Source organism: Cryptomeria japonica, chromosome 11 (genome assembly GCF_030272615.1).
Source record: "Cryptomeria japonica chromosome 11, Sugi_1.0, whole genome shotgun sequence".
Classification (NCBI taxonomy): Eukaryota; Viridiplantae; Streptophyta; class Pinopsida; order Cupressales; family Cupressaceae; genus Cryptomeria; species Cryptomeria japonica.
Genome location: NC_081415.1, coordinates 199,019,820 through 199,304,160, shown reverse-complemented (window position 1 = coordinate 199,304,160; position 284,341 = coordinate 199,019,820). Strand labels below are relative to the sequence as shown.

Genomic DNA, 284,341 nt, shown 5'->3' with positions numbered 1-284,341 from the left:
ATGCACTAACAATCACTTTGTAACCACTCCTCTTGCCCTTACTCCCATATCAGTCCTTGTCCTTGCTTTGCCCCCAATACCCCAAATTCTCACTTCTTTATTCATTTCCCCATCTATGACAAGAAAAACAATTAAGGGTGAAAGAAGATGATACCATGGAGTGTCCTTAAGTGAGATTAGATTAAACCATCCTCAAGATCTATTGCACTCTATAAGCAATGTAATGTGGAAATTTAGGTAGAGTGACCATGACACATAGATCAAGCCATAATGAGCCAAGCAACACTTAACAATAGAATAATGAAAGACATATAGACAAAAAAATAAATGTTTTATTGAAAATGTGTAAATGTTGGTGTTACAATATTTAATGGACATGTTTATGTGCTTTTTGTTCTTTAATGTGTTCTTATTTTTGAAGCATATTGGTACACAAAACTAATAACTCTTATTAAAAAAAAACATGGGTTCATCTAACAAATCGTCCTCATTTTTTTTTCAAATTCATACATTTGAAAAATATTTCAACAAATACCTTTTCTAATCCCTTATTTTGTGGCAATGTTTATTTTCCTTCTATTCTTTCTTTTCCCTTTGACCCAATCCAAAAGCTTTGACATATTTTAATCATGATTTGAGTCATTATATATTTTTTTCTAGAAGGTGCGTGCATTATGTATAAAAATGAGAATCTTGGATTTTTAAAGGTATCTTGTTAAACCATCAAAGTTGGTCCTTGATTCTCTTTTTTTTATAATGCCAACAATTGTTAAAGAGAGCCACCCTATATGTTTATTTTTTCAGGTAGTTCCATATTTCTATCTTATTTTCAATCCTCTAGCCCGCTTCAAATCCTTCAGGTTCTACATATTTGTGGTATGTTCAATGCATCTGGTATTCAAGGAACTCTAATATTGTGATCCTTTGTGCAATGATATATGTGTTGACCAATATTTAATATCTATTTAAACAACCATCATGGTAAGTTGTGTAGCACAAGTGATTCTATCCTAGTGACTTTTTTTAATTTGACTGGGGATAATAAGTTTAAGCATACAAGCAGCACCACAATTGATTACCCAATTGTCTTCTTATGACATTGTATTGAAAGCATCTTGTAAACCGAACTTGGAGGGCACAAGAAGCATGGCATCACACATATTTTCTCAAGACTAGCTCTTGAAACCAATTAGGACATAATCACCTTTCGCACTCCATAATTCCAAATCACACAAAAAGTAAGTACAATATTGGACAGTTGAGATCGAATTGTAAAGCTCAATCAGCTAAATCAAATGATCATTAGTAGTATCTAATGCTAAACATTATCAACACTAAGATTAGAAGCTCAAATTCAATTCTGAGCTCAATTTCCTAGAGTTAACACCATAAAAATCTAATAGCAAATGAGAATGTGTTGCTCACCCTCAAGATGTACTTTACTTGATAAGACATGGTTCATGGGAACTTAAATAGAGAAGAAACAATACATTGGTATGTACAATACACCTAATCATACTTTAGCATTTGAATGATTCATCAATTATGATGTTTTGAAAATATGACATTAATGTTTATGTAGTGATGTTGTATGGATGTATTGGCCACATTTGTTGTTTTTAAAAGTCTCATCCTTAGCTTTTTTAATTTGTTAAATAGAGTTCACTAGTCATCAACATATGGGACACAAACTAGGCCCACTCCTTAGGCTTGCATGTAATGTGTCTGTTATTGCATATACAAATTGGGAGGTTGCCTAATGGTTCCCAAGGGGAATTGTAGCTTGGATTTCTTTATGGCAATGATATCTATTCCACTAAGAGATCCTCATTAAAATTCATCCTTGGTAATTAGGTGTTCTTGATATAGAAATTCATTTGTATGCCAAACATCCTACTTGTGCAATGAACCAAGTAATGTCAAAAAAAAACAAAAAAACTATACAATTATACTCAAAAATGATTTGAATGTATCTTCTCAAATGAATGTATTTCAAAATGATTCCTCAAAATCCTTCTATAATCCTTGTTTTTAAAATAGTGCTTGTTTTGGTATTCATTTTCCTTCCTTTTAGCTATCCTTGCAACATTTTATCTAACCTTTACTCTCCTCTTGATTTGAGTTATTTCCTTATTCTCTCCCCTAAAATCTGAATGGCTTCTTCTTAAGTCAAACTTAAAATTTTTGTAGAAAACCTTATGAAACCGCTATAGTTGGCTATTGAAGTCTTCTTGGTTCTCTCCTTTGGCATTTCTAAATACAAATAAATAGAGGTCCATTAATGTTGTTTTGAGTCAATTGCTCTTTCCATGTCAATTTGTAATCTTGCATTCTCTTCAAATCCTTCATATTTTGTACAATAGTGGCATCTTTACTTGGTATCTATATTAATTGCCTTTTAATAAATTTTTATACTTTGATACTTTTGTGCATTAGTTCACATGTTATCAAATTGAGTTTGGGTAAGCTTTTAGTAATTCCATAATTGCAAATTTCTTAGTATAAAATTTTTAATCATAACCTCCATCATCTCAAGGTATACAAATAATTCATGTTAAATTTTGCTTCTCAAGGTAGGTTTATGCTTAATTTTTAAATTTATTTCCAACCTCTTTCCAAAACTTTGATGTCCTAGAAATGCCTAGAATTTGTGGACTTGAATGACAGAAAAATTAGAACTTTTTATGATAGAGTGCATATTTTTGCAAGTTTTATCAACTCTTCATGAGCATGGTAGAAGGGTCGTCCTAACAATGTTGCATAGCCACATCAATTAGCTCACAATAGCTTAGTTCGATTTTCTTCATCGGGTATGTCTTTGGTGGGTGCATACCATGCTAGAGATGTGATTCCACTCCACCTTGTTGATGGCACTCATGGAGAGGTGGGATGCAGACACCTCAACTATCACACTCATAGACATCTTCTAGATCTTGAGATTGTTGGTATGAGGTCAATGAGTGTTCTATGAGGAGGCCCAGATGCTTGTCGCTCTTCAAGAGGCCCAATAGTTTTGTATATGTTGTGTTGTCCCAAAGGACACCATAGGTCACATATATGTGCTGGCTAGAGCAAGCATATGTCACAGTTCTTGTTTGAAGTATCATGATAGCGGCAGTGGCGCTCAAAGTAGAGATGGAGACCTGAGGCTCTCTCCTTCATGGGGGGCTCATGCAATTGTATAAGAGAGATGGAGTATAGGATTGTTTATGCCTAGGTGCGGAGCATGCTTGCCCATCTATATCATAATCTTGGGCAGTACGTGCACCACGACTTTATGAGTGTTACGATGTGCACACGAGTATAAGTGTGGCTTTTGAGCACATCATTGTACTAGGCTTGTTGGCTATCCATGATAGGTGACACATGATGTGCCTTATCACACATGTACCCCCTGGTATGTGATTGGAGATTTGGAAACAAATTTGTCTATGCAAGCACCAAAAGGGCCTTGAGAAGACAATTTACTTAAATTTAATAATTAAATTAAAAATCAAAATATAATTGTGTTCTTATTTTTAATTTAATTATTAAATGCAAGTAAACTATTTTGTCAAGGCTCATTTGGTGTTTGCATAGACAACTCTATTGGAAACCTACTTTTAAGTGACAAATAGTAGATAGATTATGTAGTGGACATGTTATATGGAAATCATATAGAGGCATGATGGTATTGTCCACAAAAAGAACACAACAACCTAGGATGTAGTGAGATCGGCTAGGGAGAGGACCCAGTAGTTGAACGTTCCAATTGTTGCAATAGTAGTTGTTGATTTAATACCCATATTTGTTGATTTAATACTCATACTTGTTGATTTAATGTCCAATTTTTTTGCAACATTGCACCAATAGTTGTGACTTTAAAGTTGTTATTGCTAAGATGACTACCCATAATTGAATGAAATGCATCTTTAATCAACCAATCATGTGATGCCACATCAACTGCACAAGTATTGGGGCCTCTTTTGCAGGACTATTGGTCTCACTGTTTATTTGGGCTATTTTGGACACCTTGGCAAAAAAACATGTTGATGTGGCCCTCAAACCTTACTTATAAGGAGGGGACTTGCCAAGTAAGTTGTTGAAAAAAATTGAAAGTGATTTGAAATTTCCACGTAAGATTTTGTGAAGCACGAAATTAAGGTGCACAATTACTGAGTCCTCTCCCCTACTAACAAACTGACATTAACCACACCATTATACCAGTAACATGTAGCACGTCAATTTGGCCAAGTGCAGGGAGTGCCCTAGGCCGCTCTTTGTACATACGCTCACATCGGAGTTCTGTGAGGGCAAGGAATCAACCCCGACCTACGATCACCGAGGTTGCCCTGAGCAATGTTGACAGTGATGATGATGATGCAACACCGACACGAGATGTAGATGTGGGGGTGACACCAGGTTTTGCACGCTAGTGGGAGATTATAGGGTCGACACCCATTTTTCTAGAGGATGCTTCCAGAGGGGACCTAAGGCACAATGGTTGGATGGGGATCAAATGAGCAGCAAGGATGCGGAAGAGTAGGCACTGTCGAAGACACAAGAGAGACCCAGAAGACAAGAAGGTTTTTTCGCTTGATTCGTCGGTTCCTGCAACTGCATAGATAGTGACTTCCCCTTCAACAGTTTACAGGACCGAGCATGGGCTACTAGCAGTCTAATGATCTAGGTATAGATTATGTTTTATTTTTGAGATTATATAGAGTATTGTACTTCAATTTATATATGTAGTTTTGATTATTATGATGGAATACTAATACATGTTATGCTCTCTCCGTTTGTAGTGTTGACACGAGAGTGGGTTGACTTCATCGGTCGAGTCATAGTAAAGATGGTCTCAGGTGTCTAGCCCCAGGGGCCTATCCTAGATGCTTATAGGCCAAAACGGGCAATCAAATGACACATCCAGCTATTTGAGCCTATAGCACGAGTGACGACGACCTATGAGGAGAGCTAGGTCCAGCTGGTCGAGAGAGTCACAAAGCTAAGCACAGTGATGGGCCAAAGAGATCAGAGGGCACTTACAAACCATTCTCATTAAGAAAGATAAGTTGTGACGACAGCAAAGAGTTCAAAAAGTGCACGACACTTTTCAAAGCCAAATCGATAATCTTGGGGGATAGGTCGATGTTGCATGCAATTGTGCTCTCACTGATCTACAACATCTCTGAGTGCAGAAGTTAATGGATGACCTGTTGGCAGCATAAGAGAGAGTGATAGATAGAGGGATCAGATAGCCACTTCGAGGGAGCAGGTAGTAGAGCTGAGAGGGGAGTTGTGTGGGCTTCGCTCACGTAGCGTATCTATGACAATGCTCACAATCACATGCCTCAATGCGCCAACCACCTCCTCGTAACCTAGATTCCCCGTGCCTAGAGGGCTCCGAGGTACATGCCCCTTGATGCATATCATTGCCAGCTTCTTGTTAAAATCAGACGGATTAATCAGACGGCCAGCCTCCTTGTCAAAATCAAGAGTAGGAGATCCAACATCGAAAAGAATCTGAAGAGAATGTTTGTTTTTGGTCTCATAGATTGTTTAGTCTCGTGGATGTCATTATAATCTTTCATTCATTCATTGATTGCACATTTTTTGATATAGGTATATGTAGATATATGCATACAACATATTTTGACATAGTGATGACGATACATGTACATTGAGACTATTGTATTTATATGATGAGATTTTTGTTCGACATGATTTGTGCACGTGTTTCTTTTATGTATGTTATGTGATCATTGATGTATGCTAGAATAGATGCTATCATGATTTAATTAAATACATGTTACACATATGCTTGACTAAGTACAATGGTGAACTAATGATACAAAATGAATATCATGCTCTTACAACTACAACATTGATAATGAAAATGAAAACATATTTAAAAAATCCAACTCTAACATGATGCTATATCATGATAAAATAAATAACAAGTTGAATTGCATAATGCAAGATATAACATGAGATTGCAATACATTGCGTAGAATATAACCCATGTATTTATACTCCTAATTAAAGATATGTAACATACATGTGCACATCATAACACAAAGAAAGACCACTACATTGATGAAGGGATGACATTAAATAGCGGACCTCAAACCCTAAGAAGGGACAACACTAGTACATTTGGGGCTGATTTCCGACGGCCTATCTTCGGAATTTCGACTATTTTTTGTTGAACTGTCGACAAATGAAGCCGTCAAAAACTAGTCATCGGTAATTCCAACGGTGCCATCTAATGTCGAATTCCAACGGTGTCATCTAACATCAAATTACAACGGTGCCATCTAATGTCGAATTTCAACGACATCCTGAACTCTTCCGACAACGGCCATGATCGCTCATCCAACCAAAGAATGTCGTCGGGCGTAAAGCATCCTCGTCGGAATTCCGACGCCTACCAGGAACTTGCAGCGATGACGACGGCGACGAGCATCCGACAATAAAGTGTCATCGGACATAAAGCATCCTCGTCGGATGTTTCTTCAATTGGGGTTGAAATTTCGACGCCTGCCAGGAACTATGCACTGACGAGGATGTTGTTTGTCCAATGGTTTGGTTGTCGGTGTAAAGTTGGGTCGATGTCAGAATTCCGACGGTGATTTTTTTTTATATAAAAAGAATACGCATGCCAATTACAATGGTGCTTGTTGGTTCCCTTTTAGCATGTCCTACTAGATGGACCCATGTAGTTCGATTTCAAGTATATTGGGATGAATTTCAATGCCATTTGAAATCCCACATGAAGCCACATTGATATTTTATCGACAAGACTTCCTATGCACTACTTCATACAATACAAAATTGACTTGATTCTCAAATCTCTTATTCCAAATATATCTTTAGCACATCATTTTAGGAGAACAAAATAAACACAAAGTCCAAAAATCAGTAAACTCAAGAAGTATCAAGTCAAGTTCATCCTTGTGGTAGTTTGATTATGCTTGCACCCAAGAAAGACGACATATGGCGACTCTACATTGACTCTTATGTCTCAACAAGATCTCAATGAAGAACATGTATCTCTTTCTACACATCAACAATCACTTGGGTCATCTCTAGGAACACTAAAACAAATCAACATATCATCAAGTTTCGATCCAGAAAAAAATAAAATGGAAAACTATATTCAAAATGTGAGGACTCTATGAATGGATGGCTATGCCTTTTGATAGTTTCTAATGCTCTTGTGACACTCATGCTTGATAAAAAATGTTATCATTGTCTACATGGATGACATCCTAATCTTTAACAAGATCTTAAAAGAATACATGTTACATGTTGCACAAGTACTAAATAGACAAAATCAACACAAGTTGCACGCTAAACTTGATCAATGCATTTTAGCACCACACAAAATTAACACCTTAGTTACATAATCAACCACACTTGCATTCATGTTGATCCAGAGAAAATCAAGGTGATTAAATACTAGCCTATCCCATACAATATTGGAAGAACATATGTTACACATTGCACATGTACCACATATGATATGCCAACACAAGTTGCAAACCAACCTCAACAAATGAAATTTTGGCACCATGCAAATTTAGTTACATTATCAACCACTCTCCCATTCAAGTTGATCTTGAAAAAATCAAGGTGACATGATACTAGCATACCCATGCAAACTCAAATAATTGCACAGCAACATGAGTATGCATTAGGGAGGACCATACATCCATGAAGTAATCATGTTGAAAGCACAACAACATGAGTCAACCCCGTAAAGGATGAAGTATTTACATAAAGTATGAAATATACCTTTGACACATATAGTGCGCAAGACACATGAATACACATAAGATATTGATCAGCGTAAATCTTGGATCATACCAATAAGAAGTATATATATAAATACATGAATATATTTAAGGCATGATTTGAATAAGGATCATACATGTGAATATATGTATCTTATAAAGAATGGGATGTTCATTGTAACACGTAGAGTGTCCATGAATTCACTTAAGCACACATGTTGTGCATGGAGCATGAAGAATACACTCGAAACATGAGGAATACAAATGAATACACATGAGCCATAAGACATACAAATGAATACCTTGAAGCATGAAGCATACAATGAGCACTTAAAGCATGAAGCATACAAATGAATACACTTGAATTATGAAGCATTCAATGAATACTTAAATCATGAAGCATACTCGTGAATATACTTAACGCATAAAGCAGGAAGCATACATAAAGCATGAGGCATCCAGATGAATCCACTGAAGTCATAAAGCATACACTTGAATATATGTAGAGCATGAATTCCCTTAAGTCATGAAACATACATAAAACATGCATTTAAGAGAAATATACATGAGACACATGGATGCACTTAAGCATGAAGTATGCACATAAAGCATAAAGAATACATATAGAGCATACACATGAATATACTTGGGGCAAGAAGCATTCATGCAAAACATGGATACATGTAAGCAAAGAATCAACATACATGAATATATCCAAGGCATGAAGTAATGCACATAAGACATGAAGAAGCTATGTAAAGCACAAACCATACATATGAATGCATGCAAGGCATGAATCATACACGTAAACCATGAAGTAATACATAAATACACATAAGGAATAAGCATATATGAGAAAGGTTCTCATGGAGTGGACATGTTGAAGACACATCGATCATGAAGCATACAAGAGAGAGGTATTCATGGAATAGACATCTGAAAACATCTCATTCATGAAGTAACACAAATACACATACAATATAAAACACATATGCCAGACACATGACAGACATGGTGCAAGCACAAGGTATACATGAGGGAAGTGTACATATAAAACACCCATGGAGTAGGTATGCTCAAAACATATTAGACACTTAGCAGTTAAAGGCATACTCATAAGAATGCAATGTTGGCCAAATAAATTCAATTTTTGATTTTTTTTAAGAAGAGGGTTGAATCATTAGTTCTAACTGAGTAGTTGTTAAAGCAGGTTCATCCAACAGGCTAGCAGAATCATGCTCTGAATAGTGTCAATTACGTTTGACAATATAACTTTCATGCTCTGCATCACAATGCTCCAATGTTGACCTTACCTAATTCTTTGTTTCTCATTGAAGCTTACACAAATGCTACTGAGGATGTCATGGGAGTCATCTTGTTATAAGATGGTAAAATAGTATGCTACTATTCAAAGGTTTTGTTTTCAACAATGAGGGACTATCTAGCTTATGATAGAACTTTATGCATTAGTCTAGGCGATGAGAAAGCATATAAAAAATAGTATGAGAAAGACTCTAATTATGGGGAATATAAATAGAAAGAAAATACATGATCATCGAGGGAAAATCTAAGATTGGTTGACAAATATAAGATAGCAACCATGCAGATCATACAACAGTGATAAGGAGAATGCCTAAATAATAGTCCATATGAATCACCAAGTAATAGCAACATATAGTCATAATAATCTTCACACAAAGCAACCATGGAGTCAAAGAACATTGTCTAATGTATAGTTATAGCGGGATAAGAACTTTATATCCATTTATTCTATTGATACATTATTATAGGAGATAAATAGCCATAACAATCCCAATGATGCTATAGGGCAGTCATACTGGATTAAGAGCATGCAAAAGTGAATGTACCAGTATCAACATAGTGCCAATGAAAAGATCATGCATGAGGAGCATTCATAGCTATCAATGGCACAAGGGATAGTATAAGCCCAAACATAAAGTAAGAGTATCGCACAGTGTATATTTGTCACAAGCATTAGAAGTCACAAACAAAATACAGTGTTATGAGTCACAATAAGTGCCTTGAAGAGTGAGAAAACACAAAAAAGAAGGTCATCCAGATTGTAGAGCAACACAAAAGCCATAGATTGGAGGTAGAATACAATCATGAAGGCATTTTTTGTTTTAAAAGATAGGGTTAGAGCCCAGTCATGGTAGTATCACAAGCACAATGTTGTCTAGATCATTTGACAGTCAACGGTGAAAACAAAGTCCCACACTTGATAGTTAAAGGACAATCCCAAAGTCAGGTACATCAAAAGCATAAAAGTGACAGTTATAGTGGCTAAGGGTCCCAAAACTAGGAGATTAGTAATGTATAGATGATCAGGTGCAAACACCATTATCATGATCACTGTACAAAAGGTCACATTCCACTCACTGGAAAACAACCAAGAGAGAAACAGTGACTTAAGATGCAAAGCACAGTCTTCCATTCATCAAGACAGTGGCATCAAAGTAGATACAATGAAAAATACAGTCTTAGAAAGGAATCTTGATATTAATGAGGACATTGGAATTTATAGCATTATAACTGATCAAAAGTCACCATCATGGAGGTATCTTTCGCAGTCATATGATATAACAAGAATGAATAATGTATTGATAGCCATCAAAGAGTTTGTCACAGTGTTTTATTGTAGTAGAGCAGTGATCATGATTATAATTTCAATCCAAATGTCTTCAAAGGAGCAGCTTCAACATAGGATTAGCAGTCTAAGGATAGTTTGCAACCATGGAATTTATAAATAGTTCAAAGTCCAACACAGTGAATAATGAAATACTGCTACAACAATTCTTCATGGACAGTCCATAGCCTTATAACAAATACACTGATAAGGGCAAAAAAGATCACTATTATCATGGGTATGAGACAATATAAAATGATCAAAATATACAGTTATTAGCAGTCATAAACTGTCTTAGAGGATTGGCAAAGAAAAACATAGGTCTTCTCCTCATAGAACATAGAGATATGAAGCAATAACGAGATGTGAGGTAACGGTTATAAAATTTGGATGAACTCAAAGAGACATTTACAAATACAACCTACCCTTTATAATACCTAATTGAAAAAATGGATGCAATGCAAGTCCTTGTATCAATAATGTTTGGCAGATAGTAAAAAACTAGAACAATAAATTCCATATAAAAGTGGTTAGACTTAAAATGATAAGGAAAATTTAAAAATGCTAAAGAAAATGTCAAGTAATAAAAAAACTTACAAGGATGAGGCATATTCATAACTCTTGCAGTCCCACCATGTATATCAACACTAGAAGCAACTCATACTATTAGTGTACATACAAGACAATATGGGAGTTCATTATACCTAGCAACTTGTGGTGTTGTTGTTCGTGTTGGCTCTGTTGGACCCTGCAATTAATATTCAATATGCATATTCAATAAGATTAACTGTGCAACATAATGAAATATTGAAAAGTGTGTTATCTTATTGAGCTTTGCTTGGTTTTGAGAATAGTTTAATATTCTCTACTTAACAGGGCCAACCACATGAAGGTGGAAGCTCATTTGGCCCCTCTCTGCCCCCCCCCCCCCCCTAGCATCACTCTAAATTCCTCGTTAGCATCTAACATTCATTCATTCTTTCTACCATTAATAAAATATAACATTCATTCATTAATGTCACATAACGTTCATTAACACATAACATTGATTAACATTAATTAACACACAACATTCATCAATATTAATTAACACATATCATTCATAACCATTCATTAGCACATAATTACATTCATTAAAACATAAAAATCAGTCATTATCAAATAAGGTAGATTACAATCATTTCTTTTTTTGTTTTTTCTTTGAAGCTATGAAAAGACTAAGTGGAGCATCATTTTCTTCATCATTTCCCCCCTCTTCAGTTGTTCTACCCTCTACTTGTGATCTCGATGTATGCCTAGTCCTATACTAAGGACGAGGACACTGAAGCGAAGGGGGGGTCCTCTACAATAACAAAGAAATGGGTTAAATTCAAAACATTTTTTTATTATTGTTACAAGTATTTCATTAATTTAGAGAACATAACTGTTGCACTCTTACCTGATGGGGCCACATCATTTTGTCCAGCCTCAACCTCAACATCTTGAACACCCTCTAGATCCTCTGGAGTTGAAATACTAAAGGTTACATTAATGTTGAACACCAATTGCAATTAAATTTGTTTGAAGAAATAACAATGGTCCTCTTTACCCGATTGGGGAACATCACATTCACGATGTTGTGTACCCGGATCATGCTCTACTTGGTCACCACCGACTACATGCTCTAAAATATTAACAAAAAAGGTTACATTAATTACTACTCTAATTACAAATTAAGATATTTAATTGTATTAATAATTACATAAATAAATTTGAATAGCAAATGAATACCTCCACTACTGGGATGCACATCCGGACCTTCATGTGCAGGTGGTGTTTCACGATTAGCAGGTTGCATTCCAATGTCATGCACATTATTATCATTTCTTGCTTATTTAAAACAAATATAGTCACTTTATGTTGGAACTCAACATCAATTAGATTATTGGTAAAGTATTCAATTTGAAACAATTTTCATTTAGCTTATTTACCTGTGTGACGGATGCGCCAAAATCTTGTGTTTTCTCACTCAATTCTCATAGCTGATCAGCCACGACTATATAGCCTTGCTATTATGCAATTCTCTTGTCATCTTCTGTGGGCGCTCTATTGAATTCAGAGCCCTGCATTTTTGCTTGGTATCGTGAATTTTGCTTGCATTGTTTGATCAAAAGAAAAATCGTTTGCAATTTATAAATATTTTGATGCGATATTTCATTTACAGGTACTTACAATTCGTGCAGCAAGTTTCATATAATCACCAGAGTCAAGTTTGTGTTACTCATTTTTTTCTTGTCTTGCCTTGGTTTCCTTTGACGTGTCACTTAGTCTATGAAAAATTTGAAATATTTTAGATTATATAAATATAAAGAGTAATTAATTACTACATAATTACATTCTTAATAGTATCCCATACCTTTTTTTTGGCGTCTGGTGGTGTATTTTTCTTTTCCTTTCAATTCTCTCCTTGGCATCCAAAATTAGGTCCTTCCACTCCCTCTCTGGAATCATTGGGGGATGCTCATACTTTACGTTCTTCTCTAAATGGGTCCTGTATTGGTCCCTCACATACTTTAGATATGTGCCATCTCTTTCAAGGAGCTTGGTTTTGTCAAATGTGTCATTTCCAAACCACTCAACCATATGGTTTGTCAATTCATCTTTTAACCTTTTTTCTTGGTCATTCCACCTTTTAAAGCAAAAACAAACCTGTTTGATTTAGAAATGAACTGAAGCTACATTTATTATAGTTCAAGAAATGGATGAAAGGAAAACTATTCTAGCAATGATATGAAATCAAAATAGTGGATTAGGGTTAGTTCACATATGATGTTCCACCTTTTACGTATGGTGGGCCCAAATATCTGCAATGCAATGTCATTAAGACGTTTTATAAAAAATATCATTTCCTGCAAAAAATTCATGGGATCATTAGTCCAAAACGAGTGATCAGAAAGTAAATTACAATTAGACTATATATAATAATAATTTAAAGTACCTGGAACCTTCTATATCTTTAAGGGAATCATGTCTTCGTCGCTCACCACCAATGTGGCTTGCAACATTTCTGTACTAGCAATACGAGAAGATCTAGGAAATGATGGTATGTTATTAGTAGTAGTCACCTTTGGCACATCCTCGTGTGCATCTCCTGCTGCAGAAAATGAATCCACTATGAAATGCCCCCAAGAAAGAACACTTGAAGGGAAATGAGCACAACAAAAAATAGAGAAAAAGAGGGATCTACCAATAGTGGGTAGGCAAATATGACGTGAAGTAGAGGATGTATGCATGTTGCATGTTGCCAACATTGCAGTCAGCAATATAGGTGGGGCTAACCTTTGATGAGGCATCGGTGACATTTGCACAGGAACATTGACAACACCTTAAAAATAATACATTAAATATATAAAACATTAAATATATGAAAAGTGCAAGAATTGTAAACAAGGATGAACCTTTATTATGAACATTGACAATATCAAGTATGATGTATTTTGGGTACTCAAAGTGATAAGCCAAGAAAATCGTCATCACCTGAGCTACCTGGAATACCCTGATCATGGCCACCAGGTTGATGAGGATGCATAAATTGTTGTAAAAACAACATGTACATATTTTAGTTAATGACATAAAAGAGTATAAAATATAAACCCTTATTGAACTTTTGTTATAATTAAAGCTTTCATTACTACTTACTTGCAAGTTTTCTGTTGTCTAAATCAATTTTTGCACCCTCACTCGTATCTCATTAGTCTGAGGCTCCACGGATGCCAAAGCAACAATCTCTCTACTAATTTTTCTAATAGACTTTTATATCAATTTCATAGGGTTTGTGGAATTTGCAAGGTCATCATCGCTTAATCCTATTGAGTCCACATCCCTAGAGAGGTGCTCAGGTACTGCAACTCCCTTTCCCTTTCCCTGAACATCCGTATGTGACAAGAATATCATTAACAATTACAAAATTACTTTAAAACACTAAAAAAAAACATAACAATGTAACAGTTTGCTTCTATCTAATTTGTACAATTACAATGAGGTTTACTTGCTCGGTGAGAGGTCACGACCTACATCCCTGTTTGTGCTATGTGATGGATCCATGTCACCCTGTGACAAAGAAAAAATATAAAAACGTTAGCGAAATGAAACCAATAGACTTAGCAAAAAAACTTCATAATAAAATGGTATATCGGAGTCATTAATTGGAGGTTGGTTAATTTAAATGGTATATCGTACGTACCACCCCCATGATAGTAACTTTTTTTGTATCTATACGATTCAAATTGTAATCGATTAGCAGCTCTTCCCCTGCACTTATTGATTTTATTGCACATACGAATACATGATTTCCCTCGCGTGCCTCAAATATGCAATTGGGTTGTTTATTAGTTGACCCAGGTTGCGTACTATCTATAAAACTTGCAATATTGCCTGTTGCTTTTGGCCTTCCATCAATGTATAGAGCCACTCGTTTACTTTGATCATTATCTTTTTGTTGTATATAATTTGCTAACAGTGCATACCTACGCATACTTTTTTTATATCGAACAATCTGCATCCAATTATTGTAATTATAACAAGGTCCAACAAACTCCATCAATTCAACAACTTTGTTGTAACAAACCTTTATGCCGTCCATGGAAAATAGGCCCAAACCATGTAACGATGAAGGTGTTATGCGATATATCCTATTGTTAACACAAAAATCAGTGTTTATTGGAGGAAGTTCCTTGGGTACCCATTGTTTCTATAGATGTTTGTACCTCAAGGGCACCTCAATGTCGCCTTTGGTCTCATCATCATAAGAACATGACTCCCCTTGAGCAAGGAAAAATTTCATGCGTTTATTGAATTTTCTTCTAATCTTTTGACCTCTAGTTGATCTCCCTATTGTAGACCTACTACATGTCTCACTTTCATTTTCTATTCCTGCATTTCCCTCACTCAAGGAAGACACATCTGACAGATACCTATTTGGTGGTACCTGCACTCCATCAAATGAGAGAGTCAGTTGGTAATGAGAGAGATATTTTGCAAATGAGGGTAATGTTGATGAAGAAGTCGACCCTAAAGTTGATGTTGAGATTAAAATTTGAATAAATTCAACTAGGGCCTCAAGTGTTGATAACTGTATTAGATTTGCTGCTAATGTCGAGGTTTGAAAAACAAAGGAAGTTTGTTTTCCAAGTAATTTAAAAAAAAAAAATTGTTTCTATAGGGTGTATTGACTTATACCTATCGATCCATGAGACTGTGCAAGATCCTCGTCAAAGGGGTTTAGGTTCCTGCACATATAATTCAATTATCCTATGTTAGCTAAAAATTACATAGTACACAACATGAACAAAATGAACTTTATAGACACAAAGAGTATTAAATTAAAAAAAATGTTGTCATCGTAATCATTGTAATTTTTTTAATTCCTTACCTTTACTTTATGTAGACTATACAGGATCCTTGACTAAAGGGTTGATGATGTTTGTAGTCAATGACTTGTTCCCACCAAGGGTGACAACATCACGCAAAATATATACATGAAATCAACACCATCAATTGAGCATCATAAGCATTACATTTGTAAGTTGATAAACAATAAATACATATGTATCATAAGCATCACATATGTATCATCATATATGTAATTGATCATCATAAGAATCACATATGTGTCATAATAAACATGTAATCCATCACATATGTATCATAAATCATCATCCATCACATAGGTAATAAACAATCCACATTCTCTAAATAAACACAAAGTTCAAAAAATGTCACATGTATCATCATAAACATGTAATCCATCACATATGTATTTTAAATCAACATCCATAACATAGCTAATAAACAATCCAAATTCCATAAATAAACACAAAGTTAAAAAATGTCACATAAATAGTCACTCTCCCTATCTCTATCTCCTCGGGGTGGCATAGTTCTACTATTAGGACCTGCTAGAGGTGGGACATGAATTAAAAACATTAAAAGGTGCATCATGAATTAATTATGTAATGACATTAGAATTCAAAACATAATGAATTAATTATGTAACCATATAAGTCAAATAAATTTCTATCACGGAATCAATATTAAATAGATAATATACTAATCACATACCTCATACATTTCATTCATGTCATTGATCTTATTCTTCATCCAACTCATCATCATGGCCATCATTATCATCATCATCACCACCACCACCACCACCACTACCATCATCGTCTTCGTCATCATCACCGTCATCACCATCACCATCACCATCACCATCACCATCACCATCACCATCACCATCACCACCACCATCACCATCATCATCATCATCAACTTCTTCTTCTTCTTCTTCATCGAGTAACTGTCAATCACGATCATCATTTGCATCATCTTCTACTTCTTTGGTATCTTCTTCTTCCATCACATTATACTTTATCGGCCTTCCTCTTGGATCATGTCTAACAACAAATGACTAACCCGGTTTATGTGGAACCTCTGAGTAAAATACCTGCTCACATTGGCTTGGAAGAACATAGGGCTCATCCCCAACTAGTTCAAACGACCTTGTATTAACCATTGTAAAACTATTATCATGTTCAATAACAGTTCTATCAGGATCATTTTTATTCAATCGTAGCCTGTACCATTTGACGACAAACAAAACTAATTTTAAGGAATTAAAGTCACACTCAATTATATCATCCAAAATGCCATAGTATCGATTTTGAGACTCTTGAGGATGTATGTCATTTCTCGATGAAATATTTGTCACCTCAAAGACTGCAATTATCCCAGAATCACAAGTTTTCTTCATATCATCCAACTTTTTGATGCGAAATTTATGACCATTGCAGTGCATAGCGTTGTGGTGTTTGACCTACAATATGTCAAACATGTAAAAATTATTGCATCGTGAGTTGATAAACATATGGGTGATTAATAAATTTATACGTACTTGTTTATCTCTTAAACCATATGCTAAATCAATTTCCGTTTGCGTAACATTGAAATCTCCATAACGATGAGCTTCTTTAACCAATGAAGCCACACCTTCCCATGTTAATGTTCAATCCATAGTGTCATCCAATCAAGATTGTTTGCAATATACAAATGTAGTGCATCCCACTCTCGACCAACTATACAAAAAATAAATAGACGTCTTACAACCGATTTATTTTGAAGATTAAGAATTAATTAACTACAATAACATCTTATAATTACCTCTCACTTTCCTCAATCTACCTTTCCCCATCAATTACTCCCCTTCGAATTTGTTAATGGGGTTGGGATCCCAAATGCGATCCACATGGATCTTTGCTGCAAACTTAGGAAGATATTCAGAAATGTACACCATAGTCTGGTATACCATATATCCCTCCACCATAGAACCCTCAGGATGTGCTCTTTTTCGAACCAAAGCCTTCAAAAATTTCAAGTGCCTCTCAAGCATCCACATTGACCTAGTGTGTATAGGTCCACACAATTCAATCTCCTCAACTTGGTGTATGAGGTAGTGTTCTTGTGCATTGAAAAAAGATGAAGGTAGACACTTTTGCATTTCACACATTAGATGCGGAATTTTTCTCTTCCAATATTCGATATCTTCTTTATGTATTTCTTTACATGGTAGCCACCTACAAGATATTCAAGGCGCAAAAAAATATATTACATAACAAGTAAAACAAATCACAAATATAATATCTATACAACGAACTGAACAAATATCACTACTTACCTCATGTATTTTCCAAGATCATATATGACTTGCTTGACATTATTGTCGAAGTGGTCTGGGAGAGATAGAGGTAGAACGTACTGCAACAATTATAAAATTATCATTTTATTTTTTCCTAACATAATACAATGAAAAGTACATGTGCAGTATACAAATATATAGTAAATACACAAGAACATGAATTACCTTAATGAAGGTATGCCAATCATGCGTTTTCATCCCTAGCCCAAATTCACTTTTCTTTGATATGAGATTGTTTATGTTCGCAACAAATCTTGTGGGAAATCGAATTTTTCGTATGACTCCTTTTATAGCATTGCTTTGTTGGTCCATTAATAACCAAGGAAAGTCACTTATATTAATCTGGTCTCCATGGCTATTTGATTGAATGACATTTTTCATTGCATGATTCGATTCTTGAATGTCACTACAAATTTTGACAATGTTTTCTTTGTCACGCTTTCCATCCAATATTTTCCATAATGTCTCTGTTATATTCTTTCCAATATGCATAGTATCAAATAAATGCACAATTTGTAAGTGCTCATAGTAGGGCAACCTACTAAATTGTCGGGGATAACTTTTTAGTCCCTTAGGAAGGTGGTCATTAATGCCTTGACGACCTTCATGATCATCAATCACATCATCAATAAACAAAACACAATAGAAAAGATGTTTTATGACATAAACCATTAGATGGAATGGCATTACCTTGACGATTAATTCTATTATATTTCAACTTGCACAGGTGAGGTGTCATTCTTCGTGGCTTTGATGTATTCTCTTCTTTCTCATTGAAAAGATGTTTTCAGTATTTCAATACTTATGATTTTTGTGGAGAAAGTGCCTATATTCATCAAACACTTGCTTTCCTAAACTTTTTGAATGACGATATTTCATCTTTGGACCACAAATTAGACGTGCAAATTTTCCCTTTGTTTGAAGACCTACAAGATAATGTATAATTGGATTAAATCTGTTAAGTTTTTTAATTATAATTATCATGTGCAACTTGAACACTATAACATACCACAAAAATGTGTTAGCCCTGGGGCATGGTGTATTGTCCATACAAGCATCACACGGAATTGAAATTGTTTTTGTCCTATTGGTCTAGAGACGTCATACATAGTGACACCATTCCATAACTCCAACAACTCGTCGATAAGAGGCTCAATATATACATTCATATCTTTAACTTGGTACTTATCTAGTCGAATGAACAAAAACATTACATAATTATTCTGACCATTTTACTGCAATATTTATAATTAAATGTAGACGACTATTAAATGATAAAATACTTGGAACAATCATTGCCAATATTATGTGCTCCATGTTTATGACATCCATGGAGGAATGTTATTGTTGATAACAAAAACAGGCCACACTGAGTAAACAAACCTCAGCTCTCCAAATGGGTTGACATCGTCCGCTGCCAATGAAAGCCTGAGATTACGAGGTTCTTCTCTAAAGTGTGGCCACTTTTCCTCTATGTCCGTAAATGCTAATCCATCTGCAAGCATTTGAATAATGTCATCTCACTTCTATTGCGTGCATGGTAATCCATAAATTGTGCCAAGCTAGTGCACTTGAATAATTGTTGCATATGTGGAATAATGGGAATATAATGAAGAACCTTGCGAGTTACCCTTTTTGTTATTTGATCTGTTCGAAATCTACCGATATGACATTCAGGGCATTCAGTTCGAAATTCATGTTGTTTGTGATATATAATATGATCATTGGGACAAGCATCTATTGCTTGATATTCCATTCCAATATCTTTCATAATGACAGATAATTCTCGGTATGAGCGAGGTAGAATATTTGATGGTGGTAACAAAAACTCCCCTATCAATCTATAGCAAAAAAATATAATTTGTTAATATAAAAAATATTAATGGTACATTATTCACCATTTATTAACTTTAATGACATATATGAAATACCTTAACATACGTGAAATTTTATATGCTGGATAAACCATTCATAACCTTCAAGTTCACCAACAACAATACAATGGAGAGAAGAGTTGTCTGGGAGCCTTCGTAAAGTGCCTCAAATGCCTTCTCAAGTAGAGGTAAATCATGAATAACATCAAGGTCATCTTCATCATCATGATCAGCTGCACCAGTACTAAATGTGTAATGGATCAATGTATTTGTACCATCATCTTCAATTGTTTTTTGTGGCTCATGATCGTCATCTTCCATGGGATCATTATCTTTAGCTTCGATATTCACACCTCCATGTTCCTCCACTTCGAAAACCATATTCTTTGGGTTGTGTTGATCCATATTGTGTGCTCCAAGGTGCTCGACCTATATAAAATTGATAAACATAAATAAACCATAATCATGATCTCATCATCAAGTGATTTCTTATGTATATAAATTGTTAAAATGATATAATGAAAAACTTACCAATGGATGATAATCATGTCCATCTTCAATGTGACCATGCAGCCTACAATGTTTCCTAGTTGTTTTGATTAGAAGTCTTGTAGTCTTTAACCCCTTACAAATTTTACAGGGACAATAACATTTTCCATCACCTTTTATTTTCAAGTTAGACCACAATCTAGCAATTGTCTCCTTATTTTGTTGTTCGCTGATATTGTCTGACATGGTCTTTCTTCACAGGCAAAAAAATCAGGCTATAGAACTAGTTATATAGAAGTTGAAATGTTAGTTATGAAATCAAGTTTCAGTATAATATACCAAATTAAATTACTTGAACATAGAAATTATGCAAATTGAACCAAAACCATTTAACTCTTCATTTTCATCTCAAAACATATGTAATGACTTTGTTGTGATTTAGAGCAGGTGATATGCTAATCGCTTTGTGGGATGCAATCCTTGTATCATATCTTAAGTTGACTAATGTCTAATTGGGGTAATCCATGAGTGTCTAATGTGAATTCATTATCAATGTTGTGAAGTCATCAAGAGTATGGTGATAGTCATCCTTATAGGATCCTCTCAATATTGTCCAAATCAGTCTAAAAGGAAAGTAACTATCCATTCCCATGTGCATGCATACTCACATGACTAATGCTGCCCTTGTGTATCCTAAACATTGAAGAGACCTTATTTGACTTGCCTAATCAATGTGGCTATTGTCCTAATATGAAATATTGAGTTCTACCCTTGCCTCTGCATCAAACTTCTCACATCATGTTTCTTCAACAAAACACACTATTTTGATCGCAATCTTCCTCAATACCCTCAATGGAGGGGCATGTATAATGGTTTCAACATACAAAGTCAATGATCATACACTCCATTCTTCTAGACACCCTTGGATACATTACTTGGCTTCTAGGCTTGGTAAAATTAATATGAATTGAGCCAACACCATGAGGATAGGGTCAAGTATCATGACAACTAATCATAATACGTGAAGACGGGGTTCACACCTAAGTGTTGGCTCTCAACAATGCCACACTTCCAAAATTGTCAATCTCAAGACTTCTCCTATTAGGTCAACACTCATTGATGGCCACAAGGCCAAATCAATGTATCTAGGATTCAAACTCCTTACTCTAGGCTTGGAGGACCCTACACAAGGTCTATGAACACTCACTTGGTACTACAATAGAAAGATCCTTCCTCTAGAACTTTGTTTGCAATGCACACATCATTGGTAATCATTGTTATGATGGATGGTCTATTAGGACAATAAAAAAAATGCTTATTCTTTTTCCACCCTTTGAAACTACAACAAGGTATTTGACTTGGTAGGGTCCCCACACATCACTTCAACACCAAACATTAGGCAATTCAACCTTTTGCCTTCTCAATGCATTTTTTTTGTCTTTCACTGGTTTTCTCAGTCTGATACGTAGGGATATCAGACCTTTCATGGCGTCATCACATGCGCAAACTTCCCTATTATGTCCCTGTAAGTCTAATATTTTAAATACATTTCACCTAGCACTATCTGGTACAGATTCTTGTGTCCTATCCATATAGGATGTTTTCACACCACACTATCATCCTCGACTCATGTGTGTGATGCAGAGGTAGGGGCATGTATAATGGTTTCAACATACAAAGTCAATGATCATACAGTCCATTCTTCTAGACACCCTTGGATACATTAATTGGCTTCTAGGCTTGGGTAAACTAATATGAATTGAGCCAACACCATGAGGATAGGGTCAAGTATCATGGAAACTGATCATAATTTGTGAAGACAAGGTTCACTCATTGATGGTCATTTTGTAACTCACCTTGAGTCTACATGAGCTGTAGAAGCTTGTGATAAGTATGGATGATTGTCTCCTTCCAATATGTAGTCCTTTCATATTTTAGGTGCCTACACACTATGTTGTTGTTAAGTATTGATGTAGTCTTAAGACATCTCATGACTCCATTACATGTCCACACTTGGGTTTACAAACACAACTTTGTCAAAACAAAAACAATATCACTAGTAAAACTATGACTGTGACAATTAATACCCTTAGGACAGTCATAGAAATTTAATCTATTCCATTTGATTTTGATCCACAAACCCTTCTGAAGGTTTCATAGGGTCCGCTCACTCCTCTCTCTTTCTTCGACCACTTCAAAATACCAATCACTTGGTCTTCCCACCAAATTCTTCACTCTTACTGCCTTTTACTATCTAATACATAGAGATATCAGACTGTCCTCATGCCCAAACACGTACCAAATCTAATTTGGAGCCTTGCACACAACATAATATGATACATATCATGATACCCAAGTTAGCATGATATACCTATGGTTACTCCTACCCAAGTGCAAACACAAAAGCAATGGAAATAGGTGTGGACCAAGACAACTCAAGAATTATCATAACAATAGAAGACCAATAAAATTTATTTTCAGAGCCTAAGGCCAAACAAAATGAAGAGAGAAGAAACATGGAGTCAAAGAAGCATGGACAACAAGAAAAAGAGGATCTATCTAGGCCCCCACCCCCAAGATGACTCCTCCAAAATTTTAAACTTAGGTGCACAAGCAACAAGATGAAGAACAAAGGCCAAAGTAGTTTGTAACTACCATCAACCCATCCATCCAAAGTGATGAGAATCTAGATGTTCCTAAGTGGCGACAATTCAACTTTGAAAGGATAAAGAAGAGAGTATTGAAGAAAGTAAGTTTGTAAAAGATGATCGTTGAGGTTGAGACCGCAAGGAAGCCAAACAAGGAAATGACCTTGTATGCCACCTAAAACTATGCAAAAGGAGAGATAGTTGCAAACATCATTATCCCAATGCCAAATAAGGATGGCTGAGAAATGGATCCTTTTGATCATTAGGGAACTCGAGTGAAATTTAGAAAATAAACTAAATGGGGAGAAGTAGCAACTTTATATGCAACTACTGAAACTATAAAGGTAAGGATGCAAAAATGATACCAATCTAAACAAGAAAGGAATGCTATTTAGTATCATAGTACATGAACAACTCTTTAAAGATCTTGATGCCCCTTGATCTTCTCAAGTTTCAGGGATATTGATGCCTACTTTTCTTCGTAAAAAAGAAATGGAATATTTGTATGCTATGAAGGGTAAAGCTACAATGATGGATACATGGGTTATGGAGCAAATTAATCACATTAGAACCTTATTTGCTAAGTTCTACAATGTTTATGATGAAGCCAGTAAGTTGGAATTAATAATGTCATTCTGTGCTACTCAATGGGAGAAAGATGCGAGGAAGTGAAATTAAAACGTTGAGTGAAAATAAAATCAAAGAAGCTGATGTATTGAGAGATGAAGATAATGGCTTCATTCAAAGTAGTCTAGACGAGCTAATATTCAAGCTAGAAATCACATAAGGAAAAATAACTAAGATGGTAAAGTGTCATTATCCCATGTTAACTGAGCATTGGGCTTATGATGAATACATAACAATCAATTTTGGGGCCCATCCCTTTAGATCAGATAAGGATTGGTTGGACACTATATAAGCTATCTTGTCTAAATGGGATAAAAAGGTGGAAGGGAAGTTTGGGCCAAATAGTAAATTTGATGAATAAGTCTTGAATGAATGTATGGGGTTAATTGTGGCTACATCTCATGTTGCCAATGTGGTGAAAGCCTTAAAGAATTATATTACCAAACTAAATAAAGTTGTTAGAGTTGTTGACTTTCGAATCAAATGGATAGATAGGCCAAATGAAAGATCTTTAGGATAATATTTGTATAATTATGAGTATAAGAAATGGAAAAAGAAGGCTTCCTCCATAAGAAATCCAAGTCCGAATTGATTTGTTTCAAATTTTGATCAAGTAGATGGAAAATAATGGATTCTTAGTTAATTTGAAGTGATGACCTAGCAAGCTTATCTTTATTTAAGTAAGGGCCCATCCAAATACTATTAGTGAACTGCACCCAAATTAGAAAGTTTCCTTTTTTTGTACAAGCATTTCAACTTCTTCCTCTACATACATGAAATCCAACTTCAATATACACAAAGTATAAAGGAAAGTGTGAGTTGTCCACTCTAGTTCGGGCTAGTAACTACTCACTTTCTCTTATTTTGCATATCATACTTACTATTATGGGGTTATTGTACTAGAATGAAAAAAGTTAGCAACTTGCATGTTGGCTGGACTTCCTAGAGGTTAGGTAATTTTGGGCAAGTTATTTCATAGAATTAAGGAGGTTTCCTCCTATAAATTGATGTTTTCAAGATATTTTAAAGGTTGGAAAATTGATGATTTGAGGCCTCTAGCATAGTTTATTTCAATTTTTGTGGCTCTTTATTCTCTTTGTTTCATGATACATTTTATGAAGATAGTGGACTCAAGTGCTAGTGATTTGCTAGTACATGGTTAATATATCAAGTTGTTGTCGATTCATTGTCTCATTGAGTTTTTGGTATTTTTCTAGTGTCTACATCTTCCATGATTTAAGAATGATCTAAAAATATTTGTGGTTACTTCATTCATTTGCTAGATTTGATTGATTTAGCATGTCAAATGGATCTGAAAACTAACCATGTTGATAATATATGCTTAGAATAGGTGCTAGTAATTTGTTTTCTCTTGTTCCCTACTCTATCTTTCTTGTTAGAGTATAGTTGAGAGGAATCTCAACAAGCGGTATAGTTGATAATCAGCTTAAGAGACAAACACTTAGCCATCCCAGTATAGTTGATAATCAGCTTAAGAGACCTTAGGAGGTCGTGATTCCTCATCCCCACCTCTTTCAGGAGAATTCCGGTAGTAATACTAGGCTTGTATTATTTGTACCATTTTGACCATCAACATGAACCTCCACACATAATTGTAGTTGATGAACTTCTTAGGATTTTGAATAACTTAAGGTTTTCATAATGGAAGCTAAGGACAAATTGGTATAGGCTTTATCTAAGGATGGGAATAACTTTGTTAAATTTGGTATTGATATTGTCCCTTCCTATTAGTCTTCTTTTCAATGTTTTAATATTTGGAACACTAAAACGATCTTGAAGGTTTTCTTTTTTTGGAATGCTAAAACAATCTTGAAGGTTTTATTTTTCTAGTGCATGACCTAGGAATGGCAAAACATGGGTAGTTGTGAATCAGTAGGTTCAACAATTGGATTTGAAACAGACTATGGCTCAACAAGAAATTGGAGGGATCTTATTGGCAATTCAGCTACCTCAAATGGTGAAGATTCTACCCAAGCAATTCCTCATATTATGCAAATATTATGTAAATCCAAAATTCCTCATGCAAATATTATGCAAATCAGAAGATTCAATGAATGAAGGTGAAGATTCAACAATTCCTCATTATGAAAATCCAAAATTAAGGTGAAGATTCTACCTCGAATGTTGAGTGTGTCATTTGATCTTGCCAGGGGTTGAAGTCGACGCGGAAGCCTGCATGGGATTGAATGCACAAATGACTTGCCCTCTTTTTTTTTCTTAAGTAATGCCCGTTGTCGTCAAAATTTCGACGAATGCGAGCACTTTAAAAAATAAAAATAAAAAATTTCATTGCTAATGCCTTCTCCGTCGAAACCAAATGTGAAATTAGCGTCGGAATTTCGACGAATTCGGGCATTTAAAAAAAAAAATCAAATTTGGTCACAATATACCTTCTCCGTTGAAAACCTCCGTCAGAATTCTAGACCAAATGTATTAGTGCAAGTTTTGTGCATATGTCACATAGAGATATCATATGCATAGTAGCGATGAAGATGCATTGCATTGACTCATTCTTTAAAGGTTTTACTATGCATTGAAGATAGGCCATAAGCACATGAACCATAAATCGAGTTGATTATGGAAGGACCTAACCAGTTAGGGCTAAATTTCCCCTTTTGATTTGGGAGTACATTTACATGTTGGTGGTTCACATAGAGAATCACCTACTTTGAAAGTTCTAGAGAGAATGTTTTGATTATAATGTTTAGAAAGAATTTTTTTTATTCTTGAAGGTGTTTGAGAGCCTTTAATTGATGTGCATCGAGCAACTCAAGCTGATGTAGATGGTCTTCACGATAAGTTTTATCATCAATTAATCCTATAAAGGAAACTCGTAAAGATGAAATTTATAACTCTAAAGGAACAATAACATCGACTCCATCGATAAAATTGTACATAGTTGTTCTAGTAGTCATATGAATACTCATGTGATATGTCCACAATGCATAAGTTAATTGAGTATATTAATCTTTACCATGTTTACAACTTTTCAAATAATTTTTCAATGCTTTTATTGGATGTTTTAGCCTAGCCATTAGATTGAGGATAGGAAGGTGTAGAGAATTGATGTTGAATATGAAAACTCTCTAAGAACTATTTCACTTCGTTGTTTTTAAATGATGTACCATTGTAAGAAACAAGAGTGGAAGGCAATTTGAGATGAGAAATGATATTATCTAGAAGAAAACTATACATTGCCTTAGTGTTAGTCGACTAAAGTGGAATAACTTCCACCCACTTCATAAAGTAGTCTATAGTTGCTAGCATAAAGGTGTGTCCTTTAGAAGAAAGGGGATATATCTTTTCAATAATATCCAATCCCCATGTTGAAAATAGCCAAGGAGAAGCTTGAATATGGAGTTCTTAGGCATGAGCTCGAATGAGAACACTAATATGTTGACATTGTGGATACTTTTTGACTAAGGCAAAGGAATCTTGCTCCATCGTTTGCCAATAAAATCTCATACTCAACAATTTGTGGACAAAGGAGTTACCACCAAAATGTCCATCCCCAAAGCCCATGTGGGCTCCTTGAAGGGCAAGGGGTATCTCAAACTTTGTAAGGCATTGTAAAAGAAGATCATTATAAGTCTTGCAATAAATAAAACTAGATATAATGATGTGTCGAAGGTAAAAGATTTCTTATTCAAACATGAGTATTTTGACTAGTTTTATTAGGAAAGTTTCTAGTCTTCAAATAGTTATAGATATGAGAATACCATTCCCCTAAGTCTATGTTTCAACACATAAGACTATCAAGATTAGGTTTTTTAGAGACGACAAAGAGTGGACTATTTGGATCATAAAATAATAGTCATCTACCCCTTCATCATAAGTACAAGAGAAATCATGATTAACACTGTATCTGCATGACAATTTACTTTCCTAGGAAACCGTCAATAATAAAAGAAGTGAATTAATTAAGGACAAAGCTAAATCTTGATACTAAGATAGTTTGTTCTATTTAGCCTAAAAAGTCCTTATGATATGATTTACTATTAGCTTAGAATCACCATAGACATGAATTTTGTTTACATCTATTGCAATCATGACATGCAAGTCATCAATAAGGGCTTCATACTTAGCAATGTTATTTATACAACAAAAATTCAAAGAAAAGGAAAGAACTTGTTTACCATCATATGAATTTAGAACTACACCTGCTCCAAAGTTTAACATCTCAATCCATCAAAGTACATTTTCCTTGTAGAGTTTTGTTCTAAAGTAAACAAACTTTCATTAGGGAACATGTCCAAATTAAGAAAAGAACAGGGTGAGGTAGCTTCCACTAATTAATTAGCAACAAAATTATCCCTATATTTATTTATGAGACATGAACTTAAGATCAAACTCAGGGAGAAACATCACCTGGCATTTATCTAATCTACAAAAGAGATCAATTCTAGAGAATAAATATCTAAGATCGCATTTGACAATCACAAGAGTTTTTGCATGGAGAAGATGATGTCTTAACTTTTGCTTTGCGAAAATGGGAGCAAGGAATTTATTTTCCATATTAGAATAATAAATTTCATAATTGACTAGAATACAATTGATGTCATAGATCGCTCTTATTTACCATCATCATCATATTGAGCTAATAAAGCTACCAAAGCATGAGGAGATGTTGAAATGTAAAGTAGAAAGTGTCTATCTTACACAACCGACATCAAGATGGGAGGATTAGCCAAATAACTCTTGATAGACTCAAAATAATTTTAACATTAATCAACTCATCGAAAGTGCACATCTTTCTTCAACAAACTCGTAAATGGAAGGGTATGATTATCCAAGTTAGATATAAATATTTGAATTTCCTAGATCTTCCTTGCAAACTATAGAGTTGATAGATGCTCATAGGTGGAAGCATGTTAACAATTGCATCAATCTTATTAGCATCAAGTTTGATTCCATGATGAGAGATAATAAATCCCAATAGTTTGTCGACATCTATGCCAAAGACACACTTAAGTGGATTTAGTCTCATATTATAAAGTTGAAGTCTTTCAAAGATAAGATGAAGATTCACAATGTGATCTTGACAAGTTACAGACATCCAAAATGTCATCAACATAATCTTCTAATATCTAATGAATGAAATCATGAAAGATTAGAGTAATTGCACGTTGGTAAGTTGCACCAACATTCACCAACCCAAAGAACATGACTACATAATATAAGTAGCCCCAAGGGGTTGTAAAGGTTCTCTTATATTGATCTTCAAGATTATTAGAATTTGACTATAGTCCGAGAAGCCATCCATAAAAGATAATAAGGCATGACCTACAATCGAGTGTATAATTATATTGATATTAGGCAATGGAAAATCATCCTTGAGAGAAGCCTTGTTAAGATCATGAAAGTCAATACAAACACAAATATGACCATCAAGTTTACTAACAACAACAATATTAGATATCCAAGGTGAATAGTCAATGAGACAGATAAAACCAAATTTTAGGAGCTTTTCTATCTCTATCTTGACCATTAACAAAACCTTGGGAATCATTTTACATTTCTTTTTCTTGGTAGACTTGGCATTAAGATATAGAATGATATTATGAACCACCACAAATTTATCATTATTAGGCATATCCCCTTAAGACCAAGCGAAGATATCAGAATAGGAATATGAAAATTTGGCATGTGTTTTAGATTCTTCAAGAGAAATGCATTTCCCAATCTTAATTAATTTTTCAATACACTTAGGATCCATGAAAACATAAAAAGTATCTCCCTTAAGAAGAGTACTATGGTCTTCAAGATGTGGTATAGATAGATTCTCATTATCATTAGAAAGAGAACTATTTTCATCAAAATTCATAACGGATTCTCCCAAGTTAGTCTGACTATTCAGACAATATAGGAATCAAGGTTTATGATGGTAAGAAGTTAGAGCAAATTAGACCCCTAAGAGTTCTTACAAAGCTTTATACAAGAAGACGTTTTGAGGAACTACATTAGAGCCTATGGTACTTTCAACATACTCAAGATGAACAAGTTTAAGTGGAAGAGGTTCACAATAAACTATATTTAAATTTAACCATGGTTTTACTTTAAAAGTTGTAGGGAATTATTCATGTGTGATCTTAGAGCCATGTGGATCAAGTTCCAATGGAACTTTAATACATTGTTTGCCACACCCACAAATTTTACCTCCATGTCCTATTTTTTAAAGAATATTTAACCCTAAGCCTTAACACAATTGCAACTCTTTGAAAAGGAGGAGGATCATTGTTAATGTCATGGTCGTTATTATATGTGTCATCTTACTTTATATATGCATAAGCATCATCTATATTAGGTGTAAATGAAATTTTTGGAATGTTTAGGTGGATTGGACTAACTTTGTATTTTCTAAAGAAAGATGTAGTGAAGTCCAAAGATCCTTAATCATCGCCCAAACATGTATTTTGTTAAGAAGTATAAGAAACAAGATTTTCAGCCTTTGGAGATTCTTGAGTGTTAGAAGAAGTGTTCTTAGGTATATCATCTCCAATAGATGTAACCGGATCATATGTCTATGCATTAGAAAATAATTATGGAATTAAGATTTTAAAGGTAGGAGTAACTTAAGTCTGACCACCTATTTGCATTTGATATAATGCATCGCATCAGGATCATCCTTGATCATAACTGCCTCACTATTAGCAAAAAAATTTATAGAATGATATAAAATAAATGTGACTTCTCCTAAATCATGAATCTATGGTCTTCCTAAAAGATGATTATATGGGAAAGATCCTGGTCAAGGTGGGTATAGTAGTAGGTCCCAACTTTAAAGGCAATATTATTGTGCCTAAACCTTGTCGACCAACATTATTGAATCCACAAATGAGAAAAGATGAGGGTACAAAAGAAGTTGGATCAATTTTCATTTTAGGCAATAGGTCAAGTCTGCAAACATAGAGTGTTGAATTGGTATCAATGAGAGTACAACTAATGTCAATATTACTAACATAAATAATTATCATTAAAGGATTTGTTTCATTCTACATTTCTAGAGATGGAAGTTCATGCGAATAGGATGTAATATTTGGTGTATCCACATGAATATGTTCCATCAACATATATACATCCATTATTATAGTAGGTGAAGGTAAGAGAATCTTTTGCCAAGCTTCTTGAAGCATACCTTGATAAACTGAGTAATTTGAAGAAAATCCCAAAGTGAGATCTTAGCGAGAGTAACGTAAAGCTACTCGATAATATCATACTCACTTTATGTCTTAGCCACAAGTTTAGGTGCTTGAGGAAGAGTAGATTATTATTGTGGAAAAGAAGTTGGTTGATCAACGTTTTGTTTATTCCTTCTAGTAAAATGTAAGTATGGGCTACCATTTTATAAGAAGTGGTTTGAGATGTTTTAGAAGTGATAGATTATAAATGCATATTTGAATATAGGATGCTCTGGGTGATCTTTGAAGGGAACACAACAAATAGAGATAATTTTTTTTGGAGATGGACTAGTTGGATTCACGTAAATGACTAGTCTCTTAGGTCTGTTTGAGGCAACATAAACTATGATTACATTAATGGACTTCTCATCTTGTGAAAAAGAACTTTCTAATGAAGAAGTATGTTTAACAAAAAAATTATTAGAAGGAAATGCCTCTAGGAAATCATCTAAGGCACCATCTAACACATCAAAATCTAATTTTGAAAACACATTATCAAAAACATTAAAACTTTGAATGAAAATGTTTTACATAGTTCACATCGAGTTCACCAAAATGTTGAGAGGATTCGTTGTTGTCAAGGAAATGAGGTCTCAAGGAGAAAATAACCCTTGGCTATCCCAAATGATCTAATTGAATAACTGAGAGAAAATGATAAAGAACCTTTATGCATAATGAGTGTCTCTCGAATATGGACACCGATGGATTGCACAAATGATAGCTCTCCCTTGCTATCATCTAGCTCAAAATAGTTGGTTAGCTTCTAGATGACCATAATTTAGTTTGTTGAATCTTTGAACCTACACAAAAAAAATGTTAGGGGCTATTTAGGGTTTTGCCTCTATCAAACCCCCATTTTGGTCTTTCAATCTATACGAACAACCAGACAAGATAAAAATTAGACAATCCAAATGAAAGACAACAAGTAAATGGATGTGTGGTGGAAACAATCCTCGTTGTGGAGGAAAACCCCTATCATGATAAATTAAAGAGGTGTATAGACAACAATATCAAAGATGAGGTACGATAGAGCAATGCCAAGAATTGTGGTTCCTCCCTTGATATTATCTAATAGACATGATAATGTAGAAGATGAGGAGGTTATAATGTTGTTAGTGTTGATATTTGAAAGTATTTTGATAGAGCTTCATTGGTTTTTTTTTTTTGGTTTTTTTTTTTTTTTTTTTTTTTTTTTGTGTGTGTGTGTGTGTGTGTGAGAGAGAGAGAGAGAGAGAGAGAGAGAGAGAGAGAGAGAGAGAGAGAGAGAGAGAGAGAGAGAGAGAGATGGATTTGTTTGGTTGAGTAGGTGGGAAGAGTTGTTACACTTGTGTTTATTCACTATAAGATGTGTCAAGGATAAAAATTTGTACAATATTCTCATTTGAATTTTGAAATTTGTCAAGATGCTAGTGTGTTGCACAAATATCTGCGCATGGCACTGTCATCCAATAGAATTTTATTGGTTTTCAAACCAAAGTCTATTGATGCTTCATTATTGCGACCTATGAAATTGGTATCATTAGATTTTAAACATAGGTTTTGTCATAAATGCCATGGGCACAATGCATAAATGTGAAATTGGCATTGAGTGCAATTTCCCATACTACAATTGTTTTGTTTGTTCTATAGCTCATTCGACTCATTTTGTTTTCTTATTGCCAAACTTTGAGGGTATATGGAAGATGACATCATTTAAACATCCTCCTTGAAAATTAGCCCTTGAAATTGATTGGAGCGAAATAATGTCCACACTCTTTAACCAAAAAATGTTGTCTCTAAGTGGATCCAATGTCTAGGATATTGCAGTCAACTAGACTAATGTCCAATCAACTGGAGCCATTAATCATTAGTTCTCACGCAAAGCCAAAGGCTATCAATACTTTGTAAGAATAATCAAATTTAGTCTCCCAGAGTTTGTATCGTGACACTTAAGGAAGAGGGAGAGTAGTTTACTTAATTCTCAAAATATGCTAGCTCATTGAGCAATATAATATTGAGATTTAAGTAGAGAGAACACAAAATTAATATGGTACACATGATGCACCAAACAACAATTAGCTCTTGAATATTGAACTATTCATTAATTGTGGAAACAATGTGATAAATATTTGTGAAATAGCATCTTATATGCATATTGATTTCATTTGTATATTAAAACTCTTATCCTTAGTAATTATTCTTCTCTTGATCTAGAAATACATTGATATGAAAAACATCCAATTGGTGCATTTATAAGTATGGTAAAAAACAATTGTATGACCATCCTCAAAATTGTTCTTAAAAAGTATTCCTATTGCATGAAAAAAAATATTACCTCTTATACTACTTTTCTTGGTGTTATTCATGGTTTCACATTCTTTTAAGAACTCTTTACTATTTCCCTCCTAATCTAAATTTTTCATCTATTATTGGCAAATTTGAATTTGATATTGTCTAGAAAGCATTATTAAACCATCAAATTTGGCTTTGGAAATCTGCTTCATTCTCTTCTTTAGTAGTTTGGAAAAGTATACAATAGAATAGGATTTCACACTTTTAGTTACCTTGGTATCTCCATCTTCATTCACAACCACTCATTATTTTAGGTCCTTCATAGTCAACACGATACTAGTATATTGGTAATGTGTAATAGGTGAACTTGAAGGACTTTCAATATGTCAACAATTTGTGCATTTGTCCACATATTATCCAATATTCCTCATTTTTATTGGGTGTTAATAGGCTTAGTGATCCCATTGCAAAAAAGATCATATTATTTTGAATCACATTCTTTAATATTGTAAGGTACAACCACATTTGGGTACCTAATGTGTTTCTCAAGGCAAGTTGACACTAAATTTGCAAATACTCAATAATATCAGGTGATCCCACAATACTGGGTTACACTTTTTGGTACATCTTGATTTTTGCTGAAATCATACATTTTTTAGAAATTATAATGATTTAAGCCTTGTCATGTCCCATTTGAAGCAATTGATTGAAGAGAGTTAGATCAAACCCTCTTAGATCAAAATCCCTTGGATAGAACCTCTCTACTCTTGAACTATACCTGCAATGGAGTCTCCTTCACACCTATCAAAATAATGATAAAAAACCATTTTTACATTAGCTTTTGGGGGGTCAATTTAATTCATTTAAAAAATTTGTTTTTTAAAGTATGTAGTCCTTATTATAAGCTTTTCAAATAGCATAATTTTTAATATATTTAATTTCATTAATATATTTATGGTTAATTTCCTATGAATGTAGGTTTTTCATTGAACATTAAGGATTGTGTTTCACACATGTGGAAAAATTGAAAAATAGAGAAAAAAATTGTAAAAAATATATTTTCCCTAGGTATTGATATCTTCATTTCAACACAAAAAGAAGTAAATTCAAATGCATACAAAAAAAGTTATACATTATGGAATACACCTCTGTCCAAATTAAAATTACTTTGACTTAAAAAATTAACTAAAAAATATATATGTGAAAAAAATTTATGAAAAAATATCCATCCACTAGATATTGGTGTGACAAATCTATATTTTAAAAAATAGAATTTTCTTCTTGCTATAAAAGAAGTTATGCATTACCAAATAAATGTCACTTCTAAAAAATGCCGATTATTGTAAAAATTGAATTATTAAAAGTTACATAACAATATGGACAATTCATTTCTAATTATATATATATATATATATATATATATATATATATATATATATATATATATAGAATCTATATGAAAAATCTCACAAATCACTAGTTTATTTCATCTTGAAATTCTTAATGGTTAAGTCGCTATAAATGTTAGAAAGTAAAGATCTGATGCAAAATGTTGATTTTAGTGTAAGTTGGCCAAAAAGTGTAACCCAATATTATGGGATCACCCTATCCCAATTTATTCAAGGCTTGACAAGTAGAAACAAAACTTGTCACTCATATGTTATTCATCAAGAGGAGCTCCTAAGAATTTTTAAGACACAATTCCTTAACACTTTTCACAACAAGTCGCTCTTTGAAAGTGAGACCAACACAAAAATCTTAGAATCAATTCAATCAACACTTGATCACCTAGTGTGCACCTAAACCTAAATATCATCAACAATCCACGATATAAAACATATCAAATGAACACGTCTATCTCAATCTCCCATAATTTGTATTATAAGACACAAACAAGAGTAGGTGAGAATAGTTTACTTCAACATTAATATATGCTTAACTTTAAAAGCAAAATAATGTTAGAATTTAAATAGATATAGGACATCAAATGAATGGCACAAACAACACTTTAGCACTAAAATAATGAAAGATCAATCTTGATTTTTCTATTTTGACATAAATATAAATGTCATATCTATATATGTAATGAAATCATTTGTTTTTCAGACTCGGGTCCTTGTTAGTATTGTGCTCGTGATATAGAAAGACATTGATGATTAAATATTTAACTAGTACACTATGTTGTGTTATAAAAAGCAGTTGGATAATTTTACCCAAACTCGTTCCTAAAATAAATTCTCAAATACATGCATGGCAAAAATATTTCTTTGAGAAAACTCTTCTATTCACACTTTCTGTTGTAATATTTTGTGTTTCACTTTTCATTTCTCATTTTGATATACTTTTGTAATACTTTTTCCTCCCTTATTTTTTTCAGCTGCATTTAAGTTCTTTTCTCCTCTAAAATTTAATGTAGTCTTCATAAGTTAGAAGTTGAGATTTTCTAGAAAGCTTTATTAAACCATTAAAAATAGCCCTAAATCTCTCTTGATTCTCTCCTTTGGAAAGTAAAAATATAAAAGAGAATTATCATTTATGTTGTTTTGAGTTAGCTCTATCTCTCCTCCTTTATTCTACAACCACTCGGTGTCTTTGAATTTTTTATAATTTGCGTAGTAGTGATATGTTTTATCATAATTAGGTTAAGTTATATTGACGGAATTTCAATATCTTGATTTTTATGCATCAGTTCATATTATAAGTAATATTCGTCATCCTTTTAAGTAACCAAATGTTTAGTTGGGTGTGGGTAGATTTAGTAATTGGATAAAAGCACAAAACTGCGTCATGTTTCAGGTTCACTTATCAACACAAGTGAATTTAAATAATTCTAACTAAAAATTAATTTTAGTCAAACATATGGTCTATATGGATTCATTATAGCTATCTTATATATGGGCCACAACTTTTCCAATTGGAATTGTCCACTAAATGTATATTTTATACCACTTTGGGTCTATTTACCTTCTTTCTTTTTTTAATTGAAAAACTCAATGTTTCAACAACTCCTACTCTTATTTAAAAAAAAATTGAAATGTAAAAATACCCTTTTATAGATCTATAAGTGAATTTTTCAAAATATATATCTTTTAATATTTTAATTAGTTCTTATATTTTATATTTATATTTTATTTTTATTGAAAGTAGGTCGTCAACACTAAAATATAAGGTTGATTATCTTGTAAAGGAAAAATTCTAAAATTTATTTAAATTTTTTGAAAAACAATTGATGCACTAGAGAAAAGAGTCTATATCAAGATGATATAATTCTTTTCTAATTTGGATAAATAACTAAGAAAAAAAGGTGACGCCAAATGGAAAGAATTATATTTTAGTACACACAACTTTTCAAATTTATTGAAAAATATATATATAGATAAAAAATAGTTAAAAATATATTTTGCACTAAAGTTTCAAGTTATCAATATACACTAAAAATTTGAAGAAAAATAAGTAAAATTTACTACCTCATGTAACTTCAATTTTAGCATTTTATCAGCAATTAAATTTTAGTGTTTACTTTATAAAAAAATGTTTTCAAATAATTGTTTAATTTTTTTAAAATATTACAAACATAAAATACACAAAAAAATTTTTTTTTATTAGTTTACATCATTTCAAAATTCAAAACATATATTTCACTTTCTATTGATTCAACTTAAAAAGTTGAATCAACATTGGCCATTTCCTTTATAAAAATGTGACACAACTTTGTGCTTTTACCCAATATTTAACCAACAAATAACTCATTATTTGAGTTTTAATCATAATCTAGAGAATCCCAAGCTATGTCCATAATATATGATGAAACATGTTTGCCAATGTAAATTTACACAAAATGCATAAATATTCAATAATGTCCCCTCACAAGCCAAATCTGGATAATAAGATGAAGATGACCATGTAAATGTCCTTTCTTAAGACTACTACTTGAAATTAATTGGGACACAATACACTCAACCATAAATGGTGATAGGCCAAAACTGGGGCAAAGAATAAGAAAGATTTAACACTTTATAATGAATTTCAGTTCGGTCTATATGTGTCAATCCGGGGTCATAGAACTAATGAAAGGTATAGTGGTTGTCTGCTCAAAGGATGAAGATAGCAAGCCAAGTGGGGATGAAATGCATCTAGAAAATAAACCTATGACAATTCAAATTAATTCTGGTGACAGGAATTGTCACTTCATGTCAACAGAAACTGCACAGACAACAAATTATGAAACAAACAATTTATTAATAATTGACAAACCTTCTCATCAAATCAATAATACCAATCAAACGTTAATAAAATCTTACAAACGAAACTTAAATCATAATCATTTTATCAAACTAAACTAATGGAATTTAAATCACCAATAATATATTTTTGCAGCCCTATTTTAGGGCATTTGATTCTATTCTCTTGCCACTTCTTTTGGAATTATTTGTGGCTTGTGGTTTGGAATAAAACAAGCCACATGTATAAGAATTTGTTGTGCCACAAAAGTAGCCATTATTTTGGCCTACATACAACATAATTTTATTAGTTGCAACAACAAATAATTTATACTATTTCATGTCATATGAGTACAAAAATAAATTGTTTGTTGTTACAACAAGATAGCTAATATTTAGTAAAACAAATAATTAATAGTTGGAATTATTTGTTGCCAAGTATATCCACAGGGTGTAGGAATTTTGTTCTCTCCTTCTCCATAGCATGTTGCAAATTATTTTCCAAAGCTAAAATGAAAATGCTTGTTAGTTAATACAATCTAATATTTATTAATCAAGTATTTTATCTTAAAACTAAATTAAATATTACTTATCTATATTAAATCATATGCAACATAAAATTATAAAATGATATAATATGGAATGGAAATGAACTATGGGAATGGGTATGAAAGCATATGAAATAGGCTAAAACATGACATAAAATGAAACATAAATGGCTCTCATCATTCCCCCCAACTTAACATTCATTATGATTTTTATATCAGCTCCTCATGATAGGATTTATTGCTTTATTTTGTTTTTGCACTATTCATACCTCCTTTAACTCTTAATTTTTCATCATTCTTCTTTTTAAAATTTATTGTTTTAAATTTTTTTCCTAGCATTATTTGTTTAAATGCTATATATAGCAGGTGTCACAAATTTTTTCTATAAATCATTCATGAGTTGCCTAAATTGGGTGAAATGAGATGCAATGTCCATAGGCTATGAAAGGATAGGTGATATGAAGACTAAAATAATATGAAATGATTATGCAAGGTGAAAATAATGGATAGTGTGATGAGATAATTAAGGATACAGTGAAATAATGGGTCAAACAATAGGTAATAAGGATGGTATACCTCCCCCCAACTTAAAGGGTTGATCATCCTCGGGAAATAAGGAGAGGATAGGCATGAATGTTGCATATATGATAAATATAATAAAAAATATTAATAAAGTTAAGAGATAAAATAATGAAAAATAAAATTGATTGTTTTACCAACTCGCATATCCATATATGCCAAGGTTTGATAGCCAATGTAACTCTGCATCAATGAAACTTGCAACAAGGAACCAAATATTACACCAAGAACCGCAACACCACTGAAGATCTCCATCTGACTAAAGCACTAGAGAGAATACCATTGGGAGATGAATCTCATTTTGTAGAACACCTCAATTGAATGTGAAGCTCTTCCTATAGCATAGGTGATCAAAATCAGAGTGACCACAATAAACAGGAGCATAGGTGCACAAGTGAATGATAGGAGGTGATATAAACACTCAGATAGTGAAAGAACCAGAGAAGCATCCGAGTTTTCCTGTAAAATAATCAAGCCAAAGGAAGAACACCAATAATTGCATTTTTTTCTTTTTCCCCTTTTTTAAATTTTTCTTTGTCTTTTTCTCTTTTTTTTTTTTTTCATTTTTGATAACGATAAGTGACCGTTGGCAAGCCAGTTTTCAATCACTCACGGCTTAGTGGCGTGGTAAAAACAATTTTCACCACTAAGAATTTATTTCAACTACAATCTGCCAGAAACTGGTTTCCAAATTGTAGTTGTCTAACAACGCCCGAAGGTTTTCATTGTTAGAATTTTATTGCTTTTCTTTTTGCTTTTTGCTTTTTTTACATTTTTTTCATTTGTTTCTATTTTTTTTATTGAAAAACTGCATAGAATGACCACATAATATGAAACTCTCATATGGATGATGAAGTGATAACACCTGAAACATAAAGTTTCATCTAAAGCCCTTCAATAAAAGTCATTGTGGAAATTGGTTGCATGTAGAACTTGAAAGGATAACCAATGGCCACAAGAAATATACCTCATGAATAGTGACCATGAATATTCTCATAGCATGACTGCTGCAAAAATTCTTGATTTCATTTAGCTCATACCACCATATCTGAAAGTTGATTGCAAAAATTTGGAATACATGCTCAATCATTTGGGTAAAAGAATTACCTACAAGAGAAGCAATCCACCAAAGAAAAGGCTATAAGGGGAAAGACCAATGCAGTCTCTCAACTTATCCATATAGCTTTAGATGGGTAGATGAATTAATCCTTTTGATGGAGTGTATGGATCTGCATTAGAATATGATCAAGCTCCTTGTAGGAGCTCCACATGTCTTTGGATGTGTGGCTTATGAAGAATTAGCCAAGAACATGGCACTTTCAGATTCATGGTTACACCAATTTGCATTGTGTCCTCCACATGGTCTAGCAACAAGGATGGTGAAAAAGAGAATTTAGGACCATTAGCATTGGACACCCAGCACAAAAATTCCTCTTGTAATCTCCAAGAGTGCAACACAAAAGAAACTTGATCTTCACCACCTAGTTATCAAGGCTAACAAAATGCATCTTTGAAGTTTCATGAGGAGAAGCATCAACAATCAGTGATGAGTAACCATCATAAGAAACTTGTACCATATTCTCATGAGCAAGCATATCAAGTATAGTAATGTACAATATCATCCATTTAATAACTTCACCATTATGATAATTTATTGATTAGAAAAAGAATGTAAAGTTATATATATGAATAAATATGTAATAATAATAAAATGGATGGTTGACAATTAATTCTTGTGTAAGTATAATATAAATGAAATGATAATCAACACAAGAAAGCATACCTTGATGTATTCCATAGCTCACATATGTGGTTTTATTAAAAGTCCCAAAGAAACAGTCAATGAAGACATTATTAAGAATCAACCAATGACTTTCAAAATTCAAGGGAATTCCTCTTCCCCCCAACTTAATTTCATATTGAAAGGCATGAAATAAAGATAGTAACATGTATAAGAATAATTTGAGCCTTGTTCAATGGTTAATCAACCAAACATTTCAAAAACTCAATGGATTCCCCACTTAAATTCACATTACAAAAGCATGGGGGCATTAGGATAATCCAAGGAATCAAGCAATACAATAACACCTCTTGTCAATGAATGGTCATCTTAAGACAATACCAAGAATCAATAATGAGAAAGATATATCAATTAATACCTTGATCCTTTTTAAATGAATGATAATCCAATTGCATCATATTTTGTTCGGTCAATAATGCATTCAAATCCTTCTAGTTCTTCTTAGTCATAAAATCAATTGGACCTAGATCAATAAGTGTGTGAGGAATACACATTTTTATTATAGGCCTCCCAAGATCTAGATGTTTGAACATTAAAACATTTTTAAAGGATAGATCTTGTAGGATGTCATTATGTATCGCCCACAACTCGTGAATGATTAAGGCATACAATAGATCACCTTTTAGTTCATGCTTACTTTCAACACACACATTTATCCTCTCAATGATGAAATCATATGGATGTGTTTCCTTAGGTGTGTGAAACATTTCAAAAAGTTGTGATTCATGAAGTAGATAAGAAGAACTAAATTGATTATCTATGAATTGATCAGTATGTTCCTCTAATTCATTTAAACAAAAATCACATTCTCTAGTTGTATCATCAATTTCATGCACATTAATGAAATGCAAAGGGATCATTAAAATCTCATCATTATGTAATGTTTTATTAGGCATTGATAGTACCCTTGGTGGATATGTGAAGGTGGATATTTGGTGATATGAATGTGATAATGAAAATGGTAATAATTGTTGCGGATGTAAAGTGGGTGGGATGACATAGGATGGGTATAATGGAGATGGTAATGATGGATATAGTGATTGTTGTGAGCCTTCGTTATTCCATTCACCATATATACTAGGTGAATAAGTATTTTGTGAAGAAACATATTGTCTTTTAAATCCAATTGAATCATAAGACATTTCAACATCCTTAACCATACCTTGATTTTCCCTACTTGGCATTTGAAGTTCTTGAGTTATAAAGAAGATTGGTGCATGTTTACCATTTTCTTGTTGAGGCTTGCTTATAACTTGTATATCTGTTAGCACATCCTCTTGATCAACTTGGTGTGTACACTTAGCCTCCTCCTCGCACCAATCAGAACAACACATGGTTAAATCATCATTTTCAAAATTTCATTGTCTTAAAAATTCATCAATTATGTATTCTTGCTCATCTATAGGAATAATACTTGTAAATGATTATGACAATGGTAATGTAAGATCGAGATGATCTATGTTGCATTCATTAGATAGAGGGGTTATAAAAACATCACCTTGGTTCAACACGATTCCAACACCAATTTCCTTTTCAGTTTTTAAATTCAAAATTGACGTGTCTACACTATATTGAAAATGCAACATTTTTGACATTTTTGTGTTGTTTCTTCAACATTACTTCTTCTTATCAATCTCACAACAATTAATGAATATATAAATGTTTCTTTAATTTCTAAGATCTACTGCAAACAATGCATCTATATGATTTAAAACAAAGCAAAGCAAGGTTAATCATCTAAACAAGGTCGACAATTGCATAGATTTTCATCGAGGTGCAATGGTCCTAACTTAGCCCACTACGGTTTCATGCCTTTAATACCTCTCCCCGACAACATTGCCAAAAATGATAGGCCAAAACTAGGGCAAAGAATAAGAAAGATTTAACACTTTATAATGAATTTTAGTTCGGTCTATACGTGTCAATCTAGGGTCGTAGACTGATGAGAGGTATAGTGGTTGTCTGCTCAAGGGATGAAGATAGCAAGCTAAGTGGGGATGAAATTCATCTAGAAAATAAACCTATGACAATTCAAAATAATTCTGGTGACAGGAACTGTCACTTCCTGACAACAGAAATTGCACAGGCAACAAATTATGAAACAAACAATTTATTAATAATTGACAAACCTTCTCATCAAATCAATAATACCAATCAAACTTTAATAAAATCTTACAAATGAAACTTAAATCATAATCATTTTATCAAACTAAACTAATGGAATTTAAATCACACTACTGTTAAAGTTTAAAACGAAAAAGAAATAAGACAACAAAAAAAATAAAAAAATATCACTGAGCTTCCCGAGGAGTGGGCCCTTGTTCCTGGTTTGTACGGTGGGAGAAATGAATGCCGTCTTATGCTGGTTTTATCAGAACAAGCAATATTTTATTTATCACAGAATAATATAAAATTCTTTGTCTTTCATCTCCCCCTTTCAATGATATTACATTGCCTTTATAAAATGAATAGGCGTGCAACAAATTCTCAACTATTTCCTATTCACGGATATTAGTTTGTTGCATTATTTTCCAATGCTTTTCTCCACCAATAATATATTTTTGAAACCCTATTTTATAGCATTTGATTCTATTCTCTTGCCACTTCTTTTGGAATTATTTGTGGCTTGTGGGTTGGAATAAAACAAGCCACAAATAGCTAATATTTAGTGAAACAAATAATTAATAGTTGAAATTATTTGTTGCCAAGTATATCCACAGGTGTAGGAATTTTGTTCTCTCCTTCTCCATAGCATGTTGCAAATTATTTTTCAAAGCTAAAATGAAAATGCTTGTTAGTTAATACAATCTAATATTTATTATTCAAGTATTTTATCTTAAAACTAAATTAAATATTACTTATCTATATTAAATCATATGCAACATAAAATGGTAAAATGATATAATATGGAATGGAAATGGGTTTGAAAGCATACGAAATAGGCTAAAACATGACATAAAATGAAACATAAATGGCTCTTATCAAATGACTCTCTCAAGGTGGAGTCTAAAATTCAAGTAGAGAGAACCATAATACATATGGTACACATAATGCAACAAACAACACTATATCACTTGAATAATGAACAATCCATCAACTTTACATATTTTTTAAAAATGTATGTGTAGTAACAACTTAAAGGTGCAATGATCTCATTGGAGGTTTTATAAACTCACATTGTTGGTTAATATAATGATCTTGAAATGAAAGCACATTTATTTATCAAACATCCAACCAATACATTTTTAACTATATTAAAAATAGTTGTATGACCTTCCTCAAAACCATGCTTTAAAGACATTATCTAGTGCATCCATTTATAAATTATTCCCACCAATCCTACTTTTTGCAATATCGTTTCTCATTCATATGTTCTTTTCTCTCCCTTTTACCCACCATAGCTTTACTCTTATTAATCTTGATTTGATTTACATTCCTTATTATATTATTTTCATATTGACATAGTTTGGATTTGATATTTTCAAGGGAACCTTATTAAGCCATTAAATTTTCTTCTTGAACTCTCCTTGATTCTTTCCTTTGGGAATTTCAATAATTGTTAAAGAGAGCAATCATTTCTAATAATCATTTAGATGTGTGGGTATAGGCTCATTGACTCCATCTCATAACTTTGTTGTGAATAAGATCTCAAGCATAACCTCAAATAACTCATTGTACATCATATTGTTGATCCAACATGTTTGTGAAGAAAGTTATACATCAAATGTGCAAATATGCACTAAATATCTCTGTAATTTTTTTAGAAGGTATAGGAATATGTCATCACACAAACATTGTTCTTTAAGAATAACACCAAAAAGAAATGGGATACTGTATATTTCAAACTCTAAAGTGACCAACAACTCTCTAGAAGTTGCTCTGACCTCAAATTAGTATTTGATGCGGGAGCATTCAAGTCCATAAGCAATTATGGATCGTCCAAAAAAATTAAGGTTTGATTTTAGTTTCAATTTCATTTCAATTCAGTATTGGCTTCTATTTTAGTTGGTTTTTGTTAGCATGCTTTTAGAGGAATTTCAAGATGTATTTAGCCAACTACATAATCCATCATAAAGAAGGCCCAAATGGGCATTTGCAATTTTAATTTGGAATAAAATGAAACAAACTCAGTTAAGTTATGGTCAATCAAAATTTTAGCATCTATCAATAAATCAAAAATTTAGCATCTATAAATAAAAAGTTGAATGTATAGCTAGTGTAAGGAACCCCTAAAATTGACAACAAGTTTTAGTTCCTATTGAAAGAATTGGATTAGTCTTCAACCCTTGCTTTTTTTCTTGCAAAGATTGATTCCACATTGGAGAATAGCCAAAAGGATAAATCAACTTCAAGTTTGGTGGAATTTAGATATTAACTAGGTACAAAGTTGTGAGTAGTCAAATCTTGGGGTATTTTGAAGAACTATCAAGACTATTGATAGTTCTAGTTCAAGCTAAAATCACCGACTTAACTTCTACATGTTGGAAATTGACACTCATCTGGTGGCTTCTTATGGTTGATTAATGGTTTAGGGTCTTGATTGATGGTAAATCTTCATGAGATTCCTATCAAGTAATCACGGATCCTGATATCCGGAAGCGAATGTCAATCAGTAGCCAGTTAACTGGTACTTTAGGATGAACATAGCAGTTTTGGTACGAAAGCTTTCCAGTGATTGCGGTGTTATGAATCGTGTATGGAATGATTGGGCCGACATAGAGATGTCATTTTATCATCATTTTGGCGATCCACATTTATCTTTGGTGATCCGGTCAAGACGACATAAAACTACACATTACATTAGCAGGTCGACTTCATAAATGATCTATTTTGTGATTGCAGATATATAAGTCTGGTGTGGAAGATCTTTTTGAAGCATGGTATGATTGTTTTCAAGCGAGTGGTGATCGAGAATACATTTTAGTGCAGTTTCACGTGCGCATTCTTGATCCAGTAGCTGACTGAGACAGAGAACATGGCAGAACAGAGCAGAACAACATAGGTGATACAGTTAGTATATTTGGCACTTAACCGGAACTCATCCAGGCATTGTAGATGTTATTTTGGATTTCATTTTCTATAATTCATCATTGTAATCAATTAGTCAAGTAGTGAGCCTTCAAGGGTTGTAGCCCTTATTGTATTTGAGCAGTGAGCTCTAGGTAGTGTGCCTGAATTCTTGTGCATTCCCCATATTGTAATATTGTTTTGCTACTGGCCATAGTAGAATAATATTGTGGGTTCAAATCCCACCGTGGTTTTTCCCATTTGGATTTCCACATAAAAATCCCGGTGTTATGATTTTGTGGTTTATTGTTTTATGTTTCTTCATTTCAGTTTCATGCTTATGCTTCTGGTGGTTTAAAGTTGAAGTCGGAAAATTTAATAACTAGTAGATCATTGATTCACCCCCCCTCTCAGTGATCTCTGATTCCAACAATTGGTATCAGAGCCTAGTTCCTCTGAGGAAGCCTAACTGCTTGAGGAAGGTCTGGGAGATTGAATCAATGGATTTAGGTTTTCAAAGACAACTTAGTATGGCACTTGAGGATCTTGATGTAGCAAGAAATGAGATCAATTCCTTGAAGAGAAACTTGAATGTTGTTGGTGACTTCATTAATAACTTTAAGTATCAAGTGAACACTTCAAGAGACAAGAGGAAGGAATTAATGGGCAAGCTAAAGGAGAAATAAGATCAAATCATGGAAAATCAAGGTAAAGCTAATGAAGTTGACAAGCTTGGGAGAGAGAATGTTGCATTGAAGAATGAGATGCAATCCATTTTTATGAGGCTCACTAAGGAGATTGAGGACCAAACGAAGAATGAAGAGAATTTGACACAATCATTAAAGGAAAGAGCAAATGAATGCTTCAGACTTACTTATCAGAATGATCAGTTGAAGCTGGAGTTGACATGGTCAAGGAATAATGGTCAAGAACTTGAAAGACATATTGTTGCCCTGAGAGATGGACTTGCTACTGCAAATGAATAAAAATAAATATTCAAAGCTATCTCAACAAGGCTTGATGAGATGTTGGAAAGTCAGAGACATGGAAAGGACATGTAAGGACTTGGATTTGAGAAAGGAGAATCCTCTAGATCTGGACAAAACAATTCAAAACCTAATAAAAAGAAGAACAAGAATCCTCCGATAAGACAACCTAATGCTCATAAATTCAATGGTAGATGCTTTACTTGTAATAAATTTGGTCCTATGGCGAATCAATTCAAAAGTGGGATAAATAATGGAATGAATAATATGAACAATGGTCCTACCTTTACTGGTTAGTGTTTCATATGCAATAATTTTGGTCACAAGTCAAACATGTGCAAAGCAGTAATGAATAAATACCAAAACAAGAGATGTTATGCTTGTGGGATGTTTGGACACATCTCTAACCAGTGCAAGATGAAACCAAATCAAATGAACTTCAAACTGATGCATAATGGTGTTTATCGTGCATGCAATAAAACTGGTCACATTGTAAAATATTGCAAAAGCAAAAAGAGTGCTCTAGTAGACAAAAACAAATCAGATGAGAAAGACAAGGCAAAGGTAGAGGAGATCAGTGACAAACATGAGAAGATGTGGGTCAGAAAAGATGAATCCAAAGCAGACAATGGATCTGCACTCGAATCCGGTGCAAGATATTCATCCGGTAACTAGGGCTTTTTGCCTTAGGGGGAACTTTTCATGCAAATTCTAAGAACCCCCTCTTTGGTGATCTGCAATTGATTATGGAAGGTTGTAGAAAGCTTAAATCATATATGCAGATGTTATCCAAAAGAATTAGTGAAGATTTGATGCTCCGGTAAGCAACCCTATAAAAATCAAGTTAACCGGTTGTAGCATATATTACAATTAAAAAGTAGGCTTTTGAAGGATAAAATGACATTTGAAAGCTTTATTTTTCACAATGCAATCAAGAGATAAGTGTAGAGTAGAAGAGCAAAGTAACTTGGTGATCTAGACAACGATTTCAGTGATTCCAAAGAGAATATATGTTCCCGGTTGTGAATTGATGTATTTATCTGTTTCAAGCTATCAGTTTTTGGAAACCCTAAGTTCGAAATGGCTTTAGCATTTGGAATTGCTACCTTGCTAGTTGTGGAAATCAAGGATAGGGCTCAACTGATTTTCAAGAAACATCCTTTCAAATATGTTGAGGATGATCCCGATGGAGCATTTTACTATGTTCCCTACGTTGTTCTTCACAATGAAGACATAAGGGCATATATCCATTGTGATCTTGATGAAATCGAGAGTGCTAACATGTTAACCCTGTACAACAAGCATCTGGCAGATAGCTTGGGGAATCTCAACCTGGAATATCAGCACGTGCAGGCCAAGGGTTTTTCTCAATTCATGCATTTTCTAACATTTGATGAGAAAGAATGGATCCGGTTCATACTCAACAGAATCCATGATGAATTTATGTGGTTAGATAATCCTCACAAGATTACTGAACAAGCAATCCAGGTCATGACTTGTTTGAGCGCATCTGGTGAAGTTCCTAGCCTGAGGAAAATATCAAACAACACTGTGATTACCGCCATTGGTTTCCAATTTGACAGCAGAGCAATGACAATAAATGACATTCTGGAGCATGATATCAAGTTTGCATCAATGGTGGTTGGATATAATGTTTACCAGTCAAGTAGACAAAACTCTACCTCTGATAAAACTATACACTCTGCCTATCTGATGTTAAAGGAAGACAAGAGGTATGACTTGTGTACGGCTCTCTTGAATGAGTTGCTAAGCAATTTGAAGAAAATTAAGAAAGACAAGAAGCATACCTTTAAGTTTGGCACCCTTATCATCTGTTTGGCACTATATTTCATGAATGAAATCCCCGATGTTCAAGGAAAGGTCCAATTGGCCTATGACAAGCCGATTGCAATGCGAATCTAGGGAGGGATTATGGGAATTGGTGATGCCACAATGAGGATATCCACTCTATGGGGTTATTTCAAAACTTTTCAAGCCACAATGAAGAGCAGAGAAAGAATCCCAAAGGAAATAGTGGAGAAGTATGAGAAAACAATTTGCTTCATGGTTGATAAGGACCAATGCCTTATGGAAGCCATCGAACCAAGGACTATGTGGATTCTTCTCATGGGTTAGGAAGTTGATGTTGCTACCCTAAATGCCTATGCTCAACATATGTCAAGTCAGTCGATTGATGAAAAAGAAGAAAGGTTTGGTACATTCAAGCAAAAAGACCTACAGTTGAACAAACAATTCATAGCCCCTACAAGGAAGAGGAAAGTCTCCAAGATGGCTGAGGAAGTAGTTGTTTAGATTGGATTCACCTAGGAGAAGGTGAAGCAAGCTAGAGAGAAACATGCACAGATGGAGGCTAAAGAGGAAACCAAAAAGCCTAAGGCCGAAATGGTTCCCTCTAAAGCTAAACCAAAAGAAACTGGAAGTCTGCCCCTGTTTGGGTAGCACCATCTACGGGACAACTCATCTAGAAAGGGAATTTTGAAGCAAAAAGAGAAGCCTTAGTGAACCCATGTTGTTGTATCTCTTGTGGCCTTTGAGAAAATTTTTGATGAAGAGGCTGATAAGGCTAAAAAGAAAGGTGAATTTGTAAGGGTGGTGAGGAAGCCGTAGCTCGGTGGAGCTCAACAAAGCAAGAAAGCCAAATTTGAACCTGCCCCTACTGAAAGACCCAAGAGAGGAAGAAACATTAGAACTTAACTTGACAAAGATCTTGAGTCAGGTGATCAACAAGGTAAATACACATTTGTTCCTCCATTAACAACAAACCAATTAATTAATGAGATAACAGTTGATGGAAATTTAAAGAATATTGGAGTATATTATGAAAATCTAGATAAGCAAGATCAAAGAAAAGTTGAAGAAGTTGTTGTTTTATATTTACATAACTTTAGCAAAGCTTTGATTGAGCTAGAGTGAAGAATCCCTAAGGATCTATATAAGATTGTTGATGCAAGGAAGCTAGCAACTAGTAGAATTGATAAGGAAATGAAGGAGAGAGAGAGTTGATTAATGTTTGCACCTGTGTATCCCACGATGAAGCCAAAAGGCTCATTGAGGAAGCTAACAAGAAAGAATTCAGAAGAAAAACCAAGATGAATAGGTTAATGATTGGCAAGGTGGAAGAGGTGAGAAAGGAGACTGAAAATATCTAGAGAAGAATCATGAAGAATGATTCTTTGTACAGAGATGTAGACAAGAATTCTCAACCAGAAGCAAAGGAAGGTGTCTCTAGTGATCTAAAGGATGAAACTCAGACCAAGGGACATCCGAAAGACCAAGGTAACACAACTAATGATGCTGAGACCTGTGTGAATCCTTCGGTGGTAGAGGTCCTTGAGATTCAAAAAGATGACACTATAGCAAGTGGCAACACTGGTGCATAAGATAAAGGGGATGGAGTAGAGAAAAAGGAGCCTGAGAAAACAGAGGTGCAGGGTGCTGAGGAAGACAAAGGAAAAGGATTTGTTGATCCAGCAATTAACACTCCTCTAGTGACAAGGACCCTACCCCAAATCTCTATTAATCTTGATGGTCCTTTAGATCTTGAACAAATCTCTCCGACAGAGAAGTTGATGCTTGCAACAACTGTTCAAGCTTAGGCAAGTCAGGATCTGGTCAAATCTGAATCCGAGGACAAAAAGTTTATTTTGATGTTTGTTGATGTGTTACAGAAGGTGGTTCCGAGTGTAAAGTTAGGTCTTAATGCTAGCCCCTTTGGTAAATTGTTACAATTGATTAACAATGTAAATATAAATTTTGATTCTTTTGAGAAATCTACTACTAAACAAGTTTTGGATAGATTTAAGGAGGTAAGAATGTTGACATTCCGAAAAATGATAGAAGATGATAGAGCTAGATTGAATAAAGGTCTGCAAACTATTTCAGATGTATTGACAAAAGGTGGTAAAATATATGTCTTGTCTAATTTTTCCTAAGTTCACAGTAGATATAGACAAGCAAATAAGTGTTTGCCAGGGTAAACTTGCTGGTATTTCAAAGTCTTTTGACCCTAATGTAAATCTAACCAATAGTATAGAAGGGCTATGGGACAACCTATTCTATCTAAACTGAAGGATGTGGAGATTCATGCACATGTTTTCAGTGCATTCGTTATAGTTTTGGACAACTTGAAGAATGGGTGGGAAACTCGCCTAGGAATTTTGAAGAACATTTTTGTTGATATCTTCAAGTACTTGTAAAGTCTCCGACAAGTATCTTTGTATATAAGTTTTGGACAACACCCCATCTTTGGCATTGCTATCAAAGGGGGAGAGTAAAGGTGAAAAATGTACAGTTAGAAGAATGTAATTACAGGTTTCATAATTCTTTGTCTAAGGGGGAGCCTTAGAAATTCTTTTGATCAGATGTACAAATTTCCAACACTTAGTCATTTTTCACGAGTGTTGCCATCAATGCCAAAGGGGAAGATTGTTGGCAATTGACACTCATCTGATGGCTTTTGATGGTTGATTAATCATTTAGGGTTGTCATTTGATGGCAAATCTTCATGAGATTCCTATCCGGTAATCACGGATTTTAATATCCAAAAGCGGATGTCAACCAGTAGCGAGTTAACTAGTACTTCAGGATGAATAAAGCAGTTTTGGTCTGAAAGCTTTCCAGTGATTGCGGTGTTATGAATCGTGTATGGGATTATTGGGCCAAAATAGAGACATCTTTTTATCATCATTTTGGTGATCCTCATTTATATTTGGTGATCCGGTCAAGCGGACATAATACTACACATTACATTAGCAGGTTGATTTGATAAATGATCTATTTTATGATTGCGGATATATAAGTCTAGTGCGGAAGATCTTTTTGATGCATGGTATGATTTTTTACGAGCGAGTGGTGATCAAGAATCCATTTTAGCGCAGTTTCACGTGTGCATTCTTGATCTAGTAGCTAAATGAGACAGAGAACATGACATAATAGAGCAGAATAGTAGAGGTGATACAATCAGTATATTTGGTACTTAACTAAAACTTATCTAGACATTTTAGATTCTATTTTGGATTTCATTTGCTATAATTCATCATTGTAATCAATTAGTAAGGCAAAGATCCTTTCGGGGTTGTAGCCCTTGTTGTATTTGAGCAGTGAGCTCTAGGTAGTGTGCCTGAATGCCTGTGCATTCCCCATATTGTAATATTGTTTTGCTACTGGTCATAATGGAATAATATTGTGGGTTCAAATCCCATCGTGTTTTTTCCCATTTGAGTTTCGACGTAAAAATCCCGGTGTTATGATTTTGTAGTTGATTGTTTTATGTTTTCGCATTTCAGTTTCATGCTTATGCTCCTAGTGGTTTAAAGTTATGTCAGAAAATTTAATAACCAGTAGATCACTGATTCACCCCCCTCTCAGTGGTACCTGATTCTAACACTACAAGCTTCTCAAGTTGGAGCAAAACAAAGTTCCAAGAATTATAGGAACTATTGAAACTCTTGATAATTCATGTTCCTTATAGTCTCATTGAGTCATTCCAAGAGTTAATGTTTTCAAAAAGATTGATAATGAAATAGAGGTTTTTTAAGGAATCTAAAACCCTAAAAAAGGAAGTGTGGGATTATAAGAAATTTTAAACCCTCAACAAAAAATGAAACACAAGACTTTGAGAAGTTCCAAACCCCGATGAAGTAAAGATTCATGTACTTTCCATTTATATGAGATCCCCACAATGAAACAAAGCCAAAATCATTTTTGAAAGTTTAATGGTTCCTAAAGGTGATTTGAACTATGACGAGTAAAATAGTTCTTGTTGAAGTAGGAAACCCCAAATTATTTTAAAGGAGTTCTTAATGACATTAAAAGCCTAACAAAAAAAGAAACAAGTAACTTTTATATAGTTTCAAGAGGTGTCAGAACCTCTGATAAGGTAGTTCTAATTAGGATCTAACTTGTTAATAACTACAAAAGGAAATAAAGTTGGATAGTTCCTAAAGGAAGGGAAACTATCAATGGAAGCTACATATTAGAGAAATTTAGGACTTTTGATAGTTCCTAGAACATAAAAACTCTCTGATTATTTATGATTTGATGTATAGGCTCTGACACAACTATGAGCATTTCAACTAGTGTTTTAGAGACCAATATAAGCATTGCCACATGGTGAGAGGCTAAACAACTTGTGATGGTTTAGTCCTTAACTAATGAAAAATGGTCTAACTTCCTTAGATGAAATATAAATAGAGAAATTTACATACTATGAAAGGTATTTTTGTTGAGGTCGAGAAGAAGAGGGGCATAACACAAGGTTTTTTACTAACAAGGCTTTTCAAAACCTTGAAAGAGGAGACAAAAATTGAGGATAAATAAGTAAGCCCTTGATTGGTAAGGTAATATCTAGCCTAAATAAAAGTGAAGGAAAGTAAATAGCCACCATGAACATAAGCCACTATATGTACAAATAGTGTAGAGAATAACAGAAGGTAGAAAGGAGCATATTTTTGTTTTGTAACAAGATTGTTGTTGTAATTTTGAACTTTGAAATCAATGAATGTAGTGGAAACGTGTTGTTTCAAGAGTTTGTGCTTCCATTGTGTCGTGGCTACGAGATTGGGTTACTTGGTAAGTTGTCTCAGACTTATTTATATCAAAATGATGTCAAATTGGGTTTAAGGTTTGTACAAGAAGAAAGAAGAGAGAAGTTAAAAGGTAAGAAGTTGTAGAACATAGTTCATGTTATAGAACGTGCATATAGTTATGCTGTTTTTCCCCAATAGAGATAAAGTTGGGTAGGAGATGTACAAAATTCCTCCACTATGTGCAAATGGGTTGATGGAGTCTTGATAGATGTTGTTGGAGTAATTGAAACACTTTATCCAATTATTTATTAATTAAGTCCTTTAGATACTTTTTCAATTAAGCTAAACTTAGGTGCTTTTTTATCTCTAGTTATACTTTTCTAGCTTAAGTTCACTTAGTAGTACTTTAGTTTAGTTGTAGTTGAACATTATTTAGCTCCTCTTTTCTTTTCCTTAGTTTTCCTAATTTTACAATTAGGGCATCTCTTGGTTTCTCTTAATCAATCCTTCATTCATCATAATCATTCTTGTATGCAATCAATATAGAATTATTAGGTTGTTATTGAGCATATAATCTTTGTTTGATCTCTTTTGTGTGATAGGTGTTTTTCTTGCAAATTGATTCTTAGCTCATGTGGTTGTATCATCAACTCCTACATGGTATCAGAGCACAATCATTTCTCTTACATGGTATTCGAGCTCTATCTTTGCTTCTACATGGTATTAGAGCATATCTGCTAAATTCTTGTCCATATTCTAAAGGGGTCCAACCTTAAGTGATTTTTCTATGCGCATTGAGCTCAAATAGAGGTTACTTTCCATTTTTGAAAATTTTCCACTTTGAAATATTTCATTTTTTGTTTTTGAAATTTTTTTATTCTAAAACAAAAATCCATTTTCAAAAAGTTCTTGTTTTTGGAAATTTTCCATTTATAGAAACCCTATAGTCCTTCCAAGCCATAATTGACATGTAGTTGGTTTTTTTTCCATAACTTGGTCTTACAGAGTCAAAACTATGTAATAAGATATTGTTGGAAAGCAGCTAGTTATGTCATTAATCTAGTGGTACTAGTTGTTTTGTAGAATTTGCACCAATTTTCCATATCAGGCCTACAAATTTAGATCTTTAGTTTCATGCTTCCGGGGCCATTTCTTGCACATCCAAACTTTATTTTCAAAAACCAAATATCGATGGAAAGCTCATTCAGTGCTCTATCTAGATTTACTACTTTTTTTTTTCCATATTTTGCCCCAAGTACATTTTATTTTTATTTTTGTGTTTTCACTATATGTTCAATTACTTAGACATTTTGGCATCTGGAATGGATCTATTTGTTAGAGAGGGATTTATTTTATGTGGTTTACATATGTTGACATGTTTGGGGTTTTTTTATTACATTTGCAGAGGCATAATGGGTTTTTCAGTTCATCCTTTTGTTATCAACCTTGCAAAGGGCAATTATGAGCCTTGGCAACATGGCATCATGACACATATCAGGTGGCTAGATATTTTTCCTTATTTATATGGAATCATACCTAATCTAGTCACTCCAAGAGGTAGATCAGCTTGGGGGTAATATCGTAGACCATGTTGTAGGTGTGATTTGTTCTAGTGTTGATCATGACATTGCGTGTGCTATATTGGATCTTGAGAGTCCTCGTGCACTTTGGGCTATACTTTGGGAGATACATGGAGAACCTCATATATCTCAATTCCCAAAGGATCCTACAATAGATTTCCTTCTTCTCGTTGCACATGCAAATTTCATACCTATAACGGGTGAAAAATTAGGGTTTCCACCACAAGAAGGATGAAAATCCCTAATTTTTTCTTAGTGACCTATTACATTCAAAAGGGTTGAATCCAATAGATTTAGTCACAAACCAAGGATGATAAGGATTGAAAATATTGATGAGAATAAGACATGGATGTATCAGAAAATGGGGGAGGGGATGTTGACAAAGGAGTAGGTTGGAAACCTAAAACCTATTTAGAAAAGTGTGATGTATATTTTTCAGGAGCTTGGATACTTTGTTGCACACATCCTAAATCGTGTTCATTGCATCTATGTTTAGAATCAAATATAGGTGTTGAAATGTTGAGAGGAGATGATTCATTCTTAGTTTCAAAGTCCAAAGAGCCCTAATCATTATTAAGACATGTGTTGGAATAAGAGGTTGGAATGGATTTAAAAGAAGCTTGGATAAATGAAACATAAGGCTCATTCAAGGCTTCATACTTGGATTAGAGGACCTTATATATCCATTAAAGGAAGGTTTAAATTCTAATGGACCCTAATTTTTTCTAACAAAGCATCATCAATAGGAGATTTTGTTGTAGAAAGAATCATAGTGTTAAAGAAAGATATGTATCCTACTTCATCTTGAACACTATTATAAGGACTAGGATCAACCTTGTTTGTGTGAATTTCATTATCATTTATAAATTTGATTGTGCAAGTAAGGATAGAAGGGACTGTTTTCATGGCATGAATCAATGGTCTACCTAAAAGTAGATTATAATTGAGAGTATCGAGCATGACATGGATAGGCGTGGGTAAAGTCAGGGGTCCTATTGTAATAGGTAATATGATTATACCAAGTGATTCTCTACTAACATTATCAAAGCCATATACATAGAGAGGATCAAGTTGAATGAGGGAAGTATCTTACTTGATCTTGTGCAATAAGTTAATGCTACAAATATTAAGGCCTAATCCATTATCAATTAAGGTATGCCTTATCTTATGTTCATGAATGCAAGGTGTGATCATGATTGTATCATTTTTATTTTCAACCTCTAAAGAAGGCAATTCATTTTGTGAGAACAAAATATTACTTGGTCTAGCAAAAGGAGGGGAAACTACCTTTTGTAAGGCTTCTTAGCTTAACCCATGGTATGAAGGTGAAGTTTGAATCAAATCCCAAAGGGAGATCTTTGCTTAAGTAGCATGAAGTTGTTCAACAAGATTAGGTTCCCTATCAACATGTTGAGGAAGAACATTGTTTGGATAGTTATATGTGTGAGCCATTGTATGATAACTATGTTGTTGTGACATTTGTTATTTCATCCTATCTCTTTGAGTGATTTGTTTTGCATAGAACTCAAGATGTAGTAGGGAGGTTTGGCTGTATTCTTAGTGACAATCACATGATGGTTTTGAGGTTGAGGGGAATCTTTACAAAGAAGAACAATAATTTTAGGCTTCATATGTTCATTTGTATGATTGGAAACATGAATAGTATTGACTTGATTTTTCTCTTTGTTTTGCAAGGATTCATCTCTAGAAGGGAGAGCATCAAGTAAGGTGTTAATATTATCATTCTCTTTCTCCAAGATATCTTCATGAGTAAGAAAAACTTTGGGAGAGGAACAAACATAATTCATTAATGTTGCATCTCTAGAAGGGTGACAATTTAAGTGAATAGAAGGTACCATATCATTACGAAAAATAGCCATGATATCATCTCTTGCACAAAATTATCCTCATGGGGAAGGTACATTTTAGGAGAAGGATAGATATCATTCCTCAAAGCTTCATCCCTAGGAGGGAGATTTTAGAAAGAAGTGTTAATAATCTCTTGCACCAAAATGTCCTCATGGGTAGGACCAATTTTGGGAGGGAAAAAGAATAGCTATGGATAGAAGGAAGAGCTCAGTTATCATCATATGCATAAAAAGGAATGTCATGAATGTCTTGGATACAAACTAAAATTGAACTAGAAAAATAAGATAACAACTCCATTAAATCAAATCTCTATGATTAAACAATGTACGCATATGCCATATTAATCAACAATGATGTAACCAAAGAAATGCTCAACCTATGCCTGGAATGAAATTTTGAAAATTTCATATAAAATATAGATCTAACATTTAAAATCAGAAAATATGCAAGTGTGGGATATGTCAGGTTCACTAAAATATAATAGTGGAGAATGGGGATCTAGCCTAAATATGTAAACTAGAAACTATTTCCAAACAGTATTGTTGGTCAGGGAACAACCAATTAGGCCCAACTTCAAACCCTTGAGAGAGCTGGGTGCTTGTGGTTTTGATTGTTCTCTTTTGATTTGGTTGATTGTATATATGATTAGAAATTGAAAATGTAAGAACTAGGTTAAATGATGAAAAATTGACAATAATCACCATAATTAGACAAATACAAAATTGAGAATCATTTGAGGTGAAGATAACTGGAAATGGGATATATCAAGGAACTTGTATTTGAAATTAAGACTCAAAATGGCTAGTCACAGTGGCTAAGAACCATAGTCCTGATAGGTATCTGGGTGCAAAACATGAGTCAAACTATTCTCAGAAGCCTCCAAATTGACTTTTGGTCAAATTGGGAGGATATTGGCGCTAAGTGCCATAGTCTTAGAGGAAACTAGTGCTAGTTGTCATAGTCCAAGTGTTTTTCTGTAGAATATTTCTTGGAACCTCCATCTCAGTTTGCACTATGCTTTTGTACCTTCAGATTGAGCTTGAAACCTATTTTTCAGCCTGTAAATGCACAAAAGAAGAAAATGGTGTTGATCTATATAGGGGTTTGCCTAAGTCAAACCCTAGGTTGGTGTTACCCTCCACTACAACAATGATGATTAGAAAGAGCTCTTACCATTGTAGGGCAGAGGCTAAATCTGAGATGGAATGTTGGATTGAAGTGCTAAAATGAAATGATTATACCTTTGATTGATGATGCAATGCCCTTAAGATAAGTGCTCCAAGTGCCGATGCAATAACATGATAAATTATAACAACATCCATCATGAAAACATAATTGAAGATAGCTTGTTGTCTAGCTTTATGCTTCTTTTACTGAGATATGCTCTTGATAGAAGAATGTTTTCTCTTGAAAATGAAACTTGTGGATGATCAAATGAATGAGGAATGATGTCTTATATGGGGTTCTGAAGGTATTTTTACATTTTGGCCAACTTTCAATGGTCATATCCCAATGTCAAGACCAAACCTGGTATTGTTAAGGCCAACACATTACTCTCTCGATTTTTTGGCCAAAAAGTATGGATCACTATGGCTAATTGATAGTGACCTAAAAATATAGGCCCCAATTTTTAGGGAAGCAAGATAATAGGGTCCTAATATTGGATTTGGAATTTATATTTGGATTGATGACATTTAAGTGTGGGATAAAGTGCTTTGAAATTTTAAATAAAATAGAATCCCAAATAAGCTTGAAATGACATAGGAGAAGGCACACTAAAGCAAGGGCCCAAAGAGGAGTGTGAAATTGTAAGGGTTACAATTTATGATAGTATAAATTAACACTGCATTAATGGGAGGGTTATATAGTGGATTGGGAAATTTATGATAATATAAATTAACATTGCATTAATGGGAGGGTTATATAGTGGATTGGGAGAATATTTCATTATTAGTGAGTGTAACATGCAACTAGAGATTCGTTGTGTAGTACTTGGATTCACTCATATCAAATTGCATAATTGAGGTCAAATTGTGTGTATAATAATTTTTGTGTCCTTGGGAGGTTTTATGTTTTAGTTGTCTTGCTTCAAGATGGCTTATTATCCTCAAGACATATGTGGATATTTCCAATCTATTTGGGGCAACTATGATAACTTGCAAACATCTTGACAATGTGAAGACATTTATGCACGTTTCAAATATGTTGGGGCATTCTAGGGACACCTTGATGTTCTTTCCTGTGAAAGGGGGTTGATGGAAAATAATAGAATCAAAAAGTTAAAAAGTTAAAGTTAACTGAAAAATCTCTAATAAATAGGATGTCATATTTTACATTTTTGTCCATAAGCCACCAATGCCACAAATAACATAGGATCAAAAGTGTTGTCAAAATTCATTATTAATTTTTAAAATATTGTATCGAGAATTCTCTTGAGCTTTAGTCAAATCTGGCAAGCTAAAAATGATATATATGTTCTTGGAATATTATTAGCAATGCTATTCTTGGATTTGTTTTCAATACTAACATGCTTAATGAATTTTGTCTATACTTATAAATTATAATCAATTACTAAATAAATGGGCTAGAAACTCACATTTTGAAATGAGTCACGTTCCTTGTCTTTTAATAAGCATAACATAGCAATAAAAAATTATAGAATACAAAGTCTTATTTGCTTGTGTGTTGAGAACTTATTTTTCAAGCCCGCTCAAGGGTTTTAATGTTGTTTCTACGTTGTAGCTTGGTGCCAAAGTTGTTTACTCAAAGTATGTTGGAAAATAGATTAATTTTCATGGAGTAAATCACCCTCTTTAAAAAATGATGACGTTGCAATTTTGGATACTAATGGTATATCAAACTTGAATTCATTGTGTGATTAGGTCTTATTGAAGGTTTTGGTCTAGTGATAGTAGTTCATGTAAATGACATAATTAGTTTTGTATTATATTGTAGATTTTTTAAGGAGGGATAAAAAATCACCATGGCTTGGTATATATGGTAGTTCTTGAAGTTGTGTGTACGTGCATTAAAAAACATTTATGCTTCATTTAAAATTTGATCATAAACTTATTTTATCTCTTGACATTCTTTATCTTTTAACATATTCTTAAACAAATTTTTATGGGAATGTTCAAAGCTTCAAAGGCTTAATCTCTATTGAAAGACCTCCAATTGTCATTTGTGGAAATGTCATGTTGTGAGCTTTACATTTATCTTTATATTAGTGACTTATTTTAGAACTGAGAATTTGCAAAATTGTTTACATTCTATGAAGGTTTTTATTTTCTTTAAATTTTTGCTTGAAAATTGCTTAATATTTTTTTGAAAGAAAACATGTGTCATTTTTTGTGTGATAAATTTGTTTGTTGCCATAGACAAATACGTGCGTTATTATTTGCTCATGATAATCTAGTCATAAAAATTAATGGGTTACCCATGTTCAAATTTGTGGTCACTTACTAAAGGAATTGCAACTAGAATTTCCAACATGTAATTTACATGTATTAGGGGGTCAATAAAGACCATAGTTTCTACAATATTCAAGTTTTGGGAGCAAAATGTACACACCTTTGAATGAGTGATATAGAATATCATAAGTTGCAAATATTTGTCACAATTTAATGGAAGAATTTAAGCACGAAAATCATTAATGTTTGCAATAATTTGCTCTTATTTTGACCATAGAACTATCACGATTGCTTTGTTTATAAGTATTTCAAAGCTATGAATCAAAAATTTGGATTTACGCCTTCTAGATTTTTCAAAACCCATTAATCTTAAACTTTAGTCAATGGCACAAACCAATTATTTGATCCAAATATCTTACACTAGCAAAAAATTATTTTTCATTCATAGAAATTGCTAAATTCTTGAGATGTAGGCTTATTTAAATTTTTGTTTTATGCACTTAAGTATAGCAATAGGGAAAGGTCCAATGACATCCATAAAAAACTTGTAGGTAACATGAAGATCAATTTCATTAACAACTTTTATATAGAGTATTATGATTGCTATGGTGAATTGATAAAAGTTTGCAAATCTATGAACAAACTTTAGAAAAAAAATAAAACAAAATAAAATTATAGATCTATGTGATACACTTGAAACTTACTTACTATTAGATTCCACAATTTGATGGAGAAAGCCTCCTTTTCCTTTTAAGTCTTTCTTAAGATTCAATATTTTGTTATGAAACTTCACAGCTACCACTAATTATAGCAAAATGATAAGAAAATTAATATATATGTTAGAATATAGAGCCACCCATTTAAATTGACTTATCTCCCTTACCTAATAAAACTAAAGTATCATCACCACAACCATTTAGCACCACTAGTGACCATAGTCTCCTTTATTTATGTAAGGTTGTAGGTAGGCAAACACTTTATTATTCAGGTCTCTATGAATTGGTTGAGAATATTTTCTCTAATTTAAAAAATAATTTTCATATTAATTTATCTTCTATCTTATAATTCAAAAAGACTTTTATAATAGCTATAATAGTATTCAATGTTCTTCAAGAAAATAACATTTAGGTAAGACTTTGATTATCATGATAGTCACCATTTTTATGACGAATTGTAAACATTAAAAATATAATAAATTTTAAATATTTTCATTTAGATACTTAATTCTAATTTGAATGAATAGAAAATAAATAAATAATATTAAAATATTATTGAATAATTTTTTAAAATAAAATATTCAATTTTTTTTAGTTCTATACAATGATTGATTAAATAATTAAAAAACATTGCATGTGATACTAATAATAAATTTTCTCTTACATAAAACCAGAGCAGGAAGTAATCAAATAGCAAAATCGACCATCAATAAAAAAATTTAAATCTTTTCAAAAAAAACGCGGACATATACAGCTACTAAATGCCAGACACAAATTCTTGATAGTGCAAGGGAATGAACGGCTATATATATACAACTCTGGATATGCTGCTCTATGATTATTTTGAATGGAAGAGTCGTATTTGAATTCTGTGTTCAAAATTCTGGGTAGGGTTATTAGGGTTTCTGTGCAATAAATTTGTAGTTCAACATCAAATTCTTCTTTTAATCTTGATAAAAATGGCGTCGTGCTCTTCAAGAATTTATGCTCCCCAGCACAGTCTTGTGCTTGGCTTGGCTAGCATTAACAGGAGCCGTGCAGGGATTCTTAGTAAGAGGCATCTTTCAGGTTGCAGTGATTTAATTGAAGTAAGAATAGGATCTACTGATTCTCTGCAGAAAGCACATTTACGTGAGAAGAAGAAGAATAAGGGGCCCTCCTATAGAAATGTGCAAACTAATGGCCGGGAGTTGCAGACCGATGATATAGAGAAGCCTAAGATTGCTATTTTGCTCGAAGTCGAAGGGTATGAGTTAAAACGATTTATTTTGATTGATAATTCGGAGACAACTGTGTGAAAAGTAATATGTTTTCATATATTGGAAATTTAAACAGTCAATCTGCTGAACCGAAATTATTAGTGCCTTCAAGTGTCCAGAGTCCATGAATATTGTACAAAGATACTTTCAATTAAACACAAATAATTAATATTGCATAGTTTTTGATTGGATGGGAAGTCCTCCGGAGGGAAGGAGGCATCATTATTGAAAAAATTGGTAGGTTAATTGCCTTTAAATTATGTGGCACTGCATAATTCATCAATACAAGTCTTAACTATTCTGATATGTTATGAACTTATGACTGATTTAATTACTGATTCATAGGCAATTGTGCAGAATAACAATTCTCATGCTTTCAATTTGTTGTTGTTAAGTGCAAAATATATAGAGGAAGATTATATGAGCAAGAACGAGAGCAAAAAAACAAGCATAAAAAATCGCTTTTACACAGAGGGTCGAAGGATGGACTGCATGCCATTATCTTTTTGTTGCTTTCCAAAGTTTTACTGCCTTCTTGACGCCTTCATGGACATCGTATATTTTTTTGAGCATGTCCAAGCACGTAGTCAACAATGCTACTTATCCCTGACCTTTCCAATTACACTTCAACCTCTATAAGATTGTTTGATTCAAGCCAGTAAGATATGATCAATCATAAATTTAAGAATCCTCTTCACAATGTGTTTCAATGGGCAAAATAGCTTGCCAGCTTTTTCTTTGTTGGCAGGCTCTGTATTTTTTATCTCATCTGAGATAGTTTTGGCTGCAGACAAGACCATCTTGGATGCATATTCTGATTAGTGGTGTTCTCAGTCACAACCAAAAGTTGAGATTTTATGACACTTTTGGCTGGGGTCAAAAGCATCAATGGTGCTTCTTTTCCATCATTTTGACAATCTTCTTATTGTGAATTCAGGTGAGTTTCTGTGCCTATTTTGATTTGCTTAGTTTTCTGCAACCTTTTGTCCGATATTTTTCTTAGGAAGATGAATCCAATGAGTGTCTGTGAACAAGAAATTCTTGAAGCGTACATTTCCTGGCAATTTTCGCCAACTTCATCAACATGTGTGATCCATTTTGAAATGTACCTCCTCAACTAGGAGGCTTTTAGCCCCAAGCTTATGAACTCAATAGATGAGGAAAGAAAATCTGCACATTCACTTTAGGATGCCATTTTGCATTTATCTTTGATGTTAACTTTCCGTGTTGCTTGAACTTCCCTGATTTAAACAGATTACCCAACAAGTGCTTAACCCCCCTCCAAGCCTTCCAGATACTGTTAAAGACAGCCGAACCAAAAACATTGACCGCAAAATCACCAAATAGATACTGGTTTCCATGATTTACCTTTTTTAGGCTTAGATAGTGCAAGATTGTTTCTAATCAGAACCTTCCATGGTTCAGAGCCTCCACTTGGCAGCTAAAGCAATGCCCTCCAGTCTGAGATCCTTTAGCCCCAAATCTCTCAGATCCTTAGGTAAACAACATCAAGACCAATTAACACCATGCCTTTTTCTATTTCCCTTCCCATCAAACCAAAGAAAATCCCTCAATTATTTTTGCAATTTTTGAAAATGGCAATTGAAAAATAACCACATTGAAGAGAAATATAAAGAGTGAGAGGCTATGACTTTTTGCACAATTTGTAATCTGCCAACAAGAGAAAGGAGATGGGTTTGCCATCTATGGCTTTTTTTGTCTTTTTTTTGGTATAACCAATCCCACATATGTTTTAAAGATGGGGAGATAGAAAACGGAATCCCAAGATACTTCACAATTTTATCAAGTCCATATCACTGCCAATCTTTGTTTTTTATCCAGTCAGGAGGGGTAGGATCCCAACTAAGAATGGAGGACTTACTAGAGGAAATCTTAGCCTCGGAGGCCAAACAGAAATGCTTAATCAATTCATCACGTTGGTGAAATTATTTTCATCTATCTCCACAAGAAGAGTAGTATCATCTGCAAACTGGGCATTTATTAGGACCTTTTCATTAGGCAAAGAAATGCCATGGACAGGAGGAGTGATAAGGTTGGTTCTTAGAACATAATACAAGGCATCAACAACAAGAACAAAGAGAGTTGGGGCTATAGGGCTTCCTTTCCTAATAGATCTTTGTAAGAGAATGGGGTGAGACAGGGAACAATCAATATCTACCTGGGTAGAAGAATCTTTGAATAATACATTAATCTGCTTACAAAATTGAAGGGGAAGCCAAGTGTAGTTAGCATGTCTAAGACAAAAGGCCACTCAATTCTATCATAAGCCTTCTCAAAGTCCAATAAAATCGTAGATACATTTTGTTTACCTGACTTGGCCCAATGCATAGTTTCTTAACTAGTAATCAGGTTCTCCAAGATATACTGACCCTTTATAAAGCTAGTTTGAGTAACGGAGATAACTTTACCGAGGACTTTAGTTAATCTCCTTGCCAACAGTTTCGCCAAAATTTTGTAGGAGACATTTAAAAGGTAATAGGCCTCCAATTCTTAATCTGAGACTTGTCCCCATCTTTAGGGATAAGTTTTATTATTCCTCTATTTATATTACCCCCTAGGGAGTCACTTTGGAAGGCCTCTTAATACACTTCTAGCAGTTCCTCACCAATCCAATCAATGTTGGATTTATAAAATTCAATAGGTAATCAATCTATCACACCTAGGGGACTTACCATTCTGAAAGGAGCAAATGGAAGTTTTGATTTCATCCATAGTAATATTCATGTCTAAAAGGGCGGCATTGGTTTGAGAAATTTTCTTAGGAACAATTTTTTGACAGAAAGCCCTAGCTTCCCTAGTTTTAGAGGAATATTCAAATCAGAACAAGGCTTGATAAAAAGGTGAAAAAGACCTCTTTCATGAACTGAAGGTCATTAGAGGAATTGCCCTTATATTCTAGGGGACCAATTCTTTCCCTATTCTACTTTTTAACAAGGTCGAAGGAATATTTAGAACCCTTATCCCCTGCTTTGAGCCAATTCATTCTAAAAATAATTCTCACCCCGATGTTTGTAGTTCTGGATTTTTCTCAACAAAGATTTGGTTCTAATTAATTTGGTTTCAGCTGCCATATCATCTGTGTATTGGAGTTGACTTCCACAGTCAAGCAGTTTATTTTACAAAAAGAGTTCTAGCCTTTCCTATCTAAGGCCTTATTCTTGCCAACCACACTGAATAACTTAGCCCACAAGGAGACAAGATTCCCCCATCTCTAAATAGGTGAAAGATTATAATTAGTCATTTTTGAAATTCTAGTAACAGTTTTAATATCATCTAGACAAGCTGTGTCATTCAATAGTGAGGTATTCAATTTGAACTGAGAATGAGGCCTAACATTGACTCCCTCACCCAAGGTATCAATATTAACACTAGCTTCAATAGGAGAATGATGTTAGATTGCTATAGGTGTTACTGAAACCAATCTATCCTTATCCCCTTGGATGCAAGAAAAAGTGTTTTTGTTAGCATACTATCAAGCCTGGAGTATATTCTTTTATCTTGAGTCTGATTATTAGACTAGGTGAACCAGATGCCTGTAGAATGTGACTTTCTCTTTTCCATGGGGTTAGTAAGGAACAAGGACCTCTTCATTCTGGACCAATAATATAACTCATTACCTTTTCTAGTTAAGTTCTTTCCCTTTACACTTGTCCTCCTTATATTCAATCATGTTAAAGTCCCCAACAACCATCCAAGGGAGCCTAGGGAGATTAGAGGACATCCAAAGCCATAATCCACATCTTTTTTTGTAGTTATTTGAAGCATAGAGGGAGACTAAACCAATCCGCATTTTATTCACTTCAAGAATAATCTATACAAGTCTATTGCATTGGGATATTCCACTTGACAATAGCATCACACCATTTAGGATTGACCAAAATGGCCACTCCTCCTTTACCTTTCATATGCTGTCTAGAGAAGACTTTTGACTTATTCCAAACAAATTTTAGAACACATTCCTTCTGGAAACCAATCACTTCAATTTCTTGAAGGCATAGGAAATCCAATTTGGGTCTATCTCTACAAAAAGTCCTAACAAGATATTTATTGTCAAGGTATTAAGTCTCTTAACATTCCAGTTGGCAATGTAAAAACCATGATTTAGGAAGATGGGAGGGGGGGGAGGTTCTGGTTCTTATACAACATATTAAAACATTTGGGGATCTTATTATCCTTCTCCTTATCCTTCTTACCTCTTTTAGACATTCTTTTTTCACTCATATTCAAAGTTGCATGGACACGGATACGGTATTGGATACATATATGGCCATTTTTTAAGACCCCCAATATGGATACGGCTGGATACGTCATTCATAAAAAAACATATACACATATATTTAACACAGTTTTCTAAGTTATTTGAGGAGATTTTCATTACTTTAAAAGCAATATAGACACATAATTGCTACATAAATAATGATAACTTGATTTAACATTTTACAATATGCAAAAATAGTAGAGCTGCATTGGAAGATAACCCAAAAAATGGGTCACTCAAATAGAAAAACATTTCATTTGTCTTTCTCATTGGGTGTAGGTTTTGTTTATACCAATTTTTTTTTAAAGTGCATGAATTAAGTTTTTTAAAATTAAATCTAGAAATATTTCCGTCAATTTAAAAAAACAAAAACAGATCACATAGTATCTAGCATGGTTGGAAATCAAGGTTTTTTGGGCACATGTGGGTACATTATTCAATGTGTATCCGGGCTGTATTGGATCCGTATTTGTTTCGAATACGGGAACGGATACGGAGATACGCGTGCCCAAGGAGGGACAAAGGAGTTTCCAGCTGCTCTGCTCCTATTCTCAGAATCCCGAGATCTATCCATCACTTTTTTCTTCTTATCCTCTTTGGTCAAACAAGCATCCTCCTCCTCAGTCTTGGTTAGTTCAAGTCCCGATCCAGAGACTAATGGATTAATTCTATCCAAAATAATATTACTAGATTCCCCAAGAGAGCTAGTGTCTTTGGGAGGATCCTCTAATAGTAATTGGGAGGACTTGTGGGAGGCATTAGAGGTTATTCGTACAAAGGTTGGGGCTATTCGTACGACATTGGCAGAGAGGGGTAAAGGGATCCGTATGGAATTGACCAGGGTAGAAGGCACAAAAGACATCCATATAGAATTGGCAGACAAATTCAGAGAATTTTGGAACTCCGGACACGAAGTTGCAAGATTGAATTCGTACGAAATTCATACCATAATAGAGGAAACAAGTCGCACGGGAGGAAATACGTACGGCCAAACACAGTAAAATCTATACGGCCAAACACAGGAAAATCCATACGAACAGATACAAGAAAATCCATACGGCTAGACACAAGGAAATCCGTACGGCCAACCACAAGAACTCCTATACGGATAGGTAGGAGAAATTTCATATGAACAAGCAGGAGAGATTCCGTATGGCTAGGGGTGGACGAAGAGGATTCCGTACGCACAAACTGAAGGATTTCTGTACGAAGAGGAGAGGTGGTCCGTACATAGTCCAGACCGTACGCTGTATGGCTTTGAGGTAGAAATTGCAGAAAATAATCACCGGAGAGGAAGACGGGAGCCGTACATGGAGGTGACACCTGAGTTGTGCAGGATAGATTCTCACTGGAGACTATTGTTTGACTTCATCAACAATGTTTTTGGCATCTCAAAAAATCACGAAAAATGATGTGCGCCATGGAATTTTGTGTGGTTCTAAAGGTTGTAAATTGGTTTTGGCGACGGAGGTGCTGCCCCTCGACCACGCCCTGTACCGCGATAGGAAGCGAGCCCTGGGTGCTGCCTCGAGACCCCGCGAGGGGCGCTGTCCCTTGACCCCACAAGGGGTGCTACCCCTTAACCCTGTTGGGGGCATTGCCCCCAAACCCCTATTTGATTTGGCAGGTACACTACAAGTTGGGGTTGTCTAGTCCAAGTCACTGTCTGTCATTAGTCTTCCCCAATATTACTTGATGTTTGCTTGTCATCTGGAAGACGACTTTTTCTTTTGGGGGGGATAATGTAGTTGGCATAAAATGCGTATCGTTGTTTGATAATTTTGGTTACTCAACAATGTATTAATTTATTGTATTAAGTGGGTTGTCACTCTCGGGTAGTTATGTGTCGGTTGGTTGACGGTTGTGTACCTCTTGACAACCGTCAGGTTCTTTAAATATGTTGTGTACCGCCGAGGAAGCAGTACAGTATTGTCGGATCTGTTGTAATCCTTGGCCGACCATCTCTGGTCCTCTTCTCTGTAATAATTGCATGTGTGAATAAAGATATATTTTACTACCGTGTCTGGTATGCATTGTCATGCACGATATTATTTTCTGTATTTAATTTACCAGTTGTAGCAATGAACAAATAGCACCCACCCAACCTTGATCCCTATTCAATTTGGGGGGAGTTGGGGGATCACTGACCTTTACAACCACTAACTCACCATCAAAAAGAGGGTTTGAGAGAGAGATCTCTATTTCTAGGACACAAGCATCATTTGATTTGCTGTCATTCACATTTGTGTACAGCCTGAGTTGGCCTAGTGGTGGAGAACTTCTTCTCTTGAAAGAGAGGTCACCAATTCAAATCCCACGGGGGGTAAGGTATGCACGCTTTGTTTGAAGCGCAGTTAGTTGCCTCCCTGTCATGTCCCCTCCTGGATCATCATACATAGAAAGAGAGAGAGACCCCAAATGAATTAATAATTACCAACGAAGGAATATTTGAAAGTTATTTATTTATTAAATATTATTATAACTAATAAATATTCCTTAAAGGATAAGGATGGGAAAAAGAATATGTACAACGTAATCCTATGCTTTTTCTCCAACGAACAAGAAAAGTATTTAGACTAATTGACATTAATTGGACATACATCGCTAGTGGTCCGCAATTGTTTGGAGTCTCTAAAAGAGACAAAATTGCAAATGTAATCAGAAGACCATTATGATAGATGGGTTCAAGGGTGGTGTTTAGCATGAACCACCATTGAAGAACACTAATCGTATAGTCAACGATCATGATTAAGGACATATCGTGCACTCTAATAGAATTTGCACTGAATGTAAAAATACTTAATAATGTTAATGCATGGAAAAATTGAATTAGGTTAAGGTAAATAAATAATTAAAATAATAATATAAATAAATGAAAAATATATTTAAGTTATTGCTATTTAATAATTAATATATTTAAATGGAATGGTACTTAACATATTTAATATTTAATATATTTAAAATGAAATAAAATGTAATATTTAATATATTTAATATTTAACATATTTAAAAGGAAACCATATTTAATAGGCATGACTAATGTAGTGGTTACTCTCGCACGAAGTGGTGCGTGGGTAATCGCAGCCGATTACCCCCGCACCCCTTCATGCGGAAGGGGCTCGTGGAGGGGCATACCCCCTCACGGGTTATATTAAGAACAGCGGCAGGGGTTAAAAAGGAGGCAGGGAGGAGGGCGGACAGGGGAAAAGGTAAGGGAGAGCGGACTACGGAGGTAAGGTAAGATACAAGGTTTATTTATTAAATAATGTAAGTGATACAAGGTTTTATTTATTAAATAATATAAGTATATTATTTAATATGTAATGTCATTATTGTAGTTAATGTGTGAAACTCATTAATATTAGCCACTGAGTAATGTGTGAGGTTCGTTAATAGGTGATGTTAATTGTAATCTAGTGAATATATATATATATATTCAATCAGAACCAGGAGTAACATAATGATTATAAATATAGATATTGATTATAATAGATAGGTAATGAAAGAAGTTAAGGTTAATGAATGTAATTAATGTATATGTAATGTTTATGATAATGAATACTTTAATGAACATATTAATGAATGGTTTACAGATATTAAGGAATAAGTATAAACCGTATGTTAATGAATTTGTACTAACATACGTTAACGAGTATACGTATCAATGAATAGTAGGGATATAAATTAATAAATGTAATGTTCATTAATATTAATTAATGTGTAATGTTCATACATATTGGTAACGTGTAATGTTCATTAATATGTGATATTAATCGTAGTCTAGTGAATGTATATATATTAATTAATGTGTAGCATTCACTCACTAAACATAGGTAAAAGATATAATTTGTTAGTTGTTGTATACATAAGTTCGCGTATTTAGAAAGATTAGGAATACAAGGTATGTTAAGAGATGTAATGCATATGTAAAAGATGGAAGAATATATATATCTTTGTTAATTAAGAATACATTAAGAATTCATGTTAACACAAGGGATAGTTTACGAACTGAAACTATTATGCAAATGTATGGCTTGGTTGATTAAAACTCAATCAAGAAGAGAAGGCATCACCCAAGACAAGGTAAGGCAAGGGTCTTCCTTGGCTGGCTTGGGTATAACCCAAGACAGGACTCAGGGTCGGGCCAATCCCCTTTGAGGACTTGGATGATGAAGGCATCACCCAAGGCAAGGAATAGACAAGGGTCTTCCTTGGAGGGCTTGGGTGTAAGAGTTTACACCCAAGACAGGATTTGAACTCATCTTCGATTTCCTGGAGGGCTTGGAACCAAGGGGTTCCAAGAGGGCGAGCTTCACGACCGCCTAAGGACATCTTTGAACCAAGGGGTTCCAAGAAGGCGAGCCTCACGGCTGCCTAAGGACATACTTTGTATGGCATTCGTATCCTTTTTATTAGATAAAAATTATGATTATGTTAAATAAGCATTGAAGTTAAATTATAATTTAGATTACTTATATATACATATATGTTTGTCATGTTCTAACAATCTGTTTTGCAGGTTAATGATCTCTAAATAGTAGGGACATTACACTCCCGCAAGGAGTCCGGGGTAGTCCCATATTGTTGTAACCCATATGTAGACCCCTATATAGATTGTTGGCATTGTGGACCATAAAAGATCCTTTCCTTTCCTTTCCTTTTTCTGACATATTTTTGTTTCCAATAGGAGCAGACTGTTCATTTTCAACAATGGGAGATTTTTCAACATTTTCAGCTTGAGAAGGTGCCAAATCATGTTGTTTTTCCACTTTACCAAACGAACATAATTTTTTCTAACATGTCCATATTTTTTACTTAAGAAACAAGAATTTAAGCTGCCTAGAAGGCAAACTTCACACTGAATCAACTTATTTTTCAACTGAACTGAAATAATATCTGGAACATTAGGAGGGATAGAGATTAGCACGCGAGCATTCAGACGAGGTTGTAAAGTTATCTCAATTTTAATTGAAGAACAAGTTATGAACTATGGATGCTATATATGGATATGAGGAATTATGTCAATATCTAATAAATCTGATTTTTATCTGCAGGTCTGAAGGAGAGAGATCATTTAATATTTTCTATGTCTTCTCCAAATGAATTCAATTGGCATATATATCATTTAGGCAACCGGTCAATTGGTGTATTGACCGGTCATGCCTTTTAGGCATGACCGATCAATGCACCCATTGATCGGTGCCTTTACATTTATACCATTAACACAATGCTGATTATCGGTTCAAAACCTTCGATAGCATATTGTAATATCATAATATAATGACTGATCTATTTAATGAATCGGTTCAGATAAACATCGATGATTCAAAGTGCACGATGAATATAATCCAACTGGTGCATTTGTTAACCAATGTTTAATGCCAAATGAAGCGGTGTATTCATTAAACGCGATAACAAATATGCTCGATATAATTAAGCCCGATAACAAGATGTGAATCGGTGCCAATGTTTATGCATCCGTTAGCAAGTATGTATCGGCTAATTTAACCCGATGACTTAATGATAAGCAATGTTTGTACACTCCAATAATCATATGTAATATAAATCAGACACGAAGCATGTAGATGAATAACAGAACGAAGAAGGTTAGGAAGGTCTTATCTTGCATAAGGTACCATGCATTAACACTCCCTCTTAGCTTTGGAAGATAGATAAGGCAACCTGCATCACATTTCCTTTTCATAACTAAGATAATGTCAGTCAGCAAAAATCATTTATACATGAAAAGTATCATCAAGACATATGATACAAAATAGAAGAACATCACTTGAGCATGTGACATAAAGTATTATTTTAACATGTGATAAAAGTAAGAGAACCATCACCTGATCATGTGAGAAATCACCAAAACATGTGATCTGTAAGATTCATCAAGATATCACCTAACACATGATATCAGTATTGCCTAACATGCAATACTTAAGGATAAGTCTATGAGAAAGGTTAGTTTCTCATCATATCCAAGTTGTGATAAGTGCAATAACATTTATAAATGTTTATCACAACATAGTCATGGCACATCCATGACTTACCAGAGATCCAACATGATCAATGGTTGAGATATCACCTACACGTGATATCAGTATTGCCTAACATGCAACACAAGGATAACCATATGAGAAGTGCTAAGTTCTCATCATATCCAAGTTGTGATAATGCAATAACATTTGTACAAATGTTATATCACAACATAGTCATGGCACATCCATGACTTACCAGTTATCCAACATGATTACTGGTTTGACTATCATAAGATCGTCACCTTATGATGTCTATATACAAGTGTTCAGTATCTGAGAGATCGTCACCTCTTAGATATGAACACAGGTGGCAAGAAGCCAAGAGATAGTCCAAACATGACAAAGAAGTTTACACCTTAAACATCTTAAATATATGTAAGTATAGATTACAAAGCAGATTACCTTTCTATCATACCTAAACCCTTTCTGAAGTGATCAACCTTTACTCTGGAAAGTGGTTTGGTCAGAATATCTGTAGTCTGATCTCCTGTACACACATATTCTAACTTTATCACATTCCTGTCAACCATATCTCGTACATAGTGATATGGAATCTCAATATGTTTGGACCTGTCATGAAATACTGGATTTATAGAAAGTTTTATACAGCTTTGATTATCACACTGAATGACTGTAGGTTTCATAGGTTCTCCAAATAATCCCACGAGCAATTTCCTTAGCCATACTGCTTCTCGGGCAGCCATTGAAGCTGCAATATATTCAGCCTCTGTGGAACTCTGAGCTACTGAAGATTGTTTTCTGTTGATCCAGGATATCATGGCTGACCCTAAACTGAAGCAGCACCCTGAAGTGCTTTTTCTGTCAGTCACACTGCCAGCCCAATCTGAATCTGTAAATCCATGTAGATCTATGTCAACCTTTTCATATTTAAGACCAAGCTTTAGGGTACCTTGTAGATATCTCATTATATGTTTTACTGCAACCAGGTGTATCTCCTTAGGTTCACACATGAACTGACTTAAGGCATTAACAGCATAGCAGATATCTGAAGATATCTGGCCTTGTATTCACTAGATACATCAGGGACCCAATTATCTGCTTGTATTGAGTGGGGTCAGTAGGTCTTGATTCTGTTGCTGCTTCTTTAAGTTTATGGAAGTTGGTTTCCATAGGAGAGGTCATGGGTCTGCAGTTTAGCATTCCAAATCTTGTCAATATGTCCAAGGTGTACTTCCCTTGGTTCAATACAATATTATCAGAATTTTGCCATACTTCTAATCCTAGGAAGTGATGAAGAAGCCCCAAGTCTTCAATATCAAATTCTGTGGATAGATCTTTCTTGCATTGATCTATTAGGTGATCATCTCCTGTAATTAATAAGTCATCAACATATAAAATTAATATTAACATATCACTTTTATTTCTTTTGAGGTAGAGATTAGGATCTGCATCATTCTTAGAGAAACCTAGCTTTGAGAGATAGGTGTCAATTCTTTCATACCAAACTCTGGGAGCCTGTTTGAGCCCATAAAGAGCTTTCTTGAGTCTACACACATGAGATTTTGCATCATGAATTTCAAACCCTTCAGGTTGCTCTAAGTAGACTTCTTCCACGATCTCGCCATTTAGGAATGCTGTCTTAACATCCATTTGATGTACCTTCCACCCCTTTGCTGCTGCAATGGCTAGGACAGCTCTTACTGATGTGTACCTGGCAACAGGTGCAAATGTTTCTTCGTAATCTATTCCTTCCTTCTGTGAGAACCCTCTAGCTACAAATCTGGCCTTGTGTTTTTCAATACTGCTATCTGCAGCATGCTTGATTTTAAACAACCATTTAGAAGACACGACAGACTTCTTGGTTGGCCTAGGAACAATCTCCCAAACATCATTCTTCATAATGGACTGATATTCTTCAGTCATGGCATCTATCCATACTTGATGTTTGAGTGCATCTGAAACATTGTTAGGTTTAGCTTTAGAGAGATCATTCATAAGTGCAACATAGTTGATGAATTTATTAGGCCTCTTGCTTTCCCAGAAGGTTCCTGAAGGAGCAGTGAACTTCTTAGCTTCTGCTATAGTTTTGGTGGCCCATAGTGGTTTTTTCTTGCAATTATCTATAGGTGGGTCTTGTGTTTCACTTATAGTTTCCTCAAGATACTCCCTCTGAAGCTCAGGAGTAGGTTCTTCTTCTAGGTTAGGAGTAGGATTATGAATTTCAGGTTCTATTTTATTTTGGGCCCTTTTGAAGGCTAAATCTTCTTCGAAGATTACATCCCTACTGAGTTCAATATTTCTCTGCCCTTGTACATAGATTCTGTAGGCTTTAGAAGTTTCACTGTATCCTACAAGTATTCCCCTTTTTCCAGAGGGTTCTAGTTTTAGTCTTTTCTCTTTAGGTACATGAATATAGACCGGACACCCAAATATCCTAAGATGGCTGATATCTGGTTTTGTCTTGGTAAAGACTTCCTCAGGAGTTTTATCTTCAAGGTGTGAATGAGGACATCTATTTTGTATGTACACAGCAGTGTTAGTTGCTTCTGCCCAAAGGTTCAAGTTTAGATTTTGATCTAGTATCATGGCTTTGGCAGCTTCTACTATGGTCCTATTTTTCCTTTCAGCTACTCCATTTTGTTGTGGATTATAAGGTATTGTCAACTCCCTCTTAATCCCAGAATTCCTACAAAAGTCTTTAAATAGTCCTGATGTGTATATATTCCCCCCCATTGTCAGTTCTTAAGGTTTTAATTTTGTTTTCAGAGAGATTTTCTGTTAATGTTTTAAACTCTTTGAACCTACTTAGGATCTCTTTTGATTCTTTACATTTCAGAAAGTAGATCCACGTCTTCCTAGAGTAGTCATCAACAAAAATTACATAGTACAAAAATCCCCCTAGCGAGGGTACGGACATAGGTCCACATACATCAGAATGAATTAACTCCAAAACTTTGCTTGTTTTCCTAGTACTATTCTGAAATGCATTTTTGGTATTTTTACCTAAGGCACACCCTTTGCATGACTCTGAATGATATTGCTTCAACTTAGGTAGACCTGTGACAAGGTTTTCCATGGTTGACAAAGCTCTATAATTCAGATGGCCTAATCTCCTGTGCCATACTTCATTTGCATTAGTTGCTTCATGGATCAATGCTAGATTGGGCTCTGTACATAGCTCATACAAATAGCCTTGTCTTCGACCAATGACCTTACCGTCTTTGATGGAGGATCTCTTTGGCCAAGCCAACACCTTGTTTTCCATGAAGGTCACTCTGTATCCTTGATCTTCTAGTGCTGATATGGAGATTAGATTTCTTTTGATGCCTGGAACATATAGTACTTCTTCAAGTCGTAGTGACATGCCTGTCTTCAGTTTGATGGTGCAGGTTCCAATTCCTCTGACTGGATGTGAAGAATCATCTCCAATGGTTACTTCCTCATCATCTTTCTCTATCATGGAGTCTAGTATTTCTCTAAAGCCGGTGATGTGTCTGGATGAACCACTGTCGATCACCCATGAGTTAGATTTGTTGGAAGTATGGCTTGTAAGTGCTGAGTAGAGGACATAGTTCTCGGAGTCATTTTCTTTTCTAGATTTCCTCACTTTTGCAAATGTGGCTTGCTTCCCTTTCTCCGGACAGTTTGCAACATAGTGTCTGAATTTGTCACACCTATAACATTGAACATGTGATAGATCTTTCTTAGAAGTGTTCTTGCCTTGTTTAGCTTTTCTTTTCCTGAATTGCTTCTTTTTGTACTTCTTATTGATGTTTGTATTTAGGACTTGCAAGTCTTCATCTATATTCTTCTGTTTTATTCCTACCTTGTTCAATCGGGATTCTTCTTGTAGACAGTCATCTCTTAGTCTTTCAAACTTAGGATATTTGGACCTTGCACTGATGCCTTGGACGAATGTGCTCCATCCACTAGGCAACCCATCTAAAGCAATGAGTGTTAGTTCTTTGCCTCGGATCTCATAGTCTAGAGTTGCAAGTTCATCTTTTAGAACCGATATCCGCATGAAGTAGGCGTTGATTGTCTCCCCTTTGTTCATGGTGATATGATTTATTTCTCGTTTTAGTGCTAGAGTACGACTTGCATTTGATATCTCAAATGTCCTTTCAAGTGCCTTGAACATTTTATAAGCCGTCTCCTGCTTTCTAATGATGGGCATTATATTATTTCTTACCCCATCCACTATTATTTTAATAGCCTTATCATTTCCCTCGATCCATGTGGATTTCTCGATTTCATCTTCTGGTTGTGCACTTTCAGTTTGGACATATGAATCAACTTTGTTTTCTCTTAAAATCATGTTGATTCTAAACTTCCAAGCTGAAAAATCTTTGCTACCTCCGAGTCTATCTTCGAATTTGATAGCGTTGGCCATTATGGAAATGTGATGTAGTTTGTAACTTAGTCCTTGAATTTTATCAAAATTGAATAGCCTAAGCTTCGATTACCTTGGCTCTGATACCATGTAAAGTTATCTCAATTTTAATTGAAGAACAAGTTATGAACTATGGATGCTATATATGGATATGAGGAATTATGTCAATATCTAATAAATCTGATTTTTATCTGCAGGTCTGAAGGAGAGAGATCATTTAATATTTTCTATGTCTTCTCCAAATGAATTCAATTGGCATATATATCATTTACGCAACCGGTCAATTGGTGTATTGACCGGTCATGCCTTTTAGGCATGACCGATCAATGCACCCATTGATCAGTGCCTTTACATTTATACCATTAACACAATGCTGATTATCGGTTCAAAACCTTCGATAGGATATTGTAATATCATAATATAATGACTGATCTATTTAATGAATCGGTTCAGATAAACATCGATGATTCAAAGTGCACGATGAATATAATCCAACTGGTGCATTTGTTAACCAATGTTTAATGCCAAATGAAGCGGTGTATTCATTAAACCTGATAACAAATATGCTTGATATAATTAAGCCCGATAACAAGATGTGAATCGGTGCCAATGTTTATGCATCCGATAGCAAGTATGTATCGGCTAATTTAACCCAATGACTTAATGATAAGCAATGTTTGTACACTCCGATAATCATATGTAATATAAATCAGACACGAAGCATGTAGATGAATAACAGAACAAGGAAGGTTAGGAAGGTCTTATCTTGCATAAGCTACCATGCATTAACAGAGATAATGTGATTCTACACTCCTCCATTTGCAGGACATTACCCAAAGGGTTTAGGATTTGAGGAATAAATTTCCACAAACAAGGGGGGCATTTCTCAATTCCATCCACTGAGGGGCAGATTAGCTACCACCTCTTCCGTTTGTTGATCAGGAGACCATGAATATCATTCCCCTGCCAATCTAAAAGAGGTCACAGCCTTATTATGCCTTTACAAATGCAAATCACAGACCTTATAAATACGTCTGGGCCAGGTAGTTAATAAAGGGCCGACTAGGATTGAATAGAGTAATTACTAGCAAAGGGCTGACTAAGAATATTGGCACATAAAAAAAGGCCGACCAAGGATATTAGCAATTCCACATAAAAAGGGCCCACCAAGTAAGTAGTTACCAGAAACTAATTAGGAATAACAAACAACACTGAATGAAAAGTTGCATCCCTCACGAGTGGGGAGTTGTGACTCCCTTCATTGAAAGATATATATAGGAGGACAATTCATATGATGAAGCATCCATGAAGGATCATCGAATGAGAAACAAGAAATAAGAAAATAAATACTGATTAGAAAATGAGCTTTTGATTCGAAATCAGGAAATAGCAAATAAAGATCAGAGATTTGATATGTTGTTATTAGCCTAGAATTAGTAAATTTATGTGTGAAAGTATGATATGAATTTATGAATGCAATATATATTCCTTGCTGAAATTATATAGGGATAATTGTAAGAAAGTGCATTGTTTTCCAATTTGAGTATTGTTTCCCAATTTAAGTAAATTAATTGTACTTTTTTTTTGTTAACTTGGGGGTATCTCCACGACCCATCCCAACACCCAACTTGCCTTGCCTTGGTCTTACTTGCTGCCAAGTTGGAGCTAGGAAGGGGCGAGCTGAGGCGAGACTAATCCCCTAGGGATGCACGCAATCACCCGCAAACCATGTGCATCAGGCAAACCCGAGCCTTGGAGTCAAACCCGAGACCAATGGAGAGCAAACCCACAGCCCAAGCCAACTCCGCTACTCATATGGGTTCAAATTAATTGTATTTCTATTTTGATAAATATGTGATGACATATTTATATAGTTAATCTATTGTGAATTGGATAGAAATGGTTGCAAAATAGGAAGGCCGATCAACCTTTCAAGTTCACGAGAGGTGAAGACCCGACATGCCTGCCATCAAGTATGCCACCCATAGGGGGTTGAGCCTCGTGGGTCGGGAGGTGTGTGTGTGCTCCTAGGCTTGGTGGAGGGAGGTAGTATTCATAATCTTATCAAGCATGCCACCCATTGGGGGTTAAGCCTCATGGGTTGGGAGGTTGATTAGTGCTCCTAGGCTTGATTGAGGATGGAGCGCCTCCATAGTGGACTGAGGGATGGAGTGGGCCATTTTCCACCCATGTTCTCGCAATACAAGGATAACTATCCTCGAGATTGCAGTTTGTGTAGTTTTTAACTAATTCCTAATATGGTTACTATAGGAAAATGCTTTGGATGATTATTAATGCTATTGGTTATATATGCATTTATATGTTATTGGATTCCTAAGCATTGTGAAAAATAATTGGCCTCATAGAATACATTTCAAATGTTGACTAACATGATTGCAGGACCTAAATCAATATTTGTATTGGAAAATAATGTTTTAATTGGGGTAAGTTTGTATTTTAAATGAACTATATTTCTCATTTTTATTGAACTTGTGGTTTTAGGGAAAAATATAGGAATATCCCCAATGGGGACATTACAATTGGTATGAGTGCAATGATCCTGCCAGCCTGTAGGGAAAATAAATAAATAAACTCAGTTCATAAATAATAGTGTTATGTTAAAATGAAAACCAAGAGAGCCAAAATATTTTCCTTTATAATTCTAAGGATATTCAGCATCATCTTGGTCTTAGCACATCTCAACATAGCAAAATTCTACTGAGACACCATCTCTGCATCTGTAGCTTATCCGAAACTGCACATAGAGCAAACAGCCACACTGCCCAATCTTTTGGCAAAGAGATGATACTTCCCAGCCAAGGCAAGAGATACATCAAACATGTGACCCTCAGTATAGGACTGGTATGTGTTACAGTTGTTACAACTTGAGAAACTACAAGCCTTCAATGTACACTATATTTTTAGACAAGATCTCTGATGTGACAAAACCTTCGAAAAACACTTAACAATTATTAGAATTAGCCAGTAGTAAAGAGGCCTTGCAAGTTTCCACCATAGTAGATAAGGTAATCTCTAAAATACATTTCTGTTATTGAATCTTTGAACTCCTCTCTTCATTGTATAAACGCAACTGAAATACATTTGAAGATGAATATGTTCCATTCATTTTTATACTGCTGCCTAGATCTAAGAAAACTTTCATCAAAAATTTTGGGGCTCAAAACTCCATCACTAATAAGAGCATGTCAACCTTCACGAAGGATGAGTAGGACTCCTTATTTCCAGATGCTCCTTGTACACCAGAATCTGAAAGATGGGAAAAGGCCAAGAAGTAATAAAAATGAGTATAAAATGTTGTTCCCAAGCCTCTTAGGACAGTAGCAGTGGGTATACAGAGAAGTGTAAAATGTGTTCCCTTATGAACAACCATGAAAAATATGAGATAGGAGTATACCTCACAGACCCCATACATGGTAAAGAATCGTGGATAGACTGCTCCTTACCTGATTTCATGAATATTGTCCTATGAATTGTGCCTTCATATGGTTGTCATTGCATTAACAATAACATCATCTAGGGCACACCTGTGACAAGAGGACATGGATCCTAGTCAAGGATCAATATGACCACTGGATAAAATCCCGAACTGAATAGAGAGACCCACTGAGTATAATGAATTTGAAACATGAACGAACTTGAGACCTCAAAATTATCAACAAATACCAAAGTATACCAACATGCATCATTATTACAAATTCTGATATACTCCTCCAATTCTGAATCTCTCCAATGGATTTGCCATACCAACGTCATTTAAGCTAAGTAACCTCAAAATCAAGATATATATACTGTATACAACTGTACACATACTTTTATGGACTGGTTAAAGTCCTATTACCAAAGACTCTCAAACCATTAAAGGCATATGATGATGCTGGACATTGACAAAATTGCAACTCTGGCGGAAACAAAGTGTTGATCCTTAGTAAAGTTGACGACTCTAAATTATCCATTCAAGGGATTGCATTTCTAATGATGATGCAACCATAAAATATATAACGCATTAGCTCTTTTATATTGTATAGAAACATTGTTGCATTAGGTCTAATCTGACTTATGACAGTCTGAGATCTTCCTTTGTATCACTTGAACAAGATGTTATCTAGCAACCATCCACTTAGGGTTAACTATTCAGCCCTCTTGTTAAGGAATCCGATATTTAACTAGTTGGTGTAAGATACCATCAGATGCACCAATTAAACCTAAAATTCAAAAATCATCCATCAAACAATACAAGTTGGCAACAATTATGTAATGTCCCCTACTCGGGTTTGGTCTAATTTAACCATAGTTAATCTATTTTCAAAATACTAATGACTTATACTAACCTGATTAAGAGTCAAGTCTATCTTACACGAGTCAAATCTGTGATATTGATCTTTCTTTAGTCTATCAAGTACTTGCTAACTTACCATATTAAATACTCAATCTTATTGTGATTCATATAAATCCTTTACGCATTTATTAATTATTATTTGTATGAATTATTACGTGATATTATAGAGTAATTTTTAAAAGTCTTATGCAACCATAACTATTATATTAATACCTATTATTATCAATATCTATATTTACAATCATTATATTACTCTTATTCTGATTTGAGTATATATATATAATAGTATTACCAATTATTTATGGATTTCCTAGTATTTTTTTATATTATTACTAATACTATTACCACTTAAAACAATCCTAATTAGTAATGTGTTTAGGGGGTGGTATCGGCAGACAGATTTGACGCATGTCAAATCTGGTCTGTGTTGTGCGAATCGCACACCCATCCCCGTCTTGGATAGGGACCCCCCAGTTTGTGCCTTTCTATCCTTGCGGAAGAGGAAGGGGATATGAAGGGTCAAGTGCCGCTAAAACCAAATTCGGCCTCTAGGGCCATATTGCGAACTTAAAACTCCCCAATTCTCGCAAAGTCGCCTAAATGTGAAGAAAGAGTTAAAGCCTGCAATGACGTTAAAATGCCGATTTTCGCCAAGGGATACAAAGGAGATAAAGAATGCAAAGTGTCAAAAAACTGACAAAACTCCTTAAAATCCTGAATTCGCACTAAGGGGGGAAATTACATGAGTTTCTAAAATTGGCAAAATGGGTGAAATCCCCAAAATTCGCTAGTATTGGATAAAATACAAGAGGTAAAACTTGACAAACTCCTCCCATTCACCAGAAATTGCACAATGAGGGACAAGTGATAGTTGAAAAGTTTTTAAAATTTGCAAAACCCCCTCAAAATGCTGAAAATTGCATTTTAGAGGGTAAAAGTGCGAAAGGGAAAGAAGTTTGCAAAAGTGCCCAAAATCCTGAAGTTTGCAAAAGTGCCCAAAATCCCGAAGTTTGCAAAACACTCCAAAATCCCGAAGTTTGCAAAAGTGTCCAAAATCCCGAAATTCACCATAAAGGGGTGAAAATGTCAGTGTCTTTAAAACTTGCAAAAGTGCCCAAAATCCCGAAATTCGCCATAAAGGGGCGAAAATGTTAAAGTTTTAAAAACCTTGCAATTGCTCTCAAACCCCCCGAAAATGTGAAAATAAAATAGTAAGGCGTTAACTTAAAGTTTGCGGAAGTGCCATTTAGGCCGAATTTCGAAAACGTCTAAGTATGAAAAACTTTTCGAACGCCCCTCTTGTTTGAAATTGCCAGGAACAACTAAATTCGTGGAAGGAGTAAAAGCGTTAAAACTTGGGAAATTTTCAAATCACCCTCCAGGGGTTAATTTAATGTTTGTTAAATTAATTTTAATTTTTCATATTAATTTATTAAAATGGGATTAATGGTTTGTAGGTCGCAGGACACCATCGCAGAGAACCAGGCGAAGGCTTGAAAATGCAAATTGAAGAGGGATCGCAACCAAGGCCAAGTGCTGGAAGCTGGAGGAGAAAAGATGCAGTGCAGGATCAAAGCGATGAAGCATTGGGAAGCGTGCCACCCGAGCAACAAGTTAAAGTTCACCACCAAAGACCGAAGAACACTCCAAATGCAACAATCATGCATTCTCAGGAAAAGTACACAACTGGATTTAACTCCAGAAGTTCAGTTTTTAAAAATTGAAATTGTTTTATTATAAAACTGCCTGTGGGTCCCGCACAAGATATTTTTGTGGACAGTTATGTCCAACTACCGGATAAACCCGAATTAAAGCCAAATAGTGGCAGGTAGTTGGAATTGTGGTTGGTTGGATAACTGAGAATTGATTGGGCATGGGTTAAGGCTCCTAGCTTTTGGATGGCAGGTTGTAGCCCTCAGATGCAATCAATCCTAGCCTCTGATTCAATTTTGTAAAAACTATAAAAGGTAGAGGCCTTTCTTTTGTAAAGGGTTAGAGATGGTTAGATAGTTAGACAGTTAGAGAGAATTTTGTAGTTAGATTTTAGAGTTAGAATAGGTTAGATTTTAAGCAGTAGCATAGAGATGCTGCAGAAATTGTTGTAATAGGCAGCTGAAATCAATATATAAACATTGATTTGGTGTTTATTGTCTTGTTTTCATCCTGTTTTCATGGTTTCTTTCAGCTTTTTAGATAGATCTTTCTGTTTTGGTTGTGCAGGTATTTGATAGATTCAGGCTCATACCATTGAGGATATACTGATTGTGTATCCTTTTGGATGGTTAACTTGAGCCTTTAATTGTGCTTAGTTCAATTGCAGGTGTCCGTCTGAGCTGCGCTAGAATTGGGTGCTTGTTTGCCTCATACGGTAAACGATTAAATGCAGAAAGTAAACACACAGAACATAATTGAAATATATCAAAGAACCAGTTTCTGTATTAATTCAACAGTCCATGTACAACAAATGCTTATAACATTAAACCCAGATACCACTATCATGATCCTCCCACTTCGAAGGAAAGGTATGCAATATATAATACCCGAAGGGGTGCGACCAACCGTCACGTCCAATTGCCCTTCGGGACGACTAACTAACTGACTGTCGTAACTCATTATTACCGACGACAACATAAACTTAATATGACAACATAACATAATGATTATTCCCGGCAACAATGCTTAGCCGTGCGTCTCCAATCTGAAAATCTTCCAAGTCCCTTTGAAGATTGCACCGTTCCTGCAAGGTTGTGAGCTATTCTGGCCAAGCAGGGATTGGTTATGTTGAAAATATCTACCTGCATACACGTGTTGTTAGTTTTAGATCTCCTATCCCTTCCCTTTTGATTTTATTTTGTAGTCTGAGAATCACAACAAGCCAACTTGTGCAAATCGTAAGTCCCCTTGTGCCCCCAGCAAATCACATCAATCACTGAGTAATCCCGCAGTCAAGACCTGACAATCAAAGCCTTGAGGTCGTCCCCTTTGATCAACAAAACCAGCATTAGGGATTTCCTTATCTCAAGAGAGGATAGGACACTCAGCGAGTACATTCTATTCTGCGTTGGCCAGATGGAGTCATAGCAATGCGATTTCAGATACGTCAACAGTCTGCCACTGTCTTGATATCCTTATTAAATATATTGCACTCTATGTTAACATTTTCATTAATATTAACCTCTGCATGGAAACATTATCGGATTTCATATAGTAAAAGTATATCCCCACGCATACCATCAAGGTCAAGGATGCTACCACCATAGCTTAATACTATTCTGATGTGTTCTGATCCGTGGTTCCCCATCATATGTATCCCCTTTGTAAATCTGTCTTTGAATGATTTATTCTCTTTATAATTTATATACACATTGGCTGGTGTATGTATGTTAGATCTTCCTCTTCCGCGCCATACGTATTATATCACTCCTTATCTGATCTAACTCACGCTATATCTGTTCCAATATATATATAATTCTCTTCCCGTCTTTCTTTCCTTTAGGCTGTGCCCCTTTTATGCTCTTCATGAACCATACCTCCCTATTCCATCCCATGTTCCAATCTCTATATATCTTTACATCTAAGGATCATATCCTTTTGAATAGACACTTAACTGAAGAGACATGTCTTATTTGTTAATTGTATTCCTTCACTTGCAAATCTTCTCTAAATCGCACCTCTTAGAAAATCATTACTAGCTATAATCAAATCGCATGTTCTTAAGGATATGTTTCTTTGATAGAATATAATTTGCTTCCCTTAGCGCATCGTACTTAATTATCCTGGCTATTTATATTAATATGAATTGAATTCTGAATCGGCCAGCATGATAAGAACCGGTCTTAATACATTGCTTTGAAAACTGATCCTTGCCGATCGTTGCTTCTATAAGAATAATCCTTGCTAGTTAATTCATCTTCGAATATTGACTTTTCTTTTCCCTTGAATCAAATGACATCAGCAAGAGTCTATTAATTGTTGTTTATTCTAAACAAACACCCTCTGCATTTCCTCTTAGTAAACTCGCTGTCATAACATAAACCTTTAATTTCATCGTTGCTAGCACCGTAATTAACAATCAAGGGGACACTATGAAGTCTTACATATTGTAAGACAATTTCAAGCTTGTAATTATGATTTTTTTACTGTTTGGTCTAGTGCCATTTGTGGGGACATAACAAATTAGAGTATTTCTTGCATGGTCACGAAACCACCTGTTAACACAACAATCAGAAACAAAAACTTCATATTAAAAGCTCCAGCGGTTTTGAAACCACTTATTGATAGTAAAACCATCAGTCAACACAAATGATAGTATTGAAACCGCTAGTCTAGTTAGAATGGTAGTTTTGCCACAATTATTCATACAGGTAGAGCAACAGCAAAACAACTATGTCTCTTAGACAATTGGGAGTCCTTTTGTTCACAAATAAAAGTAGAACAATTTGGAAATTGAGGGCATGAGTGTCAATATGTTAGTAGCATATGGCGTATGTGTCTATTTAATTGTACACAGAGTGAAAATTTATGGAGCAGATTCCAATCACAAAGAAATCATCAATCTGATTGAATTCGCATTGAAGTATCAATATACAATTCTTCTGAGATGTTGAAGAAGGTTTTCTGCCAACTAGTTTTCAAGGCCACTCTCATACAAACCCTCATGTCAATTATGTTCATAACACGTGTTAAGCTAATGTTGACTCTAAGAAAGCTCTCTGTTCACATTGGGATCAAGACTATATATAGCTTTATTTAACAGCTTCAATAAGGCAAGGGTCCTTTGTCAACACTTCTAAGTAACACTTTGGCACAGCAAGCCATGCTTTCAGTCATGACAATTGCTAGTTATTCAACATAATTATATCATGTTTCATTCATACCTTTGTCGACTTAGTGAATGACATAGAAACAAAATAGTTGACATACACATCTGCATCCCTTGTAGTATCTCTTCACAAGATTGAATCATCAACTAAGACACTGCCAAAATGGAAAATTCATATTTGTGATATCCATATGGCCAATCTATTCAAGAATGAAAAGAAAAAGAGTGATTCTTGGTCAAGAAAAACTCCTAATGCAAAAAAAACATCAAGACAGCATTAAGATGAAAACATTTGTACCTCAAATGCTATTGCAACATGTATGGTATCAAAAAGAATAAGCAGATATCATACTCTTAAAATTTAGAACTTAGAAACCTTCACTTGCACTAAGAACACATGCAACATAATTTCCCATGTCATTATCTCAAAGACATAAAGGCAATCTATCTTTTTCTGTTTCAAGGCCCAAATCTAATACCATACATATGAAAGAGAAGAAATTTAGAAACCTTATGATTGAACTAGTTACAAAATGTGAGGACAATGAAAATGAACCAAAAGGATATAAACTCATTTTTGAAAAGAACATCACAATTAAGGCTTTAGATGTGTGTCATGCTTCTAATCCTCATCTTAATATATGTTAAGTTCTTGCTTTAACGCAAAGAGATATCCATGATATTGTGCAACGTTGGGTCAACCAAATTGGTCCTTTACATTTACAAGTGATGCAAAAAGAGGATGAGAGAAAACTTATTCTAAATTACGAACCTTGCCAATATCCAACTCTACATTGTGTTATTGCGAATTATTGACAAAAACATATCCTAGTTCAAAATTGCAACTTAAAGTAATGTTGAAGTTGTGCAACAGAAGCTAATTACATCACAAGGAGGATCTAAGGATTACAAATCTCCAAGGGTTGGTTTGGGATGTTCATGATTCAGTTTGAGAAATCAAAACTGACATTGCTTTAGGACAAGCAATTTTGGGAAGGGTGGACTGTCATGCCCCTGCCAATCTAAAAGAAGTGGCAGCCTTATTATGCCTTTTACAAATACAATTGACAAATAAAATGAAATGGATGCCTTGAAACCTGTTATGGTTTTGCCCAAATGGGATGATGAAGAAGCAACAATATCCAAGGTCGAAGACTCTTCAAATTGCCAAATTGAACCTCTACCAACTTCGGCCCTGCTGCAGTAATGTAGGTATGAGATGACAATGTAAAGGGCAGTAAATGAGCTCCAAACTATTCCCAATCTGATCGGTTCCAATGCTAGATGAAGGCGCCTCACTAAATTGTGAATCTCAAAGCTCATGCAAGAAGATATAGTCCAAATTGAAGGTTCCTATGCTCAGGTCTGATTTTCTGATCCACACTGAATATTGTCTTCAAACATGTGCCAAAGTCCATACAAAATGTTCCATAGGAATCGCCTTGCCTCCAAGATGTAATCACTGCCTTACAAGGTTAAATTCGATGCATCCACAATGAACTATGAACCAAATCGAAGATATCAAGAGGTCTGCATCAGTCTGAAGAATGACAGCAACTTAGTTCGATTCACCTCCTAATGTTCCAAGATGGCATCGCCTTTCTCCTTATGCAATATCACTGGTCTCCAATAGGAAGATTTGCATACACCAAACCACCAAAGATCAGAATCGTGACTAATGAAGTCTGAAGCAATATACCAATCTGATATAAATCTCCTTGAGATCAAGTGAAGGGACTGAGTTGTCCTTTCCAACCACTATCAACTCATTATGCACAATGTGGAAAACTGAATATCTCCCACTCCTAAGAAGAAACTAGGGTTTCGTCCAGCCCTTCTATCCAATCTGCTGAAGGTTTGCGTCCTCAGAGATTTCACCAATGCCATGCATCAGTCATTTCATCAAATCCAAATTTCCAATCCCCCTTGATCCTCTAACATCCACTTCTATTTATCCTTTTTCATCACCTTTCACGAGGTTCCTTCTAGAAGAGGGTAGGTACACTTTATTATTTAATATTATTTAAGTGACTTTTAATTTTTATACTTAAGTCACTTTTTAATTAAATGAATTAAATATAAAGTCACTTTTAATAATTAATTTATTTTAATGACTTTATAAGAAATTAATTTAATTAATTCCTCCTTATATCACCTATTAGCCTAGCGGCTAAAATTGGGGACATTACAGACTACGGGTCTTTCCAGTACATGAGCGCTGGAGAAAAAAAACACGACTTGGCCTCCCATTAGCTGATTTAATTTTATTGCCCAGATTTCCTAAAGTTGGAAAAGAAATATTTCACGCATGATGAAGTCTTCACGGGAACAAACTTCTTATTGGTTTAAACAATTATTTTTCCTTGCTGCTAAAGTCTAGGAAATACTTAATTGGGCCCGATTATTATAAGTGCCTCCAAGGATGCTAAAGAAAATCTAGACTTTAAGACTTAGAGTGGCCCCCACCAAATTAAGAAAAACCTTAATTTCATATAGGGAATTATTTATCCAAGATGAGCCTCCCATATAATGACTAAATAATAAATAATTTAATCAAATTATTTATTAGCTTATTTGATATTTTAGCTCTTAAGTTTATTTATTATTTATCCCTTATTTATTATTAATATTAATATTTATTTATTTATTTAATGAATTTTGGGGACATTACAGTGTGTATCTTGATAAGGCTCAAGTTCAGTACAAGAATATAACAGATACTATCTTAGTAAAGAACCTGAGTTGTAACCTGCAAACATTTGAAAAAGTTAAAAACAATAAGATTCAGAAATGAATAAGAAACATCTTTACCTAGTTTGGAGATAGGTGAGGCACTTCTCTTCTTACATACACTATGCATGGTTGATTCATTTTTGTGAGGATTTTCGATTGCTAAATTTTATTTGAATTATTCATTTTGTGTTAGTTTTTTTTCCATGTATATTAATTTATATATTTCATTATTCATATACCATATTCCAGTTTTATTGTATCCTGGGCTTTATTAGATTCTGTACCCATATCTGTGTCCATTTATCCTAGATGGAAAGACTTTGTGAATTCATACTATGTTTACCTCACTGGGTAAACAGGAATATGTAATGTCCCCTTCTCACTGATGTTCTTTCAGAGGTCCATTAGCCTATTCCTGAGACCCGTAGGCTAGGTGGAATGAGTAATCAGGGTCTAGCATCGATGAAACGAAGACTTACTATTTTTAGTAAGTCAGGGGATGACCGTTCTGGTGCCATTGTCCGACCGAACACTCCTTGCTTTGCCTCTGGACGCGATGATCATATTTTTCTGAGCATTAATTCTTGACTTACTATTTTTAGTAAGTGGCTGGGTGGCACATTTCTATTTTTGGCAGTAGTCAGGGGTTTGAATTCTGCAGCAGTTTGTGGTCGTCCGGGTTCAGTTTCATCTTGGAGGTGATAATAATCAGTGCGGGAGATATTTGCAACATAATTAAATATTATTTCCTTTCCTAAGGTTAATATTTAATTAATCTATTTATTGGATGCTGGTTTATTAAATTTGGGATTAATGCCTGTTTAATCCTAAGTTGGGCGAAATTCAATTATTTTATGGGATGTGAAATGTTTTTTTTAAAAGGGGATATTATTTCACTTTACATCGCCATTTTTGTGCCTAAGTGTCCAACGTGGGTCCTCCCCTCTCTTGGGCGTGACTTTTGACTTAGGGAGTTGGGCGCTACTCTTGGGTCCACATGAAAGTGGAATGAAATTCAAATGCAAGCGGGGAATTTGGAGGGATGTCATTTGGATTTGAAGAATGAAGTTATAAATATGAGGCTTGGGTTCCCATTTGCACCATCTTGAAAATCTGTAATGTTATGCTGCCGGATTGGCGACAAAACTTGAGGCTTCGGAGTGCGTCTCCCTAGTGCTACCCGGTTTCGTACTTGAAATACAGTACCTAGCTGTGCCTTGTATTCTCCTATCGCTTTCAGAGCTTTGCCATAGACATCTTGGTGTTGCAACGATTCTGGACTTGCTGGTTTTGCCTGTGGCTGAAACACATTTTTGCTCACGTCTCTTTGTTGGAGCGTCTGATAGTTATGGGTATTATTCCTATCTTCCTTCCCAGCACTGGCAAATAAGTTTGTAAGTTTTTAGCCCATTTGTTTGAGTATTGATTTAATTATGCAAAATCGAAATTCCTAATCTAGGCGTGGGTTTTTTGGGTTGCATTGGGATGCGTGCAAAATAAAAAGAGGGTTGTTTGGGGTGTGGCTGTGATTGGTTGTCATTGTATTGGATGTATGGTGGGATTGGGCTTGATTTGAGTCAATTCGGGTAAGAATTGAGTGAGTTATGAGTATTTTCATGTTTTCGTGGGCTGCTGGAACTGTACTTTCAGCCTGCAGAGCAGTGTAACAGAAAATTACAGTATTGTGTAGAAATCTGCAGTTAATCTTCTCATCTCATCTCCTTATTGTAAGGATTGTTTCAGTAGTACTGAGCATCCCCATTCTATCTGCTTATTTTGTACTTCCCACTGCATAAGTGGAAGAGGCTGGCTTGCCGCCTTCTCAGTTTTGTAATTCAGTTTTCTTTGATAAATAGTCCTCCCGCTGAAATATGCGGTAGAGTGATGTTTTAATGTAATGTCCTCCCGCTGAATAAGTGGTCGAGTGATAAAGTTCAATGTTTTGGTCCTCCCGCTGAAATATGCGGTAGAGTGATTGTTAATGCAATGTCCTCCCGCTGAAATACGCGGTAGAGTGATTGAACTTCTATTTCTTGTAATAGTTCTCTTGGTCGGTTTACCGCCAAGAAGTTTAGTTTCTATCCTGCTGGATAAGCAGAAGGGGATGGCTTGCCGCCCATGCAATTGTAATGTTCAGTTTGTTTATTGATGCTGACGATCCTCGAAACACCGTATGCTCTCACCCTCCCAGTCTGGGCTCTCGGTGAACAAAAGGTGTAAGGGTTCCCTTTAGTTGTTTTGCTTATTACTCTAACCTTAACGGGTAATTGTTGTGATTGAATTGCTATTGGCCTGAAAAAACAAAAAAAAAATTAGTGGGATATTACAGTGGTATCAGAGCTGGTTTTTCTGCCAGCCTGTGAGAGTCAGTGGGTTCAGAAGTCTCCATGAGTGACAGAGACGTCAGACACTACAACAGAGAACAGAAGAGACAGCAGTTTCAGGTTCCTATAGTGCCCGAAGAGGACACATTTTCAGAAGTACTGAGGAACAGAGGGAAGAATTTAGATACCTCAGATTCAGTGGATTCAATGGCAGATAAGACTGCAGAAACAAATGAGGCACCCGACAAGAAGGCAGAGAGGCAATTCAATGCCATGATGGACATGATGTCATTACTGCTGTCAAAGCTCAACCAGAACGTTGTTGGGACCCCTAATCAGCCCAACAATGGACCGGAAGCTAGCACTTCTAACATTCCTGTAAGCAATGGGAATGGGAGCAATAACGGGAGTAACAATGGAGGTTCAGCCCCAAGGCCTTTACAACCTGTCTTTTTGCCCAAAGAAGTACAACAAGCTGAAACAGAGATACCCACAGCTGATGAGATAAGAAATAGCTACATGGAGTATGCTTCCCTTCCTGGTGAGATCCGAGATATCCTAACTCTGGATCAATTCATGAATCAGAAAATGAAAAGAGGACGGAGGAATGACTACAAGTCTGCTGCCCCAAGAGATTTCCAGCAAGCTCTTGGAAGAGTGACCTTAGCACACTTTGATGGGAGCGCTAAGGGTACTGCTAGAGCATGGGTACAGAAGTTGGACAATTACTTGTCCTTGAGACCGATGCCGGAGGAGGATGCCATCAAGTTTGCTACCTTGCACTTGGATGGAGTGGCCCACGAATGGTGGTACCATGGGTTGGTCACCCTTGGTCACAACTTAGTCACCACCTACGCTGATTTCACCAACAAGCTAATTGAGAGATTTGACACCAGGGATCCAGAGGTGAAGTTTAGAGAACTTGCACAACTGAGGCAGCAAGGTTCCTTGGACACTTACGTGACTGAATTCCAAAACCTGTCAGTCATGGTGAGTAGCATCTCAGAGAAGCGACTGGTTGTCCTTTTCACTGAAGGACTTGAAGAACCATTGAGAGGATGGGTCAAAGCTTTTGATCCGCCCACACTGGCAGAAGCTATAAAAAAATCCAGAAGTATGGAGTTGGCTGCCCCTAAGAGTAAAATTCAGTCCAAGCCTTTCCCTTTCAGAAAGGATAAAAAGAAGTTCACTAATCAGACCAAGAGGTTCCCTCCGCGAATGGATGATGGGCTCCGTCAAGAGCTCCGGAGAAAGAATCTATGCTATTCTTGCAGAGAACCGTGGGTTCCTGGGCATAGGTGCCATGGAAAGGGGAATTTACATCAAATGGAAGGCTATTCTGGAGATGGATCAGATTCTGAAATTTCAGAACAGCAGACTGAAGTTGAGGACAGCGAGTATGAAGAGGCTCTTGAAGGGCCCGAATTTGGGTCAGAAGATAGAGGAGTAGTTGCTCAACTCTCGAGCATTCACAAGAATGAGTCTTTCAGAGTTCGGGGTGTGATTGGAGAGCATCGTGTCATAGCTCTCATTGACACGGGTGCAACACACAACTTCATTGATGAAAGAATTGTTGCAAAAAAGGGACTAGTGGCAGAGGAAGTTGAGGGCTTCAAAGTCATGGTAGCAGATGGCTCCACTATATCCTGTAATAGAATGATTTCCAACATGTCTCTGAAGTTGGGAAATCATGAAATCAGAGATGATTTCTTTGTGGTAAGCATTGGAGGGACTGATGATGCAGTCCTCGGGATTCAATGGTTGAGATCTCTTGGTGAGATCACACTAAACCTACAAACCATGGAGCTGAAATTCATGTCCGAAGGGAAAAAGGTAGTTTTGAGAGGAATGTCGCATGGGGGACTTAAGGTTGTATCCTTGAAAAGAATGGAGAGGCTGATCCGCCATAATCAGGTGGAGTGGGCAGCGGAGTGTTTGATAATGCCTTCCAATCCATTGGTGGATAAGGGCAATTATTCCTCAGACATTTCAGCAATGGTCAAAGATAAGAGCAATATTGTGGTAATACCTTCAGAACCACAACAAGAGCACAGAAAGTATCCTGAAGACATTCAAGCTTTGATAACTAAGAGAAGCAAGGTGTTCGAAAAGCCACCTCCTGGTAGACCTCCTGAAAGAGGTGCTGAACACATTATTGAGCTTGAGGAAGGAGCTAAGCCAGTCATGACTACTCCTTACCGATACCCCAAAAAGCAGAAAGATGAGATCGAGAAAGCAATTCAGGAATTGCTTGACATGGGTTACATCCGGCCTAGCAAAAGTCCCTTTGCTTCGGCTGTTGTTCTAGTGAGAAAGAAGGATGGGACCATGCGCATGTGTGTGGATTATAGATCGCTGAATTAGAAGACCATCAAGAATCGGTATCCTATTCCGAGGATTGATGAGCTCATTGATGAGCTACATGGGGCAGTGTTCTTTTCCAAAATTGACCTCAGATCGGGGTACCATCAGATTAGGATGAGAGCTTCAGATGTGGAGAAGACTGCTTTCAGGTGCCACTTTGGGCACTTTGAGTTCTTAGTCATGCCCTTTGGGTTGACGAATGCTCCTGCTACATTCCAGTCATGCATGAACGGGATCTTCCACGAACAGTTGAGGAAGTTTGTGTTGATATTTTTTGATGACATCCTGATTTTTAGCAGATCATGGAAAGAGCATCTTCAGCAGTTGGATGAAGTGTTGGGCATACTAGAATCTGAATCCCTGTTCGCCAAGGAATCCAAGTGTGAATTTGGGATGGAAGAGTTGCTCTACCTGGGTCACATCATCAGTGCAGGTGGTGTGAAGGTAGACCCTGAAAAGATTAGGGCTATCATCGATTGGCCTACTCCCGAAAACATAACACATCTGAGAGGATTTTTGGGATTGTGTGGATTCTATCGGAGATTTGTAAAGGGATATTCTCAGTTGGCTGCCCCCCTTACAGATCTTACCAAGAAAGGGGCCTTTGAGTGGTCTGAGAAGGCACAGACAACATTTGAGCAGTTTAAGAGGATCATGAGCTCCTGCCCGGTTTTAGCATTACCCGATTTTACCAGGCCATTTGAACTACAATGTGATGCGTCTGGAGAAGGTGTTGGTGCGGTCCTCATGCAGGATAAGCACCCTATAGTTTTTGAGAGCAGAAAGTTGAGAGGTCCTGAGAGACTATACTCCATTTATGACAAGGAAATGCTTGCCATAATGCATGCACTTGCAAAATTCAGACAATATTTGGTGGGAAGTAAGTTCATTGTCAAGACTGACCACAACAGTCTTAAGCACTTCATGCACCAGAAGGATCTGAATGAGAGACAGCAGAAATGGGTGAGTAAGCTACAAGCTTACGACTTCGATATTGAGTATGTAAAGGGGAAAAACAATGTGGTAGCAGATGCCTTATCACGGAGGCCCCATTTGAGCTCACTCTGCGAGCTTACTGCTGGTTGGAAAGAGTTGTTGCTTGCTGATTATGCCAAAAATCAGTTTGCAATCAGTCTTGTAGAGGGTACTTTTCATGATGAAAGGTACAAATTGGTTGAAGGATTGATACTGTACAAGGGAAGAATCTTCATAGTACCTGAATCTAAGTTAAAAGAGAAGATTTTGCAGACCTTCCATGACATTCCCCTTGCTGGTCACCAAGGTTATTTCAAGACATACAGGCAGATCCGGGAGAGATTCTCTTGGAAGGGGCTTAAAAATGATGTTTTGAAGTACATTAAAGAGTGTCATACATGTCAGAAGAACAAGGATGAGCACACTCTACCTGCTGGTTTGTTACAACCCTTGCCTATTCTTGGTCAAAAATGGGAAAGTATTTCCATGGATTTCATCACGGGGTTGCCTCGGGCTCAAGGAAAAGATAGTATTTATGTAGTGGTGGACAGACTTACAAAGTTTGCTCATTTTTTCGCCATTACCAGCTCTTTTACAGCAGCACAAGTTGCTGAAGTGTTCTTCCGAGAGGTATTCAGACTGCATGGTTTACCGAAGAACATTGTGAGTGATAGGGACAGCAAGTTCCTAAGTGCCTTTTGGCAGGAAATTTTCAGATTGTGCGGGACTGTGCTCACTCCAAGCACCAGTTATCACCCCCAAACTGATGGACAGACCGAGATAGTAAATAAGTGGGTGGAAGGTTATCTCAGAAACTATGTCTCGGAACAGCAGAATACTTGGGTGAGGTGGCTTCACCTAGGGGAGTATTGTTACAATTCTTCCTATCACATGTCCATCCGGATGTCACCATTCATGGCACTATATGGTTATGAAGCTCCTAGCTTCGCAGACTTGGTATTTGGTGATAGCAGAACCCCTCAGGCGAAAGATATGATACAGCAAAGTCAGGATATTCTGAGAATTTTGAGGGACAATCTACAACATGCACAGAATCAGCAGAAGTTGTATGCTGATCAACAGCGTATTGAGCGCACCTTTGAGGTGGGCGACATGGTTTATTTGAGGCTCCAGCCTTACAGGGAGTCTACTCTCAAGAAGAGTGGGGTTGAGAAATTGAAACCTCGATTCTATGGGCCTTTCAGAGTCAGTAGAAGGGTTGGAGAAGTGGCTTATGAGTTGGAATTACCGGCAAGCAGCAGGATCCATAATGTGTTTCATGTGTCTCGCCTTAAGAAGGCTTTGGGACATAATGTAGTTGCTTCAGCTGAGCTACCTCCACTTGATGAGGAGGGAGAGTTGGTTTTGGTTCCAGAAGCTGTCCTTGAATTCAGGGAGCGAACCTTGAGGAGAAGAGTGATCAGGGAATACTTGATCAAATGGAAGAATCTACCAGCAGAGGATGCTACGTGGGAGAATGAGGAGATTCTATTGCATCCAGCCTTACAGTTGCTTGAGGACAAGCAATTTTGGGGAGGGCGGACTGTAATGTCCCCTTCTCACTGATGTTCTTTCAGAGGTCCATTAGCCTATTCCTGAGACCCGTAGGCTAGGTGGAATGAGTAATCAGGGTCTAGCATCGATGAAACGAAGACTTACTATTTTTAGTAAGTCAGGGGATGACCGTTCTGGTGCCATTGTCCGACCGAACACTCCTTGCTTTGCCTCTGGACGCGATGATCATATTTTTCTGAGCATTAATTCTTGACTTACTATTTTTAGTAAGTGGCTGGGTGGCACATTTCTATTTTTGGCAGTAGTCAGGGGTTTGAATTCTGCAGCAGTTTGTGGTCGTCCGGGTTCAGTTTCATCTTGGAGGTGATAATAATCAGTGCGGGAGATATTTGCAACATAATTAAATATTATTTCCTTTCCTAAGGTTAATATTTAATTAATCTATTTATTGGATGCTGGTTTATTAAATTTGGGATTAATGCCTGTTTAATCCTAAGTTGGGCGAAATTCAATTATTTTATGGGATGTGAAATGTTTTTTTTAAAAGGGGATATTATTTCACTTTACATCGCCATTTTTGTGCCTAAGTGTCCAACGTGGGTCCTCCCCTCTCTTGGGCGTGACTTTTGACTTAGGGAGTTGGGCGCTACTCTTGGGTCCACATGAAAGTGGAATGAAATTCAAATGCAAGCGGGGAATTTGGAGGGATGTCATTTGGATTTGAAGAATGAAGTTATAAATATGAGGCTTGGGTTCCCATTTGCACCATCTTGAAAATCTGTAATGTTATGCTGCCGGATTGGCGACAAAACTTGAGGCTTCGGAGTGCGTCTCCCTAGTGCTACCCGGTTTCGTACTTGAAATACAGTACCTAGCTGTGCCTTGTATTCTCCTATCGCTTTCAGAGCTTTGCCATAGACATCTTGGTGTTGCAACGATTCTGGACTTGCTGGTTTTGCCTGTGGCTGAAACACATTTTTGCTCACGTCTCTTTGTTGGAGCGTCTGATAGTTATGGGTATTATTCCTATCTTCCTTCCCAGCACTGGCAAATAAGTTTGTAAGTTTTTAGCCCATTTGTTTGAGTATTGATTTAATTATGCAAAATCGAAATTCCTAATCTAGGCGTGGGTTTTTTGGGTTGCATTGGGATGCGTGCAAAATAAAAAGAGGGTTGTTTGGGGTGTGGCTGTGATTGGTTGTCATTGTATTGGATGTATGGTGGGATTGGGCTTGATTTGAGTCAATTCGGGTAAGAATTGAGTGAGTTATGAGTATTTTCATGTTTTCGTGGGCTGCTGGAACTGTACTTTCAGCCTGCAGAGCAGTGTAACAGAAAATTACAGTATTGTGTAGAAATCTGCAGTTAATCTTCTCATCTCATCTCCTTATTGTAAGGATTGTTTCAGTAGTACTGAGCATCCCCATTCTATCTGCTTATTTTGTACTTCCCACTGCATAAGTGGAAGAGGCTGGCTTGCCGCCTTCTCAGTTTTGTAATTCAGTTTTCTTTGATAAATAGTCCTCCCGCTGAAATATGCGGTAGAGTGATGTTTTAATGTAATGTCCTCCCGCTGAATAAGTGGTCGAGTGATAAAGTTCAATGTTTTGGTCCTCCCGCTGAAATATGCGGTAGAGTGATTGTTAATGCAATGTCCTCCCGCTGAAATACGCGGTAGAGTGATTGAACTTCTATTTCTTGTAATAGTTCTCTTGGTCGGTTTACCGCCAAGAAGTTTAGTTTCTATCCTGCTGGATAAGCAGAAGGGGATGGCTTGCCGCCCATGCAGTTGTAATGTTCAGTTTGTTTATTGATGCTGACGATCCTCGAAACACCGTATGCTCTCACCCTCCCAGTCTGGGCTCTCGGTGAACAAAAGGTGTAAGGGTTCCCTTTAGTTGTTTTGCTTATTACTCTAACCTTAACGGGTAATTGTTGTGATTGAATTGCTATTGGCCTGAAAAAACAAAAAAAAAATTAGTGGGATATTACAGAATAATACAGAAACTGAACAGCAATGCACAATGCAATTACAAAGGCAGTACCAGAATAAGCTTTCCATTAATGTCAAAAGATGTTCATATTATAATTTGTCGTCAACATTACCTGTCCTCCAACACCCAGAGGTGGTACAATATATGACAGCCGAAGGGGTGCGACACAACCGTCTCGACTCCAACTACCTACCCGTCGGCTAACTAACTGACCGCTGTAACTCATTATTACCGACGACAACATAAACATAACAACATAACATAATGATTATTCCCGACAACATCATCCCCCCCAAGAAAAGAAGTCGACTCCGACGACTTAATACAAAATAGAGATGAACAGCAGGAACTACTGACGCCAGGCGGGCCCGGATCTTATACACTTGCTGCGTCCTCGCCTGAAAACCCCTTTCTGCTACCATCCGATGCTCAAGTGCGGATTTCACCAATATGGCTTCCTTGGCCATCACAGTCCTCCTGTGCCTAACCCAAACTTGTCTGCAAAACACGTTTTTCAGTCTCAGCTTCCACCAACTGCTACTCAATTGATATTGTCTCCCTAGCCAATTTGTCCTCGATAGCCACCCGTGCTGCTCTCCCGGCATCCAACTCTTGGGTACGCTGAACTAAGTCTCATGCGACTATTGCCTCCAACCTGGTGGTCAGCTCCTCCCGAGCCCTCTGTGCATCCACCACGGCAACCTCATGTCCAACCGAGACATACTCCGAGTTCCTCAAAGCGTACCAGTCATGCCTGGAGGTGGCCACAATCCGCTAGCACAAATACTAGGAGACACCTCAAATCCTCCATCACACTCCCCAAAGGCTAAAAACTGAACTGAATAACTCCCTGGTGTCATACAATTGCGCAAACCTGCAATGCCTTCCCTCAAACTCTGTTTATTTCCAACCTCCAAATCTGTCTCCCTCTACGGCTTATGGCTTCCCTGCCAATACTTAGCTGCAGGCTTCTTTCTCACAAGATGGACAACCACAACACTTCCCGTGGTCTTCTGTAGCTCAAAATAAACTGGGGGTCTGGGGGCAACGCCCTCAGCGGGGTCGAGGGGCAGTGCCCCTTGCGGGGTCTGGGGCAGCGCCCTAGCGGGGTCGAGGGGCAGCGCCATTGCCGAAATTATTTCGGGAGGGACGGGTATATACAACATGGCACAGGGATAATGGGACAACCATTGCCCGAGGGGACGAGCAGTAACCCTGACGAAGATCACCAAGAACTGTTCGAAGGAGAACGAGCACTCACAAAAGATTTCTCTTGCATCCTTCAGGCGGCCATCGAAACACACGTACAGAGGGAAGCCACCATTGAGGCTGTTCCAGAGGATGCTGTGTGGAGCACGCTTGGTGTAAGCCCAGCGGTGAATCGGTTGATGAGCAATTTGCCTAACCTTCTGGCTCAAGCATTTTTGGCTCTTCAAAACCGCAGAGAAGACACCTACCGTGAGAACCGACGACAGCAAATCTTACGAGAATTTCATGAGCGCCAGGATGACGGACGTAGGGAAGACCGACGAAGGACAAATAATCCTTAAATTGTGAAGGGAGAGAAATAAAGAACACTGTTAGAAGCAGAAGAATTATGTTGATTGTATACAAAAGAATGAATTAATAAAGATGTGTTGTGTTTTGATTTATGTGTTGTGAAACATGAAATTGTACCACAATTAATGCCCAATTTACTGAATAAAGACAGAAATAAGAAATTAGAAACTGACGAGTGGGAGGCTGCGCAGAAGGCTTTGATTCTGGAACAACGTGTAGAACGTAGACGGAGGCTGAGGCAACTTGCCGAAGGACGACCTGCCGAAGGGTTGCCTGAAGGGAACCAAGGAGGTGTCACGGAAGGTGCAGAAGCCGAGGGGAATTTCTACGCGTCGCCAGACTACGGTAGAGCGAGAAGCCTTGAAGAGTTTTTGGAGGAAACTAGGTTACGGAGAGAACTAGTTGAAGAGACTCGAGATCGGTTCAAAAACTTATCTCTCACGCCACAAAGGGAGGATCACCGAAGGGAGCCGGGCACGGGTGACGACGAAGCGCCACAAAGGGAGGATCACCGAAGGGAGCCGGACACGGGTGACGACGAAGGGGAAGCTAACCGCACGGTAGGTACAAGGCAGAACACCGTACCTTCGGTCACCACCACAGGAGACATCAGCGGCATCGGAGGAAGTAACCGCACGGTAGGTACAAGGTAGAACACCGTACCTTTGGTCACCACCACAGGAGACATCAGCGGCATCGGAGGGAGCAGCGCCGGAGGGCAGACACAGCCACAACCACCTCCAAGTAGACGATTTCCATCAATGGCGACCAAACAGAAGTTGCCCAAATTCAACGGGGATAGCAAAGATGATCCCGCACGGCATTGCTGTACATGCGAAACCATCTGGACAGCCAACGGGGTGACTGACCAGGATGAATGGATGAAGCAGTTCCCCGCCACACTGAGAGGAGTGGCTATTGACTGGTATTCAGATTTGGATAAAACCGGGGTAACTACGTGGGATGAATTGAAGAAAGCATTCGAGAAAGAATTTCGGCTTCTCCGAGATGATAATGAGATAGTCTCTGAAATCTATGGAACAAAGCAAGGAAAGAAGGAGACCGTACGGGCATATGGCCGCCGGCTAAAGGAATTAGTCGGAAAGATGGAAAGCCAACCGGCTGATGGCTTAAAGAAGCGGTGGTTTGTCGAGGGTCTGAACCCTAAGCTACGACGAAAGATGAAAATTGTGCCTCCGACATCCTACGATGATGCATACAACCGGGTCATGGACTTGGAAAGTGAAAACAAGACGGCCAAAAAGAAGAAGAATAGATCTTCGTCATCCTCTGAAGAGGATACGTCGGAGGAAGAGAGTAGCAGTGATGAGAAGCCGAAGAAGAAAGTTACGGCCCTTCAGAAGGATATGGAACGGATGTTAAAAGAGTTTGAGACAATGAAGGGGACCACAAGCAAGGATGATGAACTGTGGTGCACGGATTGTAAGGAGAGCGGCCACACAAAGGGTGCCTGTCCCAAGAAGGCATTCTGTGACATCTGCCAGATCATGGGACATTCTACGAAGGAATACCCATACAATCTGAAGGCACGTAACCAACAAGTGCTCTTTGCACATGAGCAGCCCTCCACATCGGATTCAAACAATAATGCATCTTCCGGAGGCTACCGAGGGAACCGACAAGTTGGACGGGGGAATAATAATAATTCCACCAGAAATAGGGTCCAATACGATGCGAAGGGACGCCCGATGATTCAATGTAGGGCTTGCAATCAATGGGGTCATTACGCACGAGAGTGTAATAACAATGACACCGCTCCAAAGCTATGTCGGTGGTGTGGCCCCGGTGACCATGAAGATGCCGATTGTCCGAAGTCTGGCGTAGGGGCCAATCTGATTGATATCGAAGGCAACACACGGGGTAAAGAAGCCATCCTTGCTCTTACCCGAGGGCAGGCAAAGGAAGCCCGATACCCCCATCCCCGCACGGAGAAGCAGAGAATGACGGAGGCAAGGGAGGAAATAGAAAGGGCCATGAAAGCCCAATGGGGAGAGACACAAGAGTCATGTGGACCCTACTGCACAGACGCGGAGAGGAACATTGTACGACAGATGCTCCAAATGGAGGTACCTGTGAAACTGGAAGACCTCCTACACACCATACCGCAATTGGGGACAGTGCTGTTGGGCACAAAGGTTGATAAACCCAAACCGAGAGACATGGACGCTCCCATACTAGGAAGCTCGGCAACAAATCCAGTTGTACTTACCGTCAACAATGGCCGACACCCAGCCGTGGTGGAGATGGGCATCCTGGGCACCATCCTGACAGATACTATAGTAGACGGCGGTTCCGAAGTAAATGTCCTTCCGGAGGACACATGGAAAAAGCTAGGAAATCCCACTCTGTGGCCACCTACGTTTAATCTGCTAGGTGCAGACCAGCACGGGATTAAACCCCTCGGCATGTTGATGGCACAGCAAGTCACCGTGGGTGCACAACCTTTTGTACTCGACTTCGTGGTCATTCCATTGAAACAGAAAGGGTATGATGCCATACTTGGAAGAGGATGGTTGGTGGCAGCGAAAGCAAACCACAACTAGAAACGAAATACACTCTCGATGGAGAGCGGAGGCAAGAAATTCACTATTGATCTCCGGACGCAGTTGGTGAGTGAGGAACTTGCCTCTTCCTCGGGATCTGAATCCGAGAGGGAAAATGACCCACGAGACGAAGGGAGAGAGGGGATGGACCCAGATGCCGAAGGCATATTAAAAATCGGAGGTTGCTGTTCGGAGGATGACACGGATTCACTAAATGGATTGTTCCATTGGCAGCAGGAGGACTATGAGATTTTCTCACCCTCCTGTGACGTATTAAGCGTCGAAGGAGAAGTAGAGGAACCAGAGCAACCAACAAAGGTGTACCTGCCGGAATACAAAGAATATTGGAAGGGAGACGCCCCAAACCCTAGTGACGTAAATAATCCGAAGAGTGTCAGCAACGATTGGAACCCTGTGTGGAAGGCCGCAGCCTTCAAAATATTTATTATTCTTCTTCTTCTTATGTATGGGAAGGAGACCATGGTCCCTATAGAATTTGTGGTTCCAGGTCTTTGGATGGCCATGGAAAATAAACTTGCCACCAATAGGTTCAAATTGAAACCCTACCACGAGAAGCGCGTAGGGGACCTGAGAGGCCGGAAGGACACCCGGGAGTCCGGAGGGGGACCTGAGAGGATGGAAGGGGACCCGAGAGGCCGGGCAAGCGACTCAAGAGGCACGGGACAAAAGCAGGAGACTTTTGGGCGAGGAAAACTGAGAAGGATGAAGGGCGATCCCAGAGACAGGGGACCCGAGCCGAAGACTCTCTAGACAACTTCAAAAAAAAAAAAAAAAAAAAAAGAAAAAAATCGCACGGTCGTACAATAGCGACCGTACGGTCAAAAAAAAAAAAAAAAAAAAGAAAAAAAAAAAAGGGGGAAAATGGCCACCGTACGGTGGGACCAAGGTGACACCACCGTGCGGTGGAATCACCGACGGTGACACCACCGTGCGGTGGAACCACCGACGGTGGAACCATCGTGCGGTGGGACCACCGTGCGGTGGAACCATCGTGCGGTGGTCACACAGTGCGGTGGGAGCCACCGAAGGCCGCGCAAGGATATAAAACGCCGCACACCGTCGAGGAAAGGAAGAAGCCACCACACCGCACAGCCGACCTTGGCAATAAAACATATCCTGAAGGGCCGTGACTTTCTTCTTCGGCTTCTCATCACTGCTACTCTCTTCCTCCGACGTATCCTCTTCAGAGGATGACGAAGATCTATTCTTCTTCTTTTTGGCCGTCTTGTTTTCACTTTCCAAGTCCATGGCCCGGTTGTATGCATCATCGTAGGATGTCGGAGGCACAATTTTCATCTTTCGTCGTAGCTTAGGGTTCAGACCCTCGACAAACCACCGCTTCTTTAAGCCATCAGCCGGTTGGCTTTCCATCTTTCCGACTAATTCCTTTAGCCGGCGGCCATATGCCCGTACGGTCTCCTTCTTTCCTTGCTTTGTTCCATAGATTTCAGAGACTATCTCATTATCATCTCGGAGAAGCCGAAATTCTTTCTCGAATGCTTTCTTCAATTCATCCCACGTAGTTACCCCGGTTTTATCCAAATCTGAATACCAGTCAATAGCCACTCGTCTCAGTGTGGCGGGGAACTGCTTCATCCATTCATCCTGGTCAGTCACCCCATTGGCTGTCCAGATGGTTTCGCATGTACGGCAATGCCGTGCGGGATCATCTTTGCTATCGCCGTTGAATTTGGGCAACTTCTGTTTGGTCGCCATTGATGGAAATCGTCTACTTGGAGGTGGTTGTGGCTGTGTCTGCCCTCCGGCGCTGCTCCCTCCGATGCCGCTGATGTCTCCTGTGGTGGTGACCAAAGGTACGGTGTTCTGCCTTGTACCTACCGTGCGGTTACTTCCTCCGATACCGCTGATGTCTCCTGTGGTGGTGACCGAAGGTACGGTGTTCTGCCTTGTACCTACCGTGCGGTTAGCTTCCCCTTCGTCGTCACCCGTGTCCGGCTCCCTTCGGTGATCCTCCCTTTGTGGCGCTTCGTCGTCACCCGTGCCCAGCTCCCTTCGGTGATCCTCCCTTTGTGGCGTGAGAGATAAGTTTTTGAACCGATCTCGAGTCTCTTCAACTAGTTCTCTCCGTAACCTAGTTTCCTCCAGAAACTCTTCAAGGCTTCTCGCTCTACCGTAGTCTAGCGACGCGTAGAAATTCCCCTCAGCTTCTGCACCTTCCGTGACACCTCCTTGGTTCCCTTCAGGCAACCCTTCGGCAGGTCGTCCTTCGGCAAGTTGCCTCAGCCTCCGTCTACGTTCTACACGTTGTTCCAGAATCAAAGCCTTTTGCGCAGCCTACCACTCGTCGGTTTCTAATTTCTTATTTCTGTCTTTATTCAGTAAATTGGGCATTAATTGTGGTACAATTTCATGTTTCACAACACATAAATCAAAACACAACACGTCTTTATTAATTCATTCTTTTGTATACAATCAACATAATTCTTCTGCTTCTAACAGTGTTCTTTATTTCTCTCCCTTCACAATTTAAGGATTATTTGTCCTTCGTCGGTCTTCCCTACGTCCGTCATCCTGGCGCTCATGAAATTCTCGTAAGATTTGCTGTCGTCGGTTCTCACGATAGGTGTCTTCTCTGCAGTTTTGAAGAGCCAAAAATGCTTGAGCCAGAAGGTTAGGCAAATTGCTCATCAACCGATTCACCGCTGGGCTTACACCAAGCGTGCTCCACACAGCATCCTCTGGAACAGCCTCAATGGTGGCTTCCCTCCGTACGTGTGTTTCGATGGCCGCCTGAAGGATGCAAGAGAAATCTTTTGTGAGTGCTCGTTCTCCTTTGAACAGTTCTTGGTGATCTTCGTCAGGGTTACTGCTCGTCCCCTCGGGCAATGGTTGTCCCATTATCCCTGTGCCATGTAGTATATTCCCGTCCCTCCCGAAATAATTTCGGCAACAGTGCCATCCGTGTCTTCCGTTCCCGAGTTCGTCTAGGCAACGGCGCCAAATGTTTACCTCACTGGGTAAACAGGAATAATACAGAAACTGAACAGCAATGCACAATGCAATTACAAAGGAAGTACCAGAATAAGCTTTCCATTAATGTCAAAAGATGTTCATATTATAATCTGTCGTCAACATTACCTGTCCTCCAACACCTGGAGGTGGTACAATATATGACAGCCGAAGGGGTGCGACACAACCGTCGCGACTCCTACTACCTACCCGTCGGCTAACTAACTGACCGCCGTAACTCATTATTACCGACGACAACATAAACATAACAACATAACATAATGATTATTCCCGACAACATACTAGAGCAAAGCAGACTGTGAGATGCTACACAACTGCTGGGAAACAGTCAGGAAAACTTCCAACAAAATGCTTAGATTATTGTAAAATTTTTCTCTGTATTCATAATCTTTATCTTTCAGAATACTAAGTTATTTGTAAACCTCACATTCATTATGAATAATGCTTCAAAGCTTGCAGAGATGTTTTAAATAAGTCAATTTTTTTTTTGTTCTCGACTTGTAAATATAGAGCAATGATGATTTGAATCATGATTTCTTCTTGGTATGCTGAAATTTGAGCCATACTCTTTTTAGTTTTTTGTTCTATCATTAACATGCATATTTTTCCATTTTGAACATGTTAACGAAACATATAGTGCTTCCAGTTGTCAGAAACTATGACTAATAGAGATACTATTAGTGTCTTTACTTTTCAGGGTCATCGCTGATGTTGGTTTCTCAGGCAATTACCATGCATTTAATGTAGGTAGGTCCAAAATCAATTTGATAAATTAAATTGTAACTCCAGCTATTGTTTGTTAATTTTTTTTCACAGTTAAGTTCAAAATGGATTGGAACTTTTTTCCTTCTTCAGCTATAGAAAAAAAGTATAAAGAATGGAAATGAACATAGAAAGAAAAGAAATACATTTGTAGGGAAAAAGACGAAGGTTCTGAGCAGAGTGAATGGATATAGAGAAAAGAATGGAAACATATTTTCCTTTGCATTAGAAAATCAAATGGATTAAAATTCTAGGAATGAGTAATTGATTGTATTAGAGGCCATGTGCTATGACTACCACTCTTGTGGCTTTGTGAATGGCAGCTTTCCAGAAACTAGGATTGAACTATGCAAGTTGGACACGTCCAGTTTATATGAACCTACTAAGGTTTGGCATCTGAATGTTTATCATCCTCAACATGTTTTTTTCTGACTTGCTTTTGGATATTATTATATTTTATTGATTTTGGTTTGCCAGGATGATTTGAATTTGAGTATGTTTATAAATTTTTAATCTTGGTTATATTAAGTAACCATTTGTATGTGAAAGTCAAATCCAAAGTCTTCGACCATTTTAAGGGGTTTGTCATTTATTTTTTAAGATAGAAATCAAATTTCTGTTTTTAAATTGTCTTTATACTGTGTATTTTGACATATTTCTGAAAAATAATAGGAATGTGGAACCCATTTGAGGTAGATAGCAGCTTGCAAAGTGATGTCTTATTGCAGTTTCCTCTGGATTTTTGTAGGAAAGCAGGTGGAGATGATAAAAGGATGCTATTTTTGTTTTTTGATAGGGTATGCCTTTCTCTGCACTCCATTTTCTGTACTTTCCTTGTGTTGCATTTATTAAAATAATATTGTAATATTTAGTTATAAATTATAATGGTCAATAAGTTGTTAGGACTGACTTTGGGAATATTCTTTATTCTCATAGTTGTCATCTACTTTTCTTAGTTGTTGATCTTATCTTTATTGGATAAATCATTTGTAACTCTTATTTAAGCAGACTTTCTCTGCTTTGTTAATAGGAAATATCTTGTTAATCATTCACTGTGTCATTACTTTTTGTAATATGGTATCAAAGCTCGAGTTTTTGAAAACCTTAGGGTCGGTGAATTTGTGAATTTCACGGACTACGAGACGTAGGAGAATGTGCCAAAGGACATTGTATGAAACAATACAAAGCTGTATAGATTAGCAAGGGAAAGATAATTGTGACATTTTGAAGAAAAAACACACACTTAGGGGGGGTGAATCAGTATAAGAATTTTTTTTTCTATATATAACTTTAGCAATCTTAAGTAATAATCAAAACATCCACACAAGATCTAGCAAATGAACACAAGATGCACACATGATTTTATGTGGAAACCTATGCTCCACGGAGTTTTAGGGATGGGGACGTGTTTCTGTATGGGGGTACTTTTGGGCCGTTTTTAGGGGACGGTAGGGGATGACTTTTAAAAAAATAGGGGGATGAAGAAAGTCTTCATGTAAATATTATATTATATTAAATTTAAACATTATTATGAATTTTAAAAATATTTTAATATAAATATGTTTAAAAATTTAATTGAAATATTATTAATATATAAACGATAAATATATTAAATATGTTCGACTTTAACATATAAACTTTTGACAAATATTTATTAAACATATTAATTTGCTTACTGAGCTGATCAATTTGAATAAATCATAGAGGGCTAGAATACGACAGCTTGCTGATAGAATGGAGTGAAGCACCTGTAGAGAGCCATGAGAGAGCAAAAGAATGGAGTTGAAAATCTCTAGGATGTGAAACCCTAGCCTGTTAATGCTCATCAGGTTGAGGCCATTTTTCATCAGCATAAATCAAGTTTGCAAGGCAAATTTCCAGACTAGGTCTGAAGGAGGAGTTTTCCAGCACTAAGTGGTGCATTTCCAGATTTAATGTATTACTTCCAGACTTGGGAAGTTTTAAAGATGCATACTTAGTGAGGTATTAGTGTTATTTTATTCATTCCATGGTGTTTTGATGCAAAATCTGTTTGTTTTGCAGGTCTAATGCAAGGGGAGAAACATGAAGGTTTGGACTTGAGGAATGAAGACAAGAAGATACACAAGATGAAAAGACAACATCAAGACTCAACACACTGCAAGGCTCAAGGAAATGCATTACTCTAAGAGGAAGGATTTTGCAATGACCTTGGATTTCCAAGGAAATCCAAGATCAAAATGGATAATGATGAGAAAGAGAAACACTTCAAGGAGGAATGAAGAGGCAGCCTAGGATTGAATAGTATCAAGCAAAGATGTAAATATCGGCTAAAAATTGCCTAAATCGCGATATATCCCAATCCAAAACCCTAGCTGATTTAATCTCCATTTAAATTGGGCACGATTTTTTTGGGTTAAAATCGCAAAAAAAATCGTGCAAAATACAGTAAAAATCGCGGGTGCGGAAATTATAAAGAGCCTTTATAATTTTTATGGAGGGCAAAGTCTGGTTTGTTTAGTGCGCGAGAGGGAGTCGCGACGGCCGAAGTCTGGTTTGTTTAGCACGCGAGAGGGAGTCGCGACGGCCGACGGGTTCCACGAGTGACGGGATCCAAATATATTGATGTTTCTTGTTCAAGTGTCTGCTAGGAGTTGTGTTAGAAGTTAGAACTAAGATATTGATGCAAGTTATTGATAATAAATTTATAATGTATTGATATTGATATTATAAGTTTATATAAAGGTCTTATATAAAGTTATAATATATTGATATTGATATTTATTTGCATGTCTTATATAATATATTGATATTTTTTAGAATATTTTAAGAAATTATATATTTTCAAATGTTCGATAATTTTGCCGATTTTTTGCCATATTCCCATTTTTAAAAACATTTTCGGCCAAAAGATTTATTGCCGATTAAGATATTTACATCTTTGGTATCAAGGGTTCATTCCAAGGCAAAACAAGAAGAATATTACTTGATCAACATGAAGGAAGAAAGTCATTGCAATATGAAAAGAATAATTGCAACACAGGAAGTTCTACATCAAAGAATCAAGTTCAAGAACATTCAAGGTGAAAGCTTTCAAAATTGAAAGTGAAATTGCATCACAAGAAGGAAAATTCCCAAATTGTGAAGATGGAAAAGTGAAAAGTGATCAAGGAGGAAATATAGTTTCAGAAGAGTTAGTCAAAGTTGGAAACTTGATCAAGATGATGCAATTTGGGAATATGAACCTATTTTATTCAAGGAAGAAGCAAGTGACATTTGTCACTACATCACATATTATTGAATATACCTAACCTTGTTCCTTATTGGTCCTTCACCTAAAAGGACGTGCATTCAAAGCAATGTAATTTTCTCATTGGTCAATGAGGTGTTAGTTGTAATTACCCCACATTAGTCTTTTATTGTTCAAATCTTGGCTGTTGATTTCAAATCAATCTTGACCCTTGAATTGTAATTCGAAGTCTATAAAAGGCTTTCTCTTCTTATTTGTAAAGGTTAATAAAAGAGAATAATAGAGTAGTAGGAGTTAGAATAGTAATAGGAGGAGGAGACAGATTCTTTCCAAGGCTATGTTGGAATAAACATATGACTTCATTGAAGATGTGGTGGATCTTTATGTGTTGTTTCTACATGTTGCATGGTTTCTACTTCTTCAAATTTAGTTAAAGCTCATTGATTTTGATGGAGAAATGTGATGATATGTGATGAATTCCTTGGTGTTCATACCATTTGTAATATGTTGATTGTGAGTCTTAGTGCATGGTTAGTTTGAACCTCATTGTTGCAATAGTTCTATTGTGGATATTCATTTGGATTGGGCTAGCATTGGGTATTTGAATGGATGTTTGCAATATGAAAATCATTTACTACCTTTGGAGATCGCATCAGTTTTGTGTGGTTGTTGTTATCATGGCGAAGCAAAGCTTGACTTAAGGAGTTTGTTTATCTAAGCATCATTCATTATCATCATTGTTCATAGGTCTAAATTAGATAAGATTCTCTGTCCCTTTCCCTTTGATCTTTGTTTGGTAGAAGTAAAGTTAGTTTCCAAGTTCCAGCTGCTTTGTTGAAGCGTAAGTCCCTTTGTCATACCAACATATCACATAATTTCACTGAGTCTATCCAATTTGCATGTCAAGACTTGACTAAAGGAACCTTGGGGTTGCCTTATTTGATCACATTGTTTAGCATTTGATGTTTCCTTGTTCAAAAGAGGATAGAATACTTAGTATTTTATTCTGTGTTCAAGGTATCATAAAAAAACACATCAACACAACCCAAATCGCCAAAAATGCTACAAAGAGCATCACTGCAATCTTGAATGCCAACCGAACTCTAAACCATCACCGAGTGCCAAGAAAATTTGAAATTGAGCTCTTGAAGAACATTGGAGCTCTCATAGGCCATAGCTTATCCGGAAACTTATGGAAAACCCCGAAAACTAGCCAACGCTCATGGATTAGTATGGTGTAAAAATGGGGATGTTACATTAGATCATTGTCCTTAATGACTGACTGATCCATAATCATCTCTTGACAATTTAAGTTTATGGTCCAATTGGCCATGTAATCAGCCACATTGTTGGCCTTCCTGTATATGTGTGATATTTTATAATTTTAAATTGGTATAGTATCACATGCTTCTGGGACAAGCTTTTTTAATTTCCAATTGGAAGACCAACATGCTTGAAATAGCATTCATGGTTATTTTGGAGTCAATATGTATGTAGTCTTTATTTATCATTTTGCATGTTTGGAGGCCCAACTTACGGCTTGAAGTTTGGCTTCATTATTGGTTCCATCCACTATTTTCTTTGCTGCCAGTGCCAAAATGTTGCCTTTATGATCTCCAACTGCACACTTTGCTCTAGACTTGCTTGGCCTCCTCAAAATTGACATTGGTACAATCAAGATCAGGTGGTACCCATCAAGTGCCCACTTTGAAATTGTGGATTGTTTGAACTCAAGGAACCCCATGAACGAGTTTTATACAATATAAGTTTTAGAAGCATATTGTATTTTGAAAATCTCTCATCATTATGATATTAGGTTGAAAGTGGATTGGCTCATAAAGTACAATTGCTGAGATAATTTCCCTCACTAGTTCCTTGAGGCATGACTTGCTGGGATCCAATTGAATTTTTTTGCTTTGGTTTTATATTTTATGAATTGTCTTTACAATTAAATTTCCATATTTGGATACCCAATTATTTTAGTATAACCTTTTCTTATTATCCTTAGCTGTTTAAGATGTAAGGATAGTTGACCAACATGTATGCTTAAGTGTTCTCGTAACAACATTTTAGTTGATTTCCTGAGTCTATGCTCATTAGAACAAAATTAAAATTACCATGATGTTTTTTTTTTCTTTTAAAATAAGTGGTAGTACATTATGTTGAAGCTTCGTAGGTCACTTGTTCCAGAAAGAGTGACTTCTTTCAAATGATATGCTTTTGGGCCAAGTTTGGAACTGGCAAAAGGTTCACCATGATAAGTAGATTTTATTATGTTGCACTACAAAGGTAGACAAGAGAGGATCCAAGTGGGAAAAATGGGACACAAAGGCTGACCTATTATATGTGTTAGATGCCAAGATGGGTAAATTGTTGTCAATTGCTTTCTCATAGTGGGATCCATCATTCATCAGAAACAAATTTGATTGTTATGTGGAGAGAGGGAAAGTGAGCAAGTAAAGGATGAGCATTGAGGCAGGGTCTGAAAGAGGGAGCATTGATATTGATCTATATTTTCATTTGTTTTCTTGTTATATCAAAATACTTATAATAAATAGTTGTTATCAAAAAACGTAAATATAATACCTTTCTTTTTGTGTCTCATGATTGATCTGTGTTTTCATTTCTTTGAATATCAACTTCTTAGAAATCATTTCTTACTGGAGTTATATCTTTTGTCTTGATCCAGATTGGATGGCCGACATCATATCCAACAAATGAGAAAGAATCATTTCTAAAAAACCTTTTGCGGGAAAAGGTATTACTATAGTGCAAACCCTTTCATTTACACTACAATTGAGCACCAGATTTTTCAACTTTATGCAGTATTTTTTAAAGTATTTTCTCTATATACTCGAAAATCCAAGCTCTATATGCTTGATATCCATGCATTCATTTTTCTTTTGTCGTATTTTGGTGTTTTTTTAAAACCAAATATTGATTCCATTGTGCCTAATGAAGTGCATCCACTGACATACTTTTAGCAAACATTAAAAATGAGACATAATAGCTTTTCATTTCATACCTAGCATGGAAGAGAGCATGTTGATTGAAAAATTATATTAATATGTTGTAGTTGTGTTTAGAGGGAGATTTATATTTATCCTGTAGCTTGAGTTCAGGTTGACATCTTCACTGAACTGGTATAACTTCCTTAAAATTTGCAAGATAATAATGGACTGCATTTTCTACTATTCTGTAGATTACTGCTTTTTTACTGTTAGATTTTGGTCTGGTGGTTTTAGTTGTTATTTTATGAAACAACTGTCAGGCATTAATAAGATTGACATCTTCACTGAACAGGTGAAAATTTCTTAAAATTTGCAAGAAAATAATGTATACATCTTCTACTATTCTGTAGATTACTGCTTTTTTTGGTGTTAGATTTTGGTCTTGGTGGTTGTCATTGTTATTTTATTGAAACAACTCTTGGGCATAATTGCTGAAGAATATATTTTAAATGCTGCTGTCAGAATTAATCTACCTTCTCATGGAAATGAATGGAAGTCATTTTAAACTTGATTGTGCATCTGTTGTAACATCTGAAGGTTGGAAATTGATGGGGATTTTGAGCAAGCGTACTTATCCTCTTGCAAGATGCTTTTCTTCCATTTTATTCTCTCTATATCCACAAACAAACTATATTATTAATGGTAAACTAATGGAATCTTGATGAATGGAAGCGTTGTGCTTTGGAAGATTATGTTAGATCCAGCAGCTTATCGTTGCGGCCAGGAATTGAGAAGTAAGTTTGAATGAACTTCTATTTATTTAGTCTGAATATGAAATCTGAATTTTTCATTTGATTGGGCTTTGTTCACTTAACTATAGCCATCTTTTTCTTTTGTCCTTTTCCTATTTGCTGGGTGCAATGCTTCAATTTTTAAAGATGAATGCCTAGGACTTCTTGTAAATTTCTTGATGAGGTCACTAAAAAATAAAAAAAATGTATCATGTTTTTGAGTTATTTTGAAAGTTGTTAAGTGTGCTCGTTGTTGTGTAAGAGGGTTTGGGGTGGGTCTTTATTTAGGGCGCCTATGTGAAAGAAAAAAATTGCATTTTAGGTCAACAGGTGTTGGAAGTTACAAAAGTAAAATACTAGGATAAAGAAGAGTCCTAAGAATTAAAAAGTAACTATTGCACACAATGTAAACACCAATAAGAGAAGGTGAACTCAAAACATGGAAACCCTAGTCATATGATAGAAGTGAAAATAGTATAGCTACATGAGGATATGAAGGAAATAGAGTCTATGAAAAATAAAATTAATGCTGAAAATTAGGAACGACTCATTTGAATCAAAGGTTGGAGCATACAAGATAGACATACGTCTATCTAGTATAAATTTAGCTAGTTGCATCTAAGATTGGGGAATCTGGTTGCTATATCCATGTAGAACAGGGATTCAAGAAAAAAATAACTGATAAATGATTGGGGATTGGTCTAGTAAAGGACCTCAAGTTGGTAGCTCATAGAAGTTGGATGAGCATGCAAATGAAATGACCTAGACAATTGAGTACATCATGGTTTTGACCTTTAGTCGCGAAGGCTTGAAGTTGAAGTTGGTTGAGTGCATGTATGATCACCAAACCTAACAAGAGAGTACTTTTCATTATGAACAAGGGAGAATGCCTTTAGGCTCTCTTGTTTTATGGATAAAGGAGGAGGAGGGATTTGATTGATAAATTGAGGTGTGAACAATAATATAGGTAGTTGATTGATTGATGTGTGAGTGATAGTGAGTAAATGGGAACAATGACTTAAGCATGACTATGGCTACAAAAAGGGAGGATGCCCTATCCATTGTAGGCCCTCATCCTCCTGTGGCCAGATGAGTGGAGTCAAAACTAGTTATAATAATGTTTTGTGGGGGAATATAGCAAAGGGGGTAAGGTTGGGCAGTACTAGAGGGAGCAGTGTCCTTTTAGAACCTCTCCTAACTAATGAGGTTTGTAAGCCTCTAAAGGTGGAGATTTGCAACAATCTCTATGGCTGGAATTTCGGAAAGGAGTATTAGTTGGCCTTAATATTGGATAGAAATAGATATACTGCTTAGTGTTAGTGAGAATTTTTTGAAATGGTAAATGTGTGATCTATTAATGAAAGAAATGAATTACATATAGGCATTTACATTATGATGTTTCTAAATGAAACAATCGTCAACTGAGATCTAACTTAGAAACTATCTAAGAAAACTAAAGATGACTAAATAGACTAAATGACCATTAAATAATTAATTAATTACTCAAATACTTGTTGACGTGGCTAAAATCGCATTGCTATGACTCCATTTGGCCAACGCATAATAGAATGTACTCGCTGAGTATCCTATCCTCTCTTGAGATAAGGAAATCCCTAATGCTGTTTTAAATTGATCAATGGGGGATGACCTCAAGGTTTCGGTTGTTAGGTCTTGACTGTAGGATTACTCAGTGTTCGATGTGATTTGCTGGGAGCACAAGGGGACTTATGTTTTGCAACAAGCTAGTCTGCTGCGATTTTCGGACTGCGAAATAAAATCAAAAGGGAAGGGTTCAGGAAGCCTAAGGACAAGGAAGATAACAGTTGATGCAATGGGTAGACATATTTTGATAAACCAGTTCTTGTTTTGCCAAAGACACCCTCACAACTAGACAAGAACGGTGCAAGCTCCAAGGGATGAAGGATTTTCAGATCGAAGACACTCATTTTAGGCACCCAATTCTGGTGCAGCCTAAGACGAACACCTGCAGTTGAACTAAACACAGTTTGGGTTCAGACTAACCATGCACGGTGACCTACAATCAGCAGACCCCCAATGGTATGAACCAGAAATGCATCAAATACCCCTCTACACTTCACCATTAAAATCCTTGCACTCTAAAATTAACCAGTTGAAAGAAAACATGCAAACAGACTAAATTCAAAGACAACAAACACCATATTTCAATGTTCATATATTTGCTTCAGCTACCATTACAACAATTTCTGCAACATCTCTGTGCTACTGCTAAAATCTAACCTATTCTAACTTCTAAAATCTAACTACAAATTCTAACTATCTCCAAAATTCTCACCCTTTACAAAAGAAATGTCTCTGCCTTTTATAGATTTTGCAATTCTGAATTAAAGGCCAGGATCGACTGCATCCAAGGGCCCTGGTCTGCATTCGAGAAGTTGGCAGCTTTAACCCATGCCCATTAAATTCTCAGTCATCCACCCAACCACTATCTCAACTGCCTACCACTATTTGGCTTTAATTTAGGTCTATTTGGTAGTTGAACATAACTGTCCACAACTGACCTGTTTCCCCTCTATTTCAAAATATCTTCAGTGGGGCCGACAGGCAGTTTTACAATAAAACAGTTTCAGTTTCCAGAAACTGAACTTCTGGAATTAAATCCAGCTGTGTATTTCTCGAGAATGCATAGACTTGTAGCATTTAGAGTGTTCTTCGGTCTTTGGTCTCGGTGGTGGGCTTCATCTTTGTGGTCTGGTGGCACAACGACACGCTTCCCAATGCTCGGTTTAGATCTCGCGCTCCTGCATCTTCTTCTTTAGCTTTCAACGCCTAGCTCCTTGACGTTTCAGACCTTCTCCTGGTTCTTCGGGATGATGCCTTCAACCTGCGAACAATCAATCTCACTTTAATAAATCAATTTGAAAAATTAATTAAATTAATTTAACAAACATTAAATTTTAACGTTTGGCTCAAGAAGCTTTTTGTGAGATGAATCTTTAAATGTTTTCGCTTGATAGAGGTGAAATGTGAGATTTTATTTTAAATGCTCATTTGCTTCTTTCTTTGGAATTTCGCGCATATTAGGCAATTGGAAACCTCTAAGCATTTTTGACCTTCGGCCTATGAGAATTTCGACTTATTAGATTTTCAGCCAAATTGATTATTCTGCAACTTTCTTTTTAAATCCCGCAAACTCCACAAAATCGCCGAGTTGTCTTCATTGCGCCCATTATAAATTGGAAATTCAACATGCTTAGTAAAAATGCGCTATTTGGAAGCTTAGTCATTTTTGGCTTTGGAACTTGTTTGACGCGATTTGCTATTCTCCAAAGTTTTTCGGTTTACTGTCCGAATTTGCTAACTTCCTCGTGATGTTTATTTGCTTTTGGTGTTTTTGGTCTTAAAGCATAAAATGTGAACTTTCATTTTAAAACTTTCACTCGATTTAGGCCTAAAAGGCTCTTTTGCAAATTAAAGTTAAAACGCCTTTACTTCTCATTTTTGCGTTTTCGAGTTAGAAGGCCATTTTCGGCCCAAAATCATATTTTCACGATTTATGACATTTTCGGTTCAAGAGTCTACTTTTCATGATTTTAAAGATTTTCGGCCTAAAAGGCCGTTTTGCAAATTTAGAATAATGCCAAAAAGGAGACTTTCACGATTTTAATGATTTTCGTTAAAGTTCGGGGGCCTTTGTGTTTTTCGGCCAAATGAGCCGTTTTGAGAGCTGTTGTTATTTCGCGATTTTCTTTTCTCCTCTTCGACCTAAAAATGATATTTCAGCTTGTCAATTTTTCGGGCTATAAAAACCCTCTGCAAGTTCGGGTATAAGCGATTTTACTTGTCCTTTCTGCAAGCGAACTTCGGGCATACTGAAGGAAATGCGAGAATTTTGACTTAAAACATTTTCGGCTTACAATGCGATACTTAAGCTTGCCTTTCATTTTCGGGTCGATGAGGTAGTTTGCATGATTTTCATTTTTGACTCCATTTTTCGTCTCCTTTGAAGATTTTGCAAGATTAAAATGGTTTTCGGTTTGAATGGCCTATTCGCAAGTTATGCCATTTTCGGGCTAGAGGTCCCTTGTGCAAACTTTGACGCGATTTACACTTGGCCTCCTTTTTCGGCCTTAAAGGATATTTTGTGAGTTTCGGGCAGATTGGGGATTCAGCGAACTTGTGCGAGTTTCTTCATTTCGGCTTGTGAGGGCGATTTTGAATAACCAGTCGAACTTTTCATCACCACAGGCCTTCTTCTCTCCTATCGAGCAGACAAACACAACACGGGGGGTCCCTGTCAATGACGGGGCGTGTGTGCTATACGCACAACAATACCCTCCCTTAATGGTCATCCTATGAACTACACCAAGTTGCCCCCTAACTTTTACATACTTTTTCAGGCTCAGAGACTTGGTGAGAATGTCTGCAGTCTGGTCCACAGTTGGAACATATTGCAAGACCATAGTTCCATCTTCAACAAGTTGGCGCATGAAGTGACAATGAAGCTTAACATGTTTGGTTCGCTTGTGGAAGACTGGATTCTTGGCAAGTTTCATCACCCCATGATTGTCACTATACAAGGGTGAAGGCCTTGCTGGAAACATTTTCATGTCAGATAGCATCCTTTGAAGCCAAACTGCCTCGCATGTTGCCTCACAGACTAGGGTTTTTTAGGCAGATTTTGGTGTGGCAGATGTCTTGTGTTCCTATTGTTGTGTGATGTCTCTGTTTTTGTGTCATGCGAAGTATGGTGGTTTTGCACGATTTTCTCTTAAAAATCGTGGTTTCTTGTAGTCTATTTTGGGTCATAGTGCTCATCTGCAACAATTTTTGACAGTTTTTTTACAAAGTCGTGGCTATTGTTGTTTTTCAGACGCAATGGAGGGTTTGGTGATTTTTCCACAAAATCGTGGTTTTAGTTTTTTGCCAATTTTTTTTCAACAAAAAATGATGCTTTTTGAGAACCTGATATTTGTGTATTTGGATAAAGGGAGAGACAACTTTGTTATCCAACATAGGTTGGAAGGATTGTGGTTAACTTAGTCATCTCCAGAAGTTCTATAGAACCAGGGACGATCTCAGCAGTAGATTCATGTCGCAGAGTGTTTTGAAGAGAAGGGGGTGGCCTTCTATGCAAAAGACCTACAGATTTTGTCATGTCTTCTATCGGGTAGTTAGAACAATGAAAATTAAGGGAGGGTATTCAAATAATATTGTAATGTTTCTGTAATGGTCGTCTTAGTCGTTTAGTTTATATTTATAAACTTTTGTTTATGTCTTTCGTGTTTCTATTATCGATTGTTTCCGTTATGGAAAGATCTTGTATTATCTGTTTAAGGAGTCTTTCGTCTCCTTTGTAAATATCGAACTCTCAATTATTATAACATTTTTTTCAATAACTTTTTTCATATACACAACCTCCTATAGCTTTTTCGTATAGTGGCCTTGTTCTACTTCTATTCTTTTAGCTCAATCATCTTGATCTTTCAATCCCTGCTTGTACTTAGCAGACTTATTGACTTGGATCTGTGTGAGCTTATTTTGCCAAGAAACATGCTCTTGGAAGTGAGTTTGTTGCTTCTTCAACTTATCAAGCAAGCCTCGATATACGTGAGATAGAAGGAGTAATAGGAGGATGAGACTTGGTTGGTAACCACTGTTGAGACATCTCACTGGTCTCATGCTTGGATTGGCCATGGTTCAAAAATGCACGACTAAATTGTAAGTGGCATGCTTCCTTCACAAACTTATGGATCCAGTCTGCTTCATTTCAAATCAAATGAGCATGAATGTGCAGACAACCAACTCTACATCCTTTACAATTTTGTCAATGTCCATCATGACCCGAGTCATGGTTTTCAAACTCTACAGGAATTGGTCAATACACAATATGGATTAGCTTTATCCAAGTGAAGAAAATGAGTGGAAATAGACTCTCGAGTAGGAGATAAATAGTCACTAAGTCCTGCTTGTGAAGATATTATACAAGAGTTAGATGCTACATTGACCTGAGTGTTGTGTTCTTGTGTTGGCTCCTATGTTTGTTCATACCAATGTTGCATCTAAAAAGAGATACTCTCGCATTCTATTGTGAAAATGGCAGTGAATGAATGAAGAGAGTTAATGGGAGAAATTTCCATGTCCGTCCAGTGTTGACTGGTGTGCACACCTGATCCAGCCAATCCTCAATGTAGCATGCATCATTACCAGGGATCAAGGGGTGATGCCATTACCATAGTACATGGAACAACAGATGGAACAAGAGCAGGTGTGCTGGACTGTTTCAAAGATGGTACAAGGTAAAAAAAATTCTTGAAAGGAATAGTACTCCGGTCCCCTCAAACTCACCCTGGCCTTTGTCAGTATTATTACACTCTTTTTTGTCATTTTTACTGACAATGTCTGCATCATTAGAAGTTGCTTCCTAAATAATGACTTGCTTCCTCTTCTTGGTGCTTACTTGTTGATCTTTTGTAGACTCATCTGTCCTCTTGGTCTTAGGCAGAAGAATGCCCACATACTTCCATCTAAAATATATGTTTAGGCTGAATCATAGCTAGTGTTGGCATTCAAATCACTGTTTAAGTTAGCCTGTGTATATCTGCATCTAGGAACAGTACGATGGCATGCTTTTAGGGAGAGGAACTCATGAATCCAACTTGACAACTTCCCTATTTACAAATACACAATTCTCTTTCCATAATGGAAGTGGACAATGGAACTCTAAGAAAGGCACTAAATATGGATTGCCAATACATAGCCATTTTGGAACCTTATTTGGAGGCAAAAGCCAATAAAAGTTTGCTCTAAACATCCTCATTTCTTTTGTGCAGTTGGTTGGTGTCAATCATATTAGAAAAACACTCATCTGGTTTAAAGTTGTTCATCCCCATGTCGCAACAGCAGTAGTGAGAGAAAAAAAAGGGGGAAAAAATGGTTTTCATGAGTGAGACACATGATGGTCATTCAGTCAAGGGAGAAAAGGGTCATCATGTGTAAGACACAATCTTATTCTGTGCACTATTGTTATTTGCAAAATCAAGAGATCTTCAAAGAGAGCAGCCAAGTTTCTTGCATACCTTGATAGGTGTGATATTAGGACTGTGAATACTTGAAAATAGTGATAGCTGTGACCTTAAGGCTGTGGATAGATGGGAATAATGATTTTACTTTTTGAAAGAGAGAAAAATTGGTAAAGTGGCCAGAATATTTTTAATAATACTACCTGCTGTGAAATGTGCATAGAAATATGCAAAATACAATTAGTTTAAGGGTGTTAAAAAATATTGATAATGTCTTTCCACCAAATTTCAATGTGAGGAGTTGAAAATTAGAAGTGAGAACACTGCCAACCATTAGATGTGGCGGTTCAACAATTCTACCTCCATATCTTAAATTTCTTGTCAATTAGGTACACCACATATGTCATTTTCTTATTCAATCTGGTTTTCCATCTCTTCATCATAAGGGGTTTGGAGACCAGACTCAGCAATGTCAATGACATTCACTTACTTTTTCCAATAAAGAGATCTAAAACAAAACAAACAATAAAAAGAGAAAGAAAAATAAATTAAAGATTGGAACAAACTAAAAAACTTTAAAGATAATTAAAAATATGAAGGATTACCTGGTCACATGGAATGGAACTGTACAATGAAACTAGGAGTTTCTAACTGCACTCCTCGCCACTTGTGTTTGCCTATATTCCAATCAGCCATCTCAATTATTGGCTAGGAACCTAGAGACATGCATGGGGCAATACATGTATTATGAATTCAATACTGATTCATGAATTCTAGATCCAACATCTATGCAAACTTAAAAGGAACGAAGGAAGATTAAAGTGCTTGGTTGCCCTATGATCCCCATCTCTTCATTTTACCTCTTTCTAGCCTTCTTTTGCTTAAAGCAATTTGATTGAGCTTGCACCTCTTTCACAACTTTATGCGGGGCTTGTGAGCCTTGCGTACACAATAAAATGTTTTGGTCAGGTATAAAACCAAGGTAGAATTTCAGTCAATTAATGCCTCCTCCAATAAGTTTGGCTTTGCAAGGATTGCCACCTTCACTTTCCTAGCACCTGAAGTGCCATTTTTTCCATTAAGGTCCTCTCTTCATTGCACCGACATTATAACAAATTGCAAATGTGCTATAATTACAGGGGAAATGCTAAAGTTTCTTAAGAGAATCTAAGAAAGGAAACTGTAACAAGAGAGGCAAAAATTGGAATTTTAACATTTGTATATTAAAAAAAGAGAGATAAAAGGAAGAATAAAAAGAGATAAATAAATAGTCAAATAATATCTGTTGTTTTCGTTTTTATTTTTATCTTTTTTTTAATCTTGTCTCTATATTTAATAAGAGACTGAGCAAAATAAAGAGAATAAAATATGAAATGATGGAGGGAGATCAAATTAGAATAGAGCAAGAGAGATATAAAAAGAAAATAAATAGTAACATAACTTTTTGAAAATTTGAATGCGGATGCTGTAAATCCAAAGACCAAAACTTGCTGCTGCTGCTGTTTGAGCTCCAAAGTCTGGACATGAAATACAGAGCATGTTTAGACTTTAGAGTGAGTTTTAGTGGGTATTTTAGCTTTTTAGTGACTGAGGTTTTTTATGCCTTTTTCATTTTGAAGTATTTTTCATCCACTTTATAATCGCAAGTCCCGATTTCTGAATTCATGAGTCCTCATACACCTGTACATTCTTGCAAATTTAGCAATTTCTGCACAAACTTGGAAGATTTGCGCTTGCTTGGACTCTGATTTACAGAACTTGCTGAGTAACCTTGATTTACATTGCATTCTCATAGCAAGAATAATGCCATTATGGCCTATATTTGAAGGGCAATTAGTTTGTTGGTGTGCTTGTAAAGTAACTTCCACATCCAGTCCACCAGAGTGTCCTGAAATAACGGACATTTGTAAATTTCAATCCTGAATAAGGCCTGGAGACCCATTTTAGACACCAAGTAAGTCTTGGCCGAGTTGTTGTGTGAAGCTTGAGTTTGATTCCAAAATCAGCTCATCAAGTCTGCCAAGTTAGAGTCTGATAACTATTCTACCAACACAGTGATTGATAGGTTCAGTTTAAGAAAGGAAAGAAAATGCCACTAAATACATTCTTAAAATTATTTGATTTCTTATAATTCTTTGATGAGTCTTCTTGTCCATGCTTTTTGTACTTGAATATGTAGTTAGTTGCATAATTTCAGGTTTTAGTTTAATATAGGAACAAATAGTTGCCAAGGTTAGCTAATCAATAGCTATGTGATGTGCTTATAAAATTTTTGCAGGTTTATGGATGATGCATTTGAGGAACAAATACCGGTCATTATATTATCTGCATACAGTAGGAATGGAGAAGAAACTGCTAGGTCTGTCACATCTAACAGAAGTTACAGAACAGCCAAATATAGTTGTTTTATCCCAATTGAAAATTTCATTAGCCATAATTGCATATTAATAAATTTTCAACTCTCCTGTAAATTTTTTTATGTAATCTTGACTGCATTTGATTATTCTTATTTGTAGCTACAATTGTCTAGGAAGCATGCAAATCACTTTCTTTTCCTAATCTATTCTTTTGCATTAGGTTTTCTGTGAGAGTATTTTGGGTGTTTACTCTCTAAAATGGTGTAAAGGTTTTGTCAAATGTTTATCATGTTTTAATGTCTATTCAATTGAATTTTTAAATCATTGTGGGATAGATATTTTTTGTCAAAGGCATTTCTTTTTCCCTCAAGCTTTCTTGGCATCAAAGTAATGCATTGAAAAGAAATTTTTGGTATACATAAACTGAGCACTTAATTTCTAAAAATAATGGATGTAACGCTCAATTGTCAAGAAATGTTTAAAAACAATGTGTTGCATAAAATTGAACTTTTGAAGTTCATTTCCCATACATGCACTCCACATTAAAAAATTATGGAAAACATCCATCAATGATTTCATTGAGAATAAGAAACCTACATGGATTAGAAAGGATATGAACCTATCTTTAGACATGTATTTCATGACCTCAATAGTTATTCTCATGTTAGTACATTTATTCCGAGATTTTGGACTTTAAACAAATTATAATGATTGATTTTCAATTTAAGTTCTGAAGTTCCCATCGAACTAGGTGGCCTTGAAATGCCTTGGACCGGCTTCAATTCACTAGGATCCAATTGTGGTAGTTTTTGTGATGTTTTCCTGTATTGGGCTTTATCTTTGATATATCCCAAGGTTTTATGATTTTATTGTTGGGGATGGATTTCATTCAAGTGCTATATATGTTAGTTTTACTTGACATCCATTTTTGTCTCCTCACTCTCAGCATAGATTGATATAATTTTTGACCCCAAAATTTGGGCAAAATATATATCTTCAAATCTTGATGTAACTTACAAAAAACCTTACTCTAGATAAACCTTGTACAATTAGTTAGCATGTCGATTAGACTTCCCAACAAATCTGCATGTGAAATTTGTTTACCTCACTGGGTAAACAGGAAGAATACAGAAATCGAACAGCAATGTACAATGCAAATATAAAAGAAGTACCAGAATAAGCCTTCCATTAATGTCAAAGGATGTTCATATTATATCTGTCGCCAACATTACATGTCCTCTAACACCCGGAGGTGATACAATATATGACTACCGAAGGGGTGCGACACAACCGTCGCGACTCCAACTACCTACCCGTCGGCTAACTAACTGACCGCCGTAATTCATTATTACCGACGACAACATAAACATAACATAACAACATAACATAATGACATAATGATTATTCCCGACAACATCATCCCCCCCAAGAAAAGAAGTCGACTCTGACGACTTAATACAAATTAGAGAGGAACGGCAGGAACTATTGACGCTAGTCGGGCCTAGATCTTATACACTTGTTGTGTCCTCGCCTGAAAACCCCTTTCTACCATCCGATGCTCAAGTGCGGATTTCACCAATATGGCTTCCTTAGCCATCACAGTCCTCCTGTGCCTAACCCAAACTTGTTTGCAAAACACGTTTTTCAGTCTCAGCTTCCACCAACTGCTACTCAAATGATACTGTCTCCCTAGCCAATTTGTCCTTGATAGCCACCCATGCTGCTCTCCTGGGTACGCTGAACTAAGTCTCACGCGACTATTGCCTCCAACTTGGTGGTCAGCTCCTCCCGAGCCCTCTGTGCATCCACCACGGCAACCTCACGTCCCGCCGAGACATCCTCCGAGTTCCTCAAAGCGTACCAGTCATGCCTGGAGGTGGCCACAATCCGCTGGCACAAATGCTAGGAGACACCTCAAATCCTCCATCACACTCCCCAAAGGCTAAAAACTGAACTGAATAACTCCCTGGTGTCATACAACTGTGCGGACCTGCAATGCCTTCCCTCAAACTCTGTTTGTTCCCAACCTCCAAATCCGTCTCCCTCTACGGCTTATGGCATTCCCGCCAATGCTTAGCTGCAGGCTTCCTTCTCACAGTACGGACAAGCACAACACTTCCTGTGGTATTCTGTAGCTCCAAAATAAACTGGGGGTCTGGGGGCAACGCCCCCAGCGGGGTCGAGGGGCAGCGCCCCCGCGGGGTCTGGGGCAGCGCCCCAGCGGGGTCGAGGGGTAGCACCCCCGCCGCCAACACCAATTTACAACCTTCAGAACCCCATGAAAGTCCATGGCGCACTGCATTTCTGTGATATTTTATGATGTCAAAAACCCTTCTTCTACACTCCAATATTTTCAGTGTCGAATCATTTTTCAATCCGTCGTCGTTTTTTTTTTTTTTTTTAGGCACTGTAATGTCCCGCCATACCACCTCCAATCGTGCGGTGACTTCCCTACTTCGTGCGGTGTAATTGGTTCTTTCTGCATTTGTGCGGTGATTGTCTTCCCTTCGGCTGCTTTTCTTCCTTCGGCATGTGCGGCTTTCCCTTCGGTAGCTTTTTATCTCCTTCGGCGGTTTTCCCTTCGGTAGGCGGCTTTATGCCCACGCGGCCCTTCGCGGCTTCCACCGCACGATGGGCTCCACCTTCGGTGGTGCCCGCACGGTGGGTTCCACCTTCGGTGGTGTCCACCGCACGGTGGGTTCCACCATCGGTGGCTTCCACCGCACGGTGGTGTCCACCTTCGGTGGTGTCCACCGTTGGTGGTGCCACCGTACGGTGGTCTCTTTTCCTTCGTTTTTCTTTCTTTCTTTTTTTTTTTTTTATTATTATTATTTTTGACCGTACGGTCGCCTGTCATACGACCGTACGGTTTTTTTTTTTTTTTTTTCCCTCCTCTCCTAATTTAGATGTCTTAGAAAGTCGTCTGTTCGGGTCCCGTGTCTCTGGGATTGCCCTTCATCCTTCTCGGTTTTCCTCGCTCGACAGTCTCCTGTTTTGGTCCTATACCTGGCGAGTCGCCGACCTCTCGAGTCTCCTTCCATCCTCTCGGGTCCCCCTCCGGACTCTCGAGTGTCTGTCTGGCCTCTCGGGTCCCTTGCGCACTTCGCGTGGTAAGGTTTCAATTTGTACCCGTTGGTGGCCAATCTATTTTCACTGGTCATTGAAAGACCTGGAACCACAAATTCTACAGGGACCACGACCTCCTTCCCATACATAAGAAGAAGAAGGATAATAAAGATTTTGAAGGCTGCGGCCTTCCACACAGGGTTCCAATCGGTGCCGACACTCTTCGGATTATTTACGTCGCCAGGGTTTGGGGTGTCTCCCTTCCAATATTCTTTGTATTCCGGCAGGTACACCTCTGTTGGTTGCTCTGGTTCCTCTACTTCGAGCCTGTAGCTTTGGAACATTTCGTAATCTTCCATCTGCCAGTGGAAGAGCCCGTTAGTTGAGCATACCTCATCTTCAGAACATCCCTCCAATTCTAGCACCCCTTCACTGTTTGGCTCCATCGCGTTCTTGCCCTTACTTTCATCGGGACCCCCTTCCCCTTTATTAGAGTCCTCCGAGTCGGAAGAGGCGAGCTCTTCGCCGACATTTTGGGTGTGTAGGTCAATGGTATATTTTCGCCCTCCCTTCTCCATGGAAAGTGTATTTTTCTTCCAGTTGTGGTTTACCCTTGCGTTGATCAACCACACTCTCCCCAGGATGGCATCATAGCCTTTCTTCTTCGAGGGAATGACCACGAAATCTAACAAGAATGGTTGCATACCAATTGTCACTTGCTGGGCCATCAACAGGCCGAGTGGCTTAATGTCGTGTTGATCCGCTCCCACCAGGTTGAATGTGGGTGGCCATAGGGTGGGCTTCCCCAGCCGCTTCCATGTTTCTTCTGATAGTACATTCACCCCAGATCCACCGTCCACAATGGTGTCCTTCAGAATGGTCCCACGGATACCCATTTCTACCACAGCTGGGTGTCTACCACTACTCACGGCTAGTAACATCGGGTTAGTCGAAGGGCTGACGGAAACCTCCACCTGTGGTGTACTCTTCGTAGCGGTGGCGGGAACCCCTACCTGTGGTGCACTCGACGATGCGGTGCTTTGCACATTGGTGAGGATGGCAGTCCTCAATTGTGGCATAGAGTCTAGAAGGTCTTTTACCTTTATCGACACCTCTATCTGCAAGATTTGCTCAATGATGTTATTTTCCGCTTCCGTACGGAATGATGTACTCGCCACCTCGTTGTCCCGTCGTTCGGTCATCATCTCACGTTCAATATTGGCCTTTGCCTCCCGTAATCTCTCCTTCTCCGTACGGGGGTCGGGATAAGTGGCTTTTTTCATTTGGGCGCGGGTGATCGCCAATACTTCTTTCTCACCAGTCTTCTCAGCCTTCTCAATGTTGAGGAGATTAACCCCTGCCTGCGGGCAATTTGCGTCCTCATGGTCGCCTGGCCCACACCAACGGCAGAGGTGCTGAGGGGTGGCTTCCTTCGTGCAATCACGGGCGAAGTGCCCCCACTGATTACAGGCCCTACATTGGATAATTGGCCGGCCCTTGGCGTCATACTGGAGACGGCTTCCGTTATTGGTATTGTTGCTATTCCTTCCACCGCCGCATCTGTTGTCCCGGTATCCTCCAGATGATGCATTATTGTTTGCCTCCGATGTGGATGGCTGCTCCTGCGCAAAGAGCACTTGCTGGTTACGTGCCTTCAGATTGTATGGACATTCCTTCGTAGAATGCCCCATAATCTGGCAGATGTCCCAGAATGCCTTCTTGGGACAGGCACCTTTCGTGTGGCCGCTCTCCTTACACTCCGTGCACCATAGTTCATCGTCCTTACTTGTAGTCCCCTTCATTGTCTTAAATTCTTTTAACATCCTTTCCATATCTTTTTGAAGGGCTGTGACTTTCTTCCTCGGCTTCTCGTCACTACTACTCTCTTCTTCCGATGTGTCATCATCTTCAGATGATGATGAGGTCTATTCTTCTTCTTTTTGGCCGTCTTATTTTCACTTTCCAGGTCCATGGCCCGGTTGTATGCGTCGTCGTAGGATGTTGGAGGCACAATTTTCATCTTCCGTCGTAGCTTAGGGTTCAAACCCTCGACAAACCACCTCTTCTTCAAGCCATCGGCCGGTTGGCTTTCCATTTTCCCGACTAACTCTTTTAGTCGGCGCCCGTACGCCCTTACAGTCTCCTTCTTTCCTTGCTTTGTTCCGTAGATTTCGGAAACTATCTCGTTATCATCCCGGAGAAGCCAGAATTCCTTCTCGAATGCCTTCTTCAATTCATCCCACATAGTTACACTGGTTTTATCCAAGTCTGCGTACCAGTCAATAGCCACTCCTCTCAGTGTGGCGGGGAACTGCTTCATCCATTCATCCTGGTCAGTCACCCCGTTGGCTGTCCAGATGGTTTCGCATGTACGGCAATGCCGTGCGGGATCATCTTTGCTATCCCCGTTGAATTTGGGTAACTTCTGTTTGGTCGCCATTGATGGAAATCGTCTACTTGGAGGTGGTTGTGGCTATGTCTGCCCTCCGGTGCTGCTCCCTCCGATGCCGCTGATGCCTCCTGTGGTGGTGACCAAAGGTACGGTGTTCTGCCTTGTACCTACCGTGCGGTTACTTCCTCCGATGCCGCTGATGTCTCCTGTGGTGGTGACCGAAGGTACAGTGTTCTGCCTTATACCTACCGTGCGGTTAACTTCCCCTTCGTCATCACCCGTGCCAGGCTCCCTTCAGTGATCCTCCCTTTGTGGCACTTCGTCGTCACCCGTGCCCGGCTCCCTTCGGTGATCCTCCCTTTGTGGCGTGAGAGATAAGTTTTTGAACCGATCTCGAGTCTCTTCAACTAGTTCTCTCCGTAACCTAGTTTCCTCCAGAAACTCTTCAAGGCTTCTCGCTCTACCGTAGTCTGGCGACGCGTAGAAATTCCCCTCGGCTTCTGCACCTTCCGTGACACCTCCTTGGTTCCCTTCGGGCAACCCTTCGGCAGGTCGTCCTTCGGCAAGTTGCCTCAGCCTCCGTCTACGTTCTACACGTTGTTCCAGAATCAAAGCCTTCTGCGCAGCCTCCCACTCGTCGGTTTCTAATTTCTTATTTCTGTCTTTATTCAGTAAATTGGGCATTAATTGTGGTACAATTTCATGTTTCTCAACACATAAATCAAAACACAACACGTCTTTATTAATTCATTCTTTTGTATACAATCAACATAATTCTTCTGCTTCTAACAGTGTTCTTTATTTCTCTCCTTTCACAATTTAAGGATTATTTGTCCTTTGTCGGTCTTCCCTACGTCCGTCATCCTGGCGCTCATGAAATTCTCATAAAATTTGCTGTCGTCGGTTCTCCGGGTTTACTTCACCAACGGGTAGGCCCATTGTGTCTGTGCGCCATCCGTGTCTTCCATTCCTGAGTTCGTCTAGGCAACGGCACCAAATGTTTACCTCACTGGGTAAACAGGAAGAATACAGAAATCGAACAGCAATGTACAATGCAAATATAAAAGAAGTACCAGAATAAGCCTTCCATTAATGTCAAAGGATGTTCATATTATATCTGTCGCCAACATTACATGTCCTCTAACACCCGGAGGTGATACAATATATGACTACCGAAGGGGTGCGACACAACCGTCGCGACTCCAACTACCTACCCGTCGGCTAACTAACTGACCGCCGTAATTCATTATTACCGACGACAACATAAACATAACATAACAACATAACATAATGACATAATGATTATTCCCGACAACAAAATTGTCTTACAAAGCAAGACTTCACAATTTCATAAGTTGTAATTATCTGAAAATGACTGAGGGAGAACTGTCACGATTCCACCACAAACAGAAGACAACAGACCATAGAAAACCATCTTAATTCTATGATTTTCTGTTCAAAGCATGGACAATCAGATAGTAAGATCGACAATGAACAAGAGAAATCACGTGGGGGCAGCGGCCAGTACTCTTGTTCCATTATACATCCAATATCATTAAGAGGCACGATTAAGGAGTAACCTATGTTAAGCGCTTAATGATGAAGGGCCACCATTCAAGTTTGAAGTGGTATGATTCTTTCTAGAAGGACAACTACTTTCCAAAGGTCGCCTCCCTCCTTGAAGACATTCACCTATAACATGAGGAAAGCCACGATGGGATAAGCATTGGATGGGATCAAGGAATAAAACTGAAAGAAGAGGATCGGGCATTATAATCCAATGGTAGCAAATTAATATATCGGTATTATGTATCTCAAATATGCATTAAGGTAATAACTACAAATATATGTTTTGAAATATCAATGATATGAAATAATTAGTTATAATATTATAATTATATTTATAACACATATTAGGATTCTTGTCAACCATTTGCATATTCAGATCTTTTTACTTAATTTCAATTGTATGCATTAACATCTATCATACATAAATAAATTAATATATTAATGCTCTAGTCCTTAGTCTTCTGCTAATGCCTACGTAGGGATAGGGGGTTTGTGTAGGGAGAGGCGGAGTAATTGTGTCACAAGATGGGTAAGTCCCAAGATGGGGTAAGGACATATATTTTTGAAGCCTTGAGGGAGAGTCCCGAGATGGGCATGAATAGGTACCTATTCATGAAACCTTGAGGGAGCCTACTTGTAGATTGTTTCCAAGCACCCTAGTACAATAATTCCATCATCCTCCGTTAGGGTTAGGGAAGAATCAAGGGCAAACCCTGAAAATAATTAGTATTAATTGTTTTATGAGGAATTAGATGTTTTCTAATCTCAATAACTCTAAGTTATCGGGTTCGCCCTTGGACCCCCCTGGAACCAGTCCTGGTTCGAATGGGTTCCTAGTTCGGGTCCAGTTCGAACTAGGTTCGACTAGGGTTCAAAAAACATAGAGGTGGTTCATCCCTTGTCAAACCTAGACTTAGCAAGTTGAGGTTTGACCTGGAATTAGACTTGGCCAAGACTTGAGATATTGAAAAACCATGAAGTGCAGACATTTTAAAAATTAAAGCTTTTCTCATTCACCTTTCAATATAAGAATTTTAAAGACACAATAAAATAATCAAATAGAAGTTACTTTCATCACATCACAAGCATATACTAATTACATGACTATAAAAGTGAATTTTAGCTGAAGGAAACAACATTTTTAAATATATAAATATTGATAAAGTGTTTTAGGTGTACAAAAGAAAATCACAATATAGAGTCATAAAGTATGGTAAAGAAGAGCTTGTAGTGCTTAGCTAAGCATTGCTAGCTCTATCTGAAGTCATGACCTTTTATCTCAAACAAGAATGTAAATGCTGCTATAGCCATAGGAGCATTACTGTAGACAGGGATTGACTCAAAAAACGAAAAGTATATATGTAGTTCAATTACTTGGGAAATAGTCAAAAGAAAAAGAAAAAGAAAAAATCAGGTTATGATTTTGCTATTAGGATTCAACTGTGTACTATTCGAGTCAAACTCATTGACCCATGTTTCATGAGTAGTGGTTCACAAGAACCCATCTCTCATGAGCCAAGTTACTGATAATGCTAGGTTTCAATGTAGGATCATGATTGAATGAGAATAAGAGTGTGAGTGTGAAATATCCCCTGCAGTGGATAGACTGAATATGCAAGGAATATTTACAAACAGTTGGCTGTCAAACTACGTGCTGTGCTGTATGACTGTCTCAGAGTTTTCAGACTTGTTTTGGAGATGGCAATCACAAGTTTACTTCGAAGTATGACTTACAAACAACTATTCAACGATAGCATAATCCCCTAGGATGAATGTGCAACTAGTTCTCAAAGTTATTACACCAATTTGGAAACAAAATCACTCTTTTACAGCTGACTGTAATTTAATCAAACAGTTGGCGTGAAGCTGCAAATAATGAACAGTGATATGTAAACTAATTTACTCCTTTATATAAGAGTCAATTAGGCTCTTCAAAACACTTAGCAAAGTTCATTGATTTACTCAGAAAATCTGAGGACACATGACAGCCATGGACACATGCATATAATTGATTAATACAAGGAAATTCTGATGCTAAATGAACCTGACTTGAATCACCTAGCCTTGACGATGAAGAAGCAAGCAATATTCCATTCTTTGGAGCCTCCACTAAGCCAAATTGAATTATTAATTTGTTTCCCAAAATCGCCCCTGCTGCTATACTGCAGATTTCTATCACTTGATTGACAGCAATTCGGTCACCTTTCAATCACTAAACTTTATTGCTGACCTACCCAAATAATATCGTCCTCCTCCAATGGTGGATTTGCTGTTTGGACTAGGCAATATAAGCAAAATCATGGGTAATGGAGGTCTGGTTTGTATTTGTTCTTAGATCTGATGTGACCTCTGAAACCTTCTTATTACTTCTCCCAAATGCTCCTAAGTGAAACGCCTTATGTCCCCAATGCCAGCGCTGTACTTCAATGAATGTCTTGATGCTTTAACAAGGAGATAGTAACAAAATCGTGGGAGAGAAGGTAATGGCTCGATCTTCTTCAGACTGGTCTATCAGCTGCAAACTTCACTCAACCCTCCTTCAAAACTTCTAAGGTGACTCGCCCTTTGTCTTTAATACAAATCGATGTTAGTGAGGGCCAATTGAGCCAAATCATGGCTTTCCCCAAATCTGATATAAATCTGAAGAATAGCTGAGATTAAGAACTCAGTAAATGTAGTGCAATCAGCTCCAAATGGTAGAATTGTTGTAGACACTTTGATGCCAAAAATATCTCCAATATGAACCCAAATATAACCGGCCCTTGGCCACCAATGAAGCTCAATTGCGATGACTGAAGTATCACCTCAATATAACCCCTCGAGAGATCGTTCACTCCCTTAGTTATGCTATCAATGAGAGTTTTCATTCCCAAAGACAATATTCTGCAAAAACCCCTTGGCTCTACAAAACTCAATCAATATCAAAATCAATTCCTAGGCCTGCCTTGTAGCTCAACTAGATCTCCCTTTATACCTTTTCAGTCCATCTCTAGAAGCTTCTAGAAATAATATTAAAATTATATTATTTCACTTAAGTGACTTTATGATATAATTTTTAATTAAGTCACTTTATTAAATTAATTAAATATAAATTCATCTTTTAATATTTTAATTTATTTGATAACTTTATAAATAATTAACTTAATATTATTAATTAAAATCATAGTTGAAAAACTTGGACTCGACAAGCCCAAAATTTTTAAAAAACTCGAGACTCACAAAAACTCGGGAAAAAAGTTGGCAATAACTCGGTAACTTTATCGAGCAATTGAAAATATAGTCATATAATCATATTACATTTTAACTAGTTATTTAGTCATATAATCATATTACATTTTTATTTGCTTTCAAAAACTAGATGAAAACCTTGGTGCATCCTGTCTCATGGCCAAAAAATAGAAGTTGTGAATCAAATTTGTAATTCCTGACGAGTTTTTCTCGAGAAATAGGGTTTAACCTGCGAGTATTTCCTCAAAAATGCTGCGTGTTTTTATCGAAACTTAACTAATTAAATTAATTAATTATTCTTACTCCAAAAATGGGGACATTACAGAGTGCGCCAGGGGACGTAACCATAGGGTACCCAAACTGATAGGGGTGTACATTGGCTGTCCCATCATTGCTCCCAATGGGATTATAAAATAAATAAAAATGCCAAAACTTTCAATAACAAGCATACTATGGTTTTTCTAGGGTTGTGTCTTTCCTTAACACTGTCATTTGACCTCAACAATGTAAGTTACGACCACAAATGTATCTCAATTATTCAATAATATATGCAAGCATGCAAACTTTGAATTGTGTGTCATTCGTGAAAGATGCCAACTGCTGACTGGCACAACCTGATAGCTTGGTTTCTATAAAATTCTTTGATCAGCGTGTAGATGTTTTGGGTTTTGAAGAGATTTTGAGGATAACTTGCGTGTTATTGACTTTTAGAATGTTGCACAATAGATACAATACCAATAGAAAACTAAACTAATTCTGAAAATTGAAAATCAGAACTCTGATTTTATTACAGCAGTTCAATTTGAGAAGGAAAGGCAATTTATTTTGCTCAAGGTGCAAATTTGCATACCAAGAGTCCTAAGCTTGCCTGGTTGAGCCTCCTTATTTGACTAAACTTCAATACATGTTGATGTGGGAGCTCCAAGAGTGTGGCATTAGCTCCAAAAGACTTTATTGACTTTGAAATGAATTACCAAAAACAATTGGAGAAGAATTATGCAAACCCAAACTAATTTCCAAAACCTGGCCAGGAGAAGACAACAAATTTGACCTCTTTTCCCCAATAAATTGCACATGTAGCTCAAATGAAATATGGATTCTTTGAAATAACCACTAATCTACCTTAATCCTATTGAGACATGGACCAGCTAGGACTTGAACCTAGGACCTTCCATACGTTGTTGGAGTGCTCTACCACTGAGCTACTGGCCCCTCTTGGACCAGTCCATCGTCGGTTCGGGTGTGGCTTATTTCCAACACCAACACCGCCCCTTAAGCCACACCTCTCGTGTGCTTGGGGCTCCTAGCCTGGACCTAGCTCTGATACCATGTTGAGACATGGACAAGCTAGGACTCGAACCTAGGACCTTCCATACGTTGCTGGAGGGCTCTACCACTGAGCTACTGGCCCCTCTTGGACCAGTCCATCGTCGGTCCGGGTGTGGCTTATTTCCAACACCAACAAATCCAATCCCAACAATGAATTCTCTAGCAAAAGTTGATTCCAAAACCCTCCTGTTTATTTATTTGATCGCCCAGGCTAGCTAGAATTGGTATGGCCTAGCTGGGAAAGTACGGCTGGCCCCAAATTTGCACAAATTTCACTGAAAATGATCAAACTTCTGCCCACATCTGAATTTCAGAATGATAACCTGCTGTAGCTGTCATTAAAACTTTGATTTTAGCCCTCCTTGACCAAATATAAGCATTCTAGGCAAATCGGTTTGTTGAAAAGTGAGAGGGATTTTGTCCTATCACCAAGAAATGGAGGTTTTTGTCCCCAATTCCACTCTAGAACTCTGCCAAACTCGTTGCAGACCTGTAGAAGATAATATTCTCTCAAAAGATAAACAACTCAATGCCAAAATGATTGTCAAATTCACTTTTTATTTCAGCTCTAACCCTACTTTCGAATTAGGGTTTCATCTCCCCATTTATGAATAAAATAACTCTATTTTATTTATGCCTCCTTATGAAAATTGAACCACAAGGGACCTCCATCGTTATTTTAATTTGGCCCCTTCATTATTATAGTAATATTTGCTAAAACGCCTAGGTAAGAGGGCCAATGAATTATTATAACTTATTTCCCCATAAAGTGATTATAATATCACTTTATTATTATTTTATTAAGTCCGAACTTAGGAAATATTAAAATAAATATTTCCTTATTTATTAATAAAATGAGATTCGGGACTCAAATTGGAATTCCGTTTGAAGTGCTATGGTCATCGATGCCACCTGAGTCCTGCAGGCTATCTGGTAGTGATCCCCTAAAAAGTAGGAATCCTCCTAGAAAGTAGGAAACTATCTCCAAACCTCTAGAAATGCTCAAAAGCGATCTTGCTATGCTCCGTGGCCCTCCGGGTGGTCAACTAGTCAACTGGCAATCCTCCCTAAAAAATAGGACCCCTCCCTAAAATTTAAGAGATGGTCTCAAATGATCCAAAATGGTTCCTAGACACCTTGGGACCAACTCTTAGTCATTCCCTAAAAAAAAGGGATCCCTCCTAAAATCTAGTAACTGTCGTCTGAATGACCGAATCAGCTCACAAAGCCCCCTGCAAGGCTCCATGATTGCTTAATGGGTTCCCTCTTCACTCCACTGGCCTACGGGAACCAAATGATGGGCCAATCCCTGCTCAACTGCCTGTCACCTAGGAAGGGAACATTACAATTCGGCGCTCTCACATTTTGTGCATCCATTCTTCCAATAGTATTTGACCTTGCAACAAAAGTGCATTTTCATTCTCTTAGTAGTCCAATGGCTAACCTATATCTGAGTGTTATCTGATAATTTTCAGGCCTTGTAGTCTTGGTTGCATATTTATATGCTTATTGTTTTTGCTGTGCTTGTTTTCTTTTCAGAAACACAACAGAGCATTTTTGAATCCAAGTGCTTATATATTATATCTGTATTCGCTATTTTCTTTTTGATTTCCATGGGTCTAGTTTGGTTTTTTGTGGACATTGTATAGAGGTTTGTTTCATTTTCCTTTTTGTATTATTTGGGAATAACAGCATATGATAGTCTTTAATTTAAACAAAATTAAGAGTAAAGTTAGCATATTTTAATTTGGTTATAAATAAGTGGAAATGTGAAATGTATGTGCCAATTAAGTATGTTTAGAATAGGTGTAATCCCTGGTAAAGCGTCCCATTAAGATAATTTTTCATAATTTGATAAAACTGGTTTCCCATGGTTGGTGGAGTTTGAAATATTCCAACAAATCTATCATTCACATTTTCTTTGATATAATCATATATATAATAATCAGTTCTTTCCATAAATGATTAAGCAGTTGAAAACATAACAGTCTCTCTTAGCAATTTTGGCTTTTTCTTGTTTTAAAACTGAAGAATCAAAAGTTTACATATAATACTAGAGGAAGATATCTGTTTGTTAGTTGAAAGGTGTATAGTTCACCCAATTGATTTGGGTGATGAATTAAAAAAACAATACATTTATTGTGCATTCAAGAGTGTATAATGTTGTTTTCAGAAAGCTGCTGTCTGAAAACTACGTGCTTTGACAAGTTGCAGTTACATTGTTGAGAAATTGGGATCAGAAAGAATTTCTAAAACTAGAATAGTGGGTCAAGCAGAGGTTGACAAAAGCTTTTATGGACAATTAATATTGGGAAAAGGAATCTCTGCTGGGACAGATGAACTTTTAGCAAAAGAAGTGGCAAAAGCTGGTATCATCTTTTTTATTCCAATTGATGACGTAAAATGCAAAAATTTAGTCTCAACATGCGCAAATGTTTATTTTCTTGCAACCGATGGACAATGTGATGACACAATAATGAGGCTTAAGATTCTTACAATTGTTATGGGCAGTTGCTGGTGAGAAGCAAAGAGTAGCAGAAGAGGTGGCATCCATGTTGAACCTGAGTGTAGAAATTGATACAACTCCAGATGAAATGTATGTTTTCTACTTCCTTTTCTGTGGCATTTTTTTATAGCTTCTATGTTTTCCTTATCATTTTGTACCCACTGTAATACAGATATTCTTAATTGTAGTCTTGTAGACTATTCAATTACATTAAATAAATAAGGTAATTCATCAAGTTAAACATCCACATAGATCGGTGCATGTTTATTCGAAGATTCGTTTATTATTTTATTGTGTCAAAACAGGGTGTAGGATGTGTTATATGTTGGAGTAAGCCAGGAATCTGAAAGGACAAAAATAACCTTCCACTAGTGAAACGATGAATGCAATAGGATATGTATCGTATGCAAATGAGTGTGTGTAAATACAATGATCAACCTTACATATATAGGAAAGGTAGAGGAAGTGAGAAGGTATGAGTGAAACTTTGACTATCCCTCCAAAGGTGCAACACTTGTGAGCTTACTTGACAAGTGTATGAGCAAGTGGCAAGTATGCATGCAATAGGGGTCTCAAATGATGAGGACACATGTCTCAATCCTATTAGGTGAAACAAAGGTATGAAAAAGCCTAAGTAAACTTAAGCTAAGTGTGAATAGGTCAATCCTAGAAAGTTTAGCTAACTAGTTTGAAATTGACTCTATTTACACTAATATAATATTCAAGCTCAAACTAACCATATTAGACAAAATTCCTACTATATCAAGGCAAAAGAATTTGCATTCTTGTATGCCAATCTTCTTTGGATTTGATAGATTGTATTCTATGCAAAAGAATCATTGGAGGGCAACCCCTGGTGCTATTTTTCAGCAACGAACACAAGGTTTATATGTAACAGTGCAAATAAACAAATTATGTTAATGGACAAATTGCTTTTTTTGTACATGATACTTATGTAAACAGCCTTTGTGTGCCCTAAATTGAGTAGTTTTAAGTGCTGAAATGTGCAAGTAATTCCCAAACATGAACAAGACTGAAAACACCTAAAAAACAGGGAAAGAGGATATTGTTTGGAAAAAGATCATAGTGAAACTTGAGAGTGAGGAGTAAGCATACTCAAGTCATTATCTTCTCCAAATTTTTACAAGTGACTTTCCCAAGGTCTTTAGAGGCACTTTGCAACCACATTAGTATCCAAACACATACATATCAGCTTTACAACTTGCTCAGTAACAAACTCCTAGCAACACTCAACAAAGGGAACCATGATGGGTTCTGCCTCTCGATCCTGCCAGGGGTTGCCACCCCCAAACTACTGATCTAGTTTTAGAAAACAAGGAATAAAAATAATTTTGTGTTGTATTATATGGAAAGCAACTTGTTTTTATCTTGAGTTTTTCCTAATCAATTGAATTCCTTTTATGATTTTGGTTTGTTGACATAATCCCAATTCTGTGTAATGCTACAATGATATTAAGTCATTTAACTTATACTTAATATTTTTTAGTTGACAATTGATGTTGAATTATTAATTATCAGTTTGTGTTCTCAATTGTCTATTTGACAGTCACAATTAGAGGGTTTAATGAAGGGAAAACTAACAATGTAAATTAATGCAAACACACAAATCTTATCGGAACATTATATCTTTCAAACACAATGCACAACATAATTGTAGAAATGAATTATTGACTGAAAAATGAAATTACAATGAAACTTCAATGAGCTTACAACATGCTAGGTCTCAACCATTTGATTTACAAAGTACATTTGTTAAGATCTTTTGAAATTTAGAAATTCAAAGCTATGCTTCATCATCTAGTTTTGTTCTAGCCTTCTCTAGATTTTTCCTCTAATTTTCCTACTGATTCATAACTTCCTTTCTTGCCTTTGAACCTCCCACCTTCAAATCATTCAAAATTTCCTTTATGTATGTGAATGTAAAGTGATATTTGCCATATAAAAATGCATTGCATTGACCTAGGGGAATATAATAAGGAAATATTAAATTATTTAATCATTAGTCGGCCTTGGAAGCGGACACTACTTTTTGTTGATGCATCTCATGCTAGGAGTCTTCAAATGCAATGTTGCTTTGTACATGACTCTTCTAAGTTCTCAAATTCAATTTAGGAATTGTAGGAATTGATGTGAGATGCAAAAGTTTGCACAAGTCCAAAACAAGGTTTTGTCTTTAAATGTGTAGTTTGGTTTAGGTCCTCACAATGATAAACATAGATGTTTTGAGTATATCTTGATAAAATTTGGCAAAAATGTGTAGAATGTGTTATATAGTTTATGTTCTAGATTGCAACTCAAGATACACAGTTGAGAAGGAATGTGTCATGCAATATTTGATTACTTTGGTTGCTGTATTTGATATGAAGCTTGAACAAATAGATTCAAATGTGGTTAGATGAGATGCTACAAACTTGCCTCACGTTATTTCAAAACAAGTAAAAAACGTTGAAAATGCTTGCAAAACAAACAAAAATTTCAAAAAAAAAATGAAAAAGTGAGGCCCTTGCTTTGGGTCAAATGGAGGGAAACAAAAATTTAGTATGCAGCCTTGTTTGTGCTTTGATTTTTTTGTTTTTTAGAATGTGTTTTGATTGATTTTGCAATGTTTTCAAATAAAAAATATAGTGCAGATAAATAGGAAATATTGCAACAACTTTTCAAATCAAAAAGTAGACAATACACCGAATAACACTACTGAAAATTCCAGATTCTATTTCTGATCTGGAAATATTTTTTCCTCAAAAATAGTGGCAACCCAGATCATAAATTTGCATTACATATCTAATTCCAACATACCCTGAAAATGCAGCAATGAGGAAGTTGGATCTGCTATACAAAACCAACAACTGACACTCACAAAATGGGATGCCACACTCGAGAATCCCTCCCAATTGTAATGAAATGGATATCTTCAAGGCTCCTCACCCTAGGCAACCACAATGAGCATCAAAATAACATCAAAACCCTAACCATCAAGCTTCCTAGAATCCCATGTCCTCCATGAACATGTGTGGCCAGCAAGAAAGGATTGAACAGCGGCAAAAGCTCCTCAAAACTCTTCAAATCTCATTCACCAAATCTGATATGCAATGACCCTCTAAATTTTGTTGATACAAACTCTCTAGTTAACCCAATTTATGTTCTTTGCATGAAAACACCAACATATTTTCCAGATTATGTCTTTCAATAATGTGGAGAATGTTGTTTGTAATGGTTTCCCTCCTCACAAACCAAAGAGAAGCAATCTCCTCCAGAAGAAATAGCAATATGAAATATCAAAACTCAACATTCCAAATGAGCTTCACAAAACCCCCTTTATAGCTCTCCCAAGCAAATCAGCCCTTTTAACTTTTGCCTTTTATTTAATAAAAATCACTCTTTTTAATCTCCCAATATAACACTAAATAATAAAGACCCATCCAATTAAAACAAATCACCCTTTAGTTAATAATTGGCCTCTATAGCCCATTAAATAAATTTAAATAACGATAAAGTTAAAGATTTAATTTAACTTTATTAATTAAAACTTATCATTATTTTATTTAAAAGAACTGGACTATATAAAACGTTGAGATAATCATCAAAATTGAATCAACGGAAAATACTAAAAATAGTAGCCCTGCCAACTGGCTCATTCGGTGCTCAAAATTGACTTATTGAAAATAGTGAGTATTGGAAGACTAACCCATATTCACTCCAAAAAGGGTATTGTGCACATAAATGTTCATGAAATGCAATGATATTATTAAAAGAATTCATATGTACATATAGCATTCATGAAGACGATGTTTCTATTAAGAAACAATCGTAAACTAGAGAAAAATAGAAAATAACAAAATGTACAATAATTACATATTTGACCATTAAATAAACATAAAAGATATTATTCTAATACCCTCCCTTAATGGTCAATCTATCAACTACACCAAGTTGCCCCCTACAAACTTGTCCGGGCTCAAAGACTTGGTGAGGATATCTACTGCTTGATCTGCCATCAGAACATACAACAACTGAATTGATCCTTCTTCAACCTGCTTTCGAATGACATGGCAATGAAGTTCAATATGTTTGGTTCTCTCGTGGAAGACTAGATTCTTGGCCAGTTTGAACACCCTTTGATTATCACAATAAAGGGGAGTAGGACCCGCTTGAGACATTTGCATGTTTGACAGCATTTGTCGAAGCCAAATTGCCTCACAAGCTGCCTTAACTGTTCCTTGATACTCAACTTTTGTTGAGGAAAGAGCCACTACCTGCTACTTCTTACTAGTCCATGTGACTGCACCGTATCCCAAACTAAAAACATACCCAAATGTTGATTTTTTGTCATCAACTGATCCTGCCCAATCTGAGTCTGTATAACCAGAGAGTCTAGGATCGTGATTCCTGTTGTACAAAAGTCCAAAATCAAAAGTGTCCTTCACATAACGCAACACACGCTTCGCTACTACCCAATGATCAACCTTTGGAGCTGTCATGAAGCATGAAATGTAGCTCACTGCAAAACTGAGATCAGGCGTAGTAGCAATAAGGTAGATGAGACTGCCCAACAGTTGCTTGAATGCTAATTCATTTACCACAGGTGAATCCGATTTAGCTGTCAACTTCAACCCTTTCTCCATAAATGTAGATGCAGTTTTGTAGTGTTGCATCCTAAACTTGTCCAACAAACTTTGAGCATACTTAGACTGAGAAATGAAGATACTACCTTCAATCTGCCAAACTTCAACACGTAAACAATAGTGGAGAAGTCCCAAGTTTGTCATGTCAAAGGATTGGCACAAACTCTATTTGATTTGATCGATCAAAGTTGTTGAACTACCAGTGATAATTAGGTCATCAACATAGACAACAAGAATAAGAATATCATCACCAATGTGTTTGACATTTAGATTAGAATCAGATGGACTCCTCTAAAAGCCATTATTTGTGAGGTACTTGTCAATCTTGATGTACCAAGCCCGAGGAGCCTATTTAAGCCATAGAGTGCTTTCACCAGTCTGCACACCTGATGTTATTTTCCAGCAACCTTAAACCCTAGAGGCTATGTCGTGTAGACCTCTTCCTACATCTCATAGTTGAGGAATGCACTCTTAACGTCCATCTGATGGACTTTCCAACCAAACTGAGTTGCTAAGGCAAGGACAAGCCGTATGGTACTCATTTTGGTTGTAGGAGTAAAAGCCTCCTCATAGTCAATACCTTCCTTCTGTGAGAAACCCTGAGCAACGAGACGAGCTTTGTACTTGTCAAGAGTTTCATTAGCTTTGTACTTAACCTTATACACCCATTTGCAACTAATGGGCTTCTTCCTTGGAGGAAGATCAGAGAGGACCCAAGTGTTATTCTTCAGAAGACTCTGGTGTTCAGCTTCCATAGCCTTTTCCCACTCAGGAATCCCTTTAGCCTCAAAATATGTTTGAGGCTCAAAAACACTATGAATGTTGGCCATGAGAGCATAGTTAACTGTATTTTGTTGCTTGCCCTTATTTCTGGAAGATCTACCCTCAATGAGCTCATTAGGATGAAGATCACTGATGGTCTTAGCCCACCATTTAGGCCAGAGAGTAGAAGTGCCAACATCAGATGCAGGAGGAATAACCGGAACTGGAGGTGGAACAGGATTTGGAACAAGTGGAAGATTAGCATCATCCGAAGGAAATTCAGGTAGGGCATCATCAAATTCAGAATCTGCATCATCCCTCACATCAGTTGAGCTAAATGGAAGATGGACACCTAAATCAAACAAGGAAAGCTGAAAAGGTCCTCCTTCTTCATCAAAAACAACATCACGACTGAAGATAAGATGATTAGTGTCTACATCAATCAGTCGGTAAGCCTTGTGGTTGTCACTATACCCTGTGAACATAAGCTTCTGACTCTTGGAATCCAACTTGGAGCGCTTGGCATCTGGAATCCATACATATGCTTAAGAGCCAAAAACTTTCAGATGATTGATCCTGGGTTTACGACTAGTCCAAGATTCCTCAGGAGTCTTCCCCTTAACAACATGTGTGGGAGACCGATTAAGGAGATAGATTGTAGTGTATACTGCTTCTGCCCAATATTTCTTAGGAACATTCCTGTGTTCCAACATCGACCTAGCCATTTCTGTAATGGTGCGGTTGCGACGTTCTACATTGTTGTTTTGTTGAGGAGTGTACGGTGTGGTTAATTGACATTTTATGCCATGTGTATCACAAAAAGTGGAGAAAACAATAGAACAAAACTCCCCCCCATTATCAGACCTAAGAGTAATAATAGGAACAACCAAACTCTATTTCTACTAAGGTCTTAAAATTCTGAAATACAGGAAACACATCTAATTTATGTCTAAGAAAGTACACCCACATTTTACGACTGAAATCATCAAAGAAAAGCAAGAAATACCTGCACCCAGTAACAAAAGGTGTATTCATTGGACCACATACGTCAGGGTGAACCAACTATAGTACCTTAGAGGCTCGCCATGAGTCACCATCCTTGAACGGTGTCCTATGCTACTTCCCAGCCTGACAAGCTTAACAAACTCGCCGATTTTGAGTTTGAATTTCAGCTAGGCCATGTACTAAATCTTCTCGAACAAGCTGAGCAAGGTAGTGAATATTCAGGTGACCATATCGCTAGTGCCAAAGACTGCTGATAGAAGATGATTTAGCTGCAAAGGCATGCTCAAGAGAATCACCTGTATCCACAAGTTCGTAAAGACCATGATTCTCAATGCCAACAGCTACAGTAGTGCGTGTCGCACGATCAATAATCGAACACTTGTGTGCACTAAATATCACATCAAGTTGATGAGAGTGCTGCATAATCTGGCTCACGGAGAGAAGGTTCAGTTCCATGCCTGGAACGTAGTATGCATTGAGGAATATATGATTCCTCCCACCAAACTATATCTAAATGTTGCCCTTACTGACAACAGTATACTCTTCACCTCCCAAAAAATGATTAAGTCGGTGTAAGGAGAGAAGTTTGTGAACCAATCATGCCTGTGAGTGAAATGTCGAGAGGAACCAGAGTCTATGTACTAGGCAAAATATTTCACATGATTTGCAAGAAGCTTCGCTATGAAAGCGTAGAATGCAGATTCTTTTTGCCTAGAGTGCTCTGCGACATTGGCCTTAGGTTGAGACCCTTCCTGCTTCAGTTGTTCGGAAGCTATCTGATTGCGACAATCCTTGATCAAGTGGCCATATTTGTGACAATAGTTGCATTGAACCTTCTTGTTCGAACCATCCTGAGACTGATTGGAGCCCTTCTACTGAGATGACTGAGATTTGCCTTTATCCTTGTGAAAGGATTTGGCTGCAAAGGCTTGTTCTGAGGAGGACGAAGTGGCACTGTTACCAAACTGTTGTTTCTAAAGGTCTTGCTGTAGAAGTTTGGTGCATAACTCGGGAAACTTCAAGTCAACATTTGTTGAAGTAATGTTGAGAGTTTCTATGAAGTGTTCATAAGATTTTGGTACACTTTTCAAGGTGATGACTACCATATCCTCTTCCTTCATTTTTCGACCAATAGCTTCGAGCTGATCTCAAATGTCTTTAATCTTCGTGAGATGCTCGTGTAAGGACATATGTTCATCCATCATAATGGAGAACAAGTGGTTCTTCAAGAAGAATGCTCGACTTTTGTCGGATGACTCATGCAATTCCTTTAGGTGCTTCCAAATATCTGATGTTGACTTGCCAAAGGGAATCTGAGGCGATTGATCACCTGTGATGGAGAGCTTGAGGAGCATAATGGCTTCTCGATTCCGCTCATCAAACTTGTCCTGGTCCTGTCTGGTTGTGGTAGGACGAGATTCTTTTCCCAAAATGAGATCATCAAGGCGACAATATTCAAAGATGGTCAACATGCGTTGCTTCCATGTGTTGTAATTTTTGCCGTTGAATCGCTAACTGCCCTCTAAAATGATGTTGGTTAATGACGCCATTGTGCATGCTTCCCAAGGCACAAAAACGATAAATCTGAAAAGACTTAAAACTAAAACATAGGTAGAATCAGGTATTGACTTTGAAGAAGACGAAGTACGGCTGGCAGGAATCCCAAGGTACAGATATCTGCAGACCCAGAAAATTCTAACGACGACCCAAAAAACTTTGCAAAAAACCCCGAAAGAACTTGTGATCAAAAACCGATTCCGGCAAAAATCTAAGGGTTTTCTACAAAACCCTGGCCAACTGAAACCTTGGATCGTCAAAATTTGTGCAGGAGCTGTAAACAATCCATGGGTTTGATGAAGAAAATTTCAGAGTGTTCGGAAACCCTAGCCGTCGCCGAATCAAAAAATCACAGACAAACTGTAGGCCTTCGAGGGACTAAAAGGCACATAAATTTTTCAGAAAAGAAATCACACCGAGCAGAAGAAATTATGCAATTAACAAAGGAGAAATCCGTCGGGTGGGAAGAGCAGAGGCATGCAGAGCAAACAAAGAGTGAAAAATCACGTCGCACATAGAAGAGAGAACAAGTCACACGAAAAAGAAATCGCGGGCAAGAAAAAATGACGAAATGTGCAAGTCATGAGCGAAGAATGCACCAAATTGTGGGTTTTGAAAAACAAAACGTCGTCGGTTTGTAGGAAACAAATCCAACGTAGGCAGAATGAACAGAAAAAATGGTGCCCAAAAATGCAAATCGTAGAAGAAAGCTCTATCAGTCACGAAAAAACACACACCCGAAAATCCAATGATCTAAAAATGCCCGAAGAAATTCGTTTTTCATAAAATTCTAACAAATTTCGTTTGAAATTTTAGAAAAAAACAAATTGTGATCTTTTTAGCTCTGATGCCATGTTCATGAAATGCAATGATATTACTAAAAGAATTCATATGTACATATAGCATTCATGAAGACGATGTTTCTATTAAGAAACAATCGTCAACTAGAGAAAAATAAAAACTAACTAAATGTACAATAAATCACATATTTGACGATTAAATAAACATAAAAGATATTATTCTAATAATAAAAACAGTGGAAGCTCAACTAAAAATCACATCCTGCCAAACTATTGGACAAATTGCCTCCAAAGTTCCCTAACCCCTACACATTAGTCTACTGGAACCCAACTGGATAGGCTAACGGTCCACCAACTCAATTGGTTAGGAAGGCGACATGACACAAATGGTTCACCTTAGCGGAAGATAATTATTTGGAATTTTTTTTAATTTATTTTTGATAAAAGGCGCACACACCTAAAATTATATTAAAATATATAGTAAAAAGGAATAGACTCAAAGAAAATTGCCTAAAGCAAAACCACCCAAAAAATTAACCAGTGTCTATAACAAATTACATAAAAAATTGCCTAGAGCAAAATCACTCAAAAACTTAGAAAGGATTTATAACACATTACATAAACTGATGAACAACTAATAGACATATAGATACCTGGAATAAACATTTAAGTCTACAACAAAATGAATTGGATGGACCTGATTCTCCTTCTCTTCACCAAGTGGGACTTTGGGAGTTGGCTGGTGTGGGTGATCATTAAATTAGGAACAACAAAGCTTGAAATGTGGCTTCAACCTTTTCCACTTTTTGAGACCAATTTCAGATTGATGAGACTGGAGAGAATTGCTGACTATTATTGAGCATGCATTGTGCAGTCCATCTTAATGACATTATAGACATAGTTCATAGTGAGAGATTGTTGAATATCTTTGTGGCTAAGTCCCCTACTAAGAGCTCAACTAGCGAACAAGTTGTAATTCCTTGGAGCATAATTAAACGTGTCCTTCAAAATCAGACAATTTGAGAGAAATAGATGATATGTGGAAATTCATATAGAAACTCATAGACACAGTCTATCTTAAAGACCTTGGCTAACAAGTTTACATCAAAATTGCCTTGGATTGGGTATTCCCATTTGTGCACTAGAAAAAAAATGCTTTTAATCAATTTTACCTACATTCCTTTAGCTTATAAAACATTTAAAATATGCAAATCAATAAGACCTTCAATGCATTATATTATGTTTTTCACAACACCAGAATAATACCTGTGTCCGCTTTGCTACATTTGACATCTATGACATAGGAAAGATAAAATTCGATGTAGGTTTGAATTTATAGTTTTCTATAGAGCATTAAACTTCACACATTTCAACGGTTGTCAAAACTTGCTTTGATGGGATATTGATTATGCTAACCTGCTGAGACAATCAAGAAATGAAGCTAGCGAAAAGACCCCTCATGTGTGAGGAGATTTTAATGATTGTTGGTCATGTTTCACCGTTTCCCAAATCTTTGGAAAACAATGAATTTTTCTTTTCAAACTTTGAAACTTTAACATGCATACTAGGTTGGCAAGAACATCTACCAATTCGATTCCTTCTCTATAGCAATGAGAAAGTTCAAAGTAATCAAACTAAGCAAAGAGATCTTAGACTTCTTGAAGAATACTACTAATTTTCCAATTACAAGATGTTTTTTGCTTAAATGCACTTATAATAAATAGTGAGTTCCCTTAAATCTTTAGACTTCTACAATTCTTCTTTTTGGCCAGATTTAGTTCTATTAGCAAAGCCTGAGCTTTTGCTTCATTGTTTGTCCCAATTGTGGAAGTTTAACTACCATGGTTGCAATTATTTTCCCTACACTATCTCTATTTACACAACCAGCTCCCAACACTCTTGTATTACTTCTCAAGGGACCATCAAAGTTCAACTATACACTTGAGCTATCAAGAAGTGTCCAAGTAATCTTGCTACAACCAACCATAGTTTTAGATGTCTTTATATTATTAGGAGGCTTTAGAGAAGGCCATTCTTTGAGAAGGAGAGAGTCCTAGGAAAGAAAAAATAAGTTTTGAAAAATACTTCTTTAGTACTTGGGACAACACAAACTCATAAATAGACTTTTCAATTTTGAAAGCAACTTCTTCAAGACTCTACATCTTTTGTTTGAATATCCTTCTATTTCTTTCCAACCAAATGTTTCATATTAAAATACGAGATACTTCCCAAATAGATGAAAACATGAAATGCACATATAAATAGGGCCAACTAAGAAAGAGATTGAAGATGTTAATTTGCAGAGGGCATTGCCAATCCAATTTCTTCTATAGCCAATACCAACAACTATAAGCAAATACCAACAGCTACAAGCAAAGGAGTAATTCGAAATGAGATGGTTTACATGACTTAATGTTGGATAGACTCGATGTATTGATGTGATATGCTGGTAACAGAAAGGGACTTACATTTTGCAAAACAGCTGGAACTTGGAAAGTAACTTTACTTCTACCAAACAAAGGTCAAAGGGAGAGGGATAGAGAATCTAATCTAATTTAGACCTACGAACAATGATGATAGTGAATGATGCTTAGATAGACAAACTCCTTCAATCAAGCTTTGCTTTGCCATGATAACAACAACCACACAAAACTGATGCAATCTCCAATGGTAATAAATGATTTTCATATTGAAAACACCCATTCAAATACCCAATGCTCGTGCAATCCCAATGAACATCCACAATCGAACTATTGCAACAATAAGGTTCAAACTAACTATGCACTACAATTTGCAATCAACAAATTACAAATGGTATGAACACCAAGGAATTCATCACATGTCATTGCATTTCTCCATCAAAATCAATGAACTTTAACTAAATTTGAAGAAGTAGAAACCATTCATCATGTAGAAACACACATAAAGATCCACCATATCTTCAATGAAACCATATGTTTATTCCAATATAGTCTTGGCAACAATTCCTGGTCTTCTCCTCTTACTCTACTGCTACTCTATTTTCTAACTCAGTCAAGTGAAGAATTGTTTGTAGCGAATAGTGGGGATGAGGGTTAATTTTGAAGCAAATATAATAATGTTTCTATTTTTGAGACCCTAGCAAGATTTATTCAAATGTGAGGATTTTGGAGGTTTGGTAAGGATTGGGAAATTGCTGATGAGGAATTCGCTAGTATTTATCAAGAAGAAAATGTCATCAACCCATTGTAAGGGATTCAATGTTTGCCCAAAACGCTTATCATCGATAACAAGAAAGGAAAATGGATATGAATGAGAGGCTTACAAAAAGCCCTATGAATTCTATTAATTCAATACATACAATCAAAATAGGAAGAGCAACTAAGAAGTAAATATGCTTTGATTACTTTGTGGGGATGTCATGTCCCCTCCTTGATCGTTATTTATAATCTAAATGAAACAATTATTATTATAAACTAATATAATCAACAAATGATTATTTGAAATTATTAATATTTAATTATTAAATATTATTATTATTATTATTCACAAATTAATATTGAAAATTATTATACACAAATTATTTAGTAATATGTGAATCACATTTTATTATTAATAGAATTATTCAGAATTTATTAATGTGTGCATTACTTATATCAAAATCAGTTCATAATCAGAAATAACTAGAGAGCATACATTAATAGCATTGAATATTGTCTAAGGAATTAAAAGAAAGACAAAATCCTTAACATTCCACTTTCAAACATTAATAGGGATGTCTATTAAATGACAGCGATCAAAAGAATATAAGGGACAGCGACTAGTTAGAAGACATCAGTTATACGGAGGGAAAGTTTGTGATTAATAATAATGATGCCATATGATAATGGGAGGATATAATAAATGGCTTAGAAGTATGTGAGGTTTCTCAGACAGTAATGCTATCAAAGAATAATCATTGAGATGATCGGTTACATAACATGGCAATTCAAACTGAAGATTTACATCTGATCAAAGCGACTTCCGTTAGAATGCATGGTGATTGTGAATCATATTAAGAATATTAATATTGTGCTAAACAATGATTTATTAAGACAGCGATCTATGGAGCAGCGAATCAAAGTATTTTGTGAAGGATATAGTCATACCCAATGACTGTATGAGTTTGTGGATGATCAGTGGCAGTGACAATAATATTACAGGCTGCGATTATTGTGAAGGTAGTGCTTAGACAAAGAAGCAACTTTGTTAAATATCATGATAAAAATAGAAGTAATCCGATGCAGCAGTTAGCAAGTAATTACATTACAAGAGGCAACAATTACACTACAGATAGTGCACATGATCGACTCTCCAGTAATAATGAAAGTCGAAGTGTGTAAGCCATAAGAGTGATGAAGGTCGAGGTATTAGTGACAGCCCCTGTTTGCAGACTTAGTGACAGCGATGTAATTTGGTAGTGTATGTAATGTCCCTACTCTGAAATATAATTATGTTATTAACAATAATAAAATTAAAATACAAAAGAATAAATATAAAAATTAAAATTAAAATATAAAATAATATAATCAAATATAATTAAAATTTGATTAAAGTTAATGAAAGGTCAAAAGGCATGAAATGATAAGTTGTGACTTCCTCTAAATTGAGATATAAAAGGGAGAAAAGAAACTCATTTGAGGGGGGAGAATTTGGAAAGGAGAAGTGTAGATCTGATTTAAATAATAAGTGCAGATCTGATTATGAGAGGTTGTGTCTTTTCAAAGGGCAGAAATAATGAAGAGTTGCACTCTTTCAAAGGGTGCTAATGGTGAAAGGGTGTATCTCTTGCCAAAGGGTATACATGATGAAGAGGTGTGACCTCTCCCTCACATTGAGAGATATAAAGGAAAGGAATCAAAAGCATCTAGTAAGATCACCATTGATCAGATTAGATCAGAATTGTTATCAAGTTACAGGCAGTAACATTTGTGTTCTTGGTGGTATGCATGGGGATGTGCTTAATAGGTATGCTTAATATATGAAGCCCAATATTGTTCTTATGCAGAATTAATAGTAATACTAATATGGACTGCAATATGTACGACAGCCATACTTAATTTCATATATATATTCATAATACATAAGAAATATATATACTTATAGTCTAAATCATGTTATTACTTTCCGTATTTAAGAAGATGGGATTGAGATGTTTCAAAGAGGGGCAGTCTAAATCCAAGCAATATGTCAAGTCCCAAGATAGGGTGGGGATCAGCGACCCATAAGCCTTGAGGGTATAGACCCAAGATAGGTAAGGGCTTGGATCTGTAAACTTTGAGGAAACCTATTGTAGTTGGTCTCTAAGCACTTTGGTAACATATGTAAACCCTTCTCCCCTAAACTGAAGTAGTAGCAGGGTTTGATATCTATATTAAGAACTATGAATAATGAAATTAATCAGCTAATGAGAAAAATAGACGAGCACTATTAATAACTTATTGAAGAAAATCTATCAATTTTAGTATATTTAAATAGATCAGGTAGGGGACATTACAGGGGAGGCCTTTTTTTTGTGTTTATAGCTCTTTGGAGTACTAGGGCTTCACGTTGCCTTGCGTTTGTTGGTCTCATGTTTATATTGGGGGCATGCCTTGTGATGCACGAGCATCCAGGGGTGTAGGGCAATCTTGTATCATCCAAAAATATTGGAAGTTTAATTTTCTGTTAAGGCTAGGTGAACAAATATAAATGGCAAGCATCCATAGGTTTTCATATACATAGGAAAGTGTCATAGCCCCTCTTTGGACATTGGATTATTGTGATTAAATAAATACGATAATTAAAACATTTATTAATTAACATTTAATAATATTGGAAAATCGTCTCATTTATGAGACTTCACGATTTTCCTCTAAAGTGAGAGGGTTGTCATAACCCCACATCCTGGTGATGTAATTAATAATAGATTTTGAGATTCTTCATCATAATAATAAATTATCATTTATTATGTAATTAATTATTGATGTTAATAGTAATATTAATCATTCATTAATATAAAAATAATATTAATCATATCAATATTAAATATTATTTTAACACAATATCATACCCAAGAATGTCCAAGATTATTGAATGAATAACGGATTAGGGTATTAGAAGCAGTGTGATAATACGACAAGGTGGAAGTGGACAATAATCAAGGAATGAATGTGAAGGACACCTAAAAGTGGGTGGAGTATTCATAGGAGTTAATTATGTAGTGCAAAGTTTAGAGGAAATCCGTATTATCGAAGAGACCCAGTTTGATGTTCTATAAGATATCAATATTTAGCAAGTCGATTTGCTATAGAGGAAAGCCATATTTCCGAAGACAAGTGTGTTCCGTTACAGATCCTAGTAAGCCTATAGTATTATTTGATGCCAATATAGCTATTAGGAATAGACATTGAGGAATCAATATTAAGTAATTGAGGAGTCGAACATATTCGGATGATGAGATAAATGTGCCACTTTAGTAAGACCGATCAGCAAAGATTATGACTTGCGATTTACCTACTCTCCTTATCATAGTTTAAAGAGGAACTGATTGAGGATTAATAAATCTGAAGTCCATAATTATTACCGGTTAAACTCTTAACCATTAATCATCGGTTAATGAAGAGCCACGATTAGACAAATAATAAAGAGGCCTGATTAATGAAAGGATATGACTGCTCCAAATTAAGAGATGCACCCCACAAAGGAGAATCAAAATATCTTCCTTTTTCTTATTCATATGGGGGGTAGGGGAAAGAAAAAAAAAAGGATGATCATCGAACAAGAATATGCCTAATACGTCTGCCTCACATATGAAGCTTGATAATAATAAATAGACGAATTTAAATGAAGTCTGATAATGAATTCTGATTATGTCTTTATGCAGAATTTTAATAAAGACCGTAGCATAAACTGAAGTATAAATTAAAATAACACAGGACAGTGGTAGACCAGATCTGACATGCGTCAGATCTGTCTGCCATTACCAGCCACTAAACATATTACTAACTAGTGTTGTTTTAGAATTGGTAGTATTAGTAAATTATATAATAGGATATTGGCAAATACATAATAATTAGCAATCCTATTTAATTCATATATATATATATATATATATACTTAAATTATAATAAGGAATAATATAAGGACTGTAAATATAGATATTGATAATAATAGATATTAATACAATGTAATTATGATTAATATTATACATTTAGAAATTGCTCTGTAGTAATACTTGAAAATTTATATAACTAGTAATTAATAAATATGTAAATGATTTATAAATGAATCAGAACGAGATTAATTATTTAATATGGTAAGTTAGCAAGTACTTGATAGACTAAAGAAAGATAGAAGATCACAGATTTGGTTCATGTAAGATAGACTTGCTGCTTGATCAAGTTAGTTTAAGTCATAAGCACTTGAAAATAGATTAATTATGGTTAAATTAGACCAAATCCTAGTAGGGGACATTACATAAAGTGTCCAAGGGGACATAGGCGTTGCATATATTTAATATTTGTGGTCCATGTCTAAAGGCAAATGAAATATTCATGAGTGGACACATTTTACTATTAATTATAAGACAAAATAACGAAATTTCCTACCTAAGTGTCCACCTAGAGAAGGGGAAAAGTCATGTATTCACATGTATTGGGTGGTTACAAAGAAAATGGAAAAGACACCTCTTTAGGTGCCCACTTTGGAAAATTGAGAAGACATCTCTTTAGACATCCTCCTAGGGAAGTTGAAGAGTCATCTATTGGATGTGTTGCTTTTCTTGATAGCCATGTGTTGTTCATCAAGAGAGGGCGTGGGATTTCCAAGTGGCACCAAAAATGCTATAAATTGAGGCTTCAACTAGGTTGTTTCATCATTCGGAGTTGAGTTATTCTCTTCAGAAATAAAAGAGTATTAGTAGCTAAGGGGTGTAGAAAAAGCTTGTAGCTCCAACTTGCAGACTTGTAAAGCCTAAGCGGCTAATATTTTTGCAATTAATGAATTTCTATTTCATTGAGAAATAGAATGTAATGTCCCCCTTTAGGATTGCCCTAATTCTTGCCCTTGTAAATATCAAGGTCTGCTAATTTTCACCCTTATTAATTCTAGTATTAGATATTGATCCGTTGACTTTCTTGTTTTCTTTGATCTTATGGATGATTCCTCCAATTCCCCCTTATCAATTAAATTAATCTCTTCTTTATATCTTCATTTGTGGGAAGTCACACCTCTTCATAAGAAATGAGTCATCACTCTTCATTGCTGTCCTTTGAGAATTATAAATTATTCTCCAAGTTGAATTCCCTTGAATGTCCTCAAATGAGACTTTCTCCTTTTTATATCCTCCAATCCAATGTGAGGGAGAGGTGAAACCTCTTCATCATGGATGCAATTTGGTAAGGGGCACACCCTTTCACCATTAGCACCCTTTGAAAGAGTACAACCCCTCATTACTTCTGCCCTTTGAAAGGGACACAACCTTTCACAATCAAGTCTACACTTCTTATTGTTGATGTGTTTTTACGCACATACGAACATAGAATAAAATACCCAAAAGTATCTTATCTTCTCTTGAACAAAGCTTCTCAAATGTTGAAGATTAGCTTAAGGATCACTTGAGATAACTCCAAGGTTCTGATAAGTCGGGTCACAATATGTGGATAAGCACAGTTGGTCATTGTGAATACTGTTTCATCAAGGGGCCTTTTACACAAGAAGAGATTTCATTAAGTACTTTGGGGATGGTATGCAGTGAAGCTCCTTCCTAACACTACTAAATGTTTGACAAAAAAAAAAATGGTAAAAGATGAGGGTTTAAAGAGGTTCTAAACTATCCTAGGAATGAATGGATGAAAACGACATTAGTGAAAGTCTACTAGTTTTAGCATTGCCATACAAGAACAACTCCACTAGAACTAGTGCAATCTTCTAAGGATATTTAGGGGTTTTCAAATCATTACTAAGCATAGATACCATTACTTGAATGCGTATCACTGATTGAGCAACAATTAAACTTAAGCACTTTCAATGGTTCCAATCGACCACACAAGGCACACTTACAATCAACAAGAGGCTAGTGGTATGGATTACGAGTTTCACAATACAACAAGTGCAACATTCCATCATTCAATCTAAATACTTAAACTAATATCAAAGACTGACTTGAGAAGATAAATAACCATGCAATAGGCTTCAAAGATTGAATAGAAACACCATAACTTCTATGTCTTATTAATCCAATGGCCAAACAACAACAATTCTTCAAGTCCTTCTATTATCACTCTTGACCTCTATCTCTAATATCTAATCTCTCTTGCTTATTTCTAATCAAAATCCCTATTTTTCTATTAACCCTTACAAATGAAATGAGAGGAGTTTATATAACACTCCCAAATACAATGAAGGGCCGAGATCGAATGAAGATCAAGGGCAAAGATTTTGCCACCTAAACCCTAATTAGGGTTTGATACAAATGAAACCCTATCTAGATAAACATTATCATGGAGACAACCAATGAGAAAATAGCATGTGCGGACACAAAATTTAAGTATCCTCCAATGAGAAAATGAGCTGCCAAGTAGGACCATAACAATCTGTCTTCTAGAATCCTGTTTCCTTTCTCACGTTCCTTTTTGGCATATTCAATGAATCTGGTCATTATACCTTCTATCTCTGTCATCGGGACCTCAGGTAGAGACTTCAGTTGTTCCTCCATGTGCATGACCTCAATGAAAGCTTTGACGATGGCATTCTCCCATTCAGGTTTGTGTTCTTGAGTCTTGCTGGCTAATACCACGAACTCAAGTATATCATCCAGTTGTCCTTTGGCAATCATTCCATCAGTCCCATGGAAGATAACTCTTATTCTTTCCTCCAACTCTCTAGCTTCTATAATCGTCCCAGGATCAATCTTTCTTTTTAAAACAATTTGTGCTACTTCCACTATCTTATCATGAATTTGGTACATATCATCTTGAACTTGACTACATCCTTTTCCAATCTCCTCAAAATTGATCTTCTTTGTGTGAAGTAGGCTGCTCCGTTGTAGAAAGCTAGGTGTAGATCCTTCTCTTCTTATCTTCTCTCTTGATAGGACTTCCCTAAGTGTTTTCCTTATTACTTGAAGTATTGGAATAATGACATCTCTAGCATGAGCAAATGCTTCAAAGGCTTATATGAGGATGTGAGTTCTCCCAAGGGCCTTCATGACTGTATCAAGTGTCTTCATTACGCCCTTCATGAACTTGCTAACTCTAGTATATGAATCCTCTATCCATGTATCCATCAATTGTGTCGAATTCCTCATTTTTTCCATATGATCAATTGATTTTGGAGGAAGCAAATGTGATATTCCCATCGCATCGCATGATGTAAGGTTTCTTTTGAAAAAAAAAAAGACAAAATCAATTATTAAATAAGGTAATAATGTTAACATTGATATTTAATTAATTTAATTTAATTAATAAGTTTAAGGTATATTGATATTTAATAATAATCACCTTGATTATTATATATAGGATTAAGGCATTTAATAAATTAAGTAATTATTAAATATTTTAAATAGGATTAATTCATTTAATATATTTAATGATTATTAAATATTAATAAAGTTAATTCACTTAATAGTTCGAATGATTATTAAAAATATTAAATGTCATGCACTTTAATAAAGTGCTATTTTAGTAAGGCCACACCCCCCCCCCCCTGGCGGGAAGCGGTGGGATGGGAAACGCAGCCCAGGCTGCGTCTACCGCCACACCCCTTCCTTCGGAAGGGAAATGGTGTAATGGTAGCCGCAGCTTAGGCTGTGAACCGTCACCACCGTTCCCACGGGAGGGTGCCCGTGGAGGACACATCTACTCCACGGGTATTTAACCCATTAAATGTAGGCTTTCGGAAAGGAAAAAAAAGGAGGAGAGCGCAGAGGCAGATACGGGTGAAGGAAAGAGGAGATGCTGCGGTTAGACAGGTAAGAGGTCTGCATGTATATGTTAAAATAGGTAATAATAATTAACATGTAAATAAGGAATATAGGAATAGATCAACACATGCATGTTAATGAATACAAAGGTATAAATAGGCAAGGATGGTATAAATATATCCAAGGATATAGAGAAGGTTTAAATGTATAAACATATATATATATATATATGTATTAAAATAGGCAATGACATGTAGTATGTATAGGGATGAATATAGGATTAATTTAGTAGAGTTAAATAGGAACTTATTGTAGGCATATGTAAGGAAGGGTGATTAAATGTTAAGGAATGTTAATATACACAAAATAGCGAATACAAATTAGGATAGTAGAAATGCATGTTAAGGAATACAAATAGGTAAGGGTAATGAACATTTTTATAAGTGTATAATATATGTGAATTCAGGGCTATGTACATAAGGTTATATAGAAATTGTAATAAGGAAGCAAAATGTAATGTAAATGTATTCACATGAGGGAGGCTATAGGGAGGAAACTCCCTTAGTCTAAGGAAGGGTTTTTGATAACCCCTAGGGCAGTATATACTGAAAGTCGATATGCATATATAGGGCTTGGTTGATTAAACTCAACCAAGAAGAGACGGATCTGGCTGGTCCCCTCTGAGGACTTGGATGACGAAGGCATCACCCAAGGCAAGGAATAGACAAGGGTCTTCCTTGAAGGGCTTGGGTGTAAGAGGTTACACCCAAGTCAGGATTCGAACTCAACTTCAATTTCCTGAAGGGCTTGGAACCAAGGGGTTCCAAGAAGGCGAGCTTCACGGCCGCCTAAGGACATACTTTCGTATGGCATTCGTATCCTTTTTATTAGATGAAAATTATGATCATGTTAATTAAGTGTTAAAGATAGATTGTAAATTAAAAATGGTTTATATATATATATATATATATATATATATATATGTTGTATTCTAACAATCTGTTTTGCAGGCCTGAGATCTCTAATTAGCAGGGACATTACAGCAAAGGTGGTGGTGTAGCTGCTGGACTTTGATGTCTCAATGGTTGCTGAAATTGCTGGACATAGTTCCTCCATGCATTTATCTCTTTTTCTAATCTTCTATTATTTTCTATTTCAGCTCTCAACATATCATTAATTGCTTTCAATGAATCAGTTGCATCACCTATAGCTTGCTCAGAGGCGAGTGGACCCAAATCAATTGTCTCCATATCATACTCATATGTTGTGATCTCATCTTCATATTTTTCAACCCTTGGAGTAGCTATTTGCAACTCTCTTGATCCTGAATCATCTCTAATCACCTTTGACATCTTTGTAGCTTTTTTCTTCTCAGTAACTTCTCAAGTTTGTCTTAGAAGGCTTGCTATGTCGTATGTTGGTTCTTCATCAACTACTATTACCTCTTGAGTTAGTCTTTCCCTTAGCCATTCTGGGATAGAGGATCTTCCTTCTTGAATTTGTGTCCCTCCATGCATCTGCTCATCTCTAGGTGGTGAGGTAGTCTCATCGTTGTACTCTTCTTCATTTCCCTCGATTTCTTGGGTGTGATGAGTGATATCTCTCTGTTCCTGTGATAATTTCTCCTTTCCTTTATCATTGTGAATTGTAGATCCTGCTGATTCATTAGCTCCTTGACTCAACTCCTTTTCTATCCTTTGTTCTTCATGCCTTTCTCTCTGATTCAATTCTTCTTCATGTCTGGAGGAAGGATGACTTGAATTTGATTTATGTTTCTTCCTTGAGGGCTCTTTTTCTCCACGATCTTCCTTTCTCTTTGAACCTCTTGAGTGAGATGGTTGAGGTGCACTCCCACTTGTGCTTGCTTCATCTTCATCATCTGCTCTTTCTTCTGAGTGGAATGTTAGTGCTATATTCTGCTCTTTCAACTTCTGGTGCTGTATGTCTACCCATATGCGGGTATATTCCAAAATTGGTTTCATCAACTCCTTCAAATCAATAACCTCCATATCCACCCATTTGATTTTGATCTCTGTCTTCTTTGGCGTAGGCTGCTTGGAGATATTTGACGTTGTCTTGAACTTGGTCGACAACATGAAACAACTTGCATTTCCTGATAAAATCGAGAGATAGCCTAGAATACATCTTCTTCTTCACTTCTACATCATCTTGAACGTTCCTCCAATAGTCCTCAAGCTTCCACCAGTGTCCATATTTCTTTCCCAGAACTTCTTTTACATTATCATATGGATCAAAGCAATCTCTAGGCGTAAATGGCTTGAGTGAATGGAGTGCCAATTCTCTCTCGGCATCTTCTGTTGCATGAATGGAGGGGCATGCTTCAATAGAATCTCCAAGCATGATAGGAAAGAAACACCGACTCCATTCTTATGTCTATATGTCTTGACATATGCTACCAATTGTCTCACCACCTCGAGTAATACCACTCTATTCATTGGGTAGTGCAACATGTAAGGAGGAGAAGGACATCCTTGGACTCTGATATATGTGATTTTCGGGAATTGGATGAACCATGCACCATGTTGTTCTACCAATGCTTGTGCTTCTGGAGAGAGTCTTCACTGCAATCCACCTCGAAACGTCCTCGTGATATGCATAGCGAATGCATCATTCACTCTCCTATAGTGTTGCTTTGGTGGATGATTAAGCTGTGGATAACACTCATGCACCTTTATCTCTCTGCGTCTCCTTCCAACTATGCCTGTATACATAAGTCCTGGATACTCATAATTTCTTGCAATGGATAATATGACATAAGAGCTCATATAAAATGTTCTAGTGCACATCAGTCTCCTTATATGTAGATCAATGCAGTTGCTGATGAGCCTCGCCCAATTGATTGCATTCTTGCCATGAGTAACAGTCTCAATGAAGTAGAACATCCAGTCCTCAAAATATGAAGCCTCAAGTGCGCCAACCAATCGATGGAGTAAGGTGATGAAGTCTCTAAATTCGTCATTGAAGTCCACCCTATGTAGTCTATCGGGCCATCTGCTTCTGCCACCTCTACTCTTTTTCAACCAAAATTTGCCAATGATCTTCGCACAAGCATCTGGATCATCATCATAGGCAGACTTAGCTCCTTCCATGCTTATGTAGACCATGCCCTTAGGTTCGGGTAGATGAAATGTTTCATTGATTACTGTCTCCGAGAGATATGCGAGCACTGTTCCACCCTTTGCCACAATTCTTCTTGAGGTAGAGTCATAATGTTGAGCACATTCCACAATCAGCTCGTAGCATTGCACCGCGGGATGAAAGCCAGCTGCATTTATGATCCCATTTTCAATCATCTTGTGTATGATGGGTGTCAGAACTTCTTGGTGTTGAACTTCCCGAGATTGGTGTCTCCTATTTTGCTCCAATGCAAAGTGATCCTGCTTTCGAATGCACCACTCTTCGAGTCTTCCTTGGTGAGTGCCTAGTGGGAAATGGTTTTGTTTGGTTTAGGAGCCGCCATCTTTCACCTATGAGAGATATATAAGTTAGAGTAGTGGTGAAATATTGATGTAACGAAGCCTATTTACTCAGCTATGAAATGAATCTTGCATCTTAATAAATATGAAATCAATTGCTAAATAAGACTGATTTACTCCTCTAGATGAATTAGGGAGGTCTAATTTGCCAATAACAATATCAATTTCTGACCTTAATCAGACCTGTATCTGATGTTTGAGGGAGTCGCAACTTTTCATTTCATGCCTTTGACCATTCATTAACCTAATTAAAATTTAACTATATTTAATTTTATTCTTATATATTTTAATTTTAATGCTATTATTATCATTTATCATTAAATTGTATTTCAAAGTGGGGACATTACATAAAAGGAAAATTATTTCTTGCAATTTTCTGAGTTATTCTCTTTGTTATGCTATGTGTGAATGTTGGGTCGAGTAACCCTCATCTAGTGTAACAGGGCGTGTTTTTGGGTGTGATAGGGGAGTCACGTACATCACCTTGTAATAGTTGTTCATAGTCCTTGGGAGGTGTTTTTTTGTTGTGATTGTTTGCTATTGGTTTACAACCTTAGTGCTGTTTGTTCCTTATTTTATCTTTGCTATTTGTTGGGTTTCTTTGACATATCTATTTTGATCTTTGTTTAAGGGTTGGGGCCCTTTCAAAATTTCCTTTTTACCCTTTTAAAAAACCAAGAACACAAGAGACTTTATGGTTATTAGGATGTTATATCCTTTTCAGATTCAATTTTTCAATCATTTCACTTGAAAGCTGAAACCAAATTATGGGTACTACTACTATCAATGATCGTCTTGCAAAATTTACCTCTAGACTTGCATATGGTCCTAAACAAGTTTTTCCTTTGCACTGATTCATTTAGATCTCTTGCAAGCTTCTAAATTTTTTTCTATTAGCAATGATTCAACTTTCTCTAGTGCATTTACCTTTTCAAGTGTTGTTCCTTCATCAATATGCACCACTCTTGCAGTTCTCTCAGGTCTTTTATTATATCTTTCTTGTGACTGAGCACATTCAAATGTTTTGCGACCTTCAACTCCACATCTAAAACAAGTTGCACTAAAGGATTTTCCATCGCTTCTTCCATATCTTACTTCATATTTTCTATTATTAGCATAATCAAATCTACTTTTATTACACTAGTAATGATCAGACTTATCTCTGCATTGATCTCCACTATTGTCTTTGGCTTTTGCTTCATCATTGTATGCTTCTCTGTTTTTGCCTTGATATCTTCCTCTTGGGAATCGAACACCTCTTCCTCACGTGTTCTATTTACTTTGGAATTTGCAGTTCGATTTATTTTCAGCCTAGGGCCAATTGGTATGCTTCCTCAATAGATTGCATATTCAACATACTTAGTTCTTTTTTGAATAAATGCTTTCAAAATGTTGATACATCTAGCCACTTCCTCTTGATTTTCTTCATGATGACATGCTTTTATTGTTAGCTTATATATCATGTCCCTGTTATCACAAAAGCTCGCACCCTTGCTAAGCTTTCAACTTAGCAACCTTGTGAAACATGTAAACAACCCCGAAGTGTGGGATCTTGCGCAAGGGGTTGAATCTCCGGAGAAGGTTGGCTTCCTTCTCAATCCAGGTGCAGGTGTTGAACCAACTCAACACATCAAAACTTACTCCTAAGTCTATCCTAACAACTTACAGAGGTAAAGGGAAGAGAGAATGCTTGAAATAAGAGGTGATGCTCCAGGAAGAGATTGTTTCTCTCCCCACCCGAAATGGCACAAAGAATCAACTAAAAAACCCAAGAGATGCACAAACTTCAGTTGTATGAGTGACCCCAATGCATGTATAGAGGTTAGAATTCCTTGAATGCCAAGAGGGGAGAAGTATTCCCACAAGTCACACTCAGAAAACCAGTTAACACAGTATATATGGAGAGAAGAGCCACAAAACATACACCTATGATGAAGGTAAGGAAACATACACAACATGCATAAGTTGAAGGAAGGCAAGGATGGTAGTTTCAATTCATTCAAAGGCCAAAAGCCAAACTTACAGTTGCAGAAATGCAAAAATAATTACAAGTCTTCAAGAGAAGAGAAAGAGCATAGGAAAGCTCACAACCAGTAAGGAGAGAATCCTTTACAATGAGGCTTAACAACCTTTATATACTTTTTCCAAATAGTTGCATCCAAGTGGGAAATTCCAACCATCCTGGTCGAATTTCCCCCCAAAACCCTAATTTTAGGGGTCAAATCATGTCTAGAAGGGGATGGGCTTGAGCCAAAAGTCAAGCCAGCCCATACCTTGACATAAAAAGCTCTCATATCCGCATTTATGACCCCTAGAATATTCCCAGATGACCCGACAAACCTCAATAAATGCGCCCCTGTAGCTCATGAAAAGAAGGTAAACAGGTCGTAATAGTTGGTAGAGCATTTAGGGCCTTGAGTGTTGATCACGCCGTCTGAAATGTCGCAAGATGGAAGTTCGGGGAATAGAAAGCCTACTAAGGAAAGGAACTTCGAAACCTCGGGGTTCCAGAGTTCTAGGGAAAGGAAGGAAAACAAGGGAAAGAACTTCGGAACCTCGGGGTTCTGGAGTTCCGGGAAAAGAAAGGGAAAGGGCTAAAGAGAGAAGGGGAACTTCGGAACCTCGAGGTTCCGGGGTTTCGAGCAAGGATAGAAGAAAGGCTACAGAGAGGAAAGGAACTTCGGAACCTTGGGGTTCCAGAGTTCCGGGGAAAGGAGAAGCTTAAGAGAAGAGGTGAAGGAAAGGAAGGCTAGGAACTTCAGAACCTCGGGGTTCTGGAGTTCTAAAGAGGGAAAGAGAAAAAAAAGGACAAGGAACTCCGGAACCTCGAGGTTCCGGAGGAGGGAGAAAGGCTAAGGAGAGGAGGGGCTAAGCTAGGGAAGAAACTTCGGAACCTTGGGGTTCCGGAGTTCCGAAGAAGGGAAGGGGAAGAGAGAAGAACTTCGGAACCTCAGGGTTCCGGAATTCCAGAGAAACTGGAGAAAAGCTAAAGGAAGGAAGGGAACTTTGGAACCTCGGGGTTCCGGAGTTTCGGAGCAAGAAAGAAAGCGGCTAAGGAAAAGAACTTCGGAACCTCGAGGTTCCGGAATAGGAAGAAGGAAGGAGACAAGGGCAAAGAACTTCGGAACCTTGGGGTTCCGAAGTTCCAGGGGAAGAGAAAAAGAGGGCCTAGGAACTTCTGACAAGGCAACACTTCAAACCTCATGATTCCATCGTTTTCTCTTGATCAATTTTGGAGCAACGTTGGTCCATAGAACATATCTTTGATTGGTTCTTGCCGATGGACCAAGGTGTCATAAAATGACAACATTTTTGGCGAATTCTGCGGGATGCTTGCCTGCTAAGCATGAAGTCTAGAAGCCTTGAGCATCCATTGGGCACTGAGTCATTGAAAAGACCCAAAACATGTGTGTGCCAACACTTGGAGGAAAACTGGAAACTAGAGCACACACCCTCTTAAGGAGAATGTGGCAGGTGCACAAGCACTTATGAAAGCAAACAACTTCTAGTCTAATATTTACAAGGTCATCAACAACCTCTTTAGAAGCAAGGCTTGAGATGAATCCCATTCATTGAGATTGGAAGAATTTCGTCATCAAGTTTGGAGAGATGAAATGCATTGGCCTCCTTGCAACTCGTGATGACATATGGACCATTCGAGATAGCATCAAATTTGGAGTGTCGCCCAGCTTTGGCTTTGTCTGCATCCCACTTGAGAACTAGATCTCCCTCTTTGAAGACCCTCTTAGTAGCCTTTTTGTCAAAAAATCTCGACTTGTTTTTGATGAGTCTCAAGCGTATGCATAGCCTGACTTTTAACCTCTTCCGGCTCCATCAGCTCAGCTAGCCTTACTGTCATGGCATCATTCTCTATTAATTCCAGCTGATGTGCTAGTTCAAGAGAGGGTAATTCTAGGGAAGTTGGGAGTCTTGCTTCCTTCCCATTACCAATTGCCCTCTTGGGTGTGATTCTGTCATCCCATAAGGCTGTCCTCAACTTAGTATGCCATGCCCTCTGATTGTTTTCAATCGTCCTTTTAATTATCCTAATGAGGTTCTTGTTGGAAGATTCAGTTAAGCCATTACCCTGAGGTTGATAATTGGATGACGTCTTCAAGTATACACCATGCTTAACTGCCCAAGAACTGATTTGGGTTCCAATGAATGCTCTAGCATTATCTGATATGATGGTGGAGGGGACACCGAATCTCTTCACAATTCCATCAAGGAATTCCAATACTGAGGCCTCAGTGACATCCCTCAATGCGACTGCCTCTGTCCACCTAGTGAAGTAGTCTGTTGCGGCCAAGATCTACTTGTGGCTAGCACTGGAAGGTGGATTGATCACGCCAATGAAGTCTAAGCCCCATTGGAGGAACGGTTGATTTGCTTGAATGGGGTGAAGAGGTAAGGCAGCTAGTCTTCGCTTTCCAGAGAAGAAAGAAGAAAGCACATTTCTTGCAATTCTTCACCCATCTATGTGAGTCACTGAATAAGGATGGCCAATAATAACCAACCCTCATTATTTTGATAGCCGTAGTCCTTGCAGAGAAGTGGCCCCCTGAAGAGCCATCATGAAATTCTTCTAACAATCCACTGACTTGATTTTGCTCGATACATCATAACAAGACTCCATTAGAGTCTCTTCGAAAAAGAATGCCATTCACTAAGACATAGGGAATGGACTGCAACCTAAAATGCCTTCTTTTGGTCCTATCTAGACCTTGGGGGTATCTACCTTCTGTTGTCCTCATTTTTGTTTCCAAAAATGGACCACTACATGAAATTTTTTGTGAAAAAATGAAAACTTTTACTCTATGGCATGCTTCCCTAGGCAGAATTTTGACTAATCCTTGGACTGGCTTAATCCTCTGTCTATCCTCGAACTACGTTTCGAATTTCATCAAATTTTGCGTTCATTTGCTATGTCTTTCCTTCAATTTCGGGTTTTAAAATCCCGACTGCAGGTGGAGAATTTTCTTCACAATGCAAGTTTTAATGATGTCCATTGTTTTGGTCTTTGTAGGGGAAATTTTAGCTTATTACATGTGCATTTTTATTAAAAGATGTTACTTGTAATTTATTTTAAGTTTCCCTTTTATTGTTTTTATTATTTTTATTGTTTTTTGGTCTTTTTAGTTAAAATAAGGATTTTTTGGTTAAGTTACAAGTAAACTTGTAGTTCTCTCCAAAAACCCCTACTTTAATGGTTTTTACATGTAATAGGGATTTTCAATCCCATCACATATGTGCATGCAAGTATAACTTGTTGTAGGGATTTTATTTCCCTTTTACAAGTAATTAAAACTTGCATTTCTCTCCAAAAAACCCGATTTTGCCTTGCAAGTGCATTTTTGACAATTTTAAACTTGTAGTATGTTCCAAAAAACCCGATTTTGGCCAAGTAAGTGAAAAAGTGAAAAATAAAACTTGCTATTTGTCTAAAAAAAACCCGAATTTGGCTTTGTAAGTGAAAAAGTGAAAATTAGAACTTGTCATATCTTCTAAAAAACCCGATTTTCATTACCTTATGCATTTCGAACTTGTCTTTTTCTCCCAAAAACCCGATTTGCAAGAAAATCGTTTTTGTTGAACTTTTCAAAGAAAATTTTGTGGAAGATTTGTTGGAGGAGGAAGGCGTTATGGTTTCTACCCTATTTTCATGCATTCTTGGACACTTTTCACGCCACATGGAGGTTGTTTTTGCTGGTTTTTAGCTTCATAACAGCACCGCGTTTTTCCAAAAGACCACGTTTTTAACCCTTTGGGATGCCACAAATCTTCAAGGAAATGAATCATTTTTGCCTTTCATGCCAAGGCGTTGAGGGTTAAGGAGGTTTCAAGCATTTTCCAAGCCATTCTACATTCATTTGCTGCCACGTTTTTGCATATAAGGCGTTTTTTGCAAAACGTGGCTAGGCTTTGGCATCTCGGTTTGCCTCTATTTATTGGTGTGTCTTCTCCATTCTAAAGTTTGTTGCATTTTTGGAGAAGCATTTTCAGTTTGAAGAAAGGTATGTTCTCTTTCTTTTCTTTCCTTCATTTTATTATTTTCTTGTTTTCTTAGTTTTCTTTCTTAGTTGCATTTTTGTAAATATGTTGTTCTTCCCCCAAAAATCGGTTTTTGTGAGAGAAATCTTCCCCTTGGTATGCAATTTTTGAATTGCATTGTTCTTCCCTAAATTCCATCTTTACTTGCATTCGAGATTTTTAATCCCGATTACAAGTTCGCTGGAAATTCTTGGTCTTCCCCTACGGTTAAGGAATTTAACCATTTTTGGTTAAAATTCCAAGTTGAAAAGTGTGAAATACCCCTCCCTTGCAAATTCGGGTTTAAAAACCGTATTACATGTTGAAGAGTTCTTCCCATTTTCATGAAAATGACATTCCTGGATTTTCCCATTTCTATCCATTCATTTTCCCCATATCCGTACTTTCCATTTTTGTCATTTTCTACAAGTCAAAATATCATTTTCCGTCCATTTCTCCATTTGCAAATTTACAAGTGTACTTGCATTCAGGTTTTAAAACCCCGATTACATGTATGTTCTTTCCAACTTGTATACTTGCGAAAATTCCCCCAAGATCCGAAATTGGTCAAAGTCGAGATTTTCCCATATATTTCCCCTCTTCCTCTCACAAAATCGTAAAGTTCAAGAAACAAAGTTTTTCCCATTTGGAGAAGGAAGAATGATATTTGCAGTTGACTATGATGTTGCCTTAACTCTTTTAAGTCTTCATCACAGAATTCCAGGTTCACAATCAATGTCAGATTTGTCGGCATCTCCAACTCCAAAGAAGATGAAATACAAATATGACAAATATCAGAACGAGGTTGCACCTTCCCAGGTTTCTTCTCCTTTGGATCGCATCAGAGACACGGAGATAGGGCATGTTGATATGTCAAAATTCGTAAAGAGGGTAGAAGATCCACAGGATAATAACTTGCAGCGGCTATTGGACAGCCATATCCATCATGCATCTTCCTTCCCGGTGGCTGCCCTAGAACCTGAGTTTGTTATTGCCCGCGCCCATCATTTTGACAAAGAGTCAAGAGTAATAAAAAATGATGATGGCGAAGCTATAATTCGTCTCGATGCAGATACAATCGAGAAGGTCTTCAGAATACCTCCTGCATTTGTTTATATGGAAATCTCCAAAGAAAGTGCAGCAGAGTATTACGTGAAGAGGGAAAAAGATTGCAAACGACACATCAATAGGTGGATCCAACAGCCACGAGCCTCCTTCTCAAGGTGGGCAAAGTTGTACCGCTGCGATTTCAAATGGGAGATTGGAGACACCATAACCCTTCTTGGCAGGATGATGGGCCTTGAGCATTCCAATGTCTTTGAGCCATGGATGTACTAGTTCATCATGTTCATACGGCAATCTCATCACATTTCATGGGGAGAAGTCATCAGCGATGCCTTGTGCGAACAACTTGCAGCAGTTCCTACCACCATGACCTTTTTCATGAATTCTTATTTGGTATATTTGGCAGCATCACTTAGACACTTTTCAGGTCTTTCTACCAAGGGTGATCGCTCACTTATACCAGTTTGGGAGTATTATGACCAGTTGCCATTGAGACCCAATAGACTGCATTTCAGAAGAGTCCAAGATGCATTCTTCGGATATTTCATGTGTCAGTTTGACAAAAATCTCAGGAACAAGAGAGTATCAGATGAGGCATGGGCAAGGGTGTGCGGGTATGGATGTTTGTTTCTGCAGTTTCCCACCTTCACCTATATGAGGATCGGATGCTATGGTAGTCAACCATACATGCTTCCCAGATACCCAACTGATAAGATCATTCTTATGGAGTTGGGAAGACAGATCATGGCTGTCCACACTTTTTAGTCTGCTAGGCACAAGGTTGGAATGGGTATCTCTACCACAAATCCATTGAAAATTGGCCGGTATTCCCTTGACACATTTGTGAAAGTTAAGGCCATGGAGATTGAACTGCAGGAAATCAAGCTCAAAAGGTTTAAACCTAGAGCTGATTTTGATTATAGGGGTATGAACGAGAAGATCAAGAAATCCTTTGTGCATGTGCATCGCAATGAGGACATCTGGGTAGATCTCTGCACAGAAGCCTAAGTTTTGAAGATGGATTACTGCAAGCTCACTGTTGAGCAAATTGTTGATTTGAACTTGGTGAATATCCCACAAGGAATGATTGATGACGGGCATATACTTGATCCTGAATACATTTCACGGAGGGTTGAGGAAGCTCCACTTCCTTTGATCCAATGGTCGCACAAAGAGTGCATATCCATCCTTGAGAGATTTCAGCCTATCTTGGCCAACACCAACGCATGGCTGAAAAGTAATGCTGTTAGACTTATAAAAATCAAAGGTTGGTAAAGAAGATGATTCTACGGGGCCTCTTGGACAGAAGTCTGAGATTCAGGTTGACAACAAGGAGGGTGCATCATCTTCGGGCACAAGGATCAAGTTGCGAGTTAGTCGTGCAGTAGTGCTTCCTCCTGAGGAGACGACAGTTCGTGGGAAGGAAAAATCACGATTCCATGTTCAGGTGATCGATCTGGATAATCCAGAAGAGGGGCAGCAATCTGATGATGCTCCCGAGTCTCCAGTTTCAGACTCACCTCATGAGATCATTCCTCCAATTCCCATTGAGATGCCGTTTTCTCCTCCTGATTTGCTTTTGGATGAGTCTCCTCAGAATGCTATTCCCATTTCAGCATACGAGCCATCTCCTGATCCTCAACAAGAGAGTGTGTTGGAAGTTCCTGAGGATATTCCTACTTTCATCCAGTTATTAGAAATTGATACTTCCACTTCTGGTTTTGAAGAATTCATGAGGCAATCTTCATGCCTATTGGTAATTGAGCAAACCGTGGTCGCCGTCCAAACAGATATTCCTCCCAGGATGACCACGGTGATTCAAACAGAAACTGCTTCTCCTTCGCCTACAGCTGCTACTGGAGGGGAGTTGATGACTTTGCCTCCATGGCCTAGTTCTTTTACTCCAAAAAGGAAGAAGCAAGAAATCTCACTTGATGCTTTCGACTATCAGCAACTGAAACAGTCCATATCCAAAGTTGCTAAGAAGGCCAAGACTATCTCTAGGGTAACTGTTGATAGCAACAAGATGAAGGTAGTTGAAATTGTGGAACCTATTGTAGATAAGCCACTTGAAGAAATGTCAGCTGCTGATTATAAAGTTACAAGAATAGAGTTGGGCAAACAAACGCATGAGGTCATTAAACATGATGCTCAGTTTTCTTTTGCTTCATTGGTGCAAAGGTGTGGTGAGCTTCTAGCAAAGAAAGACAAGCTAGAAGAGGAAAATCGACAACTTGTGGCAGCCGTTCATAAAATCACAAAACCTGCTGCTGAAGGGAGTAACTCCATAGGTTCTTCTGGTTCCCAAGAATCAATTCGTGGAGTGGAAAGGGCTGCTCAAAAGGTATAAGCATTGGATTTCTGGGTTGATCAGCTTCATGATCTATGTGCACATGTAATGAAAGACATTTTTCAGATAATGTCTAAGTTGGAGACCATTGAGGAGAAACTGGATAAGACTTCTAATACTTTCAAAAAGAATCTGGAAAGTGTTGAAGAAAGTTTGACAATTTGGCGTACCATGCCCCAACAACAACTGAGTATTTTGCAGGAGCATACAATCATCTCTTCTAGGATCATGTACATGGAATTTGAAGAACTCTTGGAAAACAAGACCCTTGTTCTTAAATCCCTCATTGAAGAGATCGGTGATGCAAAGAGTCGGGGGGAAGTTTTCCGAGATATAGTCTCACATTGTGAAAGGGCCTCTTGCAACATAGTAAGTCAGGGTGGAGAGCTGATTCCAAAAGAAGAGGTTCTTGTTGATTTACAAATGAGGATTCATAATGAATGGAAGAGCGAACAATTCTCGGCCACTTCAATTCAGACATTGATGAAACACCAAGCCTTTCTGCATGAAATCTAGTCTATCCTGGATAAAAACAATTCTGCGCTCCTCCGGTGTCATGACACTATTGTGAAGACCATGGTTGTTGCCAAGAACACCCATGAACCGAATCCCGAGGAACTACAAAAGAGCATCCAGAAATTTCAAGGATTTGTGTCTTCACAAAATTCAACTTAAGTGTTTTTCAACACTTAGTTGAATTTTCCCTCTTTTGTAATCTTTAGTTTTAATTTTGTTTTGACATGTTACATGTAAAAATATTTTTTGTAAAAAGCAAGTTACAGATTACTTGCACTTTTGTAATTACATGTAAGGCAACTACAAGTTGTGTCCAATTAGGGTTGTAGTTGGAATAAGTCTTAGTTAGTTATTGAAGTGTCAGTTAGTTATTGAATGAGTCTTGGTGGTTGAGAGAATCTGTTTAGTTAGGATCCTCCCACCTTTTTCTCAAGGCTCCTCTTCTATATATACTTAAAGGGTCTATTGTAATCATCATCTTTTGGGAAAGCAAGCAAAAACTCTACCAAATTTACAGCAAGAAGTCTTTGAGCTTATGTATGTGAATTGAAAGTTTTTTTTGAAGAATAATAAAGAAGGATCACTCAAATTTTGAGTCTTTGAGCTACATGTTTGAGTTTGAATCTTTTTATTTCTTCCATGCAAAGTGTTTCTAAAGGAGCTTAGTCTAATCTGATTTGAAGTCTTTGAGCTGCAAGTAGAAAAGATTTATTAAAATAGGAAAATCTCTAGAAGGAGCAGCAAGTCTTTGAGCTTGCATCTATTCTTGAGGAAAAATCATTGTTTGATAAGAAATAGCAGCAAGTCTTTGAACTTGCATTAGTTCTTGTCTTTGTGTTGAAAGAATAGGTTATTCCAGTCTTTGAGTTGTTGTCTTTTATTCGTTGTAAAATTTAGTATAGCAAAGGGTAGATAGGACTTCACATAATCAATTCTTTAAGCTTGATATTGTTGTCCCGTCCCGAAGGAAGTGACGAAAGTCTTTGCGCTTTCAGGAAACTTCATTTCCTTTCTGTCATTTCACTTGAAAGTGGTTACTGTTGTTCATATTCAATCGCTATTCTTTTCTGTGAAGAGAAAAGGATATTGTCTTTCTTGAAAAAAGAAGAAAGATTGCTGTCCCATCCTATTTTATTTTCAAAGTTGTAGTTAGATAGGGGGAGCCTTCCCTTAATTAAAAGAGTTTTTACTCGTGTTCTGTGGTTGAAACCACAATTTTGTATATTTCCCCAAGTGTACAAAATTTTCAACCAACAGTTTCCATTAAGAAGGTGGTCATGTCACCTACCCAACTGAATTGAGTGTCTCTACTAGTTGATTGATCCTCTTGTAACACAAGGGCGACCTCCGAAGTAGTCGCAGAAGATAAGACAAGATGTTCACATAGGCCCCTGCATCTTACAAGCTTGGTGGTCCTGATGTTGATGTCATACTCCACAACCTTGGTTATCCACCCAACCCTCTTCTCACTGATGTCCTTGCTTAGAAGGAAATCTTTGACACTTGCATGCGGAACTAAAAGTTGGATCCTGTTGTTGGACAACATGTGTCTAAACTTTTTTAATGCCTTTACAACAGTGAGGACTTGCTTTTCTACACAACTATACTTAAGTTCATAGTCCTTTAACCCCTCACTAAAAAAAGCAATAGGTTGCTCCAAATTATCATTGTTCAGTTGTGTTAGGACAGCTGATATGTTGGATTCTCCTCCGAAGGTATAGAGGATAAAATCCCTTTCATAATTAGGATTGACAAGGGTAGGGGCCTGAGCAATTGCTTGTTTGATCTCTTCAAAACTGGCCCTCCCCTCCTTGGTCCAACTGAAAGCCAAGTTTTTCTTCAACATGGAAGTGAGGGGTTTTACCTAAGTTACCGGTTCCGGTTCTGATTCAGGTTCGGATTCAGGTTCGGATTCGCGGATTCGGCCAAAAAAAATAAATTTGGGTACAGGTACGGGTTCGTCCGTACATATATATATTTTTTTAATTTTTTTTTAATATATATATATATATATGTTCAAACTTCAAACATCAAAATTATATATGTTCACAGTTCAAACATACAAATATGAAACATACAATGTAACTTTCCCATACAATGATACATAAATGATAACAGATAAATGCAAGTAGAATAGGTTGAATGCATGTTTTGATGCATGAAATGCATCATAGAGGGGCGGATTAGGGTTTAGATGTAAAAATAAGATTAAAAAAATTGTTTTTTAATTGTTTTTAATTGCTTTCTAACCCGTGGGCCCCATTTTTGGGAAGCCACGGGCTTGGGTTCACCCGGGTCCTGCCTAGGCGGTTGGGTTCCCTATGGGTCCTGCGTGACAGGACCCATAGGGAACCCAGCCGCCTGGGCAGGACCCGGGTGGGACCTAGGGCGAACCAGGCTGGGACCAGGACCGGGCAGGGACCAGGACTAGGACCCAACCAGTTTAGGCAAGAACCGGTAACTGAGGGTTTTACCATGGCAAGGTTGGGAATGAACCTCCTCACAAAGTTGATCCTATCAAGGAAACTTTGCAATCCTTTCTTGTGACTGGGGAGTGGAAGAGAAAGAATAGCCTCCACTCGCACTAGATCAATGGTCAAACCCTTCTTGGATACGATGTGTCCTAGCAATCTTCCTTGATCAGAAGCAAATACGCACTTGCTAGGGTTCAAGGACACACCATACTCTCTGCATTTTATGAACACTTGCTCAAGATGACCAAGATGGTCGGCTGCATGTTTCGAATAAACAATTATGTCATCAAGGTCTACAAGCACAAACTTTGCTAATACACCCTTGAAAGCCATGTCCATTGCTCTTTGGAACGTGGCACCTACATTGGTTAGCCCAAAGGGCATTTTACAATAAGCATAGGTACCCCACTAAGTAGTAAATGCAGTCTTGTATTGGTTTGATTCTTGGACCAAGATTTGGTTTTAGCCTGAATATCCATCCAAGAATGAAAATCTTTCCGAGCCACTGACCTTTTGGAGAATCTGCTCCATAGAGGGAAGGGGATAATGATCCTTGAGGGAGGCTCTATTGAGATCCCTAAAGTCAACACAGTCTAATTCCCCCATTTTTCTTTCTTACAAGGACAAGGTTGGCCACCAAGGAGGAGTACTTGATAGGGAAGATGATATTGGGTTCTATGAGCTTGGTCAATTCCTTTCTAATTAGTGGCTCAATTTTGGGGTTTATCGGCCTTTGCTTTTGTCTAACTGGCTTTGCATCCGGGTTTAACTCTATAGTATGCTATGCAAAGCTAGGGTCAAAACCCTTCAAATCTTCATAGGTCCAAGCAACTATGTCATCATATTTTTGACAAAGCTCAACAAAGGCGTCTTGTTCGGTTGAAGAACACACCTTGCCCAAGTTCAAGGACCTACCCTCAGCAACAACAACTGGGTTGTAATCACCCCTCTTTGTAACCAAGTTCATCTTCTTCTTCAACTGATCATCTGAGTTGAAAATGCCTTCCAAGGTAACTAGACCTTTGGGCAGCTTGTTGGAGTTGAGCTGCATGATTTGATCTCCATACTGGTCTTGCAGCTTAGATTGATTTTTAGCAAAAAAATTTGCTTCATTTTGCAAGAAGTTGACGATCTGTTGATCGCTTTCAAACACTTGCCAATTTACTTGATTGTCTAGGACAGCAGGTCTCACAACAAGCTTGATGTGTTTCTCCTTCTCACTTGCAACATGTGTTGGTATGTCGAATTGGGCACCAACCGCTGCAAGCCTATCAGCATGCTTGTTCTGACCTCTAGGAATGCTTTGGATATTGAAGGCCTCGAAATCTATAATCAAATCTCAAACCCTGTGTTTGTATTATTTGAGTAGGTTGTTCTTTGCTACACTTTGGGCTCGGATGTGGTTAACAAATAACTCACTATCTCCAAATACTTGCAAAGATCTGATCTTTCTACTTTGTGCAAGCTGGAGACCTTGGATCAAGGCTTCATACTCAGCGACATTGTTGGTGCAACCAAATTGAAACCTAAAAGAGAAGAAATATTTTTCCTGCTTAGGAGAAACAAGCATCACACTAGCACCTGCACCATTCTTGTTTCTTGAACCATCAAAAAACATTTTCCATAACCCCTTTGAGTCTCCTTGTGCCTTGATGAGGTTAGGGATAGAAGTATCCTCTTCATGGATACAATAGGTGCCAAGCCCAGTCTCTTCTATCTCAGCCAATGGATCAAACTGAAAAGCATTGGCCCATTCGTCCAGCAAGCAATCAGGAACCTCTTGCAAAAGAGTGGCAAGCTCACGGACAGTATACTCCTCCCCATCTTCAAGCAAAGTGCAATTCATGTTTATAGGGCTGGGGGTGTAGGGCTCAATGTGGTTTTGGGCAATGGGCTCTGCCCTTATGGTGACCTTGGTACCATACCTTGTTCGAAATAGCACGTGGGACCAATCAGAAGATAGGTACCCACCTATCTTGGCGGTGAAGTCTCTAGACAAGCAGATGGCAAAGAAGGTAGGGAGGTCGATAATTGATACGTCTTGCAAGACAGTGCAACCTAGGCATGCATGCAAGGTTAACTTCAAATTTTTTACCACCCCTATTGTCTTAATAGAAGTGCCATCTAATTGGACCACCCCTTTGGTCACAGGTTCGTATTCTATGCCAAGAAGATCAGCTACCTTCTTAGGCATGACTGAGCTACTAGCTCTTGAATCTATCATGCAATTGTGAACCAAATTATCTCCTATGATTAAAGAGAGATAGAAAGGGAGAGGGTTGTTGATCTTGCTTGAATCTTCCTCCTCCTTTGGCTGCACCAAACTGGTGGAGACTGCCTTTCTGCTAACTGTTGCCTCACCACCTGACTGATCGACGTCCTTCAATGCCTCCTTAAGAAAATCCCTTTGAGATGGGATTGAAAGGGCCTCCCACATAGTGATGTTGAGGTTGGCCTTCTTCATCTGATCAACTATGTTGAAAGGGACACTAGATGATTTTAGAGGCCCCTTTGAGGCTATAAGGTTTGCCTTTACTCTTTGGACAACTTGGGCCTCCTCCTACCTCTTTCTCCCTTACATGGTACTCTGGCTTGTATCATGGGCGACTACATTGGGTGTTGGAGCTTGGGCTGATGTTGAAGGTGAGGCAGTCTCCATGGCTCTATTCTTTGACCTTGTATATTGCAGCATAGACTCACCATTTGTTTGCCTCAAACCACAAAACTTTGCCTCTTGCCAATTGACAAAGGTAGAATCCCCTTGTAAGTAAGCCTAAGTGTCAACACTAGGCTGATTTGGGTCATATTGCTCACCAGAAGTGGTCGGCTCATCCTCCATCACTAAGGTTTGGACAAACCCTCTATTTTGACATGCACCTTGGTTGTGTGCCTGATTGCATGGTTGACACCAATCTTACTATCGGGCGAGGTTATTTTGCATTGGAACTATCGCCTTTGAGTTGCTTGCAGCTATGGGGTTCACACTATTCAAAGGCCTGACGTCGCTCCATTGGTTTTGCCCTTGAAAGGGTGGCCTATTCTACTGATAGTTCTAATTTTGTGCCTGATAAGGTCTGCTATGTTGGGCTTGCTGCCTCTTTAGTGTCACCAACTCATTGCTAAAGTTTTGCAATAGAGCCTTGACCTCATGGAGCTCATTGGAGGATGTAGATGGTGTGGATGGTTGACCTGCGGCCGCCATGGGGATAGGAGTCAAGGTGGGTTGTTGAGTAGGGGCCTCTGGGAAGAGAGACATCAGAGGCCTTGGAGCTATCTTCCCAGCCTGTATCAAACAATTTTCTGCCCTTATGGCTATGTCATATGCATTCGGTAGAGAGGCTCCACCCATTGATTGTATCATGACAGCTATATGGCTGTTGAGAGCTCTAAGATAATATAAGAAGGCATGATTTGGAGATGGCTTCACTAGAGTAGGAATTCTATTCCATGTCTTATGGAATCTAAAATTGAAATCTCCCATGAACTCGTGGGGTGCCCTCTTGATCGTAGTCAATTGCTCCACAAGTGATAGGTGGTCACTTTTGTCTTTGAAATGATTGCACAACTTCTCTCCTAATTCATCCCAATTGTGAATGGAGCTAGACGACAACCCTCTATACCACTGGAAAGCTTTGCCTTTCAAAGATGTGGCTAAGAGTTTGACAGCAACATCATCCTGAGTGATATTATGGACGGAGCAGATGTTTGCAATGTCTTGAATGTGCTCAATGGGGGTAGTAGTTGTTTCACCAGTGAAGTATGGTATACTCTTTAATGCAGCCACTGGTATGTCATTCCATTGAGTCAAAATAAGGGGACTCCCTCATTGAAAGTAACAAAAATTTGATTTCTAGCCATGTGGAACAATGGCCAATTGATATGAGTGGTGGGAGCCCTAAACCGTAATGGTCTTGCAAATGGAGTAGAATGAGACCTAGGAGATGGAGTGTTTACAACCTTGACACCCTTGACTGGTGACAATGAAGGTCTACCTGTCCGCCTTCTAGAACCTGCAGATGGGAGCTCTACGAATTGGAAACTGCGTCTAGAAGATGCCCTTGTATGAATTCTGAGCATGAAATCCGCAACCAACCTCGGAAGTTCGTAGGTCCGGAGTTGCGGAGTATGACCACTTCGGCACCTCGGAAGCTCGAGGTTCCGGAGTGAGGAAGTTCGGGAGTTCGAAACCTGGGGTTCCGTAGTTGCAAGGTTGAGAGAACTCGGGAACTCGGGGCTATGGAATTCAGCGACTAGTTACGGGAAGCTCGGCTAAGATACTAAGAATAGCACTGAATCCTTAGTATGTAAATTGTAAAACTAGTTCCATCGGGCATGCCAAAAACTGTTATCACAAAAGCTCGCACCCTTGCTGAGCTATCAACTCAACAACCTTGTGAAACATGGAAACAACCCCGAAGTGTGAGACCTTGCGCAAGGGGTTGAATCTCTGGAGAAGGCCAGCTTCCTTCTCAATCCAGGTGCAGGTGTTGAACCAACTCAACACTTCAAAACTTACTCCTAAGTCTATCCTAACAACTTGCAAAGGTAAAGGGAAGAGAGAATGCTTGAAATAAAAGGAGGTGATGCACCAAGAAGAGATTGTTTCTCTCCCCACCCGAAATGGCACAAGGAATCAACCAAAGTTCCCAGACTCGGACTCGGCTCGGACTCGGCAAGGCCGACTCGACTCGTGACTCGGCTATGACTCGGCAAAATAAAAAACCCTTGAAATTTAGAGATTTTTAACGATTTAAAACTTGTTTCATGCACCCATTATTGAATAAAGCTTAAAGACACTATAACATCATCAAATAGAAGCTGATTTGATCACATACATAAACATACATCCATCACATGCGTAGAAATGTAAATTGTAGCTGAAGGAAATAGAAAACATAGATATATAGAGTTATAAATGTTGTCAAATGTACATAAAATCCATGACATCAAATGTTCCCAAACATATATATAACTGTAAACAAAAACAAGTCTATGGCTCAGGCTCTAACTCATCCTGAGCCTCAGAGTAGTCTGTCTGCCTCCTACAAATGCATCTAAGGTAGGTCCTGGATGACTGAGAAGCCATAGTCTCCGCCTGTGAGCTGCCTGTGTCGGATCGTGCTCTATCGTCCTCCTCTGCCATAGCCACAGCCTCAGCCTCTCTGTCTGCCTGGTCAACCCACTCATGGTCCTCCTCAGTGAAGACGGGATCGGTAGACTTAGTGATCCACTCAGACTCTGGATCGATCTCCGCTAAAGTGATCGGAGAGGAGTCAGTGTCCAAAATCTGTCTGGTCCTAAGACGGAGGTTGTAATGAACAAAAACAAGATCATTCAACCTCTCCACAGACAATTTATTACGCCTCTTCAAATGGATGTGCTCGAACATGGACCAATTGCGCTCACATCCAGAAGCGCTGCATGGCTGGCTCAAAATACGGATGGCAATTTTTTGAAGGTTTGGGGTTGAGGGCCCAAACATTTGCCACCATCTATCTGAAATAACGAAAAAGAAAAAAAAATCAAACTCATTTCCAACTTTAAGGCTAGATTATAAAATCAAAAATTAAAATGCATAAGCCATAAACTTAAGAATCTTAAGTTTACATATATTTCTACCTGGCTGCAATTGTGTTCGAGCCTCTATGCACATGCTGCTTGAGAAGATTGCCCCTTCTCGATTATTATATTTATCCAGCTGGAGCGTTGTTCTTGAGGCTATGCCATCAGTGCACAACTTTTGAACCACCGTATACAGGCCACTAAGAACCTCCTCATCTGCCTTGAAGTCATCACGGAATCGAAATGCCGGATTGAGGTAATAGGCTGCTGCATGGATGGGCCTGTGAAGTTGGTTCTGCCATCTCCTATCAATAATCTCCCAAATGGGGCCATACTTATCCTCATCTCCTGCATATATGGACCTAATGGCCTCCTTGGCCCTATCCATACCCTCATATATATAGCCCATAGAGGGCTTCTCCCCATCAACAACTCGTAGGAGAACTACGAGGGGCTCAGTGACCTACACATAATGTTAAACAAAAACAATTAAGTCACAAATTAAATAAAAAAAAAAGAAAAATTGCAAAGTTAAATTGTTAATAAATTAAAATTAAATTACTAAATAGTAGATACTAGATAGTAGATACTAAATGTTAAATTGTAATAAATTTACCTGCACGGTTTCTCCACAGGGGGTCCAAAAACCTGACTCATCAAAAATGCAATTTACCACATCTATCCTTGCAGTGGTCGTAGCATAGGATGAGGAAGTCCACTCCTCACCAACAAACATACGCCTCAAAGCCGCCTTTGATTTTATCAAGGATTTAAGTGTGAGGAAGTTTGAGGCAAACCTCGTGATGCCTGGACGAGCCAACTCCTTTTGCCCCGTGTATTGCCTCATAATGCTAAGGACCAATGCATGATTGTAGATAAACTTGCTGATATTTTTGGCCCTTTCAACTATTGATTTCACCCATTCAAGCTTACCAATATCCTCCAACATGAGGTCAAGGCAATGGGCCGCACAAGGAGACCAAAAAATTTTCGGGTGCCTCTCCATCAAAAGTTTACTTGCAGCAATTTTAAGTTAATTTGAAATTTTGATGTGTTAAGAAAATTTTAAATAATCATAGATGCCTCTCCATCAAGACTTGAAAAGTTCAAAATTTACCTGCAGCAACATAACTCGCTGTATTATCTGTTAGCACCTGCACCACATTTTCTTCCCCCACCTCTTGTATGACTTCCTCAATAGCCTCACATAAGTATGTGGCATTTTTCACATGTGAGGAAGCATCAATAGATTTCAAGAACATGGTAGATCCTGAAAATAGAGTTTCAAACTTTCAACAAATCAAAATTTAATTTATTCAATGCATTTAGGGAAGTACAAATTAGAATGAATCATAATCAATCACCTCCGCAGGAAACAAGAAAATTTAGGAGTGTTCTATTCCTCCTATCCGTCCAACCATCTGTCATGATGGTGCAACCCTTTTGGCTCCAAGACTGTCGGTGGTCCTCTAGCTCAACTTTCATATCCTCAACCATTTGTAACAAGAGGGGGCCACTTAACTCAGCATCGGTAGGGGCTTTAAACCTCGCACCACAAATGGTTATGGAATCTACCATGCCTTGCCAATAAGGAGACCTGTCACAAATAGATTATGATTAGACAAAGTAGAGTTCAACTTCAAACTATAAATTTACTTTTAAACTTAAAGCAATCAAATCAAAAAGAATTACCTGGCTGCAATAAATGGAATGTTGCAAAAGTACCAAAACTTGCAAATTTGTTTTCTTGCAGCATCATGAACCTCCTTGTTCCAACCCATACCCTCAAGCGAGGGTTGTGCCCCAGGAGTACTACGCGGCACAAAATAACTATCCAACCTGGATTTCCGAACTCTAGGGCCAAAGGTAATAGTGCCACCAGGAGGAGTAGAAGTAGAAGCACTAGGGTGAAAGGGAGGCATGGAAGAACCCTCTCCAACACAGCCTACGGATGTGGATGCAGATGCGGATGTGGATGTAGATGCGGATGTGGGTGCATGGGAGCCAATAGCACTGAACTCTTCCAATTGCCTCTTCTTAGTTAACTTTTCTTGTTCATGTGTTTCTAATTGGACATAACAGAAATGTTTTGCCTCAGGAGTTTGTAATTTGCATACCTCAATATCATGGCCAGGTATGCCGGCAATATGGTATTTAAATCTATTGATGCCACCAAAATTAATTTCTTTACAAAAAAAACATTTTGTTTGGTTTTTTTGTCTGCCAATAAAGTCTTAAGTATATTTCCAAGCCTCATCCTTTTTAGGCATTGTGAAAAATGAATGTTTTTTGAATGTTTTTTAAACATGAAGGCTGCTGCAATAAGAAAATTTAATAAAGTTATAAACTAATAGAAAAAATCAGCAAACCCTACTTTAAAAAAAAATAAAATTGTAAATACATGTTTACAATTTTTTTCTAAAAAAATGTAGGGTTTGCACTTTGCCATTATTCTACTTCTCTCATTGTAATTAAGCTAAAAAAATAAAAACATTCAAGATTTGGAAAGTTAACTGTTAAACTAAAAAAAAATTAACAAACAAATGAAAAAAATCCATTAACATACTTAAAAAAACAAGCAAAATCTACCTTACCTCTTTCAAATGAGTTGAGAAGTCTTGCTTTGGACTCCTTGATGCTCTCAATGCAAGCCTATGGCCTCCCCAATGTGATTTGTGGTCTCCTTGATGCTCTTCTTCCTTGCTGATTGCAAACCTATGGCCTCTTGTTTTCCTTCCTCTCTCTCACTTTTCCTCTCTTCTTCTCACAACTAACAATTAGAAGACCTTTTAGGGTTATACCAAAGAGAAAGGGAAAAAAAAACAAATGAAAAAGCTCTTTTTTTTTTTTTTTTTTTAAATCCGAATTGTGCCTATCGCGCGGCCGAGTCCTGGACCTCGGACTCGGCGAGTTTTGGGCAAAACTCGCCTGACTCGGCCGAGTCCTGGACCTCGGACTCGGCGAGTTTTGGCAAAACTCGCCGAGTCCGAGCGGCAAGTCAGCAAAACTCGCCGAGGTTGGCTCGACTCGCCAACTCGGTGAACTCGCCTGACTTGCGGCGAGTCTGGGGACTCTGGAATCAACTAAAAAACCCAGGAGATGCACAAACTTTAGTTGTATGAGTGACCCCAATGCATGTATAGAGGTTAGAATTCGCTGAATGCCAAGAGGGGAGAAGGATTCTCACAAGCCACATACACAACATGCATAAGTTGAAGGAAGGCAAGGATGGTAGTTTCAATTCATTCGAAGGCCTAAAGCCAAACTTACAGTTGCAGAAACGCAAAAATAATTACAAGTCTTCAAGAGAAGAGAAAGAGCATAGGAAAGCTCATAGCCAGCAGGGAGAGAACCCTTTACAATGAGGCTTAACAACCTTTATATACTTTTTCCAAATAGGTGCATCCAAGTGGGAAACTCCAACCATCCTGGTCGAATTTCCCCAAAAAACCCTACTTTTAGGGGTCAAATCGTGTCTAGAAGGGGATGGGCTTGAGCCAAAAGTCAAGCCAGCCCATACCTTGTCGTAAAAAGCTCTCAAATCCGCATTTATGACCCCTAGAATATTACCAGACGAGCCTACAAACCTCAATAAATGTGCCCCTGTAGCTCATGAAAAGAAGGTAAACAGGTCGTAATTGTTGGTAGAGCATTTAGGGCCTTGAGTGTTGATCACGTCGTCTAAAATGTCGCAAGCCGGAAGTTCGGGGAATAGAAAGCCTACTAAGGAAAGGAACTTCGGAACCTCGGGGTTCTAGAGTTCCGGGGAAAGGAAGGAAAACAAGGGAAAGAACTTCAGAACCTTGGGGTTCTGGAGTTTCAGGAAAAGAAAGGGAAAGGGCTAAAGAGAGAAAGGGGACTTCAGAACCTCGAGGTTTCTGGGGAAAGGAGAAGCTTAAGAGAAGAGGTGAAGGAAAGGAAGGCTAGGAACTTCGAAACCTTGGGGTTCCGGAGTTCCAAAGAGGGAAGGAGAAAAAAAAGGACAAGGAACTCCGGAACCTCGAGGTTCCGGAGTTCCGGAGGAGGAGGGAGAAAGGCTAAGGAGAGGAGGGGCTAAGCTAGGGAAGGAACTTCGAAACCTCGAGGTTCCGAAGTTTTGAAGAAGGGAAGGGGAAGGGAGAAGAACTTCGGAACCTCGGGGTTCCGGAGAAACTGGAGAAAAGCTAAGGAAGGGAACTTCGGAATCTTGGGGTTCTGGAGTTCCAGAGCAGGAAAGAAAGTGGCTAAGGCAAAGAACTTTGGAACCTCGGGGTTTCAGAGTTCCGGAAAAGGAAGAAGGAAGGAGACAAAGCCAAAGAATTTCGGAACCTCGGGGTTCCAAAGTTCTGGGGGAAGAGAAAAAGAGGGCTAGGAATTTCCTACAAGGCAACACTTCAAACCTCATGATTCCATCGTTTTCTCTTGATCAATTTTGGAGCAACGCTGATCCATAGAACGTATCTTTGATCGATAAAATGACAACAATCCCCTTTTCAGAACTATTTAGTTGGGAGAACTTGTAGCCTATTCCTCCATTGTCCATAGACTAAGAGGGATAGAATGTGGGAAATCATTGATAATAATATTTTAAGTTGCATCCAATCACTTTAATAAGGCCAACTTAAAGATTATTATTGTTATGTTATTTTAAAAAAAATTTGTGTTTTAAATCTTTGGAGGGCCGAAAGTAAAAATATAAAAGGACGATGAATTGGTCATCAGGATCATATGTTGTCACCAATTTTCCTTTGCAGATTTTGGAGCACGTGACAACAAAAGCCTTGTGTAGAATCAGAGGAGGAAACCCCTTTCCATATTTGGATTCAACAATGACAACCCTCTTGTTCATGAGAGGTGATTCCATTATCACATTTGTTCCGATTTGTGAAGAATTCCTTGAAGATTTGATCATCAAGGATTGGAGTGCTTGTGTGTTTGCAAGCCAACCTATCCAAAATCATCATAATATTCATATTTGAGCAGGATGCTTTAGGACTGCCGTTATCATCATTTCCAGCTACTACATTTCACTATTTGTAGCTGTACAAGTGATTTCAGTCATATGGTTGCTGATTCTGAAGGCGGTTTAGACATATTGCTACTGGTGTAAGGTTCTTAGATATTGTTGGAGATCGCATCATCATTCCAAGGTTGTCATACCATCTAGGGTGACTGTTCTAACCCTGACCTGCCACTTCAGATGCATTTCTGCTGATTACTAGTGGTTTTTCAAGCATTAACTACTATTTTCAAGGTCACCATACAACCTAGATCCTAATTATCACCATCCTACAATAGTGCCATGCCACTCTAGATAACTTGTGGTTGTTTCAACAACATTTCCAGCATGTTTTGGCATCCCTTTTATTGCAGATCCATATGCCTTTTTTGCAGCAAGTTGTGAGTGTTCATTTTATGATTTTTGGCAGATAGAAATAAATAACTGTGGTGCCAGGTTGCAGATCTGTTTGTGAGGGTTTAATGTTGCAATATATTGATATTTTTACTCATTATCTTGGCTATAATTATTAGTTACTAGCAATATTTGCCTTATCTGCTATCTATAGATAAGTATGATGCACATTTGAAGATATCATATTTATATCAACAATAAATAACTCAGATCTGCAGTCATAAGCATCATATTTCCATCTTGTAAGGGTTTTCAAATTCGTACCAACCATAAATAGTTCAGATCTGATGGAATACTTGATTATTTTGCATTTGAGGGTTTCCAAAAAATCTCAGCATTGTGGAATGGTGGATCTGCTTTTAATGGTTGAATATTTTGTTCAATAAGGGTTTCTTAAATATAGTTTTGCTAATCGTATTGCTGATAGCATTTATTTCATTGGAATTTGGCATCTACCTTGGTATTTTTCATTATTCCATCTTGCACACATTAGAAATATTGTATATTTCCTAAGGTTGTCTGATTGGGGACATTGCATTATAATATTTTTTAGTATAAGCTTTCACAGTCATATCTTTTTGCCTCAAATTTGGCAAGTAATTTAGATTTCAATTCGTACACAATTTGATTCCATTTCTCAATTTTAGGTTTTCATTGTCTATTTCTCTGTAATTGAATTTATTTCCACTAAATAGTAGTATGACCTTTAAACTATCTCAACACACTTTATGGGTATCAACAATTTCATGCTCAAAATGTTCTTCTAAATCAATAAACATTTAGGATTCAAACTACTAGCTAGTTATCCAGTCAATAAGCATTTAGGATTCAAACTACTAACATACCTAGAACGTCTACTCTAGTTTTCTTACCAATGCTAGTGATTGCTTTCAATATTTTTTCTTTTGTATCATCTTTGTTCAATATGTTCAACTAGATTTGGTTTGCACGCTTTTTGTTTATTGTTTCTTTAATCAGCTGTAGGGTTAGGATCCTTGGGGCTGTCTTATTCAACAACGTCCAGTTCTATCTGCACATTCCTTATCATATCAAACATTTCCTCAATACGCTTTGCATTGTGGAGCATGTTGCTGGGAATAATCATTATGTTATGTTGTCATATTATTTTTATGTTGCTGTCGGTAATAATGAGTTACGGCAGTTGGTTAGTTAGTCATCCCGAAGGGCAGTTGGATGCGATGGTCGGTCGCACTCCTTCGGGTATTATATATTGCGTACCCTTCCTTCGAAGTAGCGGTATGATAGTCGTATCTGGGTGCACTTGATGTACATGGACTATTGAATTAATACATAGACTGGTTCTTAAATATATTCTCATTATGTTCTGTGCATTTACTTTCTGCATTTAATCGTTTACCCGTAGGTGGCAAACATTTGGCGCCGTTGCCGGGGACATACTCGGGAAAAGGAGGAGCGGATGGCATACGGACACGATTGGCCTACCCGTCGGTGAGATTAACCCAGAGGCCGACGACTCACAAATGGAACTCTACGACGGAGAGGACATTGCAACGAGGGAATTCTCAATCCTGCTTCAAGCGGCCATCGAGACCTACGTCCGAAGAGAGGCCATGGAGGCTGATGTCCCAACAAGTACAGTGTGGACCGCATTGGAGGTTAGCCCCGCAGCGAATCGGTTGATGAACCACCTCCCCCAATTGCTTGCACAGGCATCACTGGCACAACGAACTCGCCTAGAGGAGATTGCCCGTGAGGAGCGACGCCAACAAGTCCTCCAACAGTACAAAGAAAACAGTCATCGCTGGGAAGTGAAGAGTGATGGCACGAGGCCAAGGGGAAATTGAACACTGAAACTCCAGGAGGAATAAAGAACATTCTATACTATAATAATGGTGTCGTACTATTGACACAAATTGCATCCGATGAGATGAATTAATAAAGAAGTGTTCTATTTTCATGTGTTGTTGCTATTTATGGGGATGTATGGGAATTAATGCCCAACCTATTAAACAAAGATAGAAATAAGAAAGCACAAACTGAGGAGTGGGAGGCCGCACAGAGGTCCTTGATTTTGGAACAACAAGTAGAACGTAGATGGAGGCTGAAGCAACTTGCCGAAGGACGACCTGCCGAAGGGTTGCCCAAAGGGAACCAAGGAGTTGTCACAGAGGGTGCAGAAGCCAAGGAAAATTTCTACGCGTCACCAGAACACCGTAGGGTGAGAAGCCACGAAGAGTTTTTGGAGGAAACAAGGTTACGAAGGAATCTGGTCAAAGAAACCCGGGATCAGTTCAAGAACTTATCCCTTACGCCGCGCAGTGAGGACCATCGAAGGGAGCCAGCAGTCGACGCAGGTGAGAACAGAGGGAAGGGCAACCGTACGACCGTAAGTGCGGAGGAGACGCATACACACGGCAAACAAAACACCATACCCCCAGTCACTCAAGCAGGAAACACCATCGGTGCGGGAGGGAGTGGCGCGCGTGCATGACAGACACAACCACCTCCGAGGACACGACCCCCATCAATGGCCAATAGGCAGAAGTTGCCGAAATTCACCGGTGACGGGAAGGAAGATCCCGTCCGCCATTGCCGCACTTGCGAAACCATATGGTTAGCGAACGGTGTTACTGACCAAGACGAATGGGTAACACAATTTCTAGCAACCTTAAGGGGAGTGGCCATCGACTGGTACTCCGATACGGATAAGGCCAAAGTCGGCACATGGCCCAACCTGAAGAAGGAGTTCGAGATAGAGTTCCGTCTCCTTAGAGACGACAATGAAATAGTAGCCGAAATCTATGGCACAAAGCAGAACAAGAACGAGACGGTCTGAGCCTATAGTCGGCGGCTCAAAGAATTGTTGGGGAAAATGGAGAGTCAACCAACAGATGGTTTGAAAAAAAGATGGTTCGTGGAGGGACTGAAATGCTCCCTCTGAAAGAAGATGAAAATTGTTCCACCAACCTCATACGAAGATGCATATAATAGAGCGATGGATCTCGAGAGCGAGACCAAGACATCCAAGAAGAAAAAGAAGAAGGATAGCTCGTCTGAGGATGATGACTTCCGAGGGAAGCAGCAGCGATGGTGAGTCCGACAAAAAGGTGCAAGCCTTGCAAAAGGACATGCTGAGGATGATGAAAGAGCTAAAGTGTAATAACCCCTACGTCATCACCTGATGTAAGTATTATAAAATATCCCCATAAGGGTAATAGTATATATAAAATGAAGAAATTTAAGAGATATAAAATCAATTATTAAAAATGTATTAAGAAAGGAAATATTAATGTTAATGTTTATTTAATATTAAAATATTAGTGTTAATGAATTGAAGCCTTGATCGGATTATTCCTATCAATGAAATCAAATGCATAAGTGGCCTATCGGCCTTGAGCATTTGATTACTATCCTTCTTCGGTATACTGCTAACGATTATGTTTATCACAACACATGACTGAGGTTGATATAACAATCATTAACCATGCTGTTCATACTGTTGGTATTAATAATATTGTTAACATTAATCTTAATGTGATACTAATTATACCATGCATCGATATTGGATATCGACAGTCACATGGGTAAGCATCGATAATAAATATCGATATCATACTATGCGTCTATAATAAGTATCAATAATAATACGGTAGTGATATTTAATATCAATTTTTGCATTGACTATTATATGAATTGATTAAGTGTATCGACTTGGGTTTTAATTATAACATGAACCGATAATGAGTATCGATTAAACAACATACATAGAGACTAATATATAGATTAGTTAATGATCGGTCAAGAGACATGTCTCACGCAGAAACATGTTCTCTACGTAGAGACATGTCCCTATGGGAGACATGTTCTCTACGTAGAGACATTTTCCTAAGGGAGACATGTCTCCACACTAAAGCGGTGGAGATTTTCAAAGAACGAGACTTCTGCTGCGGGCAAACATGTAAGGGGTATAATATTACCAAATACTAAGGAACGTAATTAAGTTAATACATATATATAGTTGAATATAGGCAAGGTACATGTTAATGTTAATTATTGTATATTTTAATGGATGCAAATAATTAATATTATAATATAGATAATTAATGGATGTAAATAATTAATATTATAATAAATGCATTAATGTATGATTATTCTAATAGATAGGTAATGAAGGGGGATAATAAATGTAGTTAATGTATATATAATATTTATGATAATAAATGCTTTAATGAATACATCCATGAATGGATTTCAGGTATTAAGGAATAAGTATAAAGTGTAGGTCAATGAACTTGTACTAACATACGCTAACGAATATATGTCAAAGCTTAGTAAGAATATATGTGAATGTGGGTTAATGAACGTTTTTAAGGAATATATGTAGTAAATACATGTTAAATCAGGAATATGTACATATGGAATATGGAATAGGAAAATAGTAATGAAAGGCAAAAATATATTATAAATGTTATCACATGGAGGCTATAGGGAGGAAACTCCCTTAGTCTAAGGGAGGGATTATGATAATCCCTAGGGCAGTATATACTGAACACTGATATGCATATGTATGGCTTGGTTGATTAAACTCAACCAAGAAGAGACGGATCTGGCCGGTCCCCTCTGAGGACTTGGATGATGGAGGCATCACCCAAGGCAAGGAATAGACAAGAGTCTTCCTTGGATGGCTTGGGTGTAAGAGGTTACACCCAAGACAAGATTCGAACGCATCTTCGATTTCCTGGAGGGCTTGGGACCAAGGGGTTCCAAGAAGGCGAGCTTCACGGCTGCCTAAGGACATACTTTCGTATGGTATTCGTATTCTTTTTTATTAGATTAAAATTATGATTATGTTAATTAAGTATTTTAAAGTTAGATTGCAATTTAGATTAGATATATATTTATATGTCTGTTGTATTCTAACAATCTGTTTTGCAGGATAGTGATCTCTAACTAGTAGGGACATTACATGAAGGTTATGAAGGGAGGTCCAAGCAAGAGCGATGAAGGGGAGCTTTGGTGCACGGAATGTAAGATGGACAGCCACACGAAAGGCTCCTACCCAAAGAAGGCCTATTGTGATATATGCCAGTTGATGGGGCATCCCACCAGGGAATGCCTCTACAACATGAAACACGAAGCCAACAAGTATTGCTTACGTAGGAACAACCAACTACATCGGGCGGTACTGACAGCTCCTAGGCGAACAACAATGCAACACCGGGAGGCTATCGAGATAACCGTTGGGGAGGACAAAACAACAATAATAACAATAACAATACAAGGAACCGGATCCAATACGACTCCAAAGGCCGACCGATGATACAATGCAGAGTGTGCAGCCAGTGGGGGTAGTTCGCCCAATACTGCCTGAAGGGAGAGGCCACACAATATTTGTGCAAATGGTGTGGATTGGGAGACCACGAAGACGCCACCTGCCCGAAGTTCGGCGTCAACTTGCTCAATATCGAGGAAACCAAAGAAGAGGAAGTGTTGGCTTTAACCCGCGCCCAAGCCAAACAAGCAACGTGCCCAGACCCGGAGATAGAGAAGCGAAGGGTATAGGAAGCATGGGAAGAAATTGAGAAAGAGATACGAGAGAGGGTGAAGGCGAAGGATACGACGAGTACTTCCAGCCGACTGGAGGCGGAGGAGGCTATACTAAGTCAAATTTTAAAATTGGAGGTGTCTGTGAAGGTACATGACCTCCTCCAGACGATGCCTCAATTACGAACGGCGCTGCTGAATAATCTCTCCAAACCACGCACCAATACCAACCACCGCACGAATGTTCCTGGGAGGTCTGCAATAGACCCCATGCTGCTGGCAGTTAACACTGGAAGGAACCCGACCATTGTGGAGATGGGTATCCTTGGCACCATTCTAATTGATACCATCATCGATGGTGGATCGGGAGTGAATGTTCTTCCAAAAGAAACCTGGCGGAAGCTGGTGAAGCCGACGCTGTGGCCATCTACATTCAATCTACTGGGAGTAGATCAACATGGAATCAAACCCATCGGGACACTGATGGGCCAACAAGTTACCATTGAGACGCAACCCTTCATACTAGATTTCGTGGTAATCCCACTAAAGAAAAAAGGGTATGATGCGATCTTAGGGATAGGGTAGCTGGTGGCAGCCAAGGCCACCCACAACTGGAAGAAGAACACTCTGTCTATGGAGAATGGAGGAAGGAAGTTTATCATAGACCTTGGGACGCAGTTGGCTAGTAAGGAACTGGCATCATCTTCGGAATTAGAGGATGAAGGAGAAGGCGACCTGAGGGACGAAGGACGGGGCTGCAGGGAGCCCAACGACGAAGGGATTCTTAAACTAGGAGAGTGCTCTGAGGATGAGACGGGGTCATTGAACAGGCTCTTCCATTGGCAGATGGAGGATTACGAAATGTTCCAGAGCTACAGGCTCGAAGTAAAGGTACCGGAGCAAGTAACAAAGGAAGTGTACCTGCCGAAATACAGAGAATATTGGAAGGGAGACGCCCCAAACCTCGGTGACGTAGATAATCCCAAGATCATTCGTGTCGGCAATGATTGGAACCCTGTGTGGAAGGCCGCAACCTTCAAAATCTTTATTCTTCTTCTTCTTCTTATGTACGGGAAGGAGACCGTGGTTCCTGTAAAATTTATGGTTCCAGGTCTTCAGATGGCCATTGAAAATAGACTTGCCATCAATGGGTCCAAATTGAAACCGTACCACGAGAAAGCGCACAGGGGACTCGAGAGGTCGGAAAGACACCCGAGAGTCCGGAGGGGGGGCTCGAGAGGATGGAAGGGGACTCGAGAGGCACGGGACCAAAGCAGGAGACTCTCGAGCGAGGCAAATCGAGAAGGATGAAGGGCGATCCCAGACACATGGGACTCTTTGGACAATTAGATTAGGAAATTCAAAAAAAAAAAAAATACAAAAAAAAAGAAAAAATCGGTGGCCATGGTGGAACCACCATTGGGGGCCACTGTACGATGGAACCACCACGAGGGGCCATCGTGCGGTGGGACACCGTACGGTGCACCACCGTGCGGTGGGCCTCGTGCAGTGCACCACCGTACACCACCGTCGACGGAGGTCATTGGCCTAGGGCGAAACTCGGCGGGTCCCAACCACCATACGAGAGACCAATCATCGTACGACACCAAGCCTTCGGGTGACCCCAGTCGCCGTATGGCTCAGCCACCGTACGACAGATAATCTCTATACGGGCTCAGGACATTACAGATCGCAGGCCTGAAGGAGCATGGCAACGGCGGCGGCGGTTTAAAAAAAAGGGTGAAAGGAAAAATACCACAGCACAGCAGGGATAAACGGTGGTGATGGCACGTGAAAAAAAAAAAGACGACTACCAGATTGAAAAATCGTTCGATGGAGTCTAGAGCCAGGACGCTGAAAAATTAGAGTGGAGAAGATCTTTGGCATCTTAAAATATCACAAAAATGACGTGCGCCATGGACTTCCGTGTGGTTCTTAAAGTGGTAAATTGGTGTTGGCGGCGGGGGTGCACCTGGGGTGCTGCCCCCGGACCTCGCGAGGGGCGCTACCCCTCGACCCCGCTGGGGGCACTGGCCCCAGACCCCAGTTTATTTTTGAGCTACAATACACTTTTTGGAGTTGGGCAAAGGGCATCCGAGAAGTCACGGTAAGTGTTGGGTTGTTCTGTATTGTGGGAAAGAAGCCTGCAGCTAAGCATTGGTGGGGAAGCCATAAGCCGTAGAGGGAGACGGATTTGGAGGTTGCGAACAAACAGAGTTGCGGGAAGGCATTGCAGGTCCACGCAGTCGTATGACACCAGGGAGTTATTCAGTTCAGTTATCAGCCTTTGGGGAGTGTGATGGAGGATTTGAGGTGTCTCCTAGCCTTTGTGCCAAAAGGTTGTGGCCACTTCCAGGCATGAATGGTACGCTTTGAGGAACTCGGAGTATGTCTCCGCTGGACGTGAGGTTGCCTTGGCAGATGCATAGAGGGCTTAGGAGTTGACCACCAAGTTGGAGGTAGTAGTAGCGTGAGACTTAGTTCAGCATACCCAAGAGTTGGATGTCGAGAGGGCAGCGCGGGTGGCGATCGAGGACAAATTGGCTAGGGAAACAGTATCATTTGAGTAGCAGTTGGTGGAGGCTGAAAAACGTGTTTTGCAGACAAGTTTGGTTTAGGCACAGGAGGACTGTGATGTCAAAGGAAGCAATAATGGTGAAATCTGCACTTGAGCATTGGATGGTAGCAACAAAGGGTTTTCAGGCGAGGACGCAGCAGGTGTATGAGTTTCGGGCTCGATTGGCATCACCAGTTCCTGCAGTTCTATACCTTGAATGAACATCATCTCTATTTTGCATTAAGTCATTCGGAGACGACTTCTTTTCTTGGGGGGGATGATGTTGTTGGGAATAATCATTATGTTATGTTGTCATATTATGTTTATGTTGTTGTCGGTAATAATGAGTTACAACAGTCGGTTATTTAGTCATCCCGAAGGGTAGTTGGACGCGACAGTTGGTTGCACCCCTTCGGGTATTATATATTGCGTACCTTTCCTTCGAAGTAGCGGCATGATAGTCGTATCTGGGTGCACTTGATGTACATGGACTGTTGAATTAATACATAGACTGGTTCTTAAATATATTCTCATTATGTTCTGTGCATTTACTTTCTGCGTTTAATCGTTTACCCGTAGGTGGCAAACAGAGCACACCTTGACTTCTTCTATCCTTCTAGGAAGCATTTTAAGATTTGGATTCAAGATGATTTGGTTTCAAGATGATTTGACGTTTGTTTACAATCAACTCATAATTTGCTAAGGAATCTTCTACCCAACAATGCAGTGTTGGAAGACTTACAACAAAGAATCTTCTACCCAATAACTCAGTGTCGGAAAATCCTCTTACAATCCTCTACCTCTCAAGCAAGCATTGCGACAAGTATGTAAATTTTATAGAATGTCAAGTATAAGTACACTTTAGATATTGGGAAATGCAAGTAACATCTAATTTGATGCTCTCTTCAAGATTCACAAACTATACTTTGATAGAATTTGATGTAGTTGGAGGTTGCGGGTCCAACAAAGCACAAGCTAATCACGTAGCTTAATGCAAACACAAACAATTGTTAGCACACCAATATAGCTTTCAAACACATTGCATAGTGGAATAATAGATATTAACACAAAATACTGATTTATTGATTCATAAACTACAATTTCAAGGAAGCTTCATTGAGCTTATGACATGCTAGGCCTCAATCATTTGATTACAAGGCAGATCAATGAAGAGATTTCAAAATGCAGAAACTTAAAGTGATGCTTATTCTTCTATTCTTGTGTTGGCCTTCTCTAGACTTCTCCTCTAATTTTCTTACTGACTCATAACTTTATTCTTGCCTTTGAATCGTTGGTCTCAAATGATATCAAACTCTCCTTTATATAGGTGGATGTAAAATGATGTGCCATTTGAAAATATATTACACCAACATAGGGGAATGTGATAAGGGTCATGTGTCTCAATATTAATTTTTTTAAGTTGGCCTTGGAATTGGATGCATCACCTTCTATAGTGTGTGCTCAATGGTAACAATGTAACATGCAAATTCATCTTCAACTGTTCACCTTGAGCTAAGAACCTTCTAATGTAATGTGGTTTTGTACATGACCCATGTTAGGAACCATAGGAATTGGTGTGAGATTCAAGAGTTTGCCACTAGTCCAAAACAAGGTTTGCCATTCAATGCATAGTCCAGTATAGGTCTTCGCGATGATAGCATAGATGTGGTGACCATATCTTCATGAATTTTGGAAGGAACGTATAGAATGTGTTGTGGAGCTCATCTTGAGTTGTGTTCTAGATCACAACTCAAGATATGCAATTGAGAGGCAATGCATCATGAGGGATTGTGCTTGTTGTGACAGATATGAAGCTTTAAAAAATAAATGCAAATGTGGTAAGATGTGCTGCAAACTTGCTGCACTCTATTGCAAAACAATTAGAAAACATTCAAAATACTTACAAAACAAACAAACAATAAAATAAAATTATTTTGATAAATACAGGATTGCTTAAGACCAGGGATGCTCTTGCATCACTATTTGATTTTGTGCAATTCTGGGTAATTGTACTATGATATAAGTTATTTTGATTTATCTTTTTAATATATACATGTAAACTTGGAGAAATGCTAGATTAAATTTAAGACTGTCTAGGACAATAAAATTTTAACTGCAACCTATATTCCTGTAAATTTTCAAGTGTCTGTTGTAGTCTAATCCAGTAAATCAATCCAAAGCTTCTTGACAAGCCTTCAAAGATGAATGCCCCTCTATAAAAATTAGATCTAGAAGCTCTTTGAAAATTTAACATTTTGCCACTCTCAGATATAGTAATATTGCTGACATTGAAGATGAAAACATGAGATTTCTCTATTTTAATTCTCTGCTCTCAAGACCACTCACAAATGGAAATAATCTATTTAGAGTTAGAATCTCTTTTGACTATTGCAGTGTTTGTTCTTTTTGTATCATCAAGTTAAAGCATGTTACCTACGTTATACATGATACCTGAGAAAGAATATAAAAACTGTTATTGAGCATTTGCTTCTTTAATTGATCATTTCAAACTCTCATCTAAGAGGATATAGAGGACAAGGAATCTCTCCAAGTATGATTGAAAATATTGTTAGTTATTGATTGGCCATCCATTCCTACATCTATTAGACTGTTTGAGTATCCGTGTTTCCTTAGCACATGCCCCTAGAAGAGTCAATTAACTTTGCAATAGGCCTTTTCCATACAAAGCTTAGCTATGATTCATTTGCCTTTGGTTTGATCAAAGGAATGCCTTAATTTGTAGTTCATTATGATTCTGTTCAAAAGTTTGTTTTCTTGAACAAGTGCTCACCCTTCATTGGTTGAGAACAGGATGTGATATTTACTATACTAGGTAAGAAAACTGTATAATTACATTGCTGAAATTAGAATCAGAAACATGATGAACTGTCAATAAAGCTGTTCCCCTAAACTAGGAATTTATTTTAGATCTATTCTGACAATCAATGATACTCTTAAATGAGCCAGTTAATATGTTATGAGTTGCCAATGACTTACAAAAGGCATGTTCTTCTTATACCTATTGAAAAACATATTCACAACCAATATTTCATGTTACAACCAGGATTCAACCTTCTCTTTCCACTTAGGCCACACCAGGATGTGCATTTGTCATCATTTTAGTTACTATGCACAAGACAGGAATCAGATGCACCTTTCTTCTTCCAGATTACCATGAGCATTTCCATGTCGGTAATTTGTGGAAATTAGTAGGATTTCATTCGGTATAAGCTGCTTCTGTGGGATGCTTTTTGCCTCATAACGAGACTCTCGGCTAATAATCATATGCACATTCTGTATTGGAGGTTTGAAATGTAATTTTTTTTTTGTTTCTTTCCTAGAGGTTTGTGAAGATCAGCCATTTAGCACACTGTTTGTCACATTCTTATCTTGAATACTGCTGCCAGGTTGAAAAAGATAATTGCATCCTTGCGTGCAGGAGCAGAATATACTGATATACCACTTCAAAATTGCATCCTTCTGTCAGGATGCCAAGCAGGAGTATGTGCAGCTCAGCGCATAGGAATGCCTTGCATTGTCATTCGGAGCAGGTAATAACTGTTTCTGTGTAGTAAATAGATACATTGATGTATGATGAAGTGTAGTAAATGTATGAACTATGATATAGGTCTTTACATATACAATAGTTTGCATTTAATTGTACCTTAAGTTTCTATAGAACTTTAAATGTGTATATTCTTGAATAAGCATCATATCTCATAGGCAGAACAATGAATGTAAATGCACAAAAGAGAATACAGCTCTCTACACATGTGATGCTAGTTGGCTTTCACTTGCATGCCTCTTTAAGTTGTTGTGACTTTATAGTCTTGCGTGTTTCTATCTTGATCTATCACCAGCAATATTAGGTTTGGGGGTGCTTGGTGCAATCTCTCTGATTTACTTATTTATAAACTAAAAAGTCTGATTTACAAACATTTGGTCATCTTCATTTTTGTAGAATAGAAACTGGTGGTATCCCTGATGAGTTAGATGCTTGTGGAAGAATTGTGCGAGTTTTGTCTGCATCAATGTTTTGGATCACACTCAATGACCCATCATTAGGATAAAGAAAAAAGATAGGTGAGTTTCTGACTAAGTTCGGTAAGAACCTTGTGATGCTAATGGGGAGAGTCTAGAAAGCATGCAAAGTGAGAAAGGAAAACCATTTCACAAAAATAGAAAATCAGAATAAAGTGAAGAGGTGGTGGCATCCCTTGCAAAAGGTTAGACTTCAATTTTTAGAACCTACTAGAGACTGAATGAAAAGTTTGTACTCTAAGTTACACCATTTGGATGAATCTTGCTTTTCTGAAAGTGTGAAATATCAGTGTATTAATATGCTGTTCACTTATTACGATTCATTATTCTCTTTGAAAAAAATTGAAAATACAAAAAGCGTGCAAAAGAAAATGTCATTTCAATGTTTAAACATTATTTTAAATTTAGACATTACCGGAAGCATAGATCTGTCCTCATATTTTAGTTTTTTGTTAAAAAAGGACCTCGTCATACTAGATAGAAATCAAAGTGTACATATTCGACTATGCTAGACCCGAAAACTATTAGTCCAAGCATGGGCAAAATAGAGAGAAGTATACATATTAGAATTCATTGGGACAAATCAAAATCTTTAATCTTTCTCAGATCATTTTGAAGCTTGGTTGGTCACCAGTGAGGGGGAGAACTGTAACAAATGAGGTTGTGGTTGTCAAGAGTCCAATTAGCTAGATCATCCGCTACTTTATTGCATTCTTTAGGAACATGGCTGAAACGAACCTCCTAGAACTTACCTTGCAATCTTTGAATCTTCTCTAACTGTCTTGCTATTTGCGAATTTTTGTAGATCTATGCTGAATTTAAATGTAAAATATGTTTGACTATATTATACATTCCAGATGCCTTGGAAAATGTAACAAAGAACATACAAGTAGCCAGATTTGTACAACTTTGCTCCGTTGTATCATTACATTAAGATTGTTGGAATGTATTTGTTAGCCATTGCAAACCAAGCATGTTCAATGCTTTGGGAAACAATAATATGACAAGATCCATTGGCTGACCCATTAAGACTTTCAAAGGGTGATTGATCCATAATTGACTACAAAACTATGCATTTGTAAATTAGTGGTCAAACAATTGTTTTTTTCTTTTGGATAATATTATGGGGATATATAATGGGTCTTCAACTCAAAACACAAGAAAAATATAACTATAAAAGGAAGACTAACAAAGGCTTGCATGAACAGTCCTTGTGGGGGTGTAGCAAGCAAAAGCAGCATTAAAAACCCAAGGGAAAAACCAGCAACCAAAACACAAAATAAAACTGTTGGAATCCAAGAACACTGAGAGGGGGGGGTGAATCAGTGTTCTCCCGGAATGATTAATTTTAACCTTATTAGCACAACTTAAAAACCGGTATGCATAAAAGCAATAACAAGAAGTAATAATGCAACCACAAAGATGAACACCATAACACCATAGATTTATACGTGGAAAACCTCAATGAGGAAAAATGACGGCTGGATTGGAGACCCACAATATCTATCCACTGATTAGATAAATAAATATTACATATAAGGGGTCTGCACATGCAGGAAGGCCAACAGCCTAGAGCGCACTTCTCATCACAAAAGGAGCCTCATGGACTACAAGAAATCTTCGGACTACAATCCAGAAAGAAGAGTGAACTGCAAGAATATCATCTCCTATGCTTGAGTACAGTTCCGATTAAGCTCAATGCCGGAGATCTTAAACCTCTTACACAAACCCAATTCGATCACCTATGATCAACCAAATCCTCTGCATATGCTTACAACTTTATTCGCACACAGATAATCCCATAACCTATGACTGATGATCTACAAAGAGATCTTACATCATAGTTATACAAACCCAGGACCTAAACAATTAGGTCGGCCACCTAAAAGATAATATAATAAATCCATTACATAAACCCGCAAACCAATGATAACCCAAGTCGGCCTAAGACCGAAAAAACATTAACCAACCAATAAAACCAACCAGTAACACATCGGGAGCATCCACCAACACATTACATAAACCAGTCCATAACCTAACAGAATAGCACCGGACCTAAAATAGGTCGCCATAAGCCAAATGCAACACCACCAATCAACTAGAATACGAACATGATAACCATCAGCATCTCGAGAACCTTCTAGAAGCCACACAAACACCACTTATCGAATCCATCAAAAGATGTTCAACAAAGCTCTGCCGATAAAACCCTTACTTGTAACCAAAAGGCTTACCAAAACATATGATAGCTTCTAGATCACCAAATCCCGAACCAACTGAATGTGACATGCACATGAATTACCGAACCAAACCAATTCCACCAAACTGAATGTATCGGAGAATACCAGAGATGATCTGCAGATCAACATCACAATCCAACCACACTACCGGAACCCAGTAGACAACCAAACAAGCTAGTGTTGACATCAATGCAACACATAATCAATTCCTCCAAATTGCCAACAAAAACAACATTGAAACCTCAAAATCCAAAGGGTAAAACCCCCAATCTACCAACCCAAATAACTTCATTCCCCTTATTCACTTGATCGAAATCTCAACTCTTCCAATCATCTACAACAATTTGGACATGGTAGGTTGTTCCCAATCATCCAGTTGATGTTGCGCCTACTGTGAAATGTAATAACCACCCCTTTTTCTGACAATTTTCAACTAAATCAAAGCTACAATGCATCGCCCTTATCACTTCTTGATCATTAAGTTCCCAAGATGGGCAAGGTGAGAGCATATGGTGTATAGGACCACAACCAATTATCGGAAATCAGTAGTATTGAAAGAAACACACTAGGTGGCAAAGATGGCCAAATCTTCACTTTTTCAATGGAGTGTGCTATGCAAGATCTTAAAGGAAACACTTCTACACTTATTCAATGGAGTGTGCAATTTCAATGAGCACCAGTAACTTCTCACTTATTTAGTAGAGTGCAGTTACACAAGCACAATCACTTCTCTCTTATTCAACAGAGTGCAATAACATAAGTATGGTCACTTCTCGCTTATTAAATAAGTGTAGTTAGACAAGCATAGTCACTTCTTGCTTATTCAGTAGAGTGTGCAATTATAAGAAGATGTAATGATGAAACCATTGGCAGTACTACCATCAAGGGCATTACAAAATATCAATTTGCTACTAATTGAAGATTGAACGATGAGTAATGGCTGCAAATAAGATCTTGTAATAATCTGATCCAAGCTAAACAATATTGCTGCAATAAATAATTAAAATAATGGAGCACTGACATCACTTAGTCCATACTAAATATTGTACTTGTTGAAGCTCTAGCCTTGCAGGTGATGGAGGATGCATCACAGTGTAAGCATACTGAATACTTTGAATTTACTGAGCTCACGGTTTTGATATAAAATGTAGTACTGTCAAAACCCTAGACCAGCATATAAAATCATCAAGAATCCTTCAAACATGACAATGTACACCTCCAGTTTACTAAATCCATCAACATTAACCCCAAGGTGCCTCACAAAGAAAGAGGGTTTCTTTCATGCCCAACTCACATGCCCTAATCAAGAATGGTACGCCTTGTACCTGGGCTGTACAATATCCATCGAGAGGCAATGATACTCTTTGAAACTCCTGCAAACCAGCAGTTAACCAATACAAATAGGAGTGGCCTAGTCGTAGAATCAACTTCAATGTGTTTTTGTGGGCATTTGTACTAAAAAACTCTAACCACAAGTTGCAAATGATCAGTAGACCTGCTAAAGAAAAGGTATGACCCAACAAGGAAATAACAATCTTCACAACACTAAAATATTTTTTAAATAATCTTTGGTTTCGTTAGTCCAAAAGAAACTTCCATAACCCAATTCAAAACACATTGAAATTTTTGTTACAAACAATCAACATAAAGAAAAGTTCCTTTGTCAAACTAAATAATAAAGCTTTTATGAGAGCAAAGTCCACCATGTTCCTAGGTGTTCCCTTGAAGGCACAACTTAACACACTTTTTAATAAGTAATTATACTTTAGTTGCCTTTTTAAAATTTCCTCCTTAGGACAACTTAATTTAATAAATTTAATTATTCACCCAAGTTGCGAAAAATACCAAAATGAGATAGATATGAAATTCTAACCATATCATATAACCTTTGAGGATTTAAGATGATGAATGGAAACAACTTGGCATTTGTTTAAAACTAGCATGCTTCTCCAAAAAGTTTGAAGAGCTCCCAAAAGGATGGGATTGCATTATAAAAGCACCATGAGGCTCACGAAGATTATTTGACTCATTGCCATGAACAAGACCATTGTTTGATCAATCTTGCGCTCTCCAATAAATTTGTGTGAGATTTGCCAAGATCAAGTGGCAATGGAAAGCACAAATAAGAGAGACAAAATATATGATAGAAATAAACTGTATTCTATCAAGATGAAAATACTGATCAACTGGATCATCAATTGTTACATACAATGGATATGAGCTTGCTTATATAGGCAAGGCTATATGGATATGTGAGCACACAACCATGACATGTGGCTCAATAAGAAACAAGGGTAGGTAGGAAATAGGTGTGGGTAGGTAGGAGAAACAATATAATAGTCCACATGAGGTGGATCACCCACTGAATGTGGAGTGTAACAACAAGATCAACACCATAAAAGGTGGAAATTCTCCTACACACACTATCCCAATGTGGCACAAACACCCAAGTGTCTCATACCCAAACTACTATGAAATGCATTTCCTAAGTAAACTTAAGTAAGGTGTAATAATATCCAAGATGAATAATTATTTACACCAACACCCCCCCTTAAGTGCAACTAAGCAATGCAAGATGGGTCCCGGCTACGAGGCCATGTTAGGTACCCATGTACAAATGCAAATGCATGAAAACCAATGCAAGGAAATCTCTCACAAAATGAGGAAAGAGAGAAAAACCCAATGGGAAAAAACCCTCCCCCAAAAAAGAGATAAAAACTAGATACAAAGAACTCTCATAGAAGTATGTGAAGGACAAAACCCCATGTGAGGAAAAAGTCCCCCCCATATGAGAGAAGAAGAAGAGAGACTAGGAAGCCGCCCCTCAATCTGGAATCTGCACCAATGATAGAAGCTCGAAGATGAATGAAGAAACTGCTCCATGAATGTTGAACAACATTCCTCCCCTTAGGAAGAAACAAAACCAAACGTGTATCCATGAAGTCTCCCCAACCATGAAAGGAAGATGGAGAAAAAATATTCATGATGAAAGGAATCTCTGAAAACTGCTCAAGTGTGTCCCCATGTCGATGCTGAAAGGTACCCCCTCCAAAGGTGGTAAACTATGCCACACTGCTGAAAAGGGCACTCCAAGATCTAGTGGAGATGAATGTAGAACAATATCCAAAGACTCATATGTCTCCTCAAAAGATAAAGAGACCTCCTCCAAGTGTTGTACAAAAGTATCCACAATCATGTCAACCTCTAAATATTGATCATGTAGAGAATGCACAAGAGAGTCAGAGTTATCCCTCGCAACAATCAAAGAAGGATCATCTTCATCAAAGAGAAGATGAATGTCATGAATGGTGTCTCCCAAATCCGCAATGTAGGAGTCCACAAACAAACCTGCAATGTCTGTCAAGTAGGCATCCCAATCAACTAAAGCTGGAAGACATGAAATATCCTGCTGCACTGAATCATAAGAAGGCAAAACTGTCGCACTAGTTGCATCATCAGGTGCAATAGGTGGTGTGATATCAATAGAAGGAGATGAAATGCAAGGCTCAAGAATGGGGTCACATGTGAGAATCCCCAAGTTCAAATGCCCAAAGTTCTCCTCAAAATCTGAATTATCAACATAGGAAGAATCAACCTCATCAATAGGACCAAAATCTGAAAAAGAGTACAACCGAGATGAATGATCAACCACCCCAGTCGCAATGATAGCTCCACTCTCCAAGTCTCTAATGATAACTGAATCAAGTGTGAACTCCACAGTTTTCCTAGTTGCCCCACGTGTGATTTGATAGATGGAAAGAAAATTATTTGTCAAGTGGGGTACACACAACACGTCATTGAAGGAGTTATCCCCAATGGCAATAGATCCTTTCCCAATCACATCCATGTATGTATGATTGCCCATCAAAATATGCGGCATGTGGCAAGGCTCAAATGTAGAAAACATAGACTGCGAAGATGCCATATGATGAGAAGCCCCTGAATCTAGAAGCCATCTCCCTGAATCATGACTTGTAGTAGCACAAAGAGCTTGTCCCTTTCCTTTATCTGTCCCAAAAGAGTGATCCTTTCCTTTATCGTTGGAAGAAGAAGCCGATGTAGACATTCTAGAAGGTAGGTTGATTCTATTCTTCTCAAGAAGATTCTTCAACTCATCAATATCCTTCTTATAACAATGATGTTCATCGTGTTCTGACTTCTTGCAATATCCAAAAAAGATTGTCCTTATGTGATTTCCTCTTAGGTGAGAATGGTGAATCACCTTGTTGTGGAGAGGAAGATTGTGCTCCATCTTGTTGTGGTTTAGACTTAGGTTGCTTTTGATTCTCTTTGTTAGCCACCAAAACTTGTGACTTTGAAGATTTGAGAATCCCTATCGTGGTCAACTTAGATTGCTCAAGTATCAACATCTCCGTGAATGAATCAAATGAGGGAGAAGTGTATGAGGAACCTTGAGCTAACCTATGGGTGTGAAAGCTAGATACAAAGGTTGCATACTCTGAAGGAAGCTTGTCCAACAAGTTATAAACCAAATGAGCATCCTTTTTGTCAATTCCGGAATCCTTTAGCTTTGCTCTTAACTCAGTAGCTTTTGTGACATAATCTTGGATTGTATCAAAATCTTTGGGATCCAAAGTTGTGAGTTCACTATCAAGCTTGTAGCCCTTAATCTCATCAACTTGACCATACAATTTCTTAAAAATATCCCAAGCCTCTTTAATTGTTGTACACTTATCAATGTGAAAAATGAGGTCATCTGATACATACTTTCTAAGAGTTCCAAGTGCCATAGCATTCTTAGTAAGCCATTCAATTTGAGCATTAGGATCAGCCTTAGGATCAGGTGGTGCTGTAATAGTTTCATTTACATAATGAATGAGTCCTTTTTCCATTAGTTTACTCCGTGCCTTAATTTTCCATGATGCATAATTATGAGGAGTTAAAAGTGGAAATTTAGGAGAACCCATAGCACCAAAATGAAAAAACACAAGATAGAGAGAGGCACAATCACATAAGACACCTCCAAAAAATACTCAATCAAAAAATCCCCCCAAAATGGTGATTTTGACACTTTATACTTAGTGCGTATACAATGAGCCACTTGCAAAACAAGGCAAAGTGGACTTCTGATTTCAATTTACAACTTCTCAAAATGAGATCTAAGAGACTTCAACAAATACTGCTAGTGATCTAAACTGAGATCCAAGCAAAATGCAAGTACCAAATATGCCAAAAATGGCCAAATACTGAAAGTACAGTTTCTACTTAAAATCACTGCAAACAGATGGCAGATTATGAAAGAAGATGAAAAAATATGCACTTAAAAAAAAACGGCACCTGAAAAGAAGTCCATATGAACCCAAATGAAGCCTTCAAAGTTGTAAAAACCGGGATTTCACTATTTTTGAAAAATCTGTACCCAAAAATCAGAAAACTTTTGCACCATTGTACAGATCACGAAATTCTACCCCAAAACAAAAAAAATTGCTCGAAAAAATGATTCCGGATGAGTGAGATATCGCTATTTGAAAAATGCCTGCAAAATTATAATTTCTGGAAAATTTCTGCCGCAGCATCAAACTTCAAATGCCTCTAGATTTAGCCTCCGAAGTCCGATTTGGATGAAACAAAAGGCAAAACTGACTTTCTTGGATCTTCTCAATCCAATGGTGACCTCAAATTTGACCCATCAAGTTTCAATAAAAACTTGCAATAGAAAGATCCAAAATACACAACCCCAAATAGCATCAAATTTCTCTCAATTAGCAAACCAATGACACTCTAATGGCTCTGATACCATGTGAGATTTGCCAAGATCAAGAGGCAATGGAAAGCACAAATAAGAGAGACAAAATATATGAGAGAAATAAATTGCATTCTATCAAGATGAAAATATTGATCAACTGGATCATCAATTGTTACATACAATGAATATGAGCTTGCTTATATAGGCAAGGCTATATGGATATGTGAGCACACAAACATGACATGTGGCTCAATAAGAAACAAGGGTAGGTAGGAAATAGGTGTGGGTAGGTAGAAGAAATAATATAATAGTCCACATGAGGTGGATCACCCACTGAATGTGGAGTGTAACAACAAGATCAACACCATAAAAGGTGGAAATTCTCCTACACACACTATCCCAATGTGGCACAAACACCGAAGTGTCTCATACTCAAACTACTATGAAATGCATTTCCTAAGTAAACTCAAGTAAGGTGTAATAATATCCAAGATGAATAATTATTTACACCAACAATTTGGTGTTCTCCTTTGTGCACCAATTAGCATACAAAAAACTCGGAAAATAGGTTAATTGTTCACAAATTGATTATGCTTGAGAAGGGGACATTACAGTCCTCCTTTACAATTGCTTGTCCTCAAGTAATTGCAAGTTTGCATCTTTCAAAATCTGCTCATTCTTCCAAATACCATCCTCAACAGGAAAGATAATTTTTGATGCTCCTCTTTCTCAACATGTGCTCCCAAAAAATCAATCACTGCTTTAGGAATTAGGATGAGTTTCCTTTCTTCATCCAAATTAAGTAACTTTGAAGAGGCAACCACATTGTGTCCAAGTGCCTTCTTGAGGCAACACACATGGAAGATATTATGTACTTTGCTATCTTCAGGTAATTCCAGCTCATATGCCATTTCTCCAATATGTTTTGTGATCCTGAATGAGCAATAAAATCATTGCTTGAGAATTTTTGATCCACTCCTTATAGAGTAGATTGTCTCTAGGGTCCTACCTTAGATACACCATATCTCCTAACTCAAGTGTGGGCACTATATGGTGCTGATATGTATACAACTTTTACTGCTTTTGTGCATGTTGAAGGTTGTCTTTCAAGGATTTCATGATATCTTGACTCTGCTGCAATGAATCCTTAGCTTGGGCAACTCTGCTATCACCAAATAGGAGATTAGTGAAGCTAGGAACTTCATATCTATAAAGTGCCATAAGTGGAGACATTTTTATTGACATGTGATAGGTTGAGTTCTAACAACATTCTCTTAAATGCAGCCATCTTACCCAAGCCTTTTGCTGTCTTGAAACATAGTTTAAAAATAGTTTTTCCCCCACTTGTTTACAATCTCTATTTGCCCATTGATTTGTGAGTGGTAATTGGTACAAGGAATGAGTTCAGCTCCTCCCAAGTTGAAGAGTTCTTGTCAAAATAGACTTAGGAACCCACTGTGCCTATCACTAACAATGTTTTTTGGCATGCCATGTAGTCAAAACACTTCTATAAAGAATAAATCAGCCAACTGAGTTGCTCTAAAGTTTACAAAAATAGCAAAGAAGTGTGTGAATTTGGTCAATCAATTAACAACAACATAGATATAATCTTTTGTAAATGTTGTTCAATTTACAATTCAATATGCAAGATGTATTCTAATTTTATTCTTTATATCTATGTATTATCTATCTCTGTTATAATTTTGACTATCTTCTTTGTTTGACAGGTAAGAGGAGTATTTATCGATTTCAATATCCTCTTCACAAATACCAAATGATATATATATATATATATGAGAGGGGAGGATCAAGCAGTGCCTTGACCGGTCATGTCTTATGGACATGACCGATCAAGACACTACTTGATCGCACCCCTTTGCATATGTTAACAACCGGTGTTTTAATTATTTACCAGCCCGATATTAATCGGGGTTCACGTAACATAATATATATGCCAATCGGTATTAACGGTGTTGTTTGGTGTGGCATATTAACCGATAGTAATCGGTGTCTCTGTTAACCAACACCGATCACTAACTAAAGGTTGTATATATTAAACGGTGCATACTATGCCACCCGATAGCAACTCGATAATCTTATTTCATTTGCTGGGAACACATCCGATATAGATCGAGATAGATGGTTAACTTAATAACTATCGTTTATCACCAATGTGCCATGCCATAACATGATTATCGATATTGATATAAATGAGGAATGATTATCAAATAAAATAGCTTGAAGTTTTCTTAATAGTATAATCGATAGGATAAATGATTGAATGAGAGACTTCATTTATCTCTCATTCAATCATTTATCTTACCGTAGCTACCATGCATTAACACTCCCTCTTAGCTAGGTAAGATAAATGAGAGCAGTGTATCAAGCATCACAATTTAAATGATGGTTAGCATTCTTTACACAATCTAACTTTCTAGGAAATCATATCACCTAATCACATGATATGAAGTATCACCTAAACACCTGATGCAAAAGTCCATCACATCGATCTTGTGATGACAGGATATCACCTTAGCACGTGATATCAGTATTGTCTAAGCACGCAATACTTAAGGATAATTATATGAGAAAATATTCAATTCTCATCTTTATCCAAGTTGTGGTAGGTGCACTAACATTTCATATAAATGTTTTACCACAACACAATCATGGCTCATCCATGATACACTAGAGATCCAACATGATAACTGGTTTGGACATTATAAGATTGTCACCTTATAATGTCTTCATACAAGTGTTCGTTATCTTGAGAGATCGTCACCTCTTAGATATGAACTCAGGGGATAAAAATCCAAAATGTCCTATCATGACAAAGAAGTTTACACATTAAACATCTTATTGATATGTAAATATAGATTACAAAGCAAATTACCTTTCTATCATACCTAAACCTTTTCTGAAGTGATCAACCTTCACCCTGGAAAGAAGTTTGGTCAGAATATCTGCTGTTTGATCTCTTGTACAAACATATTCTAATTGAATTACATTTTTGTCTACCATATCTCGCACATAGTGGTATGGGATCTCAATATGCTTGGATCTGTCATGGAACACTAAGTTAACTGAAAGTTTTATGCAACTCTGATTGTCACAGTGTATAATAGTGGGTTTCATAGGTTCTCCAAACAACCCCACAAGCAACTTTCTAAGCCATACTACCTCTCGAGCAGCCATAGAAGCTACAATGTGTTCTGCTTCGGTGGAGCTTTGTGCTACAAAGGACTGCTTCCTGCTGATCCAAGATATCATGGTTGAACCCAGATTGAAGCAACACCCTGAGGTGCTTTTTCTGTTAGTTACACTTTCAGCCCAATCTGAATCTGTAAATCCATGTAGGTTTATGTCAACTTTCTCAGATTTGAGACTAAGGTTTAGAGTACCTTGTAGGTATCTCATGATGTGCTTTACTGCAACCAGGTGTATCTCCTTAGGTTCACACATGAATTGACTTAAGACATTAACTGCATAACAGATATCTGGCCTTGTATTCACCAGGTACATCAGGGACCCAATCATCTGTCTGTATTGAGTAGAGTCAGTGGGTTGTGACTCTGCTGCTGCTTCTTTAAGTTTATGTAAATTGGTTTCCATAGGAGAGGTCATGGGCCTACAGTTTAGCATTCTGAATCTCTTCAATATATCCAAGGTATACTTTCCTTACTTTAGTATAATATTGTCAGAATTCTGCCATACTTCCAATCCTAGGAAGTAATGAAGGAGTCCTAAGTCCTTCATATCAAATTCTTTGGATAGATCTTTTTTGCATTGATCTATAAGACGATCATTTCCTGTGATTAATAAGTCATCAACATTAGCATATCACCTTTATTTCTTTTGTAGTAGAGATTAGGATCTGCATCATTTTTAGAAAAGCCTAGTCCTGAGAGATAGGTGTCAATTCTTTCATACCAGGCCTTGGGAGCTTGTTTAAGCCCATAGAGAGCTTTCTTGAGTCTGCACACATGAGACTTTGCATCATAAATTTCAAACCCTTCAGGTTGCTCTAAATAGACTTCTTCTGAGATCTCACCATTTAGAAATGTTGTCTTAACATCCATCTGGTGTACCTTCCACCCCTTAGCTGCTGCAATGGCTAATACAGCTCTTAATGATGTATATCTGGCAACAGGTGCAAAAGTTTCTTCATAATCTATTCCTTCTCTTTGAGAGAACCCTCTAGCTACAAATCTAGCCTTGTGTTTTTCAATACTACCATCTGCAGCATGTTTGATCTTAAAAAGCCATTTAGATGAAACAACAGATTTCTTAGTTGGCCTAGGAACAATCTCCCAAACATCATTTTTCATAATGGACTGATACTCTTTAGACATGGCATCCTTCCATACTTGATGTTCAAGAGCCTCTGATACATTGTTTGGTTCGACTTTAGAGAGATCATTCATAAGGGCAACATAGCTAGTGAATTTGTTAGGCGTTTTGCTTTCCCTGAAGGTTCCTGGAGGAGCAACAAACTTCTGGGCTTCTGCTACAGTTTTGGTGGCCCATAGTGGTCTTTTCTTGAGGTTTTCTCTAGGTGGACTTTGAGTTTCATTTATAGTTTCCTCATGATTCTCCCTCTGAAGCTCAAGCGTAGGATCTCTATCTATGCTAGGGGTGGGGATATAGACTTCAGGGTCTAGAGAGCTTTGGGCTCTTTTGAAGGCTAAGTCTTCTTCAAAGATCACATCCCTGCTTAATTCAATATTCTTTTGACTAGGTATATAGATCCTGTAAGCCTTGGAGGTTTCACTATATCTTACAAAGATTCCCCTTTTCCTAGAAGGCTCTAGTTTTAATCTTTTCTCCTTAGGTACATGAATATAGACAGGGCATCCAAATATCCTAAGGTCGCTAATATCAGGTTTTGATTTAGTAAAGACTTCCTCAGGGGTCTTATCTTCAAGATGAGAGTGGGGACATCTGTTTTGAATATATACAACAGTGCTAGTTGCTTCTGCCCAAAGATTGATATTTAGATTCTGATCAAGAATCATAGCTTTGGCAGCTTCAACTATTGTTTTGTTTTTCCTTTCAGCTATCCCATTTTGTTGGGGGTTATAAGGTATTGTTAACTCCCTCTTAATCCTTGAATTTTTACAAAGCTCTTTAAATATTTCTGATGTGTATTCCCCCCCATTGTCAGTTCTTAGGGTTTTAATTTTATTTCCTGAGTAGTTCTCTGTTAGTGATTTGAATTCTTTAAACCTATTAAGGATCTCTTCTGATTCTTTACATTTCATAAAGTAGATCCAAGTTTTCCTAGATTAGTCATCAACAAATATTACATAATACAAAAATCCCCCCAATGAAAGCATGGACATAGGTCCACATACATCAGAATGAATTAACTCTAAAATTTTACTTGTTTTCCTAATACTATTCTGAAAAGCACCCTTAGTACTTTTACATAGGGCACATCCTGTGCATGCCCCTGAATGATATTGCTTTAACTTAGGTAGACTTGTGACAAGGTCTCCCATTAATGATAAAGCTCTAAAATTTAGGTGGCCTAGTCTTTTATGCCAGATTTCATTGGCATCTGTGGTCTCATGAATTAGGGCTAAGTTGGGCTTTGTACATAGCTCATACAAATAGCCTTGTCTTTAACCAATTGTTTTAGCTTTCTTGATGGATGAGTTCTTTGGCCAAGCCAATACTTTGTTGTCCATGAAGGTTACTCTGTATCCATTGTCCTCCAGTGCTGATATTGAGACTAGATTTCTCTTGATGCCTGGAACATATAGCACTCCTCTAAGTTGTAATGATACACCCGACTTTAGTTTGATGGTGCAGGTTCCAACTCCTTTGACAGGGTGTGTAGAGTCATCTCCGATAGTTACTTCCTCATCATTTTTCTCTTTCATTGAGTCTAATACTTCTCTGAAACCTGTGATGTGTCTGAATGAGCCACTGTCGATCACCCAGGAGTTCACTTTATTTGATGCTTGTTTTGTGAGTGCTGAATAGAGTACATACTTCTTGGAGTCCTCTTCTCTTTTGGATTTTCGTGTTTTGGCAAATGTGGCCTGTTTAGCTCTTTCTGGACATTTGGCAACATAGTGCCCAAATTTGTCACATCTGTAACATTGAATCTAGGAGAGGTCCTTTTTGAAGGAGTTCTTGCCGTGACGACCTTTTCTCTTCCTGAATTGCTTTTGCAAGCCTTTCTTATTTGAGTTCGTATTAAGAACTTGAAGATCTTCATCTATATTCTTCTGTTTGATCCCTTTCTTATTTTGCCTTGATTCCTCTTGGAGACAACCAGCCTTTAGCCTATCGAATTTTGGGAAGTTATCCCTTGCATTGATGCCTTGGACGAATGTTTCCCATATGCTAGGCAACCCATCAAGAGCAATGAGGGTTAATTCTTTGCTTTGGATCTCATATCCAAGGGTTGTCATCTCATCCCTTGGGGCAGATATTCGCATGAAGTAGGCATTGACTGATTCTCCTTTTATCATGGCTATGTGATTTATATCTCTTTTTAGAGCCAAGGTTCTACTGGCATTAGATATCTCAAAAGCGTCTTCAAGTGCTTTGAACATGTTGAAGGCTGTTTCATGTTTCCTTATAATGGGAATAATGTTGTTCCTTACCCCATCAACTATGATTTTGATAGCCTTATCATTTCCTTCTCTCCAAACTGCTTTGTCAGGTTCAGTCTCAGGTTCTTCAGTTTCAGTCTTTACAAATGATTCGACTTTATTTTCTTTTAGAATCATTTGAATTCTGAATTTCCATGCGGAGAAGTCATCACCTCCTCCGATTCTGTCTTCAAATCTGATAGTGCTAGCCATTGATAGGATTGAGATGTTGAATATATGCTTGATTTGAATTTTACGTAAAATTGAACAGCCTCAGGTTCGATTTAACTATAGCTCTAATACTATGTAAATGTTGTTCAATTTACAATTCAATATGCAAGATGTATTCTAATTTTATTCTTTATATCTATGTATTATCTATCTCTATTATAATTCTGACTATCTTCTTTGTTTGGCAGGTAAGAGGAGTATTTATCGATTTCAATATCCTCTTCACAAATACCAAATGATATATATATATGAGAGGGGAGAATCAAGCAGTACCTTGACCAATCATGTCTTATGGACATGACCGATCAAGACACTACTTGATCGCACCCCTTTGCATATGTTAACAACCGGTGTTTTAATTATTTACCAACCTGATTTTAATCGGGGTTCATGTAACATAATATATATGCCAATCGGTATTAACAGTGTTGTTTAACATGGCATATTAACCGATAGTAATCGGTGTCTATGTTAACCAACACCGATCACTAACTAAAGGTTGTATATATTAAACGGTGCATGCTATGCCAGCAACTCGATAATCTTATTTCATTTGCTGGGAACACATCCGATATAGATCGGGATAGATGGTTAACCTGATAACTATCGTTTATCACCAATGTGCCATGCCATAATATGATTATCGATATTGATATAAATGAGGAATGATTATCAAATAAAATAGCTGGAAGTTTTCTTAATAGTATAATCGATAGGATAAATGATTGAATGAGAGACTTAATTTATCTCTCATTCAATCATTTATCTTACCGTAGCTACCATGCATTAACATCTTTCCCTTGCACCTTTGGTAACCTTGTGATGAATTCCATTGAAATATTTTCCCACTTTTGATTGGTAATAGATAAGGACTGCAACAAACCAATAGAGAAAACATGCTTATTTTTTGTTTTGTTGACACACCTTTGCATTCTTTCATATACTTAAGAACATCATCGTTAGGCCCTTTCCATGAAAATGTTTCACAAATCTGCTTGTGAGTCTTGGAAAATCCTTGGTGACTAGCCAAGGGAGCACCATCGAAAGCTCAAAATCTGTTTTTTTTTAATTTTGATTCAGGTGCTAGAAGGATCCTTTCTTTGTAGAGAATCAGCTCATTCACCATTTTTACTTCTCATCCTACAATGAACCCTTCAAGATACTAGTGGTAAATGGATTCTTTGCATGCTCAACAAGAATTTGCTCCTTCCAACGAGCAGTTATCTCTATCATGGAATTCAATTGTGGCCTTCTTGACAATGCATTGGCCACAACATTGTTCTTCCTCTTAACATACTATGTCAAATCATAAGCTTGCAACTTACATTTTTTTTTGTCTTTCATCAAAATCTTTTTTATTGAGGAAGTACTTGACAGTCTTATGACTGTTTTGACAATGAACTTCCTTCCAACCAAATATTGCCTAAACTTTGCCAAGATGTGCATAATAGCAAGCATCTTTTTGTCATAGATAGAATAACTCTTTGCTCCTCCAAATTTCTTGCTTTCAAATGCAATGGGATGCTTGTTCTACATTAGGACAATTGTAATTTCTTTCTCAAATGCATCACACTCAAGATAGAAGGGCCTGGAAAATTTGGGAATGGCCAAAATAGAACAAGTTCTCATGATTTGCTTGAACCAATCAAATGATTTTTGCATTGTTGTAGACCATACAAATGCCCCCATTTTTTGTGAGATCAATAAGTGAGGTAGCCAACTTTGAAAATTATTTCACAATTTTTTTATAAAAGCAGCAAAGCCTGAAAAAAACCCTCAATTGAGTGAGAGCTTTTGGTGGGGTTCAATCCAAAATACCCTTAATCTTCTCTTGGTCAACTTTAACCCCTTCCAGAGTTGATCACATGACCAAGATATGGGAGTTCTGTCATAGAAAAATCACTCTTGGATTCCTTTGCAAACAATGATTTAGCTTCAAGAATTCTGAAAACTTTGTTCGAGTGTCGCATATATTCCTCCCAAGTCTTATTGTATATCAGGATATCATCAAAACTCACCAAAACAAACTTTCCAAGTTGCTTGTTAAAAACTTGGGTCATAGAGGATTGGAAAATTGCTAGAGAATTTTTTAAGTTGAAAGGCATAACTAGAAACTCATAATGCCCAAAATGGCATATAAATGCAGTCTTTTCTATTTTTTCTTGAACTCTTATCTAATGATATCTAGCGCTTGAGTTTATTTTTGAAAAATATAAATCTCCATGCAACTCATCAATCCTCAGTATAGCATATTGTTTTTTGACGGTTTTCTTGTTAAGAGCTCTGTAATCAATGCACATGCTCATAGTCCCATCGTTATTTTTGATTGACACCACAAAAGATGCAAATCAACTTTTGCTTGGATGAATATGACCCATCTCTAGAAGCTATTTGATAACTTTTTCAAATTCATCTTTGTGTCTCTTGTGGTGCCTATAGGGAGTGGTGATATTAGGCTTGGCTCCCTATTCTAACTCTATCACATGTTCAATCCCTCTTTCAAGGGGCCTTCCAGGTGGTATGCCACTAAAAATTTTGCGATGCTTGGTCAACAATGCTTCTAGATATGGATGCTATTCTCTTTCTTCTTGAAAAACAGTAGGCATGATGAAACATTGAGCTACCCAGTCAAATTGCCTATGGCAAAGCATTCTCTCCATCCATGTGACAACATGAGGTCCTCCATTAGATGTTCCTCTTAATACACAACATTCTTTCCATCAACTTGGAATTTCAACTCCATTGTTTGCAAATTCAAAGGGATCTCTTCTAAAGAACAGAGCCATTGGATGCCAAGAACAACATCATTGTCACCAATGCTTACCACATAAAAATCATCTTTGACTTTATAGTTGCCCAATTGTAGACTCGATTGCAGAATTTTTCTTTAGCATAAAAGAGTGAATCCATCATCAACTATGACTTTGAAACCTTCAAATTCTTCTGCCTTGAGGCTTGTTCGTGCTACAACTCCTTTGTCAATTAAGTTGTGTAACATCCATATCAATGAGAGCAACAATTCACTTCCCATACAGCACGCCATGAACTTTCATTCTTTTGATAAATTGAGAACTGGTAAAAAATGCTTTCGTTTTCCCTTTCTTCTTCAGGTTCTAGTGCTTCTTCCTCCTCATTTTGCTCCATATGAGCTTGCTGTTCTGAATTTTCTAATTCAGATTCATTAGCTGAATACATTTCCAAATGATGAACTGCACTTTTCTCAAAGCACTTATGGCATAGGGTCTATAGCTCCTTGCATGTAAAGCACATTCTTTTCCTCCTCAACTCATTTTGAAGGTCATCGTCCTTTCTTAAATGAAAACTTTTGGCCTGATTTGACTCCTTGTGAAAATACTTCTTATCTCTTTTGTGCTGAAAGGTCCTAGGTTGAAATTTACTCCTTGGAATAGCAATCTCCATGTTCCTTGTTTTCTTGATTTCTTCTTGAAGTATTTGTAAAAGTTATTGCAATTTCCAATTTAATGAACGAGTTATATACTAGATGGTATGTTTAATATTTTGGTATTATTATTATGACAATAATATTATCGTCTTTCTTTTCTGCAGGTATGAAGAATGAACATGTATCGATTTCAATGTCATTCCTTTTCTTTTGAATGATGTATATATAGTAAAGCAATCACGATCAAGTGGCACCTTGATCGGACATGTCTTTTAGACATGTCCGACCAAGATGTCACTTGGTCGTATCTGTCTACTAATTCATTCGGTGTTTATGATAACTTAATCGGTGCCATTACTAAATGATAACAGATCGATAAACACACCCGATAATGAATCGGTGTCAAGGCAAATGTTAACCGATCGATATAACCACACCCGAATGAATTGGTGTCAAAGCAAATGTTAACAGATTGATAACTAATAGCATTATATATGTGCTACTGGGTTAATACCCCGATAGCATATTAATGCCGATCCATTTATGGATTGACATTAATGTGCTATCGGGTTACTAGCCCGATAGCATTAGATCGACGCTTAACTTTGTTAAGCAAGTCGTCGATCTAACCCATCTTTATCAATGTCAATATTATAATCAAATAAACATATTCAGTTCGGAAAGCATAATCAAAATAGAACAAGAGAAATTGATAGGTTAGGAGAGACGTATCTTGCATAAGCTACTAATGCATTAACACTCCCTCTTAGCTTTGGAAGATAGATAAAGTAACCTGCATCACATTTCTTTTTCATAATGTCAGTCTCCAAAATATATATCATCAATACGTCTAATATGAAGTACCATCAGGATACAAGATACAAATATAAAACATCACTCTAATAATGTGATATAAAAGTTTCATCATTTCATTATGACAAGATATCACCTGAACACGTGATATCAGTATTGCCTAAACACGCAATACTAAGGATAAACATATGAGGATGGTTAAATCCTCATCTTATCCAGGTTGTGATATGTGCACAAACATTTTATACAAATGTTTTATCACAACACCATCATGGCACATCCATGACATACCAGAGATCCTAACATGATAACTGGTTAGAGAATCATAAGATCGTCACCTTATGATGTCTGCATACAAGTGTTCATAATCTGAGAGATCGTCACCTCTTAGATATGAACACAGGGGGTGAAACCCAGAATGTCCCAACATGACAAAAGAAGTTTACACATTAAACGTCTTATTTACAAAGCAGATTACCTTTCTATCATACCTAAACCTTTTCTAAAGTGATCAACCTTCACTCTGAAAAGTGGTTTGGTCAGAATATCTGCAGTCTGATCTCCTGTGCTAACATATTCCAATTTGATCACATTTTTGTCTACCATGTCTCACACATAATGGTATGGAATCTCAATATGCTTGGATCTGTCATGAAATACTGGATTTATAGAAATCTTTATACAGCTCTGATTGTCACAATGGATGACAGTGAGTTTCATAGGTTCATCAAATAGTCCCACAAGCAACTTCCTAAGCCATACTGCCTCTTGAGCAGCCATGGAAGCTGCAATGTACTCGACTTTGGTGGAACTCTGAGCTACAGAAGACTGTTTTCTGCTGATCCAAGATATCATGGCTGATCCTAAACTGAAGCAACACCCTGAGGTGCTTTTCCTGTCAGTCACACTCCCAGCCCAATCTGAGTCTGTAAATCCGTGTAGATCTAGATTGACTTTCTCATATTTGAGACCAAGGTTTAGAGTACCTTGTAAGTATCTCATAATGTGTTTCACTACAATCAAGTGGATTTCCTTAGGTTCACACATAAATTGACTTAAGACATTGACAGCATAACAGATATCTGGCCTTGTATTCACCAGATACATCAGGGACCCAATCATCTGTCTGTAGAGTGTAGGATCAGTGGAATGTGACTCTACTGCTGCTTCCCTAAGTTTGTGTAAATTTGTTTCCATGGGAGAAGTCATGGGTCTGCAGTTATGCATTCCGAATCTCTTCAAAATGTCCAAGGTATATTTTCCTTGGTGTAGTATAATATTGTCAGAATTCTGCCATACTTCCAATCCTAGGAAGTAATGAAGGAGTCATAAGTCTTTCATATCAAATTCTTTGGATAGATCATTCTTGCATTGATCTATAAGATAATCATTTCCTGTGATTAATAAGTCATCAACATATAAAATCAACATTAGCATATCACCTTTATTTCTTTTGTAGTAGAGATTACGATTTGCATCATTTTTATAGAAGCCTAGTCCTAAGAGATAGGTGTCAATTCTTTCATACCAGGCCCTGGGGGCCTGTTTAAGCCCATAGAGAGCTTTCTTGAGTCTGCACACATGAGACTCTGCATCATAATTTTCAAATCCTTTAGGTTGCTCTAGGTAGACTTCTTCTGAGATCTCACCATTTAAAAATGTTGTCTTAACATCCATTTGGTGTACCTTCCATCCTTTTGTTGCTGCAATGGCTAATGCAGCTCTCACTGATGTATACCTGGCAACAGGTGTAAAGGTTTCTTCATAGTCTATTCCCTCCCTTTGTGAGAAGCCTCTGGCTACAAATCTGGCCTTGTGTTTCTCAATACTGCCATCTGCAGCATTTTTGATTTTGAATAACCATTTAGATGAAACCACAGATTTCTTGGTTGGCTTAGGAACAATCTCCCAAACATCATTTTTCATAATGGATTGATACTCTTCAGACATGGCATCCTTCCATACTTGATGTTTAAGTGCATCTGATACATTGTTTGGTTTAGTTTTAGAGAGATCATTCATAAGAGCAACATAGCTAGTGAATTTATTAGGTCTTTTGCTTTCCCTGAAGGTTCCTGAAGGAGCAGCAAACTTCTAAGCTTCTGCTACAGTCTTGGTGGCCCATAGAGGTCTTTTCTTGAGGTTTTCTCTAGGTGGGATTGGAGTTTCACCTATAGTTTCTTCAAGATTCTCCCTCTGAAGTTCAGAAGTAGGGTCTTCTTCTATGTTAGGAGTGGGGATATAGATTTCAGGCTCTATTGTACTTAGGGCTCTTTTGAAGGCTAAGTCTTCTACAAATATTACATCCCTACTAAGTTCAATATTTTTCTGACCATGTATATATATTCTATAGGCCTTGGATGTTTCACTATATCCTACAAGTATTCCCCTTTTTCTAGAGGGTTCTAGTTTTAGTCTTTTCTCTTTAGGTATATGTATATAGACAGGACACCCAAATATCCTAAGGTGGCTAATATCTAGTTTTAGTTTGGTAAATACTTCCTCAGGAGTTTTATCTTCAAGATGAGAGTGAGGACATCTGTTTTGTATATACACAGCAGTTTTAGTTGCTTCTGCCCAAAGATTTATATTTAGATTCTAATCAAGAATCATGGCTTTGGCAGCTTCTATAATTGTCCTATTTTTCCTCTCAGCTACCCCATTTTGTTGAGGATTATAAGGTATTGTTAACTCCCTCTTAATCCTCGAGTTTTTACAAAAATCTCTAAATAATTCTGATGTGTATTCCCCCCCATTATCAGTCCTTAAGGTTTTGATTTTGTTACCTGTGTAGTTCTCTGTCAATGATTTAAACTCTTTAAACCTACTAAGGATTTCTTTTGATTCTTTACACTTCAGAAAGTAGATCCAAGTTTTCCTAGAGTAGTCATCAACAAAAATTACATAATACAAACATCCTCCTAGAGAGGGAGCGGACATGGGTCCACATACATCAGAATGAACTAACTCTAATACTTTGCTTGTTTTCCTAGTACTATTATGGAAGGTACCCTTGATATTTTTACCTAGGGCACATCCCTTGCATGCCTCTTAATGATATTGCTGCAACTTAGGTAAACCTGTGACAAGGTTTCCCATAGATGACAAAGCTCTATAATTCAGGTGGCCTAGTCTTCTATGCCAAACCTCATTTGCATTTGTTGCTTCATGAATTAGGGCTAGGTTGGGCTCTGTGCACAGCTCATACAAATAGCCTCGTCTTTGACCAATGACTTTAGCTTTCTTGATGGAAGAGTTTCTCGGCCAAGCCAACACCTTGTTCTCCATGAAGGTTACTCTGTATCTGTTATCTTCTAGGGCTGATATGGAGACTAGATTTCTCTTGATGCCAGGGACATACAGTACTCCTTCGAGTTGCAATGATGTGCCTGTCTTCAATTTGATGGTGCAGGAACCAATTCCTCTAACTGGATGTGAGGAATCATCTCCGATGGTTACTTCCTCTTCATTATCCTCTGTCATTGAGTCTAGTACTTCTCTAAACCCTGTAATGTGTCTGGATGAACCACTGTCGATCACCCAAGAGTTAGATTTATTTGATGCATGGCTTGTAAGTGCTGAGTAGAGGACATAGTTCTGGGAGTCATCTTCTCTTTTAGATTTTCCTGCTCTGGCAAATGTGGCTTGTTTGGCTCTCTCTGGACATTTTGCAACAAAGTGTCCGAACTTATCGCACCTATAGCATTGAATATGTGATAGGTCTTTTTTTTAAGTGTTCTTGCCTTGATGACCCTTCCTTTTCCTAAATTGCTTCTTTTTTATTGTCTTATTTGTGTTAGTATTTAGAACTTGAAGGTCTTCATCTATGTTCTTTTGTTTGATTCCCATCTTGTTCAATCTTGATTCTTCTTGAAGACAATCGTCCCTTAATCTTTTAAACTTAGGATACTTGGACCTCGCACTGATGCCTTGGACAAATGTACTCCATCCACTAGGCAACCCATCTAGAGCAATGAGTGTTAACTCTTTGCTTTGGATCTCGTAATCCAGAGTTGCTAGTTCATCTCTTAGAATTGATATCCGCATAAAGTAGGCGTTGATTGTCTCCCCCTTGTTCATGGTGATATGATTTATTTTTCGTTTTAATGCCAGAGTTAGACTTGCATTTGATATCTCAAATGTGCTTTCAAGTGCTTTGAACATTTTATAGGTTGTCTGATGTTTTCTTATGATGGGCATTATGTTGTTTCTCACCCCATCAACTATTATTTTGACTGCTTTTTCATTTCCTTCAATCCATGCAGTTTTGTCAGGTTCATTTTCAGGTTGATCATTTTTAGTTTGAACAAATGAATCCACTTTGTTCTCCTTTAAGATCATCTGGATTCTGAACTTCCAGGTTGAAAAATCATCGCCACCTCCGAGTCTATCTTCGAATCTGATTGCGCTGGCCATTGGAGAAATGTGATGTAGTATATAACCTTTGTTCTTAAATTATTCACAAAATTGAATAGCCTCAATTTCGATGAACGTGGCTCTGATACCATGTAAAAGTTATTGCAATTTCCAATTTAATGAACAAGTTATATACTAGATGGTATGTTTAATATTTTGGTATTATTATTATGACAATAATATTATCGTCTTTCTTTTCTGCAGGTATGAAGAATGAACATGTATCGATTTCAATGTCATTCCTTTTCTTTTGAATGATGTATATATAGTAAAGCAATCACGATCAAGTGGCACCTTGATTGGACATGTCTTTTAAACATGTCCGACCAAGATGTCACTTGGTCGTGTCTGTCTACTAATTCATTCGGTGTTTATGATAACTTAATCGGTGCCATTACTAAATGATAACAGATCGATAAACACACCCGATAATGAATCAGTGTCAAGGCAAATGTTAACCGATCGATATAACCACACCCGAATGAATTGGTGTCAAAGCAAATGTTAACAGATCGATAACTAATAGCATTATATATGTGCTACTAGGTTAATACCCCGATAGCATATTAATGCCGATCCATTTATGGATCAACATTAATGTGCTATCGGGTTACTAGCCCGATAGCATTAGATCGACGCTTAACTTTCTTAAGCAAGTTGTCAATCTAACCCATCTTTATCAATGTCAATATTATAATTAGATAAACATATTCAGTTCGGAAAGCATAATCAAAATAGAACAAGAGAGATTGATAGGTTAGGAGAGACATATCTTGCATAAGCTACTAATGCATTAACAGTATTGATGGGTCAAAAGCTTTCACCCAACACTTGAGAGTTTCAATTAGCCCTACAATGAACAACTCAACAAGTCTTCTTACAAAAAGCCTTTGTTAATCAACAATGTAGGCATCAATTGCTCCATGGTGCCTCAACTATTTCAACTCACTAGATTGCAATTTTGGGTCCTTGTCAAATCTTTCAATGAGTTTATTGGTGAACTCATCATAGGTGGTTATGAAATAGTGGCCTTGGATCATCAACCAGTGGTACAACCATTTGTGAGTTACTCCTTCGAGGTGCAAGGTGGCAAATTTAGTTGTCTCTTCTTTTGTCATTGACCCACGACAAATAGTTGTCCAATTTTGGGACCCATGCACGTGCAGTACTCTTGTCACTTCCATCAAAATGAGAAAGTGTTACTTTTCCCAAAGCTTGTTGATAATCCCTCTAAACAACTAGGCCTCTATTCTCTTGTCGTCTCCCACTTGTCTTCTTTTTTTGGTTCATAAATTGGTCAAGAGAATATGTCTTGAATCTCCACCAGAAGAGTTACATATTCTCCATAGCTTGCTCAAACTTCATTTTTCATAGGAATTGGTACTTCTTGTTGGGTTGCGCCCTGTGTCACAAGGTTCGCCGAATTTCATGAAATTCAGCAAATTCCAATAAAATTTATAAAATTCGTTCAAATTCACCCTAAATTCGCATGAAAAAAAGGCGAGGGTTTTTTCCGACAGTCTGTTACACGTTCTGGAGGAAGAAGCAGAGTCTTAGGCAGAAATGAAGAAACCTAGCGATGATGTTCTTGACCTCTGTCTTCCTCTCACGCCATGCTAGAACATGGGCTTTTTCCCCTCAAATCTAATGAAAACAGTCACGAACAACACCATGATTGCAAAGTATGCCCAAAGCATTAGGAGCTACCATCGACTAGATGAAAACATCACAAATAATGCATTCTTAAGCCCAGTCCGCAGAGTTTTACGAACCCCACCGCTGTGTATATATGTTAAATAAAAAATATATTATAAGGTCGCAATGGTGTTTCCGAGATTATAATATATTTCTTATTAATGTATAATATATAACATTTTTATTATTTACATATTAATAAATTAAAATTTTAAACACAATTATATTATAATGGTTATTAATTTTATTATAATGTATTTAAAATTTAATAAAACACTGCTTTATTTTTAATTATTTTAATTTAATTAATATAAAATATTTATACTAATTTTTAATTTAATATAATAGTATTTTATTTAATAAATAATAAATTTGATCATTTTATTTCAAATCTATTATATTTTATAATATTATTTCAATGCTATTTAACAATGTTAAATTATTTTGATAATTTAATAAATTTATTATTTATATATTAAAAAAAAATTCAAATTTATATAAAGCGAATTTGATTTCGAATTTTTCCCGGATTTTTATTGTTGCCGAATTTCATCCAAATTTTATTGTTGCTGAATTCGAATTCGAATTCGAACCTTGTGACTTAGGTTACTCCCTACAAGTGAATGTAGATTGGAGAGGTCCAATAATACACCCAACAACAATTCCAATAGATTGGCCATTATTACCTTGTTGATTATTGACATTTGATGTGCTAACTTCTCCATTATGATTTTGGGGAATATTCTAAGTCTGATTCATTTTTTGGAGAAGTTGGGCCATCGTGTCAAGCATGACATCAAACCTCCTCTTTGTTCTAGCATTCAAACTTTTTGGAGTGTTAATGCTCTTATCTTTTTCTGCCATGTTCTTTGATGTGACATCAGTATCAAATACATGAATTTGATGTGCATCTAAGTCTTGTGAAACCAAAGGGTTTCTATCCTTTGGTTCCCTACAAACCTGAGGGGTTTTGTCCTCATATCTAACAACTTGAACACACATGCTTAGAGCAGTATTTGGTTAGGATTTTTGTTGTAAAATGCAATGGTTTCTTTCACTAAATGTGTCCATGTTTTGACAATATTGAAACCAATGGCCAATATGAATTCTCACCCAAAATGACTTTGACATATACAAGGATCAAGGGTTGTTGAGGATGCAACCACAACAATTAATGAATCATCATTGTCTTCCTATTCTTATGTTGCACATATAGTGAATCCATGCCAAAAGTATAACAATGGTTCCTTGGGTGAGAAAATCTCTTTTTGAGTGTTTGTAGTTTCAAAAATGGCCATTAACGGCACTTTGTGATGTGTGAGGTGGTAGGTGGGATGAAATAGCAAAAAGTTAGTAATGTTTGAGTTTGAGCATCAAGGATACACCATAATAGATACTTGGGGATGGGGAAAGCCAAAACTTTGACTCTAACTAGATAGTGCAAAGGTTTGAGGTGTCAAGGTATGAGCAATAGGCATGACGAGATGGAAAAGCTCAAAACTTTGACAAGGGTAAGGGAAAAAGTAGGAGATGGGTTTTCAGAGCTCATGGATGATAGTGGGAACGGTTGTTAGTTTTAGTGATCAGATTTAAGTAAACACAGAAATTAACTTAAATATAGACCAAAGAAGCGGGACTCGGACTCGGCTCGGACTCGGCAAGGCCGACTCGGACTCGGACTCGAGACTCGGCATCAGACTCGGCTGGACTCGGGAAAGTGAAAAACTCAAGAAATTTAGAGATTTTTAAAGATTTAAAACTTGTTTCAGACACCCTTTATTGAATACACCTTAAAGACACAAAAACATCATTAAAAACTCGGCTCATTTGATTACATACACAAGTATACATCAATCACATAAGCATAAACACAAATTGTAGCTGAAGAAAATAAGAAACATAGATATATAAATATTGTCAAATGTATACAATATTACAAAACTCATGGAATAAAAAATCCATGTCATCATATGATCATCATCAAATGTTTCATACAAATACCAAAGGTAAATAGTAAATACTAAATACAACTACAAGTGTACAAGCCTATGGCTGAGAGGGCCGTGCACCCTCTCGCCCTGGTCCCCTGCGAAGGCATTTAAAGTAGGTCCTGGATGATTCAACAGCCATAGTTGCTCCCCGTGACACCATGCCATGCTCACCAACATCAGGAACGGCTGTGTCATGCTCACCAACATCAAGAATAGCTGTGTCACTCTGAGTCCTTGTATTTCCTGTCTCTGCTCGTGCTCTCTACTCCTCCTCTGCCATGGCTACAGCCTCAGCCTCTATATCTACCTGGTTGATCCAATCAATGTCATCATCACTAAATACAGCTGTAGGAGTCCCAGGAGCTGTCTGATTCTCATTGGCCCACTCTGCTTCAAGATCAACCTCATCTAGAATGATAGGAGACATGTCAACTGTTGCATTCTTTCTCATTCTCAGGCGGAGGTTGTAGTGAACAAAGACGAGATCATTCATCTTCTCCACAGATAATCTATTGCGCCTCTTAGAGTTTATGTGCTCAAACATATTCCAATTGTGCTCACAACCTGATGCGCTGCATGGTTGGCTCAAGATACGAATGGTCAACTTCTGAACATTTGGTGTCTCTGGGCCAAAAAAGTTCCACCAATGATCTGAGTTTGAAATGAGAAAAATAAATAAAATTAGTCTCACTCATGAACTCATTTAACAAGTTACAATATAGTATTGAATAAAACTAAAATTAAGCCTAACAATTTATTTTTACCTAGCATCATAGTTGTCCTATCGTCTTTGGCGACAGGACGAGAGAAGGTCTCCCCTTGTGCATCTGAGAACATCTGTAGCTCTCGAAAAAGGTCTATCTGAGAAGTACCAGCAGGTCCCATCTTCTCCATGATTGCATATAGCCCATTAAGGACCTCCGCATCAGCCTTGAAAGAAGGGATAAAACGGAATGCCGGATTCAGATAATAGGCTGCCGCATGGATGGGCCTATGTAGCTAATGATGCCATCTCCTATCAATGATCTCCCAAATGGGACCATACTTGCTCTCATCTACTCCATAGACGAATCTGATGGCCTCCTTCGCCCTATCCATGGCCTCATATATATAGCCCATTGCGGGCTTATCTCCATCCGCAACTCGCAACAAAACCACCAAGGGCTTAACAAACTGCAAAATTGAAAATATTGTGTAATTTAGAAAAATGAGCAAATAAGAGAATACATATAATAAGTTATAAAACATGAAGCTAAATTGTAGAATTTATAAAAAAATTACCTTCACTATCTCATCACAAGGGACCCAAAAGCCTTGCTCATAAAAAATGCAGTCTGCCATCTCTATCCCTGCAGGGGTGGTAGCATAGGATGAGGAAGACCACTCCTCACCAACAATCATGCGTCTCAAGGCAGGCTTAGACCTAAGCATGGACTGCAATGTGAGGAAGTTTGTGGCAAATCTTGTGATTCCTGGACGATGCAACTCCTTCTACTCTGTGTATTGTCTCATAAGAGCCAACACCCATGAATGATTATATACAAATTTGCAGACATTTCTTGCCCTTTCTACACATCTCTTGACCCATGGGATTTTTCCAATATCCTCCAACATGAGGTCAATGCAATGAGCAGCACATGGAGTCCAAACTATAGATGGGTGCCTCTCCATCAATAGTCTACCTGCAGCAACATAATTTGTTGCATTGTAAATTGTAATTAATGGAGGTACAAACTACAAGATAGTAATTAATTTGCAAACAAAATTAGTTTGTAATCAAAAGTTTACCCGCAGCAACATAATTTGCTGCATTGTCGGTCACCACCTGTACCACGTTCTCCTCACCCACATCTTCAATCACCTCCTCTATTTGCTCACATAGGTAGGTGGCATTCTTGCAATGGGCGTTTTCATCAATGGACTTGATGAAAACGGTGCCCCCTGAAATAAAAAAATAAAGCTAGGTCAATGATCATTCAATAAACCATTAGATAAAAAATAAAAAATTAAAGACTATATGAAACTAAAATTAATCAATCACCTGCGGAAGAAACAAGAAAATTAAGGAGAGTTCTATTTCTCCTATCCGTCCAACCATCAGTCATGATGGTGCAACCTTTAGTGCTCCATATGTGGCGTTGTTCATCTAAATCCTTTTTCACATCATCCACCATTTGAGACAAAATGGGTCCCCTCAAATCACCCTCACTAGGGGCTTTGAACCCCGCCCGCATATGGTAATGGCATCAACCATTTGTTGCCAATAAGGAGACCTGTCACAAAGAAACTCAATGAGATAAGTTAAGTATAAAAATTAAAACAATCAAAGTTATCAAACATAAAAGTTAGTAAAACATTCACCTGGCTACAAAGAATGGAATACAGCTGTAGCTCCAAAACCTGCCAATTGCCATTTTAGCAGCATCATGGACCTCCTTGTTCCAACCCATGCCCTCAAGCGACAGTTGGGACCCAGGAATAGTGCGAGGCACAAAGAAGGAATCCAACCTAGATTTACAAATCCCAGGTCCAATGGTAACATTTCCACTACAACTACTAGTGGTAGGAGCATGAGAAGTGGTGGTGGCATTGCCACTTATAGAAGCAGAAGTAGAAACGGAAGCACCAACAGTAGCAAATTGAGTGGGACGATATGGAGGTAAGGAAGAAGGGCCTCCAACACAACCTAACTATGTCCCTCTTCCTAAAACTGTCTCTCTCCAAATGGCCGCTCGATCCTCCTTTTGTTTTTTTTTTCTTTCAATCTCCTCAACCATTACATAACAATCACGTATGGCCTCAAAGACTGCTTTTAGGCATGGTTCGGCATCATGTCCACGCACACCAGCAATATGGTATTTCAGCCTATATATACCTCCATGGAATATTGTTTTGCAAAACATACATTTTGTTTGCCCCTTTCCTTGCCCTGGAAAATCCTCATGATATTTCCAAGCAGGGTCCTTTCTCATGGGGGGTCTAGAAGCTGAAGTAGACATTTTAGGATAGTTTTGTGAAAGTTGAAGTTGAGGCAAATAATAAAGTGAAGTTTGCTGCAATAAAACATTACAAATACAAAATAAAATTAATACATACATTCAAAAAAACTAAAGTAGGGTTTGTAAATTTTTTTTTAAAAAAATTGTAGGGTTTGTCAAACCCTACAATTTAAAAAAAAAAAAAAGTTACAAACCCTACATACAACCCTACATAGTACAACTACATACTACATGCTACATACAAATTACAAACATACAAAAGATCTTGCATACAAGAAAATGTAAAACTTTCAAAATAAATTAATAGAAAATGGAATTTTTGCATATAAGAAACAAAATAATGTTAAAAAAAACATCTTACCTCTTACAACAAGCTTGAAATGAGCTGCAAACTCTTCCTATCCAACTCTTGATGCACCAAATCGAAACACAATGCAGCTCCAATGTGACAAATTGAAGAAAACTTGAGCTTCCTCCTTGCTGGTTTTTCTTCTATGCACCCTTGTTTTTCTTCCCAACTGACTTTACTCTTCCTTTTTTTGCAAGTGAATGAAATGAAAGTCACTTTTAGGGCTAGATGACAATTAACATTAAAAAACGGATTTAAAAAAACTTTCCAAACTATTTTTTTTTGACTTTTTAGTTGTGCCAACGCCAGCCGAGTCTAGGGCTCGGGACTCGCCGAGTTTGGCGATTTTGGGCCAAAATCGCCAACTCGGCGAGTCTGGCGAGTTTACTCTCCAGACTCGGCCAAGTCCGAGTCCGAGCCCCTGGGACTTGTTTGGCCTGCCTCGGACTCGGACTCGTCGAGTTTGGGCAATTTCGGGCGAGTCTCGTTTCTCTGATATAGACACACAAGAGACACAAAACACAATATACCCTGGGAAAACCTCCCTCTTGGAGGAAAAACCCAGCATCAAAGATCCAGATCAAAACCCTTTAGTATGAGAAAATTACATTTACAATAAGGATCAGATCACTTATCTGATAAGACTCCCAATCTAGGGCAGTGCTTTGTCAATATGAATTCCTTTATGTGCAGACCCTAATCTGAAGATGCACAGGCAGGGTTTCGACTGTAAGGTAGATGATTGTCACAACTTGATATCACCCAACAAATCTGCCAATCCAATAAGTCTGCTACTTGAAGATCCACAGATCCGAACTGGAATGGAGCTTGACATGCACAATATTTAGCACATATGTGAAGGAGATCTACAGCCTGGTCTGGCATACAAATTCGCCCAGTTGTTATGAAGCAATTCGTTGACTTTGTGAAGACCAATTTCCTGAAGAAGAGCAGAGAGGATATTCACTAGGGCAGAATATTTGATTGCTAGGAATGATTGATTGAATGTATATGTCTGATTGCCATGATTGAGCACCTTTCTGTACCATATCATGAACATAGTGATAATGAGTTTACACATGTTTTGGCCTGTCATGAAAAACATCTCAATACAATTCTAATTGTTATAATTAATGACTGAGGGTTCCCAAGGTTGCCCAAACAACCTAGCAAGAAGCTTTGTGAAGCCACACTAATTCACAATGTACTCAGCTTCAGCAATGCTCAATGCAACTGATGACTGATTCCTGCTGGCCCAAGAGATTAGAGCAGAACTCATGTTGAAGTAAATTCTTGAAGTGTTCTAACACTTCTTGCCCAATCAGAACCTGAGTAGCCTTCTAGGGTGATGACAGTGTTGATTGGATACTTCAGCGTGTAGCCAACTGTTTTTGGCAAATATCTCAGAATATGCATGGCTGTAGCAAGATGAACATGCTTTGGTTTGTTCATAAATTGACTGATAACAAATGCATCAAGGATCCAATCAACTATCTGTACTTTGATAGATCTGCAAAAATGAAATCAATTTCTTCATATTAGTTTCCATAGGAGTAGACATAGGTTCGCAATCCATCATTCCAAATCTATTCAGTATACTTCCTTGACTTAGAATAATTTCATTAGATCTTTCCATACTTCTAACCTTGGAAGGTAATGCATTAAGCCTAAGTCCTTCATTTCAAACTCTGAAGCTAATTATTTCTTAATGTAGAGATGAAACTGTTTTCACCAGTTAGAAATAAATCATCCAGAATTAGCATTTCACCAAAAATACTTTTAAAGTAAAGGTTAGAATCAGCATCATTCTTGTAAGATCCTAAACTAATCAAATACTTATCAATCTTCTCATACCAAGCTCAAGAAGCTTGCTTGAGGCCGTAAAGAGATTTTCTTTAATCTGCACACATGAGATTCTCTATCTTGAATCTCATAACCTTCTAGTTATTCAATATAGACAACATTAAGAAAACAGTCTTTATATCCAACTTCCAACCTACAGCATGAGCTATAATGGTTCTAATATTAGTATATCTAGCAGCAAGAGCAAATGTTTCCTTATAACTATGAGCTATATATCTAGCTTCATATTTTCTCAAAACTTTCATATGGAACTCCCTCTTGATTCTTAATATAAAATTGTGGTAAGCAAGTCTCATGAAGATTGCATGATATAAGAATCAATCAAGAAAGGCAGCCAACATAAGTTACCATAAATCAAAGATGAGAAATGCCAATTTTTTCCTTACTTCACTTTTACGAAATGGACCCATAGCACAATCATTATGATCATGGCATACCTTCAAGTGAAGAAACCAAGCTCCCTCTTAAGCTTTAAGGCATGGTAATTCAAGAATATCTTGAAGAGAAGCATCAACATGATTAAATATCCCAATAGAATGAATTAACATGTAAAATAACTTATCTCTTTATTGACTAGATTTCCACCATTGACAACATATGCCAAGATTGCTCAAAAGGATATTGTCAGTCTATGATCAACTTCAATCATAGTGTAAAGCTACACAACATTCTTTAAATGTAAAATTGTTTTCCATAGTTGAATAACAGAGAGTTAGCCATGCCTGCTCATATCAAAAAACTAAGGCAAGTGTATGACTTCAGAAAACCTTGACAATCTAACATTTTACAAAATCCATAAGCAAGGTATATAAGCCAAATTGTCTTTCCAGCCAATGCATAAAATCAGATATGAGTATCAACCACTCAAAAGGATACACATTGTAGTTGAGCACAAGCGTATGATCAAAATACAACTTCAATAAGTTAGATACCTCATTCATCTTAGGTTTCATCATCAAGAGAATACTTACTTCAAAAAATGTAATAGGAAGTATGCTCAAATTGAAGAGATAATATCACAATGAATATTATGCGAGGATAGTGAAAGCCATGACAGAAAATGCATTAGACTCCCAATCTAGGGCAGTGCTTTGTCAATATGAATTCCTTTATGTGCAAACCCTAATCTAAAGATGCATAGGCAGGGTTTCGGCTGTAAGGTAGATGATTGTCACAACTTGATATCACCCAACAAATCTGCCAATAAGTTTGCTACATAAAGATGTACAGATCCAAACTGGAATGGAGCTTGACATGCAAAATATTTAGCACATATGTGAAGGAGATCTACAGCCTGGTCTGGCATACAAATTCGCCCAGCTGTTATGAAGCAATTCGTTGACTTTGTGAAGACCAATTTGTTGAAGAAGAGCAAAGAGGATATTCGCTAGGGCAGAATATTTGATTGCTAGGAATGATTGATTGAATGTATATGTCTGATTGCCATGATTACAAGACTCAATCCTCTTACATAGGTCGACCTAGCCTCATTAGGCCGACTTCTTCATATTATTTTCCTTTTGACATGTTTGGCGCCCAAATCAAGTTACATTTTCCAATTGGGCCCAACCCAATAATTTAATTATAAGTTATATAAATAATTGCATATCACATTTTTCATTTGGGACTGGACTCAATTACAAGTTACATTATGAGTCTCCCTTACATTTAACTTAATCACAAGTTACATGGTGTGATTTTGGGCCCAGCCCAATAGTAATTTAATCGCACAAGTTATACACCAAATTTGAAATGCATTTATGCAACATTTAAATTTGAAACATAATCCGAGCTAGCTATAATTTCAACAATGGTACCTAGGAAAGTGAAGGCTTGGAACTCTAGCACACAAAGGAACCTAAGACAGAGGTTGGGGTTTTGGAGAAAAAGGTTCATAGAGAGTGAAAACTCGAAAGTCTGACAACTTGCATACAAAGTGAAAAATTGAAAGTCCGACAACTTGCATACACTAAGAAGTTTGAACACAAAAATCTCCATACTTGGGACATTTTAGGCCTAAGAGGTTGGGTACCATCAAACATAGTGAATAAAATCAAGAGAAATTGGCTTTTGGTTGATATATATGAACTTATTGGAAAGGGGACATTTCACATGAAAGACTTGGAACTCTAGCGTGGAAAGGAGCCTAAGACAAAAACGTTGGGGTTTTGGAGAAAAAGGTTCATAGGGAGTGACAATTCAAATGTCCAACAACTTGCATACACTAAGAAGTTTGAATACAAAACTCTCCATACAGGATATTTGAGGCCTAAGAGGTTGGGTACCATCTAACATAGTGAATAAAATGAAGAGAAATCAGCTTTTGGTTGATATATATGAACTTATTGGAAAGGGGACATTTAACTTGAGGTCTATGGTTTGTGCCTATTGCACTTTACTTGTGCAAGAGAACTGTATAGAGGGATGGAACCTTTACTGCCAAGATCAAACTAAGGCCTTTGAAGCCATAGGGACCTTCATGGTGCATCCGATTTACATAATTTTATCACTTTTAACCAAGATCCAAGAGCTCAAACTCCATTTTTTTTTTAAATGTGAGTGTCAATTCCATAAAGTATTAATTAGGCCCTAGCTTAATGAGATGAGATGTATATTTGCTAAAGAACAAGTGCCCTTGAGTGTGCACTAATTGATCAATATTTGGTTACTTTGGTAAAATTTAAAGTTGCTAAATGAAATCCTTCTTTTCTTTTGCATTTTGAGGGATCTTGGGTGATTGAATTTGGTTGACAAAAGTTATGAGTCCCAATGAGTTTGATAAGCATGAGGCCTCATTTGGCCTGCCTCGCCTCAAGACTTGGTGAGTTTGCTAGGTAGTACTAAATACTCAAGTCTAGCCAAAAGTTTTGAAGATGAAGAAATCAAGTCACTACATGGTGATCTAACAAAACATAACGATCATCATTAAGCTACACGAGTTTCTTTCAAGGCCACTCATATGATGCAACATCCAAGAATTATTGCTCCAAATGCTTCTTTAGTTAACAAAACATTTCGTCGCCATTTGTTGTAATTTGCAAAGTTTTATTGTGCAATTCTTTGCTAAGCATATTGACTTGCAAAATCCAGCATCTTTTGATCATGAAAAATATTCCGGTTTGATGATTTAGTGCCCTACGATTTCCTCAAGGATGGAATGTTAGTCCTTTTATACCCAAACCAATTAGGATTTGGAAGATATAAAGGACTCTTCTCTATGCCTACCCCTCTCATGATTTTTTTCCCCAAATTGATAAAGACAACGTGTCCATCGTATCATATTAGACTCGCCAAGGTCAATGACAACATGTAGATCCACATTGGATTAGCCAACATCATTGATAATATTTAGGGAATTGCTCTAATACAAGAAGTGTTGATGTTGCACTACTTTAGCAAGGCAACGCACTACTTATTTGTCATCTACAAAATCAAAAAGTAATCAAGTTGTTTTGCAAAAATGCCACCAGCACCAAGTGGACTGTTGAGCTGCTTAGACAATACTACCCTCAATTTGCAGAATTCTACTAAGGCTACTAGACATCTTCTATTCAATGAAAAAGTCAATTGTAGGCTTGCCAAGGTATTTCACCATATTACTGAAGAAGCCGACATCAAATGATATGATGTTCGATACCACCGTCAACAAGCAAAATCCACCCAAGTAGAAGAATGGCAGTCTCAGATACGCAAACCTAAGCATATGTGAATCATCGTTCAATGGAATTTACTGTGTCACAAGAAGAGTCTTACCGAACTTCTTTAATGTTACCAAGTTGCTCCCACACTGAATTAGGCAAGCTATGAAAGAGTTTCCTTTAAAAAATGAATGGCTAGCTTATATTAGTTTTTGTTCTTGGTTACTCTTTTCTTACCTTCATTCTATGTGTAACAATTCTTTTATCTATTAGTATAGGTTTTTATTTCCTAGCATTGGTTTTCCTTACACTTTTATTTAAGTTTTCGTAGGCTATTAAAGTGGGTATTAGTGTTAGTAGAGTGGCATCTTCCATGGAAGTTACACTTTCTTAATTTTGGAATCTTATGGTGTACTCTCATTAACTGCATTTTTCATCTCCTCTCTTTCACTTAGCCTATTTATAATCGCTCTCCTAGCTTGTTTTTATATTCTTTTATATTCATGCAGCTTCATGCTTTTGAGCTCTCTTAATGCTAGTTCACTTTTTAAGAATTCACATTATTCTCTTGCAGACTAAATCCATAATGCTATTTTGATTTGATGATTCATTTGTATTTGGGTTTTCGTTTATTCTATAGATTCAAATATATTTTTTTCGATTAAAAACGTGATTTAGGATCCAAGAATTGTGAAAATTTTGGAAAAACCCCATATCACCATGCTGCTGCCCATACAAAGTCATAAATCTAATGATATATCAGACCAAAAATACCTTTCTAACTGAAATACTAAATGCATAGTGAAACCCCACAGAAAATGCTGAAGCCATAGAATACTACCACCTTGCTACCAATATATTATGAAACTTGCATATAGAAGTCAAAGTATGAAGAGCCAAGGAAAATAAAATAGGCCTCATGGAACTCTTAAAAAATAACTTACAATTAACAAACATAACATGAAAGATTGAAACCTTTCCACACCTTCCTTCCACATCGTCCTCATCATCATAGCAGTCCAAAAACGCAGGGATCGCATCCTTCAGCAGCATCACCTTCATCTATACAGCAATCTCCTCCACAACCCATTGGAGACAAATCTGGCATCATTTAATTCCATGGAAATGTTCTAGGAAGCAGATGAACCTTCAATTGATGTACCAAATTGCCGATATCATCATGCAACAAATAAGAACTGGCTGTTGTTAATAGGATAGAAGCACAAGAGAGGGACTAATAAACATTGAAGATATTCCACTTTCGCTGCATAAATCCAGGGTCTAACAAAATCTTAGCCATCACCGAGAAAATGCAAACACACGAGTGAGTCCATTGCCAATTCCTAAATCCTAACCATCCATAGCCGAAGAGCAAGGTCCAAGATCTTCTTATCCGGAAAAGCCATAAAATCTACCATAGTCTCTAGTCCAGGAACCCGACACTTATGCTGTATGGGATTCTTAACCTCAACCTTTTCCTTCCCTCGTGGACCTTTTTGTATTCTACCACCCAAATGATGCACCCCAGCTACAGATGCCAAGGTAGAGAGCCAAAAATTCAACCTCCAACACCCGAAATGAATGAGCCAACTCTCAGTATAATCCTTTTCAATGAAAACAAATGCCCAGCCATCTTTCCTCACAATTACTTCCCACGCACCATCCTTATTATTACTTTGGTACTTACCGACATTGTTTTAACCCATTATCGGCTCTACAGATTCTAATGTTATCTCTGTTGTAACTCTACCTTTCTAGAAGGCTCTTCCCTGTTTGGGCACTTTCTTTTTTCCTGAACGGGCTTTTTATACCATGCTTCTTTTAATATGATATAATTCTTTTTTATAGGAAAAAGATTATTTGAATGCATGCTATGTCTAATACAACACTCAATAAAAATTGCTTTAAACTTTAAAATCATTTAAAAATCATGAATAGCAAGAGCAGTTTTTTTTTTTAAATTAAACTTGTTGGTGACAAATAATTTGAGTTATTTGAAGCGCCATTGATTATTTAAAAATTAACATGGCACTTTTCTTTATAAATTGAAGCGTGTTTATCAGTAATATGAACCGTGTGTATGAAAATAAATAAGAAGTTTCTAAATTAAGTATAAATGGTTGTACATATTAAATCATTTAAAGCATTTTTAAGGTCTAGGAGCTAAATCCTTAATTTATTTTTTTATCAGATAAATTAAAGGCACTAAGAACGGATGATTTATGTTACTTGTACAGTTCCACATCCAGGGCAGAGTTTCCCTCCGCAAGGGCTGTCGTAGAAGGATTTGGATATGGAGAATTGACTGTTTCTAAAATATGCAGGATGGCAAAATAGCAAGACATCATTTATATGGTTACCTGTTTCTTGATCTGCATGGAAAAGTAGCTGTTGAAGTTTTTGAAAGATCGGTGAAGCAGTAATACATGAGCACACTTAAAGCTAATGTGCAACTGTAAATGCATTCAGTCAAAATGTTAATTGAAAAATCAAAATGATATTTTGGGGCATGCACTTTCAGTATGGCACAGGTCCAATCTTCTGGCATGCTCCCCAGAGTTATACATTGTTGAATTTAAGATATTGATATTTTAGAATGTTTTGTGCATCTTTGAGCTACAAGTGTTCAGACGTTTTTGTGTGACTCAGAAGAAAATCATTTTTATTGCTGCAGTCATGTTTTGAAATACCTACCAGGGACCTTTTCAAACGATAAGTTTCTCATGGAATAGGAATACAAGTATATTTCTTGTACTCGTGGTTATAATTATTTAAGATTTCTTAAACTCCTGACATTGAAGTTAAATACTCTTGTTGGCAAGTATATCAACACAACTCAAGAATGAAGTTCTTTGGGTCTTGGCAATCTATGTCTTTTACCTTAGCAATGATTGGTGGAGTTGAACCTGATATCGTCATGACTTATACATGAATTTCCATATTGATGAAAGATTGATCCTGTGTTTGAATTTCCTTATCTATATAAACATCATTACTAATAGTTTTGTTATCCAAAAAATATAGTTTTGTTTAGTTGATTAAGAAGGCACTCTGGTTTTGTAAACTCGTTATTTTTGTTCTTTTTTGGCTTTGATTTGATTAGTTAATTTCTAGATCTCATTGTTTTGAATCCTAGATCAATTTTAGGAGGGTGTTGGTGTTGGAAATAAGCCACACCCGGACCAACGATGGACTGGTCCAAGAGGGGCCAGTAGCTCAATGGTAGAGCACTCCAGCAGCGTATGGAAGGTCCTAGGTTCGAGTACTAGCTGGTCCATGTCTCAACATGGTATCAAAGCTAGGTCCAAGCTAGGAGCCCCAAGCACACGAGAGGTGTGGCTTAAGGGGGGGTGTTGGTGTTGGAAATAAGCCACACCTGGACCGATGATGGACTGGTCCAAGAGGGGCCAGTAGCTCAGTGGTAGAGCACTCCAACAGCATATGGAAGGTCCTAGGTTCGAGTCCTAGCTGGTCCATGTCTCAACATGGTATCAGAGCCAGATCCAAGCTAGGAGCCCCAAGCACATGAGAGGTGTGGCTTAACGGGGGGTGTTGGTGTTGGAAATAAGCCACACTCGGATCGACGATGGACTGGTCCAAGAGGGGCCAGTAGCTCAGTGGTAGAGCACTCCAGCAGCATATGGAAGGTCCTAGGTTCGAGTCCTAGCTGGTCCATGTCTCAACAGAGGGTATGATTTTTTAACAAATCTTGGATTCGATTGGGTTAATTGCTAGAATATACTCACATGTAACAAACATTATGTTATACCCCTATGCTTGTATTTCTTTAGTTGTAATTAACTACATCCTATTCATATTGGTTAGTGGGTGGTTATGTGGTGGCTGAGAGGGTGATTAAACCATCTTCTCCTCTATATGGGTACTGATGGATTTACTTCAGTGCATGAATATGATGGTTGTGTTATGATGACTTCATAGTATTATGCTCCTCTCTAAAATCTTGAGCATATGAGTGTCTAATCTTACAAAGTGGTATTAAAGTGAGAAGATATGGGCTGTGAGTGTCCTGAAGATTTGCAGATTGAGTGTGCAAAGAGATTGAGTAGTGAAAAGAAAAGTTAATACAAAAGAAGAAAACATTGGATTTCTTCTCATTGCTCATAGAACCACTTTCACAGTAACCAAAGCCCTTACCATACGAACAAGAGATCTTCCATAGCTGACCTTGCGTAGGGTTTTAGGCAATTCATCGTGAAGTGAGTTATTTATTTATTTTAGTTGTTGTTGACAAGATAGTTTTTTAGCCCTACCTTGTCCAAGTTCTTGCAAAACAAAAACCTCTAATGGCAGATTTTAATTGGCAATTATTTTTAGCGGGTGACTATTCACCAAAATCGCTTGCTTGAAAATGCTCCTTTGTAGGCATGTTTACACTAGGTTGATGTGTCTTTCTTGCCTTTTGCTGCATGCAACAGTCCAACCTTCTTGGTACTAGGAGCATTTTCATTGTTTTAGGGATCCCCTTTCTCTCAAGGGTTCTCATATATACAAATGCAAATGCATTTGAGCAAAGTGGATCACAAAACTCATCCATCTTATAAACTGGGGCAAATGTATTGTTCTCTATTTTAGCATTGTTGATCATACACATCCACCAATATAACATTTAGAGAGGTGTTCATAATTGGTGCATTGGTAAATGTTTTTTGTTATATTCCCTTTAGGCACTTGTTCTTGATCCAATTTAACATTGTGAGTCCAAGGATGCAAGTACCACACTCGTAGTTGTGATCCAATTTCAGAGTGTGTTTGAGGTTTGTGATTTGTGCATGATGCCATCATTAGTTTTGTGATCCTTTGTGCTTGTGTACATGTTTTTTAAAGCAGAAAACCTACAAAGATGCCTTATTGAAACTTCACATTAGTTTAGAACTCAAAAGGGCAGCTTATTGGAGACTTGTGCATTGAATTACAAAATGCTACATTACAATTGCAAATATCTCATAAATAAGACTATACTTCATTTTGTATCGTTTAATAGTACATATTACATATTTATAAGACCTACATGTCCTATATTATAGGAAGGTTGTTATACTTCATGATGTCATAGAAATAGGGACAAGGAAACAACAAAGTTCAATGTTAATAAGTTAGTTTCAACCATAAAACCAAAACAAAGAACTAAAAATCATTCCAAACATATCAAAAGAGATTTCAAAAAGCATGAAAGAAGTTTAACAAAATAAAAGAAAGGAGAAGAGCCTCCCTAAGATGCTTTCATGATGCTTTTTGATGTTTCTCCCTTGTTTCTCCCCTCTCCAAGTCCCAAATGAGTGTAGCTCTCAACTTTTAGCACTGGCCATGGATGCCATATGGAGATTCAAGATGGTTGGATGTGATAAACAAATGCTATGCAAGTGTAGATAGTGATACTATGAAAAAACTCTATGCTAATACCAGTATAGCAACAATACTCTAATGCTTCCTCCTTTTCTTGAGGATGAGGGTTCTATTTATAGAAGAAATGGGAAAATGAAGAGCAATCTTAACAAGGGTTAGGATTGGAAGATATTCAATCCATGTGAGACTTTCAACCCAATCCCATGTTGACAAGTGTCACCATGAGGAGGCTTGAGAGGAGAGATAAGGAGCATTAAATGTTTGAGGGGACATGATGGTTACCCTAGGGGGTTGGGTTAGGGTTAGGTTAATGGATATTTCTTTTATCCAAGGGATAAATGAATGTGCAAGGGTTAAATGGTTACCTTAGTCAAAGAAATAAATGATTTGAAGAGACCCATGAGTCAAAAAGATGGTTAAGTTAGAGGAAAGTCTCTAACCAAAGGTAAAAGGTGAGTTAACTATAAATGGTTATGTAAAAGTCTTTAATGGTTTGGAAGACTTTAGAGGTTAACCATTTGAAGACATAAAGCTTGTAATGGTTATTGAAGACTTTGGAGGTTTTTGAGAAGTGACTTCCTTTTATTTAGGAATGTGACAATGATTAGGACAGGATTAGGCTAATTAGAAGAGTTAGAAGAATCTAGAAGGGATTTAGGCATGCAAGTGGATTTTGTAGGAGAATAAAAGTGGGAGGAATTTTGGGATTTTCAATTGAAGTAAAATCATTTTTTATTTCAATTAAATGGTGTAATTTGCATTTGGATAGATATTTAAATAAATATTAATTTATTTAAATGTGAATGTGAATTTTGGATTTTATTTAAATTAATCTTAATTTATTTATATGAGAAAAAGGAAGATAAAGCATTAAATGCTTGAAGACTTTGATGGAAACCATTAAAGGCTAAAGAAGGCTCTAGAAGGAAGCCATTGAGTTTGGAGACTTTAAGGGAAACCATTAAAGGCTTGAGAAGGCTCTAGAAAGAAGCCATTAAATTTGAAAACTTTAAAGGAAACCATTAAAGGTTTCAAGTGGGTAAGGATAATTAGGATTTTAAATAAATAATTTATTTATTTAAAATAGTTGTGCAACTTGCATTTGTAGGAAAATGCAAGTGGGTGGAGGATAACGGCGATTTAAATAAATTTTAATTTATTTAAATATGAGAGATGAGATTTTGGGGGATTTAAATAAATATTAATTTATTTAAATGTGAGAGAAGATTTAATTAAACAAATATGATTTATTTATTTAATTAATGGTCTGAATTTGTTTAAGTGAATTAAATCAAATAGATTGAATAATTTATTTAATTAATAAGAGAAGAGGGTTAAGGTAAATTAATTAAATATTAATTTAATTAATTATTGATTGATGGTTAAATAATCAAATAAATACTAAATATTCATTTAATTAAGTGGACAGATTTATGTGTCTACATTTGCCCCTCTTTGAGACGATGTGGTTTTATCGCGTCGTTTCAAAAAAAGAAAGATAGGTATGAGAAATATGCCCCAGAAATGTTGATTTAGTGGGTGCTATGCCCCCTTGAGAGATGGGCCAAAAAAATTTGAAAAATCAAGTGATCTCTTGAAAAAAGAGAAAGAAGTTGGGGAGAGGTAAAATAGAAGAATTTAGAAGTTAGGGTGAAAGAATGGGAGAAGACGAAGTGACTATGGGGAAATGGCAAGCCTCGAAAGTACATGGGGTCACGATGCAAATGTAGTGTTTGTGCTTTTGATTGATATTGTATAATTGATCAAAATTGGTTGGACAATCTAGTGCAATCGGTTTAATTGCTCCGGTCGAGTCAAAGCATGACAGTTGATGTCAGATGTTTGCTTGGACAAGATAAAGTCTGAGTAAGTGAATCAAAGTGACCTGTTGTGACTTAGACAATTGATGTAATTGCCCAATGAAGTCAAGGTATCTGAAGAAAAATACTCATTGAGACTTGAGACAATTGATGTAATTGTTTGTTTTAATTGTGTTTGATTGGTTCATCAATTGATAGTGTATGCGTTGTGATGGATGGTTGTGGTGAATCATAGCAGCCCCATTGAGACTAGGTCATTATGATAAATGTTTTTTGTAGTTTAGGATTACCATGATCGATTACCTATTGAGACCCGAAGATACTTGATCAGAGTATCTGTTGATAGTTTAGGTGTGTGTGAGTCGATGTGCCTGTGTATACAGAGTAACTGGCTTGCTTATAGGATTGATGGGAAATGATGAAGGGATTATGATGATGTTGATTATCAAGATAGGGAGGGTGGGGGGGGATTCAATGTTAGATGGAAGATATGGAGGACCTAGGACTCATTCCTATGGAAGAAGATAAAAAATAGAGTATGCATCCATTGTCATTGCTATGTATGAATGATATGCAGCGATATGGACGGGTGATATGCAATGAAATGCAATATAAACAAATGAGATGAAATGGCGATCCATGGCTTATTCACAGTGTGTAATTTTCATCATCGAGCAATGGTAGTATCAATCTTGGACGAGGCAGTAGGAACCAAAGATTGTACCTATAAGCAAGCAGCATAGATAAAGAATATGGACCCTCCATAATGGTTCATGCTCATATGGTCGAGGTATACGTTGTAGTCAGCAAACCATAGTGATCCATGACTGTATTTTGCATAAGATCACGTAGCTTAGTGAACTTCCCACGTAGACACCATTAGTACATGTCCCAGAACTTCATTGGAATAAGTCGCAGATAATAAACAAAATGATACTTAGGAACCATCTCGGCCACTCTAATCACTTGTGGATATCCTGGAGTAGCGTAGGAACCTGATATAAATGAATAAATAACTTATCAAACCGACCGAGTACTTGATAGCTTAAATAAAGTTTTCTTGTCAAAGAAAATGTTATCATGTCTTTGTTTTGGGTAAGGAAGGATGCATCCTTGTTAAGACAGTTGTGCGTATCTGTGTTGATTGTTTGGTTGATTTGATAAGTGATCATCATTTTGAGTAGCTTAAAATATTTGTTTGATGTATATTTCGATGCATATGTACAATGAATTTTTTATGCGTTGCCATGTTTTTGATTGATTTTTGATGTTTTATGATGTTTTTGGATTTTGTGAGTGTTTTTTAATGTTTTTGGTATTTTGTGAGACAGTTTTGAATGAAGAACTCAATGAATCATAAGTAATGTAGAATCCACTTCCATTAATAGGTTTAAGAGCATTGCCCCCAATTTAGACATGACTATGAAAAAGCGGGATGCAAGACGCATGAAGTACTATCCTTGATTGTAGATCAATAACAAGCCATGGTTTGAATGATGGATAAGTGGATGCAATGAATGTGATCTCAACAAGTCTGAAAGACAATGGAGCCATAGCCTTTACGAGTGGCGCTTGTTTGTCAAGTTTTCACCATCGCACTTACCCAAGATGCCACTGGAGTGGTTGTTCACCATTTGGATGCATGATTTTTCTTTACTATTTTGATTTTTTTGTATTTTCTTTAGGACATTTATCTTAATGTTTTTGGTGTTTTTCTGATATGTATTGGAGCCTGATGCTCTGTACATCTTATGTATGAAACCGTTTGAGGTGCATGTTGTTGATCAGATCTGCTAGCAATTCCCCTTTTGAAGTAGCCAACTGATATGCCCCAGACCCAGAGAACGCAATGATAACATATGGACCCAGCCAGTTAGATTCAAACTTTCCCTGATGTTCTCTATGTGGTTGGTTACAAGGATTCTCTTTGAGAACAAGATCACCTACCTCAAATGCACGAGGTCTAACTCGATGATTATAGCTTCTGCTCATGCACTGCTGATAGGCCTTGAGGTGGTTGTATGTAGCTTGTCGCCTTTCATCAAGTAGTTCCAAGTCTTGGAGATGAGAGACTCGGTATGCTTCATCATCTATCAGATTATGCAAGGAAACCCATAGAGATGGTATCTGGACCTCAATAGGAAGGATGGCTTCTACTCCATGGAATAGTGAGTAGGGAGTTGCGCCTGTAGGGGTTCGAATGCTATTTCGATATGTCCATAGTGCTGGATTTAATTGAACGTGTCAATCACGACCGGCATTATTGACTGTCTTCTTGAGGATTCTCAATATGTTCTTGTTCGATGCTTCGGCCTGACCATTGCCTTGTGTGTAATAGGGAGTGGAAAAATGGTGTTGGATGTGAAACTTCTCACAAAGTTCACGGACATCTTGATTTTTGAAAGGAAGCTCGTTATCTTTGATGATGGACATGGGTACACCATACTGGCAGATGATGTAATTAAGGATTAATGAGGCGATCTGCTTGCCGATGACTTGGGTAAGTGGAACAGCCTCGATCCACTTTGTGAAGTATTCGATGGCGGTAATAATGAATTTGTGGTCGTTGGATGAAGATGGATGAATTTTATCCACAAAGTCAAGTCCCCATTGACAAAAGGGCCATGGTGTTGTGATTGGTTGCAATTCATGTGCTGGTGCATGTATCAGGTCTCCATGAACTTGGCATTTCTTGCATTTTCTGACAAAATAGTAGGAGTCCTTTTTCATGGATGACCAATAGTATCTAGCGCGCATGATCTTCTTTGCTAGTGAAGGACCACTTGAGCGAGTCCCACAAATTCCTTCATGTACCTCTTCCAAGGTCTTTGTTATCTCATTTTGTTCCAGACATCGAAGGAGAGTACCATCAAGACTGCATCGATATAGGGTTTTGGCAATGATGGTATTTCGAGCGGTTTGGCGAATGAAGGTTTTGCGTTGGTTATTTGATTGGTTAGGAGGAAGTGTGTGATCACAGATATAGGTGTAGAACTCATCGTACCATGGGGATTCGGAACCGACAAGGTGACATATCATCTCGTATTCGGGGATATCATAAGCGAGAATCCAAAGTTGTTCTACCAAAAACTCGTAGCGTGTTGAATTTTGTGGAAGATCTAGGAGAGATGCAATTGTAGCCATGATGTCAGCAGCTCGATTCTAATCTCTGGGTATCTACTCAAAGGTGATAATCATAAATGATGCTTTTAAACTGTCCACCATTTGCTTGTACTGCATGAGTTTATCATCCTTGGTCTGATATTTGTCTGTGACTTGTCAAATGACCAATTGGGAGTCGCCATATATATGTATCTCTTTTAGTTTCCATTGCATGGCTAGTCTGAGTCCTGTGATCAAGGCCTCATATTCTGCTATGTTGTTTGTACATGGAAAAGTTAGCCTTTAAGACTACGGGATGTTGTCACCTTCAGGTGTGATAAACAGAATGCCTACCCCCGAGCCATGTCTAGTATAGGAACCATCAAAGTATAGTTTCCATGGTTGTGTTGTTGTGATCATGAAGATCTCTTCATCTAGAAAATTGGAAACAAGAGGATGATCACCTATGAGGGGTGCATCGACCAACTGATTTGCAATAACTTGTCCCTTGATAGCCTTACGGTCCACATACTCGATGTTAAATTCACTCAAAATCATCACCCATTTGGCGAAACAGCTTGTCAATGCTGCTTTGCCAAGTAAGTACTTTAGTGGATCGATCTTTGCAATGAGTTGTACTTTATGTGTTAAACGACAATGCCTCAGTTTAGTGGCTGCCAAGATTACTGCTAGGCAAGCTCGCTCAATAGGTGTGTAATTGAGTTCATAGCCGACCAGTGTGCGAGAGATGTAGCAAACAACACACTCTTTCCCTTTTGCATTGTGTTGTGCCAGCAATACTCATAATGTCGTATTTGTTGCTGAAATATAGAGCAATAGAGTTCTACTTGGATCTGGTGGGATCAACAATGGTGTATTCATGAGATAGTCCTTAAGCATTTGGAATGTTTGCTGGCATCTGGCATCCCATTGAAAGCGGATGTTTTTGTGTAGCAAATGTGTAAAGGGATGACACTTATCTGCTAGTTGTGCAATGAATCTTAGGATGGATTGAAGTCACCCTTGTAATGTCCTTAGCTGACTGATGTTCCTTGGAGGTGGCATGTCCATGATTGCTTTGACCTTTGCAGGATCCACCTCAATGCCTTTGCTTGAGACAATGTATCCTATAATCTTCCTTGAGGTTACTCTGAAGACACATTTCTTTGGGTTGAGTCGAACATGATATTGTTCTAGTCTGTCAAAGATTTTATCTAATATTGCAAGATGACCTTCTCTTGTTAATGATTTTGCCAATAAGTCATTGACATAATCCTCCATTATGGTATGCATCATATCATGAAAGATGGTGGTCATTGCTCTTTGATAGGTCGCCCCTGCATTCTTTAGACCAAAAGGCATTACATTCCAACAGTATGTTCCCCATGGACATGTGAAGGAAGTTTTATGTTGATCCTCCGGAGCGATCTTTATCTAGTTGTACCCTGAAAAGTCGTCTATGAGAGAAAGCATGGCATGTCTTGCTATTAGGTCCACGATCATGTCAATGTTTGGTAGGGGGAAGTCATCTTTAGGACATGCCTTGTTTAGATCTCTGAAGTCAGTATAGATACAGATGCCCCCATTTGGTTTGCTGACAGGTACAATGTTGGAGATCCAATCTGAATAATCAATTGGTCTAATAAAACCAACATCCAGGAGTTTCTTAAGTTTTGCTTTGACTAGTACCACAATTTGGGGGTGCATCTTGCGAAGCTTCTGTTTGATAGGCTTAGCTCCTTCTACTACAGTGAGGTGATGCATGACCAAATCAGGATCGAGACCAGGCATGTCGGCATATGACCATGCAAAGTTGATATGACGCTTCTAGAAGAATTCTACAAACTTAGGTTGTTCCTCTAAAGTTAAAAGAGATGTCAGATGAATGTGGTGAGGAGTCTTAGGGGTCCCCACGTTGAATTATTTTGTTTCCTCAATAAGGATCGTTGATCGTTCCTGATTTGTACTAGAGGGGAGGATGTCAAACCTTTCATCCTCAAGCGCCTCAGAGAAGTTTTCACCATTAGATACGCTCTTTCTTTTACTTTTTTGGGATCAAACAGTGCCACAATGTGGTTTGCACTAGAAGAACCATGTTTTGTTGTAATATTTTTGCAGCTGAAAAGTTTGGCATCTGCCCCAAATTATGTTGCACTATTAAGTTCGATGGCGAATCTAGCTTTTTGATCCCTCCTTGGTATGTTATCCCGTAGTTCCAAAAAGTCAATGATTGCCTCATCATTTTGGAATTGTTCCAAGCATGGGAGATTAGGTTGTTTCTATTCGATGAGTTCAGGATGGATAATGGGAATTACCTCATCGATCAGGTTAAGTTCATAAGATGTGTTAGTGAGGGTCAAGACGTTGTGGTGAAGGTCATTGATGGTACTCTCCCTGTCAGAATCAGGCGTAGGATGTGACGTAGGGTCTGTGGAAGGTGTTTCCAGTTCAGGAACCCAAGAGGTTTTAATCTGTGCTTCTTTGTAAATGGGGATTTCTTTGTGAGGTGGAGGTGGTGATGCATCTTCCTCATCTGAAGTATTGAGCTGTACGGAATCAAATTCCCACTCATGTGAGTCAGTCTCTAAGTCGCTTTCTAGCATCCAATTACTATACCAAACCGGGATATCCTTTGAGTTAAATATTGCAAGTGTGATCGGTTGATGTACCTTTGGAGATGGAATGGTTGGTGTTGCAGAAAGGATTATTGGGATCAATGAATCCGATACTGGGAGTATCGACGTTGTTGAATCTACTGCTTCTGATGGAATTATCAATGTTGTCGATACTGTTGGGGGTTCTGATACTGATAATGGTGTTGTTGATGCGATTGTTGCTATTGATGGGGTTGTTGGTTTGATTGGTGGGATGATTGGTGTTGTGGATGGTATTGTTGGGATTCTCAGCCTCACTGGGGTAGTTGGTGTGGTGCTTGGTGTTGCTAATATAATCAAGGGTGACCTCTTTAGAGTATTAAGCTGATATAGAGGTTTGTTGGGTTTTCCTTTGAATCTGAGCTTAGGAAGAGTGTCCTTTTGAAAGCCTAATCCAGTGTTATCTTCAGGCTTTAACTCCGGCTGTAACGGTTTGTGTCGTCCTTGCTTGTGAGTTCTCAAAGCACTCTGACCATCATAGCCCATTCTTTACATAATGGTAAGGCCTTTGCCATATTGATTTGTGGGAAGCTTAGCTTGTGGGATTTTTGTGGTGATAGGGTCTTTATAGATCCATTCTGCTAATTCCTCATCTCTGGTCTCCTCTTCCTAACTCTTTCCAAGGATAAAAGGTGTCAAAGTGCATGCCAGTTTGACCAGTGGTGCTTGAAGTAACCTTTAAGGTTTACCATGAGTTCTAGGGGAAGTGGGTAGTTTCCCAACACAAAAGAGCTGGCTTAGATTATATTCCCTAGGATCTTCCTCTGTCATTTTCATTTTTAGCTTCTCTTGCTTTGGCATAGTGGTGTTTGAAATGGAAAGAGAGTCTAGAATTACATATGATGTGGATGGGATAGCTTCTCTGTTGTTGGGAACGGTGATCTTTGGCTGATGGTTGATATTGTTACAATATGCAAATGGGTTTGCATCACCAAGGATTGTAATTTATACACCGTTATGAGGAAATTTGATACACTGGTGATAAGTGGATGGAACGGCTTGCATGGCATGTATCCAAGGTCTTCCTAAAAAAAAATTATATGGCAGAGGAAGGTCCAGAACTTGACATATGATGTGCTTCACCATTGGGCCCACTCGGATTGGTAACACAACTGCTCCTTTGGAAGAGCGCTCTGCATCATCATAGTCTTTTATTGTTATCTTTTTGCGGGGATCCATTGATTCAACTACATATCCCAATGTTGTGGACAATTGTAATGTACAAATATTTAGGTCTACTCCATTGTCGATCAAGACTCGCTTGATCCTTTGTTGGTTGATAAATCCTTCAATATGGAGTGAGGCATTATGAGGTTGTTGGAAGGATGTATTGTCACTTTCAGAGAAAGTGAGACATGGTGATGACCTCAGATTACCCACCATAGCTTGAAATTGATCTGTATTTAGATTGGCAAGGACTGACGCCTCTTGGAGAGCTTGATCCAAGATAGTTTTATGAGATGGGGATAGGTGCAAAATCTGTAAGATGGATATAAGTGTGGGCATCTTATTTAATTGTTCCACAAGGTTATACTGCTTTGGGATGGAGGTTGTGCCTTGTGGAGTTGCTTTAATGGTGATCTTGCTATGACGTGTAACAACATTGCAGGTAGGGCTTGGATCTTTGATGGTAATGGTTTCAATTTATTCATCGACATCATATAGGTGATTCACAGTGTAATTATAGGCAGCTCGCATATAATCATTAGTATCTGTGTTTCATCTTGAAGTGTAAGGACCCCTTTGATCTTGAGATGGAAGCGGATTCTTAAACATAAGATGATCATTATTTGAGTTTTTGGGTCATTTCCTTGAATTTCAATCTCTCTTCAGTCAATAAGATCCTGAACAAGATCTTTCAATCTATGACAATTACTTGTTTTACGCCCTTTCCCTTGATGGAATTCGCAATGTTCATTATCCCTCCACCATGGAGGTTTGACCTGAAGTTCGTAATTAGATGTCTTTGGTAAGGTCACTAGATTTGAAGAGACCAATTGACGTAACATTGTTTCAATAGGTTCCCCTAAGGGGGTGTATATACGTTTTAGTTTATAATTTTGTTGTCGTTGTCTCGGTTCCTCTTGCGGTGCATTGTGCGCTTGATTTTGTGGGGGAGAAACCATGTTGTTCTTAGGAGGGGGGTTTTGCCCCGCAAATCAGACCATAGGTTGTGCACTCGTGATAGTCCTTGCATCTACAACCCCGTCATTGACGATGTTTTTGTTTTTTATTCTATAAGTTGGGTTTATCACTGTTAAAGCGTGGGTGAGGGCCATCTTTTGGTTCATTGTATATCTTGATAAGCCCCTTTTTGATGAGGGCCCGTTCACATTTTAATCCTTGGGTGATCATGTCATTAGAAGACTTTGTGCCTTTCATGTCTAGATGGAGTTCCATTTCTTCATTCAAGTTGGAAATAAATATTTCCACTAACTCTCGTTCTGGTAGCTGAAGAGAACGTCTGCTAGACATTTGTCGCCATCGTTAGAGGAAAGCTGAAAATAGCTCCCCTAGTTTTTGTTTGGTATTACATAGATCTGCCATGGTAACATCATGTTCTATGTTGTGTGAATAATGTGGGATGAACTTTTTGATAAGTTCCTTAAATGTTCTAATGTCGCCTGTTAGTCGGGAAAACCATTGCGTGGTTGTCCCTCCCAAACTCTGAGGAAAGAGGCGCATTAGATATGTGTCTTCATATGCCACTTCTAGGAAAGTTAAGTGAAATTCCCTGAGATGATCTCGAGGGTCTCCTTTTCCCCGATACTTTTCGAACTTAGGTGTTTGAAACATTCGTGGAAAAGGTGGCATATGTAGATTCTTATCAAAGGGATAGGGACAAATATCATTAAGTGAAAACTGGGTAGTTTTCACACCACTGTGGAGTTGTTGGGCTAGATTCTCGACTTGTTGCCTCAACATGTCAATATCATTAAGAGGAGGAGGAGGTGGGGGATTTCCTTGATGAAGGTCATATCTGAAGTTATCTCGACCTCTTCCACCCTCATTACGACTATGTTGTTCTGATGCTTGTCGTAATTGTGCAGTATCAAAATCAAAAGGTAGTTTGGCTCCCTCTTAAGCAAGTCTGAAAAAGTGAGCATCAACGTTGTTCTTGAGGATTTCATCGAAAAGTCAATTGAAGAGGGGGTTGTGTTGTGCCCTCTCTATTGCGTCAGGAGTGGGAGTACTAGGATTTTCATCATTTGCGTTTCCTCCAAGGGCTTCTTGGAATTCATTGAGATTGTCCTCCTCTTCCTCCTCGATTTGAGTTGTCTAGTCCTTGATCTGGTTTGAGCCATTTTGTTTGAAAGTTGTTGTTGAAGTTTGGTGAAGATTATTATGAGTTGGTGATAGAATGAGAGATAAATGTTTGGTGAAGTGTTTTTCATATGAATCTCTAACACTAAAGGTTTGATGTTACCAAAGTCCTTCTAAGAATTGTTTGTTGTGTTTGTTGACAATGTTTGAGATGATAAGGTATAGCAAAGTCTGAGATGTGTTACAGACCAAGCTACCTAGTAATGAGAGGATACACTCATAGACTAGTTTTAACCTGCATAGAAAATGCCTCTTAGGATGAGTTTATCCTAGATGTAGAGACACTCTAAAAAGTGATGTGTTATTTTGATTCAAGCAATATCTAAAAAGAACTTAGGACAAGACCTCTTTATGTTTTGAGAGTTGGAATGGATTGATGATGTATGAATGTGAGAATGGATGGAATGTTAACTTCAATGAAAACTTTGTGTTACATATGGGACAAATTCTTCCTCTTCTCTCTCGGGGGTTGGTGGTTCTTCCCGAGCTATGTTATATGTTATGCAGATGTCTGGAAAGAAGGCAGGATTAATTTTGCCTACCTTGTTTTTATGATAACTCAAAGCTCTATATTGAGTAAAATCTCTGTTGTTCAAAGACTTTTGATCAAACTCGTTGGATTTTCCTTGAAGATATAGACACATATGATGCAAGAAGGTTCTATGTGAGACAAAATTTTGTCTATTGAGGTAGAAAAATTTTCTTCTTTTGATGAAAGTCTTTGAGCTCAATGGTCTTTTCTTCAAATTGATATGTTGATGAAGATTCTTCTTTCTCAAAATGTGAAGGATGGTCATATAGTTTGATATCTTGTTTGCACTTTGTTTTGATTTTTGCCAAATGTTTGGTTTTGAAAATTGGTGTTGGATGAATACTTGTTTTTGAATTGGTTTTGATTTTATTTGACAAGAAAATAGAGCAAGCATACAAACACAATAATGTTGCCTTAAAAGGCACAAATAAGTGTGGGTCTAAATCAACCCAATCTTTGAACCTTTTGACCCCTTTTCAAATGTTTTTGTGTATGTTTTTCCAAAAGCCTGAAGTCAACTCAATTAATCACTGGTCTGACACAAAACGAAGACACTTCAAACACTCTTTATCCCTAAGGTCAAATGGCCAGTTGCGATAATTTCAGCCCACATCTTAATATTTCTTCAACTTTGGTACTACATACCTTATGAATCTCGTTGTAGTAGGTAAGGATGTGATATACTAAGTCTTGCACGAGCATAATAGATAGATGATCCCTATGATAGGGGAGTCACCACTTTTATCAAGCTACAAGTAGCTTTTCAAAAAGCCTTGTTTCTACTCAAGGAAATATGTATGGTGAGTATCTCGGGAGCAAAACCATCTATGCGCTTGCACTGAATTTATCACAAATATCCCCAATCAATAGAATGGGTGGGTTTCTATATAAAAAGGTGTCTAGTAATGTTCGATGTTTTTGGACATAAGTTCATTCTGCAGTGACTCACTTAAGAGCCTTGTAACTTGTGGTGGGGCCCATATGTCCTTTCGACAAGTTACATTGTAGGAACAACTATACCCAAGGCTACAACTTTCGCTCACACTTGATTTATATAGTGGCTCGAAGGATTTACCGCACGAGGTTGTTCCCAAGAGTGATGTCTCTTGGCAGGCATCTCTTAAAAAGATAAAATTTTGAGTGTTACTAACACTTTTCTCTTGCACCTAGAACCACGAAAGCCAAGGGAGAGGATAGTGTGTGTTAGAAGTAGGACCACTCGAACAACTTTGCACAAGCATGCCAATCACTGAAAACACTAGTTCTTTTTAACTAATTTTCATTGCAATGTGATCTAACTATTTGGAGATGTTGCTCCAATAGATATGGTGTTCTTTTTAACCAAGATATCAAAATGTTTGACACTTGACAAACTTTTGGAAAGCAAACCTGGTCAACAAAAATAAAGTCGTGTAGCCTTTGTAGCAAAAAAGGTAAATGTGAAGTTCTTTTTATGCACCAAACAAAAATTTGAGTTTGTTTTAGTTGCACCAAATAGAAAATGTGAAGTTCTTTTTATCCATTTGTGAAAAAAAAGAAAGATGAAGTTCTTTGTTATGCATCAAATGAAAACTTGAGTTTGTTTTAGTTGCACCAAATAGAAAATGTGAAGTTCATTTTTATCCCTCTGTGAAAAATAAGAAAGATGAGGTTCTTTTTTAATGCGCCAAATGAAAAAGTTGAGTTTGTTTTAGTTGCACCAAATAGAAAATGTGAAGTTATTTTTATCCCTTTGTGAAAAACAAGAAAGATGAAATTTTAAACCAAAGAAATTAAAAAATTTTAAACTAACTCCTTCCAAAACCTATACAAAAAAAAAATTAGAAAATCTGCAACTAAAACATTCAAAAAATGTTAGTGCACATGGTGGGTGGGCTCACAACCCTAAATAAATGTCCTTGAAGTTACAAAAGTGTTGGATTCACGTCAGGTTCACCAAATGATGTCATGGAAATAGGGACAAGGAAACAACAAAATTCAATGTTTTTTATTAGGGGAAAAACAGGTTTTGAGGGGACCCGAAACCCCATACAACAGGGTCTAGAGGGACCCGAAACCCAATAGATTTTACCGGGATCTAGAACCCAACAAAGTTGGCTGCTAAAAGAAATAAACTATGAAAAACCGCAGCCAAAATTCAGTAAAGATGACTAAAACCAGCAACAACCAGCATAGTCACGCCACACCCTCCAAACTATAGCACGAAACAGTAATAATTGAGGGTATACCAAGCACCCTCAGCCAACTATTAGGGTTTTGAAAGGTACCCCTAACCTTCAATAAAAACACTAGATTACAACAGATATTCATACAATTTGAATCTGGCCAGTAGGGGTTTTGAAAGGCTCCCTCAACCTTCAAACTGGGTTTTAAAATGGAACTCAAAACTAGCAACCATGGGTTTTTCTAGGCACCCTCAACCATAAATGAAGAGCTCAGAACTCCAAACACAGGATTTTCCCCAAACCAAAGATAGCAGAAAGACAGACTCTGCCCTTTAAAACTATTGGCAACCGTCTTGCCTATAGGATAAACTAGGAGCCCACAACTAGAAAAAGGGGGAACAAACACCCCAAAAACCAGAAGGAAGGAGGCCAAACCAAGAAACAATAAAAAGGAACCAGTCCAGGAGACAAGCTGGGAGTCTGGAAAAAAGAACTTCCAGCCCCACCCAAGGAGACACCCAAGAGAGAAGAAACCGACATCCATAGCCAGCAGCAAGCAAAACCCATCCCTTTCCCCTCCACCAAATATCCACCTCCATAGGAAATATGGTCACCTCTAACAGACAAGGAGGGGAAGAGAGCAAGAGCCAAGAAACCCCTCTCAAAGGTTCACACCAAAGATAACTCTGCAAGAGGAGCACCAAAAGTTGAAAATCCCCAACATTCCATCTCTCCACCTCAATAGGAAAGAGCTCAACCTCTACAGGACGAAGAATGAAGCAGAAAGACAACAACTAGCACTCTCCAGTAGCAAGCAAAAACCAGCCCTTTCCCCTCCACCAAATATCCACCTCCATAGGAAATATGGTCACCTCTAACAGACAAGGAGGGGAAGAGAGCAAGAGCCAAGAAACCCCTCTCAAAGGTTCACACCAAAGCCAACTCTCCACATCCATAGGAGGGTAGCCTAACAGAGAAGAACTGAAAAAGGAAGCTCCTTTGAAGAACCAGAGCGCCAAAGGCCAGAAGAGCAACAAATCCTCAGCACAAAGGAGAGGAGAGAACACATAGAGCCTCTCCACAAGAGATCCGCCAGGGTCCCAGATCTGCCCAAACACCATTAGGATAACACCCCCCACCAAAGAAAGAGCAGAAAAAAGGCCAATGACAGGAACCACCGCACACCCCTGACGACCAGAAACAGAGGCCACAAAAAACCCTTGCCAAAATGCCTCCATTGTTGACATAGCCTCCACTCCTTCCTCAGTGCCAAACGCCTCCACCCACCATTCCAGCAAAAAAGAGCCACGAAGAGCCCCATCAGACGGCTTAGAAGGTGAAAGGAGAAGAGCGATGAGATCATCCTCATCCGCAGCATCGTCTTCCCCATCTTCTACAACTCCTACACAGGAGACCCCTCCCGCTCCTGCTCTCCCACTCTCCATTTCTCAGAACCCTCCCGCTCCCACAACAAAACAAAGTTCAATGTTAATAAGTTAGTTTCAACCATAAAACCAAAACAAAGAACTAAAAACCATTCCAAACATATCAAAAGAGATTTCAAAAAGCATGAAAGAAGTTTAACAAAACAAAAGAAATGAGAAGAGCCTCTCTAAGATGCTTCCATGATGCCTTTTGATGCTTCTCCCTTGTTTCTCCCCTCTCCAAGTCTCAAATGAGTGTAGCTCTCAGCTTTTAGCACTAGCCATGGATGCCATATGGAGATTCAAGATGGTTGGATGTGATAAACAAATGCTATGCAAGTGTAGATAGTGATGCTATGAAAAAGCTCTATGCTAATACCAATCTAGCAACAATACTCTAATGCTTCCTCCTTTTCTTGAGGATAAGGGTTCTATTTATAGAAGAAATGGGGAAATGAAGGGTTAAGATTGAGCAATCTTAACAAGGGTTAGGATTGGAAGATATTCAATCCATGTGAGACTTTCAACCCAATCCCATGTTGACAAGTGTCACCATGAGGAGGTTTGAGAGGAGAGATAAGGAGCATTAAATTCTTGAGGGGACATGATGGTTACCCTAGGGGGTTGGGTTAGGGTTAGGTTAATGGATATTTCTTTTATCCAAGGGATAAATGAATGTGCAAGGGTTAAATGGTTACCTTAGTCAAAGAAATAAATGTTTTGAAGAGACCCATGAGTCAAAAGGATGGTTAAGTTAAAGTAAAGTTTCTAACCAAAGGTAAAAGGTGAGTTAACCATAAATGGTTATGTAAGAGCCTTTAATGGTTTGGAAGACTTTATAGGTTAGCCATTTGAAGACATGAAGCCTTTAATGGTTATTGAAGACTTTGGAGGTTTTTGAGAAGTGACTTCCTTTTATTTAGAAATGTAACAATGATTAGGATAGGATTAGGCTAATTAGAAGAGTTAGAAGAATCTAGAAGGGATTTAGACATGCAAGTGGATTTTGTAGGAGAATGCAAGTGGGAGGAATTTTGGGATTTTCAATTGAAGTAAAATCATTTATTTCAATTAAATGGTGTAATTTGCATTTGGATAGATATTTAAATAAATATTAATTTATTTAAATGTGAATGTGAATTTTGGATTTTATTTAAATAAATTTTAATTTATTTACATGAGAGAAAGGAAGATAAAGCATTAAATGCTTGAAGACTTTGAGGGAAACCATTAAAGGCTTAAGAAGACTCTAGAAGGAAGTCATTGAGTTTGGAGACTTTAAGGGAAACCATTAAAGGCTTGAGAAGACTCTAGAAAGAAGCCATTAAGTTTGAAGACTTTAAGGGAAACCATTAAAGGTTTCAAGTGGGTGAGGATAAATAGGATTTTAAATAAATAATTTATTTATTTAAAATAGTTGTGCAACTTGCATTTGTAGGAAAATGCAAGTGGGTGGAGGATAAAGGTGATTTAAATAAATTTAGATGGGATTTTGGGGGATTTAAATAAATATTAATTAATGTGAGAGAAGATCTTTTTTTTTTATATTGCATATAAAGGAAAAACGTTGATACAAAGATGTTACAAAAGGATTACACAGATTGTTTGAGTGGACCCCCGGTCCAAACTTACCAAAACATGCAGATTAGTTACTGTGTTTATACATGGGGGAGTATCTATTTTGATCTATAGACTATATTATTACTTACAATTGTGAACCAAAAAAAGCAAAGTCTTCAGTGCTGCTAGTCAATTATCCTTGAAGGATTTGTTCCTGCGGAGCATCCATCCATGTGGTCCAACCCCCAAGGCCCTCCATTCAAACGACTTGTTTTTCGTCAAGAAGTTCTGTGAGCATCTAAATCTAATCTTGAACAGGGTCTCGCACTTTGGCTACCTCTGCTCCTAGGGTCTCGAGAGCCAGGTCCACATCTTTCTTTCCTTTGATTGTCCTCCTCCATTTGTATCCGTTTTCCAGCTCGTGAAGGAACATCCTTGCATTTCCATCTTTTATGAACCTAAAGAACTTGTTCTTTTCTACATTCATCGTCACTGATACCTGCAAGAGAATTTGATGAAGGGTGAGTTCACGAAAAGACTCAGTAAGGGCCCTACTTGAGCCCTGAAATTTATCTTCATTTCTTAATTTCCAAATGTGCCATAAAATCTCAGAAGTAAGAACATACCAGAAAAGGTTAGTGTCCTTTTTTAGATCTTTAATATATCCGATTATAACATCAAGAACAGTAAATTGAACGGGAATATCAATACCAAACAATAACCAGATTTCTTTAGCAATTCTACACTAAAAAAAAAATGCCTAACTGGTTCAAGAACCCTGTAAATATTACAAATATCACTACTGTTATGATCTTTTTTGATTGGTAACCTATTTAAAATCAAAAGCCATTTAAAACATTTCTCTTTAGGAGCAACAGGGCTACTCCAGAGCCTATTAAAAACCTTCTGCCATTGTTTAACTGAAAAGTCTGCAAACCACAGATTGTTAGCATGGGAAATTATTGCTTCATCATATGTTAGGGTCTTATAGATAACACTAGCTTTAATATTATGAACCGAGATGGTATTATTCCACAAAAGATCCTTACAATATTCTATATCATTCTTGCATTTCTTGGGCAAATAAAGTTTCTCACAAGCTTTCTGTAACATATTATAGGTGCGTTTATGGGAACTTAGAAGGTTAAATCGAGCTCTAAGGGTATCCCAATCCAGCAGCCTATCATCCTTAATAATATCTTTAAAGTAGCAAATGCCTTTTGCCACCCATGCTTTGCCAGAGCACCCCTAAGTAAGAGCCAAGGGTTTGGAGGAGTGCAAGAGGTTCCACCAAATGGATCTACCTCCATGAATAAACTCATTGTTGCTGACTCTATTATTGTTGATAAAAGGCTTAACACTAGTCCAGGCCTTCCAGATAGACTTGAAGACATTGGACCCTTGTATTGATACCTCGAAGTCCCCCGCCACAAGGTCACAGAAAGGGAGGGATTTCCAAGTTTTGGCCTTCTTTGGTACAACCTTCAAGATATTATTCCTAACCAGCACCTTCCACGGTTCATTCCCATCAAGAGCTTGGAAAATCCATTTTGTTGCAAGAGCAATTCCTTGGATTCTCAAGTCCTTAAGTCCTAGCCCTCCCAGACTCTTGTCCTTATGAAACCATTCCCATTTAATAGAATGTATTTTCTTTTTACCTTTTCCATTAGACCACAAGAAGTTCCTGATGGTTTTCTGTATTTCTAGGATCTGGTAATTAGAGAACATTCATACTGATGAGTAATAAATGTTGTAAGAAGATAGAATTTTTTGGCATACCTGCATTCTCCTTGTGAGTGAGAGATATCTATTATCCCATTTGTTAAGTTTTTTTTCTATCTTGGTTCTAACCCATTGCCACATCTCTTTGAGAGATGGAGAAATGGTAAACAGAATTCCTAGGTACCTGACTATCTTGTTAGGTCCTCCCCATTGGATCCCAAACTGTTGCAACCAGTCCAGAGGCTAGTCCTCCCACCCAAGCATGGTAGATTTACTTTGTGAAACTTTAGCCCCTGAAATCTCTCCTAGGAATTTGATTTTACCTTCTAGGGCCTCCATATTCTGTTTACTGATATCTAGAAAGAGTGTTGTATCATCAGCAAATTGTGCATTGATCAATTCCTCCCTATTTGGAAGTTGGATCCCCTGAACTTTAGGAGAGATAGTAGAGTCTCTAAGTATGTAGAACAGGGCATCAGCTGCAATAACGAAGAGAGCAGGCGCTAAGGGGTAGCCCTGTCTAATAGACCTGCCTAGAGAAATGTTTTGAGACAGGGATCCGTTAACTTCTACCTGAGCTGAAGCGTCTTTAAGCAAAACCATAATCCATTTATAGAATTCTGTTGGAAACCCAAAAGCTTCTAACATAGTCAGAATAAAGCCCTATTCTACCCTATCGTATGCTTTTTCAAAATCTAGGAGAAACATGGCTGCATTCTGTCCTGAAGTCCTCACCCATTCCATGGCCTCCCAGCTGGTAATTAGATTTTCCAGTATATATCTTCCTTTGATAAAGCCTGTTTGTGTGGAACAAATGAATTTAGGAAGAATATGCTCCAATCTGATCACTAGAGTTTTAGCCAATATTTTGTAAGAAACGTTAAGGAGTGTTATCGGTCTCCAGTTTTTGATAAGGGACTTGTGCCCATCCTTAGGAAGTAATTTGATAATCCCATTGTTAATTCGTTCCCCTAAAGAGCCAGTGTTAAAGGCCTTAGTGTAAAGCTCATGTAGGTCATGACTCACCCAATCCTCATTGGCTTTGTAGAATTCTATCGTCAGCCCATCCAGGCCTGGAGATTTGTCATTATTCAGGTTCTTGATGGCAGCTTTTACTTCTTGTATAGTGATAGGCCCTTTTAATGCCTGTGCATCTGCCTTTGAAATCTTCGGAGGAATAATCCTTCTGCACCTTTCTCTTGCTTCCCGAGATTTAGCAGAGTCTTCAGATGAGAAGAGACCTTTATAGAATTGGAAGAATGCCTCCTTGATATCTTCCAAGTCCTTTACTTCTCTTTTTTCTACCCAAATCCTATCAATTTGTTCTCTACATTGTTTATGCTTCAGCATATTAAAGAAAAATTTGGATCCTTTATCCCCAAATTGCATCCAATATGCTCGAGCCCTAATTATGGCCCCTTTGGTCTTAGTCTGTTGATGCTTTCTGAGTCTATCCCTAGCCAAGGCTACCTCATGAATAAGCTCAATACTGCATGGATTGTCTTGAATCTTAGCTTCACACAAGTGGAAGTTTTCAGCTGGACTTTTCTCTTTCCACGTAAAATCCCTTTCTTTCTTTTGCCCTATGGTTTGAAGCAACACTTGCCAACTATCCACATTCTGGTTCCATCTTTCCACACAAGAGTTCAATAATCTATTCCTTTTGTTAAACATCCTGACTATCTTAACCGTACTCAACACATCTAAATCTACGAGAAGGCTGGAATTTAGAAAGAATTTATCCTTTGGAGTTTCTTGGCTCTCGGGGTAGTCTCTGAGCCTAACCTAAGAGATGATAGGATGGTGGTCTAAAAGAGTGGTCGGAAAAATTGTCACAGGATTGCCATTATTGCCTAGGTCAAAAGAGAAATGGTCTTTATTAGCATAGAACCTATCCAGCCTACAAAAGATCCTATGCTTCCCACTCTGAAAGTTACACCATGTGTACCAAATTTCAGAGTTATCTTTCTTTTTGCAGAACAGAGGGTCAAACAGTTTTTTTCGGTTTTTCAATCTTTCCCAGTGAATTTTCTCCATCCCTATCCATTCCATAGGGGTACCTCCATACTTGTCTTTCCAAGTTTCAATCACGTTAAAGTCACCTCCTACAATCCAGGGGATATCTGGTAGTGTGGCGATCCAATCCCATAGTGCAATTCTCTCCCTGTAGTTGTTGGGGGCATAAACGAAACAAATTCCAAATCTGATTCCATTATTCTCTAGGGACACCCAGACCACTCTGTTACATGGTGAGCATCCTTGGTTTACTATACGCTCTTTCCATCTGGGGTTGATAAGAATTCCAACACCTCCTCTACCTCTGTCATGATTTGAGGAGACCTTGATAGAATCTTTCCATATAAATTCTAGGTTGACTTCCAGGGTAAACTTTACAGCCTTGAGTTCTTGAAGCATAATGAAGTCTGCGTTCTTATACTGGTTGACAAACCTTCTAACCATTTGTTTCCTATTTGGAGATTCCAGACCCCTAATGTTCCAAGAGATGCACTTCATCTAGACTCAGAGTATTGTTTTACTCTCTGGATGCTTTAAACTTGTTAAAGCATCTTGGGAGGTCTTTCTTCTCCTCATTATTCCTTATGTTAATAGCACCCTTGTTTTTGGATCCTAGAGGTCTACCCCTTCTTCTTCTAGGGATTGCCTCGGGATTTTCATTATCCATTGTCCACTCTCCTTCTTCTCCTGGGCACTCTTCTCCCTGATCTTCCTCTCCTATTTCAGAATCCTTCCTATTGTTCCCCTGATTGGGGGGCTCTAGGGTCTTAGCACAAGAGTCCAAAGCCTTCAAACGATCTGGAAGGTCTAGCTTAACACCATCACTAGATAGTGGATTAACTTCACTAGCCTTAGAGTCAGCAACAATGACCTCAATCACACAGGAATCTTCAAGCTCTATAAACTTCTTAAGGGGAATGACAGAGATCGTATCAGGAGTGGGTTCAGGTTGAGAGGGAAGCTCTGCCTCGGTGATGTATGGAGGATCCTTTGTTGGATCCCTTTCAAATGAGACATCCATGTCTTCCGAACTTTTGTGAGAAGTTGTATTCATCAACCCAGACTAGCCCCCTCCCAAACTCAGCTCACTACTCACACCGTCTCTATCCTTAGGGTTATGAGCACCAGGGCTATCACCATTAGAGGCTAGGCTAGAGAATTTCATCTCTGGGGGGACCTCAAGACCATCATCCTCCATAGGAGATGTTAAATTGCTATCCAAATTTATCTTATTAGTCAAATTACTAGGAATATTTGCCCTAATTTTTTCCAATGCTAATTGCTGTGCATTTTTCCTCGTTTTCTTAGGATTTTTCCCCACAATCTGAAACTCATCCTGTGAATTCCCATTTATCTGTTTTAGAGCATTTGAGATTGCAGAATGAGGGGTGAGGGCAACTCCGGAGCTACCAGAGTTGAAGGTTTTTCCACCTTCCAGGGGTTTAGAATTTTCCCCTTTTAGCAAATTATTGATTTTTTTACTAATGCCATTGAGATTTTCCATGCTTAGGATGCGCATTTCATGAACAAGTGGCGGGTTATCGGATTGATTGCGAGGTCTATCTGGGCCCTTAGTTTTATTAATAATCGGGTAATTCATGCGAATATGCCCTTCTTTCCTGCAGAGAAAGCACATGTTCACCCCACCAAGGATTTCAATAGGGCAAACCACGACTTCGGTTTCGAGATTAATATTAACCGTTTTGGGGAAATCACACCCAGGATTAATTGATATCAAAACTCTAGCATCTAAATGCGGAATAAGCGAGGAGGAATTATCCACCCGAATAGCTTTTCCTATCGGTTCCAGAATTTGGGGTATGAATTTCCACAATAGCTGAGGCACTTCTCAAATTAGAACCCATCTAGGGCACGAGAGTGCAAGAATTTCTTCATTGACCGCTTTCGGTGTCCATTCTAGGGCATGAAATGTGCATTTTCCGATAGACCAATATTGTTTACTAAGCACTTCTTTTTGCATTTTATGATCTTTAAAGAAGATAACAAACAATCCTTTTTGAATGAGTCTACAGAACGAAACCAAATAACCTAATTTAGTGTTCCATACATTCCTAATCCAATCATCAATGAATTTACGAGCGGGGCATTTATCCAAATCAACAGTAGCAAAGAAGATTGCAATATCTCTAAGTCTATCCTTTTCCATATTAATTTCATTACACATTAGATCATTAGGAGAGATGGAGATAGATTCCCGGGCCAAGTGAGGGTCCTTACCTTCTCCACAGGGGCTGCCATTAGGGTTCGTAACAAACCTCGCACCTTCAATGATAAAGGGAGAAGAAGAGTTAACCGCATCCTTGAAAGACTTAGGTTTAAATGTGGCATCATTGTTGCGTTTTCCAACGTCTCCAGAAGAGCCCTCCATTAACTGGCATTAAATGCTCGCACAAGGGAAGGCAAGGTGAAGCGACGGCAAAGAGGACGCTGGGAGAGCCGCCTGCACACAAACCAATTAAAGAGCTTACCTATGTGGAAGGCCCGTGTACAACCCCATGTTAGAGCCTATGGCCCTGCAACCAGAGTCCAAACCCTACGTCTAGACAGAGTTGCAAAGCGAAAAGATCTCCAATTTTTGAGTTATTCAATCTAAAAATTGTGAGAGAAGATTTAATTAAACAAATGTGATTTATTTATTTAATTAATGGTCTGAATTTGGTTAAGTGAATTAAATGAAATAAATTGAATAATTTATTTAATTAATAGGAGAAGAGGGTTGAGGCAAATTAATTAAATATTAATTTAATTAATTAGTGATTGATGGTTAAATAATCAAATAAATACTAAATATTCATTTAATTAAGTGGACAGATTTATGTGTCTACACTTCATATAACTACTTCTTTACATAGATGAATTGTTCTAATGACTTGTACTACATACAAACAATCACACAATTAATTACAATGTTGTATTATCTTAGATAGTATAATTATTTTCATAGACATGATGTTCTAACAAATTATAACAAACTTAATGTTGTAATATTCCTAACACTATCCTCTTATTACATCATTCTCCAAATGGTGATAGGTGGAATAACATCACTTAATGAACATGTTTAGTGGCTCACAAAGTATGAGTAGGGACATACACCTACTTGTCACAAGCAATAGTGGAATTCATCTCACAATGCTTCTTTAGAAAGATAGGCCTTTTGAACTTTATCTAAAGATAGGAAAAAACACATATACCCATGGAATGAAAGATAGAGACAAACACATCTATTAATGGTCTTACAACAAATTTAGATAGGGACAAAACACTTCTATCTAACATTGAAGCTATGAGTAGGGACACACCCAACTATTCACAATATTTAGGATTGGAAATAAATACATCCAATCATTATTACTTGATAAATCTGATTGGAGACAAACACAACTATTCACAATAATTAGGATTGAGGATAAATACATCCAATTATTATTACCTAGTAAATATGATTGGAGACAAACACATCCAATCACAAGCAACTAACAATTTGAGGACTAAGTCCTTGTTGTCATGTATGTAGTCATCATTATAGATCATTGGCACTTTGATCACAAAAATATGAGATGGTTGCTGGTCCTACTCGGGAAATTATCTTTGTTTTAGTCATTTGGGCACAAATAGTTATTTCTACTAATATAGTTTTGCAGCCTCATCATTAGTGATTGCTAAGAGGTGTTGCTTGTCCACCAACCACCTATGGCTTTGTCCTGTAATATATTTGTTGCCTACTTAGCAAATTTGGCTTTAAGGTTCAAATTACTTATCATTTCTTAGAAGAAACTCCACCCGATTTTGACTATATTTCCAAGACGTTGAGCTCTCTTGAAAATACATCTATACAAGAGAGGTTTTTGACTTCAACAATGCTGACATACTTCATTTAAATTGAATAAAATGATAGGGCTATGACAATATCTTGGTGAGCACTAAAAATTTATTTTTAATGAATTTGTTGACACTGATAAGAAAATAATAATGCCCAACTATGTAACTTAACTGAGAGAAAATATGCCAACTAACTCCAGTTTTGGCTAAAACCAAAATAAACTACGAACTCAAGTCTAAATTTTGAATTCTTACCTAAAGCTTATTGAATTATGAATGACTTGACTATTGATATGCATATAAACAAAGATACACTTAATAAAAACCTACATATTTCTATAGTAGTGATGAGAGATTGCATGGCATCTATAGACTACTTTGCATGACCCTTTTAGCAATAGAAAGTGAAAATGTGGATTGCAACTTAGGCATGAAACTTGGCAAATTGATGAATTTGGAGTTTGCGGCACATCTAACCATCATGATACAAGATGGACAAATGAAGTAGGATTTCTAAGAGACAATTTTTATTCATATGGAAATGCAGATTTGGTAGGTATTTTCACAAAATAGAAGACTGCACATGGATGCAAGCAATTGTTAGAGCCTTTGTGATGTTGGATGCAAACAAAATGTAGGTGTCATTCAACTATTGGTCATCTTTTGTTTGGGATACCATCAACATCTAATGCAAGAGAAGTGTATAACTTGTGTCCAAAGATAGAGAAATAGGTCAAATATACATGAGACAAAACTTCAAATCCTTTTAGAGGAGTACATAGTTCCAAAACCATATTTTATATTGCTAGACTTTGCTTGAGCAACTTCACATGGTGCAAGACTTCCAATGTTGAATAAGAGAATACAATTTGGTTGGATGATTAGATAGAGATGTGAATAGCTATAGTAACAATAGAAGACAAATAGTTGTGAGCTTGAAAAGAATTTTAAATATTTGTAAATTTGATCCCTTTGCAATTTCTTTTGAGATGCACCATCTCTCCTCCTTCAAACACATTCTACTTAGGCCAAGTTCTCTTATGACAAAATTGATCACGCTTTTTAAAAATAATTCTACAAAACTACATCCTAAATGCAATACTAATCACTATTCTAAAATATGGATCTCATATGTTCTCATAACTTGCTTAATATACTATTACTATTACTTGCTTCAATACTATATTGGATTATATGCTACACTATAACTGCAACTATTACACATAAATAGTATTATACAGTTCATACCATTCAATAGTACATATTACATATTTGTAGTTTTTACATGTCTTGTATTATAGGAGGGTTGTTATACGTCCTATAACCACTCCTTGTCATCAAATAATACCAAAAAATAATTGCACAACTTATTAAAATACTACTTTATCTAGATAATATAATTCTTCTCACACGTGATATTATAAACCATAATAAACCTAATGATATATAATTCCTAACATTCTGATGAAAAACTATAAATATGTTATTTGATTGTTTGTTATGGTACTTCCCATTTCGAGGTAATGTATTGTTGAAATTAGATACCAAGTATTTAGAAAAATACATAGAGATTTGACTTAAGAGTTAATTTAAAATAAATAAATATCATATTTCCATTAACTCTATAATGAAGACAAATTTTGAACATTAACAAGATCTACAAATTTTTTAGCCCTTCAAATGGACCACATGATATTTCCCAAAAAATATTTATCTTATTTAGTTGCATGGCTAAGGATTTATATATTTCCCCACAAGCATCAAATGATACTTTTAAGAAATAAATAATGACATGTGAAAGGGTTTTATTTAAACAATAATGATGCGGAATGGTGAAGGGAACCGACAAGGGAAAACAACTAGGGGAAACGATAGGGTTTCTTCTGCAAGAGTTAGTATTGGCAGCTTAGTTAGCATTGGTGATGCAGCTAGTGATGGTGATGACCCAGACAAGGATGGCTTACCCTACATCAATTTTGGGTTGGAAGGTGTTGGATATGTTGGAACCCCCTACTCCAATGATGATGAGGGTAGCTTTGATGAGAAAGACCTAAGAGATGCCACTTTTGTGGGCTCCTCTGACTCGTCTAGGAATTTTGTTGTGGGGGCTCCTAAGGGTTTTGCTACAACAGATCTAGAAGTTGGAACTACTTTTTTTGACGAGGTTTCTAAGTATTTGGAGGCCCAAGAAAGATGATCTTGTTTTCCTCATTTTTGTTTTCAAAAATGATGGACCATTACATAAAAAATTTGTGAAAAATGAAAATTTTACTCTATGGCACACTTCTCGAGGCATAATTTTGACTAATCCTTGGACTGGATTAATCCTCAGTCCATCCTCAAACCACATTTTGAATTTCCTCGCATTTTGGATTCGTTTGCTATGTCTTTCTTTCAATTTTGGTTTTTTTCTCCTTGACTGCAGGTGGAGAATTTTCCTTGAACTGCAAGTTTTAATGATTTCCATTGTTTTGGTCTTTGTAGGGAAATTTTTGGCTAATTACAAGTGCACTTTATTGAAAAATAAAAACTTGTAATTTGCTTTTTATTTCCCCCTTGATGTTTTTTGGCTTTTTCAGCTAAAATATGGATTTTTTGGTTAAGTTACAAGTAAACTTGTAATTCTTTTCTAAAACCCCTACTTTAATGGTTTTTGCTTGTAATAGGGTTTTTAAACCCCTATTACATGTGTGCAAGTGAATTATAACTTGTTGTAGGGATTTTATTTTCCCTTTGCAAGTAATTTAAATTTGCACATCTCTCTCCAAAACCCGATTTTCTCTTTAAAGTGCTTTTTTGAAGGATTTTAAACATGTAATTGCATTTTAAAAACCCGATTTTGCCTTGTTGAGGGAAAAGTGACATTTTAAACTTGTCATGTTGCCCAAAAAACCTGATTTTGCCTAGGAATGAGATAAAGTGCAATTTTAAACTTGTTATTGCATCCCAAAAAACCGATTTTCTCCAATTCATGCTAATTCGAACTTGTTATTCTCTCCAAAAACCTCAATCAATAAGGAAAAACGTTTTTTGAGAATTTTAAGCAAATTTTTGTGGAGAAATTTTTGGAGGTAGAAGGCGTTTAGGATTCCTTCCTATTCTCATGCAATTGTAGACATCTTTCACGTCATTTGGAGGTTAAGATCGCTAGTTTCTTGGTTTGGAACAACAAACACGTGTTTGGTAAAAAACATGATTTTCTCCTTCAAGATGCCACGAATCATAAATCTCCTATATAGTTTTGGTTTAGTATGCTAAGGCGTTGAGGTTAGAAGGAGATTTGACCCCTTCTTGGGCCATTTCTCTTGCATTTGACACCACGTTTTTATACAAATAGTGTTTTTATAAAACGTGGCTAGGGTTTGGCATTGTGGATTGTCTCTATTTAATGGATTGTCTTCTTCATTCCAAGATTGTTTCATCTTTTTGAAGAGGCATTTCAGTTTAAAGCAAGGTATGTTTTCTTTTTCTTTCTTGTTTCATTTTCTTATTTTCTTGTTTTCTTATTTTCCTTTCTAGTTGTAAATTTGTAAATATGTTGTTCTTTCCCCTAAAATCAGTTTTGTGAGAGAGATTTTCCCCCTTGATATGCAATTTTTGAATTGCATTGATCTTCCCCATTTTCCCTCTTTACTTATATTCGGGATTTTAAATCCCGATTACAAGTTGGCTAGAAATCTTTGTTCTTCCCTTACGGTTAAAGAATTTAACCATTTTTTCCAAGTTGAAAAGATGTGAAATACCCTTCCTTTTAAAATCAGGTTTTAAGAACCGGATTACATGTTGAAAATTTCTTCCCATTTTCATGAAAATGACATTCACGGATCTTCCTAGTTTTATCCATTCATGTCACCCATATCCGTACTTTCCATTTTTTGTCATTTTCCGCAAGTCTAATTCTCATTTTCCATCCATTTCTCCATTTGCAAATTTACAAGTATACTTGCATTCGGGTTTTAAAAATCCGATTGCATGTATGTTCTTTCCAACTTGTATACTTGCAAAAATTTCCCAAGATTCGAAATTGGTCAAAGTCAAGATTTCCCCATTCCCATTTATTTCCCCTCTTTCTCTCACAAAAATCATGAAGTGCAAGAGTCAAAGTTTTTCCCATTTGAAGAAGGAAAAATGTTAGTTGCAGCTGAATATGATGTTGCCTTAACACTTTTAAGTCTTCATCACAGTATTCCAGGTTGTCCATCAATGTCAGATTTGTCATCATCACCAATTCCAAAAAAGATGAAGTACAAATATGACAAGTACCAAAATGAAGTTGCGCCTTCCCAAGTGTCCTCTCCTTTGGATCGCATAAGAGATACAGAAATTGGGCATGTGGATATGTCAAAGTTTGTCAAGAGGGTTGAGGATCCACAAGATAGCAATATACAAAGGTTGTTGGATAGCCATATCCATCACGCAACTTCTTTCCCAGTCACTGCCCTAGAACCTGAATTTGTTCTCGGTTGCGCCCATCACTTTGACAAGGAGACAAGAATCATTAAAAATGATGATGGTGAAGCAATATTCTGCCTTGATGCAGACACAATTGAGAAAGTATTCAGAATATCTCCCGCACCGGTTTACATGGAAATCTCCAAAGAGAGTGCAGCTGAGTATTATGTGAAAAGGGAGAAAGACTGCAAGCATCATATCAACAGATGGATCCATGAGCCATGAGTCGCCTTCTCAAGGTGGGCTAAGTTGTACCGTTGTGACTTCAAATGGGAAATAGGAGACATCATAACCCTCTTCAGTAGGATAATGGGCCTTGAACATTCTAATGTTTTTTAGCCTTGGATGTACCAGCTCATCATGTTCATAAGGCAGTCCCATCATATATCATGGGGAGAAGTCATCAGCGATGCCTTGTGTGAACAAATTTCAACAGTCTCTTACACCATGACTTTTTACATGAACTCATATTTGGTGTCCTTGGTAGCATCGCTTAGGCATTTTCCAGGTCTTTCTACCAAGGGTGATCGCTTGCTTATACCAGTTTAGGAATATTATGATCAGTTACCTTTGAGACCCAGCAGATTGCATTTCAGAAGAGTCCAAGATGCATTCTTCGATTACTTCATGTGTCAGTTTAACAGAACTCTGAAGAACAAAAGGGTATCAGATTAGGCATGGGAAAGGGTGAGTGAGTATGGATGCGTGTTTCTACAGTTCCCGACCTTCACCTATATGAGAATCGGATGCTATAGTGGGCAACCATATATGCTCCCTAGATACCCAACTGATAAGATCATTCTTATGGAGTTGGGAAGACAAATCATGGTTGTCCACACTCATCAGTCTATCAGACATAAGGTTGGAATGGGGATCTCTACAACAAACCCATTAAAAATTGGTCGGTATTCTCTTGTCACATCCATTAAAGCCAAGGCCATGGAGACTGAAATGCAGGAAATTAAGCTCAAAAGGTTTAAGTCCAGAGCTGATTTTGATTACCGGGGTATGAAGGAGAAGATCAAGAAATCCTTCATGCACATGCATCGCATTGAGGATATCTGGGTAGATCTTGTTGGATATTGTTGGCATATGATGAATCGACATGATGATATGATGATAATGTATGTTATCATTGATGTCAATAAGTGAAGGTGAACCAATATGAAGATATGTAGTGAACCGGTGTCGGGGTTTCACTAAGTGTGACTACCGGTTGGTAGTCTCAGCTCTAGGGTTTCTGGTTTGGTAATCCAGCTTGTGTGATGCAACCGAAGACATCTTATGATGAGTTAGCTAAGAAATGAGGATGAGATCAATGTGCCATGTCAACCTTGTGTACGTGAAGGATTTTCTTGAGGATCTTGCATGAGAAGATCGACTGCATTAAAATTCTACCTCGGGAATGAACATTCTTCTTGGCAGTATGAGAAGAGAGCATGATGGGTTACTGATTCCCATATGCGATGAAGAAGGAATGATGTAGATTGTCTTGTGATCTGTTTGAGATTGTATTGCTCTATGCAAAGTGTTTGGATGGTCAGGATTCAACCGTCTGTATTGTAAACCTAAATGCTTAGGGTTTAGGGTTTATGCTATTGACCTAATTATTGTCTATAAGGTCAATGATGTTTGTGGTTGGGAAATGTTGTGTGTGTATCCGAGTGATGAGATACTTGCCAGACCAGTAAGAGGAAAACTGCAGAGTGTGATTGCAGAAGAGAGGAAATGAAAAGGATCTGCATTGGCATGTAGTGTTGTTATCAAATTAGAGTTTTACCTGTTGTCTTCTAACCATTTCAACAATTGTAAAATCCCTTTACCAAGTAGCTTTAACAGGCTTATTGTAAATCCTTTAACTGGGTGACTCAAGATCATTGAGTTCTTCAAATCCTCTAGCGAGGTAACCTTTAACAAGGTATATAGCCATCCCTTAACTGGGTGATCTTTAACAGGATCAATTCCTAACAGAACCTTATTGTAAAGTCTTTAACCGGACTAGGCTCCTAATAGAGCGAGCTTCAAAAGAGTTCAAAACAAGCTTGTGGGTATTCATCCCCACCGTGGTTTTTCCCATTTGGGTTTCCACATGAAAAATTTGTGTGTCATGAGTTGAGCATTTTTCATGTGATGATTAAATATTCTATGTTTTAGTGATTATGCATGCAAAGCTAATAGGTTATGGTATTACTGGTATACCACATGCATATGTTTATGGGTGAAGTTGTTATCAAGTATTGAATGTATTTGAAGTGATCAGACTTATTAGTTTATGTTGTATGAAGTCTTACTATGTTTAACCGGTATTGCCATGGTTAAGTTCAGTGATGAAGACAACCGATTGGTATTGTTTTAACTTGATAAGTTGTTGAGAAAGTTTTTGTTTGTACTGATTCACCCTCCCTCGCAGTACTGATTAGGGTATTTGTTGTTCATCATTATTCATCAATTGGTATCAGAGCAACTCCACGTCCTCGGTGATATAAGCTTAACCACTTGAGGTAAAAGATCCTGATGTAATGATGAAGAGGGAAGGTCCTAAGTTCAATAGAGATAACTTCAAGATATGGAAGGACATAATGAAGATTTACATCAAGAGTATGGGTGCTCAATACTGGAGCTATGTTGAGAATGCCTATGTGATTCCCACTAACACTCTGACCGATGATCAAAAGAGAGAGATTCAGGAAAATGGGCAAGTCATGGAAGCCCTTATCAGTAGCCTATTAGATATTGAGTTTATTGATTTACAAGACAAGGACACTCCTAAGGATGTATGGGATGCAATGGAAACCATTTATGTTGGTGATGAGCATGTAAAGCAAGCTAAGGAAGAGAGCCTCAGAGGAAAATTTGAAGACATGAGGATGGTTGAAGGAGAGACCATTCAACAATATGGCATTAGGATTAAGACTGTGGTTGGAGATATCAAAAGCGTTGGTGGAACGATTGAGGATGCCACCATTGGTAGTAAAATCTTGAGATCATTGTTACCAATCTATGCAACCAGAGTTGTTGCTATCCAAGAACTAAGGTCTATTGATAAAACCAAGGTATCCTTAGACTCTATCATTGCAAAGTTGATTGTATATGAGTTGAATAGCTATGATGGTAGTGTTCAGAAGACTGAGTCGGCCTTTAGAGCATCTGCTACACCATCTAGAAAAGGAAAAGAAACTAGTACCAGTTATGAATCTAGATAATGTAGAGATATGGATGATGAAGAGATTCTGATGGAGTTTGAAACTCTTCTTGCTAAAAGACTTCCGAAAGGAACTGGTAAATATAGAGGTAAGCTTCCTTTAAAATGTTTCTCCTGCAACAAGATAGGACATATAACTGTCAATTGTCCTAGCAGTGATAATAAGGATAAACCGGAGAGGTTTAGAAAGTATAAAGGGGGAAGCAGAAGAAATTGTCTTCTTGTTGTGGATGAAGGTGTTACTGATGAATAATCGGAGGATGAAGAGAGTTAAGATATAGTGTTTGTAGCTGTAAAGGAAGAAGTGTTTGACAAGAAAGTCCTTGTCTCTCGCATTGACAACTCCAATGAGTGGATTATAGATAGTGGGTGTTCTCACCACATGACTGGTGACCGGAGAAAGTTTTTGTCTTTGTAAGAATATGATGGATGTGTTGTCCGGTTTGGCAACGATGCACCATGCTTGGTAAAAGGTAAAGGATCCATCTCACTGAATGGAAAAAGCAGTGCAGATGATGTCTATTGGGTAGAAGGTCTGAAGCATAACCTTTTAAGTGTTGCTCAGCTGAATGACAAACGACTCACTCTAAAGTTCAAAGGTGGAATCTGCAGTATAATTGGAAAGAGTGGTGAACTTATTGCCACTGGTAATTAGACCAGAGGTAACCTATTTCAGTTGAATGCCAAGATTAGTCAGTGTCTGATGGCTAAGTTTGATGATAATTGGATATGACATAGGAGACTCTGTCATATGAACCTTGACAATATTGTTAAAGCCGGTAAGATCAAGGTGGTAAGAGGATTGTCTTTGTTGAACAAACCTGAGAATTCTTTGTGTAGAGAATGTCAACTTGGGAAGATGTCTTCCTCAACTTTTAAAGGTAAGTCTTTTTCAGCAAAGAATTTACTTGATCTTGTGCATACTGATTTGTGTGGTCCTATGAAAACTATAAGTATTCAAGGAGATAGGTATTTTATGATTCTTACTGATGACTGCTCAAGAATGATGTGGGTCACATTCTTGAAAGACAAGTCTAAAGCATTTATAAAATTCAAAGCCTTTGGAACATTAGTAGAAAAGGAAAGTGGCCAAAGGATAAAGTTCCTAAGAACTAATCAAGGAGGAGAATTCACTTCTGATGAATTCAACAAGTATTGTGAAGAGAATGACACCAAAAGGCAGTTGTCTGCCCCTAGGACACCACAACAGAATGACATAGCAGAAATGAATAACAGGACTGTAGTTGAAGCGGCGAGAACAATGTTGATCCAAGGAAAGGTTGCTCACACCTTTTGGAGAGAAGCGGTGAGCACTATAGTCTATACAATGAACCGGGTACTTATCAAGAGAGGCAAAGATAAAACCCCTTATGAGTACTGGACTGGGAAGACTCCCACTGTGAGTTACTTTAAGGGATTTGGGAGTAAGTGCTATATCAAGAGAGGTGAGCATTTGAGCAAATTTGATGCTAAATGTGATGAACGAATATTTCTAGGATATTCCACTAAGAGCAAATCCCTCAAGTGCTATAATAAAAAAACTCAAAAGATTGTTGAGAGCATCAATGTCAAGGTTGATGAATCTCCTGAGAAATCTGAGGGAAGCAGCAGTGAGCAAGTGGAAGGTGAACCAGGAATAGCTTTCTAGGAATCGGTTACAAAAGAAACAAGCAAAGATCTCAGTGTTCCTGTACCGATAGAAGCTACAGTAGGAGAAGAAGGAGATGGAGAAGAAGGAGAAGAGGAAAAGCAAGAAGAACCAGCTAGAGTCATTCCTAGATATGTGAAATTACATCATGATCCAAATCAGATCATAGGAGATAAAGATGCAGGGATACTCACGAGAAGAAAGGTGAAGGAGAACTCTTGCATGATCTCCAAATTGGAGCCTAAGACTATTAAAGAGGCACTTACAGATGAAGATTGGACTAAGGCAATGGAAGAGGAGCTAGATCAGATTGAAAAGAATGCAACATGGTCTTTGGTACCCAAACCTAAACACAAGAATGTCATTGGTACCAAATGGGTCTTCAGAAATAAACTGAGTGAAGAAGGTACAGTTATAAGAAACAAGGCTAGGCTTGTATGCAAGGGATGCACTCAAGAAGAGGGAGAAGACTATGGAGAAACCTTTGCTCCTGTGGCTAGACTAGAAGGTGTTCAAATGTTACTTGCATTTGCAGAATTTAAGGGATTCAAGGTATATCAGATGGATGTGAAGTCTGCATTCTTGAATGGAATCCTTGAAGAGGAAGTATATATAGAGCAATCGGATGGGTTTGCCCTATCAGAAGATAGTGACATGGTGTGTAGATTACACAAGGTCCTGTATGGATTAAAACAAGCACCAAGGACATGGTATGAATGATTACACTCTCATCTTGTGAAGATTGGATTTGAGAGAACAAGTGAAGATAGCAACATCTACTTAAAATATAAAGGTGATTAGATTTTGATCTGTGAAGTATTTTTAGATGACATAATCTTTGGAGGAGATGATGAAATGAGCCATGTATTTGCAAATGTAATGAAGAAAGAGTTTGAGATGTCTCTGATTGGGGAGATAAAATTCTTCATTGGTCTACAGATTCAGCAAATGAAAGAGGGTATCTTTATTACCCAATCCAAGTATGTCAAAGAGGTATTGAAGACTTTTGGCATGGAGGAGAGCAAATCGGTTGGTACACCGATGGTGACCGGTTGTAAACTGACTAAGGAAGATGAGAAGGAGTACCGGTCAATGATCAGTAAGCTACACTATGTGGTGCACAACAGACCAGATATTGCTCATGCAATGGGCATAGTGGCTCATTTCTAGAAATGTCCTAGAGAATCCCACTTGGTAGCAGTCAAGAGGATTCTTAGATATCTGAAAGGAATAGTTGACTATGGATTGTGGTATCCATATAATGGTGACTTCAATCTCAAAGTGTATACCGATGCCGATTGGGCAGGTAATGTGGATGACCAGAAGAGCACAACCGGTGAAGCGTTCTTTCTCGGTGGAAGATTAGTATCATGGACGAGTAAGAAGTAGAACTATATTTCCCAGTCTACAGTTGAAGCAAAATATGTGGTATCATTTATGAACTGCACTCAAGCAATCTAGATGAAACATGTATTGGAAGGTTTCAAAGTACCTGTATCTGAACCGGTAAATATATTTTGTGACAACACAAGTGCAATTACTATTTCCAAGAATCTGGTATTGCATGCTAGAACTAAGCACATTGAGCTTAAGTATCACTTCTTAAGAAAGAAAGTTCAGAATAAGGAGGTTGTACTACAACATGTTTCCAGTAAGGAGTAGCTAGCAAACATATTCACAAAGCCCTTACCAAAGACTATATCTACCTATTTGAGAGGTGAATTAGGGGTTTTGCCCCTTCATGAAGTCAAGTAAAGTTATGTGCTCTGCATTAGTCAGGAACTAGAGTGTCAAATCTTTCAAGATTGATGTGTTGAAGGATGCTACTCCATAAGGGGAGCAACATAATAGAGAATGGAAGCTTGTCCCTCCACTTTGGCATTGTTGTCATAAGGGGAGAAGATATCTAATGTATGGAGGAGATACACTAGTCTATGATGTCTACAGTTGCAATGTTACACTGAGTATTGCCATCAATGCCAAAGGGGGATATTGTTGGATATTGTTGGCATATGATGAACCCACATGATGATAATGTATGTTGTCATTGATGTCAATAAGTGAAGGTGAACTGGTATGAAGATATGTAGTGAACCGGTGTCAGGGTTTCACTAAGTGTGACTACCGGTTGGTAGTCTCAACTCTAGGGTTTCTAGCTTGGCAATCCATCTTGTGTGATGCAACCAAAGACATCCTATGATGAGTTAGCAAAGAAATGAGGATGAGATCGAGGTGCCACGTCAACCTTGTGCACGTGAAGGATTTTTTTCAGGATCTAGCATGAGAAGATTGACTGCATTAAAAGTCTACCTCGGGAATGAACATTCTTCTTGGCAATATGAGAAGAGAGTGTGATGGGTTATTGATTCCCATATGCTGTGAAGAATGAACGATGCAGATTGTCTTGTGATTTGTTTGAGATTGTATTTCTCTATGCAAAGTGTTTGGATGGTCAGGATTGGACTTCCTGTATTGTAAACCTAAATGCTTAGGGTTTAGGGTTTATGATACCGGCCTAATTGTTGTCTATAAGGTCGATGATGTTTGTTATTGTTTGTGGTTGGCAAATGTTGTGTGTGTATCCGAGTGATGAGATACTTACCAGACCAGTAAGAGGAAAACTACAAAGTGTGATTGTAGAAGAGAGGAAATGAAAAGGATCTACCTTGGCATGCAGTATTGTTATTAGATTAGATTTTTACCTGTTGTCTTCTAACCATTCCAATAGTTGGAAAATCCCTTTACCGGGTAGCTTTAACAGGCTTATTGTAAATCCTTTAACCAGGTGACTCAAGATCATTGAGTTCTTCAAATCCTCTAGCGAGGTAACCTTTAACAGGGTTTCAACCTTTAATAGGGTATATAGCCATCCCTTAACCGGGTGATCTTTAACAGGATCGGTTCCTAACATAACCTTATTTTAAAGTCTTTAACCGGACTAGGCTCATAACAGAGCGAGCTTCAAAAGAGTTCAAAACAAGCTTGTGGGTATTCATCCCCATTGTGGTTTTTCCCATTTGGGTTTCCACGTGAAAAATTTGTGTGTCATGAGTTGTGCATTTTTCATGTGATGATTAAATATTCTGTGTTTTAGTGATTATGCATGCAAAGCTAATAGGTTATGGTATTACTGGTATACCACATACATATGTTTATGGGTGAAGTTGTTATCAAGTATTGAATGTATTTGAAGTGATCTAACTTATCAGTTTATGTTGTCTGAAGTCTTACCGTGTTTAACCGGTATTGCCATGGTTAAGTTTAGTGATGAAGACAACTGCTTGGTATTGTTTTAACTTGATAAGTTATTGAGAAAGTTTTTGTCTATACTGATTCACCCCCCCCCTCTCTGAGTACCGATTAGGGTATTTGTTGTTCATCACTATTCATCAGATCTTCGTATAGAGGTCGAGGTTCTAAAGATGGATTACTGTAGGCTCACTGTTGAGCAAGTTATAGATTTGAACTTGGTGGATATTCCACAAGGGATGATTGACAATGGGCCAATACTTGATCCTAAATATATTTCACGAAGGGTTGAGGAAGCTCCACTTCCTTTAATCCAATGGTCACACAAGGAGTGCATATCCATTCTTGAGATATTTCAGCCTATCTTGGCTAACACCAATGCTTGGCTGAAAAGTAATGTTGTTAGACTCATAAAAATAAAGATTGGAAAAGAAGATGATTCTACGGGGCCTCTTGGACGTAAGTTTGAGATTCAGGTTGACAACAAGGAAGGTGCATCATCTTCGGGCACAAGGATCAAATTGCAAGTTAGTCGGGAGTAGTGCTTCCTCCTAAGGAAGCGACAATTCGTGGGAAGGAAAAGTCACGGTTTCATGTTCAGGTGATTGATTTGGACAATCCAGAAGAAGGGCAGCAATCTGATGATGCTCCCAAGTCTCCAGCATCGGATTCGCCTCATGAGATCATTCCCCCAGTTTCCATTGAGATGCCCCTTTCTCCTCCTGACTTGCTTATGGATGAATCTCCTCAGAATTTCATTCCTATTTTGGTATACAAGCCACCTCTTGATCATCAGCAAGAAAGTGTGCAGGAAGTTCCTGAGGATACTCCTGCTTGTATCCAACTGTCAGATATTGATACCTCCACTTCTAGTTTTGAAGAATTTATGAGGCAATCTTCATGCCCATTGGTTACTGAGAAAACTGTGGTTGCCATCCAAACAAATATTCCTCCCAGGATGACCACGGTTATTCAAACAGAAACTGCTTCTCCTTTGCCTACAACTGCTACTGGAGGAGGGTTGATGGCTTTACCTCCATGACTTAGTTCTTTTACTCCAAAAAGGAAGAAGAAAAAAATCTCACCTGATGCCTTTGATTATCAGCAACATAAACAATCCAAATTCAAGTTTGCTAAAAACACCAAGACTATCTCCAGAGTAACTGTTGACAGCAACAAGATGAAGGTAGCCGAAATTGTTGAACCCATTGCAGATAAGCCACTTGAAGAAATGTCAGTTGCTAATTACAACATTACGAGGATAGAATTGGGTAAGAAAATGCATGAGGTGATTAAACATGATTCTCAATTTTTTGTAGCTTCATTGGTACATCGGTGTGATGAAATTCTAGCAAAGAAAGACAAGCTAGAAGAGGAAAACTGACAACGTATGGCAGTTGTTCATAAAATCACAAAACCTGCTGTTGAAGGGAGTAATTCCATAGGTTCTTCCGGTTCCCAAGAATCAATTCGTGGAGTGGAAAGGGCTGCTCAGAAGGTACAAGCATTGGATTCCTAGGTTTATCAGTTTCATGATCTATGTGCACAAGTGATGAAAGACATTTTCCAGATGATGTCTAAGTTGGAAACCGTTGAAGAGAAACTGGATCAGACTTCTGATACTTTCAAAAAGAATCTGGAAAGTGTTGAAGATAGTTTGACAACTTGGCATACCATGCCCCAACAACAGTTGAGTGTTCTATAGGAACATGCCATCATCTCTTCCAGGGTCATGTACTTGGAATTTGAAGAGCTTCCAGAAAATAAGGCCCTTGTGCTTAAATCCCTTATTGAGGAGATTGGTGATACAATGAGATTACGAGGTGAAGTTTTCCAAGATATTGTCTCTCATTGTGAAAAGGCCTCTTGCAACATAATAAGTCAGGATGGAGAGTTGATTCTAGAAGAAGAAGTTCTTGTTGATTTACATATGAGGATTCATAATGAATGGAGGAGCGAACAACTCTCGGCCGCTTCAATTCAAATGTTGATGAAACACCAAATCTTTTTGCATGAAATCCAGTCCATCCTAGAGAAAAATAGATATGCACTCCTCCGATGCCATGATACCATTGTGAAGACCATGGTTGTTTCCAAGAATACCCATGAATCGGATCCCAATGAACTACAAATGATCATCTAGAAGTTTGAAGGATTCATGTCTTCGCGTGCTATAGCCTAAGTGTTTTTCAACACTTAGTTATTTTTTTCCACTTTTGTAATCTTTAGTTGTAGTTTTTCTTTTGACAAGTTATATGTAAAAGTAACTTTGTAAAATGCAAGTTAACTCATTACTTGCACTTTTGTAATTACATGTAAAGCAACTACAAGTTGTGTTCAATTAGGACTGTAGTTGGAATAAGTCTTAGTTATTGAAGTCTTAGTTAGTTATTGAATGTTGGTGTAAATAATTATTCATCCTGGATATTATTACACCTTACTTAAGTTTACTTAGGAAATGCATTTCATAGTAGTTTGGGTATGAGACACTTGGGTGTTTGTGCCACATTGGGATAGTGTGTGTAGGAGAATTTCTACCTTTTATGGACTTATCTTGTTGTTACACTCCGCATTTAGTGGGTGATCCACCTCATGTGGAATATTATATTGTTTCTCCTACCTACCCACTCCTATTTCCTAGCTACACTTATTTTTTATTGAGCCACATGTCATGTTTGTGTGCTCACATATCCATATAGCCTTGCCTATATAAGCAAGCTCATCTACTTTGTTTGTACGAACAATCATTGAATGATTTGATGATCCAATTATTAGTATTTTCATCTTCATAGAATACAGTTTATTTCTATCATCTATTTTTTTTTCTCTTCTTTGTGCTTTTCATTGCCTCTTGATCTTGGCAAAATCTCACATGGTATCAGAGCCATTAGAGTGTCATTGGTTTGCTAATTGAGAGAAATTTGATGCTATTTGAGGTTTGCATTTTGGAGGTTTCTATTGCAGGTTATTATTGAAGCTTGATGGGTCAAAACCGAGGTCACTATTGGATTGAGGAGGTTCAAGAAAGTCATTTTTGCCTTTTGTTTCATCCAAATCAGACTTTGGAGGCCAAATCTAGAGACATTTGTAGTTTGAAGCTGCAGCGGAAATTTTCCAAAATTATAATTTTGCAAGCAATTTTCAAATAGCGATATCTCACTCATCCGAACTCCTCCTTTCGAGAATTTTTTTTTGTTTTGAGGTAGAATTTTGTGATCTGTACAATGGTGCAGGAGGTTTCTATTTTCGGATATAAGTTGTTAGGAAATCATGAAATCCCGATTTTTACAACTTTGGAGGCTTCATTTGGGCTCATATGGACTCCTCTTCAGGTGTCATTTTTTTTAAAGTACATAATTTTTTGTCTACTTTCATAATCTGCCATTAGTTTGTAGTGATTTTAAGTAGAAATTGTACTTTTAGTATTTGGTCATTTTTTACCTATTTGGTACTTGCATTTTGCTTGGATCTCAGTTTAGATCACTAGCAGTATTTGTTGAAGTCTCTTAGATCTCATTTTGAGAAGTTGTAAAGTTGAAATTAGAAGTCCACTTTGCCATTATTTTCAAGTGCCAACATGATCTTTTTATGGGGGGTCAGTTGTTCATTTATATCTCTTGGTGAAATTCCATTTGGAGGCATCTTCATCTGCAGTATTCTATAGGGCTTCTTTGTTGGTGGCATCATTTTCATGTTTCCACATTTGAATATTTTAACATGATGTATGCTCTTTCATGAGCAATGTTGTACTCACACTATCATAAAGTGTCCAACATCTTTGTATCTTGTCACTGTTGACATATTTGATGCAATCCTCTTGTACACATAGATAAGGAATATCTTGTGAGACTTGGTGCATGGCTCCAGTTGAGACTTAGATTGTACACATTTGTGCATGGCTCCTGTGAGACTTGGATTGTATCGATATTTATGCTATTTCTAAGTATCTAGATGATGCTCATAGCAGGTTGTCTCCATGCCTAATCTTCTTTTTTATTGCAGCGAGTGATTCATCGTCATTGACTTGGTACCTAGTTTTGTCACACTTTGACATTATTGATGCAGCATTGGCTCTCTTTCTTCCTTATGGGGAGGTATTTTGGTCAACATCATTGGACCATCTTTGCAGGAGATTTTAAATTGAGGGGGGGCTTCATGGCCTCTCTTCTTCATCTCTCTTTTGGGGGGGAGTTTTTGCCCATTAGGTTTTTCTCTCTTTTCCTGCTTTGTGAGAGATTTCATTGCATTGGTTTGCATGCATTTGTACATGGGTACCTAACATGGTCTCATAGTCGGGACCCATCTTGCATTACTTAGTTGCATTGTAGACTTAAGTGCATTCCCCTAAGTTGCACTTAAGGGGGGGTGTTGGTGTAAATAATTATTCATCTTGGATATTATTACACCTTACTTAAGTTTACTTAGGAAATGCATTTCATAGTAGTTTGGGTATGAGACACTTGGGTGTTTGTGCCACATTGGGATAGTGTGTGTAGGAGAATTTTCACCTTTTATGGACTTATCTTGTTGTTACACTCCACATTCAATGGGTGATCCACCTCATGTGGAATATTATATTGTTTCTCCTACCTACCCACACATATTTTCTAGCTACCCTTGTTTCTTATTGAGCCACATGTCATGTTTGTGTGCTCACATATCTATATAGCCTTGCCTATATAAGCAGGCTCATCTACTTTGTTTGTACGAATAATCATTGAACGATTTGATGATCCAGTTGATCAGTATTTTCATCTTGATAGAATACAGTTTATTTCCATCATCTATTTTTTTTCTCTTCTTTGTGCTTTCCATTGCCTCTTGATCTTGGCAAAATCTCACATTGAATAAGTCTTGTTGGTTGAGAGAATCTCTCAAGTTAGTTAGGATCCTCCAACCTTTTTCTCAAGGCTCCTCTTCTATAAATACTTGAGGGGTCTATTGTAATCTTTATCTTTTGGAAAGCAAGCAAAAACTCTGCCAAATTTACAACAAAGAAGTCTTTGAGCTTTCATGTGTAAATTCAAGAATTGAAAGGAATAGAAGGAAATTACTCGAGCTTTGAGTCTTTGTGCTACATACTTGAAGTTTGTGTTCTATATTATCTTTCTTGCAAGTGTTTCTTAAAGAGCTTAATCACATTTGATTTGCAGTCTTTGTGTTGCAAGTAGTTTAGGTTAATATAGGTTAAAATAAATATGTTGTTGACATAAGTTGTAAGTCTTTGCGCTTTCACTTGTTCTTAGGAGAATTTAGGAGTAGATTTTGTGAGAAATAGTTGTAAGTCTTTGGGCTTATACTACTTCCCATTTTTATAATTAGAAAAGAATAAGATATTCCAATCTTTGAGCTATTATAATTTGTTCTTGATAGCAGTAGTATAGAAAAGGGTAGATAGGACTTCACATAATCAAGTCTTTGAGCTTGATATTGTTGCCCCGTCCCGAAGGAAGCGACGGAAGTCTTTGAGCTTGATATTGTTGTCTCGTCCTGAAGGAAGTGATGGAAGTCTTTGAGCTTTCAGGAAACTTCATTTCATTTTGAAAGTTGTTACTGCTATTTTATATCAAATCACTATCACTTTTCTGTGAAGAGAAAAGGATATTGTGTTTCTTGAAAGAAGAAGAAAGATTGTTGTCCCATCCTATTTTATTTTTAAAGTTCTAGTTAGATAGGGGGAGCCTTCCCTTAATTAGGAGAGTTTTACTCACATGCTGTGGTTGAAACCACAATTTTGTATATTTCCCTAAGTGTACAAAATTTTCAACCAATAGATCTCTGCTCTCCTTCATCTGCTCCTCGTGATGGGGTTGTGTAATGTCCCCTTTTGAGATTGCCCTAGAATCACAAGTTCAATAATAGCAAGAGATGTAATCTGGTTAGAGATGTATCTTTACCAACTAAAATGTCCTTAACAAGATAAACCTTGATTTATATCCTGCAACCAGAACCAATGACATATAATTTTCAATCATTATCTCAATAAGTTCGATTATATCTATATTACTACATAGTATTTAATCACATTTGCAATTGAAGGTGGAAGCATGATAGGTTTTTCTATAGCCATCCCCACACTAATCCCAAGAGCGAACACTCACCCTCTTAGCCCTAGTAGTAGGCACATTGGACAAACATTCAAGGTTGTCTCACTAGTGGTGTGCTTGTATCTGCTTTCCCTATTCATGCTTCATTCCTTTAAGTTCATAGTCAATTATCATAGATATGGGAGAGGATATCCCAATAGGAGGGCCTCATAAACCACCTATCTAAGCCCAAGAGAAGACACTCACCCTCTTGTCCCTAATGGCAATCACATTGGACATCCATCATGGGGTGGCCTACTTAGATGGTGATCTTGTATCTACTCTCCTTCCTTACACCTACTTCCCTTCCCTATATGATTGCTTGTGAGGTTACAAATAGATTTATTTTCTAGCATATGTATTTCACATCAATATATATGAGATTATATAATAAATGTTATTTTTATAGTGCATAGGTTAAACATACACTTAGGCATACCACAAAGATAGTTAACAATGCTAATTTATGTCTTGTATAGTAAGTCTAGGTCTAATCTGCTATGTGCCAAATCTAAGTTCATTCTTATTGCTTAATATTTTCTTCTTTGATTGGTATTGATATTTCATTTAATTGATTGTTGAATATGTTTGTCTAATCTTCCTTGATGTCCTTCATTCAATCAACATACATCCTTAGATATCCTTCTCTTTTTGTTGAAGGGTTGTACCTCCTTAGGTGGTCACCCTTCCCCCAAGAGTGTTGTCACTTTCACTCCTTAACTAATCTAAAACACATTTGATCATTGTCTTTGACTAATTTGTTGATTGTTATTAACTTACTTAAATCCTTTCCTACAGTCGTGCCACTTTAATGAAGACCTACGACTACTTGGATGTAATCACACCTCCTTATTCATGCATACATTAATAAAATATTCTTATACATTATCATTGTTGTATATCTTATTTACCTTTCAAAATCAATAGAATCGTTAATATGTATTTATGTGTCAATGTTGGGTTAGGGAATGTTTGTTAACACTACAAGTTGTTGATCAAGGGAACAGATTCCTTATGATCTGTGGCTTATGTGTTTAGAAAATTGTAAAATCTTATTAATTAAGACAATTTTTTCATTTATTTATTTATTTCTAAAGTAGTATTGATATTTATTATTATATCCCTTATGACATGATCGAGGGCATGACAGGTTGATGTGCCTGGGGTTGCTCTTGATGAGGAGGATGAGATCCTTTGGGACATCCTTTTGGAAGCTAGTTTGAAGAAAAGGAGGCCTTTGAGTTCAGATCTAGAAGCCTCTGATGGTGGTAATTTTTGGGGGTTGAAAAAAAGGATTATTTCATCTTCCTTGATGGTGATCGTGTATCTACTCTCCTTCCTTACACCTACTTCCCTTCCCTATATGATTTCTTGTGAGGTTACAAATAGATTTATGTTCTAGCATATGTATTTCACATCAATATATATAACAGATTATATAATAAATGTTATTTTTATAGTGCATAGGTTAAACATACACTTAGGCATACCACAAAGATAGTTAACAATGCTAATTTATGTCTTGTATAAGAAGTCTAGGTCAGATCTGTTATGTGTCAAATCTCATTTCATTCTTATTGCTTAATATTTTCTTCTTTGATTTGTATCGATATTTCCTTTAATTGATTGTTGAATATGTTTGTCTAATCTTCCTTTATGTCCTTCATTCAATCAACATCAATCCTTAGATATCCTTCTCTTGTTGTTGAAGGGTTGTTCTACCTTAGGTGGTAACCCTTCCCCCAAGAGTGTTGTCACTTTCACTCCTTAACTAATCTAAAACAGATTTGATCATTGTCTTTGACTAAGTTGTTGATTGTTATTAACTTACTTAAATCCTTTCCTACAGTCGTGCCACTTTAATGAAGACCTGTGACTGCTTGGATGTAATCACACCTTCTTATTTATGAATACATTAATTAAATATATTCCTATACATTATCATTGTTGTATATCTTATTTACCTTTCAAAATTGGTAGAATCGATGATATGTATTTATGTGTCAATGTTGGGTTAGGGAATGTTTGTTAACACTACAAGTTGTTGATCAAGGGAACATATTCCTTATGATCGGTGGCTTATGTGTTTAGAAAATTGTAAAATCTTATTAATTAAGATAATTTTCTTCATTTATTAATTTATTTTTGAAGTGGTACTGATATTTATTATTATATCCTTTGTGACATGATCAGGGGCATGACAGTTTGATGTGTTTGGGGTTGCTCTTGATGAGGAGGATGGGATCCTTTGGGACATCCTTTTGGAAGCTCGTTTAAAGAAAAAGAGGGCTTTGAGGTTAGATCTAGAAGCCTCTAATGGTGGTAATTTTTGGGGGTTGAAAAAAAGGATTATTTCATCTTCCTTGAAAGATACTTCTTCCAAAATGAATCATAGTTCTACGGATAAGTCTAGTCCATCCCCTCCTTCCATGGAAGAAAATGGGTCTCTATCTAATATTATGAAGGATAAGGTTGTTGATTATCCTTCTTCAGAGAATTCTTTGAAGAAATGTGTGGTGGTTGATTTTGGGTTTATTATCTCTTTGTGTGGTAGAGATGAGTTGAATAATTTTGGTTCTAAGGATGTCGCTCCTTCTCCTTATGCTTTGGAGCAAGTTTCTACTCTTGACAATGGAGAGATGGTGATTGCTTCCCCTCTTGTTGATGTCATGACTCCTCCAAATGGTCCAAAGGAACCCTATGATTTGGCATGTGAGGCAGCTATTATGGAAAGTGTCCTTGAGGTCTTTTTTGCGACATATTTGTTCTAGTTTCAGTGAGCCTTCTAAGGTTATTAATGTAAGACAAGTTGAATTCATAATTCTTGATTCTCTTATGAATGAATCAGTGACTTGGTTGAGGAGCTTTCTTGTAGGGATATTTTGTGGTAATCGTCCCAATATCCAAACTATGAGTAGATGGAACCTTCAGATCTAGAAGCTTAGTGGACAGGTTGAAGTAATATAATGTTGAATGACTTCTTTTTGTTTTTCCTTTTCTTGTGATGAAGATTGTTTTAGGATTTTGCATGATGGCCCTTGGTTTTTGCACACAAATTGTAATGTCCCTTTTGTAAATGCCCTAGTTTTTGCCCTAAAATCACAATTCTTAGTAAACAAAGAATTGAAATAGAGTTAGACATATCATTTACCAATTTAAATTGTTGAACAAGGGAGATTATGGTTGAAGCCCTACTAAGGTTAGGAACATTATTCTAGTCATATTATATATAATTCATTAATAGAGTTCAATAATAGGGGAGTTAGGATAGGAGGCATGATAGGGTGCCTAAATGTGATCCTCTTCCCTAGGCCCAATAGCAGATATACCATCCCTCTTGGCCTCATGTGGCCCTTGCCATCCATATGAGGTGGTGTACCTAGTGAGGTGTCCTACAGTCATTCCCTCTCATCATACCACCCTTTTTCTCCTCCCTATGAGGTCTTTGGAACATCCTTCTCTTCTAATCCCAACGGCGGGGAATTTCTACCCCCTTAGCCTCATGGCAGCATTGGTCATCCACCATGAGGTGGTGTGCTTAGAAGAGGACCTCATAGTTGTTTCCCCCCTTGTATTCCCTCACTAATACTCTCATGATTGGTTTTAGTAATTTAGATATTCTTCAACATTGCCTATTTCTAATATGTGAGGATTTATGCATACTATTTTATCCATATCACATATATACACTAGATACAAGGGGTGCCTAGCCATGTCACCTAGACTGCATACTAGGCGTAATCATAATCTTTAAGCATACATCCATATAAGGATAATTACATATTATATATGTTATTATATATCTATTATTAGTTTATTACTATGTGAAGAGTTATCGATTAAACACCAATATGTTGTGTACCAATTGTTGTTGAGTTGTCAAACTGTTGTTGCAAACTGTAGGTGGTCTGAAGCAATATATGTATCCTAAATTAGAGACCTTACGTTCTTGATGTCCTTAGGTCTATTTTTCATTTTCTTTTATACCTTTTATTGAGGGTTGGATCATGACTCTTTAGTTTGGAGAGATATGACCCTTCAAGAGGCATTGTTCTTTCTAAGCATTATATGATTAAATTAATTATTTCCTTTGTATTAGAATCAAACTTGCTTAATTCATTTCTCTTTTTCCTTCCTTTTGTGGATCTATTATGAACACCTTTTTTGAAATCAAACTCAAGTTTTAGAATTTTTTATCTAACCTTTATTCTTCTTAATCTACTCTTGTTTTCCTTCTTTTATGTTTATAAATCAAATGCTTATTCACTTGATCCTATTTTCTGCATGTTTGTCCAATCAATTTGCTTTTCCTTTTTATATCTTCATGTGTAGGAGGGTTACACCTCTTCACCCAACCAATGCCTTGTAAAGGTTACACCCCTCAATAAATAGCCATTTAATTAACTATGGTTGAGCCCTATAAATTTGTTGTTATCATTTAACTTTACTATAGGTCGACCTTGAAAGAAATCATGATAACCCTACCTTGTCAATTGACCCTCTTAGGAAGAAATATTTTCTTGGGTGTGGCCAATAATACCTTTATTTACGTTAGCCCTAAATTAATTATTTCTCATATTACTTAGGTTGACCTCCTATTAATTCCTATTGCCCAACTTTATTATTAAAAGGGTTGTGATTTTAGATGTTGTGATAGAAGTTGTGATTAGTTGTATATATTTGTAGGGGCATGACATGAATTCTCTTTGTGTTTGAAGTTGGTATCCTAGTTTTAACCCTTTGAAGGAGACTCTAAATTTTCATGTTTGGGTACGTTTGATAGGTCTTCCTTTGGAGTTTCAGAATGAAAACATTTTTATGATGAATGCCAACTCTTTTGAGAAATATTGTGCTATAAATAAGGTCTCTAAACTCATAAAGTGGTTGTTGTTTGCTTTTTTTTTGTATTTATATGGAGAAAAGATAGGTGCTCCCTACTCATATTACCATTGCCTCTAAGTTTGGTAAGTGAGTTCAATGGATCGATTTTGAGGACTCTCTTATTATTTTTCATTCTTGTGGTAAACTAGGTCATACCTCCACTACTTTCTTGAAAGACAAGAATCAACATTTTGTTTGGAAAAATGAAGGACCAAATCCCTATTTCTATGGAGTCTTCCTTTCATTCTATTCAGGAGGTTCAAGAAGTTGATATTGAAAGGAAACCCACTATGAAATGCTCTCTGAAGGAGTTGGAAAAAGGTCCTTCCAATGTTTTGTGACTCCTCTTTGTCTCAAGAAATTTAGATTCGAGGAGAAAGACTCTAGCTCTGACTTAAAGCAAATATCCTTGGATCATTTTTTCAAACCACCTTAACTTTGGGTGGGTCAACCTGTTGTTACATTTGCACACATCGCCCCATTGCAAATGGCTAACCCCTTTGTTTTTTCTATCTTGAGTTGCTTTGGTTTAGGGTTTTAGGTTTTTGCTTAGAGTTTAGTATGTTTGTTAGTGGTTTTGATCTTTGAGGGCGAGATTTGCCCTCAAGGGTGTGACTAGGTCAATTATATGAGTCAGGTTTCATGAATGAGCATTAGGGACATGAGTTAAGGGCAAAATGCACAATATTGACAATATTGTAAAATGTTATCAATATTGTCGAAATGTATGACAAAAAAAAAGAAAAAAGTGCAAAAAAGTTGTCTAAAAGTTATCAAAAATGCAAAGTG

At 37.3% G+C, this 284,341-nt stretch overlaps 2 protein-coding genes across 9 annotated transcripts; one reads left to right on the top strand and one right to left on the bottom strand.

Annotated features, from left to right (window-relative positions):
• Positions 1 to 61,212: 61,212 nt before the first annotated feature.
• On the top strand, positions 61,213 to 233,446 carry LOC131041176 (CBBY-like protein). 8 transcript variants are annotated; one of them, XM_059213902.1, is made up of 11 exons: positions 61,220 to 61,772; positions 105,377 to 105,426; positions 105,765 to 105,828; positions 106,190 to 106,238; positions 111,360 to 111,428; positions 112,354 to 112,415; positions 121,692 to 121,772; positions 135,569 to 135,723; positions 135,866 to 135,950; positions 193,925 to 194,068; positions 194,479 to 194,654. In XM_059213902.1, the coding sequence occupies exons 1-11, from the start codon at positions 61,486 to 61,488 to the stop codon at positions 194,585 to 194,587; spliced, it is 1,155 nt and encodes a 384-aa protein (XP_059069885.1). In that variant the 5' UTR covers positions 61,220 to 61,485; the 3' UTR covers positions 194,588 to 194,654. The 8 variants fall into 8 exon arrangements, 7 of the variants coding, with proteins under 7 accessions (XP_059069887.1, XP_059069885.1, XP_057830179.2 ...); XM_057974196.2 differs by lacking the exon at positions 194,479 to 194,654 and adding an exon at positions 232,700 to 232,723 and having other exon boundaries at positions 61,221 to 61,772; positions 194,005 to 194,068; XM_059213903.1 differs by having other exon boundaries at positions 61,221 to 61,772; positions 194,005 to 194,068; positions 194,479 to 194,593.
• On the bottom strand, positions 222,434 to 223,359 carry LOC131859810 (uncharacterized). Its single transcript, XM_059213905.1, has 2 exons — positions 222,941 to 223,359; positions 222,434 to 222,832 (listed from the first exon to the last, which is right to left on the bottom strand). The coding sequence occupies exons 1-2, from the start codon at positions 223,088 to 223,090 to the stop codon at positions 222,659 to 222,661; spliced, it is 324 nt and encodes a 107-aa protein (XP_059069888.1). The 5' UTR covers positions 223,091 to 223,359; the 3' UTR covers positions 222,434 to 222,658.
• Positions 233,447 to 284,341: the final 50,895 nt, after the last annotated feature.

Bases quoted from the DNA above. Each gene is read 5' to 3' on its own strand.
- LOC131041176 (XM_059213902.1), top strand. From the start codon at position 61,486: ATGGCGTCGTGCTCTTCAAGAATTTATGCTCCCCAGCACAGTCTTGTG. The intron at 111,429-112,353 runs GTATTACTATAG...GATGAATGGAAG, and splicing joins AAAACCTTTTGCGGGAAAAG to CGTTGTGCTTTGGAAGATTA. The intron at 194,069-194,478 runs GTAATAACTGTT...TCATTTTTGTAG, and splicing joins TGCATTGTCATTCGGAGCAG to AATAGAAACTGGTGGTATCC.
- LOC131859810 (XM_059213905.1), bottom strand. From the start codon at position 223,090: ATGCTTAGGTCTAAGCCTGCCTTGAGACGCATGATTGTTGGTGAGGAG. The intron at 222,833-222,940 runs GTAATTTTTTTA...TCAATTTTGCAG, and splicing joins CTTGTGATGAGATAGTGAAG to TTTGTTAAGCCCTTGGTGGT.